Source organism: Sciurus carolinensis, chromosome 6, assembly GCF_902686445.1.
Source record: "Sciurus carolinensis chromosome 6, mSciCar1.2, whole genome shotgun sequence".
In the NCBI taxonomy this organism is placed as follows: Eukaryota; Metazoa; Chordata; class Mammalia; order Rodentia; family Sciuridae; genus Sciurus; species Sciurus carolinensis.
In genome coordinates, this window is record NC_062218.1 from 116,705,118 (window position 1) to 116,968,391 (window position 263,274).

Below are 263,274 nucleotides of genomic sequence, written 5' to 3' on the forward strand. Positions count from 1 at the left end.
AGATGGAAGAGCCTAGCATGCAGGAAGTGATCCGTAGATGGAAAATGTTTTTTATTAGTGTAGCTCCCCCTTATATGATAGACCCAACCTGATTTGCAGCGAGCAATTTGCCAAGAGTTAGAGCTGGGGTTAAAATCTCCACCTCCTGACCCCGAGCCTAGTGCTGTTGACTTTACACTGCCCTTTCACTATCAGATCCCTTTCTAGGAAGACTGTTAACCTGAGGCTCAGATGGGCTGGATGTGAATGATCACATGTACATGGCAACAATGCTCTCTGCTGGCTTCTCACAGAAGTGAAAGGGGCCATCAGGCAGGACACTCATGGCTAGATTTGCTTACTATTGACCTTCCTATCTCAACAGTCTTTAATTCCACTCCCACCCCCAGCTTTTTACAACAGCCACTTTTGTGTCCTTAAATCTTTTTATTTTACTAGAAACTCAGTCTGAAAACTGTGACTGCTTAGAATGGGATGGACCCATTCCTATGGGGTTTCTCTGATATTTCATGTCCCTTCCCTTAAGATTCTAGCTCTTTCCCATACCCCGCCCTCGTTGAGCATTACTTCCTTGGTAAGCACGGTACTGGGTGCGCTAGGGAGGGGAGTATTAATAGCAACATGTCTTTATGGTAGAAGTCTCTATTGTCTGTATGCTTTGAGGTCATGAGGGAGAACAGTCTCAATCCAACCTGGGTTGTGTGCTTATTATACATGTACCAACTTAACTGACAAAGTATTCATCCCCTCCGGTGGAGTTGGAATCACAGTGTTCTCAGCTGAAAGCATAAGTTCAAACTTAAATCCAAGTGCTTAAAGCACAAATTCAGAGAAAAATTTCTTAATGTTCATTGAATGCTACATAAATTGCAGTTTTAAAAAGAATCTGCCATCTCTATGTCTTTTATTTTTTGTTCCTTTCCCACAGTCTAGAGACTGTACACAGACAGTAGAAAAGTTTAAAGCGGTTTATTTAAATGTGTCCATGGGTTTAAAACAGCTTCTAGAAAAATGTTTAGGAAGGCATTCTATAGGGAAGAAATTCAGAATCTTTTGGTATTTAACTATAGAAGTCAAGTAGATTAGTGTTCAGTGACCACTACATATTCAAGAACGAATTTTACCTTCCAAGAATGACTTAGAGGAGGAAAAGTTTGTTTCAGACTCATGGTTTCAGAGATTCAGTCCCTGCTTGACCAACACCATTGCTCTGGGCCTGAGGTGAGGGAGAATGTCATGGGGGAAGGGTTGGCAGAGAAAAGCTGCTCAGTTCATGGTAACTGAGAAGCAGAGAGAGTGAGCAAGTAGGTAGGGACAGGTGTAGTCCCCAAGGGCGTGCCCCCGTGACCTACTTCCCCAGCTGGCCCCATGTGTCTACAGTACCACCCAGTAGTCCATTTGTATTGTTAATCCATCAAGTGGATGAATCACTGATGAGGCCACAGCCCTCATGATCCCGTCTTTTCACCTCTGAACATTGCTGCATTGCCAAACGTGTACTTTTGGGGGGACACTCCAGATTCAAACCATAACAACCTTGATAGGCCAATCCCTGTTCTCACTGAGGATACCTAATAAAGAATTGCTAGAACAAAACAAAACCATGCTGTTTTTACCTTCCTTCTACAGATTGGGCATTAGCAGGCTTTGGGAATGATGGGCACTCCCTTGCCAGCGACAGTCACCTGAACTTGGGGATGCTGGAGCGCATCAGCTTTCTCCTGGCTGGGGAACAAATGTGTTATTTTAAATATCTTCCCCTTCAATCCTCCTGCAGTTACCTCGAGGGTTTGCTTTTCTGCCCTTTATTTTCAAATTAGAGAAAATTCACCAAAACTTTTCCTTGATAGCTCACTTCCTGCAATAGAGAGAAGATGAGGCTCCGGGGAGGCAAGAAACTCAATTATAGCACTGACAGGATCTGTCAATACAGACCTGGAGGTGGTTTTCTATCTTATTTAGGTGGCGTTTTCACCAGTAGGGACCAGACAAAGTCCTAGTGATACATGCAATTTGACAGGAGTTTCTGTTACTACCTCCAGGCTGACTGTATGTATATAATCATTTCATTTAGAGATGTCAATTGGTTAAAAGCACAGCATAAGACTGCCTGGGCTGAAGATCCACATCAGGCAATCGTAGATAAGTTGTTCACTGCTTTGAGTTCTTCAACCCTGAGATAGGGACAATGATGACAGAATCTCTCCTGGCAGCTCCCGGGAGGGTTACAGATGATGATGTTTGGAAACTGATAGTCCCTGTGTCTGACACAGAACAGCATTCACCTCATTCATTTATTCAGCGTAAGTTGATTGAGTACCTACTATGTGTCAGGTCCTGACCCATGTTTTGGGGGTTCAGCAGTAATGAAATAGTCAAACTTGGGGCTGGGGAGATAACTCAGTCGGTAGAGTGCTTGCCTTGCAAGCACAAAGCCCTGGGTTCGATCCCCAGCACCGGAAAAAAAAAAAAAAAAAAAAAGAAATAGTCAAACTTTCAGCTCTCAGAGACCCCACAGTCTAGCTGGGGGAGACTAAGGACAGTCTTGTAAGATGCAACATATCTGGAGCTACGTGAGCTATGTGTAGGGAAGAAAAAGAAAACAGAGTAAAGGATGGACAGTGTCTGCAGTGCTGTTTTTGACAGAGGGAAAGCCTCCCTCCACCCTCATCAGGAGATGAGGAAAATGTGAGGAAAATTTTCTCTGGGAAAATGTGAAAATGGCATTTGGAAAGAGTTCTTAGTGAAGTATAGGGAGACCAGTAAATTCCAGGCTCTGGAACAGGTATACATATGGAATTTGGAGCAGCAGCAGGAGGCTAGCATAGTTGGAGTGAGGTACAAGGTGGAGAAGTCAGAGTGATGACTGGAGCTGCCTGTGTGTGGGAGGCCATGGGAGGACAGGTCAATGGGTAGTGAAGGTGTGCAGTTGTGCAGGCTGAACACTGCACAAGTCAGCACATTTCTCCTTCCTTGGGTCCTTCTCATTCTTTCTTCTTGGCTCCCAGTATAATCATAGGCACACACCTATATCTAGAGCAAGTCTTGAAAAATAACTCCATTTAATGACCATCCTTTCACCTCCTGCATTCTAAGGGAGCGTAAAGCCTCTGAAAACTATAAATTGGGATATCAAGACCAGAGGAGACATTTAAATAAACTCCACCCCAGCGCTCACTCATTCCGCCTTCTCTATTCAAAGTTATTAAAATTATTTGTTAATTATTGATATTAATATTAGGTGCTTCCTAGCAATAGAATGACTTTACTGCTCAGGAAAGTTTTATATTTGTACATTTGGAAAAAAAAAAAAAACCTGATTAGTCTTCCTGAAAATTAACCCAGATTGTTTACTTATCTAACAGTTATGAAGGTCACATTTACTTTTTCCAGGAACAAGAACTAAAGTTATTGGTTGCCTGTTTCCTTCAGGACACAGAGATAAGATTTTTGTTTTCAAATTTGGGAAATATCACAAAGCAGAAAATCTTCCTGAAAACATAAGCCTGTCTATCAAGAATGTGTTTGATGACATATAACAGACAGACGAAGCTACATGAACCATCTCTTATCAGAGGCAGAATCTTGTTTTGGTGGATGTTAAGCTGTGCCTGGATTTCTGAACCACAGAATCTATGATAATTTTTGTTGTTTGAAGTCATTAAACTTTGGGGATAATTTGTTCAGTTAAGAGAACTAAAACATAGGCCATAGACGGAGTGTTTTCAATGTCCTTGTTCAAAAAACACTTTCGGAGCATAATGCTTACTGAAAGTACTAGGGTTACATTTACTAGTTTTATAAGATGGCTCTGGAAATGTAAGCTCACAGACTGAAGATCTAGGTTCTCTTAGCACAGAAACTGAAAAGCATTTAGGGAAAATAATAACGAAAACATTTAGAACTGATGTAATGAATGCTTCAGACCTCTTTCCATTATTACTCTCTGCTCTGAAATATATTAAAAACATAATTAAAGGCTGCATTCCATTCTGCACACTAGGTTCCTGCACTAGTGTCTGCCACTGGGTTGGGTACAGATTATGTAGGTTGAGAGCACATAGACTAGCCTCCAGTAACTTGCAGTGAGCTCACAGTTGTCTCTACCCTCTGTTTCCACAGTGTTTGCACCGCTATTTTACAGGTCTGACAGAAGTTCCTGATTCTCTGTAAGAAGCATCCTCTGTTTTAATATTCCTTTGCTTGAATATTTCTTCTGTTTTGATATTGGCATTTATTCCCATAAAAATTCAGATAAGCAGAATGAAATCCCAGGAATTTGTTCTACAATATGGATCTGAAGCAAAACAAGACCTTAGAAATCTTTCCTCCTATTTACCTGAAAAATTCTACTGAGTGCAAAGGAGTTATAAATGTGGTTTAAAATTCCAGAGCTAAGTATTTTGTAGGATCATAGAGAATGGTTTACTCCAGGGTGGGCACTTGCCTACTGATAAACAGCTGGAGGTAACCAAAAATATCCCCTGAAAACACTGAAGTGGCAACAAAACAAATAGCTCTGTTTATGGAAGGAAGAAAGCCTCAGATAAGCATATAAATAAACCAAAATAAGAAGCACTGACATAATCATGAACACTTTCCACATAAAGAGAACTGGATTTCTGCAAATTATACTTGCTTAGTTAAATGTGAATGCAATATTGCTGAGGCTGATCTAAATAGTCAGGAAGTAAATGAGGCTATAATCAAAGCAGACGTGCTGGCTAGGATGGCTTTAAAACCCACTTTCAGAGTCATAAAATTTGTTTGGAAAACTAATGCTCATAATAAATATTTGTTTATCTCTCCTTTCAGCTCCTAGTCTGTGCTATATGTACACATGAAGTGTTTAGTCACGGCATTAAGGGTTTCATCCATAAGAGACCTCCATTACATTCCTGAAGTGTTTACCATGCTATATATGTGTTCTTATTTTTTTTTTTAACTGTGAACATCCTGAGAGAAAGACAATTTGTTTTTAAATCCTCAACTGGCCTAGTTCCTGGCACTTAGTAGATGATCAAAAAGCTTCTAATTGAACAAATCAATGATAAAGCAAAGGAACATGAAGAACTTGCTTGAGCATGTGTAGTTGGAGTACCATAATCCATCAGAGGATGGTCTCCATTGGGTCCTCACTTTCTCCCAAAGACCCCCATCTACATTGTAAACTGAACAGGGCTCCTTTATGGATTGGGGACCCATTCTATGGATATTGTGAATCCTACCCTATGAATCTCATCCTACGAATCTAAATAAGTATTTTCTTCATGCAACTTTTCTAAAACGTTTTAGATTCTTGACTTAGAGGATTTATGTATAAAAAAATGGACTAACATTACAAAGTAAATCAATAATTTTAGAAGTAGCTGAAAAATATAGTCAAAATCCTCATAAGAGAAATCTTACCAAACAGGTATTTTTAAAATCTATTTCAGTGCAAAAGAAAAATGGAAAACTTCCACTAGATTTTATGAGGTTAGAAAATTTCTGATACCAAACTGGAGAAGCAACACAAGATAAACAAACAACAACACTAAAACCAACAAAAGAGCTTTCACTTTCACCTTGCCACCTTCCTCAGCATCTGGTTTAGCAGTCAAAATTTAGGGCGGTAGTGGAGCTGATTATTTGGATGAGCTTGCTTTGGAATATGGTGGTCTATTTGATGGAGCACCAGAGATAACAGGAAGTGGGGGCAGAGCTTGGTTGCCATTTATGACCAGCATTGAAAATGAGTTATTATTTTAATGGGGAGACTTACTTCTGCTAGAAAAATAATTGCTGATGGTCTCCTCTCCACAACAGTAATTAGCTCAAGAGAGCAGATGAGTGTTTTACATATGTAGCAAGAGCTGCATTTATTTACATGAGGACCAAATCTCCAGGCTAAGGAAGGCCTTGTCACGGTAGCAAGCTGATGACCAGAATGAGACTGTCACATTTAGATTTGTGGGTTAATAGCAAAACAATTAAACCAGGAAAAGTCAGAAGGCTCAGCTGGAGTCCTAACTTCACTCCTTCCTGGCTCTCAAAACTGCAGGATACCATTTAACATACTGGATTTCATCTTATTTTCTGTAAACAGGAGATGAAGTCACCTGAAGCCAACCTCACAGGGTGTTGAGAATCAAACAGCAAAACAGGAGAAGACTTTAGAATCTTTAACATGATACCAAAGAGAACTGTTTGGATAGGGGAACTCTTAAAAGATTGATAAAACACATTCTAATTCCCTTATTTCTGAAGTTACTCACTTGTAACCTGAGGGATATTCCTGAACCTCTCTGGGTTTCAATTTCCTTCTCTGCTAAGTGAGGGTAATAATATTACTCATTTAATAGCCCACCTAATAGGGCAGTTATGATGACTAAGTCAGTCCTTTAAAATGCTTAGAAATATACACATTTGTTAGATAAAACAAAAATCAATGAAGCATATCAAAAGTTGTTTTTCATAAGATTATGGATTATTTTGTAATAAACAATAATGAAATGAGATTTCATGTAAATTCTAGCTCATCATTTTTGATGATTATAAGCTGTTTTGCTGGAACTGTTTTAATCTTGTGGCAGTAACTATCCTTGAAAGGCTTATAAAAACCTATCTTGAAACACCATCCACATAAGAGTGTGGCCACAGACATCACACCACTGGCATAAAAATCAGAGGCATAAGATGGACTATGGAAATTTGGCCCTTCTTTTATTCTGGAATTTTTATCTGAGTCAAACTAGATCATTATCATTGAATGTGAATGTGCTTATGTTCATCAAATTGGGTGATTTTTTTTTTTTTTTTTTTTTTTTTTTGTACCAGGGATTGAACCCAAAGGCACTTAACACTGAACCACATCCCCAGTCCTTTCTATTTTGAGACAGGGTTTCACTAAGTTGCTTAGGGCCTTGCTAAGTTGGTGAGGCTGACTTTGAACTTGCGATCCTTCTGCCTAAGACTCCCACGTTGTTGGGTGACTATTCTTCAGGACTCCTATGTGTTATCATTCTCTGGAGTTCATTGTGACTTTCTGGTATGACCATGAAAAAGAGGTTTGAAGCATAGGGACTCTTTAGTGTTAACCAAATGTATACTGTTAACTTGGACTCAAAGTCATCTTATTGAAACACTCTTGAAGCACTATTCTGTTTAGCTTCAATTATATCTTTACCTTCAATTTCATATTTTTCTAACAGCTCCTTTCTCACTCAAGACTTTTTTCCCCTGAAAAAAAATGGACACCTTCTTCAACTGCAATTTTGTAATTACACATTCTGAATGCCACAGAAATGAAATGTGAATAAAAGATCTATAGTCACAGGCAACCTAAAACATGTCTCAAAATGTCAAATGTGTTCATATGCAATTGACTTTTTACTTTGCAAAATCCTTATCAACCAAACCATCTGTTTACAGGAAAGAATTCTTCATCCACCTTTTACAACACTAAATACAGGGGCTTCAACTGGTAATGTAATTATTGAATTCATTTCCTCAATGTTTCAATCCTATCCCATCAAGAATGATCAGACCAAAGCAAAGTGGGGTACCCTGCAAACCCACCAACCAGGGCATCTACCAATGGCAAACTTGTTTGCACAGGTGGTTGTCCCTGAGAGTGATTGGTGCCTGCTAAATGAATAGTTGAGGAAGTGAATTCTCTGGCCACAGTTGTTTAGATCAGAGGTTGACACCTGATCTAACTTAAGCCAGATTCTTAGTTTGGGGAAAATGGATTCAGAGTGCAATGACAGGCAGAACCTTGAGTTCAAAAGACATATAGGACTGTTTGAACAGCCATTTTCTACTATAGACACAGTGAAGTAGATGGAACTCATCTGCAGAAAGGGAGAGGCAGATGTGCAGGGCAATGAGACAGGCCACTTAGCATGAGAGCAAGTGGAGGGGGACACTGAGGCTGCTTTAATTTGATATCACTTTGCTATTCCTCTTTCCAGGTCTTTCAGGAGGCTGATGATGCTTCCTGTCCTTGATTGTGTGAAAAATCTTTGAGACTTTCCCATATAATCTCCTCTTCCTCCCTAACCTAGGTTGAGTGGGTTTTTATTGTTTTTAACCAAATGACCCCCAAACTGGACAAGCGTGTAGGTGAAAAACAGGGAAGGGAAGAACTAGCAGAGCACCTACTCCTATTGTTCCTGATCCTGGTGTTTATTTGATTGGGTCCTGCTCTCTGAAACCTGTCTTCTTGGGAAGGCTACCAGGTGGTTTGGCAGGTTTTGTTTCTTCTTTTTAGGTGTAGGGTCTGTGTTGAGGAAATCAGATAATCAGAAATCTGCCATTTATGAATGGACTTGATAAACACTTAACACTTTACCCATGCTAACATAGTCTTGAGAGGCATCAGAGATGTCTAATAAAACCAAGTTCCTCTTCTCTAGGAGCTCAGTGTCAATGGCCTATATATTATCTTTAATCAGATTTGTGACTTAAGAGCATATTTCATTTTAATTCTATGATTTTTAATTTTTTTCTTCCTATTGTGTAGCAAATATAATGAAACGCCTTAAGAAAGTTTAAAAATTCAGATATAATCAGTTCTTTAAAAAAAGACTTGTCATCAATGCAAACATAGTTTCAGACATCTATTATACAGAATGTTTTGATATTTAAAAATCCAACTTAAAATTTGGTGGTAGAAATTACACAAATTAACTTTCCCTTACCTTGGCAGCGTTCAACGTCACCCCCGGCCCAATATATATAGATCCAAGATTGTTTGACTACTTCTGTCAAGAACCACAGGATCTAACACAGTTAGTTAAGGACATGCCACATATTAGGCCTTTTAATTCAGAAACTAATTCAGAAAGCTGGGTGAAGTTAGATTTACCTCATAACTTTCTCTTTGGATTGCACACTTCAGTCAAGCAGGTCCTTACTACTTAGACATAAACAAAGGAAAAGGAGGAGTGGGGAGAGAGGAAGAAGAGGAAGGGGGAGGATAGCAGGAAGGGGAAGCAGCAGTAGAAGAAATTAAACCAAAGCGCAGCGACACATCTGAAGCCGTTTAGCTCCAGCCTGGCTTTGCGGTTACAGGCCGAGTGGAGAGCCCGGATGCCTAGAGCTCTGTCTCCCTCTGGTGACCACTCTTACGATCTCTGGATTCCTGCGCAGGCGGTGGCCATCCGTTTTTATTTTTTTCCTTCAGAAGCTGAAGCTCCCATTGATAAAAATGCTCCCTCTTTCCCTTTGGGGACTTTGATGCAAGTCACAGTAAGAGAACGTCAATGACCCAAGCTCGGGAGAGACTGCCTGGGCTGGAAGGCCAGTGCCAGTTTCCTCCGAAGCATCCAGGGCATCCCTGAAACTCTCTGGGCCTGTTTCCTCATCTCTAAAATGAGGAGGAGAGTACACGAACTCAGAGGGTATTGTGAGGAACCAACAAAATTCTCCATATCAGCACTTTGCCTGGGACCTGGCGCATGCAGCGCGTACCTTGCTGCCTTGGTTTGTGCCCTGTCAGGGATGCCCCGTTGTCAGAGGTTTTGGAACAGAGATCCTGAAGACACTTGGACATTAGGGAGCACAGCTTCTGAGATGAGACAAAGGCACCTGGAAATGAGGCAGTGGCCAAGAAAGGATGGGGCGTGTATTTTAGGAGTCAGTTTCCACATAGGAATTCATGGCTCATGTTTTTAAACCAGAGCCCCAGAAAGTACAAAGCGTAAGAAAAACATTTAAAAAAAAATCCAGATCTGGTCATCAGAAAAATTTAGATGTTTCTATCACAGGGAGATACTAGAGTCTGACTCTTTGGATCAAATCCTGATTCTATTGCTTTTCAGCTGCTTGAGTAAATTATCTGGGTGTTCTGAGCCTTAGTCACCTCACCTGCAAAATGGAAATGCACTGCTTTCCATACCCACAATGTTCCTGTGATGACTTAAAGCATTAAGTCCCAAGATTTCAATTCTGCAAATATTTCAATGAAATTGACACAAGTGTATTAAATTATATTGGAAATCATAATCTAGAAATTATATAGTATTACATCAGTTAATATCATTATAACTATATTCTTAAATTATTATTATGTAATTCTGTAATATAATTATATATTTAAGTTTTTATAGGTGTTCCAAATCTGGGACAATGGAACAAAATGGAGTAATGACCATGCCCACCAAGAACCTATCAAATGTTTGCTCAGAGGAAACCCTCTAAATATATCTTACATATTATGAACTGCAGTTCAAGGTGAGCCTTTCACTCTCAGATTAAAATAGCCCTTTGTCAAGGGACAAAGCTTATTAATGATAGAGCAATTCCTGAAGCAATGAAGTCTAGTTCCTTTTAAAAAGTATTTTTCAGAATTGACTGCAAGTGGAATTGCCTAGGAAGTTTTAAAAAATGTCAAAACCCAGGGTCCACCCTCCAAGGTTCTGCTATAATTGATTCAGGGTGTGGCCTGGCATTGAAATTTATACAAGCTCTCCAGATGATGACAAGGTTGAGAACCACTTCCTTGGGAATAACTTTTTGACACATTGCATAATGTTGGATTGTTTTTTCCTGCACCTTCCTACAAAATCTGCTAAGATGTGCAAGTCAATATATTTGGAATCATATCAATTTAATGATTTTTCAAGGGTTGGGGAAACAATGGACAGGGAAATGTAAGTTACACCAGGTATTTTTGTAAATTGTGATGCTCTTCTGAACTGCGAGCCTGCTTGGATTATCTTTGAGATTCCCTTCATTTGCATAGAGAGCAGAAGACCTCTGTCATCCTTCAGAGACGTGAAACCTAGTCATTACACACACAAGTCTACACATGAACCCAACCAACAGCCAACTCTAAGGGAGCACTTTACAGGGAAGATTATCTAGGTTTGAATCCCAGCTTTGCCACTTACTATCCAGGCATGTTACTTATCTCACTGCCTAGTTGCCCTACTTGTAAAATGGTGATGATAACAGAACATACCTAACATAGTCGTTGAAAGCTTAAATGTCAATCAATGTAACTAAATGCAACAGAATTCAATGTAATCAATGTCAAGTGCTCCATAGAGCACTTAGGAGACATTGAAGACCAGACTCAGTATTGATAATTTTGACCTAGTGATGAGGAAACATCCTGAGTTTTCAAAAAATGAAAGTTTTATTAAAATAAAAGTGACTGCAATGAGAGGCGATGTTCAACAAAACCAGGAGCGAGGTCTTAGGGTTGGGAGAATTCTTATTCTTGTGTGATGAGGACCCTTCCTCTAACTTCAGCAGTGCACTGTTAGAAGGAGTCTCTAGATAAGATCAAGCTATGAAAAGAATGCCTGTGTCAGATCACAGCCAGCCGCATTCTCCAAAGTGACAGCAGGGGATGCTGCCGGAGCTGTGGCCCTTCTGCCTCAGAGAGCTTGACTACATGGAGGATGCGGGGCCACCCTGCCTTCCAGGGACAGGAATTAGTTTTTAGGACTTTTGTTGCAGGGGTGACTAAAAATAGCTCTCTTCATGGTTAGGCCCTGGAGCCCCCTTTTCCACTCAGGTGGAGCTGAGTCACTGAACAGTTCTTCCCTGAAGTGTGAGGCTCATCAAACCTGGAGGCAGAGGGCTTCGTGACAGCATCTTTGGAGGCCATCCTGCTGCATTTAGAGGTATGCAAAGGTCTCACGAGCAGCTACGAGGGTTTTGAGAGCATCTGGAATATGAGATAAGATGCAACGGTAGGGAGAGACCTAGGCCCTCACCGTGTTCTATGAAAAGCACACAGACCTCGTGGCTTATTTCTCTCCTCTGGGGAGATTCAGGGCTAAGTTCTATTGATTCTCAGGCTCAGGCAGGACAGTAAAATATTTGGCTAATGTTGTTAAAGTAACCAATTCTCCTTAAGCCATGATTTTACCCATGACACATGAGTTAATATTGCTCCCCTCCCTGTAACTCCAGTTCAGAGAAGAGTCCAGAAATGATGCAAGAGTATAGCTATTAAAAGGATATTTGAGGGACTCTGTTGAGGATGTCACTTCAAATTGTTCAAGAAAAGTTTTCTCAAAGGCTTCAAACTCTTAAAAATTAATTAACGTTTTACATTCAGCATCCCACGAATTTCACATCTGCCACTGATTTTCTTACTAATTAGAAAAGCTGTTGGTGGAGGAATTGTTAGATGTTTGCACAGTACAAATTAGGGCATAATTAGAAGGCAGGATGTATGCTAATGAGCAGCAAGGCTGATAAACCAGTGTTTACAGAAACAGAAGACTTCCTCCTCATAGTTCTTGAGGCTAATTTCTATCAGTCTGTGTGGGTGTAGGAACAAATCCTTTTTGATAGTGTAGTGGGAGTTATTTGAAACTATACAATCTTCAGAGAGAAGATGTCTTCTCAAGTCCTTTAGCTCAAAATCCAATCTAGAATATTGCAGCCACCCAGTACCTACTGTGAGGTGTAACGAAATGGGGACTAGTCTACTTCCACAGCTGCCCAACAGTTACATTTGAAATGTTATATAATGCTTCTTAAAGTGACTCCTCTCTGTGGAACCTGGCAGGGGTGGAACAGGTAGTCCTGGCTGTCATAGCTGATGATCCCAGTCTCAAGAGATAAGAACAGAATATGAGGAGATAATTTAGAGATGGGGGATTTGGGAGTGAGCCGAGTCACAGAAGACTGTGAGAAGGACCGTGGCTCTTCGGTTTTGTACCACACAAATGATCTCTGGTGCGCTCTTTATTATTTATTCTTGCCATTCAAAAATCAGTGATTTTTTAAAATTATGAAATGTTTTAAATTATGATACATTTTGTTAATATAGTGCTATATAAAGTCTATATGTCCCTAGAAAGCTGTTGCTGGCAATTCATGCACTCTATTTTATGATGTAATATGTTAGGAGAGAGGTAAATAAATCCCTTCAGGAAAAACAATTTTTAAAACTCAGGAATTCTAACACTTGCCATTTTTAAACTCTAATAGAGTGATATTCTGCTAAAAGAACATTTAATCTCTGAAGACATATCTATGGCCAAATATTGCCTTAAGGAACTGGAAGTGCCTCGTTTTTTACCAAGAACTTGTATATAAAATAAGATAATATTGACATTTTAAAGATAATGAAGTGCTCCTTTTTGTTTGCTGGTGAGGTGATGCTTCCATAGTAACATATATCTTCTTTTGCATACATTTGTAAGGGAAAAAGTTGCTTTAAAATTTTGAAATGGGAGAAATTTGTTTTTCCCATCACGTTTTTTTAAAGACATTTTTACATTTTAAAAAAGTTAATTTATGTGGGTGTAGGCAATAATCCTGAAAGACATTCCCAAATACCGTAATCCCAAACGGTGAAATCCTGAAAGATCGAAATCCTGAAAAGATAATTCTGGAGAAAATAATCTTTAAAAATTCCTTAAAATATTTATTTACATTTTTAAAAGGAGATTTTATTTGAGACATAAAAACATGACAGAACACTTTGTAGGTCATTTTGCACAATAAAAGAGGCAATAATAGCATGCATATTTTTGCAGGCATAAAAGATTTACTGATGGCAGATCCCTGGGAATAAGTTATGAATGGATGAACCGTATTCATAAAAGAGATGTTTAAAAAGAAAAATGTATGAATCCATATCATTATGGTTGGTAACTGTGTGCACCCAGCTTTATAACTATGGTCATCTGAAATATCCAGAAGGACAACATGAGTCTTTTGACCAGATCATTCAAAAACTGAGATGAGTCACCATTGCATATGCAATCACCCAAAAAACTGAGATATTGGTAGGTTGGCTCAGTGCAAGTCCAGGGCCTCAGAACCAGGAGACATAGGGTATAATTCAGCCTGAGGCCCAAAGCCTGAGGATCCAGGGGGCTGTTGGTGAAAGTCTCAGAGTCCAAAGGCATTGAACTCTGATATTCAAGGCAGCACAAGAAAACTATTCCAGCTCTTAGAGGTCAGTTGCCTTCCATATTTGTTCTTTTTAGACCCCTGACCAGTTGGATGTGCCTACCCACACTGAGAATGTTTATTTTCCACCTAGCCCACTCAAAATCAAACATCAACTTCCTCTGGAAACACTGTCACAGACACATTCAAAATAATGCTTTATCAGATTTCTAGGTGTTCATGATGTGACTATCCTGTGAACAACCCCAAATGCACTAATCCTTTCCCCAGAATTTGGCTTACTACCCCTCTTACATAGCCTTTTTCTCCAATGGGAATTTCAGTTTTGGGGATTTCAGCTTTCAGAATTTCAACATTCAGGATTGTCATTTTTGGGATTTTTAGACTTTAGGGATTTTGATCTTTCTGGATTTCAACATTAGGGGTTATGACATTCAGAATTGTACCTAATTAAATGATCAGCACTGAATTTTTATACAGCAAAGTTCTGTGACTTCTGATAAATATATACAGTTGTGCTCAGTTTGGACACTGGAGACAAAATATAAAGATAGTCTGAAGTTTAGGTTCATTGATTGTTTCAAATTATTCTTTATACTTATTCAATCATTTTGAGGAAGTAGAACTACAGAGAAGCAGACATGGCCCTGTCTGAATTCAAAGAGCTTGCTGATTTGTAGAGGAGCCAGACCCCTAAAAGTGAGAACGCAGGAAGATAACTGCTGTAAAGGGTATCTGCACAGATATCAGTCCCATGCATTCACTGAATTAATATCATCAGATCCACCCATCAGTATCAGGCCTGCTGCCCCATGTTGGGAGTACAACTGTGGACAAGACAGCCCCCGGCACACTCATGGACAAGAGAGCTTCAGACAAGCTCACAGTCCTGCTAGGGAAACAACCAGGTGGGCAAAGGAGATAGAGTGTAGAGAGGAAGGGGAAGGACAGAGAACTGTGAGGCCACGTGGGAGGAGCACATATCCTCCGGGAGATGAGGGTGGCTGGGAGCTGGACAAGGATGCATCTTAAGCAGAGCAGAGGGAAGGCGTGCTGAGGAAGGAAGGCATTGAAGTCTCCTGTTGAAGTCCCTGTGTGATTGCTCCGGGGCAGCCCAATTTTGGAAAGACTTGAAGAAAACTTACAGAGGGGTAAAGAGGTTGCTTAGTGGATTGATTTATGACCGGTTAATGATGGAGAAAATGTGTGAGAGTGCATTTACACAAAACCACAATCCAAGAAAGCTTCTGTTTTTCATGCTCCAATCAGGCATAGAAAAATGGCTAGCTTGCCGACAGGGAGTCTATGCTGCCACTGATCCATGTGGTGGCAGCGCCAGAAAAGCCATTTATTAGTAATGGGAGGACAGAACAGGCCTGGGTGTCTGGTACCAGCTGCCCCTCCCTGGCCTTGCTGGCCCAGTTCCAGGTGCTGACAGCCAGAGGCTGGGCCTCTGAAGCAGTCGATATTGGCTGGGTTTCTTTCCAGCCAGCCAGCCACTGGTGCTGAGATAAGTGGGCCCAATGGGCTGCCTTGGTTACCCTATCAGTCTCAAGGGAGGCAGAGGGAGAGGCTCCCTGGACTGGAATGTCTGGTTTTGTCTAGATCCTGGTCTTCTATATCCTTGGCCATATCTGTGGACTATGAACGGGGACATTTCATTGAAACAATTGCAAATTTATTGACTTATATTTATCCTTTGTTCCCTTCCTTTCCCTTCACTACAAATTATGGAAATCACCTCAAGCTAATGGCTTGCCTGTGGTCCTCTTTTACCTACAACCATCTGTTATGGCCTCCATTTGTTTTCCTGAAAATCTTAGATAATGGAGGCAGAACACAAAGTCAGCCTTAGACTAATAGAGACTCGGGAGTTCTTAAGCCCAGCAGGAAAGACATTTTGGCCTGAATAATTCTGTATTGTGGGAGTCGTCCTGTGCATTGCAGGGGTTTTAGCAGCATCTCTGGCCTCAACCCACTAGATGCCAGTAGTACTTCCTCTATTCTTTGCCACCAAAAATATTGCTAGACCTTAATCAATGTCCCCTAGGGGGCAAAATTGTCCCTTGTTGGGAAACACTGAGCTAGAACTGGATTCTAATTCTGACTTTGCCATTTATTTAAGTTACTTGGCTTCTCTGGGCCCTAATTTCCTTGTCCATAAAATATCTTCCCTGCTTATTATAAAAAGTAGGAAAAAGTATAATTGGTCAATTCCTGGCAGGTGCAGCCTCCAGAGTGCAGCTATTATTACCACTTCAGTCCTCTGTGAATTTTCCTAGGTCATTTTTATTTTTTGTAATTCAGGCTTTCTGGTGACAAAACAGTTCAAGATGATTGTGGAACTGACAGAATTTCCTTAGCTTTGTAGTCTGCCACGTTAGGAAGCTTGACTTTGATGAATCAACTAAAAGCATAGTTTAGGGTCTCTGTCTGGGAAAACTGCTGTTTTCAACATTCCTGCAGAATGGAGTCAGCTGCTCTGGGAGCTTAAAGAGACTTCTGCCTTGTTCTGGTGGCTCTGGGGTTTAAACAGCCTGTACTTCCCATTAGGAACAGGTAGATTGCTGATGATTCTGAAGTCCAGATTTGAATCCCCTGGCCTTTGAAATTCAGGATTTTGAACTGATGTAGCAGTATGGCTTCAAATGGTTTGAGAGAGGGAAATAAGTTGAAATAGGTTGTAATTCTGAAAAAAAAAAAAAAAAAAGATCTTTTACCATTTCCAATCAGGGTTGAAAGAATGTCTTCTCTACCTCTACCACCCCAACGTAGACTTTCCTCTTTCTCATTCTGAAAATATGCACAATTTTGTACAATTATACTGAAAAGTACTCAAGAAACCAATGCTGAGGCTGGAGTTGTGACTCAGTGGTAGCGTGCTCACCTAGCATGTATAAGGCTCTGGGTTGGATCCTCAGCACCACATAAAAACAAAATAAAGGTATTGTGTCCACCTACAACTAAAAATATATATGTAAAAATGTTTTCTGAAAAAAGAAACCAAAGTTTTATTGGTTTATTGTTTAAAAGAATGGAGAAGAGGGAAAAAGGAACATACCAAGAAGAGCCACATTTTGTAATCCATCCAAAGTATGAGAGAGTGCCCACTTCCCTTTCTTCCTGTCCTCCTCCTATCTACCTCCTTCTTTTGTTTTCATTTCTTTCCCTCTGCCTTCCTTCCATCCTCGTTCTCTCTCTCTCAAAACCCTTTGCTCGAGGACCTGCCATGCACGACGATGTTCCAGAGCCAGGGAGTAACAGTAGAACTGAATTGGAATGGAATTCTGCTGGAGCGAGCCACATGCTAAACCTAAGCATACATTTCAGTTGTGCAAAAGTTTTGGCCCAAGTCTTATTTCTTTGGTAGACTAAGGATTTCAGTTCCCTAGGATCCAAAGGGAAGCGACAGTCTCCATAGCTAAGATGGAGAGGATCAAATAGGGAGAGAAGAGATCATAGAATTGTGAAGCTTAGAATAGAAATTGACTAAAATTAGATTAAATTAGAAATTGTTCAGAACAGTGCTCACACAGAGTAGGTGGTCAATACATTTTAGGAGAAGAGGAATAAAGGAAAGAAGGATTCCATAGGATAGTATGTGTTACATGAAAGATGAGAAGACAAGATAGTTCTTTAGGAATTTAGAGAATATTATAGGACATGGGTAGAGAAAATTTCTCATGGAAATCATGGAGAAATATATTAAATATGTAGTTGGGTAGAAATAGAGGCCTTAATTTAGTCAATAACTTAAATATTTCTAAGAAATAAACACTCATCAGGCAAATTTCTTTCTTTTTTTAAAATTTTTTGGTACTAGGATTGAACTCCAGGTGCTCAACCACTGAGCACATCCCTAGCCCCTTTTTAAAATTGGTTCTTTGTAGTTATACATGGCACTAGAGACCATTTTGATATAATTATAAAAGCATGGAATATATCTTATTCTAATTAGAACCCTCGTTCTGTGGATGTACACAATGGTATACACTGTGGTATATTCATATATGTACATGGGAAAGTTATGTCAGATTCATTCCATTGTCTTTTCTTTTCTTAGCCCCCTCCCTTCCCTTCATTCCCCTTTGTCTAAACCACTGCAGTTCTATTCTTCCTCTCCCCCATCCCTTATTGTATGTTAGCTTCCACATATCAGAGGAAACTTTCTACCTTTGTTTTTTGGGGGTTGGCTTATTTCACTTAGCATGATAGCTTCCAGATCCATCCATTTACTGGCAAATGTCATAAAGTCATTCTTCTTTATGACTGAGTAATACTCCATTGTGAATATATACCGCAATTTCTTTACCCATTCATCTTTTGAAGGGCACAAAGATTGGCTCTGTAGCTTAGCTATTGTGAATTGTGCTGCCAAAAACATTGATGTACTCCAGCCTTTTTTATGTTGAAACAGGGCCTCATTAAGTTGCTTAGGGCTTGCTAAGTTGCTAAGGCCGGCTCTGAACTTTTGATCCTCCTGCCTCAGCCTCTCAAGTTACTGAGATTACAAGAGTGTGCCAACATGGTCAGCTCATCAGGCAACTTTCTACTAAATATGGAGTCTTTTGAACTGCTAAAATTCTGAGATCCTTTAATTATTAAGATAATCTAGGATAACAAAACTCATTGTCTCTTGGTACCTTAAGCCATGTATTTTTAGAACCTGTGAACAAAAGATTTGCTTATGTACTGGATATTTTGCATCTCTAAGGCACAATGAGGCAAAGATGCAGCAGCCCCCAAAAGCACCAGAAAGAACCAGAGACATGCCCTTATTCACCCACTGAAGCTTGTGGCCATGTTTCTCAATGTGGGATTGTAAATTCTTTAAGCTACTCCTTGCTGTATAAGTGGTGATTCCCTATATTGCTCCTAAGAGTACCTCTTTTGGACTTGTAGATTCACATGTGGTTACCTAAACATTTCATTTCCCATATGAGGAAAAATCCAACTCCATGTCTTTCATTTACCTGTTGGTCAAAATACTGGTTCTTGACTGAATATGGACTTGGAATCTACAGGATCAGGTCTTTATTTCTGTTTAGGGTTGGTGATTTCTAGATCTAGGCTCATTTGAGAAAGTGGGACCATTGTAAGCCTGGACTCAGAAATATGAGGCCCACATAAAGTAACTCGGTGTGTCTTCAAATTGAAAAATTCATTGTATATTGGTTTAACACCTACTTAGTAGAGGTAGAAGATGCTGATTTTTTTTTTTCTCAGTGCTGGGGATTGAACCCAGAGCCTTCACTTGCAAGGCAAGCACTCTACCAACTGAGCTATATCCCCAGCCCAAGAGATGTGCTCAGAATTAACTTCATTACATGGAAAGTATTAAATTACTTTTTTCTTTTTATTTCTTTATAATTGCCTAGGAATTTTCCTTTCCTGGATTAATTTCTTGGGCAGCATATTAAAGTATCTTAAACTGTAGCTAATAAAATAATGACTTATTCTCAGTAAGCATCACTATACCCTGCTATTTTTTTTTCTTCTCATAAAACTAATAACTGACTGGTTTCAAGATTTGTACTGGGCAGGAAACCTTTGAAGAATGGTTTTATAGTTAAGTTGCAAGCCTTGTTATAAACAGGATCCATTCATATTTTAGCAGCATGATCTGTGATCTATGGCCTGGATAGAAACCCAAGGCAACAGGTGCCATGTTTCCAGCTTTTTCTGCCCAGCTTGCTGGTGAGGGGCTCCACTCCGGACTGCAAATCTGGGCTGTGACTGGGCCATGACTGGGCAGTGACTCTGCAGGTCCCTGTGGCCTTTACCTGGGGCATGATTTGCAGTCCAAAGTAGACCTTGTCATAGGCTGAGGACTATCCATTTCCTGAGGACTCACTGAATTATTCATGAGTGACTGAAGTTCCAGGACTTATCTTTTCAAATTTATAAAAATAACAGTGACTGTACACTTCACAGAAAGATGTATTTAGGAGGAGGATAAAGATAATTCCATTTGGATCCTATCACATCTTCCATGGTTTAAATTTTTCCAGTTAAATTTCCCAATGTGTAACTTTCCTTTCAAAATTTTATTAGTCATCCCATTCCTTTGGGGGATTATTCATCCTTCTTTCAATCTGCTCTTATTTTGTGGTCTACTTTATAATGCTTCACTATATAATATCACAAGGGTAGACTTTGACTTCAGAAACTCAGCGTGATTCTAAGTTACCTTCAGAACCCTTGGTGGAGTGTGACGGGGGTGGGACAGTTACACCTCTAACCTTGGAAAACTACTTAAGTTAGCCCACATTCCCTCATGTCCCGGCATCTCCATGTACTTACTTGTCTCTGAGCTCATCTCTCGCTCGGCCTCATTCACTGTATGTTAGTTGCCGCAGGTTCCTTGCTGTTCCCTAAATATGCTAAACTCATTCCCACTTCCGGGATTTTGTATTTGCTCTTTTTGTTTGTTTGTTTGTTTGTTTTCCTCTGGCGTACTGTTTCCAAATTTCCATTTGGGTTATTCTCTGCCTTCATTTAGTTGTCTATTCAAGTATCACCTCCTCAGAGAAGACTTTTATAACCATCCCATCCAAATTAGGTGCCAACCCTACCACTGCCTCTATTTCTTCACTTCACTTTTTTCATTTCTTTTCACTATCTAATGTCATAGTACTTTTTATGTATTTGTATTGACTACTTTCTTCACTAGAATGTAAACTCACCTAGGATAGGATTTTTATCTGTTCTACATACTACTGTATCTCTGGCACCCTAAAGAGTTAAACTTAGACACAATAGGAGGAATTGCTACTTGCAGGGCAGCTAGTGGCTTAGAGAATTTACAGCCCCAAAAATTCATGGCCACCAACTTACAAGGGGGATTGTGGTATTGGAGGGTGTATCTCTAACTCTCTCTGATTTGTGGCACTCAGTAGGGGGTTTAATAATACATAATTTGCATAAATGATTTTAAATAATTGTGAGTTGCCATAATTTCCAATGTCGTCTTTGGTTCTAAAATTTTGAACCTTTAAAACTCCTAGAAGTGTCATCAATTTAGTAAAATAAGGAAAGCATGCCTTTAGAATTCCTCTGGGATTCCAGACTAGGAAAATTCTGTCAATATCTTATTGACAACAGGGAATGTTTAGGAAGTAATGAGATTGTTTCCGTATTTTTTTTTTTCCTTTTCACTGGAGAGAATGTTTCACGAGTGGCAATTGAACTGAATCATGGCAGAGGTGCTCTCTACTTTCTAAAGTAGCCTTGTTGGCAAAAACGTAGAGAAGTGTGGGAGTTAACAGCTGTCACCAGGCTCCTAGGCAAAGCTGCAGAGAAGGTCAAGCTTGCATTCTGCATTCCAAACCACCTCGTTCTTTCTGAGTCTGATTTTCACCCCATTTATTGTACTCCAGCTATTGAATTTCCTCTGGTTGCCATCTGCCTACTAAACCTTCTCCCCTCCCGGACTGCTCCACTGATCTGCACAGGGATTTATCATGTTTCTTCTTCACCAAACTGGTGTTCCAATTCCATGAGTTCTCATCAACTCTTGGATACTCCGATTGATTAAAACATTTATATTAAAGGGTTAATGAGGCCTACAGAAAATTTGCAGTTTGGAAAAATGGCCCAATGTCTTACTGGTCTTCTAGGGCTTGCAATTCACAGAATCAGGCTTGCCATCTTGTGCACATGCGAAGTTCACCCTATGAGTCAGGGGGTGGTAGATTAGTGCTGGTTTGACGGAAGTCACAAGTGAACAGTCCTGACTGTCCATGTGCCAAAAACCTCATGTACCTCTTGATAGTCATGGGTTTGGAGTACAATCTTTGACATTTTTCTAATCAGATCAAACTAGCAAATAATGGTTTCAGACAAAGGGATTTCCTAACCACTGAAATTTTTATGGTCTTGTGGCACAGACACAGAAAATGGACTCTGTGATTTAACAAAATAGTTAACTAGTTAGAATTCCTTAGAGTCATCTGATGCGGAACCAAAGCAGGGATCCTCCTTCTCACTTTGCCGTTAAAAGATTTTATTCTTAATCCTAGATCCAACTTCCCAATTCCCTTGACAAGAAGTGGCAACGAGCCGGACTGATTCCTGCATGTGTGCAATCTCCCCTGGAGATTCTTGGAATTACTAAGGGTAGAAGACCTTAGAAAAAGACTGGAATTTGTTTATTTTTTTGCCCTCATAATTCAGTATATAAATGAAAAGAGTGACAACATTTGCTTCCTGAGTTGCTCACATTTTAAAAAGGTGGTTATTTTTTTAAAATATGGAAGCCTCAAACACAAGGGCGAGTTGAATTTCAGCAAATAATCTGGCAAGGGTGGCTCCCAATCAGATGTGACTGGCTGTGAGCCATGATCACAGGACATTGTGTCCTTTCTTTGCCTTGGGTTTAAAGCAGAACTAAGATCAGAATTTCTAGGGTAGGGTCCAGAAATGTGTGTTTTCACTCTACAGCCCAGGCGGTGGTGATGCCATCCAGGTCTGAGGCCTGTGTAAGTTCTTTCCTGTGGAGCGACCAAGGACTGGGACATCTGTGTGCTGAGCCCCGGAAGAAGGAAAGGTTTTATGTGAGCTTGCAGGTGGGAATTAGAGCATGCACGAGATCTTGTACAGCTGTGGGGCAGGAGCAGGACAACCTTTAGAAAATGTTTTAGATCAACTTCACTGAGGTAGAATTTACATGCAATAACACTACATCAGTCTTACTGTACATAAAATGTACATCTAACAACCACCCCAGTCATGATACAGAACATTTCCAACACACGTAAAAGTTCCTGCCCCCTACTTTGTCATCAATCACCCTACTACCCCGATCCATACACTTGGCAAACAATACCCTTGTTATTGTCAGTGAGGAGTAGTCGTCTCTGGTCTTGTAGAAAGGAGTCACACAGTATATATTCTTTTGCAACATGTTCCTTTTGCTCAGCGTAATGTTTTTGAGGTAAATCTTGTTTGTTCCTTTATATTTCTCAGTAGTATTCCATTGTATAATGTAACAAGATTTGCTCAATCACTTACATATTAATGGACATTTGGTTTATTATGAATAAAGCTGCTGTAAACATCACATCTACTTTTTGTAGATATAGGTTTTGAATAAGTACCTAACAGTAGAGGTGCTGGATCATATGATAAGTATATACCCAACATTGTAAGAAATGACCAACTTTCAAAAGAAGCCTTACCATTCTGCATTTCCACCAGCAACATGAGTTCCCGGTGATTGAAGTTGTTGGCAACATTTGGTTTTCAACTTCAGCCATTCTGCTAACTATATAGTAGTATCTCATTTTATTTTAATTGGCATTTCCCCCTAATGATAAGAGATATTGAACATTTTTTAAGTGTGTATTTATCACATGTATGCCTTATTTTATGAACTTGGTTTAAATATTTTGCCCAGTATTTGGGATGAGGATGTTTCTCTAGTTATAATTGAATGAAATTTTTTATATCCAGAATATAAATACCTTCTCAGAAATTTGTGCTGCAGATATTTTATGCTGTTGGTGGCTTGCTTTCATTTTCTTTTTAGAGGTTTTCAAAATTCAAAATTTTAAATTTTGCTAAAATCCAAGTTATCATTTTTATATTTTATTATTAGTATCTTTTATATCATATTCAAGATCTATGCTTACAATTCAAAGTCAAGAATATTTTTCTCATGTTTCATTCTGGAAGTTACCTATATCTAGAATTCATTTTTAGTTAAATTTTACTGTGATCTAGTATTCAAAGTTCTCCTTCCCTCTGAAAAAATAGAAACAGCAGGATGTGTGTACATGTACCCATGTGCATGTGCATTTGTGTGTGTGTGTGTGTGTGTGTGTGTGTGTGTGTGTGTGTGAGAGAGAGAGAGAGAGAGAGAGAGAGAGAGAGAGAGAGAGAGGAAGAGAGAAGGAGAGAGAGAGAGATGGAGGGATTTTTATAAGGATTGGTTCATACAGTGTGATGTGGCTTGGTGAGCCCCAAGTCTGTGGGCTAGGCTAGCAGACCATGGGCTCAGTGGAGAGTTGTAATTCAAGTTCAAGGGCAAACGCTGACACAGTTCCTTTTTGCTTAGGGAAGGTCAATCTAAATTTGCTTTATTTATCAATTTAAATGCTAATCTCATTCCAAAAAATCCCTCACCGAAACATCTAGCGCAGTGTTGGAATCAACACCTGTACACTGTGGCTCAGTCAAATTGACACAAAACATCAATCATCATAGGTGCTCAGATGTCCAGTTGTTGTAGAGCCCCTTGTTGAAAAGGCTATGCTTTCCACACTGACCTTGGGACCTTGCCAAAAATCAATTGACTGTGCATGTCTGGGTCTATCAATGAACTCTGTTCCATTGATCTATATGTCTATCATTGTACCAATGACTAATACATCTGTCATTGTATTGTCATTGCTTTGTAGTAAATCTTGAATCCAAGGAGTGTAAATCCTTTAACTTTCTTTTCTCCCCAAATTATTTTGTCTTTTCAGTGCTCTTTGTATCTATATTTTGGAATTGGCATGGACATTTTAGAATTAGTGTGTCAATTTCTTAAAACATTCCTGTCAAGAATTTGACTGGAATTGTATTGAAGTTACAGATCAATTTGTAGTCAATTGATATCTTGATGATTAAATTTTTCAATCATTATTCAAAGTTTTTTGTTGTTGTTGTTCTTTAGTTCTCTGGATTTTTAGTTCTTTAATTTCTCTCAGCAATATTTTGTAGTTTTCAGTGTACAAATCTTACACGTATATTTGTTAAATTTGCTTCTAAGTTTTTTTAGGTGCAATTATAAAATATTTTTTTAAATTTTACTTTCTAAGTGTTTGTTGCTAATATATAGAAAGGCAGTTTATCTTTTAATAATTTTGTGCACGGAGATTCTTGCAAATCTGCCATTAGTTCTAGTAGTTTATTTTTGTAGAGTCTTTAGATTTTTCCATGTACACAATCAGGCCATCTGTGGATAAAGACAGTTTTACTACTACTTGTCCAATCTGCATACCTTCTCTTGTTTTCCCTTATTTTACTCTATAGCTAGTACTTTTACTATAATTTGAATAGCGGTGGTGAGAATGGTCATCTCTGCTTGTTCCAAGTCTTAATCTCATGGTGTAAGAGATTCACCATTATATAGAATATTAGCTGTGGGCTTTCTTCAATACCCTGTATTATGTCAAGAATGTTTCCCTTTTTCCTAGTCGGCTGCAAGTTTTTATTCCTGAATGGTTAAGTTTTTTGAAGTGCATTTACTGTATCTATTAATATAATCATATGAATTTCTCTCTTTTTTTTATTGTGGGGTGATTGATTGTTTTACCAATGTTAAAACCAACCTTGCTTTCCTGAAGTAAATTTCTCATGGTCATAATGTAGTATTCTTTACATATATTGCTAGCTTTTGTTCACTAAAATTTTGTGAAAGATTATTGGCTTGTCTTTTCACAAGGAAAATTTATAATTTTCCTTTTTTAATGTATATTTTTGGTTTTGTTCTCAGGATAATAAAGTAAATTAGAAAATATCCCTACTGCTGTATTTTCTGATTTTTGTGGAACTGGTGTTATTTCTTCCTTAAATGATTGATACAAATTCTCCAGACCTATCTTGACCTGAGGTTTTCCTGGAGGGAAGTGTTTTATATTTTTGTTTTTTATAGCATACCTTCTCTTTATTAGATGTAGATCTCTATGTTTGACAAAATATGTTTGATCAACTATATAGAGGGCTATCTAGACTGTCTATTTTTGTGTCAATTTTGTAATTCATGACTTGCAAGAGACTTTCGTCTATTCTTTGAAATTGTCATAGAAGTGTTCATTATATTTTATTATCTTTGCAAGTGGCCATAGAATCTATAATGATATGACAATTTTGTTCCTGATACTGATGTCTTATATCTTTGCTAGGTTTTTGTTGTTTGTTTTATTTTGTCTTCCCCTTGCTCAGTCCAGGACTTACTGCTTTTATAGAACTTTTTGAAAAGCTACTGTTTTTTAAATTGAGTTTTCTCTATTTTATTTTTCATTGATTTCAGCTCTTATGTCCATTATGACCTAGATTTTAGTTACTTTGGGGTTAAGTTGCTTTTTCTTTTATGGTTTCTTAATATGGATCACATATAATCGACCTTAAGCTTTTCTTTCCTTTTTTTTTCTTTTCTTTTTTTAAATTTATTTTTATTGCAAACAAATAGGATATATGTTGTTTCTCTGTACATGAAGTAGAGGCATACCATTTGTGTGATCATACATTTACATAGGGTAATAGTTTTTGATTCATTCTGTTATTTTTTCCTTCCCCCCACCCCTCCCACCCCTCTTTTCCCTCTATATAGTCCCTCCTTCCTCCATTCTTGCCTCCCTCCCACCCCCCATTATGTGTCATCATCCGCTTATCAGCGAGATCATTTGTCCTTTTGTTTTTTGAAATTGACTTATCTCACTTAGCATGATATTCTCCAATTTCATCCATTTGCCTGCAAATGCCATAATTTTATTATTCTTTATGGCTGAGTACTATTCCATTGTATATATATATACCACAATTTCTTTATCCATTCATCAATTGAAGGGCATCTAGGTTGGTTCCACAATCTGGCTATTGTGAATTGAGCAGCCGTGAACATTGATGTGGCTGCATCACTGTAGTATGCTGATTTTAAGTCCTTTGGGTATAGGCCAAGGAGTGGGATAGCTGGGTCAAATGGTGGTTCCATTCCAAGTTTCTAAGGAGTCTCCACACTGCTTTCCAGAGTGGCTGCTCTAATTTGCAACCCCACCAGCAATGTATGAGTGTACCTTTTTCCCCACATCCTCGCCAACACCTATTGTTGCTTGTATTCTTGATAATCGCCATTCTAATTGGGGTAAGATGGAATCTTAGGGTAGTTTTGATTTGCATTTCTCTTATTACTAGGGATGTTGAACATTTTTTCATATGTTTGTTGATTGCTTGTAGATCTTCTTCTGTGAAGTGTTTTCCTTTTTTTATGTAAGCATTAAGTTCTAAAAGTTCACTACTAGCACTGCTTTCGCTGCATCCCACAAGTTTTGATATATTTGTTTTCCACTATCATTCACTTTGCTCTATTTTCTAATTTCCTTTATAACTCTTCTTTGATCCAAAAAAATAAACTCAAAGATATAAACATGCAAGAAAATGAATGCATGCTTTATTCATATTTTGTAATCTGCTTTTTAAATTAACAATAATATCAAGAACATCTTACTACTAATTTTCTATAGCATAATTTTAATAAATGTATGGTTTTGTACATTGTTTATATGATATATATGATATACACAAAATTTAAACCAAGCTCCCATTGTTGATAACTTAGTTATTTCCAATCTTTATTAGTTATAAATCATTGTAACATCTTTATATATTAATCTTTATGTAATTTAAGATTTTTGGTATACTTTTCTATAAGTAAAATGGTTGGGTAAACTCTCAAGATAGTTTTCCATTTCATACTGACTTCTTGGCCTCAGGAATTTTTTTTTTTAAACATGGTTAATTGAATCAATTTAGTTGGGAAAATTGCCACTCATTTTCCTATAAGCCTTTTTATTTTTTGGTGGATGGTTGTTGGAAAAAAATTCTCTCTACTAAATATTCATATTGAATCAGGTAAAGGAACCAAATATTTGTGTATTTTAATCTATTTCTTTTGGAATTTTTTTTTGTTATATATTTATTTATTTATTTATTTTTCCAGAGGTGACTTGGTCTGTGAGCAACAGCAACATGTAGACATAATTATTTAATATTTATAGTGATGAAAAATATCAAACTGTCAGCATGTAAAATTGAAGAACCATCACACATAACCTTTGGATTTTCATTTGCTCTTAGAAAACTGAGGATCTGGCAGCACTGGGCCAGCATTCCTGCATGATAAGAACTAGCAGGCGTGGAGAAGTTACTCCTGTGTGGGTAGGGCATGCCCTATTCATTTGCCATGGTTCTCCCTCAACTGTATCACTGGGTTAAAACACAGACACAGTCTTCCAGGCATTTGATACCCAATCCCTGATTTTATAGGATAGAAATGATTAGAAGGCTAATGCTAGTCAGGAACAGGCAATCCCTAATGCCCCATTCCAAACCACATGATCTATATCCAGGCACTGAAATTTCCCAGTGTCCATGAGTGACATTCTATTGTGGCTCCTTCTCTTTCCTTCTGCAAGTTCTAGCCCTCCATTTGGTAACCTACCAGACTTATGCTTCCAAAAGGAAACTTGACTCTTTTTGAGATACACAACAGAGATCTCCTCCTCCATGCTTTTATAAACATGAGTTTTTCTAGTCAAACATTTATTATCTCTGGAACTACGTAAACAACATCCCTCCATGAAATGGCTCCCAAAGATTTTATGTCTCAGTTTGAATGGTACATTGAAGGCATATCTCGTACCCCTCGCTAGTTTTTAATAGCAGTTTTTTACAACACAGTTAAATATATATGTTTGGGATCAAACTATTAATGCTGGATGTTTGCCATCTATTACCCTGCCCTACCCAGCCAAAGACAATTCTCTAATTACCAGATTGATTTTCTAGGTCTTTTTCTTCCTGTAAATAGTGTTTTTTTTCTGCTAGAAGAGAGGTGAGATCAATCAACATCATAAAGGGGTACAAGAAAGAGGGGATGAGGAAAGATACAACAGATAATCATGTCTTGAGAGAACTTACGATGAACTGTCAACCAAAACGCTCTGCATTGGAAGGAAATGCAAGGGAGACACGTAAAAGACAAAAGGGATTTTAATAAATATTGTTATGGTTTTTGAATTTGGATCCCTTTTGTTTCTTTTTAAAAATTTTTATTGGAGGGGGTAGGAGGGGGGCAAGAATGGAGGAAGGAGGGACTGTATAGAGGGAAAAGAGGGGTGGGAGGGGTGGGGGGAAGGAATAAATAACAGAATGAATCAAACACCATTATCCTATGTACATGTATGATTACACAAATGGTATGCCTCTACTTTATGTACAACCAGAGAAACAACATGTATCCCATTTGTTTACAATAAAAAGAAAAATAAAGAGTTCTCAGAAAAAAAAATTTAATTGGAGCTTAATAGTTATACATAGTAGTTGGGGTCATCCCAACGAACTCATACTGCATAGAATTCAGTCTCAGTTCATGATCGCCCCTTTCCCCTCTCCTTCTCTTTATATTTCTTAAGAAACATAAGTAAAGGGTTTGGGTTGTTTTAAAATCCATTCGAGCTGTGGGAAGCTGTTTCTTGACTGTGAACCTGCTCTAAGACTGAACAGCCTGTCTCAGCTGCATAAGGATCCCACAGCCTTGAGAATAGGTCTGCCTTGTTCTGTCTTTCAATGATTATATTCACTTGCTGTTCATGAGATAGTAAGTACTAAACACCTGCTTCAGCAGATTCAAGGTGGTTCCTTTTAGCCTAGAATTGTAGTGTGTACCCTCTTTACAAAATGTCCAAAACCTAGACACTTGAGACGGACATTTCTCTTCTCCTTTCCTGTTTTATGTTTTTCATTCTATGGTTTTTCTGAGGTGGGGAGTCCACGTTAAAGGTCATGCTGGTTCTGGCTCTAGGATTTGATTTCTTAAACACATCCCAGGTCAACCAGAGTGTTAGAGTTTATTACTTTTCAAAAACCAAACCCCTGCCAAGTGAAAGGAGAGAAGGGCATGTTTAGATGAAAGTGCTTGATGTTCAAATTCTGCAGTTTGTTGACATTTTATTGCTCAATGCAATTTCTCCTACCCTTCGGGGCATTTAGCTTAATGGTTTTCCAAGAACAGTATGGTGAGGCTTCAAAGCAAGCCCAGGTTTTAGCAACACTACTCTTATTCCAGTTTATATGAGTCACATGTCCAAAACCTTGTATAAATCTGAAGTTTTTCCCATAAACACTTATGCCCCAAAAATATGGTAAGCTATGTTAACAAGCCGTATTAGATTTCACACACTAATATGAAAATAAACCAGGTAACTCCCATGTAATAGATCTTTGTGGGGGCCGGAGGGAGAAGAGGGGACCATAAAGTAGATTTTAAATGTGTAGTACTAAATTCATTCAAAGGTATCTGTTACTAGTGGTCTGATAGTGCTATTGTTGGATATGAATTTGTCATTCAGTGCTGGCTATGTGGGTATGATGCCTTGAACATTGAATTATTATAAATATACCAAAAGAGTGATGCATAACCCCAAAATTATGCCCTTCACGATTATTTATTCTATGGGTCAAGGGGAATATGAGCTATTTATTAGCTTTAAAGTGGTTTTCACCTTATTGAACCACATTCATACCAATAAAACATGACTTTATGAGGGGATGTGTTTTAGTTCTTTTTATGGTTAAAAACTGAAGTGCCAATTCTTACACTTGAGGAGTTATTCAATCCTTCTTTTACTATTCTTTGCTTCTAGAATGGACTCCCCCCACCTTCCATATTTGCACTGGACTGACTGGTAACTTGACATGGCCAAGTGAGTCAGTTCTGGGAAAGCAGGTCCATGGAAACAATCAGCCTGGAGGAAGAACTGCCTGGCATTAATGGCTGCAGCAACCTACAAGAGTGGGTAGGTGAGCAGGATAGTGGAATCTCATTTTCTGGAGGTTTCATGAACAAAGTACCTGATTTCCTCTGGAAACATGATCCTGAGCTACTTCCAAAAAGTTTGGCAACTAACTGCTCAGGACCCCACACTTTTCTTTTCTAGGTGTATTTTATTAAAAAGCAAAAAAGAGGGCTCTTGACCTTACAACAAGCAAAGTTGGCAGAAGCTGCTTCACGGCTAACAGTGTAATCTCCCTAACATCAGCCAAACCTGCCATGGGCAGAAGATTGCGGGGATGCCTAATGTTGAGGAAAGTGTTAATTCTTACTTGAAACTTCATCTTACAGCCATTCCGAAATAGTCATTGCACAACAGAGGAAATTTTCAGCCCCGGTTTTTAATTTTCTTCTCTTCTGTGGGCTGGGGGACAGACCTCAATGTTATTTTAACTTCATTTTCTCCAGGCGAGGAGATTTACTTAATTGGGTAGCCAATCAAGAAACCCTGTTGCTGAGCATTTTGTCTAGTGCAGCCCTGTGCTCCTTCTGCTATGTCTGTGGTGCATCTGGAAAACAAAAGGAGCCCAGGGAGACAGCTCAGCCAGTCAGATGTGCCTGGCAGGAGGCTGAAGGATACTCAAATACAGGACCTACTTCTAAGGGTACACTGGGACAAAATAAATTTCAGCGAACTGGTCCTAAAGTCAAAAGTGTGATTTTTCTTGCTTGTCAGAGTTTAAGTCAGGGAAAGAACAATAGCTAGGCACTTAGTTGGAATGCTGCCACAGCACATAGGAGCAGAAAGAAGGGCTTTCTGTCCTCTTCTTATCTTTCTGAAGCTTAACCATGGGTTGCTTTCTGCTGGAAACTTATCACAACGGCAATTTTGGGGGAATGTGACATCACAGGAATTTTTCTCACAGATGTGGGTGCAGATCCTGATAAACATGGCAGTTTGCAGCATAATTCCAGGGACTTCGCCAGACAAGTCACAAATAGAATGGTTCCCTTCTTCCTGAAGTCCTCACAGATTTTAGGAATTGCTGTGATACTAAGTCCTATATGCGGGCCAAAAAAGGCAATCACCATCAGTGACGTAAGGACAGAAACTTCTCAATCTAACTTTGTTATTTACTCCCTGACCTGCTATTTACTGCTATAACAAGAGTATTAAAATTTTAAGTATGATTGTATTTAAAAGTATCAAAATAGATAAGTGTAAGGGAAATAAATGCTACAAACAGGAGATAATAACTTCAGCAATTTGCTTACATGCTTTTTATTCTAATTTCATGTAAACATGGAAAATAATCATGTGAAGAAGAAAATTAAGGACAAAGAAATGTGAGTTTTTGTTCATCTGTGAATAGCAGAATTTTCTGAGTAAAGGACAAATGATAGAGAGAGAGAGAGAGAGAGCACTTAATGTAAAGGGGAAGGTCTCTTTCACCTCTACTGAGCTTTTTATTCTTTGAACTCAGATAACATATTTTCCATGTTATGGAGTCAGTTTTCCTCAACACACACCACCTCCCCCACCCCCAGCTCCTTTGTTCATCCCACTAAGCCAAGATCTGGTACTTGAGCCTGGAATTTATGGACCATAAGGGAACAGAATATGACTTTTTGTAATATAACTCAAGTTGGGGAAAGAAATACTCTTACCGTATGTTACAGGGAACACACATAGTAGCTCTGAGTTAATCTCTGCAGTGAGGAAGATGGCCTGTGTCCTTAGCACCCCAGCTGCAGAATCTTAAGCATCCGCTCCTCCCACCGAGCAAGGGAGGGTCATGGAGTATGTCGGGTCAGGTCATCTGAGAAGCAGTCATAAAACAGGAATAGATGTGCAAGGGATTTACTGGGGGGAAATGCCTCAGAAGAGTAAGGGGGGAGGGAGGAGGAGTAGGCAGAGCCCTCAGGCCTTGATGCACAGCTGACACTGAGTTAGGAAGGAGGATTGGGCAGGAAGGACCTCAGACTGCAACACATTTTAGAGAAAGTTTTGACCAGGTCAAGGGGAGTCCCAGGCCACAGTTGTGCTTTATAGCAGGGGCTCCTGAGGAGAGCTCTGAGAGTGGGGATTCACAGTGGCCCACAAGAGGGACGTGCTAAGCTAGCAAAGAAGAGGGCAGAGGAAGACTCACAGGGTCCAGGACTCAGGTCCTGGATTCAAGTTACAGCCAGGAGACAAATGGAATAAAACTGAGAACTTCTGAAACTCTGCTTTCTATGGGTTCAAACATGTTGCCTGATCCAGGAAAGAACTGACTGAACACTTTCCAAGTTTCTCTGAGTTTAACAAGCTACTGGCAAGGCCATCAGGCTGAGGCAGAGTTGTGTGTCCTGTGTTTTTATCTGCGATCTTCGTGTTGATGCTTAGTCACAGTACAGGAGGACATGGGTAGACAACCACTGCCTCTGAGTGTATTTCTCTGTCTCTGTTAAATGCCAGCCTTATGAGGCATCTCCTTGGTCTCATCCAAATCTAGAGCAATTTCTCCTCCTCTGAATAACATGACCCTTACGTTTGTCCGTATGATTCCTTGTCTTTCCATGTATGAGCATGTGATTTCTCCCTTCTGTGGCAACAATAAGCATTTTGGAGGCAACAATTGCTTAAGCTTTAAATCAGCATTGCCTGCACATACAGTGTTGGTTTGAATAATCACTTAAATTAAATAAATGAGCAGGATTGGGTGGGTAGGTGGTAAGGGAGAAAAAATAACAAAAACATATATTTATTTCAGTCAACTTGTTTTCAGAAAGGCTAGGGTGGTTTGTAATAGAAGATTTAAAAAATAAGAACAAAGGAAGGACATGGAGTTGGAGAGATAGGTATTTTAGAAAAACCTAGGCTATGGATTGCTACTGAGATTGAATGCAAACTTTACTTTTGACCTTTTCCTGGCAGACAAGTCAAAAAGGAAAATATAAGTTATATAAGTTTCTTATTAGCTAATAAAAAGAAACATGCCAGTTTATCTGGAGGTGTATTTTCCCCTAGCACTAACTCTAAGAGGAATTTATTTTATGGCCCCTTATAGAGCCATTGGCTTTTTAAACATATGATGGTTTTAATAACAGTTTTACAAAAAAAAATGGAAACTTTTTTCTATATAGCTATTTCTTATATTGATTTTTGATAAATGCCTTAGAGCAGAGATGATATTTCTGTGAAGACATGGGCTATAGTTCACCCATCAACAATGAAAGTAGGTCGATGGATTTTATCTGGGCCCAGAGACTATGGAAGGACCCTGGGAATAGCATGTTTCAAAAATAATGACACAGGATACAATATTCTCAATTTGACATCATTACCAAGCAAATGAAGTTATACTCAAATAGAATATATCTTCAACTGCATTTCTTTGAAATTTGTCTAAACAGTTCTTCCCTAATGCACATATTTTGGTTTGACCCTGGACCTTCCTGAGGGTAGAATGGTCTAAATTCCACATACATAGAATGATCTAAACTGATTACAGTTTGTCCTCAAAATTTTAAGAGATAAACCACTCTGAAAAATCTAGGCTAAGGATTGAGGGATGTGTGAAGTGTTTTTAAAGAAAAGTCCTCTGATGTACACATCGGTTTAAGCACCAAACACAATCAAACATGTTTCTATTCTACTCTGGGATTTCTTCAAGACTTGGGCATGCTAACGTGCTGTTGCTAATGGAATTCCTGGTAAACAGATTATGACATCAAGATTAATGTGCGGGAAGTTTGTTGCTCTTGGGATCAACATTTATGGGAGGAAAAGGGGGGAAAGGAAAGGAAATGGGATTAGGCAGAGGAAGAAGTTGTGCTAAACCCATGATTAGCTCTCAAGTTGAGATGACTCTTTGGAGTTGTTCAGAGTTGGGTGAAGGACTGGGCCTTTGTATCTCCATATTAACAAGTCATTGCATAGAGACTTCCCTGCAAGTCATTGCATAGAGCCTGCCGGGGAAAGTCTCTATGCAATTACTGGTCAATATGTTCTTGGGCAAGGGTTTGTTCTCTTCAGCCAAGGGTGCTTCTCAGAGAAGGTTAATACATGAGGACTTTGGGCCTTCAGTACTGTCAGGAACTGGGATATATATCTTTTGTTTTGGAAGGTGGTTTCATAGGGTTGTACAGGATTTTTGTATGCACTGTTTACCTAACTAGCAAAACATATTTTAATTATAAAGCACAGACAAATGTCCCCCAGACTTGGCAGTAAATATAATACAATGAAATGCAATGCTGTTTTATTCCAATGACTTGCATGTATATTCTATTCTGTCAGCTGAGTATGTGTATTAGGTTTTATTTTGGTTGGTCCTACCCAAAGTCAAGTGATTTAGTCATTTAGGAGAGTTTATTTTTTACTCAACTAATAATGTAAAGTTCAGAGCTTGTACAGATGCTCAAGAAAACAGATTCCTTCCTCCTTCCCTCTTTTCCATTTCTTGTCATGAGACTTGTCTTCATGACTAAATAGGCTGTGCTCTACCCCAGAGAGAAAGAAGAGTGATGTACAAGGATCAAAATATCAGCGCCAGGTAAACTTCTTATTGTACAAAATTTCCTGAAACCCCTCTATGAATTTTACTTACCTCTCATTGACCAGACTAAGTCACAAGGTCATTCCTTGCTTCAAGGGCATGTAGGAAAGATGATAATCAAGGAGAGTACCTAGCACAGTACCTTGTATGGGATCAATAACCATTTGTTGAATTCATCAACACACAGAAAGATGCTTCTTCTACTTACATGCTTGGCCAGGAGGGAGAGGTGACTCACTTTTTATTGTAAACCTGGGTATGGCATAATTCTACTTCCTGTAATTCCTTCTTTAAAGGAAAATCCTATATGTGAGGTTTTGAGATCTTATGAACAGAGAAGAGGGAAAAGAAAAAAAGGGGGAGGGAAGATGACAGCAAAGAGGGAGGGAAGTAAAGGAGAGAAGGGAAGTGGGACAAAGAGAAAAGGGAAGAAAAGGTGGGAGAGGAAGGGCAAAAAGAAAAATAAGGAAGAAATGAAAAGAAAAACAGATACGGGTGTTGAAAAAAATCGTTAGTAGACACACCATCTGTGAGAGGCCATGTAGAGACGCTGTGGAGATCAACGGACTTCTGCTGTCACTAGGAGATGGGAACCAAGAACTGGAAAAGTTACGTAAAACTATGCAATAAAGAAAAAAAGGAAATAATGAAAGATAACACAGGACATAAAGGTTGGCCCATCAACAAATGAGTGTTATGGGCAGTAGAGAGGGTGAACTCCATTTTTATGGGTGAGGGTCAAAAATGGTGCCAAATATTGCAATAAATTTCTTTTTCTTACTTAGCTTTATCAATGACCTCAGTCTCAAGCATATATGTGGACATAAAAGGAAATACTCTAAGCCCATTTTGTATCAAGGAAATTAAATATTTTTGTACCATAGGGAATTGAACATTTTTATAGTTATTTTCTCTCTCCTGTATTATCATGTGGTTTATGATTATTCACTTTGGAAAAAAAATTCTTGAAATCTTACTTGAAGATATCCTTTGAGAATCTCATCCCTACTCCCAACCCATGATGCACATCCAGAACTTTGTTAGGGTTAAAGTCTTGATACTAATGTTTAATGAGAATAAATAATGGAAATTCAATCTGTTCAAAGTGGTGATGGTTTGGTATCTTGTTATCTTTTCTAAGAAACATTCTTAATTTGATGTGTTGAACTTTGGAAACACAAACTCCCTTTAGAGACATTAAAGAAACCAATCTTTAAAAGATGCTGACAGATGTTGTGATTTTTTTTTTTTTTTTAACACTGGAACTGAGTTTCCTACTCTGCTGCATGCAATTAGGCATGTAGATAGAGCTTTACTCATTTTATTAGCCCAATGGGAGGGAGTTGGGCAGGATCCCCAAAGCTCTGCTTACTAAAAGGAAGCATGCTCTTTTTCTTTAAGTAAATGTGTTTTAATTCCTATAGAAAAACAAGTTTGCATTTTCATTTTTAAAATGCCACAGAAGACTAAGTTTGTGGTAAGGAAAACCTCGTCTCTATTAATTTCAAGTAACCACAATTTATCCATTTTATAAGGAACTTGGACAGTAAAGATATGTATATGTGTAATTTAAGGGCCAGCATTTTTAGTGTCCTAGCAACATCATTAAACATAGAAAGCACTATCTTGCCGTCTGGCCAATTTGAATCTGTTCAACTTTCTTATTTTACCTATTTTATTCTTTGCTCTTCTATACTTAATACTGTAGGGTCTAAAATGTTATTAACTTTAAACAGTTGAATTGTCAGAGTTTTCTAGAGTAAGGTAATCTCTTTTAAACTCTTAGAATTTTCTTGGCTATGTTTAATTGATTCATCTGTCTTGCTTAGATAATCTCTGCCAAATACCCAGACTCCATCATCTTTCACTTCTAAGAGCACAGTTTCAGAACCAAACTGCAACCTCTGGGAAACAGAATGAGCACTCTGAGTCCCTTATCTTTGCACACCCCTTTCTGAGCCTAGTCCTGAAAATCACCTCATTGTGTTACTCATGTCACCTCCTCTGAACCAGCAAAAACCACAGGAAGCATACATTTCCCATGGACTTGCCACATATTCTCTTACTAGAATCTTGAGCAACAGGACAGAACCATGAAATATGAGGATCAATCAAAGAAGGCAGATGAAGTCAAAGGGCCAAAATCAGAGGCAGGGCCTCTCATTTGAGAACAAGACAGTGTGAGAAATGCTGAACTACACATGGCACCGAGTTCTAATAACAGCAGTTCACAAGGCCCAAACAAGGACAGAGCCAGTTGGCTAAAATTCATAGACGTGTTGCTCTATAAGTTGGAAGGAAACTACCTCCTAGATGTGTATGTAGGCCAATCTTGTCCCTTTCCAGGTTTCTTTAGGAGGTCCTGTCCCCAGTCCAAGACCAAAGAGTCTTCTGGAAGTAGAGCCAATGCTGGAACTCATGCTCCCTGTGTATTAGTCAATGAACTAACGGGACAGCACAATGTAGGACTGACAGGATAAAGAAGTGGGGTGATGAACAAAATTGTACCAAAGCCTAACTCAGGTATTTACCGGTACTGTTACACTGGACACAGGACTTAAACTTGCTTAGGTTCAATTTCTAATCTAAAAAATGCAAGTTGTGGCACTGCCACATAATAGGGTCTAGTACATCAAAGGCACTCAAATATTAAAACCTCCTTTCATACCTCACTGCATCTTATCAAGTCCAGGCTGACCCACATCTGTAAGATTGCCTCTGGATTCAGTCTGCTCTGCATACCTGGGTGCAGAATGGTCCACATGGGACTAGCTGACATTGCTAGCAAGCAGTCCTCCCTCCGCTGGTAAGAATACATTCTACTTTCAAACTAAAACTTGACAGGCCATGCCAATGCTTTGAAAATAAAGAAGTTTCAACAGAAATATATTTTTACATGATAAGATGAAACCTTCTGGAACTTACTCTTATGAACTGGGGCTCCACACTGTCTCCTAAAGGGATTAGACAAGGCTTATAATGTGTTAGAGGCAAAAAAAAAAAAAAAAAAAAAAAAAAAATTGACTCAAGAAGGGACTAAATCCTTGGTTGTCATTCGTATTTTCCCATGTCAAAGCTAAGGTTTGAGAAAGCAGAAGGATTGGCTTACTTTACTTTTATTTGTCGGATCCTTTAGTACTTAATGGAACATAGAATGTTTTATTTGACCCCTATGGGAAAACAGTTAAACTGGGCAGTTTGTTCTTGAAATCAAATATCAGCAATCAAAATACTTTCAAAGTCCCTTAGAAATCAGAACATCACAAATTTATTAGAAAGTAGGTGCCCCAAGCTTATAGGTGGCTGTTAACATTGTTTTTTATTTCCTTTATACAAAAAGTAGAAATGACAGGAAAAAAAACACTTTTGACAGAAAACAAAACCACTGACCTGGTCTCATTGAGGAACAGAGCCAAAGCTGCCCTTGTTAAGGGGAAAGGGAAGTTCAACCAACATTAGTAAACACCCATGCAACTGTTGAAATTCAAGATGGTGTCAGTGGCTTGGTGAATGTCCTACGAGCAGGTGTCGATCCAATGTTAAAAAACACACATTTGCCCAGTCATGCTTTTAAACAGCATCTTGTAAAAAAACAAGATATATATACAGATATCACTCAAAAATGTATCTGATATAGTTTAATAGTATAAATTTAAGGCATCCTGATATTCTGTTCTTCGGCTGGTGAGGCATTGTTCTCATGGTTCTGTTTCCACAGAGGATAGTCCAGTAATTTCCAATGGTGTCCAAAGGGCATCAGTGAGAGATCATAGAAAAGGAATTTACAAAAAGAGTTCTTTTGACTCTGGCTCAGCAATGTGCTTTATGCTGTAGGATTTCTTCATTGTTCTATTGATTTCATCATGCCTAAGTAGAAGAGAAACCACAGGCCAAAATTAGATAAACTATGGTCAAGTTACAAGACAATGCCACTGAGCAGTCACCGAAAAGGGAGATTATCCACACAGAGATCACACTGAAGAACACTTCATTACAAAAGGCAAATTATTCTCTTTTCATATACACCACTCTTTCAATAATAAAAGCAAGAGTCATGCAACAACACACACTTACTGAACACATTCACATTTGGCACCAGAAATAATTTCTCACACTGATTGAAATCCAGGCATCCTACAGTCAAGAGGATTTTATCAGATCAAGCAGGTAGGATGTTTAGTACTGATAGCTGAATGCAGGCAAGAGATTTTCATACTTGATTAACATGAGATCATGGTGACACATTTTATTTTCCTGTAAGTTTGAAGAATGCTTTTTACTTGTATAAGTGGTTACTGATTAGAATGTTGAAAGACCACAAGTAGGTAACTCTATGGGAAAAGGAGGCAAATGGAGAGCAATAAGGCTGTTTCTTCCTCCATACATGATACCTCCCAAGTATGTAGAAAAAAGAACAAACTCAAGGCCTGGAACAGCTTTGGTCTTTAAATGAATTATCATCTGTAAAGATTCATTCATTTTCATTTGGTGTGTTCCCGTTCTGAGTTAAAAAGCTTCCAGAGAGGAGCTACCTCCTGATGGTGGGAAAGCCTACACACTACTAAATTCCTTGGTGTTACAAAAGAGAAGACCAAACTATCTCTGGTAATGGTTCTCACTGACAGGAGGACATGCTTGGATGCAGGAGAACCCCAGTTAAGGTTTTCTGACCTCAAGATCATGCTTGCTTACTACTATGGTTTGGATATAGTATGTAAGTTCATGTGTTGAAATTTAATCCAAGTTGTGAGTTATCAAGTGGGTGGAAACAATTCAACTATGATACTTAGAGATGGGGCCTCTGGGAGATCATTAAGTTTAGATAAGGTAGCCTATTCAAAAATTGGTGCTGGGAAAATTGGAAATTCACATGTAACAAAATGAAATTAAACCCCTATCTCTCACCTGGCATAAAACTTAACTAAGTGGATCAAAGACTTAGGCACTAGACCAGACACCCTGTACCTAACAGAAGAAAAAGTAGGCCCGAATCTTCACCAAGTCAGCCTAGGATCTGCCTTCCTTAATAAGACTCCCAGAGCACAAGAATTAAAATCAAGAATCAATAAACAGAATGGATTCAAACTAAAAACTTCTTCTCAACAAAGGAAACAACCAATAATGTGAAGAGAAAACCTACAGAATGTGAGAAAATCTTTACCACATGCAACCCAGGTACTGCATTAATCTCCAGGATATATAAAGAACTCAAAAAACTTAACAACCCAAAACACAAATAACCCAATCAATAAATGGGCTAAGGAACTGAACAGACACTTCACAGAAGAAGAAATAAAATTGATCAACAAATATAAGAAAAAATGTTCAACATCTTTAGCAATTAGAGAAATGCAAATCAACACTACTGGAAGATATTATCTCACCCCAGTCAGCATAACAATTATAAGAATACAAACAACAATAAATATTGGCAAGCATGTGGGGAAAAAGGTACCCTCATACTTTGCTGGTGGGGATGCAAATTGGTGCAACCATAATGGAAAGCAGTATGGAGATTCCTCAGAAAAACTTGGATTGGAATCACCATTTGATCCAGCTATCCCACTTCTTGGTTTACACCCAAAGGACTTAAAATCAGCATACTACAGTGATGCAGCCACATCAATGTTTAATAGCAGCTCATTTCACAATAGCTAAACTATGGAACTAACCTAGGTGCCCTTCAACAGATGAACGAATAATATATATATATGTAATAATATGGAATATTACTCATCCTTAAAGAAGAATAAAATTATGGCATTTGCCAGTAAATGAATGGAGCTGGAGGATATCATGCTAAGTGAAATAAGTCAATTCCAAAAAACAAAAAGCCAAACGTTTTCTCTCATACGTGGATGCTAATTTACAATGGGGAGGACTAGGGAAGAATAGAGTTACTTTAGATTAGGTAGAGGGGATTGAAGGGAGGGGAGAGGTATAGGAATAGGAGGGATAGGGGAATGAATATGATATTATTACCCTGTGTACATATATAACTATATGATCCTACTGTCATGTATAACTAATAAAAATAAATAAAAATTTAAAAAAGAACAAAAAATAAATGGCATAACACTCCCCGCCCCCCCCAAAAAAAAAGATTAGATAAGGTCATTAAAGTAGAGCCCACATGATTCAGTGCCAGTGGTTTTATAAGAAGAGGGGAACCAGAGTTTAGCCACACATGTTCCCTATCTTTTACAATGTGATTCCCTACACCACCTTGGGACTTTACTAGCAAGAAAGTCATCACTAGATGTGACCTCTCAACCTTGGATGTCAAAAACATGAGACAAAAATAAGCCTGTTTTCTTTATAAAGTTACCAAGCTTCAGATATTTTGTTATAGTAATGTAAAACAGACTAATATATTCATAAAGACCATTTAACTTACTTGCAATGTTCTAGTAAGCATTTGATCATTACCATCTGAAAGTTATAATTGTTATTTCTATTTATTCTTCTGAATAAAACTTCAGAGAGTTATCAGTGGACAAAAAGGAAAAGGTAGAAGTCAAAATAAAAAGCTTGATTGTTCAAAAGATGTGCCAGGGACTTCTAATGAAGCATGATAGATTAAATGCACACATTTATTATCTTTCTTGCAAACTAACACTTAAATGAAAGTAAGTAAAGTTTAAAAAGGCATAAGCCTGTATGAATAAGGTAAATGAGAGAAAAGAAGATAAAAGACAAAATACCTATCTTTCACAAATGAAAAGGTGAATAGATACTTAGAAGTAACAGAGAAGAAAAAGCAGAAACCTAGGATTGTAGTCAGAGAACCCAACAAACTGATTTACACTTCAAGCTTCAGGAATTAGGAACATAACATGCAGCTGATGACAACAGTAATTATGTAAAAGGATGAAATGTTCTCTCTCATATCCATAGAGACCTCCAACTCATTACCTGAAAAAAAGTTAAGAAGCAAAACTGTGCAGAGTAAGATACCTTTATTGTAAAAAAGAAGGCAGAACATACATTTGTAATTGTTTATAAGAATGAAATAAGGTTTGTGCATATAATGTTGTAAAAAAGAAACCAAGAGAAAACAAAGTGTTAGCGGAATTTAAGACAATCACTGAAGATGTTTAAAAAAATCAATAATAAGATTGGAAAGGAAATTTCAGTAAATGTCCTAGAAATTAGAAGTAGAAAAAGCAAAAGTATGGAAAAAGATAGAATAGAAAATATGAGGATCAATCTAGTACATCCAACATTAGAATACTAGAATTTCTGGAAAGAAAGAACAGAAAAATTGGAGAAGAGAAACTTTTCAAAGAAATTAGAGAAGACATTTCCCAGAGTCCAAGCACATAGGGTTTCAGATTGAAAAAGCCTGCTGCGTACCCATAGCCCAGGAATGAAAGCAGACCCACAGCATAGCAAAGCAAGAATGGAGGAAGGACTGTATAGAGGGAAAAGAGGGGTGGGAGGGGTGGGGGGAAGGGAAAAAAATAACAGAATGAATCAAACAACATTACCCTATGTAAATTTATGATTACACAAATGGTACGCCTTTATTCCATGTACAGAGAAACAACATGTATCCTATTTGTTTACAATAAAAAAAAAGAAGAAATCAAAATGGTGAGGATAAAGAGAAAATCACAAAAACTTCCAAGAGATCAATGATCAGAGGGGAATAGAACTTCTCAACACACTGGAAGCAAAGGAAAATGAAACAATGTGTTCAAGAATCTGAGAGAAAATAATGCATATGTAATTATATAATATTCTATACCCAGCCAAACACTCCTAATCCAGTAAATTGAGATATTTTCAAATATGCAAGTTCTAAAAAAAAATTAGCATTTATTCATCTTCTTTAGATGGGAAAGTATGTTTACTAAACCACAAGAATAACCTCTCCCCTCCAAAAAAGGAAAAGTGCAGCAAATAGGGTCTACATAGGAGAGAAGCGGAAGCAAAAGGAATTCCTAGATGACACAGACAGGAGGTTCCAGGGTGACAGCCGTGCCGCAGTGCCAGAATGCAGCTGCAGACTCGGCAGGAACCGAGAGGAGGGATCCACGAACAGACACACCTGAGTTTTCTGAAAGCAATGAAAGATGGTTTTTGTCTCAAGCAAAGTGTTTAGAAATGAATCATAAACTAAGGGATCAAAATTATTTCCAGGGAAATCATAAAATTATATGAGAAAGAATATGTAATGTGTAATAAAGTATATCACATGAATGTTTTGTGATTAATATTTATGTAGCCATAATAATGGTAAATGATGAATACTGATTTAACCCCTTTATATAACCCTATTGAAGTCGGGGGAGAGGAAGCGAATGTGTGTGAGGGTGAAGAGAGTTGGATGCTAAGACAAATTTGGTTCATTGTTAAGAATATGGACTTTGGAGCCAGTTTGGTTAAATTCAAACCCTAGTTCTACAATTTATAACCATTGTTACTGTGTAATATTGAGCAAGATACATCATCATCTATGCCTGTATTTAATTTTGATTATAATAGTAGCTGCCACATAGGGTCACTGTGAAGATTAAAACAGGATATGTATGTAAAGCATCTAGAATATTCTCTGGGATATTTTACTTTTTCTTATTTTTGCAATACTGGGGAATGAACCCAGGGCCTCACCCAAGCTAAGCGAGCACTCTGCCATTGAGGTCTATTCCCAGTCCTTCTCTGGGATATTTTAAGTGCTATCATTTTTTTACTTTCTATGGTAGGATGCCAGTAGATAATAGGGATAATAACTGAAATTGCAAATTCATATGAGGATGCTTTAGAAATAATACTAGAGAAGATATCTGAAGGAAAAGTGGTTGATTCAGAGGAATAGGAATAGGGAACAGAGTTGGGCACAAAACAGTCAGGTTTTGTTGTGATGCTATTATTATCATTATATATATTTATATCATCTTGACTAAAATAAAAAGGTTTTAAAAAGAAGGTTTAGGTTGTAGTCTAAAGGTAATAAAGTTTATTTAGACTTTGATGGAACACTTCTGCTTTAAAACAAGGGGTGCTGTGTTCAAAACCCCCCAAAAATACTTTCTTCGGGATAAAACCCAGCATGATTAGAACTGAATCTAAACCAAGTAAAATGTTATCCTGAGGCATTCATATGAATAATATCATAATAATTCATTTCTCCCCAAACCCTTCAATTACCTAGTCCTGAATCACCAGTATTCAAAGGAACAAAAAGTGTTTGGGTAATTCTGGCACAAATCATTCAGATAATTTGCTGCTCCTTGATTTCATTTTTGGATATGAAATCACATACTGAGTGACCAAAATTGGAAAGGAGAAAAGGCTTACATTTAAATAACAGTTTTGCAAGTAATCTAATGTGCTGATTCATCTAGGCACTGATTCCATATTTCCATAGCCCATGGTGACCTCGGTGATCAGCTCAAAATAGTCTACACAGCATGCAACTCATCTCTACTGACAACAAAGAATGGTATTTTTGATAGCTCCCTGAAAACTTTACTGAGAGTACAACTGTACATTCCACCTACTAAAAAAAATGGGATTCCAGTTTAAAGTTTGAAGACTTGTACTTGAAGTACCCAAACTAAAACTCACTGTAGGAAGGACTTGTGACCCAAAAATATTGACACAGAGCATATTTTCTTCTGTGAGATAGAATTGGGTATTTTTCCTCTCATTTCTCTTTTCCTTTTCTTACTTCCTTTTCCTTTCCCTAGTTCTGCTTCTCTGTAAATATTTATGAAGTCCTTCCCATGTGCTGGACACCAAGCTAGACACTGGGAGAAGCAAGGGAGGTACAACTGAGCTCTCAAAGAGTGCTGCTTTTATGAAGCTCTTTCATTTTTAACACAGCTTACCCTGCTTTAAATGTATCCTACTTTGATTCTCTCTTGAGAGTTCAGAGACCATGCCTCACTCTGGCATAGCAAAATGTGTGACTTAGTGCTCAAGATGGTGATGAAATGAATGGCCAGGCAACAGGGATGTGGCATCCAGGAAAGTTATACATCTGTGCTGATCTCAGTGTAGCAAGGAAAAGCCCAATGACTGGCTGGGGCAGGGATGTTTGGGGAAGGCACTGGAAGGTGTCCAGTAGAGTCTCTATTTGGTTTTCTTAAACCTCCACCAACGACTTCTTTAAAACTCTAGACTTAAAGGACTTGTAGACAGACTCTACTGCTCTTTTAAAGTACAAAGATGCCCCTAGTGGTGGCAGACATGTAGTATGAATATGACATGAATCGAACATCTCTCCCCTTTGGTGTTTTTGATTCATGACTGGACCTTTGGGGAGTGAGAAAAGGAGGGTGGAAATGGAGAAAGGAGTTGTTCCTTCTTAGGTTTTCTGACTACCATTAAACCAGAACTAGCATGCTGAAAGAATGTGTCCTGGTGGGATGATTTTGATTTCCATGGCAGGTTCTTCTCTGCACCCTCTCTGGGGCACAGCAGATGACCACTGTCATAGCAGATGTCACATCACCATGGGCTAAACAGATCACTCTCTGAAGTGGCTTTTGAACAACCTTTTAATCTGCAAAATATTTGATGTAAACTCTTGGCTCTGCATATATAATTCCCAGTGTGACTAATTCCTTGGCAGTAAAATCCACACTAATGGTGTTTATTGCTTAATGTCTTTTTAAAAAGTCTCTCCTAATGCTGGAGCTAGGATCAGGGTTTCCTGATGCTAACCCCTCAGGCAGCAGTGCCACCAAGGTCAGAGAAGGTGTTACTGGCTGTGGCCAGAGATTACCACCTTCTGCCTATTGGTAACTGGAATCAACACACACTTCATGTGTTAGGGATCTCAGACAGACTTAAACTGGGGGAAAAAATGTTTCACTGGCATTTTGAGACCAGTAATTGCAAAAATTCCATATGAGTTGTAATAACTCAAAACCAACCTATCCTTCATAAGAAAAAGTAAAGATAAATCTGCTAGTTATAAACCAAGTCATCCTCTGCAGTTGAAACACACTGGGAAAGCTGTTCAAAGTAATAAGGTTGAATCTAATTTTAAAGGGCATTGGAAAGAAATTTAGCTTCTTTGCTATCAAACTGTGACCAATTTAGAAAAATAAATAGCAAACAGAAACCCCTTACAGAGCTGACATTCTTTAAAATGTTCTATTTATTGCTCCTGTTTTTCCTTTACCAGAAAAAATAAAAATGTCTTAGGAACTAAAAGAGATTTTGTGTATCTCTGGAATTGAGGTCCATTGTCCCACTCTTTTTCCCAGGACTCTATTGATGACAGTGACTTTTGGCACCAATTCCCACCTGGGCAATTCCTGTGACCTGAGAGGAGCCATCTGGTCTTCCAGTAAATTCTTGGGCCAAGCTTTGAAGCTGTTGATAGATAAATACTTGGGCTCCTTTCATTCTTGCAGTTGGGTCCCACAGGTGAAACAGGGCAGGCACTGGAGTCAATTAGATATTTTTCATGCCAGCATTTTACTCTAGTTTTAATTTCTCCAAGGAGTCTTTATTTAAAATAGAGAGATCCATCCTTGATTTATCTAAGACATGAACCAGGCCAGTTGTCTCCATCTGTGTGTGATTATAAGTGAATCAGTGAAACCTTTTCTCCCCAATATGAAAAAAAAACTAGAGTGTCTACTTTGTATGGAAACACATGCTGAATTAAAACTATGATAAAGTGTAGGTTAATTTATAGGGCAGTGAGGAGAAGGGATCAGGATGCTTATTTAATACATTATTTTTACTTGTGGGTTTCTAAGTGGTTAGTGCTGAAATTAAACTTTGCTAATACATAAAGTCAGAGAATCTAGAGTGTTCAGAACTAAGCCGTTGGAGGGACAGTTCCTTAAGCCCAGTGGGAAAGTGCTAACCTAGTGTCAGATGTCTGAGTAGCCCCATAACCTCATTTTGTGCTCCGACTTTTGTAATCCTATTAGAGCAAATTGCTCAGCTTTGTTCCTTTGCTTGTAAGAAGACAGGATGAAATATTTCTGGCAGGAGAATCTATTGTGATACTAATAGTCTTGTTCCCAGTGCTCTAGGAATGGGAGGTGTTCATTCTCCTTCCTGCTCCCAGGGAGTTTGCCAAATGTGCTTCCTTACTTGGGAGTATTGCCAGTGACTTCTGATTAGGGACAAAAGAGAATTTCCCAGGCACCAGAAGACACGTTCAACCCAAGGCGAGGGCAGAGAAGGGTATAAAAGCGGTGACACTGTGTTGAGAGCAACATAAGTGGGTTACCACCTGTGTCTGAGAGGGGAGTATTTCTTCCTCTTCCCTGTTGTACCTCAGGCCTTTGACTCAGCACTGGCCAAGATTCTCTGCCCCAGGATGGTTGGAAACAGTCCAGGGCACCTGCCTTGCAGCCACGTGTGCGCCGTACCCAAGCAGATCACTGGTGACCAGGAAACACTGAACCTCCAAGGCTCTTCCTTCAGTTTACCAATTCATGAGACCCTTAGGGCATCCCCTAGCATGACTGAGATTTAATTTCCCTTCAGCCTGAGTACAGACCTAGAGCAGATTAAAGCTGATTTAGAGATGGAAAAAAGGAGAGTGACTTTCTTGCACCTTCATATACTGAACTGAAATCCACATGAACAGTACATTCTCTCTCTCCTATTTCCATTTCTCTCTCTCTCTCTCTCTCTCTCTCTCTCTCTCTCTCTCTTTCTCTCTTATACACACACACACACACACACACACACACACACACACATTCTTGGGAGAAGTTTGAAAGAGTGTTGAATGGCAATCATGATTTTTCAATTTTTTACATGATTTAAAAGCAATAGTCTCCTTTTAAAATGAGTTTAAATAGATTTAGCTTTACTCAAATAAACCAGTCAAGAGACACTGAGCACATCAGCTCCCCTTGGGCTGCTCACTTTTTACTCCTCCCGTTCTCCTCCTGGTCAGGAAATTGGGCATATTTCCAGTGTGGGGATGAACCCCATGCTGCAGAAGGACTCTGCCCAAGGAGGTGCCCTATTCACCTGATCTTCACTCTTTTATGTACAGAGTCCACGTATTTTGAGTTGGAAAGTAATTTGAGAAATTCTTTTATTGGTGGGCTTCTGGACAGGGATTGGGTTCCTAATGCTAAGCTAGAGAAGTTTCAGCCTGGCAAGGCTTTGCTTTTCCCAAGATCAGGGCGATGGTGACAAAAGGAGCTTTCTATCTACAGTCAGCCCTGAAATAAAACTCTAGCTCTGTTTCAAAGTTCTGATTCTGATCTGAGGCTGACTCCTTCTACCCATGACACGAAGTTTAATTTCAATACTTACTTGGTACTTGACTCCCTTAAAATAAAGACTAGAAGCCAAAGTCAACTAAGAAACACTGCAAGTTTGTGAAATGAGTAGATTCTTCTGACTGATCCTGGAACAAAGCCCTTCCAATGGATACTAGCTACCTAAGTCCTAGTTACCATCTGTGTCTGCTTCTATTTTGGGGGAGGAGTTGCAACTTTCATCTTCCTTGGTGTCATCCCCCACTGAAAGGTTCTACAGGCCCGTGATTTCAAAGCTCATGCACTTCAAAGCCAGGGCAATGCTGCACAATGCATCTCCAGGCACCACGTACCGTGCATAGCTACGTAGATGCTCTTCGATCAGCGTGTTAGAGGAAAGATGGATGCAGCTGCTGTACATCTCCTAGAGAGGTGCAATTAAAATCATCTGAATACATGCAACAAGCTGGGCACATGCACAAGACCCAATAAACAGGAAGCATGCTGGAGACAGAGCAGAGGACAGCAGCTGAGGACACACTTTAGAGAGTAAGGAAACTATTCAGAGGATTCTCCATTTTCTACTGCTTTAGAGAATCCATAAAGTTACTTGGAAAAGTTCTATTTGAGCAATTTAAGTTTTGACATATTTAATCCAAGAGGTCTGGTGTCTTGGCCATGAGTGTGCCTTTTCTAAATGGGACAAACACATGCTAAAATTCATTTTAATAAGGACACATTACAGAAGAAATTGGTATATAATACAAAAATTGTTATTCAATCAGTTGATTTGGTAGCACAGAAAGAATGTGGACTTAAACTTTTGTGTGATTAGGATTTCACCATTATTGCCAAAAATAGTTTATAAAGATCTGATACCCCATTGGGTGGTTTATCTAGATGGAAGGTGGATGATCTGGGTCATTCTTTTCCACAGAGAATTGTGCATTTTGGTTGCTCTGCTATATTTTGATGGTGTGGCAAACACAGAGCATGCAGAAAACATTGCCTAAAAAGATGTTCATATCTCTTATTCACTGGATGCAAATCACAAATTATTGTGCATGGGTTTCCAATAAAAGCAATTATCAGATGTAGTTTATGGCACACTCTGCCATCCCCTGTGTACTGGCAAGCACTCCAGACTCCTGCAGCCTCCAATCAACACTTAGGAGTCTGTGTTTTAAAATGCCAATGTGGAGGCCCCCATGGTGTATTCATTTCAAAGGTCATTCCAAAGTTGAGTAGTTAAAAGTTGTTAGAAAGAGAGTTTCTATTTATGTGCCTTTTAATCGGGCTTGAGAATAAACTATCCAGTCACAGGAAGAGAACAAGCTCTTCCTGAGGCAGAATCAATGCCAAGGACCTGATTTTGTATCAACTGGGGGTTTCATCTTATAGAACTGCCTCCCCTTCTAGGACCCCTACCATCCTAAGGTCAAGCCTTTGAGGAAAATCAAGAGACCAAAATATAATCTCCTAAAATTTATTTACCTGTCTCTCTCTTTCTTATTTTCCAAAGGTATTGCAAGGGGCATGCACTCTCACATAATACGTTTCATTAGAAACATGAATTTGGCTTTAGGAATTTTTCTGAGGATTCCATCAAGGTGCTACAGATCAGCAATCTGTAGGATTAGCAACAACTGAACCAATTTAAGGGCAAAAAAGGATATTCTCCGAATAACACTCACTGCCTTATTCTTTCCTTTGCTAGCAGAGCTTGCCAGGTTTCCCTTGGCATCTGTCGTCTTCTTTCCAAGTGAGGTCAAGGGTAATGTAGAGGTCTTCAGCTGGTTGGCTGCTTGATAGTTGTTGTTATTGTTCTGGTTGCCACTCAGTGTCTCCATGATGGACCGAAAGGTTCCAAAGGGCCTTTTCAGTTGCTCCCCTGATTCACCGCTTGTGGAGGTTCGCTGGAGGGTCCTGCCCCTCTCTTTGTCTTTTTCTCCATTTAGTTCGAGGTTAGTTTGCTCCATCTGCACCACAGGTTCCTCAAAGGTAACTCTGAGTTTCGAGTTCTGAGATGTCCGACGTTTGGAAGAGGGAGACTTGAGGGCACTCTTGGGACTCATGGCAACCTTCTGGGCAGCAGTACTGTCAGGGCTGCACTGGGTGGGCTCTCCAGAGGGCTGATTTGGAGGAGTGTTCCCCGAGACTGGACATTGGGGTTCCAAGTCTGGTTCGCTGCTCTCTGAGGTGGGAGATGGACTATGGCCATCTAGGGATTTGGAGGCCTTGGTACTAAAAGGAAACCTGCGTCCTGATGCCAAGGAGTGTTTCTTTATCATCAGGTGTAAGCTTTCTGCGCTGTCTATACTCTCCACACTCTCCACAATGGGCTGTGGCCGGGGCCTGTCAGGCTTTCGCACAGGGGTGTTCTTGGGGTCCTCAGAGTTGTTGGAGTCCGTGTCAGATTCACTCAGTGACCTCTGCATCAGCTGCCTCAGCCTGGCTAACTTGAGTTCCCTTTTCTCTAGAGGAATCTTTTTCAAGTTTCTAATGGATGTCTGAGCATCCTGGAATTCCAAAGATAGCTTTTCTTGGGTACAAACATTCTCTGAGATTTCTTTTCCCAATAATTGGCGCAGGATTTTATCAGAATCTTCGTCTTTTGCTTTGACCCTAGCCCGGCTGGAAGCTGACAGGTTTCCAAGAACCTGAATCCCTTCTTGGACTCCTGATTTGCTTTTGGCTGTAGACTCATCTTCAGCATCTGAAGATTTCCACTGGGACTTTCTGGAAGCTGGTGAAGAGGGTGAGCTGAAAAGAAAATGAAGGATATATGACATGACTTCTTAATGGGTTAAGTAAAGTGACTCAGTCACAAGTCCCTGTGTGGCCTTATAACCATTAAGAATTGAAACATAAATAAGAATGGAGTTAAGAATAATTGCTTAATGACTTCTCAAAGCAATTTGCAAATACTCCATAGTTGCAACTGTAGGTAAAGTACAGCAAGCCTTTTACTGTAAGTTTATTAAATTTGCCTGTTTTACTATTTACACATTAATTTTGCATAATTTTTCCCAATTAATTCCATTTCCCGTAACCTTACTAAACTAAATGTCCTTATTCCCATTTCATAGATCAAGAAATGAAAGGGACAGAGTAGATGACCTGGTTATAGTTGTAGAACAAATAGCAGAGCAGGATATTAGTCCAGGTCTTCTGACCCTAGGTTCATTGACTTTTTCAGTATGACATCTTATTTTTATTCCCATTTATAAGAACAATATATATATATAATCAGAAAAATGAGAAAATACACTCCCTTTATGTATGATCTATCAAAATGTATAAATGTATTCTACTGTCATGTATAACAAATTAGAACAAATAAAAAATGATGAAAAAAAAAGAATAAAATGTTTTCTATTGTCATTTTTTAAAGAAGAGTTTAAAAGGAAATCCAGAAGGCAACTCAGGCATTTAAGATATTTAAGAACTCCTCATACCAGTGTGCCTGGTATTACCTGGGTGAGGAAGGGAGTGACTTGCCCTCTGATTTCTGGGCTTCTAGAAGTTGCTGGAGTTGGTTCTGCAGTGTGACTCGCTCCACTGTCTGTCTACAGAAGACAAACAAAAGATGTTCTCTGATACATGGTTATGAGCTTTTTCAGTGATTTTCAATAAGTTGCAATAAACTAAAAAGCCTCATCAGTAAGACTAAGTATATAAATTAAAACTACTTCTATAATGGCAGCTATTAAAATGATAATATGCTTGAATATCTATGGACATACAAAAGGTTGCCTAATATACATATTTGGTAGAGAATATAGGGTATAGACTTCATTTAGAAAACACACGTTATTATAGAAGTTGAAAAAAGAAACTCAAACTGAGCTTTACTTCATAGAGATAAGCAGTGCTTACTGAGCCCTGTGGTACTAGAGTGGTATTCCCAGAGATGTTCACCCAGGTCTAATCCCTGGAAGATGTGACTGTGTCACCTTTATGTGACAAAAGGGAAATAAGTTGTTTATCAGCTGATGTTCAAATAGGAAGGTTTGACCAATTCTGTCAACGGCCTGGAAAAGCAGGACAGGACTTATCCTAGAGTCTTCAGAAAGGAACACAGTCCACCAACACCTTGATTTTAGTATGGAAAGAAACCTACTGGCCTCCTGACCTACAAAGTGTAAGATAAATTTGTGCTATTTTAAACCACTAATTTTGTGGTAATTTGTTAACAGCAATAGAAAATGAATAAAATTAGCATAAAAGATAGTAACAGATCTCATGAGCCAGGGCATAGAACTGAATAAATGAGTTACAAGTGCTAAAACAATGACCACACCTTGGAGACCAGGAGAAGCCCAGTGCTCTTCTTGCAGGACGTCACTGCACATACTCAACAGTCAGTGTCACCTAAATCTAGTTCTGTGAAATCAGATTCTGAAATTACTTCCCATAAACCCGAGAAGCAGTCAGTTGTATTCCTAACATTTCCTCCTTAAGCCTGTGAGCTCATTTTATCTCACTCATTCTGCCAGACTCACCCATTGAAAACTTAGTTGCCTAAAGCAGACTCTAGCAAACTTTCTTTTTTAGCAAACTTTCTTAAAGGGCCAAAGAGTAAACATTTTAGGTTTGTGAGCTATGCAGCTCTGTCGCAACTCTTCAACCTACCTTGCAGCATGCTGTCATCCTTCCACAATACCCATGTGAATGTGTGTGGCTGTGTGTGGATAAAACCTTTTTTATGAAAACAGGTGGTAGGCTGGATTTGGTCCAGTCTATAGTTTATCAACCCTGGTTTAACTAAAAATACATTAGAACTTTCTAGTATTCCTACTTTTGCTAGTTGGTAATGCATGTCAAGTTTTTGAGAAAAAAATAGTGAAATTGGATAAACCAGATGAAGAAAGATTTTATATATATATATATATATATATATATATATATTTTGTTTGTTTGTTTTTTGTTTGTTTGTTTTTTATCTCTTTTTCTTAGCAGTGGTGCTTAACCACAGGGTCACACCCCCAACCCTTTTTTAGTTTTTTATTTTGAGACAGTCTCACTAAGTTGCATAGGGCAGTTGCTGAGGCTGGCTTTGAACTTGCGAACCTTCTATCTCAGCCTCACGAGCCTCTGGGATTATAGGCATGTGCCACCATGCTTGGCAGAAAAATTATATTCTGCTTAAAGGATTTATTAGGTCTCCTAAATGAATTATGACACAGTAAAAAAAAAAAAAAACTATTGGGGGGCGATTGGGTTGACTGCTGGCTGGAATCTCTGCTATGAATGGGAAGAAAGATTCTAAAGAAGACCTCAGAAAGGACTGGTCAACTTTAATGATAGAAAACATATTCCCACTGTGAGTTTGTTAGGGCTGTTGTAACAAAGTACCACAAACCAGGTTACTTACACAAAAATTTATTGTCTCCTATTTCAGGAGGCCTAAGAAGTCCATGATGAAGGTATTGGCCAGGTTGGTTCCCTCTGAGACTGTGACAGTCTGGTCCATGCCTCTTTCCCAGTTTTGAGGAGTTTGCTAAAAAACTTTGGTGTACCTTGGTTTGTAGATGCAGCACCCTGATTGCTGTCTTCATGTTCTCCCTGTATGTATGTCCCTGTGTCTACATTCTCCCCTTTTATGAGGATACCCGTCATCTTGGATTAGGGCCCACCCATATGACCTCATTTTATCTTGATTACTTTTGGAAAGACCCTGTCTACCTCCAAATAAGGTCACATTCTGAGGTACTAGGGGTCTGGATTTCAACATACATTTTTGGTTGGGGCAGAATTCCATCCAAAGTATGTCAACTTGTCTTGTGACTTCATTAGAGCTGAAGATTGTCATCCCAAAGAGTAACTATGTTTCTTAACTATACAAAGTTAGTGAAGGTATCATAGTAGGAAGAAGCATCAATTCTCTTTCCTCAGAGTTATGAATTGGGAAGACTAGTATTTTGCATTCTCAGAAAACATTTCTGTACCTGCCCCTTTCTGTTACAGGTACCCCACTGCCTGAGGCACAATATACTGTCACTAAATCAACTGGATTTCTCTGTTCATTTATAGTTCTGCCAACTTACTGAGTACTCAGGAAGTGAAGGATTAGGATCAACAAGGTAACCTCTCATATTGTCACTGGCCTAACTGGAGATAACTGGAGGACTACTGTCTGTTAGTGCATAGGTGTGTTTTAACCCAGAATCACCAACAGAGAGAGCAGCCAGGCCGCTAAATTGGAGACGTTCAATAATCAGCCATATAGCTCATGAAAGCTTGTCAGATTCCACAGAATGAAGACTGAGGAAAATGTTTTCAAATCTTTTCTCCATTTTAGAAAAAATATTCCATTGAATCATTTTATAGTTCCTCTTTATGGATATATCCACATGCTGGAGGAAATGGATACTGACAAAGCATTTTGGAAAAACACTGGACAAAATGTCTACATTCTCAAGATGTATGCTTTTTGTTCTAGCAATTCCCTTCCTAGGAACTTATTTTTAGGAATACCTATATAGGTACATAAAGATATAGGTATGTTCACTGTATTTTGCATCCTCAGAAAATTTTCTGTGGAAAATAACTTACTGAATTGTTCATTAATTTGTGTTCATTTTGTCTGCAATTATATTGAGACCTTTAAGCCTACTCAGCTAATGTCCTGGGAAGTTTGGTTCACTGGACAGAGCATGCTTGAAGGTAACCCTTTCTATTTTAAGTTTTAAATTTTATTTTATTTCCTAGGAAAAGTCTAAACTTATTAAAGAGATTATTTTAGGTACTGGCAGGGGGAGGAGTATAGAGACTATAACTTTAAGGCAAGAAAGTGGCAGTAGAGAGATCAGACCAAAAGGTCCAAGGCTTTGTTGCATGATTTAGACTTACGGCCAATTAAAGCCTCTCACCTGCCCTAGCCCTCTTTTACAAATGAGGTATATCCAGGGCACATGCACAAACACTATATATATATATATATATATATATATATATATATATATACATATACATATATATACACACACACACACATTTCTCTCCCTCTCTCCATATATATATATATATATATATATATGTGTATATATGTGAAAGTATATGTATATATATCGAAGTAAGGCATATTTTCTAAAGTTTGATGTTTTAGATTCTCCTCCTAATCTGTCAACATTACTTTGAATACTGATTCCAATTTCCAGGGAACCCTCCTCCATATGGCAACTAATTTATTGGTGAGCTTTCCAAGGGCTAACCATGGTCCTCTCAGGTGGCCTGAGCTCCTTAATCCTTCAGCTTGCTAGAGATCCACCTGATGGATGTTCATCTGGCCCCCTTTCTTCAAGCACATCATGTGACAATGCTTCCCTGACACCTATATATGTAATGTGTACCCATTTAAATAATATCAAGGAAAGAACTGACTTTAGCCATAGAGTAAAAACTTTTCTACTCCTAGGATTCATTAACCATTTGCTTACTTTTTACAGTAAGTTTGCTGGTGATGGTTACCAAGTTACTTAACCATACTTATATATGTATATATATAATTTATATATATTCATCTCTAACCTTTTTTTTTCTCTCTCTCTCTTTCATGATCTTGATGATCTCCTGGAATATTAAGGACAGAAGGTGGAAAATGACACATGTGTGTGCCTTCAACGTCCTGCTACATAATCTGGCCCTGAGATGTGAACATGGAGTTTCTCTCTCTTCATTTACTGTGGCTTATATTCTCTGCTTAGGAAGCTTTGCTCTGCACTTTGTGGTTTAAATATCATTTTGCCGCTGCAGAGATGGTATGTTCAGCATGAGCACTGAACACGAGTACTTAGGATGGAGGAAGACAAGAAGATGTTGGGAATTCCCTCTACAACAGGAATGGAGTTCACCATAGCCCTTGGCCGAAATTTAAGTGTAACAATGGAAAGTCAGACTGTTCTCACCGAACCACCAGGCCACTTACTCCTTTAGCTGCTTGGTTAACTTTACCACCTGTGAGGCCAGTGACATGCAGGTCTCTACCACCACCAGGTACCGGGAGCACAGGGTGTGCCCCTGCCGCTCGGCGCTCTGGGAGGGCTTTTCCCCAGCGTGATTCTGCATGGTGACGTTTGCTCCATACTCCACCAGGGTCTGTCAGGAAATGCAGAAACATGGATTGTATCAGGCCCTCCCTCTAAACATTTTTTAATGACTGTAACAGGATCAAGAATGGACTTTTATTATTCCAGAGCCAGTTATCAGAGCCCATGGAATTGGGGGTGGTGATAGCAGTACCTAGAGGAGAGAGTCACTCAAGCCCATTCAGGTTTGGTGTCAGCCCTCTCCCTTGAGAGCCTGCAAAGGTGGAACTGCACCCATGCTGCTACTCCCCAACCCCACTGCAGCCTAAGAGGGAGCGGTCTGGGAAGGGGAGGAGGCTGCTATGGTCCACAGAGCTGTTTCCTTCCTGAGATGTGCAATGTTTGCGGTGGTTGGGTTCCAAAGGAATTGTTCATAAATTCAGAGATGCCTGTAATAGGGGGAGAGTAGAATTCTGCTTATCTATTCCTATTTGCCTGGGCTTTGATAGCTGGTTTTGTAACAACACTTCTTTTTGAGTCTACTTGGCCAGAAATAAAAAGAACTGGAAAGATGGCATGACAGAGACTGGGGAGGCTGTGAAGCAGTCCAGACTCTCACCATGGGTTATGGCAAGGATATGTTTGTGGACTGAGCAGACTTTGTAGAAGGGAGCCGGCTGGGAACTTGCTTTCAGCATCCCCCTCTCACACACAAAAGGAGAGGGTTCTCCAGAAGCATTTGGTAGTGGGTTACACCATAGGTTGAAGAAATTTATAGGAGAGGAGGAGGCAAAGTTGGGGCCAGGACTCCTATGTCAGGAGCCAGTGGGGAAGACCACACCACAGCACCCATCAGACAGATGTCACTGAGGGTTGTCATAGAGCATGTCAGTGATCACAGTCAGTCAAAGAAGCAGTGACAACTTCCAGGGAGGACATGGCCTTTCCCAGTTAAGCAAAGAGACACTTGACTTTTTCTCTCCGTATCTTCTCTTTGTCTTTGACACTGCAGCCTGGATAGAGGGGAGTAGGAGCTAAAGTGGTGTGTTAAAAGCAGATCATGCCTCACTCCTCATTCCACATTCCCAGTGGGGTTGGGGGTGGGGCTGGGGCGAATGCTTTGAATCTGAAATAAGATTGAATATTGTTCAGCCATAAAGAAGAATAATATTATGGCATTTGCAGACAAATGGATGGAATTGGAGAATATCATGCTAAGTGAAATAAGCCAATCCCAAAAAACCAAAGACTGAATGTTTTCCCTGATAAGTGGATGATGATACAGAATGGGGGTAGGGGGGTGGAGGATAAGAGAGGAATGGAAGAACTTTAGATTACATAGACGGAAATGAGAGGGCAGAGGGTGTTGGGGGTATGAAAGATGGTGGAATGAGACAGACATCATTATCCTATGTATATGTATGATTACACGAATGGTGTGAATCTACACTGTGTACAACCACAGCATCGAAAAGTTTGTGTACATTGTACCCCATTTGTGTACAATGAATCAAAATGCAGTCTATAAAAAAAAGAAATAAGATTGAGGTTTTAAACTGGTTTGGAGTAAATTTTAATTGTCAAAGGCAAGCCTAAAGCTATGGAATCTGGTCAAGGTATCAATAATAGAGGAGGAGATTTGATGGAGTATGGCTGAAATCAATACTTTAAAAGCATCAAAACTCCTTCGTATTTATACTGTGATGCTATTAGATTCTACACAAAAAAGTTGCTATATCAATATTAATTAACCACCACAATCTGATATATTCTTTGACAATTCATGGTAAGATTGTAAACCTCTAGCTTTATTTTGGTAGTAATGGTTTCTCCCTCTATACAACACTTCTATTTAAATTCTTAGGCTACTTAAGACTCAAAGAACATTAAGGAGCTTCTTTTTCCTTTTGGTTTATGATCACTCACCATGAAAGGTCAATTTGCTATAAAGCCATTGCCACCTTCCTCACGGGGTGTCCCAGAGACCCTGACAGCATCAAGCTCTCCAAGAGACTGAGTATAAACACACACTGTTATTACTCCCCTGGACTCTGACCTCTGCAGTTTTCTTTCCACTGTTTTCCTTACTCAGTCCCCTCCTCACTGCATAAGGTCCCCTACTCACTTTCAGTCTCTTTTTATTTTAAATCTCACACCCAGCGGATAGACCAAGGTTATCCAAGTTTCCACATCCATCATATCTAGTGCCAAAAACATCATTTATGCTAAGTGGAGTCATGAATGCTCTGGAAAGACTGACAGTCTCTCTTCACATATTAAAAAACAAAACAAAACTAGAATCCTATATAGAATTAGTGATATCAACTGGTTGTCTTTGGCTTTTGGTCATTTACTAACTAATATAAAGTTTATTTCAATATTATTTAATATTAGAGTATTTTGTTAAATATAAATGTATAAATTTTCAATGTTCACTCAATTATCTTTTTTGCCATGAACAATAATGCTACTCCTCTAATCTTTTCGCAGATGTTGGGAAGAATTTAAATTTCTCTCCTTTCTATACTTTCCAATTTCTTTCACTCCTTTTAAAAACTGGTGCCTGGTACCTTAAATTCGAAGATGTATGCTTTGCCAACAATAATGGGAAAATGTTCAGATACATTTATTTCCTATCAAGACAGTTCTTCAAAGAGCAGTTTCATATGAGTACACACTCTAGTGAGCTTTCTGCTGTATCTCTGCTTTTGCTTTTATTAATCCCTTTTTTATATTTAAAGTTTTCCTGTATAGTCTCCTTTTATTTCCTGAGCCCTCTCTACTTTCCTGAGTAAATGGTTCTCACTGCTTACTTTTCCATTTCAAATACAACCTAACTTGCACACAGTAGGACGTCAATAAGTACCTGTTGAATAAATGAGACACAGGGTTTGCAATAAAGGACATAACACATACATGATCCAAAAGGAGTGCTGCTTTGTAGAGGTGGAAAATGTGTTACATGTTACAAACACATCACATTTTGAACTGTGTGAAATCCTTGAGGTGGAAATACTTTCTCCAGTCAAGGCTTTCAACCATGTGTTGTCAATTTCCCTTTCCCTGAGATGTGGTGGAAAAAAAATCCATAAATGTTCAGGCATTTTCAATGATAAGAATGGTCTGATTGGCCTGATTCTGGTAACTGTAATTTATTGCCAAAAATAAAATTTCAGGCCAAACCTAAACTTCAACTTTGTTTGCCAAAGTCTTTGCTCTTGTACACTGCAGCTCCTCACCCACCTGCTCCTCCTCCTCCTTCTCCTTAGGCCATCTCTCTCTTCTGTCCCTGAGGGCCTTTAACATTCTCTAGGTGGAAAGTTCTACCTGGTTTTCACATTCATCCTCCCCCAAACTTCTGGGACCCTGATGGGCTGTCACTTGCCATGTGCTGTTCTGACAGCGACACCAAGCGTGGCTCAGCTTGGGGCGGCTCTGCATTCTGCAGCATGATAGGATACCATCATCTCTTCCTGCTCTGAGAGGGCTCCTCACGTGGACTGGAGCAGGTGGAAGAGCCTCCCTCCCCTCTCCTGTGGCTCTGCTCCCCAGTCTTTTAACATCATTGCATATATTAAACACGAGAGCATTTGGAAGTATGATGAGCTAAAAGCACAAGGTTGCTTGAGGCTGTTGGGTGGAGTGAATGGCCAACCAGAGCCCTGCCTGGTCTACCCAAGCCCCAAGAGGATCAGAACAAGGGGGAAACCCCTACATTTCTTAGTTTCTCAAGTGGACTGCTGTTGCCCTCATTAGTGCATCTCTCCTCTCCAGGTATGGGAAAAACAGGACAGATTTTCAGAAGAATTCTTCATAGTAGGGAGCAGAAATCTAGCAAGAGTGTGCTGTGTGCTTTCCCCCTTTCTCCAAAGTAGGGCTGAACTTCTCATATGCATTCAAAGAGGCCCAGGATGTTAGGGGTCTAAAAACATGGATATATTTTTTATTTGGTCAGCATTGGGGCTTTACAGTAATTGTTACCTTGGGATATTGAGAGAGCAGGAAAAGTCCCTTTCCACACCCTCTGATGCTCAAGGAGCTATTTGTGCCTCTACCTGCATGAATTTTTAGAAATAAAAACATATAACATTGTATTTCTTTATTTCCATCATAAAATGAAAGATGAGCTAATCTAGATATTCTCTCAGTGAGCAAAATTTCCATTCTTTTGTTTTGTTACTTGATACCTCCTTTCTGTCTGCAGAGCAGCAGGGCTGCGTACCTGGATGCACCCGAGGTAGCCATGCTGTGAGGCCACGTGAACAGCACTGTTGCCATCCTGGTCCACTTCATCCAGCGAGATGCCTTGTTCTTGCATGAACTGAAGAAGCCACAACAGAATCTTCTCCTACCAACACAAGAACATGAGGCATTACTAGAGTACCATACAGAGAAGCCACATATGAAGACAGAGGAAAACAATACTCTGTGAAGAGTATGTAAAGGAAACTCACCTGTGAAAAGAAAGTTCCCATTCAGTACAAACTGAAAAATCCACAAATCTCTTACCAAAATGAATGAAAGAGGAACATGAGGAGGATTCAAAGAGTAGGAAATGCTCTGGTTTTATTTGCTTTTCTATCAATGGGAGAACAATTCACAGAAAGTTGGAAGACTTCCTGAGGCACACAGCTACACAGATCCAAGGCTGGAACTAAAATCAGGTCTTTTGAGTCCCAGGCTCTCAAGGCAATGTCTTAACTACCATGTTAAGTTTCCTGTACAGGTTTCAAGCACATTGTCATAAAAACCTGGACAACTGAGATAGCTAACTTTTACTTTTAAATTTATAATTCTTACATTATGCCTCCTGATCCCACACCTTACCATCAACAGACTTACAAAAAGAGAGAACACCTTAAGTTGTCAAGGACAAGATAACCCCACTGAAATACAACCAGAAACTGCTTGTTGGTGGTGTTTTAAAGGTGAAGGTTTTTTTCTTCTTTCATGTTAAAGGAAGGGGACCCATAGCTCTGCACATGAACCTTTCAAAGGCAAAATCACAGGGCAGTTGGTCTGTTTCGTCACCATCTGTTTGCATTTTACCCACTGAGTGTTTTGTGGTATTTTCATGTTATGCTTGGCCTTCAGAGAAAGCAGGGGGTGGGAGTTCACTGTTCTAAAATAGAAAAATTAAATATAAAGTTAAAAAAATATGAGAGTGGTAAAAACAACAGCATGAAGTTTAGCGGGTGGAATTTGACATTTAAAAAGATGATCATGTGTTTGAAATAGCCTTGAACTTCTTTCTTCTTAGCCTTTTAAAGGATTTTTTTTCCCAGTTATTTGCTCAGACTGGTCATGAACTTTTATACTCTCCTGGATTAAATTTGCCTTTATCTTCCGAACATGCCAACTAATCTGCTAAAGGAATGTTGGACAAAAACAGCCAGTTCCTTTAATGTTTCACCCCTTATGCTGGGGGACAGGGTGCTGTTTATAAAGGTATCTGAGACATCAGGGACAGACTGAACATTTGCACCACACTTTTTCCGAATGAGCAAGCAGGGAATAAGAGCCCTAAAGAACAAGATGAGAAAAATGTAATCAATGCCTACAACCTCCCAGGAATGGACCTGGGAAAGCAGGGTGAGTGTTAGCTGCAAAAGCAGACAGACCTTGTAGAAAATGAAACCCTCAAGGGTCCCCCAAGAAGGAGCAGAGCCCTGAGGTTAGGGTGGGAAGTTATAGAGCTTGGATAAGGATATTCTGATATGCTCATAGTCTGATATGCTCACATATTCTATGCAAACCTAGAGAAAGTTGGAACTGACATTTGGTCCAGAACAGGTAATGTTTCCACATGCATGAGGTAAAACCACTTCCTTTACCTTTCTTAATTGGGTAGGAGAAAAAATACTGGATTACTTTTACTTGGAAGCAGATGATTGTACTATGTGATCTTAACTCCTCAAAAAAATCTCAATGAACCGGGTGTGTGGCACATGCCTATAATCCTAGCAACTTGAGAGGCTGAGATAAAAGGATTCCAAGTTCAAGACCAACCTTAGCAATTTAGCAAGGCCATAAGCAACTTAGTGAAACCCTGTCTCAAAATTTTTAATAAATAAATAAAATTGCCCCTAGGTTCAATCACCAGTACCCCCTTTCAAAGAAAGAAAGGAAGAAAGAAAAAAAGAAAGTCTCAGTGAGTGGGGTTTGGGGGCGCATGCTAGTAATCCCAGCTACTCAGAAGGCTGAGGCAAGTTTGAGGACAACCTAGATGACTTGATGAGACCCTATCTCAAAATAATAAATAAAAGGGATTAGGTGTAGCTCAGTGGTCAAGTATCCTGGGTTCAATCCCTGGTACCATAAGACAAACAAACAAACAAACATAAACTTCTATGAGTGGAAGTACCTTAGGCTAAAAGACATAACCAACCACTCCAAAGTCAATGGCTAAGACATATGGAAACTGCACGAATAGAACATTGTTGTAAAAGATGGTACCACCGTGTGCAAAACAATTCTCTTCAGTGGGTCATTTTTGAGCTACAGTGATCTGGTTTGCTCCATGATATTAGATCTTGGATTCTTAAAACTATAGATTGAAAGAAATTTTAGAGAATCATCCAAATCAAACTGTCTTATTTTAGAAATTAGGAAACTGAGGGAGAGGACAGTTTTGTGTACTTGATTTCTAGCAGCTTTGTTCTTTGGCAAGTAAAGTTCAGAGGAGTTTAACTATTTAGAAATGTGTTATCTATACCTTCTTTTCATGCAAATATTCTTATTTTTTCAGACCCAATGAAATAGTATAGTGGATATGTCTAGTACACCTGTCCCAAATACCATTTACTAAAATCACAGTATTCTGACTTTTAGCAGTGGAGGGTGTAGACAGTGGAATACAGCATTTCATAAGACTTGGAATTTTTCTGTTGTGGAAATTTGGGGAGAATCTAGGCCTCTTTGCAGGGGCCTGGTTACCATGGAGAACAAGACACACAAGGCCCATGTGAGTCCAGACAGAGTTACCCTGGCTCCAGAGGACTCTTCAAGCCAGGAACAGTCTGTATAGTCATAATAAACTGCTTTATTTTCTTATAATGACAATTAGAGAGTTTATGCAATTCAATATTTAAGACTTACGTAAAGGAAGAACCATTTTTGACTGTTCAGAACAAGTCAGGTGTTTGCCTAGCAACTCAAATTTAGTTTGGTGTTTTTATAGGGCAATTTACTTTCCTAAGAAGATAAGCAATTGGCTTGGCCAGTGTACAAAAATAAAAATCTTTCCCTGTTATACCACATAGAGAAATACTACTACAAGAAATTGGCTGACTATATGCCTGGTTTTCTAATGACCCACATTGAGGATTTCTGAGATGGATGTAGAGGTGGCTAGCATCTGTGGTTTTGGTAAAAGCAGAGAAATTCTGCTTGGATTCTGGGGAACATACCTTATAAGAAGGTCAAAATATATATGACCACTTTCTTCAACTAAGAAGGGCCTTAATAAAGCACATGTGTATTTTATCTATATGCAATTGTATGTACCTCCCTTTAGCCCTTTAATGCATCCCCCGTCTCTGTTTATGTCTGTAGGGAGGAGAAGTTAAAGGAAGAATATAGCTTCAATTTTCATTTCCCTATAAGTATTACTTTCAGAGAACATTCGATGCTGTCACATAGACGAAAAGGCCCTCTGCATTATTTCCATTTCACGAAAGCTTTTCTAACTTACATTTTATCCTTGAACCCACACATGTATCTCTTTGTTCAACTTGAATCTACTAAAAACTTCCTTCATGTACCAATTTCCTTTTCTGGGGACTTTTTTTTTTTTTATCTTTTGGTAACCTGGTATAGTGTTGTATTTTATGTGTTCCCAAAGGCAAAGCAAGTTGTTTAAAGAGGCAATTAATACATGTAATTTATGAGACTTGTTGGACAAAGTCTAATAAAAAATTTAATTGAAAGTATGTCACAGTTTTATTGCTGGTATCAATAAAATCTCAAAAGTTTGCAATCATAAGTTCTGCAAGAGCTGCAAGAGCTCTGTTTGCAGTCATAGATCATCAAATCTACTATGCCATTGATTTTAAGATTCATTCTAGTTTTTGAGAAGTTAATATATAGGAAAAAATTGACCAGCAATAATTTCATAATGTCATTTATTGAAATAAATGAGAATCCAGAGATGGTAAAATATGGGGGAAAAGGTGAATGTAAAAAGTGATCAAATAGGTTGAGGCCCAAATAATTCTTTGGCAAATTTCTTTACTTATGGTGAAATAAACAATACTGATAGCAATAAAACACAAATTAAAGCAGTCACAACAGTTAACATTTATCTAGTGCCTTTATTGTGTTGGGCAATACAATTTTTTCTCACTCAAGTCTTTTTTGGGGGGTTGGGGTACCAGGGATTGAATTCGGGGGCACTCAACCATTGAGACACATCCCTAGCCCTATTTTGTATTTTATTTAGAGACAGGGTCTCACTGAATTGCTTAGCACCTCGCTGTTACTGAGGCTGACTTTGAACTCATGATCCTCCTGCCTCAGCTTCCCAAGCTGCTAGGATTATAGGTATGAACCACTGCACCCAGCTTCACTCAGTCTTTCAAACAACATTATAAGGAAGGATCTGTTATTCGTATGGAGTAGATGAGGAAAGTAAGGTCCAGCAAGACCTTTTCTTCTTTCCTTTCTTTTCTGTAAATAAATGTCTCTAAGGCCATGGTGCTAGTAAATGGTGACTAGGATTAAAACCCAGACAAACAGCTTGGGTTAGGGACCGATGCTCTTCATGACTCCACTTTCTGTCTCTGAGCACAGACATCCACACTGCTCATTCCCCCACAGCCCTTGAATCCAAAGGACATTCTCTCTTTTTTGGCCCATGAGTCAAAGAAATCACTGCCTGTCTGTCTGTGGGCTGTGGAGTTCTGGGTCAGTTGTGTTTTTTCAAGATCAGTATTTGCAGAGCAGATGGATGCCAATGCTAATCAAAGATTTTTCTATTTTTCTCTCATTTACAATTGTAGGCAGCACTTTCAGGTTGTTCACTTATTTCTGCACCATGGCAGTGAAACAATAAAGTCAATGAAATAATAATGTCAAGGGAATAGTTCTCCTTTCTGAAGTCAGTTGGGGAGAAACAAGAACAGAGCATCCCCTTGCCGGCAGGCTGGTCTACCCTGCTCACGGCCATTCATAGGAATTGCTGAGCCTTTTCCTTTTCAGATAGTGCTCTTTCAAAGTATCTGTGGCAGGGCAAACCTTTAAAATGGAGAATAAGTACAGTGTAGGCAAAGGTACTCTTGGGAAATGCTCGATGTCATGATGTAGGTTGTTTCTGTAGAAGGATGTCATGACCAAATGGCACGTGAATGATTCAGAAACAAAAGGAATCGCAGGCTTGATGTTGAAAGGCACACAGAGCCGGTGACCAATGCAGAACAAGCTGATGCCCCAAGCAGCTGTTGGGTGAGGGGTGGGAAGCTCTGCTGGGAGAGCCTTCATGTTTGAATAAACAGCCCAACTTAAACATGGGCTTTGATAGGAGCTTTGAATCAACATGATTGTGACTCAATTGTTTTGGCAGCAGCATCCCTCTTCTGGGATGGCAAGGCAGGCCTGGTAAGGACACCCTGCTTGTTCCTCCAGTCTTCCCAGCTTCCCACATTTGTGCTCCCCATGGTGTGTTCTGCTAGGCACGATCGGGCAATGAAATAATTGCACCCTCTGAGACTTCAAGTGTCAAGAAGAAGAAAATCAATTCCTATCACCCAAAGATCTATCACTCCAGGAGGCCACTAAAAACTACTGGCTACCCCTGTGATACTGAAGTCTTTAAAGGTAATTTTTACAAGAAAAAGGCCACAAATTGGGAGCCAAATGGAGCCCATTCTTTAAGAATCTCTATGAGGGGCAGAGGGCAACTAAAATAAACCCAGAGAGGAATTTTCCTGGGTACTGTCTTTTCCAGAGATATTTATTGAAGAAACAAAACCAGAACACACTCAAGTGCCTGCTTGATGTAGAAAAACTTGCATGTGCTGAATTCATTAGAAAACTGTTCAATAACAGTCTTACTTGTGAAAATATTAGCCTTGTCATGGTTCCAAGTTCAGTGTCTCTGCAGGTTATCTGTTACATAAGTGGCTGTGGCGGATGTAGGACGGCTGGACAGAATTCACAGATCTAATGGGCTTCCACATTTTCCACCTGGACAGGAATGCTCTCCTAAGGGTCCTGCCACCCCCACCCCAAAGTTCTATTTAAGTTTGATAAAAAATGCTTATCAGCTTGAAATAATCTAAAGATTGATAATGAACTAGAGCAAACAACGTAGCTCTTCCAACAAGTCACTAACTTGCATATTTTCCTCTACTTCAGCTACATTTTTACCCAGCCAGTCCCAGAAAGGCCACTTTCTTTTGTGGTATCCCATCAGTTTCAAAATTATGAGAAACCTGCTGTGCATAAAGAAAGTGGCATGTAAAGGCAACATTTCCCAAGATGAGGAATGCTGAATCTGAGATTTTCTTAGAGGCTCAGAACAGTCTTGGAATCCTTTCCTCTGTGGCTCTGGTGAGCTCTGCCACAGGTTCAGACAGCCTTCCCACAGATATCCAAAAATCCTCATTAGGCTTTGTAGGCAAATGGCATCACAGACATGAAACAATTACCCAATTTAATAAAATTCTGTTTTATATGGAAAACGATTTATAAAGATTATCAGTGATCAAATCCTCCTGAGCATTTAAAATTTCTACTCGTCCCTTTGCCCTTACAGGTAAAAGAGGGTCACCTAAGCAAATGCCTACCAATTACTATTGGTGATTTTTAGGACATTGTGGAGCAAGACTAGCAAGTTCAATGCACAAAGAAAACTGAGAAGTTACAATATTTCAAAGACAGAGAATTTTACATGTTTTAAATGTTATTACTGATCCTTTCTCCATTTCATAAATTTGTATAGTTGCTCACTTCAGTGATCTATGAGTACTCCATATATCACAATGTATTGTTAGACAAAAGTGTAAAAATGTCTTCCTCAGCTATATCAATGCCACTGCTACAAACTGTATAAATTATCTACACAGATGGGGACAAACAGAAGCTGGCCCTAGAATCTGAGGAGCAGAGTAAAGATCTAGTCTTTTACCAACCATCAGACCATGTGTAAGTCATTCAACTTTCTTTCTTCAGTCTCCTCATCTCATACAATTGGGATAAAAACATCTCATAGAGCCATTTTAAGGACCAGAAAATGTATACAAACCCAATGGTGTGGAGCCTAGCACACATAGGAAACATGTGTGTGTGTGTAAATAAGTAAATAAGTAAATAAATACTTATATACATAGAGTTTATTTATATTGTTCGAAATACATTTATATCTGTATTAATTGAAGTTACTAAGGTACAAAATAAATGATCAGATTAAAAAAAGCCAAAACAAACCATCAGCTAGCATGACTCCGACCAATGAAAGACTTGCCAGGCATGGTGTTGCACCCCTGTAATCCCAGCTACGCAGGAGAAGGAGGCAGGAGGGTTGAAAGTTCAACACTAGCTTGGGCAACTTAGCAAGACCCTGTCTCAAAATAAAATGAAAAACGGGCTGGGGCATAGCTCAGTGGTGGAGTACTTGCCTAGTATATGCAAGGCTCTGGGTTCAATCACCAGTACTGTTAAAACCAACAACAAAAAGACTGACAATATTCTTCAGTCTATTTTTGTGAATTTGGGACTGTTGTTATGCTTGACAAATCATAATCTCTTATTGACAATACCACAATTTACTGCCACTGGGAAAGTTTATGAAGTCAAAGGGATATAGTTATATGCATGAGAGGCAATTTTCTTTGCCACAAATGTGATTAAATCTATTTTAATACAGTGCTGACTTTATTATTTTTTAAGACTGAAATTGGCAATTTGTGGTTCCAATGTTGTTACATGATAATTTGTACTCATCCCACCTCAAAGGAAAATAGGTTTTTTATTTATTTATTTTTTCATTCTATATACTGGATTGTAATCTGTGTGCATCAATAACTCATGTTGGGATTTCCTAACATAGAAATTTGCAGGTAACTAGTTAGCATGCTCATCTTTACTTGAGTGAGACTTCCTTGATTAATGTCTTATAAAGATTTTCTAACTTTGAGTTTAATAAACTATAGCATTTTTTCTTTTGGTAAATGTTAAATGTACTTACTGTAAAAATTTGAAAATATTGAAAAAAATGAGGCACTTGTAATTCCACCCTCTGTAATAATAACTACACATATGTTGTGCCATAGTTTTATTCTGTTTTTTTTTTTTAATATATCTTTCTGTCTCTCCAGATTTCAAAGTTGGTAACAAATTATAGGAACAGTTCTGTATCATGCATTTTAATTAATGTTTCATAATTAGTTATACATATAAGAGGTAATTTCATAAATTCCATCATATGTGTATATAGCTTTATTATTTATCCAAGATCCTATCTTGGAATTGACAGGTTGTTTAAAACTTTTTCCTTAAAAAATCCTATGTTCTCAGTACCACATAAAAGTAAATAAATGAAATTAAGGCATAGGGTCCCTCTACAACTAAAAAATATTTTTAAAAAATGATACAATGACTATCATTCCTTAAAAATCATTAGATATATTTTTGATTATTTTATGTTGGATTTTGATGAACACACACAAAAAAAACCCAAGTTGATTACATGGTGCATAAAGGGAAGATAACTTAAAAACTTCATACCTGGCCATAGCAGCCTGCATAATGAATAAGGCTTGGAAAATCCTTGGAACAACTCAGTTCGGCAATGGCTTCTGTTTCACTGACCATCCAGCGTACACACTCCAACTGACCATTCTAGATTTAACAGAAAGAAAGAAAGTCAAGATAATCCAGGTTTTGAAAATATCTCTCAGGTGTAAATTTTCCCAAGGGAAATATCATATGAATTTTGCCTTTTATATCTGGCTTTGCTTGTTTACAATACAAATATATCAACTTTTATACTCATAAATTGGTGGTTTTGGCTCTGAATCAATTGAAGATTTTTTTACTTAAGTGTAGTTTCATAACTTTAATCAGTTACTTTAAAATTACTTTATTGAACTGGGGGTATAGCTTGATGATGGTACACCTAACAGGCTCTAGGTCCTGGGTTTGATTCCCAGCACTGCAAAACAAGAAAAACAAATGAAATTGCACTATTGAGGAATCATTTGCATGTTGTAAAATGTACCATTTTAAGTGTACAGTTTAATGCAATTTGACATATATATATATGTAACTACTATATATATATTTATATATGTATGTATATAGACAGATAGATATAGTAACTGTTGCAACTACAACTCCTACCAAGACAGAACATTTCCATTACCCCCAAAAGTCTGCTAGCACCCTTTAGCTGTCATCCTTTCACCTCTGTCCCAAGCAACCACTGGTAAGACTTTGTCACAACAGACTAGTGTCTGACTCTTTTGTGTTTGACTTCTCTCACTCAGCTTAGTACTTCTGAGATTCATCCAAGCTGCTGCTTGTTATTAGTAGTTGATTCCTTTTTTATTACTGAAAGTAGTCCATTGTTTCACTATATTACAATTTGTTTACTCATTAACCTTTTGATAGACATTTGGATTGTTTCCACTTAGGGGATATTATAAGTAAAGTTGCTATAAATATTCTTTGTGAATATACCCTTTCATCCTGCTGGGTAAATGCTGGAATTTACCTAATATAGGGTAATTTCCAGTATAGGATTGGAATTTCTGGATCGTGTATTGGTGTGTATTTGACATTATAAAAAACTGTCAAACTGGTTTCCAAATTGGTTGGCTTTACTACCACTGGGAGTGGTGAGCATTCTAGTTGTTTCATATATAAGCCAACACACAGTATGTCAGTTATCTGTTATTTTTCTACTAAAATTTGTAAGCTAGAGCAACTATTTTCCAACACCTAAATAAAATAGTATCATATCTGTTAATGAAAAATTAACAAGTTCATATTTAAAGTGCAAGAAGTAAAATCCACAAAGCACAAATGAGATGGAATCAAACTAAAATGCTTCTTCACAGCAAAGGAGAATCAAGAATGAGAAGAGAGAGCCCACATACTGGGAGAAAATCTTTGCCACATGCATCTCAGATAAGGCATTTATTTTCAGGATATACAAGAACTCAAAAAGTTTACCACCAGAAAACCAAATAACTCAATCAATAAATGGGCAAAGGAACTGAACATACTTCACAGAACAAGAAATATGATCAGTCAACAAATATATAAAAACATGTTCAACATCTCTAGCAATTAGAGAAATGTATGTTAAAATCACACTGAGATTTTTATCTCACTCCAGTCAGAATGGCAATCATCAAGAATATAAGCAACAATAATGTTGGGGAGCATGTGGGGAAAAAGGTACACTCATACATTGCTGATGGAACTGCAAATTGGTGCAACCACTATGGAAGGCAGTGTGGAGATTCCTCGGAAAACTTGGAATGGAACCACCATTTGACCCAGTCATCCCACTCCCAAAGGACTTTAAATCAGCATACTACCGTGATGCAGCCACATCAATGTTTACAGCAGATCAAGTCACAATAGCTAAACTATGGAACCAACCCAGGTGCCCTTCAACAGATGAATGAATAAAGAAAATGTGGTGTATATACACAATGGAATATTACTCAGCCACAAAGAAGAATGAAATTATGGCATTTGTCAGTAAATGAATGGAACTGGAGAAGATCATGCTGAGTGAAAAAAAATCCCAAAACACCAAAGGCTGAATGTTTTCTCTGATATGTGGATGCTAGCTCACAATAAGGGGTGGGGTAAGGATGAATAGAAGTACTTTGGATTAGACAAAGGAGAATGAAGGGAAGGAAGAGGGAATGGGAATAGGAAAGACAGTAGAATGAATCAGACATTACTAGCCTATGTGCATATATGATAATCCTACATCACGTACAGTTAACTGGAAGAATGAGACATTACGCTCCATATATGTATAATATGTGAAAATACATTTTACTGTCATGTATAATTAATAAGAATAATATATATATAAAGAATAGTATATTTACATGTAAGTAATTATAGATATAAAACCAGGTAAAAATCTTAATTGGTCAAATATTTAAATTTTAAAAATGAAAATACTCTTATGAAAGAATCATTTGTCACTTATCAATGATAAAACTACCAACACACAAGGTAAAACAGCCACAACTTGGCCCATTTTTTAGGAAAATGAAAATGATCCTCAGTGTCAAGAGGAGCAGGAAAGTAGAAGTAGGCAAGAGAAAAGAAAAGAATGTGATTTTCTTGGAGTCTTTATAAGGGTTTTATAAAACCAGATATTATTTTCATCACTTTTTAGAATTTAAATTTCTCTCCTATCTTTGAACCATTATTGGGTTTTTACTCTCAGGTAATGTGAGAATTTCGGAAAGTAAACAAAACATATAAACAATTACAACACAATTCATATAGAGGACAAAGAGAAATAATGGTTGGGGGATCTCATGAAAAGCATCTCTTGAAAATCAGAGGGAGAAAAATAGAGTAAAGGGACCCAGAAGAAGGGAGGAGGGAAGGGGAAGGGGAAATATTTTGGAATGACATTGGTCATTATGTTGTTATATTCTGTGCATGTATAAAAAGGTAACAGTGCATACTGCTATTATGTAAAATTACAATGCATCAATAAAAACATGAAAAAATACAGTCCACACATATTTGTGGAGGATTTCTGGTACCACTTACAGTGTGATAGGCATATACTAATGATTAAGACCCAGACAGACTCTGGATTGGATTTAAATCCTTAATCTGTCACTTAGTTACAAGATGTTGGGCAAGTTACTTTACCTCTCTGATAAGCAATTGATTATCTGTGAAACAGGGATAATAGTAACTAACTCCCTAATATTGCTGTGAAGATTAAATGAGATCAATCATGCAGACTTGCTATAGCACAGAACTTTTTTTAAAAACTTCTTAATAGCTGTAGATGAACAGAATGCCTTTGTTTTATTTGTTTATTTTTATGTGGTGATAAGGATAGAACCCAGTGCCTCACACATGCTAGGCAAATTGTTCTACCACTGAGCTACAACCCCAGCCCACAGAACATTTTTACGTTCTACTATTAGAATGCTCCCTTGGACTCTTATAGTAACTCTGCAAGACACATGAGACATTTAATCAGCTTCCTAGTTTGCACAGTGTGGGGTTTTAACACTGAAAAAGAGTTACTGTGGGCATAGAGCCAGGAAAGAATTCAAAGAGGGTAGCATTTAAGCTAGTATAATAGAATTATTGTCTTTTAATTTTAGAATCCTCACAGTTATTTTATCAAGGTGAAAACGTCTATTCTAAAAGCTAGATAGAAGAGATCTGTTCATTCTTCATGCTTGCCTATTTGAATAACAGAATTTCAGTCAGTATTTCCCATCTATTTGTGTGCGCTTTCTGTTCTTTTCTTTTTGGGATACAGTCATGTGCCACATTATGATGCTTTTGTCAACTGTGTATACTACTTGTGGTCCCATAAAATTACAAAGGAGCTGAAAAAGTATAGCACATACAATTATGTGCATGATATACTCGATAATGACAATAAACAACTGTTACTGGTTTATGTATTATTATACTTTCATCATTAGTGTACTCCTACTTACTAAAAATGGAGTTTACTGTCAAACACCATCTTCTGATTACATTAGAAGGCCACTTTGACCTATGCCTTCTATGTTTATTAAGTACACTACGATGTTTGCATAAGGACAAGATTGCCCAATAACTCACTTCTTAGAACATATCTGCATCATCAAGTGGCACATGCCTGTATTTGCATGATTAGGTGTGTGCTACAGTCTCCCTTTTCTGTCTCCTCCTTGCCCTGGGAGGTTGGGTTTGGCTGATGAGATCAGGGGCAGGAGATCAGGAAGGAAGAGTAAGTTTCAGGTCCTCTTTGCTCTTGGATTCCCTCTACCATTGCCAGATGAGTCTTTCCCCTACTAATGCATTAGCTGACTATACTAGGAGTACTTTGATGAATCCAAGGTCAAAAGCCAGTCAGTACTTTCTGATCAGCCCTCTCTATTTGAGGTTCATTCAATGACTTCTTTCCCAGTCCCTCCAGGCTTTGGGGTGGTAACTGCACCCTAGCTGCTAATGACCCCAGGATACTGCACTTTCCCATGGACTCTCTTCATTCACTCTGCCCACAATTTGGTGTATAATAATCCTGTCATTATAGACTTTCCTTAAATGTGAGTATCCAAGTGTTTCTGTCAGAATTAAACAAATCTACTATACATTTTGTTTCATTCCCTCTGAATAAAAAAAGGAATGGGAACTATATTCATTAGATATAAGGAAAAATGATTCATATAACTTGTTATTTATACAGAATATAGAAATGTGAGGCAAATTTTTAGTAGTTCTCTCTCTCTCTCTCTCTCTGATCACATTTGCTTCCATTCTAATCTATTATTTCCTTTCTTCTGCTTGCTTTGGATTAAGTTTGCTCTACTTTTTCTAATTTCCTAAGGTGGATGATTAGGCTATTGCTTTGAGAACTTTCTCTTTCCCTCTCCCCCATTTTTATAAATTTCCCTTTAAATACAGCTTTAGCTATATTCTGTAAGTGTTGTATTTTCATTTTCATATACTTTCCAATTTCTTTTATGATTTCTTCTCTGACCTATTAATTATTTTAGCAAATATTAATTTTATGCACTTGTGAATATCCCAGGTTTCCTTTGGTTATTAATTTCTAATTAGATCCTATAATGATTAAAGAACATAACTTTGTAAATATTTATAAATTTACTGAGATTTGTTTTTTAGTCTAACATAGGGTTTATCTTGGAGAATTCCATGAACGATTGACAGGAGTGTGTATGCTGTAGTCGTTGGGTAGAGTGTTCTTGTAGATGAGTATTAGTTCTCGTTTTTTAAGGAGTCAACTTTTAAAACAAATAAAATGCAGCCAAGAAGGCAGAAGAAAATATTGTTGTATCACAACTATGAGTTTGAAACCAGAATCACTTGCAATAAATATAAATACCAAGAAAACAAAAATTGAACCAAAACATTATCAAATTCTAGCAGGAGATTTTTGTTTACCAAATTATCTGGCCCTGGGGTCACTCACTGTGTTAAAAAGAAGTCAGTTAGGTTATGTGTTTGAAGTCATGTTATCACCAGACCAACATTGTGTCTTTGGGCTTAATCAGAATGACTGATGAGAAATGATCAAGCAATTAAGGTCATTTTGTTCCAGGTCTTTTTAGCTACTAAAATAATTTCTTCTGTTAGTCCCATTTTAGAAAACAGATTGCTTTAGAAATTGAACATTTTAGAAATACTTCTTTTCCATTTCTTTGCTTAACCATTTCCAGAGGATGCTCAATGTCCTGAACTCTCAAAATATCTACTGTTGGGTCTTTCAGAAAGCACTCAATAAATTCTGTATGTAATTGACATAATTTATTATATTCCCTTGAAGGAATTTAAGAGTGTGGGAGAGATGTTCTTGAGCTCTGGTATGACTTTAAAGCCCTTTTTCTCAGGTAATCTTTTTATATAATACCTTATCTCTGACTCTACTTCCTGTCAATCAAGTCATACTATCCAAGAACCTTCAGCCTGTTTGTACCAAGTGTGTTTGTCTTCAATGACAGCAGGGCTCTGAGACCTGTGTTTAATGAAGTGAAACACCTGAGTACTGGTGTTTAAAACAAGGACCCAAATGGAAGAATGATGACTCTCAAGGTTCTCTCAACTTCATCAGTGTCTATCAAAATGCACTGATGGAGTGAGGCAGGACCTGCATCAGGACTGATTTCTAAAGAAGGTGGCACTTGTTATAAAATATTTGTTCTTACTGCTTTTACAAATTCTAGATTAACTAATGGAGTGGAAAACACTTTCATTTCTAAAATCACTGTCCAGAAGCAAAGAATGAGAAGCCTGTGACCCCAAATCTGTAAAGGCTTTGGGGTCTTATGGATTTGATATGTATCTTTTATTCTAATTAAAACAAAATTTGCTGCTTAACTTTGCAAATTGCTCATGAGATAGCAATACTATGTTGACCACCAGAGTTTGAGAATGAATGAGCACTCAATACAGGTATGCAGTAGAAGGCATTTATGCTGAGGATTGGTTTAATGACCACCAAGTTTCCCATGTAGCTTTATACTCAGAGATTTTTAACCTATCAAAACAAGGATGAGGGTGCATAAATTAAGAAAAAAGTGTTTTTGTCCAATTACATAATGAGTGGATATTCAGTAATTTACCATTAGTCAGGAAAACTAATGAAAGTTACATTTTACAAACAATAAAACAGCAAGGCAAATGTCAACATTCACTGGCATTCCAAGAATATTTTGTCATTGACACATGCCCATTGGTGATTACATGCAATCCCTGTTTTCCTACGGAACTTCGTCACAGGGCTAGATTCCAAATTTGCCAACTTGTACTGGTATTACTGATAACATACTTGTCTTATTCATCAGGTTACCAATTCTGTAAGAATAGGACTACACCTCACTTAAATTTGTATCACCAGCACCTAACTCAGTACTTAGTAGATGGGGTACATTCTGTTGAACTCAACCAGACTGAACCCTGACTTCACAGTTAATTCTCTCTCTTCTTGGTGGCTGTTGTAGCTCAGTTCTTGACTTGACACAGCATTGTTCACAGCCAAGGGAAAATTATATCCACTGTGGTCATAGATTTCTTATTTTATTAAAATTATTTTCTATACTATCTTTGAAGTCATCCTTCATCTCTGAGCAAAAATAAATAAAGTTGAACACATTTACAAATATATAAAACTTTACTGAATGGTAAACAAGTTAAAGATACAAAGATTCAACTTTGCTTGAAAGATACATTAGAGGTTGAAAAACAATTGGTTGTTGTTCAAAAGTGGCATGTTGCACAGTAAATTCACAAAGAGGTTTTTTAGCTAGCAAGTTCCCTAGTCAATATCAATATAATTCCATTTGTAAAAATTATGATTATTTGACTTTTAGAAGACACAACTATTATGAAAGCAAAGTACATATGCAGAAGTACAAGATGTATTATATTTCCGTGAACTTCACTTCTGGCTTTTTAATAAATGTGACTGAATTCTACATTTATTTGCCAAAGATCTTAAAAGTAATTTTAGTTTAATAGCTAACCTTCTCATGTTGTGTTATATTTTACAGAGCACTCACTGCAGTGCTATAAAAGTCCATGTTTTCTTGTATTGTGGTTTCTAAGTTTTAACTCTGAGTTGGCATTAATTTGTGTAGTTTTTGACAGAAAGCATATTGTGCTCTGCATGAGTTATATGCAAAACCCACACTGATATTCTAAACAATTCTCGATACCTGAAGACATTTAAACTTCAGATCTGATCCATTAAAAGTCTATTTTATTATCTGAAATACTCCTGAGTGCTATCATCTCTGAAAACACACCTTTTCCTCATTTGTCTTGCTCATTATTCTCATGTTAGGAAAAAATGACACAGTGTCTGATAGATCCAGGTGTGGTGAAGAATTTAAACTGCAGTCACCATGAATTACACAAGTCCTTAGCACTGCAATGGATCATTTTCCTCTCTATTGTCTGATTTGAAGCTTAACCTTATTGGACAACAAATTGGAAAGTAGTCTCAAAATCTCAAAGCAGCTAGTGATGGAAATGAGTAATCTCTGACATGTGATGTGTTCATGACTGTTTGCTTGATAAATCACTCTCCTCTCTCCCATCTAACACTTTAGCTTCAAGGAATTTGAAAACACAGAAAACTGACTTTAGCTGTGGAGGGCCAAGCCCCCAACCAGTCACCTTGATGGCCAGGCCCGCCGGGGTCAACTTCTCGATATTCCGCTCATTCAGGCAATCTTCCCCCATCAAAGAAGTGAGGTGCTGGAGACATTCCGCGTGTCCCTGTGATGCAGCGATGTGTAACAGGTTGTTTCCATTTTCATCATGAATTTTGTCTAGATTGTCTGCAGCTAGATGTGGCTGTACAAACAGTAAGATTAGAAAATGAGTCAACAAGTCAGAATAAGATGCTTTGGGGTTTTATTGCTCTGGGCACTGGGAAGAAAGAAAAGAGCTTAACGAAGTTCTGATGGCAAGGTAGGGATGAGGAAGTCAGAGTTCCTTGCTGTTAGTTCTTGTTCTAAATGCCTTAGAAATTGAATTCTCAAGAGACAGGCCTTCACATGAGACATGACAACAGGACTAGAGTCAGTGAGCTATGGAGTCTTCAAGTTGACTTTCTAAACTGCAGTGACATTTATAGTAACTGGTGGGGGTCCCTATGTGTTTCTCCCACTTGACTGCTAAGTCCTTGAGGCTGGGACTGTGTTTTTCCCTGACATAGAGAGACTGAATGAATGAACAAACTGCTGGTTTCCACCTGTCTGAACTGTGGAGAACTGGTTTTGACTACATATTACATGATATCTGCTGCTACTAGTGCTCTTGTAGGCACCTCTAGATACTGTCACCCCCACATTGCTCCTGGGGGCATGTGGAGGCTCCTCAGCCTTCAGTTTTCTCACCTCTAGAGAAATTGAGTTCCCTGAATATGAATTGGTTGATAGAGATTGTTGGGGAACTAAGTGGTGTTAGCATTTGGGAAATATGAAAACATGGTAAGAACAAAGGAAGGGAATTAACCAAAGAGAACAAGAGGGAGGAACCAGGAGAAATGGAAAATACATTTTCAGGATAAAAATATTACTGCTTTATGTGGTAAAACTATTTAATCATATTGTCTATGACAGCAATATTTATGATAATAGACCAAGCACATTGTATTTTATCTATGTATGGCTTCACACTAAGTAGAATTCATTGCCAAGATGCAATGATTTTCTTGAATGGGACTTTAATTACCATGGTAGTAGGAGCCCAGGCTTGCTACTGTTTGATCCACGCCTGGAAGCCAGAAAAGAACAATACAGGCAGATGGAGTGCTATTAGAGTTGAGCTCTGAGCCGAAGCAGAACAGACTTTTCTTACATCACCCCGTCCTGTGTCTAGAGTCTTTGGAAACATTCCTTCAAGCTTCCCAGACATACAGAGCTGGAACTAAGTAAAAACTACATGTGGGTCAGAGGGCAATCAAGCTCTAGGGTAAGCTTCTATCTGTAAATACTTTTCAAACATCCTGGCCCAGCTTTCCTGAATAATGATCAGGATAAAACAGACAAGTCTCTGTTCACATATTTGGCAGACCTGCCATCAGCAAGGAACTGACATCCCCACAAATAACTGTGCAGGAGCATTGGGGACCATTTGAAAAGCAAAAAGAAAGACTTTAAGATTCAAGTGAGAAGAAGCGCTGGGCTCTCTTTGTTTTGTTTTTATTTCAGGTTAAATTTCTTTATTCCAGTTGAATTTATGCAAAGTTAAAGTGAAACAACACTCCTTCTATAGCCATTTGTTTTCCCTGAGTTAACCTCCTAGCTTTTTATTTTAAAACTCAAAAGGTCCCCGTCCCCAACCAAAGCTCCAAGAAAAGATTAAACAAGATGTAAAATGCACACACCATCATTGTTATGAATGGGGCTGATAACAATGGAGTCTCTAGATTACTAACATGTATACCAAGCTAGGTTTTACTTACCAGGAGAGATATTTGTCCTTCTTTAACGATGTTCAAGATGCTTTTTACTTTTTTCAGATACTCACTCCTTTCTTCTGGGCCTTGGGAGCTGGTCCAGTTCATGCCCTTGACTGGCTCTTCCAGTTTGGATTCTGTTGCTGCAGATGGCAGGTGGAAGGCCCGGAGCTGGCAGTCGGGCATTGTCTTCTCCATCTTTCGACTCTGCGGGTCACTAAAGGCCTTGTTTAAGAAGTCTTTACTCTGGTTTTCTGGCTCATATGCAGAGCCACATGTAACCAGAGGAGGTGAGCTCCCAGATTCCTCGGTGGAGAGCTTGTGCTGGTCACGGAGGACAGTTGATGCTTTTCTCAAGTGAGGGCTTTTCACAGGAGAAAGAATACAAAATGGGGTCATACTGGATGGTGAGTTCTCAGTGCTTCCTATAGAGGAGGCTTTGCCAGAAAGGCCATTGATGGTTGTGCATAAACCCAAAATTCTTTTATCTGAAGTCACCTTGGTAAAAGAGGCAAGCTGTTGACTGGATTTAATGTAAGGCACATCCAGAATCTCATCCATGTCAAGGTCATAATGTTCCAGTTCGCCCAGTGCAGTACTGGGCTCAGAGCTCTTACTGGGCAAGCCCCCCACGCCATCTTCAGGACCGAGCTCCTCAGGCTGGGGGCCCTGGTCAGACTCACCCCCTTTCTGGTACTCCACTTTATGGTCCTTTTGGTCATCACTCTCATTGTTCTCTAGAGTCTCTGGCTGATGTTTGAGTGGGGAAACTCGCTTCACTGGGCGGAACTTACTGTAAACCTCAGCAATTCCTGTGGGCTTTTGTGCATTTGTAATAAGAGTTGAGACTCCACAATTCCAGCTAGAGCTAGAAACTGTTTTAAAAAAAAATTAAAAAAGACTATTACATTAGAATGCTGAACATATCTTGACCATGCAAACAGACATGGTCCACTCAAGTTATGCTCAAATTAAGCCCTTGTGTAAGGGGATGACTTCAAGAGGACATATGTCCTTAAAAGGAACAATTCATATTTACCATTGGAAAACACTGAAAGATCAAAGAAAGTTATGACAAGCTGACTCAAAATTAATGGAAATAGTAATAATGTAAAACCAGACAGCTAAAGAAAATGAACTCAGATAGATATTTAAGTTTTCAATGCATAGATCTATACCCTGGCAGGATTTCAATATTTGCTCCCATGTTGACCAACAGAATTAGAAGATGTTAATCTTCTCTGTGTTAAATGAACTTTCAAATGAAGTTAGGGAGAAAAAGGGACATTTGCACAAACACACACATCTCTAACATTTAAGAAGTCCCATATAAGAAAAGGGCAAATTACTTAACATTATGTAAACTCCAATGTGATCTACTGGTGGTGATTCATTAGTTTTCCATTAGGTGGTTAAGGAAAGAACAGAAAGGAAAGAAGTGGTCAGGAGCTGAATGGACCATGGGATACAAACCATGGTTAAGTTAACCCTACCCTAAGCTAGGCATCCTAAGTCCACTATCATGGAGGGGCATCTCACGGTGCTTTCCGGCATTGGACACAGCAATGTAATGCACTAACACCTCACAACAGAGCATGCTCCTCAAGATTTGACACTGCCTTCCATTTTTGGGAAAGTTGGATATGAACAGAAGGAAAAAAAGTTGTAAAGGGAGGATAGGGTAGGCAGATTACTTTTTCTATGCAAAGTTTAGATAAAGATTGTCTCTTGGTTGACATTTGACTAAATGTCTGGTTTAGATGGAGTAGAAAGTGAAATAGTCAGACATGTTTGGAAATGAAAGCTGAGAACCATTACCTTCCCTAGCTAGCCTCAATGCAAGATCACCAGCATTCTTCTCTAGGGTAGGCAGATGAAGCAGCAAGTGTCCTGAGCCATGATGGTGCTGTTTCACCTCTGCTAGATGACAGACACAGCACCCTTGGGAGCTTACAGGCCACTTGTTTACAGGTTTCTACTCTCCTGTTTACAGCATTCTCCATTAAAGAGGTGAGATTTCAGGAAATGCCCAACTAGAGACCTCCCATGTATCTCTTTTCTCTGCAATGACTGCAGGTGGGAAGGGTTTAACCCTAAAGCAAATATACATGTGTGTCCTTTGCTAAGGTACAACCAAATAATGAAAGAAGCTGAGACAGGTGTGTGTGCTCGGCTCTATAACAAATGCAATGACCCCTGGCTAGTGCTGATTCTTGGGATGAAAGTGCTTATTATTGAAGGTCCCTAAATTTAGGCTACTAATCATTCTTCTTTCTGCTAGGATGTTTTCCAAAAGGATTCAGAGAAGTTCTGGAACCAAGCAAGGGGATGAGAGTGAGTGTTCTGAGTCTGAAGGCTATATAATTGTGAGTTCTGTTCCCCAAATGAACCACAATGTGGCATGCAATTTCACAGGGTCTGAACTATGTGGTCCACCCTTGGGGCCTTTTTGGCTCTAGTGTTGTAGAACCTAAGAAGCGAATACTACCAGCTGTGGAGAAAGGGCTGGTTTCTCTCCAATAAGTAACATATAACAGAATTTGCAAAAGGGAAGGAAGGTATCAAGATGGCCTCAGACTGCTGCTTCTCTTCTCTCTTCTTGGCTCTAGTTCTTAGTTGTACACAGTGCTTGCCCCAGAGCAGACAGTTAACAAATGCAAGTATGTGAATTTGAATCTCACTTTGCACAACACATTAAATCTTTTAAAATGCACAAAAGTGCATCCTTCTGAGGGATTTACAGTTTACTTTCACAGGGGACAAAAGTCCTGTTAATAAACTCAGAGGAGTGATAATCACCAATAGAGCTAGATTTTCTAACGTTATTTATGAAACGTAAATATGCAAAGGCAAAGACTAATTCCAGTTGGTCCCTTATAAATTTAAAAGTTTTCTATCATTTATATATCCATCTCTCTAAAAATGTGAAGTTATGAAAAATTAATGTCTGCCAGAAATTTCTGCCAAGCCTTTCTCTTTTCCTTAAGAACACATGGCTACTTACTTATATAAAACAGCAGACAGATAGTGGACATAGAGTTTATAAGGTGTAAATATGCCTTTGATTTTTATTCATTAACTTTCTAAAAAGGTTTTATTTGGAAAAATAAATATCCATAGACATTTCTGAGATACATACTTATTATGGTATAGTGTTTGATAATATGTGCCTTAATTTCCCTGGAACTTCTAAAAATGTGCATCTCAGACTATATTAAAAAATTTAAAGTTATATGACTTAGTGGGTCAATACAACGAGTGCATTGTACTGATATATTTATATATTATATCAGGTCATGGGTTCAAGGGGCTACTCTTTTATGTTGGCTTTATTTACATGTGAAATTTTTTCCAAGTGATACAGGGAAATGGATACCATATGTTTCCCAGCTGTTTTGTTCTGACAGGAGCCATTAAGAACGCTCTATGGAAATGAATTCTGTCTGAGTCTTATGAAAACACTTCTTTCCACAGAAAGGTCTAGAAACTGAAGAAGGAGCATCAACATTTAGGTTTGTTGTCCTTTCCCTTATTCAAACCTATGACACTTTTTTAGGCTAAGGATGAAATCTGTGCTTTCTAGTCTGTATCTTGACTGCCAAGGAAAAGCCCCAGTCATAAAAAATGGATTATTTCATGGGTTTTCATGAGAATGCTCTAATTTATTGCTATGTCATATACTTGGATGAGAAAAAAGGCAATGTTACGCTATATGCAAAAGACAAAATTCAATTAGTTTATTTCTCCTAAGCTAGACAAATAGCTAATTTAAATACAACAAAAGAAAGAGGGTTGTTAATGACTGGTAAGATTTTCACTTCCAGTTCTTTAAGTCTACCAAAAATTTCACTTCATCGTTTCACTCCAGTGCTGTATATTTCTTATCATCTATGGAAACACAGTTCAGAATAACTATGGTCACTGGGAAAATTTCTGAGGCTAAATTTACTTTCTGGATATCAGGAAGAAATTCTTTACATGCTAACAAAATATAAATCCCTGAACACTTTATCTATCTTAGATCTTTACAAGCTCCATGAAAAGAGGATCTGTGTCTAATTTATCTCTCTATCCCTCAAAGCACCCAGAAAACTGCTTTACCTAAGTAGGTTTTTTAATGACTTTTTGGTTGAATGGGTTCATTTTTTTTTAACATGTTACAAAAGTAAACATGCTTAATATGCCTTAAACCTGTCTACCTGATTATATCACAAATTTTAAAAAATGGTCAGTAGGTAAATGAATGTGTGCGTTTAATGCTGATTTATAGCCCACAATATATTTCCTACTTGAGCTGACATTTGGAATGCCTCTTAGCATCAGCATTTAGAGTTGCCTGTTAACCACTCACATTCTTTTTTTTTTTTTAAGCCAGCATTAATGTAGGCTTGAGCTATGCAAGGATTTGCAACAGGAAGCATGTTCCAACCTAGGGGTCTTATCGATCTGCACCCTTGCCTGCCTTCTACACACCACACACACACACACACACACACACACACACACACACACACACACTCACACACCTTCCTCTTCCCAAACATATTCGTCTCTCAAGCAATCCATCTCCAAGGCATTGTTGATGTTTCTGTTTCCATGACCCCTGCCCCACATCCCCCAGGCACTATCTTTTGGCTTTATTATAAATTTCTCTTAAATTTGGGCCCTCTTCTTCATCCTCACTGCACGGATTGGGCCAGAATGGGACCCTCAACCACAATCTCCATAATATTTTCTCTGCTTCCATTTGTCTCCCTTTCCAACCTGAGTTATTCCTGGTTCAAATAAGTTTGATTTTGTCACTAAAAATCAGCAAAAGAGCAACAAAAAACAGTTCAGGTGGCCTGTTCTTCTTAAAACAGTACTCTCCCATATGTGGGATGAATTTCCCTTCTGTGTCTAAGATGGCACACAGCAACCATGCAAAATAACCCTGGCTTACAGAGTAAGAGCACTGTTCACCTTCTAATCCTCTTTCTTCTTCCCAATTCTAGAAGGAATTTAATTACTCTCCAAAACTTAAAATCTCCACTCAGAAAAATGATTTTGCATGCCTCAGGCTCAGAACCTTTCATAAGCAATTAATAAGAATGTTTTATGTTCATCATTTGATTTTAATGATGATCTTGAATTGACTGCAAGTAACACTGGTTTACTTGTAAACATCTGTTCACAGCAGTGGCAAAGTTTCTTTTAAAAGCTGAGTTTTACACAAGAATGAGATCCTAATTAGAATAAAAGTTATACTCCATGTGTACATAGTATGTCAAAATACACTCTACTGTCATGTATATCTAAACAGAACAAATTTTTTAAAAAGTAAAAAATACAAAAAGCATTGCTTTAGAAGAGCAAATAACAGCTTAAGTGGTTTACAGGTAAAGCAAAAATAGCAGAGATAGACCTTGGATATAACACATTGTGGAATTGAGTAGTTTGGGAAATCCTGGCTTTCGGTTTAATATTTAAATTCTTCAGCATAATATGTAGCATTCTTTTATTCATTTTCTAATTTACCTTCTGATCTCAGCATTCATAATTCATAAAATATTAGTTTTCCCTGCTTCTCCCTTGCTAACTTCACCTGTTCTGGATATACTATGTTTCTCCTTCGCTGACCCAGTCCTTGGGTTTGTTCTCCCTTGCAGTCTTCTCTGTCTGAGACTCGGTATCAGCACACAAGATTCCATCAGGTGTTACCTCACGGATGCACTTCTGCTGACTCTCGCAGGGAATAGCTGCTCCTTACTTCTCAGTGCTGATAATACCTGTACATACTTACAGCTGACAGTGATGCACCTGTTTACTCATGCATCAGTCTCACTTCCTCTCCTGAGAGTTCCTCAAGGGCAAAGATTTCTCAAGAACCTTCTTGTGTTTATAATTAGCCCTTTGTCTAGCATAGTACCTTGAAGATCTTGGTGCTCAGTGGCTAGTTCTTTCAATGAATGAATGAATGAAGATAGGAGGGAGAGCAGGAAGAAAAGGGAGGGAGAAAGAAAGCGATATGCCAGATCAAAGATGCAAAATATAGTAAATAAATAAGAGTTCTATCACAATGTCAGTCTTGCCACATTGTGGGAACACTGTGCTGAATAGTTTAAAGGTAGTGTTACTGTGCTATCGAAGATATTCAGACATTTACAAGATGTGCTGCAAAATGAAGTACTTTCATCTATCTCCTATACTAAGTTCTTAGTCTCAGTTTCCTCATCTGTGTGTGATTGCTATGATCTACCCCTAAATTTCTATGTCTGTATGGAATGTCTACAAATAACAGGGCTCTTTATTCTGAATGACTCACTATGAAACACTATAATTCTTTTGGATTCATGTATTTTACCAGATCTTCACAAATTCATAATTATGAGGCTAAGCTGATTGCTGACACAGAACAACTCTTTGGTTGTTGGGCCTGATAAATTAGTATTTTCTTAAGAAGATAATGTACAGTTTTGCTGCTTCAATGGTAGATCCAACTTTTAAGATTAAACATCAACACTGGCTCCTAAAATGCCTATTTATTTTACTGACAAATATGGAGTTATGTGACCATATTGGAAAATAAACTTGACACATCAGGGAGAGGAAGAACAAGGTTATGTTTTAGGGTAAAATAGTGTTCCCCTACTGTTTTTTTGTTAAATGAATTCTATTTTCCATAAGCAAGCAAGTGGTCAGCGTTAGCTTTAAGTGGCTTTAAACTGGACATAACAATACACTACATGTCTACAACTTATGAAACCTAGGCTGCCTCAAGAACTTACCCTCTCCTTCAGCATTCAGTTTCCTTTCATTTTTACACCAAAGGGAGGAACACTACAAAATACCAGGGGTGTCATAGTGAGAGTCATGGGTTTCCTTTGTTCTATGTAAGCTGAAATCTACAGTGGACCCACTTGATTGCAAACACCCCAGGTTCTGTAAGAAATGATGGCTTCTAGCACCTCATGTCAATAGGAAGAAAGGTCTGGGGAAGAAAGTGAGCACTACTCGCAAGCTATTTTTCTGTTCTATGGCCCTTAGAGATTCCACTGTAACCTGGTCCAAGAAAAGGTTGAGTTAATTCTGAATTTGCAGGGTTATATCTGGGTATCATGTTAGGGAGAGTGAATGTGAGAAGAATACATGTTTCTATAATGTTTCCATGGGGTTACTTGCTTATACCTTTAAATGAAGCCACAGACCCTTTACTGAAAGTATCCTGAGGTTGGAGGTGAAATACACTTGTTGTTTAACTTTATTATTATTATTTATATTATAAAAATATAGTCAATGATCTATTCACATTTGAATGTTCAAATACTGTGGAAAAGGATTCACTGACTTGGGTTCTAAATTTCCTGTCTTTAAGTGGCAACTGATATCAAGCAGCTGTTTTTAAATATGTCAAATTCATGATTTATTATTCCCAGTTCTGCCCAGAATTGTGAAGACCTACCTGCTCAGGTAACTTTGTGGCCTGTGTCCATTTCTTCAATCTGTAAAAACTCACTGAAATACTTGAACCCTATTATCCTGGATAGAAAAGATATTCTATCATGAAGTCAGACTCAATATTTTGACAACTTTAAACCTTTGGGCTTCAAAAGTACAGTTTCCATAACTAGCGATTGGTGGGTCTAAAGAAAGTCCAAGCTTGCAGTTATGTGTCATCTAAAAAGTATGCTGACCTTCACTTTGACATTAGCAAAACTTCACGAATGTTTTAAGTTTTGTGTTCATTCCAGGTCCATTTACCGGGTTTCTTTTCTTTCTTTCTCTCCCTCTCTGGGTGGAAATGTCGAGAGACACACATCTAAGGACAGTGAAAAGGTTCATCACGCAGGGAAGCCTGGAGCAAGATTGAGCTTGTGAGCAGGCTCAGTGTGCTTTCTGGCTGCACAGGCACACACTTGCCAGTTTTAACTGAAGGTGGCGGTGTTTTACAGTGCTGATCTACTGTTAAGGACAAAGAGCACCAGGTTAGTGCTCCTTGGTAAGAGAAAACAAGAGGCAGAGGAGCAGGCAAGTGGGAAATTGGAAAATCCTTATTTTCTACTTCCATCTCCCCACACTGATAGCTCCCAAAATGCCTGTTTACTTCACTTCTAAGTGTGGAGCATGTGTCCACAATAGAAATTAGCTTTAGACACCAAGAAGACAAAGAAAAAGGGGATATGTCTTTAGGATACAAGAGTGTTCCTTGTTTTCTATTTTCCATGAGAAACAAAGTGGCAAGTCTGGGAAACCTGGTCTTATTTTGAGAGGGATGCACTTTCGGGTCTCAAGGGGAGGAGAAATACAAGAACTTGTCTGGCCTGCAGCCTGCTCTTCCTCTTGGCAGGCCCCTGCATCCGCCTGGGCGAGCGCCTGCCTCTCAGTTACAAGGCTCTGGGAGAACAGGCAGGTGCAGATGCACAAAGCAAAGTTGGGGGAAGAGCAGACGGTGGCTCTTCCAGGATAAGTGAATGGCAAAGCTGCTGTGCCTGCGCTCCAGTGCAGTCAGCGTACACTTCACGGGCATTATTATAAGCAATGGAAGAATGAGGCAATGTGTATTTAAGAATTCCACAAAATGATATCTCTCAGTAGGAATTTTCCTAAAATTTCCAATTAACACTTTAAAATTGCCAACACATTTGTGTAAAGCTTTCTGATGTTTCTGAATCTAAGGCAAGGGTATGATTCAATCAGAGACTCAGAAGATCGATGGGCAGTTCTCGTGCATTCTCACTTGAAAATAAATGAGAACTCAGGGAATTTTAAGTATTATGTGGAAAATTACATAGCATTCTTATTCCTCAACCAGGCCTGAGGTTCCCTGACTCCAACTTTCCATAACACTGGAGGACCACTTTATCAAAATTAATTATTCCCTAAGCATTCACTTTACAATTTCTCTATTTGGGTCACATGTAGGCCATGGAATCTCAGAACCCAGGAACAAAACCCAGTCATACTCATTTCAAACTTACTTTAACTTAAATCCCAGCTGCACCCTCTGCCTAAACTTTCCTAACCATTTCCTATCGACCCTCAGTTTGGGAGTAAAGTTGGGAAGATGGCTTTTAATAATAACTTATTAAAAACAGTTAAGGGGAAGAATTTCTCTACTTTAACTACAGTAGTATTAGCTCAAATTTAAATTCATTGTATCACTGAGTGTGTTCTTTCAACTGTTGATTCCTTCTACTGATTAAATGGGATGACCACTTTTTAATACAACAAGAGAGAAGCAGGAATGCAATGAAGCTTGTTCAGAAGTTAAGTCACCACCAGTAGGAAGAATGCTAACGTACTCTTCTGAGATTCACTCAGTACACATTTTCTGACAGCCTTCTTTGCACGTGGTTTGAGGGATGCAGAAGCACAGGGATTCACATAGTCCTTCCAGGCAATAAGGCACATAAGCAGATGAAGGAAAATTACAAAATGCAAAGTGCTTTGAAGGAAACAAGCTGGGCACTGGAATAGAGAGCAGCTGAGAAGCCTCATCAAGGAGGTGAGATTTAAACGAAGACCTGGAGATGACAAGAAGACAGTTACGTGAGGATAAGAGGGAAAATAAGAGAAAAGATACTTTTGTGAAGATGTGGATAGAGGGAAGCACCTTCACAAATACCTAAAGTAGAAGAAAATCTGGTAGGTTCTGGGGGTCTATTGCTAGAGCAGAGGGAGCCAGAGTAAAGATGAAGGTGTGGGAGGTTACCAGGGGCCAATCCTTTTGGGGGCTTTATGGACCACAAAAAAGAGTTTGGTTTTCAGTTTAGCTGAAATAGGGTATCCCTGAGGGGGTTTCACGGAGGCACATGTGTTCTTTCCATGGTCTCTTTCCTAAGGTCACTAATCCCACTGGTAAAGACTCTACCCCCATAACTTGATGACCTCCCTAAGGCTCCACCTCTGAATAATATCACCTTGTGGATTAGGTTTCAATGTTCAGATTTTGAGGGGTCACAAGTACTTAGTCTACAGCACAGATGACTCAGGACCTAGTAACGGATTCACAAGGAGGATAAGGGAGAGGGAGAATTCTAGATTCAGCAATGGAGTGAATTTTTTTGGTAAGCTGAGCTCTGTTTCTTGAGGGAAGAACTCATTGTAGAGGGAGATTCAAGAATTCCTTATGAGAATTCCATGGGACATCCAATGTAGAGACCGAGTGGCTTATCAAAAAGGAAACTAAAGTGTGGAGATGAGCAGCAGCAAGTTGATGTACCTGACTCTGTGAGAATGGGTGGGAGAGACTGAGTGGAGGGGGGTCCTATGGAATATCTAGTCTCACTTTAGTATTTAAAGCTCAAGCAAAGAAAGAAGTGGTGTTGTAAAGGAAAATCAGGAGATATAAATGTGTCAGGAGGAAAGGGGATAGAGTTGGTCTCACAAAGTCAAGAGAGGAGACTGTTTCCAGAAAGGAGTAGCCAGTAGTCTCAAATACTGCTAAGAGCCCAAGAAAGATGAGTTTATCAGAGTGTCAAAGGCTCTGACCCTGGAGAGGTGAGTCACACTGGAGATGCTAAGGCAAAGAGAAGTAGAAGACTAATAGAAGTGGGGTTTCCATAACTTTTTAAGTAGCTTGTCTCTAGATGGGGTGGAGAGAGCAGAGAAACACCAGAGATCTTACAGGGGGTGTTAGTTTTTGAAGATGGGAGGTTGAGGTGTATGACCAGGGTAATGGTCTCACAGAGAAAAGAGATTGATAATCCAGATGGCATGCATTCACACTTGAATGTGCATAAAAGAATTTCCTAGGGATCAGGCTTATTAAAATGCAGATTCTGATTTAAATCAAAGGAAGAGAAGTAAAATTTCAGGTGTCCCATACTTTGATTATGATAAAACCCTAAAGTACAAGGCTTCCTCTTTTACCTCTTCACACATTCATGTGTCTGTCCACACCTCAGGTAGTCAGCAGCAATGCTCAGGAGATGCCATCATGAATAAAATTGCCCAAATAAGGTCTTAGTCCTTGAGAGAAAACTGATACTAAAATAGTATCATGTTATTGATAAATTTCAAAATGCAGATACTTAAAGAGTGAGAAAAGTATAGGAGCTAAGAAATGATATAATGAGTTGGCAGAGGGACTGACATAATCTAGGCTGCATCGCCAATATAGAGGCCACTAGAAGCCTATGGCTATTAAACATTTAAAATGTAACTGTCATATGTCAAAATGATAATAGTTTTTGACTGTTTGGGTTAAATAAAATATTTTATGAAATTAACCTGCTAAATAATGATGTGGCTACTGGAAAGTTTTTAAGTTAATATATGTGGCTCACATTTCTATTGGATGGTACAGGTCTAGGGAGTCAGATAAAGGGCCCTGACAAAGTGACTTTGGAGGTAGAAGGAGTAAAGGAAGCAGTCCCCTGTAAAGGGACACCGCACATTTGAATAAATGAAAGAGGTTCCTTAATGAACTGGCAAGCTAAAGGCAAGGGAGCTGGTTCAAGGGAAGATCACTCTGGGCCTCCATGGCATGGCCACAGAAGAAAATTTCCCATCGCATATCTTGAGAACCACCTTGGAAAAACACTAGCTGAGGAGGGGGAGACATGGTTAGACTTGCATATTTGAGATCACTGTGCCTCAACAAGGACCATGGGTTAGTCTGTTGGTGGCCTAAATCAGCGTTTCTCATACTTGAATGTGCATAAATGAATTACCTAGGGAACAGGCTTGTTAAAACGCAGATTCTGATTCAGGGGTCTGGAGTGGAATTTAAGAGTCTGCACAAGTTGCCCACAGCTCTGTTTTTAGACCTGGCCACACTGTGAGATGCAAGGGCTGGGGCGAGCAAATGCCACAGAAGTGTCTGGACTTGTATAAATGACTCTATTCTCTTTCAGAAGATCCTTCAACTACAAGATTCTAGGATTCTGTTTTAAACAATTGAGTTTATATTATGAGCCTTTCTTTTTCTTGTTTTTTCTTAGGGAAGACTCAGAGCAAGGAAGATATGGGGACAAAGAAGGGCCATTTGAAAGAGGAAGATAGAACCCATTATTAGGAGACAAAAGAAGGAGGGTATGCATTCAGCAAGAAGGGGGTTGCTGTCAGAGATGCTCTGAAGCTCCCAAACTAGAATGTCCCCCAACATACACTCCTACTTTCATATGGGATGGGGAAGATGGGACAGGAGAAACCATTTCTCCCTATGACAGGGTGCAGACTCCTGAGAAGGAAGTCACTGTGAGGTCACACAGGTAAAAGGCGCTTTGCTTCTGTATCAGGTTTTCCTGTCACTGTGCCTCCCCTTCCCTCAGTGATGCTGCTCTCTGCACTTCTGGTTTCTCATCTTTCCTTGATGCAGATTTCCCTGTGCTCATCTGTCCCAGGAGGAGGTTTTCACGATGGCCTGTTTGGGGGACGGGAGGTGTGTTCCTTAGAGTCCAGTAAAACTAAACGGAGGCATGGAAGAGGAGACTGTGAGTCCCTTCCTCTAAGTTTTTTTTTTTTTTTTTTTCTTTTCTTTCCTTAACTTCACTGCTGTTAACCTTTTAGAAAACCAGGTTGCTGTGGTGATTGTATTTATGGTTAAGTAAAGAGAAGAAATGTTCAAGAGAAGGGGCAAAAATGGAATGTATTTAAGCTCTGTTACTTCTAGTCTCTCTCCTTATTTTGATACCACAAGAGCTATATTAAAACGTTTCTATCACTCCCTGTGCCATCTTTACCTACACTGATTTACATCTTGTCTCTCAGAAACATAAAGTGTGAATGGACTAAAGATGAAGATGGTCTCTTCCTCTGGACTGTAGGGGCAGTTCTACTTTTATAGGTAAGTTCTGTGGTCCATGCGAAATGACGGCCATATGCATTGTGTAGTGATAGAAAAAAGGTACACATTATGATTACAGTTATACAAGAAATAATATGGGTTGGAAAAAATACAGTCATTTTGTTTTGGTGGCAAGGTTAATAGTTTTTTACCTTCTGTTTTTCAAACAATGGGTGATATCATCTTTGTAATTATAATACTATGAAAGAAAAATAAAAATAACTGTTTTACATGATGAACATTTTCATCAAGATGTTTTACTGCTTATAAATTTTCACTGTTGTTAAAATAACTGGGATCTTTGTAATAAATGTTAGGTTCTTTGCAGCATCGTGTTGAAAAGTTCATTTTCTTGACTGAGATCTTAGAAAATGTGTTTCCCTCTTCTTTGGAGTACAGTGTACATTACTTCATGTGAAGTGGATTAATCAGCAGGCTTTTCCATTTAAACTGCCATACTTTCACTTTCATGCTTTGAGCATCCAACCTTAATACAAATTGGAAACAGGAGTTTTTATATATTTAGCATCATCAACTTTGTCACAGCAATGTCTACAGGATAAATTTCATGCCAATTTATTATTTTAGGTGATGGCTGAAATCCGTGAAGACCTCAGAATACCATATAAGTGTTTGTCTAAATAGGTTCAGTGTCTATCACAAAATTTGTATGCACTGGGTGTAAAAATACAGCAAAATTGAATGTTTTTAAATATACGTTCTAAATGACTTTTGCCAAATACTAAATCAAAAGATATGGTTTCTTTTACTTGTTGTCATACCAGTAACATTTTATATTATTTAAATATAAAATTCTTTTGGAATCTATTCTCCAAGAGGTCACAGGATCATTTATTACTGTTATACAACTGATTTTTCTAATCTCAGTGCATCTATGTTCTCTGCATTAACATTTATTTGCCTTCTTTCATAAAAAATTAGACAATGAGCTTAGCAGATACATATTTTTAAAGAATCACAAGACATCTGAAGCATCATGAATTGAAACAAATGTGTATTTGAATATCTAATTAATTTTCAAAAATTCCAAGTCAATGAAATTGAATATGTTTTGATTTGAATACCATATGTTGCCATGATGCATTTTTATCCTTATTTGGAATAAAACACAGAGCAGAGTTAACATTCGTTGCTGTGTGCTGTCCTGTTTTCCTACATGAGTGGCAGGTATTGAGCAGAGAATGCATGCCAATATTTCACAAGTAACTTCCCTCCTTTAGATGCCAATTTTTCACGCAGAAGTTCCTTTGCAGTTAATTCTAACCTATACTATTTTCTACACATGATTCCTTGAACTAAATTACTTCTTTATAAAATTTTTTATTTGTTCTTTTTAGTTTTTTCTGTTTTTAGTTATAGATGACAGTAGAATGTATTTTGACATACCATATATACATAGAGTATAACTTCCCATTTTTGTGGTTGTACATGATGTGGAGTTACACTGGTCATGTATTCATATATGAACATAAAAAAGTGATGAATGATTCATTCTACTGTCTATCCTGTTCTCATCCTCCATCCCTTCTCTTTATTCCCTTTTGTCTAATCCCATGAACTTCTATACTTCTCTCCTCTCCACTTATGAGTTAGCATCCACATATCAGAGAGAACATTCAGCTTTTGGTTTTTGGGGGTTGGCTTATTTTATTTAGTATGATAGTCTCCAGTTCTGTTCATTTACTGGCAAATGCCATAATTTCATTCTTCTTTATGGATGAGTAATATTCCATTGTGTATATGTACCACATTTTCTTTATCCATTCATCTGTTGAAGGACACCTAGGTTGGTTCCATAGTTTAGCTATTGTGAACTGACCTGCTAAAAACATCGATGTGGCTGTGTCACTATATTATGCTGATTTTAATAGACTAAATTACTTCTCAGTTGACTCAAATTCATAGGGGTCTGGGAGATAGCAGAGCTGGTTTCAGGTTTAATTGCTAGCTCCAGAACTTTTGACTATTTCTTCATCAATAAAATGAACATAATGGTCCTCCCTCAGAGAATTATGCTGAGGATACGCAGGCTGTTTACCGAGGATCTGGCGTAATGCCTGGTACACTGAACACGTAAGAAATAACTCAGACACTTCAGCAGCACCTGCGCAGCTCCAGGCACAGCCTGTTCTCCGGCTTCTCATTGTTCCTGCCCTGCCTCCCTCTCACCTGCCTGTGATTATCTCCAATTCCCTCACTCTTCCTCCCTTTCAAAACCTCTTTCCTCACAAAAATTTGAAGCCCAGTCATAGTGTGTAATTAATAGAGAGTAGCTTAAAACATTATTCTTGTCAGGGGAAAATATAGGTGTCATTAGGAATCAAAGCCTCTGATTAAAGAAGGGCACTCTTAGAAAGAACGTCTAGCCTTGGTGAGCTGGAGGGAGGTAGAAGGAGCCCACTGCCGTTCCTGAGCACCCCACACTGGAGCTGTCCAAGCGCCAGATGAAGGAGGTGAGGCCTGGCTATATGCCTCATGCAGGGGCTTCCAAAGGTCACACCCAGGGCTGACTGTACCCTCCTGCTCCTCTATACTCAGGAAGCAGGCAGAACAGATGAGCCCACCTGGCAGGCAGGAAAGGTGTGTAATAAATCCTAAGAGCTGTTCCATGGGACTCAGGTTCTGATCAGAACATCCAGAAAGACCCCTGGAATTCAGTACTGGGTGTTCAGCTTTAAGAGGGACCCTGGAAAACTATAATCATCCACAAGAGAGCAAGAATGACCAGGATGTACATAAAACTGGAGGGAAATGTTAACCTGGAGAAGATAAAACCAAGGCTGATGACTGTCTCTACACACTTAGCAGCACTCTTGTCCAGGAGGATTGTTCTCTATGGTTCCAAGGAAGAATGAGGGTCAAGGGGTGGAAATTCAAGGGACACTGATTTCGGCTGAATAACATTAACCTTCATGTGTAGGCTGAGTCATAAGACTGGGCACTCTCTGTCACCAAGTGATGAAATACAGGCTGAGGGATCCCAGGTTTGGGATAGTAAGAATCAACTTCAAAGACTGACTTTGGAATGCCTATTTGTTGTTTGCTTACCTTCTAGAAAATTGTTTATTTATAAATAATTTTAAATTTTCTATTAAGAATAAATTTATATCATAGTTGCAAAATTAAGAACATTGCTCGCAAATAGCTGTATATCCTTCATCCACATTCATCAATCCTCAACATTTTACCCATTTGCTCTATTATTTCTACTTTCTCACTCACTCTTTCTCTCAGACTTGATGATTTTTAAAGTCTCTTATCTTACTGAGAACTCTGATTCTACCTGCTGAGACTTCTTTCTGGGTACAGGTTGAGCAACACTAATTAAAAATCCCAAAATCCAAAATGCTCCAAAATCTGAAACATTTTGGGTGCTGACATGATGTGCAACAAATTCTGTATTTCAGAACTTTTCAAATTTTGGACATTTGATTAAGAATGTTCAACCACTTAAGCCTAAACAGAAATTCCCAAATTCCTAAAAAAAAAAAAACTCTGAAATCTGAAGCACAAAGGATGCTCAACCTGTGATGGGGTTTTGGAAAAGCTGGAATCCTGCTGGCAGTGCTTCCCCTGCCCTTGGTAGAAAACCTGAACTCCCCGGGGAGTTTGGCCAGGGCCTTCTCTCTGATCTCACCTCTTATCACTCCTGTTCTGATCACATGCAGCAACTACACGGGTTTTGCTTTCTTGCTCATATTTGCTAAGATCATTCCTGGCTCAGGGATTTTGCCTTCCTAGTTCCTTTGAATTAAATCCGCTCGCCTGCCTTTCACAGGGCGGGTCATTCCAACATTCCCTGACCTTCTAAGCTCTCCCTAACACCATGAGGTATTCCTTCACATTCACTCCGGTTGCCTTTTATTTATTTATTTATTTATTAAAATCATTTTTATTTTTACAGACTGCATTTTGATTCCTTGTACACAAATAGGGTACGACTTTTCATTTCTATGGTTGTCCTGTTGTCTCTTAATGGCCTTCCTTGCCTTCTGACTGTTACCTCTGTTAGAGTATAAGCTCATGAGCACAGCAGCCTTCTTTGCCATGTCCCCAAGGCCTGGGTCAGAGAACACTCAACAAATATTTGTTGAATGAATAAATAAGAGAACAAAGGAGAATAGCTGGTCAAAGACCTGTTAGCACAAGGAGAGATATTAACATCCGACAACCTACCTCCACTAGGAAGTGCTTAATGTATTCTAAAAAAGTAAAAAGAAATATAGGATATATTTTATGTGACAGAAGGTGTGGGGGGAAAATGTCCCTGAAGAGGGGTGCTCCATCCCAAAGATGATGAGGACTTTTCTCATGGGTCAAAGTGCCTTCTTCAGCCATCTGTTTGAAAAGAGAAATTTTTTAGCAACTCCTGGAGCAAACTCTCCCTAGTGCTTGATCTGAGAAAGACAGAGGAGGAGGGGAGAGAAAGAGGAATACTGCATTGAAATGAAGAATCCGTGTCAAAAGAATCCCACTATTATTTTATTATAATGTATTAATTTTTAAAAAGTAGAATGAAACAGACAGTGTTACCCTACGTATATGTACGATTACATGAATGGTGTGAATCTACATTGTGTATAACCATAGAAATGAAAAGTTGTACCCCATTTGTGTACAATGAATCAAAATGCAGTCTGTAAAAGTAAAAAAAAAATTTTTTTAAACAGAAAATTTCAAAAAAAAAAAAAAAAAAAAAGGTAGAGAGATTTATCCCCACATCTATCCAGTCAGAGAAATGACTGAGATTGTCTCAATTCTGTCAGAAACTGGCTCTGAAAACTTCACCATGTTGAGATTTCTTTCAATGTCCACAGGTAATTCTACAGCAAATGCTATGTACAGGTGAATTTTGGGGAGGGGGGCTCCTTTTTCTAGGATTACTCTTTCTCTCCTTGGAGGCTGGGAAACTGCCTCCTTATATGTGATTCCATCAAGAGGTCTGAGCCTTTTCCTTTTACTTCAATGTCCTGGCAAATCCCATTATTGTTGATCACCCTGAACGTGGGGTCCTCGCTTCGGGTGAAGTGTAAAAGCTCCTGAACGTGAAGCTGGCCTCCTTCACCACTGCAGAAGAGCATCCAGCAGCCTGTATTAGGGACATGGCTGGAAGTGACAAGACTGAAGCAAATGTACTAAACCAGCCCCGGGAAAAAAGTTGACTTGGTAAGTAAGGGTAGTTATTTAACAGAGAAAAGACATTTACCACTTAATGGGAGAAAATGCTGATTTTAAAAGCTTTAAAAGGATAGCATCCTACAATTGCCATTAAGTTCATCTATCTGAGAAGTGGTACATGTAATGAAGAGAACAAAATCTAGAGGCAAGCTTCCTGGGTCCTGAATCCCAGTTCTGTGACTTAATTGCTGTGTGACTTTGGGTAAGATATTAATCTCAGTTCCTCAGTTTGTCCATCAATAGTATAAACATCCTGATAGTACTAAGCTCACAGGGCTATGAGGATTAATTCAGTTAATGGAAGTAATGGAAGCAAAGTACTCACAAAAATACCAAGTACATTAACAGTGCTTACTTTCTTTACAATAAAGTATTTGCTATTATGTTTTCTTACTCTCTGCCTCCAGTTAAAGAAGAAAGAAAATTTCATGTCTGCAAAGTGACTGAATATACATCACTCCATTTTGATCCTAACAATAGTCTGGTGTCTCTGGTAAAAGAAGTTTCTTCTTTATTCTATAGATAGCCACAGTTCAAGGTCACGTATCTATTAAATGACTGATTATAACAAGAACCTGATTCTTTAGTCTGTGAGTGTGGTGGCCTCTCTGTTGTAGTCTACTGTCTCTGTCACTAATCACAGTTGTTGGTTCAACTTTGAAACAAATGCTACCTTTTAAGGACACACAGTTTTATAAGGCTTATAGCCAAAAGCCTCTGTTAAACCCTATAGAACATGAGAGTCTTTGAAATAAAAAGGTAGAACAAACTAAGGGCAAATGAAAAGTTTTATTTGAACTTTAAACTATTTTCTGACCCAAACAAGGGTACATTGCTTTCATTCGCATCCACAAAAACATGCAGATAAACAAACAATGAAAGACCAATTTTTTTTCCTGTCTCATCTAAGCAAAATGTCAAAAGCAAATAGTCCAGAGAAAAATTAGTTTTGCAAAAGTTCTTTCAGTTAAAAATACCTGGATTTCTAGTAGCTGCATAGATAGGCAACATCTATTTATTTTTAAACATGATATACATAATTTGAGAATTATCTTAAGCTTTCACCAACCATGGCTCTCAGGACTCTTGTTACTATCAGAGGAGGTCCAGTCTTGGCAAGGTTAATGGTGATGCCTTAGAGTAATTACTGGGAAAAAATAATAAACACCATTTCATAGTTTAATACCATGATATCATTCCCATCAATATCCTTTTTATTTTCATTTTTGCCCATCACAGAGAGAAAAGTAGAAAGCTTAATTTGATTTACAGAGGGAAAAACAACCCTAAATGTACTTTTTTGTCGAGGGAGGGGGCTGAAAGGAGAAAAGGTCAACCAGCTGGTTTTCATCTATATGCCATAATTCTCTGTTTAGTTTACACTATTAAACTCCAAAGCTTTTCTTTAATCTTAACTGTTACAGTATGCCTTATTGCAGATTCTATCATGTCGCACCCCTGATAGGGTTTCAGACTTTGGCAAAGCACCATCCCCCAAGCTGGTCCTTGCCATATGGGTAGTAAATATATCCAACATTTTTTCATTGGCGCCTGCATCATTATGTTTTGTCACCAATGCCTTCTTGGGTTTTCAGTAAATTGCTGCATACACTGTGGTTTTGGAGATGCTGAGATGATCTACGTTTATCTGTACACAGTTGGGTCCTTATTAGGGCTTCTCTGTCCTGTTATCCTTTTGTGGATTATATTAACAACTGTTTGTTGAAAGTGGCAGGGAGGGGGTGTGAGTGGAGAAATTGCAAAAGGAAAAGAAAACAGAAAACAGGAGCAAGCAGCAGGAGGGAAAACCACTTTGCTGGAGTCCTTAAGTCAGGATGGGGGAGAGAGGAGAGCAGCACAACTTACCTGATCTGTCTTCGTTTTGTGAGTCACATCTTCGGCACAGCTCTGGGATGGTCTTGAGTGATGTGACTGAATACTGAATGAGAAGCCAAGGGAGAAAGGTGTAAAATAGTAAGTTAAAACGAGATCATTCACTCAAATAGGCAGGAAAAAAACAAATACAGGAGAGATGCCTGGATGCCTGAGAAGTCTATCTCATTGTACCCTAAATGGTAGCTTCCTAAGCTCCTCCTACAAGCATCTAAGCAGATGCAGATTAAAAAGGGGGCCAACAGTCCTTCTTTAACAAAGAGGAATGTAGCCAGCTTCAGTGGAATGTAGCTGCTTTATCTCTCTTCACTTATGCTACTTGAAGAGATGGAAGAATTTTACAACCTTGAGAGCTTCCAGAAGATGGCTATAACATTTGCATTCTGAAGTCTCAACTATGTATCAATATGGCAAACACAGGAGTTATCATCATCATCATCATTATTATTATTACTTTTGGTGCTAGGGATTGAACCCAGGGCCTTGAGAATGCCAAGCAAGCATGCATTCTGAGTCAGTTTTACGTAGGAGAAGTCGAGTGAAGGAGCACTTGGCTTTCAGGGCAGTCAGAGGACATGTCTGCTGACACTGATCAGACAATACAAAGGTCCTAATGTTGTCACTTGCCACAGATTTTACTGTGCAGCATCTGTAGTCTCTGTGTTTGAAAGCTCATGTGTTTCACATATAGATTAGTCTGAACTGAAAGAAACCACCTTTCAGGCTTGGTCCCAGCACCGTCTCAGGGGCTGGCTATCAGGATAACAAATTATGACATAAGGAGACACAAAATCGGAAGAGCTAAAACAAATGTAAAATCAATAGCTATGATTTATGGTGACTACATCTGATGCCAATCAATCTTTCTTTAGAGAAGGGTGTTTTAAAACAAAATAAATAGGATGAACTCTTTCTTTAATCAAAGGCCAAGCAGGGACTGTCTTCAATTATGCTCATACTTTAATTTTAAAATTCAGCTTGCTAAAAATATTTTGCTCTGTACCTCTAAGAACAAGGTTCTTATGTAAATGAGAATGTATCATAAATTACTTCACCAGTGTGAAATTTGGGGGAAATGAGAGAAAACATTTATTTTAGAAGAAAAATGATCACTGGAAACTCATTAGGATTATTCTAGCATTGCAAGTGAGAAATGTGTAATTAGGACACATTTTTCAATACGAAGGTTCTTTAGTTAGTGTGATGTTGATGGATGAAGCAAAGAATCTTCATGGAGACCTCCAGTGCTTTCTGTGGGCTATCGGCACAGCAAGATGGAGGGTGGTGCAGTCATGCCTATTGTCAGTTTGCCAATTGCACTTCACAAACAAATTAAATTTCCAGTATTTCCAAGTGAAAAATGAAATCTCAAATGACTAATTAGAGAAATTATTCTTACCTGTCTGATGCAATTGCATCCTGTTTATGTTAGCCATTCCTCAGAGACTACTGGTGATTTACAGATTCACTAGATATGCAGAGGCAGGAATGATGGTCTCTTAAGCCAAAATGGAAACTTAAAGTATTTTCTCTTTTATATAATGTTCTTTGGGGGGGTGGTCAAGGTTAACATTGAGAAGACATTTTTCTTGGTACTAATAAAGTACCCTATGTTTCTGGCCAAGTATAAGTTCTTGAAGGAATATAGGAGTTTCTTGGGACCAGCTGGTACAGGTTAAATAATTATACAGTCTATAATTCAATTAAAATTGGGTCTTTTGTTTGGCAAATACCCCATGAACCACCCTTTGTCAATCAATCTCTCTTTTTTCTTTCTTTCTTTCTCTCTCTCTCTCTCTCTCTCTCTCTCTCTCTCTCTCCCTCTCTCTTTCTCTCCTCTTGCTTTTCTTCCAAGGCAAAATTTTAGAAGGAGGAAATTTAAGAATGATTGTGTTTAAATATAGTTAATGACCAATTCAATAAGGTTTGCTCACTGAGTTTAATGAAATACATCTTATTAAAATGGGCAACTTGCTATCTGTATTTCTAGACACAAGCCTCCTAGCTCCCATCCCAGTGTCAGACACATTAGGAACTCTGATTTATTAGCTGTAGTTTCAGCTCTTCCTTTCTGACCACAAAGGCCCATGTGTACAGTAAGTTTTAATTTTTGAAGTTTGAATTTGAACAGCACTGGATGCCTGGGTGGTATGGGAACTGGGTCATCAGCAGAGACTAGTCTAATAGAGCAACCCACTGCCCCAACTACATCCCTTTCACCCACAGTTGTATTAAAAGTCACTACTGTGAAGGCATACATTTGAATTCTTCACATCAAAACTCAACCACTTAAGGGATAAGACTTTGAAGAAAAAGTCATGTGCTGCCCCTGGGCATGGACATAAAAAAAGTACATCAATCTAGGAAAGGTTGATGTATTGGCCAGAAAATTAAAGTTTGGGGTAATTTTGAGGATATATGGAATGTCAAATCAGCACTGACCTGAACAAATCTGTCATTTTTTACAAAAACACTATAAAAAAGCAATTTGTGGTATTTGAATGGGAGATCAAACTTAAGGGACTGCTATAAAGATGGTTAAGATGTGAAGAAATGCACTGAAAACACAATTCACAAAATCAACATGCAAAAACATTTTCATATTTACAAATTTGGAAATGAACACAAAACCAAGGAAGTCTCCCTCGTGAGAGTACATTGTGCTACCATCTGGGAGCTGAAATGGAAGGCTTCCCAGGCCTTCATCCCAATTCATAAGACAGATGGCCTTTTATAAGCAGTTGTCAGATGGCCAACCTACCTCATTCTCAGGACAATGGCCAGCTCCCAGGGCAGTAACTATTGTCATTTTGGCCCAATCAGAACCAAAGTCCAATGCATTTTCTTTGCTTTCTGTCCCCCAACCCAAATTTTATAGCCTGTTCTCTTGATTCTTATTATCCTTGGGTGATAAGAGATGAGAGAGGGGTTTGACATTGTGGGAGAAACACTGTATTTCCTTTCATTAGGTTGTCCTAATTTATTCCTTTTCTAGAATTCTTCTAGAAGTTAGTCACTGTGGGAAAAATCTTTCTGATTCAAACTTCTTTTCCACTTCTCCACCATGTCTCAGAAGTGTCCCTGCCAGAATTTAACCAGCTGCCCCAGATTCTTCAATGTTCTGTCCATCCAAAGTGTAGTTCGTCCTTTGTCCCTTTACTCCAGGGCCCCTTCACCTGCAATGATTTCTTCTAGCCATGCAAGTACCACATTCCATAAGGCCACCTTGTGTCATGCCTTCTCCAGAAAGCCCTGGCTGCTCGTTTTTGCCCTTGCTGGCCTTTCTCAAGTCCTCCCTTGGTAAATTTCTGCTTTGTTTGTGTTTGGTTGTTTCCTCTGTGTAAGTGTTGGCTTCTATACATGCTTGAGGGAAAGGATGGTGTCTTTGACTCGTACATGTGCACGGCACACAGGGACTGATTAACTGAGAGAAAAACCAGGATGTGCACACATTTTACTACTCTTGGGCACAAACCTATAGATGTTCAAAAGAGCTCTTTTAGGCAATTTCCTCCAAGCTTTCATCCTGACATTAGAATTAGTTTTCTAGAATACAAACTTGACTTAATGTGTTTCCATTTCAAATCCTTCAGGGCCTCTGCACAGCCAGTAAGACAAAGACCATGTGCCCTAGCATGGCATGAGCTCCGCCACTTCTCTCACTATTGTCCACTTCTCTTTTGATTGTGGCAGTAAAAAATCTTTTCTTGTTCCCTTTTGTTTTACCTGTTTCTACCTTTAATATGTGCTGTTCCATTTACCTAAATGCCATTCTACCCAAATGCAAACTCTTTCTAATTCTTCAGGATTTACCTGGATATCATTTCTACACTATCTTTTCTGACACCCCCAGATGGAAGAAAATGTCAGCATTCGAAGTGTGGTCTCTGGACTAATGGTATCAATACTACCCAGGAATTTGTTAGGAACTCAAATTCTTGGGAGTCACCCCATAGCTACTAAGCTCAGAACTCTGATTGTGGGACTTAGACATCTATTTTTTATAAGCCATTTAGGGGATTCTGAGGCACACTGGGGTTCAAGAACTAATGCTCCGTGCTGGGGTTGTAGCTCAGTGGTAGAGTGCTTGCTCAGCACATGTGAGGCCCTGGCTTTAGTCCTCAGCACCACGTAAAGATAAATAAATAAAATAAAGGTATTGTGTCCATCTGCAATTAAAAGAAATGTATTTTTTAAAAAATAGAATTAATGCTCTATATTTTTCCTTATCTTAGTCATGCATCTACTACAGAATCTATCACAAAACATTTCGTCTATATATTTATATAAATGCTTTCTCTGCTTCTTGAGGGTGTGGCCAACATTTTATTTATCTAAAATACTAAATATTTATTAAAGTGGATTAAATGAATTCATCTAGATAGTTTGTGACTTCAGATTTCAGTGATAATAACTACAATAGGAGTTTATATAGAAGTCACCTTAGAAAAGCCCATAATTACAAATATAGCAATAAAATCACAATACACTTAAAAGAAAAACACTCTCAATATGCTAGTAGTATGAGGACTTGCTGATGCCTTTTGTGTAAAGGACAGTGGATTCGTAGCCAGAAGATCTGGATTCAAGTTGTAGCTCTGACAATTATCAACTTTGTGTTCTGTACAAACAAATCATTTCATATCCTGGGGCTTGTTTTCCCTATCTGCAAAAACACAAATAATTATACAAGATAATATAGATGAAGTCATTTTGTAAACTTTTACATGGTGTTAAGAGTCTGTCTCTTCTCTGAAGCCTGTTTTCTATGAGTGTTCACAGCCCTTCCCTCATTATTGTTGCTGACAGTAAGATGATTTTAAGTTTAGAATCAGACATGAGAAATAATGATGCAGGAAGGAAGGGGTTGAGCTGGGACTACAAATGGAAGGAAAGATGGTTCTGTCTATCCCAGCATGTTATTTGACTTATCTTTATTCTTTCCTTGTCCAAGAGAGCTGTGGTTGATGGCCGGCACTGAAAACTCAGCTTCAAACTACATAGTTGATAGGACACAAAATTCTACACATCCCAGTCCACCCCAGTTTTGTCACTCTGCCATGCAAAACAGTTGGAGCATGCATGGGATTTGTAACAGCAGTGCAAACACTGGGCTATGGGGATCTCTGACCACCCTAGATATTGTTTGGGACTGAAAAGTTTTGGCCTTTCTTCTGGAAAATGAGAGCCAGTTGGGTGGACAAGCAGACATTACTCAAATGGTAATGAGCCACAGAAAATGAAAGAACACCACCCCAAGCACCTTTTCAAGCTAGCGACTTTTAAATAGCTAAGGTCCCATTAGGTTTCCAAAAGAAACAATTAAGTCCTCCATCCAAACAACTATCATGAAGTTCATGATTTCTTATAGAGTCTTCCAAAATTTAGACAGGCATCTTAACAGGCACACAATAAAAACAAGACAATAATGGGTAAGAGCACAACTGGCAGGAAGGCAAAGACACACAGCCAAAGAGATTTTCAGAGCATTATATTTTTCCAAAATATTGTCGTGCTCTTCAAAGGCTTGCCCTTCCAATTCAGGAAGAATATCTCATCTTCATGTACCTCTGAGATGTGGCAGTATGTCCACCCCTGCATTGCTGGCCTTCTGTGCGTGCTCTTCTCCCATCTCCTGAGGAGCTTGCCCTGCCAACCACAGCTCCCCCTCAACTCCTTAGCCTCTCTCTCAATATTGGCTTCCCTCTGGATTCTCTCAAAATTAAGAAGCATCCCTGCTACCTCAGGACGCTCTGCCACCTGACCCACCATGGGCCTTCCTGCGCTTGGGTTTGTTAGCCATCTTTTGTGTAGGAACCATCCCTGTTCTTATCTCTACTTCCTCATCTCTGCATTTACTCCACCAGTCATCTCGGCGTGGTTCTCCCCATCATCTCACAGACATTGTGCTTGCTATGGCCACCAAGGCCCTAGCTGGAAAATCCAGTTGATACTTTCAACCCTCACCTTATCACTATTGACCAGCCCCTCTTTAAGTTTCTTAAATTCTGTTCTTCTTTTTTGGATTCCTTAGTTTTCTTTTCTTTTCTTTTTTTCTTCTTCTTTTTTAAATCTCTGAAAACTTCTTCACAGTTTCTCTTGTAGAAGCTCCCCACCCCCGCAACCTTACAGGATATGCTTCTGTATAGTTTCTTCCTCAGGACACTCTATGTTTTCACAGGCGACTTAACTGCTCCCACAGTTTCCACCACTACCTCTCCACAGAACAGAGATGGATGTTCCACATGTTCATATATCTGTCCCTCTCTGCTTTAAATACATGTATTTTCACCAATTAGACTCCAGTAATGAAAAATATTATTATCAATCCTATTTTTAAAGGTATTTTATTTTTGCTCTGGTTCCTTATTTTTATATTTTCCATTTTCCAAGAGTTTTAAAATTTTAATAATTATTTTACACTAGATCTTATTTATGTTTAGTATTTGGGAAAAACTCAGTTAACTCTTTTTGACCATTTTAAGAGTAAACCAGGAACTGGCTATGGGACATCAACATAGAGTTTGCCTTTTCTGGATTAGATTATTGCTAATTCATTTCCTGAAAAGTGCTTAGAAAAAAAATTTTAAATGGCATATGATGTTAGAAAAAGGTGTGAGGTTTTTGATAATGTGGGGCTGAAGAAGAGGAATGAGAGGGAATTTGTATTCAAATGCAGGACGTTACAAAAACACTACAAAGAAGATGGGTCATTCTGAATAGGTGCTGAAATGAGATCATATTGGGAAGTACTAAGAAAATTTTCAATATAGACAGAGCAGGTTGAATGTTGGAAGGGCAGGCTGGTAAGAAAGTGACACAGGGATTGAGGCAGCCAGCCTTGTTCACCTTCTAGGAAAGCAGAAGAAAACGTAACAGGATTCATCTTGCTCTGGTAGAGCCTTGCTAGAGTGAAAGGGCAAGTCATGTTGTTCGTGTCTTGAACGTCTTCATATTCTGATCCCTACCTAAACTCAAGTATCCTTTACACACCCCAACTCATTGCTGAGGTCCACTTGAGGGGCTCTCTATCCCCTTTCTCAAGGTTTCCCACTGCTGTGAAATGGGTCTTTGCTGAAATGTAATAAAATTTGGGCAAATGTCAGTACACTGAATTGAGTAAAAGGTGGCGTGCAAAAAATCAGAAGAGGGCCAGGTAGCTCTGTGATAATGATACCCAGACCGCAGAACTTGTTTTTGTTTTTTTGTTTTTCTTTTTCACATGAGAATGTAAAGGTTCACTAAAATAAGATTAGTTTTGCCCTAAGAATTTTTATTTTTCCACCAGACAAAATTCAAGCACCTCAGAAAGTGAACCCACATAATTTTGTGATTACTTCAGTGTACAAGAACTCGGATCAAAAGGGATAGTAAAGGGCCTGGGGTTGTGGCTCAGTGGTAGAGCGCTTGCCGAGCATGTGTGAGGCACTAGATTTGATTATCAACACTGCACATTAAATAAATGAATAAAATAAAGGTCCATTAACATCTAAACGATATTTTTAAAAAGGGATAGTAAAGAGGAAAGATACTCATTTTTCTATCTTCATCTATTTGATTTGCACGAAAAGGAGTTTGAGAAATTACCAAAAAAAAAAAAAAAAAAAAAAGGTCAACCTCATACCAAAGTTGCAGTCAGAGGAAAAGAATACTCCACTCACTTTTATTTGTATGTATGTATATATATTGACGTGTACCTGTAAGTGTGGCTATATGTATGTGTGCATGCATATGTACAAGTGTGTATACATATGTACATATGAGTGTGTCTTTATATAGTATACATAAATATTCATGTTTTCTCCATAAAATCCAAGGCAATAAGATGATCATTCTCATTTTATAGAAGGGAAACTTGAAAATTAAAGAGATTTGTTTAAGTGCCCTTTAGTTGGTTTTATTTTATTTATAATATATACTAATTCCCTTACTACTCAGAAGCAATCTGTAATCACTTCAGTGCCAAATGGGGATAGTGATGGGTGAAGTGACTGGTCTAGGGATACCTCCATTCAGCCCAGTTGCTCTGAGGGAAAAATAATGTAATGACCTTGCCACTTGCCCATCTGTAATCTTGTGAAGGCCACACCACCTCTGCAAGCCTCAACTTCCTCATCTATAAAATGGGATGAAAATAGAGTCTGTCCCCCAGAGGGAAGGTGAGGCCCGAAGAGCATAATTGACCTAAAGAGTTGAGCTTAGAGCAAGGTGTAGCAGATGAGTGATGGGTAGTGGTTGTGAGGGAAGTCCTTCAGCAAATCCATAGTGTAGCCTCTGCTGCATTCAGTCTTGTGTATGACACTATTTTTAAGAACAGCAAATTGGCCTTTCTTCATAAAATAAACACACCATGGCTCCTAAGAATTCCAGAGGGTTTTTGTTTTTGTTTTAATTATAAAAGGGATCTGGCTCCCATAGGGAAAAAAGAAAGAAATCTGTAAACCCATTTGCAGTGACAGAAAAGCCCTGCTTTGAACCTTGTGTTTATGTGTGTCATCACCTCTCCCTCACAGACTCGCATTTATTGCACAATGTTCTGCCCTTTTCGATGGCAGGTTTACAAGAATGTATAGTTTAAAGTCTACATTTTGCAAAGGATGTGCATTATTTTTGAGTCTGGGAAACTTCAAAATAATTTGGTTGCCTTCTGTGTTTTGTCTCATTAGGTAAAGGCAAAAAAAAAAAAAAAGAAAAGAAAAAAAAAAAAAAAAAACTAGTTGTTGTTTAAACCAATATACAGCTTGTGCTTTAATTAAAACAAGAACCAGGCTCATGACCAGAGGGGAAAACCATGAAACACAAAGCCTAAACTGCGTAATAGGGCTATGGCTGGAGACTAAGAAGAGGCGTTTTCAACTCCAACATGTTTTTTTGTAAACATCTTTTTCAAATGCATGTGCACTTTCCTTCCCACTCCTGCCATTTAAACGGAAAATGGCAAAAGGGCCCTGAGAGATGAAGGGTTATGGAATCCTAAAAGTAATAGCATGTTCATGGGAAACAACATTTCTTTTTTATGCAAATAACTTAACCCACTGAAAATATTTTTTTCAATTTTAGCATTTGAATAAATTTCCACTTACCCTGAAAACAGCTGTAATATTCATTGCTCCTGGTTTACCTAAATAGTCTAACAATCATTTTAATATGTATGAGATTATCTCTACTCTTTTTTACATGAAATCACTGCATAAGAATAGTGCAATTCTTGCATATTTAAGGTATTACACTTAGATCACACTGAACTATAATAAAATAATCTTCTATGCTATAAATCAAAGTAGAGCTTCCTCACCAAGGAGATTAACATAGATCAGAATTTCTCATCTTCAGTACTATCAACATTTTGGTTTGGGTAGTTCTTTGTTGTAGGGGATTGCTCTGCACATTGTAAGATGTTTAGAAACCTACCTGGTCTCCACCTACTAGATGCCAGTAACACTTTCCCAGTGTGACAATGAAAAATGTCCCAAGTATTGCCAAATATTCTTGGGGTGGGTTAGGGAAGCAAGTAAAATCCCCTGATGTGAAACACTGTGTTCAACTACACTCATCTTGGAGAGTCAGTCAAGCGTTATAACTGCAAGTGAATACTCTGGAGATAGATGCTCCTGACCAAGTGGGGGACATTCAATAAGGTACGTAAGATCTTCACACTTCTGTTTCCTCATTTGTCAGATGAAGACGATAACAGCACCTCCTTCACAGGACGGTTGTGAGGGTTGAAGAAGATAATGCCTGTCCTACAGTAAGCTCAATAAACATTAGGCATTATTATTACTTCCTCAATTCTATGCACTTGCAAATTTGATTCAAGTTTAACTGCAGGTTAAAGATTCAAATGATAGAAATATTTAAAGAGGGAAAGTCTGGGTGGAGTAACACTATTACAGATGGACATTTTTATTTATGTTTCAGAGTGGTCAAGTTATAGAAACTCAACTATTGCATAATCCTGTAGCCTAATTTGCCAAACAGTTTTAGTTATTGCCTAGCATATTTTATCTTTCAAGTAGAGCTTCCTAATTCATCAAAATTATGGGCTGCTGCCAAATGATTCCTCTGTAAATACAACTGCTCTGTTGTGTTTTAAAAAAAAAAATCTTGACAGCATGCCTGGTCTTTTCCCTTGAGTTCTTTCTTCACTATTGGTCATATAAATATTATTGTATTATTCACTGAAATAATAACAAAAGCTACCATTTTTAAGAGTAACTTGCTGTGTGCCAAGCTAAGTGTTTCACATATATTATTATTTCACCCAATCCTCAAAACAATCTTAAAAGTTAGGTAAGAATCTTAGAGAGGTGAAGTTCATGTGCCTCAAATCATCCAGCCAGGGAAAGTTAGAACTAGATAGGGGCTTAGTCAGGCTGCCTTCAAAGCCTGTGTTCTCATTTTCCTTCCTTCCTTCCTTCTTTCCTTGTCTTCCTTCCTTTCATTCTTTCACCAGGAATTGAACCCAGGGAGACTTAACTACTGAGCCAGAAACCTAGTTCATTTCAGTTTTTATTTTGAGATAGGACAGGATCTCACTAAGTTGCGTAAGGCCTTGCTAAGTTGCTGAGGCTGGCCACAAACTAGCAATCTTCCTACCTCAGTCTCCCAAGTCATAGGCTTCTGCCACCACCACAACCTTATTATCAAACTCAGAGAGCTACCTCCCAATTCCTAATCATAACACAAGTTTCCTTTTCTACAACACCTTCTATCCTTCCCACATACACCCACACTATCATTATTTTCCTTGCTTTTTCACTACTCAAATAAAAATACCTTGAGGGGAGTGGTCATAAAGAACAAAACAGAACAAAAAAGTTCTCATAAAATGTTCCCTGAACACTTTTTCAAGTGATTGAGAGACAGATCACAGACCACAGACAGACAGACATCATGGGAGGGAGGAAGCTTACTTCACATTAAATCTGAATGAGCACCAATTAAAACTGTCTGAAAGCAGTTAACATTTTTCTGGTACAAAAACAAAAAAGAATCATCAGAGTGTATAAAATAGGTGATTGATCAAATTTATCTCAGGGATCTAACTCTGGTGTAGAGTATGCATATTTTCATTCAAGATAAGGAGTAAAGCAGAGGAATAAAACTGCTGCAAGAGGTGTGGTAAAGTAAGCTCATCGTTTCCAAACAATTTCCAGTGTTGACCTAAAGTTCCAGGCCATGAAGATCAACAGACGATGATGTCAGAAACTGTGAGCTACTGGAAAGAAAAGTTATATGTCTAACTCAGAAACAGCAACGTCTCCCCACATACTTGAGAAACCAATGTTTCTGGGGCACTAGATGCCAAGGTGTTTGTTGGTGTGGCAGAACTGACTGGGTGGCCCAGGAGAAGGTCACATGCAACTCTAAGCAAGGCACATGTGGACAATTCATTCCGATCAGCCCTGTGTGAACCTCGAAGAAGCAGGAAGTTGGTGAGTATTATAGGAACTTAAAGACTCATCAGCCACAACATTACAGAATTAAGTAGGACTTCAAGGTCAGCCAGTCCAGTCCTTATCAATGCATGACTCTTCCTGAATATTTCCAAACCTGTGACCAATTTATGTTGGTCACATAACCTGAGACCTACAGTGACTGGAAAAATTCCCTTTACTTTTCATAAATTAATAAATGTCAACTTGGCTTCAGTCTGTGTCCTTGTGAATTGTGGAGAATATTGGCATGGTATAGCCAGATATATAAGAAAATTGAGAATTAAAATTCATAAGGTTAATTATGTGCATATGCAGACAATCAATAATTTTTACAACATTGGAACAGATTAAGAACGGGAGGCTCAATGAGTTCAATGCCTTGCCTTTCCAAACTTGTACATAATTAGGTGGAATTCACTTCTTGGTCCAGAGACCCTCACACCACACTACCACACAAGGGTTCCTGCTTTCAATTTCTAAATGTAGTCCCAAGAGTTGCTAATAAACAGATGACAGTAAAGTAGCCTATGAATTTGAAGGCAGAAGATCTTGAAAGCATTGATGACAAGAAGTAATACTTTTTTTTTAAAGAAGTGATACTTACAGATATGTCATCACTAAAGTCAATTTCATCCAAATCAAGATATTCAGGGGCTTCCATTATTCTTCTTTGCACATTTTGAGTAAGGTCAAATATTAGAATTTCCTGTACAATCAGAAACAGAAAAAAAAAAGGCAAAGATGTTAGCTGTTTATAGCTAAAAATATTATGTTTACAAATATGAAAGGGAAAGGTAATTGGGTGCTAGTGTTACCTCAGAGTACATTCCCCCTCTCCAAAGCCCCTCCCTGGGCTTTCCAGAAGCAGGAGCATAGCTCTTCCACAGACCCCAGCATGGTTCCCCAGAGAGCACCTACAATTCTTTGCTTTACTTGATTTGTGCCTGTTTGCCTTTGCCAGAGCAGTAACTCATTATTTTCCCCTATGATCAATATTAGGATTCACTCCAACCCACACCCTGGGTGTAAGTATGGGATTCAAAGAAAGGGAGCCAACCTGAAAATCTTAGGAAAACCATATTCAAATATTTCCTAGGGGCATATCTTTGGATTGTAGGCACAGAGTGATGAATACTAGGATCTCCACAGTAATCACAGAAGTGTAAGATACCAACTAATCGAGAGTAACAGATATTTTAGAATTTGTAGTACAACCATAGAAAGCTAAAAAGCCAGAGAGCGAGAGAGACGGAGAAGAGGGAGAGAGAGAGAGAGAACAAACGAAGGAAAGAAAGGAAGGAAGAAGGAAAGTCTAAATCAGATTGAAGCCACAGTTACTGCATGGCCCTCTGCCTTAAACAGCCTGTCTGACTGTGCCAGAGTGACCTGACACAGGCGCCAGAATGTCCTCAGTCAGCACTTGCCTCGGGGCTGCCTGTGGCAATCCTTTAAACCTGTCAAGGTAAAATGCATCACCTCTCACTTCATCTTCCCATCACTTATCATCATCACCGTCGGCGGTGGCACTGGTACCTACAGATGTCAAGAGCAGAAATATAGATCTCTGGGCAGTGCCTTGGTGTGCAATTATCTTCTGCCAAACCAACTCTCAAATACTGAAAGAAAATTCTATTTCCCAAAACTTGTCTTTCTCATTATAAAAATAGTCTTATACACCCAGACTTGAGTATTTAAAATGATCCATTTTTCTCTCTTAGATCTCTAATCAAGGTGGGCCTTCCTGAACAGTAAAGAGACATTATCGGAGAGTGAAAGTATTTCTAGGCTGATGAAAATGGGCTTCTTAATATAAGATCAAGTGCAAAAATACCTATTTTTTAAAAATGATAGTCTTGTTCTAAATGCATTGTCTTCTTATTTTGAGCTATTCCTCTTTTTCTGAAGCTATGTAAGTTGCATAATTACAATAAAGAAAAAAATTATTCTTCAAACCTATCACCAATTTTTCATTTTCTCTTCTTCCCTTCCCACATTCATGCATTTTTTTATACAGTTTTAATTATAGTGTAGTGAGTCCCAAGAAAGAATTTAGAATGCTACTTTTATGCTTAAGTGAGATTATCTACTTATGATAAATGGATAAAGTTCTTTTGAAATCACAAGTTTTTTAAAGGAGAAGAAAATCAATTTGTATTTGTAAAAATAATTTTAAGCCAAAAATTTTATTATTGACATAAATCTTAAAATAGGTGCTCAAGCAAATAGTTGGGTATAAAAATACATTACTTTCCCTGTAATCCTTACAGAACTTTTCAGAGGAAAACACACAGACTCAGACTTGCAAATTACTCAAAATAACTTTCTCTTTCACTCCCATGGATTCTGAGAGAATCCAGACTGAGTGGATTTCAGCTCTTCAGCTAACAGACTTTCTTCCAATCCAATTTCTTTTCACTAAATCTGTCCTCCACAATGAGTTGCTGATCTACAGATTCTTCTTGTGCCCTGGTGAACAACAGAAAGATGATATGTATAAACACAAAAAGCATGGAAGCTGCATGCTAATCCTTTCTTGGATGGACTCTATCTACTATAATTAAAACTGGAAAAATGGCATATGCTTGCAGGAAAGGAAGGAGAAGAAACATGGAAAATTAAATTAGGTAATAGGTTGAAGGTACAATATTTTTTGTTTAACATAATCATGCTATTTGTGTAACTTTTAAAAATAAACAGCTCAAAATGAGAAAGCAATGCATTCAGAATCACCAGCAACATGGAAATGTGAGAAAACAAAGCATAGAAACATATATCAGACCTGAGTACCAAGTGGATCTTTAAATAAATGAAAATAAAAAAAAAAACAAATACAAGATAAGATGAATATGCCTTAACTAATCAAATGAGCAGTCATTGAACACCTGTTTAAGATGCCCTGGTAAGAGAGAGGGCCACATTCACTTGAGTGTCGGCATTCTAGTGGAATGGAGCCAGTGGGTAATATAAATCATGACCTCAAAGCAGAAAGTCTTTGTGTCTGCACTTGAAGGAAGGTAGTAAAATTCTTCATTCTGTAGGTCAGAAGGGTTAGAACAGCTGCAGTCCATTATGGAAGATCTGGACCACTGCTCATGTTTTTCTGGGTTGGATGACCCAACTGAGAACGGAGGGTCCAAGGCACCAGGAGCCTTCCTTTTCTTCCTAGCAGGCCTCCATACATAACCGTCTACCTCACAATTCCTTTAGTCTGGTTTCAATCCTCCTTTCAAGGTGATACTTTGAGAGTATGTACACTGCCAGTTAAATGTGCAGAAATCCCCATGGTTCACCAGTCCTGACCATGTTTCCAATTGCTTCTTTATAGTTAGAGATAAGTCCACAGTTGTCCCAGAGGTCATTACTGTCTCCCTCTTTCTCATCTGCCCTTTCACAGAGCATTGCCACCTTTGGGATCCCCCTGCTGAGGCACTAACGTAAGGTCAGGTTATAGAGGTTGCTGAAGTGATCAAACAAGATGAGAAAACTAGGCTAGACCCTGGTCAATCTTCTATCCTTCTCTTCAGCCACCTCCATCTGCATTGGAGACCCAGAAACCCCCTTCCTCCCTTTCTTCCTTTCTTCCTTCCTTCCTGTTCTTAGGAGTGAACTCAGGGGCACTTGACCACTGAGCCACATCCCCAGCCCTATTTTGTATTTTATTTAGAGACAGGGTCTCACTGATTTGCTTAGTGCCTCACTTCTGCTGAGGCTGGCTTTGAACTCACAATCCTCCTGCCTCAGCCTCATGAGCTACTGGGGTTATAGGCATACGCCACCGCACCCAGCTAGGAACACCCTTATCTGACTGCCAATGTGTGTGCTGTAACAGAAAGCTCAGCTACACAGGGCACATTGGAGGCACATGAGCCGAGTCTGCCATACAGTGTGATTTATTTGGACCTAAGTAGTATTTAAAAATATTGAATCAGTTGCCAACTTGTAGACATTATTCACATAAAATTCTGAATTTCTGGTTTTAAAGTATCTGAAGCTACTGCAACATAGGTCCACTTTCCCCATGACAACAAGAGTAGCTACTCCCACCTGTCTACGAGGCCTGGGCTCCCCTGTTTATCTCTCTGTGACGGCTCTACTCAGCTACATGTCCTGCCTGGCCTTGACTAAGCCTCAGAGGGTCACACACTCAAATGCCCTGGGCTTGGGGTCATTTGAGGGTTTGACCTTCAGAAGGAATTTAGTATTAAACAGAAAGTACCTATCATCACCACCATGCTTTTCAATTGGTGTCTTCTGCCAAAAATGTTGACCTCATTTGTATTCTAAGACTGAATCTGTATTTTTAAGATGGTTTTAAATACTTATACCACAACAGCAAAAAACCAAAAATTTCTTACAAATAAACAACTGGAGGGTAACAATTTGTGCTTTCACTGGGTCTCTTTTATTTCTTAGCAAAGAAAACCTTTACAAACATAATATAATGTTACAAGGTGGGGATTATGTTTCCTTCACTTTGTAACTGGAGGACGGAAGGTTCTTGCTTTGTTGTGGACTTACATGGGTCCACTTCACTGCTTAGAGCTGAGAGAAGAGAGGAAGTCATGCCAAGGGCAAGCCCAGATAAACCCCAAGCCATCTTCCATCTGACCCAGACCAGCAGCTCAGAGACAAGAGGATGACCCTCCTCAGGCTGGCAAGGATGAGTTTATGCCTATGTGAAAAACAATTTCAGACTCCCCAGAAAGGGCAGTTCAGCTTAAAATCCTTCACATGAGATTTTTTTTTTTTTTTGCTACCTAACATAGTTGGCCATGGGCCCCTTGTAAATTTGTACTGCACCCCACATCATCGGCCCTGACCCTACAACCTGCAGTCACTTACCCCAGGTTCTCTGAGGTCTCCTGAGGGTTTTCTCTTTTCTTGCAGTTCCTTTATCCACAACCTGCATCTCTCAAGATCTGTCTTAAGTACTGTCCACTGACTGAAATCATCCCATTTCAAGTTCTGTTGTTTTTTAATTTTTCTTTACTATTATTGGCAATTTTCAATTTGTTATTCACTTAGGCTAGTGTGTTTGGTGTTTTTTTTTTTTTTTTTTTTTTTTTTTTTGAAGAGAGGAGAGAAGATGCTGGGTTGGGGACAAAAGAGTAAAGAAAGGTAAAGGAAACACTTTTTTGATGGTTTAGCTCTCCTGATTTGAGTAGAAAAATTGATAGGGAGGGAAAGAAGAAAAACACAGGGACATGGAATCAGATGCTAGAATGTATGGAGGTTGTGTGGAGGTTGCTGGTGACATCTTGGTTCCTTCTTTGAATGTACCCAAAGCACTGGGAGAAACCTTACCCAACTCCAAACTGATGCTTGGATTGGAGAGATAAAGAATGAAGTAAAAATATTCAACCATGTGCAGCATCTGTAGAATTTTCCGACTTTCACGGATTTGATAAATGGCCCAGAGCATAAGTCCCTCCAGTGCCTATTAAAGAGTATGTTAGGGACAAATGCCCCTAATGGGTCTATCAACACCATGTCACCTTCTCATGAATGACCTCAGGGATAGCCCCACAGCTTCCCAAGGAAGATGCCCCTGGGAAAGAGCTCAAAGTAACAGAGTCAAATGGGATCATAAAATGTAGCCAAGCCATTGAAAATAGTTTGTCTCCCTATTCCCCAGCACTATGATTTTCAGATGACATCTTAAATTTTTGTTGTTGTTGTTGTTGTTTGGACAAGAAGACTGACTGAAAAATCACTTCAAATGAAGACTTCCAAAAATCTGTTGAGTAATGGCAGCATCCCTGGAAAAATTTGGAGTGGCCAACAAAATTTCTTTGAGAAACCATACTCATTTTGATGTATACATTCTAGTGTGCTTGGCTCATAAAAGGCTCATTGATTTGTGACCATAGTCACATATTACATAAATTGCTTTACTGAAATTCCTTTTAAAATGTATTGCCTCACTCCATTTTACAAGGAGTCAGTGTGGACTCATTCTGAAGGCTCAAGTTACATACATTTCTCCTTTTCTGCCAAAGTCACTATTCCTACATTTACCAGTACACTTTGAGTCTTGGTAATTAAAAATAAGCTGGGCTTGTCAAAATAAATGAGCAGAGTACATTTGGCCATGAGGTAACTTCAACTGATTTGCATTACAACTTATTTCTTTCCTCTTGAACCCACCAACATTTAGGAAAATACAGTCACTCCCTACCCCCGCACACACACCTGCCAAATTGACACTGGAATAAATTTTCAGTGTGAAAGCCAGCATATAGATATTCAGCCTACTTTCTTCAATGTAAGAGCTTTAAAAAAAAATCACAAACTAAGAACTGGAAGGCTTGGGTGGAAATGTTGTCCCCGTTGGCTCAGTAACTTGGCCAGCAAGGAAGCTGCTCCTTCCAAATGCTGGATTCAGTTTCCTTCACTCTTTGATTCAACAGTGGCCAGAAGCATGGCAGTCGCTAAATGCCTAGTCTAGAAGCAGAAATATGACAGGGGCAAGAAATTTCTACCAGAAAGAGGCAACTGAAGAAAAGCCAAGGAGCACACACAAGGAAAAAGGGGGAAAGAACAGCCCTGTGACTTTTCCCCTTTCACCAGAGGCACACTTCAGTGCCCACGCTGCACAGTTCTCAGGCGCACACAGTATAAAGTGAGACCAACAAGAAAACACACTGTTACCATGTGTTCGTTAGGAACACACAGGAATCTGAGAGGTTGGTCTAGACCTTGGAGAGGAGGGGACTCTGCCTGGGGTATGTGCTGGAAGCTGCAGGATGAGGGGTGGGGGCAGGAGGAAACTCTAGGAATGTTTCCAGCACGGTAGAGTCTAGAGGTGAGAATACTGAAAGATCTCTAGAAATATGACTGATGGAGCACCTATTGCTCTATTTTTCCTTATAAAAGGGATTTAGAAGGATGAATATCAGGGTAATGAGGTGATAAATAGAAATACTCAGGGATGTATTTCTAAAGCTAGAGTGTAAACACAGCACATCTTGGAATATCCATTTTCTGGCATGTTTGGAAAAATACAAGTGAATATTTGATATTAGACAAGAGACTTCATTGTAATATAATGAGCCTGCTACAGCTCCTGGGGAAGGAATATTGTATTTCCTCCTTGCTGTCCTGAGGGGAACTCTTATAGAAAAAATGCGGGAAGAAAACTCTGTACCAGATCTAGGACTGGGTGTTTTTACCTGTACTCTCTTACTTATCTTGTCTCATAAAGATCCTGGGAGACAACCATCTTCATGATCTCCATTGTGGAGATAAGGAAACTAAGGCTCAAAGAGGTTCTGTAATTGCCTCACACACAGCCAGGGATTTGGACTTCAAATTTAGTACTTTCCTCTCATTTTCAATATGCCAAACTCCTTTTATCATAAAGTGACATCACATCTGTGTCAAACATTCTTTATTTTCAAATCACCTTCAGTATATTTAATCTAACTTTATTTTTTATAACACTGTGAGGGAGGCAGAGGGTATACATCATGATTTGAAATTTCCTATTTTACAGATGGCAAAACTCAAGAATATTCTGGCCAAAGATATGTACTACCAAATAGAGGCACAACTAGCTAATACAAATCACCAGCTAACAGGCCTAGAGCTCTTCTAACTCACTCAGATCGCTACGAAATTTGAGTGTGTCTTTGAATCATCTAGGTCAGAATTCTATAGACATCCTTATTCCTGAATTGTATTGCTGTGGGTGCTCAGGAACCCTAACTTCAAACAAATTCTCTTCTTTCAAGCAGAGTCTACATAGAAATTGTCAGATGTGATCATCATCATGAAAGAGTACAGACCTCTGTGTACCAAACACACCTTACCAACAAGTATTTCTGAACTTGTCTATCAAAAGCACAATTTTCCCCATTTAGTCATTTAATATTTTCAAGGAAAAGTTGGATTATGAGCATCCTTCCTTTCACTTTACTAAAAAATCAATTAAGGTAGCACTGTACAGAAAACCGAAAACACCATGATGGAGATGAGGATTTCTCAGACAAATCCCTGTAAGAATTGCTCTTTTTCTACTTTTGAGTCCTGATGTATAGTTTAAAATTCTTGCAAATGATCTGGGGGTCACTACATGATTTCTGAACTCTAATACCATGAATGAACTAGAACTTCACTAGAACTTCAGAGCTTGGGTAGACCTTAGTTTTTAAACCTAGGGAAGAAATGCACATTTATAGTTATAATGTGTGTGTGTATGTGTGTGTGTGTGTGTGTGTGTGTGTGTGTGTTTTAAAATGGGCTTAACACTCCATCTTCTTCTTGGAAAAAGGAAAGAATTCATGTTCACAGCAGCTGTACAAGACAGAATAAAAGAATATATAATAGAAAAAATATACATGAACACACACAAAACAAAAACTATATTGTGTTCAGTTCTGGAGGCCACATTTCAGAAAGACCATATTCCAGATCGACTGCAATATACCAAGACAGAGTAAGGAAGCCAAGACAGCCAGGATTAGGAAACTCTTGTCTTAGGAAGCAGGGCTAGGGAAATAACCACCTTGTAGGAGAAGAAAATCATCTCTCTCAAGAATTTAAAGACTCAACAAAAAAAGGAAGATTTGATTTTGAGGGTAGAACTTGGAGGAAGTCACAGAGATGTTGATCTCAGCAAAGCCTTCTTCATAATGACATTCTGAAGGGGCTATAATGGACTAGGATGCTTTGTGAAATCAAAACTACCCAGAGGGGCTGGGGCTGTGGCTCAATGGTAGCGCACTCCCCTAGCACATGTACGGCACTGGGTTCCATTCTCGGCACCACATAAAGATGAATAAATAATATAAATGCATTGAGTCCATCTTCAACTAAAAAATATTAAAAATAAACTACCCAGAAAGAAATAGTTCAGACAGAAGTTTGGAGGGATTCTCTGAGAAAGGAAGAAGGGAGGAAGAAGTGAGAGAATGAAGAGGGGGGAAGAAAAGAAGGAGGAGCAGGAAGAGGAGGAGGAAAGAGACTACAAAGGAGGAGAGGAGGGAGAGCAGGAGATTTTGTGTGGTCTGAGAGGACATTGGGAAATGTCTCTGAAACCACACCAGGTCCGTGGGGTCCTTGGGACTGTCCTGACTGACTTTTACCCTTCTTCAGGGAGCTACCATGACAATCTCTGTTGAATCTCAGTCATCCTCCTTCATCTGCTGTCCTAATCCAACGAGGAACTTGAATGAAATAGGAGAGGATAAAGGAGAGAGCAAAAAAGTTAAAATGAAAATGATTTAGAAAGAGAACTGGAATGTTGCTCATTCAGTGAGCATATGACTTTCTGTTGCAGATGAAAACTTATCAATTCCACAAGGATGAAACTCTGATCTAATGAGGCCCAAACAAAAAGAGAATATCTGGGAAGAAAAAAAAAAACAACCTTTCTACTACTGGGAAGTCGAGCCTGGGTCTAAGCCAACTGTGTCTTACACTGGCTTCTGGAAAGGAACTATGGAATAATCTGGGAACTGGAGTCTTAGTTATGTACAGGAAACTATCCAAATCCAAGTTTCGAATTTTTGGCGCACCTGAAGTGGTCATGCTTATTCTTGATTTTGCAAAGATTAATTTCTACAGTGGATTTATTCATTTGGCAATTATTGTCGAGAATGTATGGCGTACAGACAGTGATCCTGATGACCATTTTAGAGAGAAGGAGAAATGACAGGAATACACACAGAGAGCAGGGAAGATGACATTCTGAGTCAGTCATCTTGGCTTCAATCTGATCGCTTGTGGGGATTAAACTTTGAAGTAACCCAAGAATAGAGTCTCTCAAACATTAGCATGCTGAGAATCATCCAGAAGGCTCATTAAAACAGATTTCTGGTCTTAGTCCAATTTGATTCAATAGATCTGAGGTGGGACCTAAGAATCTGCATTTCTGACAAGTTCCCAGGTAATGCTGACTCTTCTGGTCCCAGAACCACACTTAAGAATCACAACCTAAGACTGGTGTCCATTCCCAGCTCTAGCTACATCTGCACTTAATTAGCAGATGGTGACCTCTTCCCCACATCCTCCAGCTCCCCAGATGTTAAATTCATTATACAGGATCCATGCCTAGTGCCCTTCTGATTAAACTGCCTCAGTGGACTCCACTGAGCATTTCCCATGAAGACCACCTGGAAATCTCAGAAGGTCTTAAGTCTGTCTGTTTTGTTTTTAATTTCCAGTGCTATATAAGGGACAGACATTGGCCCACACAATCCTACAGAATTTAAGCCTTGGCTACTTTAAAATTTACTTTCTCTGTAGCACTTCATGAGAGCAAAGATGTTCTAAGTGTTTTTTTGTAAATGAGATCCAGATTTATAATTTTCAACATAGTCTTTTTAGAGCAGGAATCTCAATTCTAAGATATTCATTCACTATAAGTATAGCAGAATAAATCCCAAGTCTAGTCATAAAAAAGGAAGATTTAAAAATATAACAGGAATAAGCTTAAAATTCAAAGCTGACGCAAATGTATGCACAGATATTTAAGATAACTACTCCCTGTATCCAAAGAACTCCAAATGGCTATACTGAAAAATAAAAACCCGGCCATGTATTTTTATTTATTTGTATTTTTAATTGAAAGTATAATGTGATTACTTTTATTGAATCCAAATCAAGAACCAAATTATTATGAGCATTTTATCAGTTTTTTGTAATTTGTAAATGTATCAACTTAATAACCAAAAAAAGGAAATAAATCATATATAAAATAAGTGTTCTTTTTTCTGAAGAAAAGGGTATAGTTTGATATATATTTTCATGTTTAAGTAATAACAGTGGGCTACATTCTGTAGCAACCAAACAGTTGCACATCTCTATATATACCCTGAGTATAATTTAGCAAGTTAATTCTTTAATTCAATGCTTTTTATCTAGCCCTAATTTTCTAAAGACACAGGGTAAGGTCAATGAATAAAATGTACTTCCAGCTTACATGAGGTCCTATTACTAAAAGTTCAAAAACTAAACACCACACACCTACCTAATGTACTTCCAATATGTGTGGAGGCATTTCAAGAAAAACACAGATGAAAACATAAGATTACTCAGGAGTATCTTTGGGAATTCATCTAGGAAATGTTATCCTCAGTTTCAACATTAGGTTGTTTTTTTATACAACACATTGCACAGGGTAAATACTTAATACAGTGTTTATGTTGAGTTCATTTCCAGACTGTGACTGTTGTTGAGTTACTTTAGAATTGCTACATTAAAAGTCTTGGTATTAATCCTAAATAACAAATGGTGTGATGACTATTTTCTTTTATATGCAATAACTTAGTGATCTTATGTCTTCCTCTTGCAGTTTCCCTTGTTCGTCTATTTTGGAGATGAGTCAATTCTCTAGCAGTCCTTTCAGAAACTGTTATTTAATAAGGGCTATGAAAATTTTAGCTGCACCCTCCAATGATGAGGATTGTTTTCCAGGCATTAAAATTGAGTTCTTGGCCCTTAAGTGTACGGAGAAAGAATAACATTCGCAGACTGTAGTGTGGGTTTTTCCTCCTTGGCATTACAGAGAGACACCAGCTTCATTTTGTAATTAACCAACATAAGCAGGAAAGGACTGAGAGCAGAGAAGCCTGAAGAGAGGGCTGTGAGAACAGCTGGAATAAAGACATATGCTGCCAAGTCTTTCAAGAAATAGACTAAGATAAAGTGAGAAATCCAAAGTGGAGTGATCAGCAACATTAATAAAATACTGAACTTGGCCCCTCTAAGGATTTCAGTTTCTGAATCATCATCTCCAATCCAGATGTCACCATATGTCATCTTCTTTTTCTCTGAAAGGAGGAAAGACATCCAGAAACAGACAAAGACTAAGATAGCTAGAGGAAGAATATCAATCAGAACTAAAAATATTTTCCCATAGTAAAACTCTACCTGCTCGTTTCCAAAGCCAATTAAGCAATCCATGTAAATCCTGTTAGTAGACAAGGATTCTGTATCATTTCCTGTGTTCAGGTATTCTGATTTTCTAGTATATATTAAAACCGGGATGTACACTGCCACACCAGCCACCCAAAGTGCAGAGACCCACTTCAGGGAATGTCTCTGTTGGTCCAGGTTTGCAGCCTCGCCCGAGGGGTAGACAATGTGGTAGAGCTTCCGGTGGTAGAACAATGCAAAGTGTAACAGGAACCAGATGGCCAGCGAAGTTGTCAGAGCCGAGGTGAAGTGCAGAACTTTGCAGCCAGCTGAATCCAGCATGATACCGGAAGAATAAACAATTTTCATGACATTGACCACCAAGTTTTTAATAAGGTGGACAAATACAAGACTGAAAATGAGAAGAAATGATATCTGCAAACGTCCAGAGATACACTTCCTCGTAGAATAAAATAAACACACATTTCCCACAAAGCTCACAAGGATTAAAATGGCACAAGCAATGATCTCAAGCACGTCTGCAGAGAGCTTCATGGTAAATGCCAAGTCAGTATTTCAAATATCTTTTCTCTTCAGCTTGATTCATTAGGCTTTCAGAACACTTTTTGAGGGGTCTTTAGGGAAAAGACCTCTTTTTTTAAAAATCAGCTATACTGAAAAAAATCGTCCACTGGTATCACTCTAACAGTTCAAAAATGACCTATAACAGAATTCTGCTTGCTCCAGGGATGAGCTGCTGAAAGCAGAATGGTTTCCCAAGAGAATTCTGTTATATTGCCTCCAGGGACTTCATTATGACAAGAAAGTTCTAGGTATCATTGCTTAATTAAAAGTTCTCAGAAATGTATTTATAGTGCTCTAATGCAATTTCTTAGACACAGTAGGGTAAAGCTTTCAACAAGCATGAGGGGGAGAATAAAATTAAATTTATTACAGCAAAGGAAATGTGGTCAGTGCTTAAATTACCAGGAAATATCACAAAATATCAAATTCACAAAATATCAAAATATTCAAAGTCACAAAATATCAAATTAAGATTGAAGGGAATAGCATGACAGATTTATACAAATGCAGTATTTTGTACTTTGCTATTTTTGCAAATCAGGAACACTGTTACCTGTTCTGATGATCTCATGGGGTTGTTAGGAATACAAAAGATGGTAGAAAATACTTGTGAAGGAAGTAGGGGAACAAATAAGGAAAAAAGGGAGAGACAGAAGGCAGATGGGGAAAGGGTAGGATAAAAAGTAAGTAAGAGGACAGTTTTATAAACATGGACACTATGGCCATGACCAAATCTCTAAACTGCTGTTTAACAAAATATTTAACAATTGGGAAGTGATTAGAGAAATTTTGCTGCCTGGAGAATAAGAGATGGGGAAAGGCTTCTCTCCTAAGTATGTTTGGAGAGCACAGAGCAAGGGCAGAAAGATGGCATTGAAATACACTGCTCAAGAAACCTGACATTAACTCACTTCTGAATGAATCCTATTGGCCAAGTATACCCTAAGGATCTTACCCTGAGCACAAACTACTGTCATGCAGGGCTTAACAATAAACAAAGGTTCTGAAAAAAATGCTTCCACAGCTGATGTCATCATTGTGTGACCATCACAGAGTGTGATTACACAAACTATGATGGCTATGACATCACTAGGTGACATGATCTTATGGAATCACCAGCATCTATGGCAGTCTGCTAAATGAAAATCTTATGAGGATCGTGGCTGTACTTTGCCTCTGTTGCACTTGCTTGTAAGTGTTGTTGTCAATCGTCCTGCTTTACACTGTCAAAACACAAACTTCCTCCTGACCCAGTGGTGCAATGGAAACAGTTTGCACTGATGTGAGCAATTGGGATCACCTCCTCACAACTCTGTGTTCAGTGACTTCATGTTGAGAGTTTATAATTAGCAGTGCTGGGAATACGTACACCATGGAAATTGACAAATACTACAAACCAGGACTTTTTTTGAGGAAAGATTTTTTTATAAGCACAACCTTGGTCTGAAAAAAAAATTATGGATTAGAGTGATATGAAATTAGTTGATACTTTATCTGAATAACCAACTCAGTACTTGGTATCTGCCAACCCTTTAAGTAAGGGAATGAAAAACTCCTAGTGTGCATGTGACAAGAGATTTATCACAGTATTAACAGGTACCCCACAACCTCACTGCTGGGGCAGGTGAGGGTTTGGGCTAACAATTTCCAATTAACCCCCTTCTCCGTATTTGGATACAAAGATTGCTACATTCAGAGTCGCCGCCACATTTGTTTTTCCTTAGAAACATCAATGTTAATTGCAGTCAAGTAGGAAATTCTGTTTCCAAAGATGATGATGATGATGACAGTGTAATAAATAGTAATAACATAAAATGATAATGTTCATGTTGGCTATAATTTATTTAACTCAGATACTGTGTTGGTATTATACTTTATAAAGTCAATATTATTTAATCCTTCATATCATTCTCTTTTCACTGATAAGAAAATAAAAGGCCAGAGAGTAAACTGTTCTAAGTTATGAATGAATAAGACAGGAATCCAAGCCAGTTATGTCTGATTTCCAAATCACTGGTTCTTAGTCCCTCTTCACACATACTGTCAGACTGTAGATTTTTTTACTAATTAGTCTCAATCTCCCACTAATGATTTACAATTGGTACATCCAACAGATAAGATCTATGAATACACTTATTTTGATGTTTACACTTCTGTAGCTTGAAGTCCTACAAGCATTCTGTATGCCAATTCAAGATGGTTTACTTGAAATGGAAAAATACTGTATCCACAGAAAACATACAAAATCAATAGCTTTCTTATACTCTAACAATGAACTGCTGAAAAAGAAATCAAGCTGGGCATGGTGGCACACTGTAATCCCCATAGCTTGGGAGTCTGAGGCAGGAGGATTGTGAGTTCAAAGACAGCCTCAGCAAAAGTGAGATGCTAAGTAACTCAGTGAGACCCTGTCTCTAAATAAAATACAAAAATAGGGGATGTGGCTCAGTCACAGAGTGCTCCTGAGTTCAATCTCTGGTACCAAAATAAATAAATAAATAAATAAATAGAAAAATAAAAAGAAAAGAAATCAAGAAAATTAGCCTAGTCTCAACAGCCCCCCAAAATACCTAGGAATAAATATGACTAAAGAGGTAAAAGAACTATATAATTAAAATTATAAAACACTGAAGAAAAAAATTGAAGAAAACCTTAGATGATGGAAAGACCTACCATGTTCATGGGTAGGTAAAATTAATATCACCAAAATGACCATATTACCAAAAGCAATCTACATAAATTAAATGCAATTCACATAAAAATACCAATGACATTCTTCACAGAACTAGAATAAACAGCCCTAAAATTTATATGAAAGAATAAAAGATTCAGAAGTCAAATTAATACTGAGCAATTAGAGTAAGGTGGGAGGCATCACAATACCTGATCTCAAATTATATGACAGAACTATAGTAACAAAAACAGCATGGTTTTGGTGTAAAAACATATATGAAGATCAATTAAATAAATTAGAAGACTCAGACAAATGCACATAAATGTAGTTATCAGGTCCTTGACAAGGTACAATAGCCTTTTTAACCAATGGTGTATAGAAAAAAATGGATATTCGTATGTAGAAGAATAAAACTAGATCCCTACCTCTCACCCTGCATGAAAATCAACTCAAAGTGAATCAAGGACCTAGGATTTAGACCAGAAAATTTGCAACTGCTAAAATAAAACATAGAGGTAACACTCCAACACACTGGCAAAGGTGCCTACCTCTTTAAGAATCTGAAAGATGAAGAAATGAAACCAAGAATCTATAAATGGTATGGCACTGAATTTAAAAGAGTCTGCATATCAAAGGATACAATATGAAGAAGCATACTACAGAAGGTGAGAAAATCATTGTCAAATACTCTTTCAACAGAAGATTAATAACCAGAATATAAAAAGAACTTAAAAACTTAACATCAGCTGGGTATGGTGGCACATACCTGTAATCCCAGTGGCTAAGGAGGCTAAGGTAGGAGTATCTCAAGTTCAAAGCCAGCCTCAGCAATTTAGTGAGGCCCTAAGGAACTTGGTGAGATCCTTTCTCTAAATAAAATACAAAAAGGCCTAGGGATATGGCTCAGTGGTTAAGTACCACTGGGTTTAATCTGTGGTACCAAAAAAGAAAAAAGAAAAAACAAAACAAAACAAAAAACCCTAATAATCCACATAATAAATGGACAAAAAATCTAAAGAGACATTTCTCAAAATAAGAAATATAAAGGGCCAATCAACATATGAAAAAATGTTTTAACACATTATTAGCAATCATGGAGATGTAAATTAAACTACACTGAAATTCTGTCTCACCTCAGTTAGAATGGCAATCACCAAGAATACAAATAATGATAATTGCTGGTGAGGATGTGGGGGAAAAGGTACACTTACAAATTGTTGGTGGGACTGCCAATTAATACAACCACTTTAGAAAGCAGTATAGAGATTCCTTAAAAGACTAGGAATGGACCTACCATGTGACCCAGCTATCCTACTTTTTGATATTTATCCCAAAATAATTAAAATCAGCATACCATAGTGATACATGCAAAGGAACAGACAGGCACAAAAAAATATTCCTAACTATAGAGCAGCACAATCCACAATAGCCAAGTTATGGAACCAGCCTAGGTGCCCATCAATAGACAAATGGATAAAGAAGAGTGGTTTTATATGCACAATGTATTTCTACTTAGTCATAAAGAAGAGTGAAATGATGTCATTTGCTGGTAAATGGATGGAACTGTGTAGAACATCTGGCTAAGGGAAATAAGCCAGACTCAGAAAGTCAAGAGTTGAATGTTTTTTCTCATATGAGGAAGCTAGAGAGAAAAACGGGCATCTCGTGAAAATAGAAGGGAGATCAATAGAGTACAAACAGGGAACCGAAGGGAAGGGAGGACCAGTGGAAAAAGGGAAGAATTTGAGCAGGATGGTAACAAAATTATGCTATGCACATGTATGAATATATCATAATTCATTTCAATTTTAAGTGCAACTATGTTTTAGTCAGCTTTTTTGTTGCTATAACCAAAAGACCTGACCAGAATAACTGCAGAGGAGGAAAAGTTTATTTGAGGTCTCATGGTTTCAGAAGTCTTAGTCCATAGACAGCAGACTCCATCGCTCAAGTCTCCAGGTGAAGCAGAACATGGTAGAAGTGTGGCTGAGGGAAGCAGCTGAATGAGGACTAGGAAGCAGAGAGAGAGAGAGAGGAAGAGAGGGAGAGAGAATACTCTTTCTCTCAGTCTTCCTTTTTCACCATGTGGTCTCTGCCTCTCACACACACTTACTTACCAGATACAAATATATACCCCAAAGCCACACCCCCAATGAACCACTTCCTCAAGCCAGCACCCAGTTAATCCCATCAGGGATTAATTTGCTGATTAGGTTAAGGCTATAACCCTATCATTTCTCTTTCAAACCTTCTTGTACTGAGTTTTTGGGGGACACCACATCTAAACTGTAACAAATCATAAAGGGTCAATTAAAAATAAGTAAGTAAATAAGTAAATAAAAAGAAGAAAGATTGATAAAGTAGAGGAAGGGTATCGCAAGGAGGGAGGAGGGAAAAGAGGAAATACTAGGGACTGAATTGAAGAAAACTATGTTATATGCATTTATGAATATGTGAAAATAAACCCTACTGTTTCAAATAAGTATAATGCACTAATTTTTTAAAAAGGCTGTATCCAGCAATAGTGACTCACCCACCCTATAGAGTATTTAAGCAGGACAAATGACTACCCGGGGTAAATTTATAGAGTCATGAAGAACAACCCCAAATGACAAGCAACCTATGAGCCCACTGTATTAATCCATTTCTCATAGCTATATAACAAAATACTGGACACTGGATAATGTGTAAAGAAAAGAAGTTTATTTATCTCACAGTTTTGGAAGCTAAAATTCCAAGATCAGGCTTCCCTATTTGTTTGGCCCATGGTGAGGGCCCCTTTGGCTTTATTACATGGTGGACAGCATTATGGTAGAAGTGTTTATGAGAGGCAGAGACCATGTGGTGAAAAAGGAAGGCAGAGAGAGAGTAGGGAGGGGTTAGTCTGGCTTATTCCTAACAACCTGCTCATGAGAACTAACCAGGATCCCATGGGAACTATATTAATTCTTGCCAAGGTCAGCAGATCCTATGATTCCATCACCTTCCACTTGGTCCCACATATTAAAGGTTCTACCACTTTCAAACATGCACCCCTATTGAAGACCAGCTTCTAACATATGAACGTTTGGGAGATGCCCTCAAACCATATTCAAACCATAGCCTTCTCTTCCTAGGCCACAGTGTTGAAGCGCAGTCTCACAATGCAAAGTATTTTCATTCCATCCCCAATAGTAGTGAAGTCTGAGCTCATTCTGGCATCACTCAAAAGTCCAAGTACATAGTCTCATCTGAGAATCAAGGCAACCTGCTTCCAGGCATGAGCTTGTAAAATCAAAACCAAAATACACCCTTCTAAGCTGCAAGGGACAGACAAGCACAAAGTAAATATTCCTAATATATGCTTAAAGAATAGGGAAAGGGGGTCACAGGTCTCCAGCAAGAATAAAATCCACTAGGATAGACATTTGATCTTGAAGTTCTAAGTCTGGCATCTTGTGCAACCTTCAGGGGAATGGACCCTGAGGTCCCAGGGAACCTTGTCCACTGGCTTTTCTGGTTATAACTGACATGGTTATATTTCTGGCTATATGCTGAGGGCTATAGTTTTACTAGGTTGGCTCTGCATACTGCTGGTTGTTCTGCTTTCCTGGGATCCACTTTAGCAGCTCCAGTAAGCATTTCCCAGTGGAGGATCTCTACTGGCTCTGGGTCTGTAGCAGGTCTCTGCCTGGCTGCTCACACTTTCCTTTGAAATTCTGGTGGAAGCTTCCACAACCCCATAACTTGCACTCTTGCACCTGTAGAACTAGCACTACAAGAACACCACCGAAGTGTGCTGCCAGCATGAACTGTGTTTGATTGCATTTGAATTACAGCTTCAGCCAAGAGGACTCTTGTGGAGGACCTGGGCAGCAAGCCCATGGAGAGATCACCAGGGTTCTCTGAAATAGTTCTATTCTAGGCCTCTGGGCCTGTGATGGGAAAAGTGGCCTGGAAGATTTCTGAGATACGCTCAAGTCCCAATTATCTTGCCAATTAGCATATGGTCCCTTTTTTCCCATGTTAATCTCTTTAGGAATCTGAGCTGTACTCATTTTGTCCTTCTAAGGATGCTTTTTCTCTTCTCCCCTGGCCAAGCTATGAATTTTTCCTTTTGCTCCCAAATCTCACTGTAAATATGACTAAAGGCAGTCAGTAGTAGTCATGTTGTGACATGAATGCTTTGTTGTTCAGAAATTTTTTCCACCAAACACCCTAGGTCACCACTCTTAAATTCAACCATTCATAAAGCTCCAAGGCATGGATACAGCATAGCCAAGTTCTTTCAACAGTGTAAGAAGGATGGCCTGTACTATAATTTCCCATAGAATCCTCATTTCCCTCTCAAAGCAGTTCCCTAGTCTCATTTTCTGAGCCTTCATCAGAATCACTCCTGATGCTCCACATACAGTATTCGAAGCTTTTTCTAGCCAGCTTCTCCAAATTCTTCCAATTTCTGCTTATTGCTTAGGTCCAAACCAGCTCCAAATTGTTAGGTACAGTTAGAGTATTGACTCCAACTCTTGGTACCAATCTTCTGTATTTGGTCCATTCTCCATTGCTATAACAAAATACGTGAAGTTGAGTACTTTTTAAAGAAAAGAGGTTTATTTAGCCCAGTTTGGAGGGCTAAAGGCATGACATCAATATCAGCTCAGCTCTGGTGAGGACCTCATGGAAGATGGCATCACAATGGCAGAAGTACACATGGAAGGGAGAGATCACATAGTGAGACAGAAAACTAGAGAGAGAGCAAAGGGGGCCAGTCTTTCTCTTTTACAACAAACTTCTCAAGAGAATCAGAGTTGTACAAAAACTACATCAATTTTTTCTGAGGGCAGAAAAATCCCCTAAGGACCTACTCACCTCCCACTGGATGTTCTATCACCTCCCAACATCATCACACTGGTGAATAATCTTCCAATATATGAACCCCTGAGGAGTACACTCTAATCATATTCAAACCTCAGCACCCACCTGTATTTGAGATTTAACCGTAGGAAAATGAATTAAGAAATTATCTATATGGTACTGTTTTTCCAATATGCCCAAATAGTAACAAATATGGCAAACAATAGATTTGCCTTTGCATTGGGGAAAAAGTGCCATGTCTTTCTTTCAAGGTGACCTCTAAACTAGAAAAATGGGACATTTGTAAATATAAGAGGAATACAATTCATTTTGTGAATATTTTCTTACCTGATGAATTCTTTCATTTTTTAAGTATGTGACAGTAGGATAAAGAGTGTTTACTGAGAATTTACTGTGTCCCCCATACTTAAGCATATGCAAGAATGGAAGTCATTGTCCCTACCTAGAGGTATATGGTTTAGTAGTAAGAACATGTTATTGTGTAATATATATGTTAATTATATTACTTTATATTCTGTGTATATACATGTATAATATAAGATTAAATTTGTATTTTAATATTTGTCAATAATCAATAAAAGTGAATAAGTCAATGTAAGAAGTCACCTGACTGAATGCAAACATAAAATGTTTAGGGAAGAGAGGGATCCATGTGGGTATTCTTTTAATCTCCAGTTCAAAGAAAAGGAAACTGAAGTCTGGAGAAGTTAAGCCACTTACCTAAGCAGCATGAAGAAGTGGCACTGAACTCCAGGACATCTGCTTTCAACATCTCTTTTTGAGAGGACAGAGGAGGGAGGGCTGTTATTAAACAGAGGTGCTGACAAACGTGGATGCCAAGCCGGGAATCACCAGTGCAATGCCATCTGCAGTGAGGTCCTCACACTGATAAGCTCCTTAAAGTCAAAGTCCCATTTCTCAGAGTGATATCCATGGCCCAGAGCCAAGAGGGCCCAGGAGGCAATACTGCATCCTCCGCCAAAGAAGGTAACTCTGCTATAGACACTTCAAGAGGGAGTGAAAAAAATAATCTTCCTTTGAAAACCAAACATGGGCTCTGCCAATCCAACTTCACTGAGGTCACTTGAGAACTGAGGAGTTCAAAGGTTCTCTACAGCTTCCATTTACTTTGGCATAAGATTTAACAGAAAGAGAACTAAAGGAGAATTTATATGGCCCAGGCTATTTTCCAAATCTCAAACTGCTAAAAGTTATTTAGAATTTACTTTAACTCCAAATCACATATAAAATGGTTCAGATGTAAATGTTTTCCGTGTGGCATAAGGCAGTTTAGGTTTCTTTAAATGCACATATGCAGTTCTAATATTAAAAATTTCAAGTGGAAATCCCTAAGTACCTCAGTCTCCTCTTGATTAGAGACTGCCATTACTTTGTGCGACGTTGGGTTGGAAGGTGGTGAAATAAAACACACTGCCTTCATTTGGGCATTATGTTCTCACAGTAGCACTAAGATAAACAAACTTCAGAGGCTGAGGGAAGGGCATTTACTCCTTTAAATTAAGTATGTAATATAAATAAATGTCTTCTGAGAAGAGATGCCTGAAACTTGATTCAAAGTCTGAATCTATACAGGGGCACCGATGTATTTTAATGAAGAGCAGGATGGCGTGGGGGAGGGAGACTCACATCTTGAGAACAGAGCTGGCCTAACCAAGCAGGATTATTCACCGACTCACAGAAAGATGTTGCTGGAAACTGATTTGTTCACTGGCCAGGAGCAAATTAAAATCTGCATTTTTATATAGAACCAAATGGAAGGCATTACCAAATCTTCTAGCTTTTAATCAACGGCTGCCTGAAGTTATTTTCAATTCTGAGACAGTGATGTTGTGACCAACTAGGGTAGAACTACAAACCCCTAGCCCCAAATTAGAAGTGAATGGAGAAGAACTTCAGGCTGGCTGAGGCCAGAGCAATTAAATGGTAATTGCCTTTTAGATATAGTAATGTTGCTAATTATATTACTGTGCTAAGTGCTGGGAAATGTGGATAAGAGCTCCAGGTCACTCTGGTGGGAGAAGAGAGCTGAGATTTATTAAGCCTGGCACTGAGCTGGATCCCTCACATACGTTATCTCCTGAAATTCTTACGATAACCCTACGAGGTATTATTAGATGCAATAAGGCTGAGAAACTTGATCAGTTCCAGTTGGTTCAGAACTGAGTCAGGAGTTCCATCAGATTTGTGTGGCTCCAAAATGCAGTGGGTTGGCAAACCCTTGAGTAGAAACAGAAAGAAATTTGTGACTTCTGGATATACTGGATTCAATAACTGGAAGCAATTGGTAGCAGAGAAAGATGAGAGAATTTGAGAACTAGGCCATGATGAAAAGTCTGCAAGTATGAGGCCACCAGAAGTGCCTTTCGTTGTTGTGTGTGGAAAGGAAGAGCCCCAGATGGGAAAGCTTTGTGAGCAGGATCTGGGGTGGCCTCAGAACAGTAGGCAGGAGGCTGGGAGGGAAGGAGCTGCCGCCATAAGCGGGTTGATCCTGTGGTGCTCAAGGAAACTGCTCACTACCCTGGACACTATAAGTGCCAGGGAAGAGGCTCCAGAATGACTGAGGCTGAAAGGCTTGCTGAACCTCAAAGTAAAGTGGAGGAGGCGGTGCCTATACGCCTGGCACCTTCCAGGACAATCTATCAGAATGACAGCATCTGCTAAAGACAGCCCTAGGAATCCAAATCCAAAAGACCTGGGCTAAATCATGTATGAGCTACAGAAGCTTTGGCCAGTCCTGCCTACTTACGTCTCAGGTTTCTAATAAGAAATTTCTCAGAGAAAATGAAGCGTAAATAGATGTGTGTAGGTTTGCATGCTTGTGTGTGTGTGTTTGTGTATGTATATACTTAATCAGACACACAGCTATGAGATGATCATGGGACTCAAACAAAACTCTGAACCCAGTTTGAAAATTGCAGAATGATCATGACTGCTAATTTTTACTAGTGTTTAGCTCCTAATATGATACATATTATAGTAATAGAGGTGCTTTCTGCTCAAAATGAAAACATGATACACGGGATCTTTGCTAAAGACTGGAATTCTAAATACATTATCTTCACAGAATAAGCTCAGTCCCTTGATAAACAATTGAGGAAAATGTCCTCATGCTTCTTCAGGTTGGACCCTTGTTCTGAGCCCTTGGTCTCTATCTCTATTCTGTAAAGACTGACCTTATCTGTTTTTTGTTCTTGTGGTTGTTGTTGTTTTTGCATCTGACTATGCATAACCTGAATTTCTACCAGTCCTACAAATAAAACCCACTCCAAGTTCAGATTCCATCTCATCTTTTCTCTCCTTTCAGTCAAACTTTCAAGAGGCGTTTATCTATATTTATCATTGCATTGCCACTTTCTGATCTTCCTTTCACTTCTTAACCAAGCACGATTTAGTGTGTCCTCCTTTTTCCTCTGAAATGATCCAGAACATTATCATCTCCTACCAAAAAATCCAAATCCAACCTTGATATTCTTTCTCTTTTTCTTTCTTTTGCTCCATATGGCAAAAAAACCTCCATCCACCTCTCTTCTTACTCATCGTTACAGTTTAGATGTGGTGTCTCAGAAAAGTTCATGTGCGAGGCAATGCAAGAAGGTTCTGAGAAGAAACCATTGGGTTGTGAGAGTCTTAACCTAATCAGTGTTTAATCTCCTGATAGGGATTAACTGAGTGGTAACTGAACTGGTAGGGTGTGGCTGGAGGAGTGGGGAATTGGGATGTGGCTTTGGGTATATGTTTGTATCTGGCCAGTAGACTCTTTCTCTGCTTCCTGATCACCATGTAAGCTGCTTCCCTCTGCCACACTCTTCCACCATGATGTCCTGCTTCACCTTCAATCCTGAGAAATGGAGTTGGCTGTCCATTGACTTAGACCTCTGAAACCATAAGCTCCCAAATAAACCTTCCGTCCTCTATAGTGTTTTTTTTTGTTTTGTTTTTTTGGCAGTGCTGGGGATTGAACCCAGGGCCTTGTGCTTGCAAGGCAAGAACTCTACCGACTGAGCTATCTCCCCAGCCCTTCCTCTATAATTTTGCTGGTCGGGTCTTTTAGTTGCAGCAGTAAAAAAATCTGACTAAAACATTCAAACACTGACCTCTAAGTACACAAATTCTATCTGCCCCTGGACATCACCATCTGATGTCCCACAGGATCCTCCTCTCAAACTTAACCTTGCCTGGCAACACCATCATCTTGTGCTCAGCTAATGTTAGAGAACTGGGTATTATGGTTGGGCGTTATCTCTCCCTTATCTGCACATTTAGTCATCCCACAAATTAGATTATCCTTTCCATTCTTTCTACCATTTTCTTACTATTGCTTCTTATTGTTTTTTTGCTTGAATAAATCTGAGAACAAAAGACAAAGAAATTCGATTTTTGCTTCTTCAAAATCATTCTCCAAATCTATACAATTATTAAAGTGACCTAAAATATAAATATGGCCTTGCCACTTCCCTACTAAAAACCCACTGTTCTATAGGACAGCCCCTTTCTAGGTCCTACAATGTTGGGAGTCTGCCTTCTCTTTGGCTCCTACCAGTCTCTGACTCACGTGGGCAACTTCAGCAACAATGAGATTCTGTGCATATTCCATGCCGTTTTCTTTTCCTGGTGTTTTGGCTTATGTTGATCCCTCTGAATACATTCTCCTTTTCTCATGACCTCACCAAGCCATCCAGCTCCAGATCTTTGGCTTTTCACTTGCCAATGGTGCAATCATTTGCCTATGAACTCACAGTCATCCTCCTAGGAAACTGTATTTCCTAAGCTCCTTTGCCAGCTGAATGGTTTCCAGGTAGGTCTGGCTTCCAGTTAAGTCATCAGGAAAATGACTGAAGGGACTGGATATCTTAGTCTCTTTATCCCTCTGTCTCTCCCTGCCTGGTTCCTGCCCCACTGTCTATCTGTCTGTCTGTCTGTCCCTCTCTTTCACACTCTCTCTCTCTCTCTCTCTCACACACACACACACACACACGCACTCACAATCTTGCTCTGCCTAGGCCAGGTCTTCATATATCATCAGCTCTGATAAGGAAGCTGCAACACCATTCTAGCTTTGCTGGAAAGTCCTAACCTGTGGTGATAACAGACCTCTTTCCTTTGTCCTTTCCGCCCTAGGTGTGGCAGTATCTTCCTTGCTTTTACTAATCTCAGGATTGCCTCATCTTGCTTAGTCTAGAGTCTTGGCTCTTTTTAGCTTTATAGTAATAAACACTCTTTTTAATTTCCTTCTATTTGAAATATTTAGAGTGTTTTCTGTTTATTTCAGACTTTACCATGAATAATTCACTAATTTACCCTTTGAATTTATTCTAAAGACTCAGCTTAGGGGTTTACTTAGGAAGTAACTATCAAGGAAGCTTTTAAGTTCACATTTGCTTTCAAGTCTAGATTATATACCTGTCAATTGCTAAGCAAATGACATTCAATGCACTCTTTCTAACTTAGTATCATTGTCTGTTCATGCATTCACATTTCACATAAGGAGATTCTTTTTCTTGTTCACCAAAACCCATAGCACTCAGCAGCAAGAATCTTAAAAGCAACGGTGAAGGAAAACATGAAACTAAACTGTGATCTTTCTATAAAAAGCCAATTTTGGCTTAGCCACAGATGATGTCCCAAACTTTCTACACCAGTACTACAGAAAAAGTTACCACAAAACTAATCATAGCTTTATATTTTAAAATAAATATGACGTGCTGTTTTTTTTTGGAAAAAAGCATGTATCATAAAATTGGCCATAATTCCAAAAAATAAAAAATAAATAAGGGGTTTAAGATTCCAAAGAGCCCAGAAAGAGAACTGGGGAGAGTAAGAAGATGATGGATATTTCACAACAGTAAATGAACCAAATGAGACTGATCAAGGACCAGAGGAGAGCAACAGAGCAGTCAGAATGCCAAGTGGAAGAAAACACACCAATTAAAACAGTAGGTTTTTTTGATATTCAGTTTATGTTCCAACCCTAGTCCCTCCTCAAAGGCATTACATGTGCCTGTTTTATGATTATTCTGTTCTGTGTTTCCTTGTATTGGGAGAAGCCACTAAACATCACTATTTACAAAATCAGATTGTCTAGCATATTTGTATCAGCTTACCAACAAGGAAAATGAGATCTCTAGGGGCCAGGTGGTTTGCTTAAGGCCACACAGTTTGCTAATGGAACTATTAAGTAAAAGACACAGATCTCCTCAGTTGTTCTGCCCACTACTCTTTTAAAGTTTATTGAAAACAAAGTAAATTAAAATTAACAAAACAAATATTTATTTTTTGACATTACAGCAACTTGGTCTCAACTTGGTTGTTGCTCATGCCTTCCTAACAAAGCGCTTAGTTCAAGTGACTTCATGAGCTTGACATTCATAAACACTGAATATCTCATTTTCATTATAACCAGGCAAAAGACATGGTGATGCAAGTATTAGCTGCCTAGAAGGCATTTTTTTTTTGGACTGGGTAACTAACCTAGGGGTGCTTATCCACTGAGCTACATTTTAAGCCCTTTTTGATTATTTATTTTGAGACAGGTTCTCACTAAATCGCCTAGGGCCTCACTAAATTACTGAGGTTGACCTCAAACTTTGGGATCCTCCTGACTCAGCCTCCTGAGTCACTGGGATTATAGATGTGTGCCTGGCTTTCAGACGGCAATTTTTTGAATGTTCATCTCAAGTCCTGACACGTGATGTAAAATATCTGAAAAATAAAGAGTTGAATATAAATGCTATGTTTTCATGTGTATAACTTGTGGTTTATTTCTTTAAGACAGTTTCCAGTTTCAAACTCTTTAAAAATCAATCAAGAGAGGTTTTTGAACTCCTCACTAGCACTGTTCGAGATGCTGTGGAAAACACAAATTTTCTTTTCTTTTCTTCTTTATCCCTGATACTTAAGACATATTAGATATTCATATTATAAATGTATGTTTACTCCTAGTTTAACACCCAATTTCCGTTTTGGGGAGTGTAACTCTCTCAGCTAAGGTATGGCCAAGGTAGCCAATTTCAAAGCCCAGAGCCCTTGTCACTCCTGGCAAGCATACAGAGGGCCTCAGAAGGAGCACTGCCACCTCCAGGCCACGTCCCTTCCAGGGGCACTGCCGACTGGTAGAACAGCAAGAAAGCATGCATGTGTGATTACCTGACAGCTGGCATCTCTGAGTGTAACCAAGTCAGTGAGAAAAGCAATGGAAGCCATGGAACCTGGAATTTAAACATGGATACTCTCCCTTCTTGATGATGTCTTTTGTCTTGGGCTCAAACCCTTATCAAATTTTTCGTGCAAGATGAGGCAGGTTCAGGGTGGTATGGAACTTCTCAGAATCTCCATTCCCCAAGGTGAAGTAAGCTGGAACTCATGGTGCTGCATTATTTAATCCACTTGAACATGTTTGTTATCACTGTATCATTATGAAGGGGACAATGCCAAGGCCACTGAGTGTGGTTCATGCTCAGTTCAGCCTCATTGGACCCTCTGCTTCATTCCATCAAACTCCGACTAAGGTCTTGGCTCACTTCATTCTTGTTACCTAGTGAACCATGGACATTCTCCAGGTCCCCATCTCCTGGCTAATCTGATTCTGAACTTGGTAACTAGTACACATTCCTATGAGATCTCTGAATTCAAACATTCCATTTCTACTGATAAGCCTTAAATTTCCCATTCGATACACTACAATTCTTTTCAAATCAATACTGCAGTCTGAATAGCTCTGAGCTTAACAGAGGTAAAGCATGGTCTTCAACAATATTCTTTGCACTACCTCTATTCTCGGATTCTATTCTTTTTTTTAGATGGGTGGTTACTGGGGATTGAACCCCAGTGTGCTTTACTGCTGAGTTACAATCCCCAGTTCTATTTTTAATTTTAAGACAAAATTTTGCTAAGTGGCTGAGAGTCTTACCAAGTTGATGAGGCTGGCCTTGAATTTGCAATCCTCATGTCTCAGTCTCCCAACTGCTGGGATTACAGGTGTGTACCACAACATCCAGCAATGCTCAGATTCTTATATCTCCAGTGCACCCCTGTGGTGAGTTCTACTGACAATCTTTATAGTTCCAGTTCTTTGTACCTCAACAGGCAACAGCATCCATATTCTTCTGTGCCAGATTTCTACTCCATAATTGTTCATTCACAGGCATTTAAATGATGGAAACTCAGTATCCTCACTATAAAATAGGCCCTTGAGGGTATTGTGAAGACACTTTGACCTTGAACTATGAGGATTAAATGAGATAATACAGACAAAGTCCTTAAAATAATGACTAGAACAAAGTACAAGTTGTCAATGTTTTTACTCTTCTCCATTTGATTCTTAATATGCCCATTGAGTAGATAAGCAAAATTATTCAATGTATTCAGGTCAGCAAATGATTAGGAAATCAGGACTCTGCAGCCAGAATTTAGAATATTCATACATATTATCCTCTCTTCTTACTGTCCCCTAACTGAATTCATTCCACAGGAGCAGAAAACTTTCAGGGCCATTCTTGCATAGTCATGACTAGTCTGGGTTTTTTTTTTTTTGTGTGTGTGTATTTCTTTAATCATATTTATTTAGTCATTTTATAAATGATTAAAACTTGATTGTGCTGATACAGAGCATGAAAAATCCCCCCCACACCCTATTTTATTATTATTTTTTTTACATTTATGCCTTTGCTAGGAACTGATAATGTGAAAGGAGAGAATCAAATGATGCTGATGCAAAAGCTATTCTGGAAAACCCAGGGGACCGGATGAAAAAACATGCTGAAAAGGATCATGCTGGGGACCTTCAGGACATGATGTAGCTCTTCATCAGGGGATGACAATAATTCTACACAGGGAGCCCTGGTTATCCAACTTCCCACAGCTTCCAGGGTGCAAAGGGATATAAAAGTCATCATAACATGAAAATATTCATGAATTGGCTGTTTTAATAAACATTCCCCAAACCCTGCTTCTCTCTGTATCTATTAAATCAACATCTTTGGAATCTCACTGATGTGGGGGATTTCAAACCCTTCTTTAATGCAACACAAATAAAATACAAGTAGGTTGGAGGTGAAATTGCAAAGTTTGCAAAAGATGCAGGATTAGTGAAGTCAGAGAAAATGATATTGAAATACACACCAGGCCACTAGCAAACTTGGAACAGTTAATTTCAGAAAGATATTAACAAAGATGGTGGTGTGGTAGATGCTTCACAAAAGAATGATCTGACTATTAAAGGATACAAAGAGGACTTTGAATAAGTTGATGAAGCCCAAGAACATTTTTTGCAAAATTGATTTTCTCTTATTATGTACTATAAAGTCAAACACAAAATGAAGGCTGTCATGTGGTATGAATATATAATTGTGTTGAAAGAAACATTGGTCAATTCATCCCAAAGATCTAACCTAAGTTTTATTAAATATAGACATTCATGGACTTATTTTCATAATTTCATTTTGATTTTTCAAGACAAATTCTATTAGGTGATTTATTTCCTTTGAGTTTTGTTTTTTGCTATTTACTGTGAAAACATGGTTCCAAGTTTTACTGGCTTCATTTTTTCTTCATTCCTCTCCTGAATATTCAGAGATAATGAGGCTTTCTGGTACATATAATCATACATTTTCTCATGGAGTATACTTAGAGGCATTACAAATTAAACTTAAGTGCTAACTGAATGTAATCCAAAAAATCCAGAGTTCTCCTCTTTTCCAAGTTCAACTAGTGAATTTCATGAACCAAAGAGACATTACTGCAATCTGAGCAACCACCACATGCCAAGCAGTTTACATGCCTAACTTTTAAGACTTACAACAACTGTGCAAAGTTGGACAATTATGCCCATTTTAGAGATAGGAAAATGGCGACATAGGTTAAGTAACATTCACTGATTTACTTGCGTAACTGGTAGAGAAAGGATTATAATACACAACCCTACTCATTGTTAACCTTTACAAGAAAGCAACGGGAAATGCAGTTTCTGGGACAGGCTGTGCTGCCTGTCAGGAAGACAGAGGATCTGCAGCTCCAACATGGGCCCAGGCATTCTATTCAACTGGGGCTGCCACAAGGCATCTGAAGCAATGGTAAGCCTTCTTATGCATCTACTTGCTGTGGGTTATTCTTTCACTGGCAAGGCACTTAGATCTCATGTTAAAAAGCACTTAGATCTCAATGGGCCAAAAGCAATTCTAACATCAAAATATTCACAAAATTCAAAAATGGATGGTGGAAAAGTGGTTTCAGGTGCTCCCTGGAATATTGCTTTCCTACATCTGCATAGATGAACCCCACCACAAGTGCAGAAAACTAAACACTGACTGCATAGAGAGTTCTTAAAATCCAGCAGCTTCTCTGAGGTATGTGTTCCCTACACAGAAATCCTTGCAGCATGAGATCCTCCTTTTCAGAAGTCAGAGGTCTTATTATCTGTGGCTGAAGGCACTATTGTTTGTGTTCACACTGGAGAATAAAATCTTTATCTCTAAGCCTACAGATTTATGGAGTGCTTATCACTCAGCTTTTAAAGACCTATTACCCTTTACCTTTTCTAATTAAAAATAAAACAAATAGAGTTTTGTACTAAGAGCTATTGTATTGCTCTCACACTATCTCATGAAATGAAATTGTTCACTAATTCATTAAGCTCACTGAAGAAAGGCATAACTAATCTACCAAACATTTATTTTATTCAAGGTCTAAAAATTTCACGTTTCTCACTTTATTAAGACATTAGATATGAAACCTAATCAAAAAGGTAAATGCTCTTACATTAATTTTCAGTTTAAATCTAATATTCATAGAATCTAGACTTAAGAGCATGATTTAATAAATTATTTTGGGTTTAAATTATTTATCTGTCTTAAATATGACCAATTGTTGTTTTTGAAACTATTTTTATTTGAAAATAATTTTCATGTACACCACATGGAGTGATTTTTCAAAAAATCTAGACAACTGTGAGTGAACAATTGTTCTCTAAGAACCAGATAATTTTTAAAACGTTAAATTATTAAAAATCCTAGAATCAAACTTAAAAAAACCCTATATGACTTGTTTCAGGGAAGATACAAATTCTCAGTCTTAGATTACCTTACTTCTTATTACATATATTCAGAAGTTTCTCTGAGTTCAAAAGTTCACAGTAACAATTTATAAGGGTATTAGCTCTGAAGCAAGCCAGAGAGAAAGCACTGCTTTTAATCAACACGCACCAACAACCCTTATGTAGCAGCAGATCTCGCCTGTCCGGTATGATATAGGGTACTGCAAATCCACACACTGTCAAGGCACTTTCAGAAAATACGATTTTTTCACATGTAAATTCAGAAAAAAATAGCACAAGTAACAACTCAACAGGCAAAGGCATTCCATATTTCCAGCTTTTGGGAACTGCAAACTCAGGGAGTGTGAGCAAAACACTTGCACATACATACTAGACATACAGGGAGAAAATGGTTCATTGTGCTAAACAGAGACAAGGAGGAAATGTGCCTTTCTCCTGGAAGCAAGATAAAGACTTTATTTGAAGGATGTAGTCCCCAAAGTGAGGCTCTAAGAAGACAAGGTGAAAGGTGGCATGAGAGGGGATTACATTACAATTTAAACATTCTCCAAGTTTCCCTTTGTATATTTAGATTTTAATTTCTTTAATCCTAAAACTTAAGTCTATTTTAGGGAGGTGGAAGGACTGACAACAAATATTAAAGGGACCATGTCAAGTCTTCCTGAAAAATATAAAGCTCCTGTTCTTCCACTCATTCATTGACTCCATTCAGTCTTTCTTGAGCACCATGTGTCAGAGGTAGCTGCTGGACTTCCAACAGCAAACCAACCACAGGGTCTCTGCCCTCAGGAAGGCATATTTCAGTGTAATCCTGCTCAACAGAACTCTCTGGCTTATGGAAACATTCTGTACCTGTGCTATCCAAAAGAGTAGCAACTAGCCATCCAATTAGTGAGCATTTAAATGTAGGCTAGTGTAAGCAAGGAACTGAATTTTAAATTTTATTTCACTTGAATTTATTATAGTTTATTTATTTTATTTTTATTTTATTTTTTGGTACTGGGGTTTAAATTCAGGGGCACTTTACTGCTGAGCTACATCCCCAGCCCTTTTTATTTTTTATTTTGAGACAGGGTCTCACTAAATTGCTTAGGATCTCGCTAACTTCCTGAGGCTGGCCTGGGACTGGCAATCCTCCTGCCTCAGCCTCCTGAGTTCCTGGGATTGCAGGCATGTGCCACTGCACTGAGTTAATTCATTACATTTAAATTCAAGTAATTATCTATGGCTAGTGACTGCCATACTGGGCAGCACAATTCTAGTGGATTAATCAAACAATGAACAAGAAAATAAGCCAATAAAATATTTTCAGTCTTGGATAAGTACAATAAGAGGGGAAAAAGCTTGAAGGAGACAAGAATGCTAGCTTCTTTTACATATGTAAGTCAAGAAAGGCCTTTATAAGAAGGTGAGTTATAGTAGAAATCTAATTGATGAAATAGAACATTCTGTAAAAAATATGAAGGAAGATTATTCCAGTAAGGGAGCACTGCAAGGTCAATAGCCCTATGGTGGGAGTGAGCTCAGCAGATACACAGCAAGAAGGTCACAGTGCAGGGGAATGGGAGAGTAGCAAGAAAAAGAGGAAGGCAGAGATATGATTCTGCAGGCCTTATGACCCTGAGAAGGGGTTTGGAATTTATTCTTATGTAGAGAGAAGCCAGTGAATGGTTTAAACTGGAAGAGTATCAAGTTTATTTATATTTAATAAGATCAGGCCCAACATGGGGTTAGGTGGAGTTAGGTCAAACAAGCCAGGAGACAGCAAGAATAGAAACATGGCCCCCTGGAAGGTACTGCATTAGTTCAGACCAGATGCTCCAGGGGTTGGTGTAGAGCAATACCAGTGGTCAGATTCCAAATGTGTTATGAGGGGAGAGTCAACAGGCTTTGGTGATGGAGCACATGTGGTGAGCATGGATGTGCATGTGAGGAAGAAAAGAGAGTAGTTGAGGACAAGTCCAAGGTTAGCTGTACGCTTATCCCACTGCCGACACCAGTAGACACTGCGCAGAGACAGACCTTAGAACCAAGAGGGGAAAAAGTGCCCCCATTTCCAGAAGTAGTCTAACCAGAAAAGTCCTTATAAACATGTTAGGAAGCACATTAGCCTATATGTGTGCGGGTGTGTTTCGTAAGTAAGCAAAGTTTTAAGTAAAATGTGCCCAATTACTTCAGTCTGATCAAAAAGAATTCTTTAACTTGAGGCATATAAACTATGTGACCCTTTAAAAAGGAAGTCAACTCTTGCAACACTGTATTATTGCCAAGCTACCCTTCAGCATAGTATTGGACACGATTTACATATATTTAAACATGTATAAATGACATCCGCCTTCAAAAACAGTTACTCTAAACCATGACCAAATGTATCTAAAAGCATTTGGATACAGACCACTTAATTCTCTCATTACAAATGTTGTTTTCTAGTGTTTAACCTTGGCGTTGACAATATATTTCCTGACAAATTCACTGGCAGAGAAGTCCTGCAAGGACTTTACAGGTACAGTATGTCACTGTATGTATGCATTTACCCTCAATTCAAATAAATGAAGAAAAGAAGGAAGAAAGGAAAGCAAGTGACCGGGTTGGAAACTCTACTTGCTATTGCCCACAGAGTCTAGGCCTGATACTGAACATGTGAGATGAGGCAGAAAATTACCTGTTACCTCTCTGTTGATTTGGTTCTCATTTATCTCATGCTATGAGGATCTTCCCCCTACAGGGGCTTTTCTAGTGCTTAAAGAAATTACTTTATACCTTGTCACCTACCTGGCCCTACCTCATTTGATGCTGAAAGCAGTGTTTCCAACGCTAGCGGAAATCCTGGCCGCACTGAGTTCACAGGGAGGTGGATCAATGGGTAATCCAATAGGCTTTCCAGGATCATTTTGGCTAAACATAATTTTTGCCTCATGTACTGATCTTATAACCTAATCACATTAAAAGTGGGAGTTCTCTGTGTATCATTACTGGCACAGAGTTGCTTCAGCTTTACTTAGAAGGAAGATGGCAAAGGAACTTACATCACTAATATTTTACTTTGAAAGAACTTGACAATCAAGCTATTTCATAAGATGTTTTTGGGATGTATATGTGAAGGACATTAATACAAGCAAAAGAAAATATGGAAGTTTCAAGGGGTCTTAACCTGTTTACACTTATGTCCTCTGAAACAACACTTTAAATCTAATTTGAGCTTGTTAGATGTTTGTTTATATAACCTGTGGAAAAGAAACAGGAACGTCTTTACATGGAACCTGCTTACCTTCCTAGAAATGTCCATAATATGAAGCTAAGCTCTTGAACAAAGAACATGTGCACACTTACACATGAGCTTTATTTTCTACTAAAGATTATATGATCTCAAAGCCTAAACATTCTTTTGGAACATAAAACCAGAATTTATATCCTGGCACTTGCAGATTTGGGAGTCATGCCTAGAAAAACAAACATGTTTTCTTTAATTAGTCCTAAAGGAAAAGAAATACAACTAGAAATTAATATTATAGGTTTTAAAATGCATTAGAAAACATGGCTTATATATGTGAAGGAAATCTGAATTTGTACTATGCAATCTAAATACACTGTCTGAATACAAAGTATAAAAATAAATAAAAGTTCAGTTGATCTGCTTTTCAAGGGATGTTTCATTTACTGTTTTGATTAGTTTGTGTTTTTTGCTCATGTTTAAACTCCTACTAGGCTGATCATTGAAAATATCATATAACCCGAGTCCCATAATATTAACATGATGACTTCATGGAGATAGCTGCTCCAAGACAATCAGCTCAGTCAGGGCAACTTTCCTTTCAATTGCCTTTGTTGAAAAGTTGCATAAACATCCCAAGTCAGTTAATTCTTTCCACGGGCTTTAAGCCTCATTGACATGCAGATGAGAGTCTGATCAAATGACAAGCCTGGGAGCCAAGTGATGTGGCTGAGTCTCCCTGCATAGAATGATGGGCACTGCAGCCTGAAAGCCCAGAGGAGCACTCAGCAAGATCTCTGCTCTCATCACAGCCCCTCTGAAAGACCAAGGTCTCTCATAAAGCATATTGAACTATGCTCAATTCTCAAAACATTCTTCCTTGAACAAAATGAAGCATGCAACAAGCAGAAAAAGAAAGGAAATCCAGTCCGCACCTTAATAAAATGAAATATTTGGCTTTCAAATACGAAGATTAATGTGAACCAAAGAAGTGCAACCTCAAGTGTCTCCTGGGGAAAGTTAGGTCATATAAATGAGTTGGTTGGAAGACCTGAATTCTAAACTCTGTGAGCTCAGGGTCTGGCTGGGTCAGTCTAAATCCCAATATATTCTGGTGTGCTGCACCATGTCTGGGAAGTGGTATGTGCTCAATATACATGTATTACGTGAATTCATAAATGTTGTCATCAAGTAGCTGTGCAATTTTCAGCTAATCACGGTCTCTGGGGAGCTCTCCTTTCCTCACTTCTGCAATGTGGTGGATGGGTTAGGCCTATGGTTTTCAGACTGTTTTACCCTGACCCATCTTGGGCCCTGCCTATAAACCCTGCTTCAACGACAGTGGCTGTCTCCCCCGCTGCCCACACACACGCTCTTATAACTGTTATTATTTTAAGCTGTCTGTTGAAAGGTATTCAGTCCATAATTGTACAGCTTAATGAATTTTCACGAACTGAAGCCACCTCCCTCCTGCCCCATTTTAGTCACGATCCCCCATCTCTGAACACAATCCTGAATCCCAAAATGACTTGCCTTGTTTACTTTATATAAACAGAGTCACAGGGATGTACTTTTGTGCCTTTTTTCCCTTTTGTTCAACATGTTTGGAAGATTCGTCCACAATATCTGTACTTGCTATTCCCTCTAGTTCTAAATTTCTACTGATGCTAATTACTAATAAGAATACATAAGAAAATAAGATAAGAAATAATACTCTCTTATGAATAAGGAAAAATATTTTTGAAAACATCCAAGGCAATATAATTGGTCATAGTAATAAAAAAGAACCATGAAGAATTATCTCTAGACTAGGTGAGCTCATCTTTGTCTCCATGTGCAGTTAAGGATTTCCTTTGTAGACAGGGTTCAGTATCCACTGATGATCAGTGAGGGCTCCAGAGCTGTTCTAAAGTTTAGGAGTTCATGGTTTTAATGAAGTGTTTGGTCATAGCCATGGTACAGCCACTGTGAATGACCAAAAATTTACCTCTGAAACAAGGTAAGCTTATAAGTCATTTGCATGAAGATAACAAAAAATAAATATGTCTTCAACAGATGGATGAATAAAAGGAATCCGAAATTATCTTCTGATGTTTCATCATTGGCCCACACAATTAAAGTCCCCTTCCCTTTGACTTATAACTGTGAGGATTAAAGATCTGATTCTTTTTACAAATATCTGAAATTTTGCATAGTTTTTTTTGAAGGCAGACAAAAATTAAAATCCTCCAAGAATGTTTTTTTTGTAGGGGGAACTATTTTCCCATGCCTATATTAAACCATTTTTTAAAAAAAGTTTTCTAATGAAGATTTATGATATAACAAATATGCAAATTAAAAAAATCACTGGAATCCCACATTTGTAATTTTTTCTTCAGCAAGAGATGTAGAAAATACAATAATCAGAGAAGATAACTCAGCCTGGAAGGAAATTTTAACCCTGTGAATGAGAGTTCAATAGAAACTGCAGTAGTACAAAAGAAGCTGTTAAATCTATTTTTTCAAAGAAGGTTTAATAATGTACAGTTTTGAAAATCACTGGAAGCTTTGTAAAGACCTTTGAGATTGTTATGCAAGGAGTGGTGTTATCTTTAATGACCATATAGAACTGATAACATAAAGAACTCATTTTCTGGGAGGGTCTAGATGAAATCTGATAAGAAGAACAGAGATAAGTGACTTTCACCAAAAATACCACACTAACCAATTTAATCCATTTGTGAAAACACCATTTACAAACACTGAGCATCCACAATTTTGAGAATTGCACTTTGCTGATTATTGTTAAGCCTTGTTGCTTTCAAGACAGCTATTAGATGAATCAGACATGGCCTGCCTCCTACAGGGCAGCAGTGGGTGAGATCAGAGCACCCTGCTCTTAGGAAGACCAGAGGTCATCATCACTGACAGAGCTCTCCTTCTGAGAAGGCCATCATCTGGTCTTCTGGTATACAGCTGACACACTGTATACAAACTCATTTGGTTTAGGTTTGAGTTGGCCAAGTTTGCTAAGCAGCCACCCTTCCCCATGAGGTCAGTACAAACATCTCGGTTACAGCTGGAACCAAACACAGACTATGTTGCATGCTGTTGATTAGTGCCCTTTATTGAGGCCTGTCTGGGTCCTAATGACATTAAATGCAAAACAAAAAAAAGCTGCTCACTGGCTATGCTAAGTGCACAACCTCTACAGAAGAAGCATGTCTTTAATCAGTTCATAGCCTTAATATTCCTCTGCAAATTCCTTATTTGTAAGCACATCAATTAGTGAGAGAAGACATAAAATGAGAGGAAAAAATGTTATAAAAAATAATTTAGACAGGGTAGAAAAAGACTAAAAATGGATAATAAGTTCATCTGTAACAACATAAATATGCTGAATCAATAGAAAAATGTTGGAGGTTATAGTAGAGATAAATTAAGAGTTAATCTAGATTACGTTAAGAAAGCCACCAGCACTTTATCAAAGCAAGAAAAAATACTGGAGGTCTTAGTTTACACATGGTCTATGGTGTTGGCTTTGGTTAAGCCTCTTTCTAAAGAAACCCTTTAGCTAGGCATGGTGGTGCACACCTGTAAACCTAGCTGCAGGAGATTGAGGCAGGAGGATCGCAAGTCCAAAGCCAGCCTCAGTAACTTAGCAAGACCCTAAGCAACACAGTGAGATCCTGCCTTTAAATAAAAAAACAAAAAAGGGCTGGGGATGTGACTCCCCTGGGTCCAATCCCTGGTACAAAAAGAAAAAAGAAAAGAAACTCTTTAGTACCCTCCCACACCACCCAGCTCATTTCTCACTTCATCATGAACATACACCCTGATCACTTACACCTCCTCTCCATCCCATCTCACCCCGTCAGGCTCTGCTGTGAAGAAGCCTGGAGGTGATTTGGAGAGCTGTCTCATGATCTCACCATACACATTTTGTGACCTTTAGGTTTTGTTATACATGTAAGCACAAAAAAGCTAAAATAATATGGTTTTTGACCCCAAGCCCTTGCAAGTAAGGTTTGTGAGCAATAAGCTGTGAGTCAGTGTCTGAGCTAAAAACCAGAGAAATGATTTATAATACTTTCCTAGTGATCGACATTGATTTACCACAAAACTCTTTAATCCTTGTAAACCCTTTTTGAAGCATTATTTTAAACAAAAGGAATGCACACATCTAAACCACAAAGTCTACTTAGTATGCATTGAAGTAAACTATTAATATTAAAAAATTATATCATCCCAATTTTTTAAATGACCACTAGTTCTGGGAGACTGAATTAAGAAAGAAAAAATGATCAGGAACTTAGTTACCTCTGCGGTCTCTTTTCTATGAACATGAAGATCAGAAAACTTATTTATGTATTTACAAATCTTTTCAACTGGGATGGATCCCTAAATTCAGATATTACCACACTTAACTTATTCCAAATGTAGAAATGCTGCATGACTAAGAAAATGTAATTCTTTGAAATAAGTCTGCATAAACTTTTGGTATATTGAAATGAAACTGAGATTCTTCCCATCATTATCCCCTTATCCAACATTTCCTAACTTAATAAGAAATCTCTGAGTGTCTAGTTAATACTAGTAAATTATAATTGTTGGGAGGAATGTAATACAACTGCTCTTTCAAAGAACATCAAGCTGATAGGGGACGCAAGCTGCAGTAGTCCAGAGATGATCCTCTAACTGGCCAGGAGGCTGTGTGATAGGTAAATGAGAGCCAAGGGCAGAGAAAAGCCCCAGCAACAGCATTATGTTCTGATTAAGAAACACGTATTTAAGAAACTGTACATTTGTGTGGAGAGGGTAGGATGCATAGTGGAATAAACAGCAGAGGAGATTAGAAAGCATGCAAAGTCAAGAGTTTGAAGAGGTCCTATCAAGTTCTCAACCTCTCAGAAACACAAACACTGTTTACTCTAAAGACAGCAAATAATAGCAGAAAAAACAAATTGAAAAAATATTGAATTCAAAATTGAGAAGTGAGTTACCTTGTTTATCCCTTTCCTGTTAATAAAGATCTAATATATTGTTATTTTTAAAAACTTGAATTATATAAGGAGAAAACCCTAGAAGTTTTCAACATGTTAGAAGTGTAGTGTAGGTTGGGTGCAAATCATATGAATATTTAGTTTTTTAGTTGCAAAACTCAGTATTGAAAGTTCCATTTGATGTACTATCAGTGGCACCCCCTAGGATTTCATGGAGCACTATTAAAAGGAGTTCGTTTCAAGCTCTATCCACCTGCCTACCTCCCATCCCCTGAGATTCTGATTTAATTGTTCTGGGCTTCAGTATTTTGAAGGACTCCTCAGGGAATTTTAATGTATGACCAGCAATGAGAATCACTGCGCTAAATAATTATTCTGAAAGAGACAAATAGATAATGTGGGGTTTAAATGGAGGGGCCAACTGAGGCACATTCTATTCATAATTGATGGTGGTGGAAAATTCAGAGCTGTGACTTTATTCCAGAGGTCTTTATTATTAGAGAATAATTGGTAACAGAAAAAGCTCAATGTACTTTTTCCTGAAAATAGTGAGAAAGATCACACTTGAGTATAATCTTAAATAAGTTCATTAAAACTGTATCATAAAAAACAAAGTTAAAGTTGTAATTGTAGTTATGAACTGAAGACTAAATCAAGTGTTAATTTTTTCAGTGCATATTTTCTTATACAAAATTATAAAACAGGTCATCCTAAACCAGAGCTACTATTGCCAAATACTCAAAAAGTCATCAATATTCCCAAGTTTCCCTTATCCTTTGAGTCTGAGATAATTCTCACATGAAACATCTATTTAAGTCCTCTTCCATTTTTGTCCTCTCATTTTCAATTGTTCATTGGACTAACTTTGCTAACCCTCATTTATTGATGCATTTATGTATGATGCAGGCAGCTTTTCAACATCAATTTCTTGAATTAAAGAATTCTTGCAACCAAGTGGCTTTGTATATTGGACTGTATGTGCACTATATATTCAGCATTGTATTTTTTTGCATTAAATTGCTGTAAGACTCTTACAACAGCCCCAAGTTGATAGCCAGAAACATGAACCTGATGGGGTTTTACTTAGTTTTCTTTTGTGGTGCTGGAGATCCAACCCAGGGCCTTAGGCATGTGAGGCAGGCACTCTACTACTGAGCTATACCCCAAGTTAGTGGGGTTTTAGAAGACTTCTTTTGCAACTAGTTATTTCATCAGTGGATACATATATTCCTCTTATGACAACTCACTTTGTAACTGAAGTGTAGAGATTCAGGTGATGTGGGTACCCTGTTACCCCAACACTTATTTAAGATTAAGGTAATAAGCAATAGCAATTGCCTAGACCACAGTGTTCCACAAAGTGAATGCGGGCTTATCCATCTTTGTTTTTTCTTTTTTTCTTTTCAGTGCTGGAGATTGAACCCAGGGCCTTGTGCATGTTAGGCAAATACTCTACCACTGAGCTACATCTGCCAGCCTTCTTTATTTTTTTCCCTTAATGAGCAAAAAATATCTTACCAAGTGTGAAGGAATAAACTGCATAAATAGTTCCCATTTCTTTAAGCAATATATAAAATACTGGGAATTAAAAAATTTCAAGTTACATATCAATCATTAAATATTCTGATGAAAGGCAAATATCCTTTGAAATCTGAAATGATGGAGGAAAATCCCAGTCATCTGAACAAAATTTAAATATCACCAATATCTGTAGCATTTTTTAGACACTGAAAACTACTACTAATTTAAGAGTTCAAAATAAAATGGCTATAGCTTAGTTTGCTGATAACATGCTTGGAAATGTTGAGTATGCAAAAACCAAGAAAAAAATGAGAACTAGAATGGAAACACTTGTACTTCTGATGCTTTTTAATCAAAAAGGTCATCAGAGGAAAAATCAGGATATATTTCTCAAATTCACCTTTGCCTCCTCCTTTGAACAGTTTCATAGTACTATTTTGGTTTTGGTCTTGTTTGTTTATTGTTTTGAGGGTACTGGGGATTGAACCCAAGGGTGCTTAACCACTGAGCAATATCCCCAGCCCTTTTTATTTTTTACTGAGAGCGAGAGTCTCCCTAAATTGCTTAGGACCTCACTAAGTTGCTGAGTCTGGCCTCCAACTTGCCCCAGCCTCCCAAGTCATTGGGATTATAGGTATGCACCACCATGCTCTGTGGTTATGTATGTGTGAAAAAAGCACAAGATACTTCTTCATTTCATAATATTCTATAAATTCAACAAAGGATAAGTTGCTTCTAGTTCAAATATGCCTTGATGAATTCATTCTTCTAATAAAAAATATAAAGAATTTATAGAAATTGAAAACTTAATTAGAAGGGAGACAAGGAAAAATCATCCCCTAGACATGTGGAGGTGCCACTGACTTTGAACTTACGGGGAGCAACAGAACACAGTCTCACATGCTTATGCTTATGGTTTTAGTGCAATCTACACATATGCACACACCCACCCATACAAATGCAAACATGCATACACAATTGCTATCTGTAGTCTGGCCTCAAGCATAGGAGCTTGTCAAGAGAAGAAATAGAGCCATTCCCTGAAGCACTCCCACAACCAGTCAAAGAAAGCAGAGCTGGTAAACAGATGTTCTTTGTGGTAAAGATGTAATGATGGTCACTTTATCCCAGGAAGCTTTGAAAAGCATTTCTCACATAGACTTTCCAGAAAACTGCAACATATTATGAGTGACAATTCAGAGTCTATCTTTTCAAGTTATTTGTGAGTTAATGAAGAAAGACACATAAGACTGACTTCTTGAAGGTTCTACTGAAGTACATGTCTTTTGCTCCATCTGCATTAAAACATTGGGTTATCTCTAATTTAATGATAAAAATTAGCTCACTCACATCTGGGAATCATTCCCACAAAGCTTGCCTCAAACTCTGTTTTAATTATTTGGTAATACAGTTAATGTGCTTGAAAAAAGCCCTACACAATCCACTGACAACTGCTTTCATTATATCTATAATTATATCCATATTATTAGTGTCTCATAACCTCACAGTTCAAATATCTCAGTAGTCAAAATTATTACTTTTATGTGGCTACTAAAAGGTTTTAAAATTGACTGCTTAGCTTTATACTAATGTGCACTGAACATGTCAAAAGACTTGCAAAAAGATATTGCAACTTGACTTTCATTTATCTAAATTCCAGTAAGTCATTAGAAACAAGTGTGAGAGTCCTTTTTCAATGATTAGAAGAAAGACATGTACTGAGTGTCTGCTGGTTCAGCTGTCTAGATTATCCCTACAGTTCTAAAACTCTATAAGTCCATGAGTCTATTCTATGTAACAGACATAATATAATTGAATTTATGAGTCAAATTGCCTTCCACTTGAATGAAAAGAGGAAGTGCTATTTTGAATTTGGAAAAATCATCAGCTATCTGAGAGCAGCTCTATTCCATCTAACATTGGAATTCTTCTTTTAACCTCATTTAGTAATGCTAACATACTTAGAAAATATAAAGTCACATACAGAAAAATCTATGTGGGATAAATGAAATATATTTTTGAGTTAAAAAAAATTTCCTGGGAGGATGCATTCTGCAGAATAATAAAGATGCTAATAGCCAAACCATTCAGGGTAAGCATCTGTTGGATGTCCAAAAGTTACAGAACCATGATTTCCTTGAATTTCCATCATTTGAAAAAAGATCTGTAGCTATGAGCTACCCTGGTCCAAGGAAGAAAACCATGAGAAGACAGGATTCCTGCATTGCAGGGCTAGATAATATTCATCGTCAAGCCCTTCATATCACCTATTAAGATGTTTTATACTTCATGAAAACTGAACATGTCTAATTGGTGAACAAAACTATTTATCATAATTTCAGGCAACCCTCTACTTTTTTACCCTTTCTTTGCTCCCTGCCATCTCCTCTCAGCCCAGCATCATTATAAAACTATACCAAAAATCCCCTACTGCAGGTATTAAGCAATACTAGAATCTAGAAGGAGCAAGATGCCATCATGGAGATGGAATAGTGGAGACTGTGGTAGCTGAGTTTCAGGCAGGGATTTATCATTAATGTCCTATGAAATTGGGAGATCAATTCCTTTCCAGACACAGTCAATAAAGAAATGTATAGAACATTCACTTTGGTTCTTCTAGTTGTATAAGTAATCTGTAAAAAGCAAGTGCCCAATCTATGGTCCTAAGTCTGACCTAGACTCTCCAGGACTTGACATTTATCCCAGGAAGTAGTTATGGGGAAAGGAAAATAATAAAAATCTAGTATTCTTACTAATTATTTTGGCTCTATGTTTAAAAGTAAGAAACAGTAGGTTCTTCAAGAGTTAACTAGGCATTATAACTAACAAACACACAAGCACGCCAATCAACCAAAAACAAGAAACATAATATCAACACTTTTTTTTTTTTTTTTTTTTTTGTAGTGCTGGGGATCAAACCCAGGACCTTGAGCTTGTGAGGCAAGCATTCAACCAACTGAGCTATATCCCTAGCCCTGGTAGTGACATTTTATGAAAGATGATATTGGTGAAATCTGGCATCTGTTGTCAGTAGGGTTCAGTATATAGTTTGAAGGGGCCAACTCTTTACCTTGCTGCACACATGTCCATCATGTTTAAGACAAAAACATTTACTGAAATGTATATACTTATTATTTGCTACTATTTTAATCCAACCATTTCTGGACCTTATAACTAAGTAAAGGGTTTTGTGATTCATTTTTATGATGAGGTATAAATTTCCTGTTAAGAGCAATTACTTTGGTTCAAAAGGTTTAGTGTAAAGCTGCTTAATAACATTTGTAATTGGTTAAATTTGGAAAGCTAAAACTATGCATAAAAACATTTTGAAAATATAGATTAAAATTTTAAACTGAGTGGATAAATTTTGCTTGAAGTTTGAAACTTAGTTGTTATTTCTAAACCTCAAAACAGCATTCAGAGGATTATTGTGCTTGTCCATCTATACCTTCCAGTGAGACCATGTAATGATAGCTCTTTGCTTAATATATTTGCAGTGACTACACAAGAAATGTTGATATTTTTCCTGTTGTTTTCCCACTTCGTGCATCATCTGGATTTTTTCTCCTCGTTTCTTTACAGTTAAAAACTTTTTCTTCTCCGAAGTCATTGTTTGCTTGACATGAAAAATAGAGTCAAGTAGAACTAATTATATAAAATGAGGGGAAAATATAAATCTCAATTATGGAATAATTAATTACAAAAAAACTAGGTGGAATGACTGTATTGAAGCTATGACTTCTTCAATAAAAATTCTCTTTATTTATTTTCAGCTACATTTGTGATTTTTTAAAAATATCTTCACTGTCTACCATTTTACATAAATCATCTGTAAATAACTGGCTTATTTAATCAACAATTATGGATTGCAAATTAATCTATGCTCTGGGATTATATCACTGAATTAAAAAAAAATCTTGCTATCACAAAACTTGCATTCAAGTTGGGGAGGAATACAATAACAAACACATAACTCAGGCAGAGGCTGGGAGAACAAATAGAGTGAATTGGAGTGAGGGTGACAGTCATAGGATTGTGCTATTTTCTAATAGAGAGGTCATGGAAGGCCTGGTAAGATGTTGCATGGGCAGAAGTGTCTGAAAAGAAAAAAGAAACCAGCTTAACCTTAGATCTTAGCCACATTCTCCCCTTCAGCTTGGCTATCAACAAAGCTGATTTCTGTATTTTTGTTGATGCAATATATGCAACTATAATGCATCAACAAAAATATGGGAAAAATCAGTTCTGTATATGTGTACATGCACACAATATAATGATATAATTTGGTCAATATTATTCCTCAGTATTCCCCATTTCCCTTCCTTCCAACCTCCCCCTGGTCTCTTTTCTCTATTCTACTGATCTCCCTCTGATTTTTATGAGTCTCCCCCCACCTTTCTTTTCCTTTTTCCTCTTCAGCATCCACATATGAAAAAAAAATACAACTCTTGACCTTTAGAGTTTGGCTTTTTTTTTTTTGCTGAATATAGCGTTCTGAAGTTCCATCCATTTTCCTGCAAAGGACATATTTTCATTTTTATTTATGGCTGAATAAAACTCCATTAAGAGTATATACCACATTTTTAAAATCCATTCATCCACTGAAGGACAACAAGGCTGGTTCCATAGTTTGGCTATTGTGAATTGTGTTGCTATAAACATGGTTATGCACATATTGCTATAGTATGATAACTTTAATTCTTTGGGATAAATTTTGAGGAGTGGTATAGCTGAATCATCTGGTGGTTACATTCCTAGTCTTTTGAGGAGCCTCCATACTGATTTCCACAGTGGTTGTCCTAATTTACAATTCTACCAATAGTGTAAAAATGTTCCTTTTTCTCCATATTCTGTCCCATATTTATTATTGTTTGTATACTTGATGACTGCCGTTCTGACTGGTATGAGATGAAATCTCATTGTGGTTCTGATTTTCATTTCCCTAATTGCTAAAAATGTTGAGATTTTTTCCCATATATTTGTTAACCAATTTTACTTCTTCTGAGAAGTGTTTATCTTATTTGCTTATTTATTAATTTTTTCGGTGTTGTTATTTGAGTTCTTTGCCTATTCTGGATATTAATCCTCTATTCCAAGAGTAGATAGCAAAGATTTTCTCTCATTCCGTAGGTTCTCTCTTCACATTCTTGGTTGTTTCCTTTAAAGTGCAGAAGCTTTTTAATTTGGTACCATCCTATTTACTAGATCTTGGCATTATTTCCTGAGCTTTAGGGTTCTAATGAGAAAGTTATCTATGCCTATATGTTGGTGTGTTGACCTACATTTTCTTCTAGGAGTTGCAAAGTTTCTGGTCTAATTCCCAGGTTTCTGATTTATTTTCAGTTGATTTTTGTGCAGGTCAGAGATAAGCATCAAATTTCATTCTTCTACCTATGGCTAACCAGCACCATTTTCCCAGCACCATTTTCTCTAATGTATATTTTTAGCACCTTTGTCAAGGATCAGATGACTGTATTTGTGAGGGCTTTTCTCTGTGTATTCTATTCTGTATCATTAGTCCATGTGTCTGTGTTTAATGCTAGTTAGTGCCACACAGTTTTGGTTACTATAGTTCTGTAGTGTAATTTGAAGTCAGGTCTTGTAATACCTACAGCAGTGATTTTTGCCTTAGAATTTCTTTAGCTACTCTGGGTCTTTTATTCTTCCAAATGAACTTTAGGACTGCTTTTTCTAGTTCTGTGAACTTTCACTGGTATTTTGATGGGGATTGCATTAAATCTATATATTGCTTTTGGTAGTGTAGCCATTTGAACAACATTAATTCTGCCTATCCATGAACATGGGAGTTCTTTCCATCTTCTTGTATCTTCTTCAATTTCTTCACCTGGTTGGTTAGATTTATTCCTAGGTTTGGTTTCGTTGTTGTTGTGGTTTGTGTTTTTGTTTTTGAGGGGGAGGCTACTGTGAATGGAATTACTTTTGTGATTTCTGTCTCAGTAGATTCATTTACTGCTGTAAAGGAAAATCTCTGATTTTTTCCTATGTTGATTTTGTAACCTGCTACTTTGCGGAATTCTTTATTAGCTCTAGCCGTCTTTTGGTGAAGTTTTTTTGGATCTTTTAATTATAGCATCATATCATCTGCAAACAGTGTTAATTTGATTTCTTCTTCTCTTATTTTATCCCTTTTATTTTATTCTCTTGCCTAGTTGCAATGGATATGATATTTTGATGTCTGTTTGTGGTTTCTCATCTGGTTAAGAGCCACAGAACAATGGTTCTCAACCTGGGTGATTGTGCCTAACACTGGGCAAGATCTGGAGACGTTTTTGATTATGATACTTGGAAGAAGCCTGCTATTCACAGCTAATGAATACAAGTCAGAGACACTATCAAATATTCTATAAGGCAAAGGGACAGCTACCCAGAACAAATAATCTGATCCAAAGACTCATTTGATTTGAATCAGTTTGAAAAACACTGCCACAGAGATTAAGACAGAACTGGTTTTTTTCCAAATCTTCAACACCTAAGAAAAAGTATAAAAAGAATGTTACACCTTGAACATCCAGTCAGAACACCAAAGAAAGTATCACAGAACATTCTCAGTTATCATTTAAACCAAGACATAATTATTTCATGACTTCAGTTAAAAAAATAACCTGTTTATATACGAAAGTCATACCGATCTTGTTTCAAATACTCAGTAACTAAAATTCACACTAATTTCCACAGTCTCCAATTCAAAATTGTTGAATTGTTAATGATGTGTTCCAACTCAAATTATGTATTACTTGGAAAAAAGACTTCAGACAGTAAAAATTGTTGGGTAAAGAGGCAAAGAGTGAGAAAAATACTTGACAGTCAGTTCAGTTCCACAAGCAGGCACTCAGCTACCCACAAGCAAGAGGTAAGTCATAGGGAAGGAAAAGAGCTAGTCAAGATAGTTGGAGAGTTAAACACCTATGTTTCAACATTAAAAAATTGTTTTTACTGTGTCATTGGAAAATTTGGTTGGTATGAGGATTTCTATAATTTTAACTCATAAGCATATTTGCTAAAACTATTTTAAGATGCCATCTGTTCTGGCATCTCTTCCAATACAAGTGTAATCACATGTTTAAGAAGAAAGGAAGAAAAAGACATTCTATTTTGTTTCTTACTTGAGGCAAATATGGAGATAGCAGTTCATATGTCAATTGCAGAGATCCCTTACAAACCATCTCTAAAATAAGAACAATATATCTTAAACATTCTGCTATTGGAAAAAAGAGCAATGCCTACTTATCATAGTCACCAAGAAAAGTGATAGAAAAAGAAAGCTAATGTGGAATGCATCATACATTCTAGTGAGTAGGCAAACAGCCGGGAAAGCCAAGGCTGTATTAGGGATAGGAGTTTGAGAGCCAGAGTTGAGTCCTTTCTTAACAACTCACCTGAAGAATAGCCAAAGGCAAGTTCCTTAACTTCTCTATAAAGCTGTTTCTTCATCTGTAAGTTGGGGATGATGGTCATCAAAGGTCCTCTAGGACTGTCATGAGGATTAAATGAGACAATGTCTGGAAGCACTTCTACTTCACAGAACACTCCCCGAGGACCAGTCATGACTGACAGTTACGGGCCATTGTTATTAGCTGCATGTGGACTGTTTGGTTTTTAGTGTACAAATCCATATTCAATGATCCGAACCATCATGAAGAGATGCCATATCTCTGCTTGCAGGAGGTTCCTAAGTACCTGGGTACCAAAACAACAGTGGACAGACCATCAAGGATAAAAGTAGAAGAGAAGGAAAGTTGAAATCAAATATCACAACTTCAGATATGTTAATACTGATGTCTGGCAATTGGAGGCCTGATCAATGTGAGAATGCACAGATGATGACAAACAGGTAAAATTCAAAACATCCCATGTGTCACCATCCACAAGAATGTCCGTCAGTTCCACTCTTGTAGAAAGGAAGAAGGTGGCTTGAAGAGAAAAAGCATATATTTTTTTCAATTTGCTACAGAAATTATGTTTATTTTACACTCTAACTTCTGATTCTATGACATAATCAAGAAGCAGATTTGTAAGAGACAAAGGATTTTGGAAGAAGCTAAATTCAGGATGAGGAACTGTTTATTTAATTTCTGTTTCTCTGACGACACCCCAAGTGTCTTCTCCTATCCCGTATTTCTGAGACATTAGGGGTGGAATTCACATGGTTGGAGCCCGCCCACAGACATTGGTGTTTCCTCCAAAACTTTGCAAGACAAAGGCTTTACTGCTCTTTTGAGGAAACATTAGAGGGGCTACAGTTTTCACCGGTGACCAGAAGCATGGAAAATCATACCACTTTCCAAATCAAAGCTCAGGGTTCACTGCATTTGTCTGAATTTAGGCAGAGTTCATTAAAACCTGGGATTAGGTTAATTTCCAAAGGTTTAGACTTGAGTCTTTAAAGGATTTTGCCTTTTTAATACACTAAAATAGCTGATAGGTTAACCAAAGTGGAAAACAAATTGTTTCCTTTGGTAAAAGTAACATAAAACTATAAAAAGTGAACTTTGCTAAGAATCTATCTATCTATCTATCTATCTATCTATCTATCTATCTATATTTTACCTTTTGGAGTATGCACTTCTAATTTTTATGTATTAGCTAGAAAATCTCAATCACTAAAGTAGCTGTTTCATTTAACTGGTCACAGTGTTTTACTCTGACATCTGAAAACAACTTGAATTTCAAAATCTTCGCAGAGGCCAGAGAATTGAGACTGCTCGACCTGTAAGCTCTGTATACCTCTCTTTCAACACTTTAAAAATGTACCCTTGTCAGTTTTAAGAGAGACAAGGTGCTGATTATCCTCACTGGTTAGCCAAGACATAAAGTAGAAATTTCTGGCACTGGAGAGAGTCTAAGTTTAAATACGTCCTTCCTTACCGTCAAGCAGGCTCTTGAGGTTGAAATTGAGGGAGGAGTGGAGTGCCAGAAATGTATTAAAATACATTTTTCTTCCCTCTTAGTTCCATGATCACTTGATTCAATTTATGAATACCTAATCCCTGTTTAAGCTTAAATTCTAAGGTACTAAAGCTAATTTATGTAAGTTCTTCTGTAAGCAGCCTGTAAGCAGCTTAATAAACAGGTATTACTCACCGTCAGCAAGTGCCTAATAAATTTGTCTAGACACAGGTGATGAGGTAGTAAAATTTTCCTTAAATTTTCCATGGAATTGTTGTAGAACCATATGTTCCTTTCAGACGATTAAATGTAAATATTTGCATTTTTTTAAAAAAGGGGACAATGAAATAATTGTTTATGTGAGAAAAAGAAACAGTAAATACTGAGGCTGCTATGGATAATGACAGAGAGATTTAAGTCAGGTTGACTTTCTAAGTTATTTTCATGGCTGCTGTGACTATTTTGAAAACTGTTACTTTGCTTTGAGGTGTAGTGAGTTTTTACCTGGAGATTCCTAGTAGTATTGATGAAAGAGAGGAACTAAAGCCTCGTTGGTGAGGGAAGGGAGAGGTTGGTGTTGGGAAGAATCTGGAATATTTTCTCACTCCCTTCTACTTATTCCCATTACCATGTACTATTCCATAATTTTTACCAGGTAACCATATAAACGAGGGGGAAATTCGATGGCCCTCTGTGTTCACATAACAGGGAGGGGACAGTTTTGCAGAGTGCCGGTTAGATTTGGCTCCTTGGTATTTAAAATAATGCAATTGCATCTTGACTTCCTTATTCATCACACATTCAAGAAGTAGAGCAAAATTCCCATGTTCTTCACCGAACAACCAAAATGAAACTCAACACATGGAAAAACTACCTCAGGAGCAACAGGGGAAAAGAATCTCTTTACAGTTTCCAACTCTAAGTACGGTTCATACAGTGACTTTTCTAAAATGCTTGTAAGGGCAATTTATGAGCTCCTGATTACTATAACACATTGTGCTCCTAAAAAAAAGAAAGGTAATAGTAGTTTGGCTTCTTGTTGGCATGCCATTTTTTATAGATTATTATATTGTCTTCAAGCTAAGTTGAGCCTGAAATTAATAAAATTAGCTCCCTGCTCAGCTATATGCATCCATCTATTTTCCATTCTCATTCATCTTTTCACTCTGCCCCTGAAGACAGGCTTGGAAAGGAAGGAAACCTGTGTTCAGTGGTTGAGCATTCATTGTTAGTTCCCAGACTTCTGTTCTAGAAGCCAGTATCAGTTGAACGTGAAAACAACTTGAGAAGTCACAAGAGACCCTTCACAGCCGAACAGCTTGTGTTCCACAAATAGCACTTACATTTTCTGTTAAAAATGTTATAAAAACATATCAAGGATATCAAACAGACAAATGATCAGATAAAAACTGACCACAAAGGTTTGAATCAAGTCAGGAAATCTCATACTGAGATATAAATGAGGAAGAGGAAATTTGACATCCAATTTCGGGTCAATCAATAATAAAAGACAAAGTGCCAAATGAAACAGATTCCAGCCACACCCTGTTTTTGGCTAAATCTGTACAGACGGCTTTGTACCCTACTGGAGAGTCACTATATGTTTCACACTTGAAGAAGAAAACTATAACCTGTCCAAAGCTGGTTTTGATTCTATTTAGAAGATTCCATTAATGTAATTTGTTTCATACTCAAAATGTATTGATATCTCATGTATATAGAATGGAAGATGACACAGGACCCCAGTCTCTACTTGACTTAGATGAGAATGTGAGTACTAAAGGACTTTGGGCTGCATGTAGCCCATGTAAGGGATTGATTTGGCCTATTCTCTGTTCTAGATCTCTCCAATACATATATATTTTGTCTTCTTTTGAAAACCAGAAGATGTGAAGAAATTGGCACTGAATTCTCAAGTGACACATGTCCAAGTGCCTCCCGGCCTACACCATTCAATGTGCCAGTCTCCACCACTCCCCAATGCATACTGCTTAAGCCTTCCTCCTGGGACCCAAGTACCTTCCTGGCCTTTGTATGTATGCGACTTTGGGATCCCTGCTCTAGAAGCAAGAGTCTGTTAACCTGCTATATACTCTCATGTTTACATCATCAAGAGGTTTTAGGAAATGAGCATTCCCTTTAAAACTCAAATCAAAGAACTGAATGGCATAAAACTTCCTTCAACATCTATGGGTTTTTAAAACAACAATGAAACCTAAAGGTCCTTATTAAATCACCATTCTTTACTTATGATTTCTCAAGGTATGATATTAATACTTGATTTCTAAATGGATTCTCATACATAATACAAATTGTCAGTATCAGTATAACATAATGAATGAGTAGGTCCACAATGGTATTACTGTAGTTCTGTGACCATTTTTATAATCAGAATAATAAAAATAAATTCTTAGTCTTTACAGCACTATAGTGATAATCTGATTTATAGATCTTTAGATTAAGATTGATAAATTATGAATATGTATTTTTAAGTCAACTAACCTATGGTTGTTAATAACACATGCAAGCTTATGTGTTGTGATATATTAAAATCTCTATCTATATTTACCTAAATCCTTCTTTCTCTATTTAAAAAGGCAAATATGTCATCTGTTTTTAATACTAAAGTCCCAAATAATTCGTGAAGCAGTTATATAATATATACAGGACACTACAAATATCATGCAGAAATATCTGTTCTAACCATTCTTGAAATCCTCCATTAAATTGAGATTTGAGCTGAACCAAAGACACGTGACTCAAGTAATAGTTGCTTGGGAAAAAAAAAAAAGTCAAATACCTCAGATTGAGACTGTCTTTTACTTTTTCATATCAAGGAATATGTGACTGAAAATGTTATGACTCTGCTTATTCCTTTTTTTAATCATAGAAGATGAAATATATGAAAATCTGACAAACGCCTTTAAGTTCCTTGAATTATCTTACACAAGCAGTACCCTTTTAAAACAAACAAAGGAATAAGAGAACCTTGTCTGCTTTAATTGTGCCATCAAAAACAAACCAGAGGAAACTGACTGTCACAGAGTGATGGAAGTGTTGTATCATTTGTAACATAACTCAACTGTGGGCATCAGTCAACCATGGTCCCAGAAAAAGAGACACACAGCTCAGGCATTTTAATAAAATGAGAAGCCCTTAGGAAGTTATGCAAATTTAAATGAGGTTTAAATTCATTTCAAAATTCATTTAAGTCACAGACTTTAAATGCATATGTTTATATTTTTCCTTAGTGGCCACTGAAATGACTTCTTTCTACTGACTCCAGAATGTCCTCATTACAAATTAGAGAATTATAATACAGAACCATTGAAAATGGATTTGTTTCTATACTTATATGTATATATTCATGTTTTTCCTTTCCCATGTTAATCCCATGGAGGGAGAGGATCAAGCTTGGATTTGAAGTCAATAGACCCATAGCCACCTCTGAATCCTACCACAGTATACACTGTGCATTTCCTTTACCTGCTATATATGTTCTAAATGGGACAGAAATACAGGGCAGAAGCCATTCCATTTTCATAAGATGCTGGCCTCTGTCATCAGCACTACAGTCCTGCTAAGGTGGGGGGAAAAATACTTCCTTTTCACCTGCAGTTTGTGGCTAGAGCCAAATGAGATGAACACTCAGTTTACATATCAAATTTCTAAGGTCTGTGAGGGCAAAATACTGGATAAGAAAACACTGTTAAAACTGAGGCAGAAAGTTATCTGTTCAGGCAGAAAAATTCTTGTTAACGTTCAAGCCCTAGAACTAGCAACATAAGATGTGATCAAGAAAAAAGGCTTTGATTGGGCAAATCTGGCTCTGAGTCATGACTGACTGTATTATCTCAGACAAGCCCCTTAACCTCTCTGAGTCTGTTTACTTAGTAGTATTGGGACAACAGCACTTTCCCTGTAAGACAGTTGCAGATATTAAATGATGAAAATGTTAAGTTCCTAGGCCATAGTGGCTCACATGTTTATTATACACACACACACACACACACAAACTTGATAACCCACATGTAACTAAATTTATTACTTCCCTTTTCTACGCAAAAAAAATCTTATTCAAATAAAATTTTTCTTAGGTTTATTTTCATTATAAAGAAAACTTCTATGATAACACTATGTAACTTAATGTCAATAATAAAATGTAGATATGACTCTTGATTATTTCCATTTCTCCCTTAAAATTGCAAACTATTTTGGTCAATCACACTAGAGAGCAGTGTTGTGTGGCACCCAGCCTCCTGTTCAAGACTGAAGGATTTATTCCCCTAACTGCTGGGAAGGACATTGCGTGACTGCCCTCACCTGTCAACTTTCCATAGGAATTGCCCATGACTAAAGAGTCACTGTCCAGGAGCAACCTGGGTCCTACCACTGGATGGCATGAAGTTATTCAGGCCAAGCCCCATTGCTCCAACTTGGTACAATGCCAAACAACCCTGTGAGACTACATCAGAGCCTAGCTCTCTTCTGCCCATGCTGGCTCCTTCCTTTCCTCCCACAGGTGCAAGGGCCCTCCCCAACAAACTTCCTTCATGAAATCTGTTTCCTGGGGAGCCTGATGTGCAGCCATGACAGGCCAGAGCAATCCTCTGCCAAAACTTTCAAAGTGAACAATGGTCAGGCTTCCTGTACCATCCCAGCTAAGACAATTTTCATGAGAGCTGGATTACCTGTTTGTCCTACAACTACACATGGGGTACTTCGAGTTAAGGAAGGTAAGAAGAAAAAATAAAAATTTAACTCAACCCAAAGATTTTTTTGATTTATAGGGTCACTGAATTGAATGGTTAATCAAACTGTGCAGTTATTTTGACACTGTAAAGGCAAAAACGTAGACACACCATATGAAAAGGTCTTACTGTTTGAGTCATTGTCATTGTGCCCCTAGGACTTTTCTATAAAGCTGTCCCTCCCCAACAACTATATTCTACTAAAGATGAACACTAACAACATCAGGTTTTATTTTTTCTTTAAAATAAGATTATGTGATACCTTGATTATCAAGAAAAAAAGAAAGAGGGAAAAAATGCTTAAATAGGTATTCAAAGTACCTAAAAGTTTTCTGCCACCCTTTCAACTGTGTAAGTTATTAAAAGTGAAGGCATTTGGCAAATGCATTTTAGAATATCTCCTAGTCCAGTCTACATGGATTTAAAAACATGTATGGCAATTTAATAATATTTCCTGAAAACTGCAGTCACTAAATCCATACCTATAGAATCAAAATCACTTTTTCCCAGGGGACCAAGACTGAGAAAATAATCCACAAATTACTGGAAACTTTTCCAAAATTACTGGTTTATTCATTTGCATGTTGATAATAATAAAATATTTAATGCACAATTTAAACTGATACTACAAATTTGCAATTTTCAAGATATTTTTCAACTGCAGCATAGAATTTCTAAAAAAAATAATTTTTTTCTACTATGAATCAACAGTTTCCAGATTTGGTTTTTGTATTAAACTATTTTTTTTAATCCCCCCACTTCCCTCCATTTCAGAACCTGATGTCTGCTGGCTGAACTTGTGTGCCCCCTTTATGCCTCACCTCTCTGCTATGACTCTTTTGAGTATGAATTATTTAGGGTTGACCCTGAACAACAATCTGACTGCCCATTCATTCTTTTATGTAATAAATAGCTAAACTCTTAAAAACCATCTTATTTTATTGTCACCTGCATCTGAAAGAAGCAATGCAGTGTAATCAAGAGCATGTACTTGGATCTCAGGTTCCCAGGGTTCAAATCTCAGCTGGGCCTCCTTAGCTGTGTGACTTGGGCAAGTCACTTCAGCATTTCCCAAGCTTCATTATTTTTTCATCTTATGGTAGATACATTAATCACTCCTACCTCATCCAGATATCATGAAGAATAAGTAAGTTAACACATGCACAGCAGTATAGAACAGTCTGCACGTCATACTATATGCTATGCAAGTGAAGCTATTATTAATCACTCCATTTTCATTTTTCTTGATTGACTCTTCTTAGAACCTCTCTGGGGAACTCAGGCCCTGTACCATCCCCTCATGGTGTTGCTGGACTCATCCTCTTGATTCACTTCTCTCTACAAGCTTGGTCTTCCATACTGATCTATCTTTCCAGAGGCCTTTATCTCTACCAGTATGTATTCCATTTCCCAAAATTTCTGATGACTTCTCAGTCCACACTGGTTTAACCAAGTTATTATCTAAAATGCAACTTATTAATACTGATAGTAGATTGCAATTCATAATCCTCAAAGTGCACAAAATACAGGACCATTGTGCTATACAACCTGGTGCTATTTCTTTAATAGGTTTATATAGTGAGTTTCATCTGGGCTCAACTTGATAGAGTGGCTATAGTGGCCATTTCTCTCTACTAAACAGATTAGGGAAAAAGTCAAGCTTTCAGTTCAACAAATTCAACATGATAGCTTAAGAGCTGAAGGGAAATGGTGGGTGGAACAATTAGAACATAAGATGCAGATTCAAGTTAAATATGAACTTGAATTTTAAAGAGCCCACTGTGCATCTGTAATTTAGGTATAATCTCCATCTACAAAGTGCCCTTATTTCTTCCTCATCTATTGTCATCAGTCACAATATCAGTTCTGGTTTAAGCTTCTGAGATTCGCAGGGCTGTGTGAGGGAGAAAGACAGCATCCCACTTTTATAATGGCTACTGTGTGTTGGCTATGCAAGGCAGGCAATAGTAAAACCTAGTGGGAGTCAATAAACTGTGCAGATAGGACTCGGAAAATACCTACCCAACAAATAGATTCTGTAATAATGTGACATTTTTATAGTCACATTTTTTAACCATAACAGCACTTGAATGGTACCCATTATAGTATTTCAATTTAGTCATTTATCTAAAAATGAGTTTTATCTTGGCTCATAAATAAACAGTGACATTTTAGCAATTTGAAAAGCTCAGCTTCACCTTTTGCTGTGAAGCTCATTTTACAATTACAGAAACACATGCCCTTTTGTGCCATGTTGCTTAATCTTTGATTTATGGCACCTATCTTTGTGGTAACCTCTTTCTGTAAACTACATGAAGTTTGCACAAGCTCAGCTATTTCATTCTTATGTCTAATCTTAATGGGTTATTTTCTCTGTAGTGGCCATGTCTTTCTACCAAATAGATTAGGGAGAAAGTACCCTTTCAGTGCACCAAATACTATTTAGTGTCTTAGTGTGCTGTGTCTGAAATAAGTAAAGCACTTCCCTACCAACCTAGCTAGCTCTAACAGAAAGACCTTGCTTCTCTGCCCCCTGCTCTTGCTATAGCTAAAGTGCCTCACAACAAAGCCCTGAAGAGCAATTGCTGCCTGCTCTCTTCCTTCCCCCACTTCACTTTCAGCAGGCTCCCTCAGCCAGCAAGCAAAGGGAAAGAAAATTAAAAAGGTACATCAGAATCATTTCTCCTCCAGACTCATCTCACCTGCCTTTCAGTGGTGATACTTGGATATTTCCAGAGTCACTCCCAACTTCTCCCACAGCCTCAATACAGCTCTAGGTCTTGACACATAAATCAGGAACACTGGAGATTTTTTTTATGGCAGTGCACTTAATTCAAGGGAAATCTATGTCTTGCCCAAGGTCCAAGGAGATGAGATAAGTGTAGGTTCTTATATCCTCCCTCACCTGCTTCCAAACATTACAGACTTGGCAGGTGGGCTGCAAGGTTTGTGCTCTTGGGTTGTTGCCAATGACTCATTTCATTACAGATGTGGATTTTCTTCTCTGCATTTCACTATTTCTGTCATTTTGGAAAGTGGGAGAAAAGTACACTTAGTCCATAATTTTTAAATAGAAGCCATTATAACTTTTTTAAAATATATAAAAATATGCTGATATTTTAGTACTGAGTGCAAAAATGCAGGATACAAAATTATATATCTAGGGTGATGCACAAATATGATACATGAAGGGTGAAAACACACAAAAAAATGTTAAATTACTGTCTCAGAGTTGGAGGATGATTTTTAACTTTTCTATTGATAAATCTTTGCATTTTTCAAGTTTTTGGTATGTTTTTGATGAACAAATATTAAATTGTAATTAGGAAACAATGTTTACAAAAAACATATTCATATGGAAACACAACCTGTTTAGGACACACTGTTCAGTCCTGGTCTATATCTATACACTTAAATCATTTAACAAATATTTACTGAATTTCTGCCATGGCACAGGGACCATACTAGGTTTGATGAATACAGTAGCCAACGAAGGAAAGTGTTGCATTTATCAGTTAATATTCTGTTGGGGCAGACAGATAACAAACAAAGGAACATAAGATATGTTAAGTTGGGTTAAATTCTATGACAGAAAAATAATACAAGCTAAAGAAACAGAGAAAGATGGGGCTTATTTATCGAAGAAACCAAGGAAGGCAAAGAAGATGAACAAAAGTAGATAGAGAAGCCTCAGTATATGAATACTAAAGGTGCCTATAATTGTTCAGCATCTGTTAGGCAATACTACATACAGTCTGGATGCTTACATCCCTGCCCATCAATTCATATGCTGAAACCAATCATCAATATGATAGCAATAGGAGATGGGGCCTTTGAGATGTGCTTAGATCATGAAAGACTGGTGTCCTAATAAGAGGCCCTGGAGAGTTGCCTTGTTCCCTTCCATCATACGAAGACATAGTGGAAATATGCTATTTATGAACCAGAAAGTGAGTCCTGACTAGACACTGAATCTGCTGCTGCCTTGATTTTGAACTTCCCAATCTCTGGAAGTGTCAGAAATAAATTTCTGTTATTTACATGCACCTAGTTTATTTTGTTACAGCAACCTGAACAAAATAAGGCATTCTGATTCCAGGTTCCACCCTTTTAACCATTACTGCCTGCTAACATCTGACAGATAAATCACTAAGCTTGTGATTACTCTAACGGAGGCTTCACTTTTTACTGAGTTATCAAGTACAAGGCATATCCTACTTGAACAATTAGTTTTGAAAATAATAATTCTACATGTACCTTTATAATTATAAATATCTATGTTTAAAATTCATGTCATTTTACCCTCTCATGATATATCTGCTTTAATAGTTCAGGTTCTTGCCATATAAACTATTTCTGTACTTGCATCAGTCAGTTGCTCCTCTAATGCTAATAAGTTCATTGCACCAAAGTTACTAACATGCGTGCATTAAATAAAACAAGTTCCTCAATGAGATCTAGGATATAAACTGTGTTCTCTATTCATCCATCCTTCCAATCTCACTAGGATTATTTACAATAAATTATCTCCATTTGATTTCTATTGCCTCTACTATAGCACAGAACTCTTTTAAATTCTCATTTGTTTTGCTGAAATGCCATCTTTATTGGAATCCCTAAAACAAATTTCATGTCCAATCTTCAAATATTTTGAGCTGGATTACACTATGATAGCATACCTTGATTTTGTGTTTCTTCTTTAAAGGAGATCATATATATAATATATATAAATAAATTAGCACTTTGTCTAGTCTATAATAATTGCTTAGTAAATACTTGCATTTTTGCATAGCTATACCAGACGGGAGGCTAAGCATGGGGAACATGAAATATATAACTGGAACATGATGTCTGCCTGAGAGCCTGTGGCCTAGTAAAGACAGAGAAAGTAAATATGCTGTCACCACACAGATGAACTGGGTGAAGGCAGAGGTCAGGAGATATGAGTTGACAGGGCAAGAAGGCTAGGAACAGGAAGCAGAAAATACTCAGATTAGCTGACTCTGGAAATTTCAGGAAGTTTCAAGCATTCAATATTTGAAGAAGGATAAGAGACTGGTACTGGAGTCCATGAAACTGGACAGGTTGGCAAAGCCAAAATCATGAGGGCTTAGATACTATGCTGAGGACTTTTTATTTTATCCTAGAGGCAATGAGGACTTATTAAAAAGTTACTCGCAAAAACATAGATAAAATCAATTTTAGAAATGGTGCAGGAATAGGTAAGTCTTCAAATTAAGAAGTTGCTGTAATAATGGAAGGGGGAAATGATAACAGTTAAATAAAGACAACAGAAATAGGGGTGAAAGAAGACAATAATATTGAGTAATTTAAAAAATAAAGAAGGCAAGGCTTGCTGAGTCTCTGGATGCTAGGGTACAGAAGGGGTGGAGATCAAGAGAAGAAAATGCTGTAACTTCCTTGAAAACTGGGCCATTTACTAAAGGAGGAAGTTGGGAGAGAGCCAAGATTTTGAAGGAAAAGTGATGAATTCACTTTGGATATAGACTTCATAAGAGTGGATAAAACATTAAAATACAGATGGTCAGAAGACAAAGAGGATCTCCAGTCCAAGACTAGAGATAAAAATTTGGAAATCACTAACAGAGGTGATAGGATAAGCCTTGAGAATGGATGACACAATCTATGTAGAATTATTCATTAATACTATTCATCGAAAAACATGCATGAACTCCCTCTTTCCACAGTGAGAAATGGATTATGATTTGGCTCCAATCATCCTTTTAACTTCATCTCTTACCATTCCACACCATACATCTTATTGTGAAGTCACATCAAAATATAATTTCCCAAGGTCTGTCAGGTCCCAATCCCCTTTCCTAAATTTCCTGCTGGTGAACACTCACTTGGCCCCTAACTCTAAATCAAATGTTACTTTTTCTTGAGAAACCTTTGGAAATACGACTATCTTCCTTTCCATTCTCAGGAGAGTTCATTGATCTCTCTCCCTTCTTTATGCTACAATATGTGGTTCATGCTCCTATTATTGACATACACTTGTCCTTCTCCACCATGCAGAAAGCTCATAAAGGAAAAAAGAAACTGCATCCACACAAGGAAAGGTACCAAAGTGTGTTTACAGAACAACTATGTAAAGTGACATGTCCTCCACATGTAAATGCCATCAACTAATCTACTTTAAAGAACTTATGACCACTATTTGGCAAGCAGCCACAGAAAGTTCTCGGGTATAATGTGATATCTGGATTATGATCCATGGATACCTTTATTCTCACACTACTGACACAGTTAACAACTCAAGTCAACACAACTGATGTGAAAACTATAATCATTTAGAACAATTAGCATGAATATACAGGTCTTCTCAGTGAAAATGTGAATGTATTTCATTCAAGGCAAAAAAATAAGAGGAGATGAGATCTAAACAGAAGTGGAGGGTTGGACAAAGTGGTAGGAGGTTTCACTAGGATCAACTGTGAACTGGGAGATCATTATGGCATTTTATGTACTATCTCCTCCAGAAATGAGAGTTCAAAGACAATAAATAGTTGAGAAAGTTTATATTTGTTTAGCATCCAACATATGAAAGCATATTCTTTAGAAGAGAAAGAAAACTACCTGGGATTGACCTTGAACAAAATGCCAGTGAAAAAATAGAGATTCACATGTTTAAATGACCATAATTCCTTCTAGAAGAATCAGCTCCTCTTGGCAATCGGGTATTTGTTTTTGCCTACTCAGCTCCTTGCTCAAAAAGGACAATATATAAATCTTTATTTGGACTGACATCAAAAGACCTTTAAAATTGCTATTTCTCCCTTGACTCTACTTAATTGTAGAAAAGAGACATTTCTGAACTTTCCTTTCTCTCCTACAATCTTAGAGAATACTTGGGCAATTTTTCTGACACTGAAAGATACATTCATATGGTTTGAAAATTTAATAGTTACTACAAATTTATTATCAAATGGAAAGAAGTTGTAGTATACTTTGTATTTTAAACTGGTTTCTACCTCAAGAAATTTGTTGGTTTTTACTCTTGATAAATGATTTAATGATCATACTATACGTTATAGGTGAGTTGCAGTTAAATATCACAAAGTGAACTATTTATTTAATGTGGCTCAAGAGTGAGAACTCTAAGACAGAAGTCAGAAAAATGTATCTTAGTAGAAAGTCTACTACCAATGATAATGCTGGTCTCTTACTCCATGTGGATTATAAATAAACAGAACTAGCCCCAGGAGCCTATAAGAAATTCAGCCCTAAACTACCCAGAGGATACAAACGTGAAATGCTGAGCCCCAGCCCCTACAGTAATTAAGTTGAAGCACTGAGTTGTTCATGATTCAGCCCCATGATTACTTAGAGGTCACAAGTAGGATTTTTTTACTTTAGGCATACCCAATTATCTCAAGAAAGTCATGTTTTAATTTACTAAATGCTTTGAAGTTGCAAGTTTCTTTTTCAGACATGTTGTGACTGTGTATCCTGTGCTAAGAGCAACAAAGATGAAAATCCTTACTTGACTTTTCAGATCTGCCAACTGTGTGACCTTACCCCTTTAACTCTGTTTGACTTTTCCCATTTTTAGCATTTGCAAGATAATAGAGGTTTCCCTCTCACCTTAAAAAATTTTGAAGTATGTAACAACAATATTGCAAACCCAATACTTTGCTTAACTTTAAAAAAAGAAAGAAAGAAAGAAAGAAATGAGCAGGGGATGTAGCTCAGTGCTAGAGCATGCAGCACTGTATTTAACACCAAGCACTGAAAAAACAAAACAAAGAAACAACAAAAAAAAAAACAAAAAAAAAGGAAAAAATGCTAATACTTGTAAGGCAGTCATGTGTCACACAATAATGTTTCAGTCAGTGACAGATCCATATTCTACTATACTATACTATAGTGGTCCTATAACACTATGTTTCTTACTAGCCATCTCAAGATTGTATTAAGTTGTGTATAGTTACTCTATGATATTCACACAAGGATGAAATTACCTAATGATGCCTTTCTTAGTATGTGTCCCCAATATTAAGTGACAGGGAACTATATTTAACTTTGTTGGGTGCATACTACAAGCCAATCATTGTACTAAATTCTACCTAAACCATGTCATTCTTACAATGACTTTTGAGACAGTCAATTGCTTCTATCAAGTTCATGACAGGACACCGGCAGCACATTCAAATGCAATTTGAGGATAGTTTACTAAAAGGATCATTTGCAAAGGTATGGGCAGCAGGGTTTGAAGAAGCTACAAGAGACAGTGCAGGACCCTGAGCTAGTAAGACTCAGTGCAGGACCCAGAAGTCTGGAGGAGGGCACAGTCACTGAACTGGAGAGCAGCCTTGGGGAAGCAATCAGGGGAGGTGGCCTGGGAAGGGGGACCCAGGGAATAAATAGCCCAAACTTCCCACTTGTTTGCTGATTAATTTCCTGATGATGCCTCCCACTGGCCAAAACCCAACCACAGTCAGAGAACAAAGGAGCCTGCAAATTCATTTCCTTAGCTGGTTTTTAGTACATAAAGCAGGTGGAGAAAGACAAAGTGGAACTGATATCTATTGTTTCCATTTTATCCCCAAAGAAGCAAAACTTACCTTGAATAAATGAGAGGATCAATAAATATGTTAATAGACAGAGAAACCATGTCAAAATACTGAGAGGTTCAGTAAGTCATCCCAAGTTCCACACACAGTAAGCAGTTGAGTCAGGCCTTACTCTGTGGTCAAGTTCACGTTCAGAACCAGGCCATTCTTTGGCCTCCTTAACCCATGTCATTCATATGATATTGGCTATTTGGGAGATAATGAAAATGATTGCCCTCAAGAAGTTTGTAATCTGTGTGGCAGTTTTTCTTATCTTACTTTCCCATCTCATTATTGTCAAAGCTCTAAATTTTCTCCTAGCATCAGAAATTCTACAAAAGCAGGCCTAAAACCTCTTATAGTTCCATCATGTATTCCAACTAGTGACTACACAGTGAAACTTCCCCACATCTGCATATGTGTTTGACAACACCTTGATTCAGAAGATCTGAGTATAAGTGACATAGGTAATGTGCTATCTTTTGCAAGGCATGCCCCTAACCTTGATTAACTGCAATGGAGTAGACCTTAGGTATTAGAATATGAACACGCTTACTCTCAAAGACATACAGAAAGATTAATTTATTTGGCCAACATATATTGATCATATAGAACCTATCAGACACTGTGCTAGATACTTGCATAGAGAAAACAATTCTTACCAAAATTAACAATTGGTTTTCTACACAAGGACTTAATAATCATTCAGAAGGTAGGGGAAAGTGTGTTCCTTTCAAGAGAGGCCATGAGCACACATGCTGGACTGCAGTCATGATCCTGCCCCCTAGAAGCATCCTTCCCTAATTTTATTCAGGTTTTTGAGCTTGGATATAGGATATGATCCTGTAATAAGCACAAGTCACCCTGTTCCTTGAGATAATCAAGTACTCTGCTAGTTTTCCATCTTTAGGGAAGGACTCCTGCTTTGAAACACCAGTCCCTTTGCACGAGGGATTGCCTCAGATAGAGATCAAATAGGAATTTGTCCCCGTGGGTTTTTTTCTTAGTTCTGCTTTTGAGCTTGGGGAGGACTCTTTCATACCCAATCCAGATTGAAATAGCACATAGCAATCTTCATCTTTCTCAGGGACAAGGCAAGTGAGCTGGCATAGCTCCTTCCTTTCATGCTGTGCAAGCATCAGCTTTGCATTTAAAAAAAAAAAAAAACTATTGTACACTGCATCATGCAGTGAGGTTTGCCAAAGGAGAGCAGAAAGAAAAAAAAAAAAAAAAAAAGAAAAGCAGAGTTGATTTCTTACACGCAAGTTTTAATGATTTTGGAAAACTGTCAACCTGGACCAAATTTCTGTACTAATTTGACATTTTCCCACTAAGGCAAGAATGCAAAACCATCAATTAGGTTCATGATAATTAGATTTCAAACAGCTATCCACTTTTTTTTGACAATTCCAAAAAATGGAAAAATTCACTCTACTAAAAACTCAAATACCTCATGATGCTTACTTCATGCAGGAGCTCTAGGTAAAAATCATATTTTCAAATATCCTCAGGATGTTTACTTATGTACAAACAAGTGTACATCCATCGCAAAAGAAAGCTTTGAGTGTACAGGACTCCTACTGCATGAAATACATTTACATAGGTTACTAAAGTTAGAAGCAATAATCAAGACTCTTACTGGGAGAAACTTATGTCCTTCTCACCAAATCAATCTGCAACTTTCAAGGAGCTCTCGGCTCTGCTATATTTCCTAGCAACAGGAGTAAACATTGTACTACATCCAGTGCCCAAGATTTGTAACCATGTTAATTTGTGAGTACTCAACATAATTAAAGATTAGACTTTTCAATTGTATTTTTAGTGCACAACAGTACTGCTAAATTATGATTATCAGTGGCTAAGTGTGCTTACGTCTGCAGAACTCAGGGAATGAAAATGAATCATTTATTTCCATCTTGATATGACTGCTCTTCTCAGAGGCGCTGTTTTCTGAGTTCATGGGCCTTGGAGTTCATTGGAATTCTATGGTTAAAACACAGCTTGGAGACCTCATTTATGAAAATTCCTTTAAACCTTTCACCACTTTGACAAATCCAGCCCAAGTTCACTGAGCCAATTCAAAAGTAGCTTTCAGCCTTTTTATAGGTTTTCAATTACACCAACACAGCACACCAGAGCCGTCATGTTTGAAGAAGGATATTTTAGTTGCAGAGAAACATGAATTCTTTTTTAAGAGATCCAAATGAAAGCAGCATTCCCCAAACTGGAGCAAACAGATGCAAAGCTTTGTCTATCTTGAACCATCCTTGTCTTACTAAAGACAAGATCATCAAACTACTTAAACATGGCTAATGTTTAGTTATTTACTATATGATGTAGGCTACAATTTTTCTAACTTTTCAGAATGTCCTCTCAAGAATATTGGCAAACTACCTCACCCTCAAATTGTTCCAGATAGTTTTCTGAGGAATTGTTCAAAACATTTTTTAACTTCATTTGTCTCCCAAGTATATAGCATGTGACATTAGGATCTTCTTTTCCTGTATGAACTCAGAAATAAAATCCCAAGTAAGTCAATGAGCTCTCCAGGTCGAAACTGGTAATCAGTAGTAAGACTGAGGTTAGGCCCAATTCTACTTTCCATTCCAATATCCTCTTTAAGTGGGCCTGGGTAATAATTTTCTTTTCCCTTTCTGAGGTGACTTAACAGCTCAAACACTAATATTTATCCCATTTTAAACTCTGAATTTATTTGAATATGTAGTTAGTATTGTTTTATGGGAGCACCAACATTTTAGACTTGGTCATATGGATTAATTTCAAATGACATTTATCATCAGGGGTAAAGCAGACAATCCAAAACACTAACATTAATTGTTTAGAAGCACAAGCAAAACTTAAATACTATATGAGCAAAGGTAAATTTACTCGGGATATAAATCTCTGGTTCTCTCAGGAGGAGGCTTAATGACTCTAAAACCACTGAAAACATCCAGAAAGCTCATTGTGATGGCCCTGATAGCTCCCTGATGCTGCCTGTTCCCTGTGTAGTTTATGCCTTATATGTCAGTTGGTCCTTTGTAATCTCAGTAGGAGGTTTGTTCAGTGGATAAGTTTTTGCATTTGGTCCGTGCTGTTTTCTCATCCTAGTAAATAAAACTATTATGGTTTAACATACCAGGATGCTTATATATTCCCTAGCATTTAATATTAAAGAGGTAATGCCACATGCTAAACAAGATGTGTATAGATAGGCTGAGGACAATTCTGGAATAGGGGTAGAGACCTGTTTGTGACTGCAAAGGCCACCTATCCATTCAGTGTGACCCAAATGCCATTCTATGGTTCCTGGGAGATTGAGCTGGGAGCTCTGAGGTGGGGGAGTAGTGAGCATGGGCTGGACAGGTGGGCCTCCACAGACCAATCCCTTTAGCTCCTGGGGTTACAAACAGCCCTCCTTGGGGCTGGGGTTGTAGCTCAGTGGTAGAGCACCTTGTCTAGCACATGTGAGGCACTGGGTTTGATCCTCAGCACCATTAAAAATAAATAAAATAAAGGTACTGTTTCCAAGTACAACTTAAAAAAAAAAAAAAAAAAACCCTCCTTCCTTCATTAATGTATTTGCCACATACTGAGTGCCAGTTGTGGGCCCCTCAAATACTGCACTCTACACTGGGAATAGAAAGATGATAACAATGCTTCCCCTCCCTCGAGTCCAGGCTGAAGAGCACAGACAGCTATGTACACCTCTTGGAGAGGCAGCAGAGGAGGTTGGAACTGAGTGCTAAGGGAAAAAGCAGGTTGGTGAGTCTGCTGGGTGCTCAGAGTCCAAGTCTGTTGTCCCCTATGGGGGCCTGTCACCACATGTGGCTACTGAGCATTGGAAGTGTGCCAGTCTAAGTTACACATAAAATATACAACAAATTCCAAAGACTTTGCATGAAAACAAAAGAAAAGAATGTAAGGTATCTGGTTAATGATGTTTTATATTGACTGCATGTGGACATGCTGTTTTGGGTATACTCGGTTAAATAAAACTTAATGTCACCTGTTTTCTTTTACTTATAATATACCTACTGGAAAATCTGAAAGTACCTACATGGCTCACATTCATGAAGTCTAACACATTTCTGTTGGGCAGTGCTGGGAACAGTCACAAAACAACACTTGCAGAGAAAACCTGGGGAGGCTTCCAGGGAGGCTATCCAAAGAGGCTGCCTCAGGGGCAGGTGGGTGAGTAGAGAGAAGGAACTATGGAATGAGGAAGAGAACACACAGGGGTACCCACCGGGAGCTACAAAGAGGGAGCAGTGACTGGCCATGTGTTTGTTTTCTGAGAAGGATTTGTCTGCTGAATTCATTTGTAGCAAAGAAAGCCCAGAACATAAAGACCATGATAATAACATCTCAAGTAAATTAGAAGCAGCTTGTGGTTTATAGTGAGCAATGCTCTACTGGGGATCAGACCAACTAGTTACCCCGTCTTCACCCCATCTGTGGTTAAGTCATTTGGTCACTCTTGCCTTTGCATCTGCAACTGGGAGAATGAGAGTAACTACTCTCACTATGTGCCCCCCGATTCTGTCAACCAGGAAACAGAAGCACTCCAAAACATCCTGGGGGAAGGAAGAGCTAGAGAAGTTGACAATGGTTTGTAACTGAAGTTCTAAAGCTGCAAAGAACAGCAATTTGAGTAGAATAAATTATTTATACTTCCTTTTTCATAAGAATTATCACACTTTATTTAAATTATTTATGAGCCCATTTCCTGGCAAGATATAAGGTAGATGTAAGTTCCACAAGCTCAGGATTCACATCTGACTGCTCACAGCTGTGACCATAGCTTAGAGCAGGACAGGCTCCAGGGAATATTACTGGAAGGGGTCACACGGGGAATCTGCAGTCACTTTTTGATGATGAGTATCAACTCATTTAAAATTTTCAGGTGTGAAAACTACACCCAGCAATGCAGTAGGAACATACCTAGAGATGATCAAGCCAGAATGCTGTCTCTAATGACGTCATCTGCTCTGCATGTGAGACAGTTGTGACAAGTGAAGGAGCAGAGTGAGTTGAGACCTTCCTAGCCCTCTGGTGCTGGCTGCTCCTTCACTGGAGACATACTAGGGAACTCTGGCTACAGAAGCAGCCGCTTATCCTATTTTTGACCAGAACATTGAAGTCTGAGAGAGTCAGGACTAACAAAGGCTCCACATTTCCCTGTTACAGAGCTGATGCCTCACTTGGTAGGGTAAATGAACATGGAAGCAGCCTGAAATAACAGGGATATAGAACTGCGTTATGCATTCAGTCCCATTTCACCATTTGCCCACCAGGAGACAAGTTCCTTCTTGTGACCCCATCACCCACAGTTTAAAACTAGACTCATGGTAATATCTTAGAGGGTCGGTTAGCTATGATATATTTTTCAAAAAGGGCTGGCAAGAGTTAAATACTCAAAAGAGGCCATGTGTGATACACAGTGAATGCTCAACAAGGGCTATTTTCTTTTTTTCTGTTTTAAACAGGATTTTAAACCCAGAGTCCATAGAGTACCAGAGTCCAAAGATGGAATTCCATAGATCCTTGAACTCCCAGGAATTAAACATAAAGTGGTATGTGTGTGTGTGTGTGTGTGTGTGTGTGTGTGTGTATTTGCATATCTTTTTATCCAAGGAAATAATCCATAGCTTCCATCAGAACCTCAAAGGCTGTCAGGCTGGAAACAGGTTAAGAAACAGAGCGTCTGTGCCTTCCAAAATATTGGATTCCCTTTATGGAATGAGTCTGAATGACTCTCAAAACCAAGCTTTTTCTGTGCCTGCTCAAGAGGCCTGCATTTTATACACAGCAGCACGACCTCCCTAAGAGGCTTTTATTTTCTGGAAGCAGCAGGGTCACAAGAACATGACTAAAATTACTAAGGTAGAAATTCATCTTAATTTCAGTTATAGTACTGGAGGTCCTCACCTCTTTACAACTTTTCTTTGTCTGCATAATTGATGGCCAAGAGAGGCCACTAGAGTGTTTTACTCTTAAGCGGGTAGTCCCTTCATCTTAGAAGATCAGCAACTATGAAAATCATCTTGGGTGATCCGGAAGAGCCCGGTCAAACCTTGATTCTCCTCCTCATAACCCAGGTGAGTGTCTGGCAGCTTGGCAGTTTCCAGGGACAGGGAGCTTAGGGTCCATCAAGCCACCTCAACTCTCTAAATCCCAGTTTCCTCTTACATGAAAAAAGGTTGACAGATAACAACACCTCCTTCCTGGGCTGCTGTGAGAAATAAGAAAATGTTTTTAAGGCATCTGGTGAGCACACAACGCAGAGTGTCTCATAAACATTAACTATTAAATCTCCTCTTTGATGTAGGAAGGAAAATGGCTCCTCATCTGGTCTCTAAAAGAGCTTTGAACCTACAGATTCACTTTGGGCTGATGCTATTTTTCAGCTTCTTTCTTAAGGTAGTTGTTAATATCAAGTGAAAAAAAAAAACAATTATAAAAACACTTGGGAAACCTGTTAAAAAACTGAGCAGCAACTTCAAAGAGATTGTGGGTTCATGTCCAGTGTTCTATGATGCAAATGTGAGAATCAAGTTAAAGGAAACAGAATAACCCTAAATAGAAAATCACCTGGAAAACCTAGAAATCAATGATTCAGGCCAGATTTTTCATTCATTTATTTAAACATTATTGAGAAGGACTATATTATAGTCTGGAGATATGCAAAGACTAGAAAGTCCAGTTCTGTTTTTGCCATTTGTGTAGCATATATCCAAGGGTATATCACAGGAGATGGGTGTTCAGCAAAGACTGGAGTTGAGTCTGGAAGGATTAATAGATGATTAATGGGTCAAGAAAGAGAAACAATTCCCACTGAGACAATAGCACAAGAAAAAGCATGAGGATGAGAGACAATATAACCACTGAATGTTTTAAAGTTATGCAATTCAGTCAGCTCGGGCTGAATGTGAGCAGCTAGAAGAAACCTGTTGTGCTTAGCTCCCCTACCCATCTCCTGCATCATGGAAGGCAGAGTCTGCAACATGGAAAACCTTGGAATTCATGGTCTGTAGCTTGGACTTTTCCCCAGGACAACGACCCGGTTTTGAAAGGTTCTTAACAGGGAGTTACAGGATTCAGTTTTATATATCTGTTCTTTAGAAAGAGCTCTCTAGTAGTGGTGGGTTGCAAGGTGAGACTGGAAGAACATTCTCAAAGGTGTCCCATGAAGAGTGAAATGGATGAAGAGGTAAGACAGAGGACTTGGTGACTGAATTGGTGGAGGGGGAGAGGGAGATCAGATCAAGATCAGTCCCTCGTTTCTGGCCTGGGGATGTAGACAGGACATGTCCTTCAGAGAAGTTGGGGCGGGGGTGGAGTAGGTGATATCAGCTGTTTCTACTCACACTGCCCTCTCTCCTTTTCAAAATTTTCTTTTTAAAAAACATCTGCGCCAAGTGTGGTGGCTCATGCCTGTAATCTCAGCAACTCAGCAGGCTGAGACAGGAGGATCCCAAGTTCAAGGCCAGCCTTGGCAACTTAGTGAGGCCCTGAGCAACTTCCAGTGAGAAACTGTCTCAAAGTAAACAATAATAAGGGATATGACTCAGTGGTAGTGTGTTTTCGTGGAATATGTGAGGCCATGAGTTTGATTCCCAAAGAGATGAATGGGGACAGGAAAACAATAAAAATAAAAATCCTTTCCCACTCTCAGGACATACGATTTCAGAGGATCTACTGGTCACTCTTCCATTCACCTTCTCTATTCTCAAATCCATACTCTCATGCATACCTCCAACCCCTTCCTCTCCTCTCTAATAAAATATCCAAAAGACTGCAGAACTGAACACATGAACAAAGCTGAGCCAAGTGATGTGGCCTAAATTTTGGCCATAGGAACAGAATCAGGTCTGTGAATGTGATCGAAGGGGTCTAATTAGAGTTAATCCTGAATTTTTCTCTTTTCCTGCAGGAGTTAAGATTAAAGTTGCTGATGGCCATACTTTACCACAAGGAAGAAGAAAAGAACTCAGAATTGGATCATTCCTGAACCAGACTTTGCCCCTCCTGCTTAAGTAAACTAGGTTTTTCTATCACAATCAAGAGTCCTAATACAAAAAAAGAAAGATAAGTTTATTTTTATGACTGGCAGATTAAAAAAAAATCTACATTACTATGACAAGAGTGCCTTAAAACATTTAAATCTACAAAAGGCACTTAGGGATTTTACAGCAAACTCTACCCTGAATAATGAAAAGCCAGACCAGACTGTTTTAGAAAATGTTACTGCACCAGATAATGGCACATTCACTCATTCAATTAACATTTATTGAGTATCTTCAGGGTTCTTAGGCTTATGCAATAAAAACTATAAAAGTGTATGCTTGGGTTTGAGCTGGTCCATCCAATGGCCTTCTATAAAGAGCAGCTGTGTATGCCGTTCAGACTAATTGTGTGAAGTCACAGAGGCCAGGTGTTTCTGTCTGCCCAACAGCTGCACTTGGTGGTAAGGACACCACCTGAATTTCAGTCTGGCTGTCTATAAAATGAGGCTGAAGAAGCAGCAACTCAAATGAGCCCTTAAGGTGAAAGACAGAACAGAACATGTTTAGAATTCCTCTCCTCTCTAATAAAATGTCCACTAACGTTTATGGAGGAGCCTGGATAAGGCATCATGCCAGACCGTCTTTTCTTTGCTTTCCATAAGAAAATCCCACTATTTGCATGGGCTTAACTGTTAACAATGCACCTATATCTCAACATATATATGCCTAGGTGTTGTCTCCTGCTTTCTTGTGACTAGGTTCACATAAGTCTCAAGTGTCCGTTTTCTGTGAGCTTTTCTTGGTTTTGCTGCAGAATGTCCATCCCTATTTCTGATAGCATTGCTCCAGTGTATGCCATCTTTGTGGTACTTACTCCCCATTGAGTGCCATCCTGATGGGGCCATCAGTTCATGCATCTAACTCGAGTATGCATGTTCCTCAAACTAGGCCAAAGGTATGTCCCTAACTAGTCTGCTGAGTCTAAGTGCTAAGCACTCCAAGGCAGACTTCCAGATGTGCCTCTGGAGAAAAACATCAGTTCTCCTCCCCAGATGGCCAGAGTAGTTGTTTCCATACTAAGAGTGGTTCTTCTGACTTCTCTTTGACATCTTAGGGTATCCTCAATATCACATTTTGTTTTCTCTTGCTTTACAACTAAAAATACTTACCTATACACAATAGTCTATGGCAATTTAAACACCAAACAATAGCTAACATTCATAGCATACTCTGCAGCGTATACATAAAGTACTTTCACCTTCAATTTATCTCTTTTAATCAACCTTTCTGGAACTGAATTTTTCTCCTCCCCCCAAATAAATCACTTATTGATTTCTCTATTTCTCAGAACAGCACAATCATTCTCTCAGTCACTTAAGCTTTTTAAAATCTCAGAATGATTTTGACTCTGTGCTTTTCCTAACCCCTATAATCAGTCACCTTATCATAAATATGGGATCTCCCAGATCAATCCCTTGCTTCCCATTTTCTCTACCTCCACCTTTGTCTGAGCTTTCCCTTTTTCCCAACCTTGCTCTGCTGAGAGTGCCACCAGCTTTCTGTCTGCATTGCCACTGTCAGAAGGATCTGGCTAAGATTTTATTATCACTGTGTCACTCCTCTTCTTCCTGTGGTTTAAAGAACAAAGATTATAAGGCAATGATTTACAAGGCAATTCCTTAACCTAAATTCTGGGTTTGCCATAAGCAAGCTCTTCCTCTTCTGCAGCTTACATTCCACTATTCCTCAGAAGAATACCTTTGCTAGGAATAAGTTTACTCAAAGGTATAGTAGACTGTCTACCCCCACCCTACCCCTCAACAAAAAAAAAAAAAAAAAAAAAGAAAAAGGCTTTAATTTTTGCTGTTCCTTCTCATTTTAAGTGGAGTTCTTTCTACACTCTTCAAATTTGGAGTTATCTTGTGATCCAATATGGCCAGTGAGAGAATAGCTAATGTGTTACAAGCAGAGGATTAAAAGTCTCTTTTGCCCTGGGAGTTGTTCTTTTGCTGTTCATAGAACAGCAGTTGTCATGTAAAAAAAAAAAGCTCAGGCTAGTTTGCTGAAGAATGAGAGGTACATGTGCCAGTCAACTGTGTACCTGATGGCCTCACAACTGCCAGACAAGTCAGTAAGGGCATCCCAAGGTCATCCACTTGCTAACTGATGATGCTTGAGGGAACCCAACCAGGATTAGCAGAAGCACCTGGTTGAAGTCTAATCAAACTGTTGACCAAAGGACTATAAGTTATAGTAGTTGTTTTAACCAACTAAATTTGGGCATTATTTTAAAATTCATTTTTATGATTTGGATATAAGGTGTCCCCCAAAAGCTTCTGTTAATAACGAGAATATTAAGAGGTGAAATGATTAGATTATGAGAGCTGTAACCTAAATCAGTCCATCCTAGTTTGAATGGACTGACCAAGTGGGTGGTAACTATAGGCAGGTGGGGTGAGGTGGGGCTGGAGGTGGTAGGTTTCTGGGGGCATGCCCTGGAAGGGTTCTTTTTCATGTGGCCCCATCCCCCTTCCCTCCTTTCTCTTTCTGCCTCCTGACCCTGCCATGACCTGAGCATGGCACATTCACTGGGCCCTTCCCCTCTCATCTTGGGCCTAGAGCAATGGAGTCAGCTGTCTATGAACTGAGACCTCTGAAATCATGAGCCCCAAATAAACTTTCCCACCTCTAAGTCGTTCATTTTGGGTATTCTGGTCACAGTGATGAAAAGCTAACTAAAACACTGATCAATAGATAGCCGATATGGTCACTTCATCCTCCAAATTCCAGTTCAATTACTATTTAGTGTCTTGAGCATTCAATTATAAAATGTCTTCTTTAATGTTTTGTATTGTTTAATTTTTGGTGGGTCCTATTTCCACCCTCTTAGAAATCCTTGTAAAGGGATTCTGCCTTTATGTTTTCACATTCCACACATGTGCAAGTTGAATACACAATAACTATTTAGGAGTCAATTAGTACTTTTTAATGGACCAGCTATCACTCATATCAATTAACAATCAGCATTTCAACACATATTTCAATCACAAATTTTGAAAGCTTAAAGAGAAGAGCTGACAAGATGCAAACCACAAAATATCTAATTTATCTAATTACAAAATAACACATAGTATGTATTTATGGATTTGTGAATTTATTTTCAGTAATTTTTTTATTGCAAGTAAACCTACATACCAATCAATGTGGCAAAAGGAAACAAATGTGTAAAGATGAATGTTTCACAGAAGCGACTACTTGATTTTCACCAGGATATTACCTTTTTCCCAAGACACATATTTCTCCTATATGGCTTACAACTGTAACCTGAAAAATTGCCAAAACTAGGCTTTTATTCTAAGTGAGTCACTGATTCTCTTGTTGCTCTTCAATTAGATATTGCATTAAAAGAGAAATTCCCTTGTGTTTCTTATAATGATGCACCTGCTCCTTGGGAGATTTCCTCTTTTGACAAGAAGTGCCCTAAATCTGGCAAGAAAAATGGCTCCAGGCTTTCTCTGATAATATCAAAGAACATTTGTTTGTATTAGAGTTTGTGTGGGTTTCCCTCCTCTTAAAAGCAATAAAGGACCGCTACATTTCTTTCCAAAACAACAGCACACACAAAGTTTCTTGGCCTCTATTCTATGTTTCCACTGTACACCTGCACCGGAACAAATGCCTGGAATTAGCAAAGCTGTGACATGGCAGAGAAATTCACTTGCTTTAGTCACTTCCTTTGAGACACCCACAAATGGTAAATGTCAAATTCAAGAATACAGCTTCATTTCCACTCTATGTTAAAAACTTTCATCATGGAATGCTTGCTATAGAAACAAGGGTGACATTCAATATTATACCCCTTCTTTCTAAATTACCTTTATCATTTATTTCTGAGATGTTCAAAGATCTGTTAAGAGAAGGCTGGTCTTATTTCTGGTTCTAAAGTTGAAAACTCATTAGTATTTGATTATAGGTAATCTACTAATACACCCTTCTAGAGAGAATTCTATGACCAGTACCAAAATATCACATCCTTTTCTAATGGTTTCAACTGCATTCTAAAGGCATCTCCCTGCACTGTACCATGTTGAATATAATTTAATATTGAGTTGCTTTAGAAACAGCCAATAGACATTCTCCCCCAGGTGAGTACACATTAGCATACTGCTTTCCTACACCTTGTTCTCTTTGCTTTTAAAAATTTCAATATGTACAAATGAAATACAGATTTCAACCTATTCCCAACTGAGATGTCTGCTCCATAATAAGAGAAATAGGTTTCTGCCTTCCTGCAGATTCAGCAACGAAAGTGGTGCTTGGAAATTACGTGTTTAGAGTGACACCTTGGAGAACTGACATACTCTGCACACATGTAATCCTCATAAACCTCCCAAGACAGCCCTTATTTCATTTTGCAAACTGCACCCTGGCTGGGCTCCATGGCACGTGGTGTGTGGCTAGATTGTCCAGCAGGGGTTCTCCCTTCCTCGGGACTATTTGATGGGCACTTGTCAGTAATAACCGAAAGAAGTGGAGCCCAGTCTCCAACAAGTGAAAAGGGGTACAGACAGCCATGCTTCTTTAATTAACTTTCCCAAGAAAAGCAATGTTCCCACAGGAAAAAACAACACGTTTCCACCCTCCTAGCGGTCCATTGAAAATGAGCAACAATGCTGTTGCCTTTTTGTTTCCTAAAGACTTTCTTTTCTGCAAGCAGTAGCGTGTTCCTCAAAGAATGCTAGTATTTCCTGTGGAAACTGTATGGCTGCCAGAAATGGCTCATAATTTTTCCTCTTTTCTTTCCGTAAAAAATGAAATAAACAAAACGTGGCACTTGACAATAGCCAAAATTGAGTTCACCCTACTTACCACCTGCAGATGAAAGTCATCACCACAGAGAAGGCCAAGAGAGAAACATTCCCGCTGAAATGGACTCGGATGGGCTCCGGGCGCAGGACAGCGCTGGGAGGCGGTCCGAGCCCAGGCTGGACGGGGCAGCCAGGGAGCCCTGGTGCTGATGGGAGAGGGGTTTCCCCTTGGGCGGTGGCAACACCAGGTGTCCCTCTTTACGTTTATTATTATTGTTGTTACTACCTTTGCTATTGCTATTACTTCACCCTCTCTTCTTTTATCAGCTCTTGGGAGCCACCGCACTGCCCATCTCTGCATTCGATAAGATCTGAAGCGGCAGCAAGAATAATAACCACCCGAAGAGGGCAGATAAAAAAGAACAATCCTTTGGAAACCGAGGCGGGAGCTGTTTCCCCTTCCCCGGAGTAAAGCAACCGCTTGGCAGCCGCTGCCGCCGCCTCTGTTACTATAGAGACCTCCCCCCAAACCCTTTCTGCAGAGGCGCCGCAGCTGCCCCGAGCAGCCGGGACTCGCCGCACAAAGGGGGCCCAAGGGCTAGGGGGAGCAGGGGCGACACCCGCCGGGGTCGCCCGGTGCAAACTTGGAAAGGCAGAGCCGCCGGTGCCGCCGCCCCTCGCCTCCCCGCGGCGCCCGCTCAGGATCTGGACTCACCAGGGGCGCCAAGCGCGCCGGCAACTCGGGACTGACAGACGGACAGATGGACGGCGGCGGCGGGAGCAGGAACAGCCACAGGGAGAGCAGACGAGCGGCGGAGGCGCTGCCGCGGCCCCTCTACGTCACAATGCGGCCGGGCCTCTGGCGCCGCTCCCCGGGCCCCCCAACTGGCGCGCGCGGGCGGGAGTAGCCCCGGGGCGGCCGCGGCCCGGAGCCGGCGCCGAGGGATTCGGAGCGCGGCGCGGGCGCACGGTCTGAGACCCGGGTGCGGCCGCCACTGCTGAGGCTGCTGGAGTCGCCGCGCCCTCGGCTCCGTGCGCCCCCGCGCCCGCTCCCCACGCCAGCGAACCCTGCTCTGCCTGACTGACAGCGACCCTCCCCGCCCTCCCCGCGCGCCCCCCGCCCGGCCCACGCCCCTCCCTCGCTGCTTCCTTACCGGGGATCCCCGGCCAGCCCGCCAGCTCCTGTGCGCGGACCTGCTCCTTTCTTCTTTACCTTTGGCTCTTTTACCTCTACTGTCTTTGCTTTTCCCCAGCTGGGCTTCGCCTCTCTTTCCCGCCTACTTTTGGCCCCCGCTTCCCACTTTTTCCCACCCCCACTCCGTTTGCTTCGCGGCCTCTCCCCCGCGAAATGAAATCGCCCCTCACCGTGATCCATGCGTCAACCGCTGCCACCTCATTGGTCCCCAAACCATTCCAGGGTTCCAGCATGAACCGGGAAGAGACTCGGGGAGGGGGAAAACGGAAGGTGGGCACGGTCCTGGGAAACTGTTATGTCTGAAAAGCGTTTTGGCAGAGTAATTTGCGTTGGCACCGAGTCTTCAACCCTCAACCTTATCCCTCCTCGAGGCTTGCCCACCCTCTTCGCCAAGTAGGAAAGGGCAAGGGGCGGGGAGGGGGGTCCTTTGCCCAGAATGTTCTGTGCTCAAGTGTGGGTGGTGGTGAGGAGGACCTTGGTCTGAAATAATGGCTTGTTAATTCACAATGTTTTAATGTACCCATGCCCTATAGTGATATTAACTTTACTTTTAGTGTTCTTAATTGTTTGGGGGCAGGATGAGGTGGCGGTAACGCCTGCAGTGGTGACTGCCTCTTTCCTTTCTTATTTCCGAAATGAAATCAGGAGGGAGTGGAAGCATTTATGGTAACATTGGCTCAAGACCGTCTCGCTGTTGCCCTTTGGAAAGCTTTAAATGGTTTTAAAGAAATCTCTTTCCCAGGCTAGCTGACTGTGAGACTTCACTCAGCAGAGCAATTGAGGACCACAGTCTTGTTCCAGTGTATGTCTGCTTGCCTGAAGCTGCCCAAGAGAGATGTGAGGACGAAAGCCCTGGTCAGTTTAAGGGCATCCTTGTTCCTTTTGTCAGTTCCAGAGAAGAGATCCAAGATCCAGGAAAACTCAGCACTGTGTGGGTAGTGGCAATGGGGATATATGTCATGTGTGATCCTGTCATTGAAAATATATTGCCAATAAAAAGGAAGGACCTGGTTGTTTAAACTGGTGTTCCCTGGGTAATTAGCCTAAGTAATTACTATATGCAGTCCCTATGGAGTGCAGAGGAAAGAGGCAATTATGGGACTAGAAATGGCCAGAGCAATCCTTGCCCTGGACCTATTTAGACTAGTACCATAGTCACTGAAATGGGGAGCAGCATGAATGTCGGCAGACGACATTTCACGTTCTTTTAATTCCACTTCTTTCTTACTGAAAAGTTAAATTTCTTCCTCGGCTTGTGACTTAGCCAAGAGCATGTCCTGCAGTATTATTTGTTTATTGTAACCAATCGTGTATAAGATTCTAAGTACTTATATGGAAAGTGGCTTCATGATTTTGAAAATGCACATTATCCCTCTGTAGAAAATATAAAATCAGATGACATCATATGGCACTAAAAATACTTGAAAATATTGGGTTTAATTTGTTCACATCTGGTTAAAATAAAACTGCTTTTTTTTCTTTTTTTTTCCTAGTGTAAACTCTAAGAAAAGCACATCTTGCTTCCATCCGATAGATTCAAATGGAATTAGTGTCACTGTTAACATGATCTTTAGAGAACATTCCTTCATTCTGTCTTTAAACATTTTGATGCTCTGTCTTTTGAAAATGAGATTTTAACTTATTGGCAGAATCATTTATTGAAGACTTACAAATTTTTCAACTGTCCTAAACATCTCCTAGCTCAACAATGAGCCAGGTGTTAACTCAGTGTATGTGATTCAACAATAAGGGGTGTTTTGAATTGTACGTATAAAAAATGGATGATTTGGGGAAAGAAATTTTCTGTTTTTGTATAGCATACCACACTGTAAAAGAGCAATCTTTGAGATGTAGTTTCAGCTATTTCCTTTATTTTTTGTAGTTCTTTTGTTTCTTTTTTTCTGTTTCTAACATGTTTTTGATTACATACTTACCATTGTTTCCATGTGATTATTCTTGCAATGTGATTTAGATCTATGCTTGTATACACTTTCCCACATAGGCTGTGAGCTTGCTTTTGTTTGGACTGTTTGTTGGTTTGCTTCTCCTTTGCAAACTCTTGCCAAATGCAAACCACAAATTGATACACCAAAGTGTGGAAGTAGTTTGGTTGAAACAGAGCTGCTAGATTTGAAATTGGAAGGCAAGAATGCCAGCTTCCTCTGCATAATGTTGACTTCTTTACCAAGTTAATAAACTGCTTTTGCCTAGTCCTTCAGGTGCTTCTTACTGACAACTAGTCTCTGATACTGTTTTCTAATCAAACAGATGCCTCTATAGATACCTAGTATCAGTGGAGTAGTTTAGTAGTCATAGCCACTGGGCCACTTTCCCCTCTGAACAAACCCTCCGCCCATGTGTGCCAAAGCATAGGGTGTGTTTCCCCTAGAAACTTATTTCTGCTTCTTGCTGGTTTCTAATCCCCTACCATTCAAGCTTCCATCACCATGACAAGAAATTCATATTCATATTTGGATCCTCAACACTGAGCACATTTTTATACTCAGAGTTAGCTACTGAAAATAATTAGTGCAGAAGTGCATTTCACTGTATATCATCTGCCAAAGAGCTGCCATGTAATTGTTCATTCAATTATTACAATTAAACATCTGCCTCCTCTATCCTTTTGCCCAATTTCCATAATATATCTTTATTGTGCTATGAAAATAGGATAAAACTACCATAACACTGTCAGTGATCAAATAGAAATGTATTCTCTATTTTTCTATATTTTTAAGTGTAGATTTTACTTAATAAAAATCCAGCTTTGTAGTAAAGGCTCAGTTTTTACTAAGTGATTCTGGATCATTGAAGAGAGCACATTCGAGGTCCTTTTTACTTTGTGGTTGGGAACTATAATTCAGTTGGGTCAGTCTACTTTTTTATTCTGGACCCAGGTTTGTTTCATTTGTTTGGCTGTCACCATATATAAGTAATTTATAAATTATTTTTGTCAAGACTCAGACCATACATCTTATGCAAATGTGAATGTATCAGTCAGGATAGGTTAGGTTATGCTGTGGTAATGATCATACAACCATCACCCTAAACTTTGATACATTAATAAAAATGTATTCCTTGTCTCTCTACACTACAATTTTAGATCAGCTACATCTCTGCTTCATGCCTTTCTCACTTTAAGATTCCAGCCTAGTGGAACAATATCACTGGCCACTCTAGAGAAGGAAAGAAATCTCTAGAGTGTCTTACACCAGGAATTAAATGCTTCATTTCATTCATTTCTGCTCACAACTCAGTGACCATAACTAGTTTTGTGGCTCTAGCCAATCATAAGAGCATGAGGCAGTGCAATCCTATAATATATCCAGAATATTTTAAATAAAAACAAGAAGTATGAACATATTACATTTCACTGTAGATATAAAACATGAGAGAATTCTCTGTGTATTTTACATAAAAGTTATAGAACTTAACTATGAAAACTGATGCTGAACAAAAGTATAAATTCTATAGCCATGTTAGTTTCTGAAATAGCTGCAGAAATAAGATTAATGAAATGTGACTTTGACAAAGAATGATTAGGAACCCAGATTTGGAACATTTTTGAGTTTTACCGAGAAAGGAGTGATTTGAGACAGATACATTGTTTCCAGTTTTCTACTAGTTTCTAGAATATTCTTACATTTCCCCCATCCTCCTTTCCTATATGCATGCCTGCTTATCCTCTGTTTCTTTAGAGTAATATGTCTTTGTGTGCCTGAGCTCAGTATAAACAGGAATTGGACATTCCTTACCTGACCTGTTTCTATGGTAATTTCTTTACTAATGTTTATTTTTTCCTTAAGTATTTCTTCTTTTTTTCTTTTTTTGGGTCAAGTTTTAATCTTTGAGTTTATCTTAGCACCTCTCATAAAGTTATAACTGGGGAGGGAGATGGGATTCAAATCTGACAGTGTACCTTCTTAAAAGATAGCAGCTTTAATAAAAAAAACTTGATATAGAAGAATTTTTATGGATTATTAATCTGGTTCCCCAAGATTATCCTGGGAATCCTATTATTCCTATTACTGTGCCTTACCCAGTATTTACAGATCATTAGAGACTTTGTTGTTAGTATTTTTAAATGGAAACAATCAGACAATATATAAAATACAACCAGGGTGAATGAATGTCTTATATGTTATGAGACAGCGTGGGGCAAAAATACAGAGAATATCTACAATAGACTAAGTGGTGTTCCTATAACTCCCCTGATTTGGGGGCAATGATCTTTCCCCTGTGTTCATTTTCCCTAATGAGTCACCAGTAGAGAGAATAGTGAATCTGTAAAGATACAGGAGGAAAGAACGATTCCAAACTCTCTTCCGGCAATGTGTAAATTTCACTGCTGGATTTAACTGTACTTGTTTTAACCTAATAGCTGGATTCTTGAAAGTGAGCACTGAGGTTGACTTGGGTTCATTGTTCAGACTGACCTTGAGAGGAATGTGTAAACCTTCAGTTTTGATTTGAAAGTGGTATTTTTGCAGCTTCCTGAGCACCTCTTGACTGCCTCTTTTTTTCCAAGGATTCTACCCACATTGCCTTTAATAGGTTGGTTTTGTTGTTAGATTCCTCTCCTGGAAAGCTTTTTGCCTGTCAGGATGACATCATGTCTTTAGGTCTAATTGAATGACTCCCATTGGAACATATCACACATAGCCCTATCTGTCCCCTGATGTCTCCAATCTGAGTCAGGTTGCCATTTACAAGACAGCGAACTCTACCTGGGCCTTGTGTTTTCAGGAAACAGCAGTGGTTGAGAAACCTGTGTTTTTGTGTTCCAGGAAATGGCTTACCACAGGAGCCATCCTTGACCACGTGACTTGGATAAAACTCAGTCCACTCTCATGACTCCCATAGGACTCACAGATGACTCCCCTTGTTTACCTATGACAAGACCAACTTCAGACCTTTCCTTTTTGCCTGAATGTGGTGCCAAGACCAGACACACACCTTCCAAATTCCTATTCTTTGTCTCATGAATGATTAACTAAGATTAAAATTGTCTTTTTGAAATTTGTGAGTCACAGAGATAAACTTTTCCTGTTCAGCTGACTGACGTAGCCTTTCCTGCAATTGCAGAAAGATCCCAACTGTAAATTATTCCACCATAACTTGTCTACTCCTCTCTAGAGAAGTCTAAGGCAAAAATCAGCACATGAAAACAGATATTCAAATTAAGGGTGCTTTCCATATAAGAATCTAAATAAAATAAATCTTACTTGTTTGCTTTTGCCCTTCACATAATCCTTTCACCCTTTACCTTTTACTGTATCTTTTTCTACTTTAACCACTGAAGTGAATTGATATCATGGATATACTATTTAACATATTAATATTTAATAATTATTCCTAAGCAGACTTTTACAACAAATATTTTTATCTGTAAAGGAAATATCTAACATTCTACAACAATGACTGAGGAGTTTAAAAACCTTTCAAATTGTACAACTTTATTATTCAACTTTTTCTTCAAAAAATTATTTGATTTGTGCATCTCAATTACACAGAAGGGTGAGTTTCACTATGGTCAATTTTTTTCTGTTGGTGAAATACTCCTCCTATATCAGAATATTCAACTTAGGGATAAATGTAAATGCTATACACTTTCTAAATGATCACTATATTTGCTTTCATAACATGACATGTATATAATAATATTTTATTAAATACTCAGATGTATTCTGTTGCTATATCAGGGGATCAATATTCTCCAGAGCTTCCAAATCAGTAATTTGCCTTCTGGGTTACACTACTTTCCAACTTGGGCCAATAAGACAAATATTTTCTAAGATGCAAGCTTAGGATAGGTGCTTTCATCAAGGTATTTCTCACAGATTAAAGGCTACTTAATACACTGAAGGAAAGAGCAAGATTGAGAGGAGAAAAGAGAGAAAGAAAGAGATCCTCAGGGGAGTGCCCTGTAGTTTCACTCTCAGAATGATTCCCTGACTACAGGCCAGTGTACATAAAATGAAACATCTTGTGGGGCAGTCCTGACCCTGAATGGGGATTTCCATTTTCAGAGGAAAGAAAAACGAGAAAAGTTCATTTAAGATGAAAAATGTAGGACTGGAAAGTCTTACAAAATTCATATTCTGTAAGTATGGAATATTCTTAAGCAAGGGCATGTTTAGACACTAGGGATTTCACACATGTGCATAAAAACAGATTAAATCTCTAGCTGGATGTTTTGGTATTTGAAATGAATTTGATTTTTTTAAGGAATGCAGAGTGTGTTTAAATGATTTGAAGAAGAATGGAGGTCAACCATGCCACATTCACTTGAACCTGCCAAGATTGCAGGCTATGAAATCTATGTAGATGCATTCCATCAATTATCAATTGTAACCACACTATATATTTAGTTGCAGCTGGTTCTGTAGGCAACTACAATGTCTCCTTTCTTCATTTTGCTAATTTTAGTACAGCTTATAATTTGTGTTTTGCATGTTACTGTGATGTATATCCACCTTAGTTGGATCCAGAATTATTATTATCTTTACAAATAATTCACCTTTTTTTCTTACCTATTACACCTTGAGACCAAATAACACATTTGGAAATGATTAGATAGATTAGCAGGTGGTACACCCATCTATGAATTGTAAAGGGGGATTTAGATCCTGTGAGGAGTAAAGCTATATCTGACTTTAGTCCATGGCTTTATCTCAAAGCAGATTTTAGTGGGTTAATAGGACAGAACCCTTCCCTCCTTGGACAAGCCATGCAAAGGAATTAGACTTGGTTACCTCTAAGCAGCAGCAGAAAGATGTCAGTGAGTGGAATGCTTAAGTAATTATAATCCCCATGATTCCAAACCAGAATAAATCCTATTTCCAAGCAGTTTGAGGGAAAAAAGACTAGTTCTGAAAATAAATTAAGTTTTTCAGTCTTAGATATAACTATCTTGTGAGTTTTGCTTTCTTCCCCAAATTTATAGCTTTCAGTATCCAGTTCTCTGGCCTGGGGACATATGGTCCTCTTTAGAATAAAACAAGGAAAGACACTGTAAATATATAGAAAGCTGGATGAAAAAAAGCTGATGACTGATTTAAAAACAAATGTTCCTTGTAAATCATGGGGAAAATTTTAAAGGTGGTTTATAGGACTAGAGAAAGATGGAATTGTTGATGGAACAAATATTTTTTTAAAATTCAAAGTCCAAAGTAGCCCGGTAGTTTAGAGGTTAAGTACACTGACCTAAGAGTTGGACTTCTTAGGATCAAAACTCACTATCTTCACTATCCATCACTGTCTTCAAACTTATTTAATGCAAGTAGGCTATAATTTCCTTAAGTACAAAATAGGCTGTTAATAGTTCCTACTTCAAAAATTATTACGGGAATTAAATAAGCTAATATTTTATAAGAATTGAAAAAGTGAACACATTAAGAGAACAAGTATTTGTTAAGTAAAAAACTCTATATAGCCTAAGGATCCTGGGTGAATCTATTAGCTATATAAACTCTGGAGCTGAGGTCTGGCTAGCTGGCTGCAAATTTATTTCTCTGCTTGTATCATGGCACAAATGGAAGAAGAATTCTTTGTTCCTTAAGCCACAATGGTAGTACATTGTGAATACTTGTGCAGTACATGTATCATTGTTTACAACCTTGTTTTTATTATAATCACTCTGCTATATAAAATGTTATCTACAAAACCTTTTAGTCCATGCTTAAGTATTACTATTGGCTCTCTGGAAACTTAAGACTTTTTAAAATTTAGGTTCTCTCATTTGATACTTAACTTTGGCTCATAAACAACATTTAACATTCTACCCAGGCCTCTAATGGTAATTTGACTAGCAATTCAGAAATGGACGAATTGGATGAAGAAGATGAATTGTCAAAAATGAAGTATTTTTGTTGTATACGGCTTCCATAAAAATAGAAGGGTCATCAGTGGAGTAGAAGGGGAGGTGAAAAGGAGGGAGGAGGGATGGGAAAGAGGAAGAACTATAGAATGAAATTGACCAAATTTTGCTATGTACATGTAGGAATATACTATAGTGAATTCCACCTTTGTGTATCTCTATACAGTGCCAATTTAAAAAACAATAAGTAAATAGAAGGAAGACCCGTGGAATAAAGGAAGTGGGACAGGTGGAGGTCTGAGGGAAAGGAAAGAGGAAGTACTTGGGACTGAAATGGAGCAAATTATGTTCCAAGCATGTATGATTATGTCACAATGAACCCTGCTATCATGTACAGCTATAATACTCTAATAAAAACATTTTTTAAAAGTCCAAAAATAATGAGAGTGGCATTAGCATTTTTAACTCTAAAACTGAATGTTATATGATCTTGATATGTTTCCTATTAATGTAGTATAAATTGAAAATACAGTTCTTGGGAAAATACAAAGTACTTCATTATGCATTTATTCAATGAATTCTGAACAACAGTTAGGTGCTTGGCCCTAGTGCCCTAGTATAGTTAATAAACAAGAATATTGCAGGGGTGTTTATAGTTATGGGAAAAGAAACAGAAATAACTGTGGCAGAACACAAAGAGAGGTTCTAATGTAACTTTGGATGGTCTGGGAAGGCCTCGGAGTATTAAAGAAGAAATAGACACCATGAATAGTGAAGAAGCATATCCCAGGTGGATGCAGCTTGCACTGTGGAGTGTCCATCCATAACCACTTGGAAGTCAGAGTAGTGTTCAGAGTAGCTTTCAAAAAGGTAAGAGATAAAAGGAGGGTCATGTGCAATCTACTTCTTGAATGTGTATACACATGTACATAAACAAGAGCAATCATCAGCACCACCACTGTTGACATAGATGCAGAAAACACACGTGGGAATGGTGACACATGGAAGTGCTTGCAAAACTTCTGGGCATTCCATATCACTGCATGTTGCTCATCCCTAAAAGTGTCCTTCAGAGAAGATAGAAAGGCCAAAGGCCTCCTGCTTGGTATAAAGATCAAGCAATGATATTAGAAATGTATAGACAAGATAGGAGATTAATTGTCTCAAAACCTTGGAGAATTGAGAATAGAACATAAAATAAATTCAAGAGCAAGTTGGGTAGCAGAAAATTAAGAAGGTGATGAAAAAGTCTATGAGAATCATAAATAATCAGGAAGACACTTGAAAATTTTTATTATCTAATGTAGAATTTCGCTTGAGAATTATGAACTAGAAATTTAAAGAGAAATTGATCATATTTCAGAAATAGCTTTTAATAGCTATATTGATTAAGGAAAAGAACTTGGAATCTTGGTACAGATTCAAGGAAACATGATTTTTTTTAAAATAAAGCCAATTTTATGTTCATAGCATCCTAAACTCCTCAGAAGTATATCATATTATATTGAAGTATCATAAATTCACAGCAAATGCTTTCAGTATACCTGCAGGGTCTTCTGTGGCTGCACTATTCAATACAGTAGCCCCTAGCCACATGTACTTATTGAACACTTGAAAGTTCAAATTGAGATGCACTGTAATTATAATACACAAATAGGATTTCAAAGTCTAAGTACACAAAAGAATGTAAAATATGTCATTAATAAGTGTATGTGTTTGGCTCTACTGGATTAAATAGAATATTCAAAATTAATTTTACCTATTATTTTTATTTTTTAAGTCTAGCTACTAAGATCCTAAAAATTACGTATTTCTGTTGGACAGTTCTATCCTAAAGGAATGTGAAAAATCATCCCTATCATACCTGCTCTTTAAACATCCATCCCCAACTGTTCTGTCAAAATGGATAGCAGTGTTGTCAGAGAGGGAACAACAGGCAGCTAACCAGTTATAGGTTTACATGGAAGGTAACAGATGGACAGCTATACAGTATTGGAAAAATTGATGTTCGGTAGAAAACTCATTGATAAATGTCAGAATGAAATTGCCAATGTGCTCTGTAGATGTTCCCAAAGAAGGAAACTGGGAGCATTAAAAACAGAACAAAACAAAACACTATTTTATCCTTGTGTTCAGTGACTGAGGGATTGCAGAATATATATTGCCCTCTAGATCTACTGGGCTTTTTCAAACAGGAGAAAAATCTTGGTTCTCCAAATTTACACCCACCCTCCTTCCCCTGTCCCTCCCAAACAAATGAACAGTCAGAAAATAAGTCTTTACAGTCATTGGGTGAAACATCCAGTGCACACTGCTCTTACTTCATGACAATAACCCCATTCCAAGTAGACTATGAAACAGATGTTGCTGATACTTAATGTGAGCTAAAGACAGAAAAACTATCATATCTTAACTATTTGGCTGAAGGAGAGTCTTTCCCTCTAAAAGAGATGTGTAAATGCATGCCCTTAGCAAACTAATACATCAGGCTTCAAAGTGACCAGACTGTATACTTACTGTTTTACTAATCCAATGGCTTCCTCTGTTTTGAGATGGTTATAGAAAAGTCCATTTTGGAATATTTTTCCTTTGGCTTTAACACTTGGCAGAGAAGTTCTATGTCCTCTGCTTTTCCTTGAGTTAGTTATAAAGCTGTTTGTCATCTCTAGTATCCGGAACACCTGCTTTTTAAAGGACTGTTGGCTCAGGAAAAAGAACATGAGTTATTTTTATGCAATAACTCGCTAGCTTGACTTTTTAAAACCTTGTCTGTAACAGTGTATTTTCTTCCCTCATAATCAAATAAGGTATTTTAAAAATCAGAAGTTTTCATTTTACTAGAATTTCCTTTTGATATAAATCATAGAGAGACAAAATAAATGATAGGGCAGTTGGCAAACCAGAGAAAGAGAAAGACTTTTGGTCATAACAGGATACCTAAGGGAAGAAAAACATACCCAACCACATCTAACAATCCAGTGAGAAACCTTCAAAGAAATTACAGAAACCTAAGATAAGGAAACCTTCAAAAATTTATGAAGACCAAGAAGAAGATGAGGGTGGCTCTGTTAGTTCTTCCTATGGAGTCAATACATTTCTAATCCCATACTTAGGATACACCTGTCTTTCTTTCTTTCCAGTTACTTTTTCCTTCTGGGTACTCCCTTTACCTCCCATTGATAGCTTTGTTAAACCCTTGACCAGCATCCCTCACCTTAGGGATGAGCACATGACTAAGACCGTCCAGAGACTGTCATGATTACCAGGAGTGGGGATTGGTTGGAGCTATGGAAAAAAGGCATTCTTTCATTTTCTTCTAGGTTTTTTAGCTCAGAGGGTGATGAAATTCTAGGGCAGCTGTGGTTTCCATCTTCACTACCCTGAGGGGATAGACTGGTTGAGATTGAAACCAATAAAGAAAAAAGTAGCACTGAGAAGTGGAAAAAGAAAGACAATCTTGATGAAAAAATTTAAGTCCCTGGATTTCTTACTTATACGATCATAAAATTTCCACCCAACTTCTCTTTTTGGCACAAGCTAGTTTAAGTTGGGTTTTTGTCTCTTGTAAATCAAAAATGTTCGTGACTAATACATGATATTTGAGTGCAAATTAAAATTTGTGTAACAAAAGACAAAGAAAGGAAGGAAAGGGGATAAAAGAAAGAATAATAAGGACCTTCAAAACTCAAAATGGGAAACCAGAAGAAAAAAATAGGGAAGATTTGATTTCTCTTTCTATCAATATGTTAGCAGAAACTGTAGTTACTAGACTCTGATTCTGTGTCTCTCTCTCTCTCTTCTCTCCCTTCTTCTCTCCCTCCCTCTCTCTCTCTCTCTCTCTCTCACACACACACACAGAAATTCTAAAGAGAAAATTTTAACTTATCCACTAGAATTGAACAAAAACTAATTGCAATAAAATTTATTATTCCTGGCAATGTGAATGGTCTAATACACCAAAATACTAAGTTTTCAGCTATATCTCTCAACTTTTTCCATGTTATTTTTCCTATTTCACTGTTTTCCTTTAAAACAGATTTAAAAACTAGATTAAAAAACTAATTATCTGTTTTTAAAAATTAGTAAACTTATGTATAGCTGGGTGTTGTGATATATGCCTATAATCCCAGCAACTTAGGAGGTTAAGGCAGGAGGATCACAAGTTCAAGGTCAGACTCAGAAACTTAGCAAGACTCTGTTTCAAAATTTAAACATTTTATAAAGGACTAGAGATGTAGCTAATTTTGAAGCACCCATCCCTAGGTTCAATTCCCAGTACCAGGAAGACCAAAAAACCCAAACCAAACCAAATCAAAAAAACAAAGTATAATCATTTAAAAAAATGAATAACAAAATAGCATCTATTCAGTAAAAATTAAAAATTGAATCTTTAATTTTTTTCAAACCTATTAAGTGTATCCTTATATACTTTCAGATTCTTCTTCACATATATAAAAATATTATTTCAACAAAAACTGAAATCAAAGAATACATCTTATTCCTAATTTAAGTCTACTTTTAAAGAATTTAAGGCAATTTATGGGTATATTTTCATGCAAAAACCTATAGATCCACTTCATTTTATTTAGTAACTGACTAATATTTTGATGTGTTAGTGGGTATTTAGCTTGTCTCCAGTTTTTAGTTTTCTTTTGTTCTTACTATTAGACCCCACAATACAATAAACAACCTTCAATATATTCTTGGGCTTTTTTCTTTTATTAGGGATTTTGTATTATCATTGCTGCAGTCTCCTAATTGCAACCTATAGGCTAATACTCAGGATGAGGACCTATGAAAACCTTCATCTTGCACATGTCCTTACATACACAGAATCTGAAGAAATACACAGCAGCCAGTAAAGTGTGACATGAGAAAAAGTACCAACATAAATGATCTGTCTCAGGACTGGTGAGTTCACACCCACAGTCACACATACACAGTCGCCTTCCCTTATGTTTGTGTCTAACATTCAAATCATGCTCCCAGGCTTACAGGTCTTGGCAGATGACTGACCTCTTAGCCTAAATCTCTGCCATTTTCACTGTCAGCTGCTGTCAATTACCATGAGACAGTTAGTAAAACAGTTCTTCACCTTCAGGCAGATGTCTGTTGTCCATTCATCTAGATCAAGAGGCTTACAAGCATCTCTAATTCTGAATTCTGTTGGGGTGTTTGAATCCTGGCAGGACTGACAGTACAATTGCTGCTCTTTAATCAGCCCAGTGGACAGGAATCATTTATTTTACTTTCTTCTTTGAATTCTTTTCCAAAGGAGCTTCAAGAGTTTTACTGCAGTCCAGTTCTTTCTTATTTGTTTTTGTGTTATTACTAAACCTGTAGACTGTACTAGCCCTTCTATGATGGTGGTGGTGCTATATGATACTTAAAGTTACTGAAGCCTGACCCAATTACCTTTAATATTTTCCTCTACCTTCCTCAGGCAAGAAAACTTGAGAAAATGATCCCGTCTCATGGTGTTCTATTGCCTGGGTTAATTTTCTTTACTCTGGTGTTTTTATGTGCAGCACTTGTTCCCTCTCCTTGTTTGTCCAGATAACTTGACTGGTGCAGGATGTGCAGATGAATTGCCCGTGACCCCAGAGGGTCTACAGAGCCTGTGTTCATTTCTATTTCATTGTTTTATTCAATCCTATTGAAAGTAAGAAAATTACATGAGTAAAAAAAATTGTAATTAAATCTCTAATGGTGGCAACTATTTGGGCAAAAACTGCTGACTGACTAAAATAGCAAGCCCCACCTCTGTTGACAAAGAAGATAAACTGATCACAAATTCCTGTTCATTCATGAATTTTGGGAGTCTGAAGCCCATGTCAGCCAGTATGACTTTGGTTTTTCTTTGTTTGGCAATCATAAATGAGTCATAAATGGCTACCGCCAAAGCAGGGTCCCTTCCTGACTCAAGGCCAGGGACTGACTGCAAAATTGCAGGGTAGGCAAAGTTTATGTTGGGTAGCAACCACTTTACTTTGCTTGTCATCCACACTCTACCTCTAAAATCGTCCCTAATTTACCTTACCTCCAGAAACTCATTGTTCTCACCATGACTGAGCTTCCAAGACCCCACTTTGTTGTCTGTTCTTGGAACTGGGCTGTGCACAGTATCTTGGGTTTTTCTGTCTTAACGCAACACTTGCCACCAAAATATACTTGGTTTGTTTCCCACTCCCTCTGGATCCTAACGGATGTGGAATCAAGTTGGTAAGCCCATGCAAGTTAAAGTCACTAGTGGAGTAAAACGATGTACAGCTAAGAGGGTCCTCTTGATTCTGATTAGGTTCTGTGTGCAAAAGGAGAAAATAACTGTGGTGAAAATTTCAAGTGCTTTCTATGGGAAGTATTTGGTGACAGAGGTGCTTTTAGAAGCCGCCCAAAACACATCAGAGACAGCTCCCTACCTTCCCAACTTAAGTCTGGCTTTCTGCCATCTTGACAGGAAACTTGATGGGCTATCCTAACAGAGCTGCAGCTATAGCTCAGCAGTCATTAGGTCTCCTCCCCACAGCAGGGGAAGAGAACTCTGCCAGGAAACATTCTCTAACGGGAGGCAGAGTTGATGCTCAAGGGAGAGGGAGTGAAAGATCTTGTTGTTTGAAATGTGCAGATTTCAATGGTTATTTTTTTTCACACTCATATCTCACTTCCTCCATGGCTGACCTGCCCTTGTCTGTTAGGAAGCACACTGGTGACTAGGTGTGCTAACTGCTGTGCTAACTGTGCTGCTATAGACCCTCTTTTAAATGCCTCTCATGCGATGTCCAACTAGTGAGCTGAAAAGAGTCACACTTTCAGTTGAATAGGGACACGGACAACAGCATTTTCCTACTGATAACATGATTACTTTTGCCTCTTATCTTTTCATCTCAGTCTAATGTTTCTAAAATCCACTTCCCTATTTCATGATTATTTTTTCTTTAAACAGTATAGATCCCATGTAGTATTATAATCGTATGTTCCAAGCAGTTACTGAAACCATAGTATATGATATAATTTTTAATTAAGGTAATAGAGAAGTTAGTTTAAGGTACTAATAAGAAGTTTGTCTGTTTCTCTATAGTTCTTAAATACAAGTAAAATTTCATTTCACAGATAGTAATAAATAAAATCCTCCAATATATTTCCCTAAATTCAATCAATAACGAGTTCTCTGGCCAATACCTCTAGTTCTGTTGGTATAAGGTGGTTTGGAAGAGCTATCCTATTACCAGGAGTAGATTTTCCTGGCTACTTAACTATTTTGTGTATGGTTCTATCTAAACACAGTGCTTTCTAATTTTTCCATACATGAAGATCTTTATTCAATTTATTTATTTTTAGTACCGCATAAACAAAATTTATAGGTACATTAGTTAATTTTATGTTCGATGAAGTAGTGATTTGAGGGATTAAAGAATAATTGACTACTTTGATTTTGATTGCTTTAGTACTCATAAATCAGCTATAAAAGGAAAACTTATTACTTTTTACTCACTTAATTAAATATGTATTTACCAATCATGTTCAAGAGAGAGGAATTACACAGCATGGGAAAACTTCACAGCTCAAGAAAAATAGTAAAAATAAACTTGCAGTTATAAATCCCTAATCAGAAGATCTTAATGTTGGTGACAGGACATCAGGAACAAGCTAATTGGCAGTGTAAGAAAGATCTGGGGTAGGAAGGAGATTTTCAAATCAATAGAGTAAACAATTGGCTGACATTGGATAGATAAGAGAAACTTGTTTTATATAGCTGTCTGAAAAGCTATATTTTCCCTTGCTCTCAGTCTAGGAAAGGCTGAATATATAATGCGAAGTGGCTAATAGGGATGAATCCAGGGATTTCAGGTTTTCAGCTTGGAACTCTGCCATAGTCCTAAATCATCCACATGGTCTCATCTCATCCTTCCCCCCTTTCTCCTCAAGTCATCTGTAAGGGCAATAAATAGATCTGTCATTTTCACATTTGAGGCAAAGGTTTAGGAAGAAAGCAGAATTCCTTTGGGGACATTTTTTTTTTTAAGAAAATACCCTAATGGTCTGGGACTGTTTGACTATGAAAGTTGAACCCCTCCCTCTCCTTCTCTCACCAGGCCTAAAAAGTGTTCCCCACCCTGTGATGTAATTACTCCTATTAACCACCATGGTTTCTGCAGAACTTTATCACATTTAGCCTTAGATTAATAGCACTATGACAAATGAAAAAAAAAGTTGTTTTTGTTTGTTTGTTTGTTTTTTCAGCTGCTATGTCACTTGGCTCCAGAGACACCATTCACTCCTGGAGGTGGTCTGGAAGTATACTGAAATGTGAGTGCTGCCCCCTAGCATTGTGCAATGAAATAACCCTCAGTGCTGTCCAGCAGACAGGGGCCTACAGAAGGAGGTAGGCTGCATAGGCACGGAAATTTCCAGAAAGAGACAAGTCAGAAAACCAATCTCCCAATCTCCATAAAAATATGGGGACAGACATTGGGACTGAGATGTTGATTTAGTTTATTTATATTAAATAAATATAATTTATTTAATTAGTTGATTTAGTTTATTATGTTAAAGCAATGCCCCAGAAGGCTAGCAATTTGGGGTTAACTCCAGGGCCTCCATTTCTAACACACCTTCACAGCATTCTGCATTTCCTGTCATAATGGGTCAGATCTGTGATTCTTGCAGAATGAGGGAATTTGGTCTGCCTGAATGAGGGAGGGAGGTCAAAGAGCTGACCAAAGAGAGGACAAGAAACTGAACAAGGGTAGTTACCAGTGAACCTAGTCTTCATAAGTTCTCTTCCCTTTCATTAATAGCATGAAGATCTAGAGAGTTGGTTTAAGAATTGAGAATTGAGCATTGTACAGAATTAATTCAAATATATGTGCAATGAATTTTAGTTAAACAAACTAAAATTCTTAGTTTTTAGAAAATGGTTCTTAGTTCTTAGAAAATGGTTAAGAATAGGTAGAAAAATCAGTTTAAGATATTTGGGTTTTGGTTTTTGATAGGCAATTGTGTTTTCTTTCTTGCACAATTTTTCAAATACATTTTAGTTCTTTGTTTCATATGCATAATACTGGCTAGACCCTAGAAACAAGATAATCAGAAAGAAGAATCATTCAACAGTAAAGTGATGAACTTTGTATCAAACTGAGATTAAACATTTTGATTCCTTTTGCCCTACAGGGTGTCTCTCACTATTTTAATAAAAGAAAACAAGTCTTTTACATGTTAACTTAAAAGATTGGAATTATGGTATTCTAAGCTATTGTGTATCTGATTTTAAATATTTTGCATGTAAAAGAGCCAAGAGAAGGGCTAGTTCAGTGGCAAGAATCATGTGACACCAAAAAGCAGGCACTTGAGAGCCATTGGTTGCTCCTGGTGAGGCAAATAAGAAGCAGCTGGGGCTCCAGAATTTCTTCTCATCCCAGACACTCCCGAACTGGGAACCAAAGTGCCAACTTGATGTGCAGACTGAAATGCTTATCTTTAAATAGTCTTTCTCTTAAATTCATCTTACATCTTTTAATAGGAACACCCTAAACACACAAAAGGATTCTAAGACTCAATGGGGAAAGGAATGGTGGAGAATCCTTATTCTTTTATATTTCAGTGACTAGGTGTCAGGACAAGAATAAATTACCATGAAATATAGATTCATAAACTAAAAGTACAAATCTGCTTTACTATTGTGTAAGAAACTAGGCAGCTCAAAAACAAATGCCTTTGAAACAGGCAATGCACCTGGTGAAAGGGATTTTACCACAAGACCAAAAATCAGGAATATTATATCAGGAGCTTGTCTCCACTAGCACCAGCACCAGCATATAACTAAACGATCAACCATGTTTTAAATGTAGGAGAAGCTTGCAGGTCTAAGAAAATGGGAAGATGTTTTAGACACTGTTACATTTGGTCCTGTTAATATCATTTGTTACAGCACAGATGTATCAGCTGGTTATCAACTTTCTGTATATGCTGCGCAGCATTTAAACCAAAGTTGGTGGGGAGACAGAAGACTTGGGTTTAGGTGCTTGAGTTCAAACCAGGAGTACGTTTTTCCCCTACCATTTGTTGTTGTGCAGCAGTAGCAACATTGCAGTATCATGTGACAGCAAATTGTCTTTGGTCTTCCTAAAATGTTCCATCTGGCCTGGCTACTCCCTGCAACAGGAGAATTTTTCACATATGTACGTAGCTAGAGTCTGAATCTGTGTAAGTTATAGTAAGCAGACTCAAAGAACAACTTGGGGACTTTGCCATCTCCACAGAATGAATACAACAACCCACAGAGGAAGATCTTTGCTCATTCATGACAGGAGTAAGGATGTATCATCATCACCTAGCTCACCCCCACCTCATCCTACTCACAACTCACATGGCCAGAACCATTGTTTGTACTGTCATGTATCACAGAAAAGAATGACCACTGAGAAACTCCTTCAGCTGAAGCGTGAAGCGTGAGGATGGTCAGCCCAGATCCACAATGGACCACTTCTCACTTTTGCAAGTAATTGTGGTCCTGTGTTGTAGGGATGCCAGGCTAGCTCAGGCGTAGGTAAGGGCCCCAGAGTTAAGACCCAGACTTTGGGAGTTGGGTAGAAGCAGGCTTGTGGTTAGCAGCCTGCAAACTCGTTTATTGCAGGAATAACCATACATTTTATAGACTTTTTGTCCAATCACAATGTGCCACGGGGGATCAGACCACCAGGCTCCAATACAGGTTCCCTTGGTAACACTAGGTCAATTTGGGGGCAGTTGTTTACTTTCCTAAGTGGCCAGAGCAGAATGCTCCTCTCCGTAGATTTTCCTGACAGGCGTGAATGTGCGAAGGCTTTCCTTTTACGCACTTGAGACGTTCGCTGCTGCTAGCCAAGACTTAGGATTTCTCCCAACACTACGTAATCTTCTCCCAGCACTAGGGAGGGTCTGGGTCACACTGTAATACAGATCTATACAGGGCCGGGTGGGGAAGGAGGCAAGGGGCCGCAGTTGCTATCTGTACTTGGCCACGTGGTTCCACCCCACATGCCTACTCATTTAAGGTATGCTCTTTGCTGCGTGTTCTGGAGATTCATATTCTCCTGGACCTGCCAAACAGTCCTGACATTACCCCAGTGATGGATTGCCTGGGTCATGAGTCTACCTGACCAAAACACGTCCTGCAAAGCCAAATATTTCTGTCAGTAAAAAATAATCATGCTTGCCAAAACCTACAAACACACAATTCCAATCTTTTAACACTTGTAGAAGACAGATACTTCCAGAACAATCAGTTTCCTTGAATTCTTTAGTCTCCTCTATGCCTTTATTTATTTATTTTTTAACTGCACTTCAATTCCTATTGCAATATCAAGGTAAATGCAGACTTAGGGAGAAAACCCAAATGTCAGGACAAAGGGTTACCAATCTGATCTCTAAGAGCAATTGTCAAGCATCTTGGTGTGAAGTGATTTGTCCAATGTGAGCAATTCATAATTTGGTACCAGTGCTTTAAAATTTCTTACTCATTATACTTAAATAGTTTGAAATGTTTTAAATAATTATAATTACAGCTATTCAAAGAAATAGAGACTTCATATGTTCCCACATTAAGTATTATCCAAGGAAGAAAATTCTGATCTCATGGGCTAATGTATGTCAGAGGCCAGTTTATTCAGGTGAGTGAACTAGACTTCTTCATGATGAATAAATTTCATACTGGATAGTTTTTAATGGTATCTGGTACTTGACATTACCACATATGCTTTTAACTGTTGTTTCTGTTAGGGATTCTTTGTTTTGGGTCTATGGCTCGAGTTTTGTTTTTGTTTTTTTTTTAATTCTAAACAGAAAGAGTTGAAATATTTCACTTATAAGGTTAATGTGAAATTCACACATCAGAGTTGAGGATAAGCTGTGTGGGGCAATGTACTAAACTTTCCTGTGAAGTTGTGGGTTCTTAGATGGTGTATCTCCCAAGAAGTTCAGTCCTGCAATCTTGTGATTAGAAGAGTTTGCTTTGTAATCATCAAATGGGTAGAGATGTGTGTGTGTGTGTGTGTGTGTGTGTGTGAGCAAATGACACTCAAGCCTCCTACTTGTAAATGTTTGAAATACAGCTCATCAGGCTAAATTAAGAACACTCTTTGTTGATCTGAATGTTTCCTTTTTTGAAATGTGCTGAGTCCAACAGGTCTGTTTTGTAAATTTGCTATCTCTCTAAAGAATTAGAGAACAGTAGGAGTAGGAATGAACCTGAAGATCTTTTGTGTTCATGTTTCAAAACCTTACATATATGTTGTTATTATATCATCCATTAGTTAAGTTAGAGGTGGAGCATGATAAGGCCAACTATTTTGATGCTTAAAAATTTTCAAGGTCCAAATTAAAAAAAAAAAAAAAAAAACCAAAAAAAAAAAAAATCTGGACTTCTGTAACTTGGAATTTATAGTCTCTCCAAAGAAGAAAATATGCCTGATCAGTATCTTGATTGGCCCAAAGGCTGCATGAATGCCTTGTGGACACGGGGTGCCTTGCCCAGGATTGGCTGGGGGCTGACTTCCTTAAACCCATAGATCCATATAAACCCCTAGACAATGACCATTTCCTGGCAACACTCTCTGGTCTCCTCTCAACTGCAGAAGTATTCCTTTGTTTTGTTTTAATAAATTCTTATACTTTACTTTCAAAATAAATTTTTTTTCAAGGTCCAAATGTAAGGTTTCAAAAATTATCTGAAAAAATTAATAATGCAAAAAATATGTTTTGGATTTTAGTAACGCAGTCAAACTGAACATTACAATTGCAGACTCCTTAAATGTGATACAATCACTTTTGGAGGTGAAAATCACTTTCCACTTAGTGGTCCCTGAAATTTCAAGAAAATTTCAGATTAGTTTTTCAATAGAGAAAAATAGCTCAAATTTGTGAGTAGACACTTTGCTTGACATTAAGACTCTACTGAGTGTCCAATATGAAAGTGTATGTTTGAACACAAAAAAGGGTGTCCAAAATTAACAAATTTTCATATAAAGGACTCCTAGCACTTTCCTTAAACCTCTTTAGAGGATAATAATAGATAACATAAACACTTAAATTATTTGCCAGCCTGAGCTTCACCAGGTGCAGATGTCACAAACTGAGAGAAATTCACATTTGGCAAATCCTCAAATGATAATGGAAAAGATTGACTCTTTCAAACACACTGCCTTATGATGAAGAGTATTAATTTTTCTTTAAACACCTCTACTGAATCCCAAGCTTCCCTGTACTTCACTTCTACTAAGTTTAATCATAAGTCCCAGAATATTTATCCTTATGGACTATTTCCTATTTGATTGCTACCCTTTGTGTCAACTTTCTCTTATGTTGTCAATAAATATTAAAAATATGTATTTAGAGACTTCAGATACTTGGAATACTTTATTTTCTGTAAGGTTTATTTTATTAAAAAAAAATGTTGGGGAGGTCTAGAGTTGTAGCTCTGTGGTAGAGCACTTGCCTAGCATGTGTGAGGCACTGGGTTGGATTCTCCACACTGCATGTAAATAAATAAAATAAAGGTCCATCAACAACTAAAAAAATTAGTTTTAAAAAGTTGAGGAGGATAGGTACCAATAAGAAATTTATTGATGACTGAGGAATCTTTGCAAAGTCATTGCAAATCCAAGCAAGCTTGACTGACCAAGGTGAGAAATGGAAAAAAGAACATTCTTTAAACCTGGATGATCTCAGATGTTCTTCGTGACTCCAAAGGACATTCCCCTGGCTTTGTTCCATCCCCTCACTCTCAGTCTCTTTAAACCTAGACTTCCTAACAATCCCACCAGATTATCATTCTCTCCATGAAGCTTTTTTCCAGTTTCTCTGAGTCAGAAAAATGCTTCCTCTGAATGCTGCCTGTTCTTTGCTTGTATGGACCTTATTTTAGGGGATTTCAAACTTTCTATTTTGTATTGTTGGTGTTTCTGGTTGTGTGCACTTTTAAGCCTCCTTGAAGACAGAGGCTTATTTACTTTTCTGCTTTACTTCAGTGCCTAGCACAATTTCACGCACATATCATGTTTTCAGTAAGAGTTAGTTAACTACATGAATGAACAAAGTAAATTAATGTATATCAGAATATAAATGGCATATTATCTATGTATAAAGGTTCTTGCACAATGGTGCAAAAAATAAAGAAGGTCCTATGGCTTTAGCTTCTAATAACAGACTTGAATTTCTAGATTGTAATTTTACAGTTAATTTATTTGCAGTGAGATTTTCACTTTGCATTACAGAATAATCTGATTAATAAATTACTCATATAAACTGTCTCAATGTTAATAAGTGTGTCATCATCAGAGAATAAAACACATTAATAAGCCTAAAGAGTGATGACAGAAAAAACACTATTGAAAGCCATAATTTGTATGAGATTAAGATACAAATTCCACTTTATTAATATTTTGTATGAAGAAAGATTGTATTTACATCTGGTATACTTTTGATTTCTCATACATCACCTTGGATCTAAGTAATCAATGCCATTTTATTTTTGTCTTGCAATAGGCCATATAGAGTTTCATGTTTACAATATAGATCATTAATATTATGAGAATCAGTCAGTATTTAAAAAATTGCTTAATAATTACCTCTTGTCTCTCCATGGAATTATATTTCATTTGACTCCTTTGTCATGTTTTGATACTCCTTTGTCATCTTTTCTAATTATTTATAAAATAATTATTTATAAAATAATTAGAAAATAGGAAAGGAATAGAACTGATTTTCCTTTTTTTTTGGTTCAGTACTGGGGATTGAAACCAGGGGTGCTCTACCATTGAGCTATAACTCCAGTCCTTTTTATTATCATTATTTTAATTTTGAGATGTGGTCTTGCAAAGTTGCTGAGACTGGCCTTGAACTTAAGATCCTCCTGCCTTAGCCTTCTGAGGCAGGTTTTTATTTTTTCTGCCTCTCTGCCTTTGTAAGGTCCCAGCACCCAGCTCCTACAGTCTGGCCAAACTGATTATTTTTAATTAAATTTTTAATTTGAGATAATTGGAGTTTCACATAGCCTTAAGAAGTAAAACAAAGATTATGTGGACGCTTTACCTTGTTTCTCACAGTGCATCCTTACAACTATAGCACAATATCATAACCAGGATTTCAGCCTTGTTGTAGGTAAGAACAGAACAACTCCACAAGGATTCTTCTGTTGCCCTTTTTCTGCCAATCTCACCCAGCCTCATCCCAACACTCTAGTAATCAGTTCTTTATTTTCCAAAAGTATGCCATTTAAAGAAGGTTATGTAAATTAAACTGTATGGTGTATGACCTTTAGGATTGACTCCTTTTACTCATCATGATAACCCAGAGATTCACCCAAGTTGTCATGAATATCCATTTTATTGCCAAGTATCGTTTTATGGATGTACCAGTTTGTTTGACCATTTACCTATTGTAGGACATGTAGGTTGTTTTAAGGTTCGGGGCTATTATGAATAAAGCATCCACTACCAGTTCATGTGTGCACAGTTTTTAAATTTCTGGGATTGTCCAAGTGTGCATTAGTGTGTCATATGGTAGTATCACATTTCATTTTGAAAGAAAGTACCGAGTAGCTTTCTACAGTGCTGGTACTATTTTTTGTTCCCACCAGCAATGCATGAGTGATTCAGTTTCTTTGTTTACCAGACAGTGTTTGGTAGTGTTGTTATTTTTTGTTTTACTCATTCTAATTAGTATGTAGTGATACCTTATTGTGGTTATAATTTGCATTTCCCTAGTGGCTTCTATCTTTTTCTATACTTGTTTGTCAACTATATATCCTCTTGGTTAAAGACCTATCAACGGGGTGTGACTCAGTGATAGAGTGTCAGGTTAACTTGTGCATGTGCAGGGTCCTGGGTTCACTTCCCAGTTCTGGAAAAATAAATAAATAAATTAATTAATTAATAAAAACACAGATTAAAACAAAACAAAGCAAGAATTATCCTGTTTGTGTCTTTCTCTATTTGGTTTATTTAGTTACTGTTGAGTTTTGAGTGTTCTTAATATAGTTTATAAACTGGTTCTTTGTAGGACAGATAGTTTGAAAATATTTTCTCTTATGCAGCTCCTTGGTTTTTTCATCCCTTGGGATTCTTTCATCAAAATTCAAAGATTTTAAACTCGGAGGAGATCCAATTTATTTATTTTGCCTTTTATAATTGACAATTTGGCATTAAGTCTAAGAACTCTTAACTGATCCTAGATCTCAAATATTTTCTCCCATTTTTTTTCCTAAATGTTATAAAGCTTTATGTTTCACATTTAAGTCTGTGACCCAGTTTGTTTATATTTTATTACAGTAAAAGAGTTGTGTTAATGTTCTCTTCCCACCCATGGTTCTTCTACTCCAGAATTGGAAAGAGTCTCCCTTCATCGAATTACTTTTGCACTCTATCAAATATCAGTTGAGCATATTTCATGTGGGTCTATTTATGAGTTCTCTACACTGTTCCATCGATCCTTAGGTCTATCTTTCCATCAATTTCACTGTATTGATTGCATTACATGTACATAGTTGGCCTGAGTAAAGCAGAGTGATTCCTTCTACCTTATTACTGTTTCAAGATTGTTTTAGTTATGCTAGGACCTATGCCTTTCCATATCAATATTAGAATAAGCTTGTCTTATCTCTTTCTACAAAAAAACTTACTGGAAATTTTAGAGGATAAGATAGTTTTAAACCCATGGATTACTTTGGACAACCAACATCTTAAGTTAGATTTCTAATTAAGTTATTAGATTAAGTTAGATTTCTAATTCATGAATTCAGTGTATCCCCATTTATTTAGGACTTTGATTTCTTTAATCAGCATTTTTTGACTTTGTAAGTTTTTGTTTATAACTTTAAGTTTATACTGAAGCATTTCATTTTCTCTGGAAAGACTGGTAACAGTATTGTGATTTTAATTTTGGTTTCCATATGATCCTTTGAATATAGAATTATAATGGATTTTTGTGTTGATCTTGTGCTCTGCAATCTTACTGAATTTGTTAGTTTTAGAATTATTTGTGTGTATCCCTTAGGATTTTCTATATAGTCATGTCATCTGCAGCAGAAATATATTTATATTTATTTATTCCATTCTAATATGTAGCTATTTAATTTTCCTTGTATTAAACAATTATCCTCCCCTCCTTTGTCTTCATCTTCATTTTTGTCTTATTGAAGTGAATAGAATTTCAAATATTGTGTTGAATAAGAGTGCTGAAAGTGGACAACCTTTTCCATTGCCATTAAATGTAATATTAGCTATATGTGTTACATTAGATGCATTTTATCAAGTTGAAGGAGATTCTCCTTTATTCCTAGTTTGCTAAGAGCTTTCACTATTATTGAATGTTGGATTTAGACAAATACTTTTTCTGCATTGATTGACATGATCCTGTGATTTCTTTTTCTTTATCCTGGGGATATGGTAGATTACATTTGTTGATGTTTCAAATGTTGAACCAGCTTTGCATACCTGGAATAAATTCCATTTGGTCATGGTGAATGTGTTGGTCAGATACCCGTCACTGTGAAATAAATCAACCCTGTTACCCTGTGAGATAAATCAACTTAAAGTAGGAAAGGCTTACTTTGGTTCATGGTTTCAGAGGTTTCAGTCCATGATTGTGATTGATTCATTGTTTGGGGCCTGTGGGAGCATGTGGTAAAGCGAAGTTGCTCACCTCATGGTGGCTGAGAAGCAAAAAGAAAAAAAGAAAGGAGGGGCCAGGGTCCCAATATTTCTTTAAGGACAGTCCTCCATTGACCTATTTCTTACAGCAGACCCCACTTTCTAAAAGTTCCACCATTTTCCAATAGCACCACAGACTGGGAAACAGGTCTTTAATATATGGATTTTTGGGGAACATTTCAGAGCCAAGCTATAGCAGTATATATAAGTATGCATTAATGGATACAATTTGCTAACATTTCATTGCTAATTTGTTTAGTTTGCTAATATTTACTTTTCATACAACTTTATGAGAGATATTGGCCAGCTGGTTTCTTTTTCTGTATTGTTTTTGTCTGGTCTTAATATCAGGTTAGTACTACCTTCACACAATTAACCAGGAAATCTTTTTTCTCTTCTGTTTTCTGGAAGAGATTGTATAAAATTGGTTTTAACTCTTTGAAGGTTGGTAGAATTCTTTGTGAAACGATCTATTAGAAAATTAAGTAAGTAACGTTAATTAAATAAGTAACGTTTAAGTCATTAATTCAGTTTAGTGTTTGTGGTACTAGTTTACCTGTTTCATCTTGGTTGAATTCGGGCAGTTTATGGATTTTCAAGACCATTTCTTCTGAATTGTGAAATTTATAAACATAAAGTTGTTTGTAGCATTCTCTTTTTTATCTTTTGATGTCTGCAGTCTCTGTAGTGATAGACTCTTTTTTCTTGATATTGGGAAATTGTGCTTTTCTCTCTCTTTTTTTCTTTTTTGTCAGTGGTGTCAGAGATGTATCGATTTTATTGATTTTTCAAAGAACTGGCTTTTTGTTCCATTGATTTTCTCTGTTGTTTCCTGTTTTCAATTTCATTGATGTAAGTTCTTTATTATTTTTTCCTTCGGCTCAATGGTGTTAAAAGTTTATTATCCTCTATTTATATTTTCATATTTTAAAAGCAAATGATTTTGGAATTGACATAATGATCCACAAATAAAACTTCAATTGTGTTAAGTACTGAATAATCCTTGAATGGGTAACAATGTTCACCATTTAACCATACATGTGACAAAATAGTTTAAATATAAAATGAGAGTCTGTTAGTTTGCAGATAAAAAATTAAAGTCCTATTCACATTTCCATACAAAGCAATTATGGGTATTTATAGTATTCCTTCTCAATCAAAAGAGTCCTATCTGGGGAAAAGTTGCAACACATCCATAAATCACTATGCTCTCATATGTTGAGAGCTAAGAAAGTTTTATAAGGAGTCTTTCTTCTAAGGAGGAACAGGGGAACTGGAGAGTAGGAAATAAACTGGAGAGAAATGAATTACCCACACAGGAAAGAAGGGATCTTTTAGTTGAAATATAGATGGAAAATTTAGGTAGAGGTCGTACACAAGTGAGGGCAAAAGAAACGTTTGAGTCAAGGAAGGATCATTCCCTAAAGAGAAGTAGGCTGCCAAAAAGAGCTGGAGTTTGCAACTGAGCTATGTCGAGAGAGAAAAGAAGACCTTTCTTAAAAAAAAAAAAAAAAAAAAAAAAAAAAAAAAAATATATATATATATATATATACATATATACACACACACACACACATACACACACACACACATATATATATACACACACACATATATATATAATCTCTAAGTTTTTAAATCTTCAAGCAAGATTAGAAATGAAAATACTAATTAATTAATCTTTAGGAGTTTATTAATTCAGTTTGTAGTCCTGTCCTCCTAAGGCTTGCAATCTAGCCAATTGAGTTACTTTTAATGGTTTGCTTTAAAGTATACTACACTTAAATTTGATGTTCATATATTAGTTTACATTATATTTGCTTAAAATGAATAGTGAATTTTCAATATAAAATTATAGCCTTTAAACAACTTTTGAATTTATATGAATCCCTGAACTTTAGCCAATTTATCTCTTTTATTTTTTGCAGACCTGGGAATTGAACCCAGAAGTACACGTATGTTAGGCAAGCATTCTACCACCACGCCATGTCCCCAGCCCCAACATATATGTCTTAACAATTATTACTTTTTACCTACAGTGAGTTTGGTTTTCTAAGTACCAAAAAATAAATAAGAACCTAGGTGCTCAATGTTTATGACTGCTGGAATACAAGAGCAATCTTTAGGTAATCCTATTCCATTTTTAAAGTTAGGTCTGGATAGTAGTTTTTCCCATGTCTCTGAAGATGTCCTATTTCTATTTTGATTTCTCTTCTTCTTTCAACTCCCTAAACATAAATCTTCATCAATGTTTGTCTTCAGGTTGCTCCTCTGCTGGTCTAAAATTCTACTACCTCTCAGCCTAGAATGTCTGAAATTGCCCCGAAATCTCCTCAAAATCTGTCAAACTGCCATGTGCACTTTCAAACTCAGCTCAAAACCACCTCCTCTAGAAAGTCAACTCTATATCGTTTCTCTACAGAAGTCTTTCCTGTATATATTGCTTCTGTTAACACCAATCGTACCTCACTATACTTTGTTTTACACTTGCCTTCCTAACTGGACTAGATGGCAGAAGTTGTGTGCTATGTCTGTAGTACTCCAAGTCCCTAGCACAGAGAATGAGCTTGATAATAAATGCTGCTGAATGAATGGACACCTTTATATAGCCTTGGTTACTTAATAACTTGTAGTTAAAATGGCCCTCACACATCCAAAAAATGCTCAGCATATTTAAAGTATTTAAAGTTTTCTTCTGCTTCTTAAATAATAAAAAGATAGCTTAAAAGATTTAAAAAATAGCTGGGCAAGGTGGTGCACACCTGTAATCCCAGCAACTAGGGAGGCTGACACAGGAGAATTTCAAGTTCAAAGTCAGCCTCAGCAAGAGCAAGGTACTAAGCAATTCGGTGAGACCCTATCTATAAATAAAATACAAAATAGGGTTGGGGATATGGCTCTGTGGTCAAGTGCACCTGAGTTCAATCCCCAGGATCCCCTGCCCCCCTAAAAAAAAGATTAAAAAATAATTACTCTGCTTCTATAACATCGATTCAGTGCTAACCAATAAAACTTCACTTTATAAAGGAATGAATACAACCTTAAGCAAGAAATAATGCCTTTGGCTTTTTTAAAAAAAAATTTATTTATTTTTAAGACTTTCTATCAAGAGAATGAGAGGAATGGTCACAGCTGGGAGCAAATATTTGCAAAAGACACATCTGATAAAGGACTGTTAAATAAAAATATACAAAGATCTCTTAAAACTCAACAATAAGATAAAGGACACTTTGATAGAACTGATGGGTTGAAGATCTGAACAGACGCATCACAGAGAAGGTACACAGATGCCAAATAAGCATCTGAAAAGTTGCTCAACATCTGAAGACATTAGGAAAATGCAAATGAAAACAGCAGTGAGGTACCACTTCACACCTATCAGGACTGCCAAAATCCAAAACAGTGATGTCGTCCAATGTTGGCCAGGATGTGGTGCAATAGGACTCCTCATTCACTGTTGGTAGGAAGGCACAATGCGGTGCTATTTAAGACTATTGTAAACATACTTTGACCATAAGATCTAGCAATCATGCCTGTTAGTAAACGCTTACCTGAATTAATTGAAAAGTTAATTACACAAAAACCCGCACACAGATGTTCAGAGCAGATATATTCATTTAAAACTTAGAAGTCATCAAGATAGCCTTTAGTAGGTGAAGAGATAAACTGTGGTATATATGAACAATGGAATATTCTTCAGCACTGAGAAATGAGCTACCAAGTGATGAAAAGACATGGAGGAATCTTAAAAGCACATTGCTGTTTAAAATGAAAGAAGTAAATCTGTAAAGTTTACCTACGGTATGGTTCTGACTGTAGGACATTCTAGAAAAGGCAAAACCAGGAAGACAATAAAAAGATCAGTGATTGCCAAGTCAGGGGAACAGAAGATAGGAAGAGGGAGAACACAGAGGGTTTTTAGAGAGTGGAAGTGAAACTGCTCTAATACTATAGTGGTGAATACAGGACAAATACTTGTCAGAGCCCCCAGATGAGCAAATCTTAATGTGAACTCAACTTTGGGTGATGATGCATCACTGTAGGTTCATTAGTTGTAACAAGTATACCAATGTGGTGGGGGATGTTGACAGTCAGGGAGGTCGTGAAAGTGGGGGTGAGGGTATATGAGAAATCTGCATCTCCTGCTCAATTTTGCTGTGAACATAAAACTTCTTTTCTAAAAATGTGTATTAAAAAAGAATATCTGTGCTACAATATTTTAGTGTAAATAATTGAAGTAAAAATGACAACAGCATTGCATAACACAGAACAGGACCTTGCTACCTGAAGTGTCTCTTTGGACCAGTTGCAAGAACAGCACCTGGGAGCATTTTGGAAAGGTAGAATCTCAGATCTTCCCTTCACCTACTGAATCACTGTGTTTTTAAAAGTTCCCCAGGTAGACAAGTATTGGTATGCACATCAGAATTTGAGAGATGCTGGTGTGGAAAATCGAAAATAAAACTAGGAGCAAGAACTAGGTTCTTTCCTTACCTCATTCACACACAAGTCATTTAGCATTGGGCAATGTATTGACACTGCAGGTTTCTAGTCTATAAAACAAGGGGGTTGGACTGGGCCACTCTTCACAGTATGGTCCCTGGGAGGAGCAACGTCACTATCACCTGGGGACAAGTTAGAAATGCAAACTCTTCTGACAGACACTCTGGCAGTGAGCCCGTGAACTTGGCTTTAACAAAACCTGCAAGTGTTTCTTATGAGACCTAAATCTGAGCACCACCAGATGATCTAACATCTTCAACCCGAACATTCTATGAGGATTTGTAAGAATTTAAATGTCTCATGATATTGAAGTAACGTACATATTGTCTTGAAATGTAATATTTATACACTTAAATAATTAACCCATATCCTCTGCAATCTGATTGTGCCCTTACCTATTTACAACATTTCTTATATTTTTTCAAAACATAAATTTCTACTCATATATACATATGTATTTCTATGAATGTATAAATTTTATTGAATTTTTCAAGTAACAGAAGCACATTCTGTAGACACAAATGGAACAATTGATTTGAAAATATTCCTTAGACAAAGAAATTCAGAGCTTGCTGCTCATTAGGGGATGAAGATTTTAATTTAACATAATAGCTTTTTCCCCTCTTTGTAATTAGCAAACCGCATATAGGGTCATTTTCATTATCATATCATTCTGTGGGAATGCTAAGAGTGTTTCTTCCATCCAATAAGAAAATCTGAAAAAAAGCAGACAATGTAAACTTTAATTTGGGTTAATCACAGACAGGAATGCTATGATAGAATTTGGTAAGAAAAAAATGCGGGCGATAATTTCTTGTCTGACTCAGTAGGATGAGAGAATTTGCTTTCATTTGAGATATTGTCAGGAACAACAAAGATAAGCACTATTCTAAACTTTTGTCTCAAGAGAATTCACAGTGTAAGAATCAAAGCTAGAATTTAGAATCTAGAAGAGTGGGCACAAACTCCAGTAGATCAGTTTTCATTATCATACAGTTGTCAATATTATTGTGGGCACAGATGTCTACTTTCCAAGACTGAGAATGCTTCATTCACTCCATAAGCAACATGCCCACTAACACAGCCTCAAGGGCTTTTTCTCCTGGAGTCTGACTATGAACCATTTCCAAATATAATAAAACAGTAGTGGGAGATGATGCATTTGCCTGTTTTAAGTATAATTGACTTTAACCATTAACTTTCTGATATATAAGCCCTGGTAATCCATCAGTTCTACAAGTTGCTGGCTCTGGCATTTTCTATCTAAACCTTACTAGTCACAGTACTGCCATTTTTGTTTGTTTGTTGAGTTTGTTTTTGTTTTCTCCAAATTATTTTTATTCTGTTGGTCTTTTAAGTCTCTATAAATAGAACAATCCCATCAATATTTTGGCCCAGAGTTTCAAAGGAAGAGTGTTCCAATTTATGAGAGTAAATTTGGTTGTTTACCTCTTGTTTTACAGAAAACAATTTACTGACATTCAGCACAAATCAAACAGACATCTTAAATATAGGAAACTCTGAAGAGGGAGAGCCCTTGGAATTCTGGCCTACATGTCCTAGACCAGCAGGTATTATGTTAGGTTTCTCTAACATCCTACCTCAAGGAGATGACATATTATATTTGAATGACAAAGGGTCCCCTTTGCCCCAGGATGAAGTGCCTAGTAGGGAAAGGAGGTGACAACTGAGGAGACCTGGCAAAATAGACCCTGCAGAGAAAATGCTCAAAGAGGCACCCCTTCCCCCAAATCCCCCAAGACACCCCCAAGCAGATGATAGACAAGAGAAGGAAAGAGAAGGGATGTTATGATAAAAGAAGGGTTGACAGAGGAGGAACTGCAGAAGAAATAGAGAAAAATAGAAAGAAATAAGAGGAGGAAAAGAACAATAAAAAGAAAAAATAAAAGGAAGTGAGAGGAAGGAAATGCAGGTCTGAGAAGAATCCCAGATGGAGAAGAGGCAGAGAAAAGGAAGTGGTAAAAGGGAGCGGGCTGAGGGAGGTATTTACCTTGGAGGGGTCCTGGTGGGTGTGGTTCTACCATCTTTTCCAGGTTCTGATAATTGCAGGTCTGATAGCTGACAGTCTCTGTCCCTTCCCAGCATTCACCTGCAAATGCATCTCTGGTACAGATGATATTAGCTGAGAACCAGGGCTAGTCTCCCAAGATACATTGTTTCCTGGAGTGGAAAAAGTCACAAGGTGAAATTTCTCTCCCGTAGTCACTGGAAACAATTAGGCATAGTTAGAAGGAGGATCACACTACAGTGTTGTCACATCCCAATTAGCATTGTAGAAACAAGCCTCAGCCACTGTAGAATCGTTTTCCCCATTATTCTTTCTATAATGGATTTTCGGTCAGTGCTGGATGTGCATCAAGCTTTCCTTTGTTTAACATTTACAGGAGTCCCATTGTTATGACATGAAGAGGTCTAAGTCTCATTCACACTTTGTTTTTATGAATTGCTAGATTCTTAAAAATGTAAATATTTATCTGATAAAGATGGTATATATTCATAATGTATAATATGGTGATTTGAAATACATAAACATCATCATAATGATCATTGCAATCAGCTGGGTGTTTTCTGTCTGATATACATATACTGCATTTTTCGGACATAGACCTAGTGGGAAATTTTAGGAAACAAGTTCAGATATTTTCTTAGTTTTATCAGTGATGTAATAAAACTGAATTTACTTCTGTTCAACCTGATTATATCTATGTCATATGCTTATTTAACTCCTGGTTATGTTTGGGCTACAAATCAGTTTTCTGAAATTGATGGGTTTTGTCATTCATTTATTTAATAATATTATCAAATTTCTTTTTTCCAGCTATTTAATATGTTTGCTCCAAGAGAAAGTCTTTTATTATCATGAGCTATTGCTTTATATAAGAAGAATTCGTCTACTAATAAAAATATACCTTTTTTCTTTTTTCTTTACTGTTTTATGAACTCTAAGCTAATATCACTGATTCCTTTAAAATAATTTTATTATCATATGATTTTATAATTCATTTTCAGGATAGCCTCCTGAAATACTAGAACACAAATGACTCCCAATAAAACCAGTTTAAAAAGTACACAATTTTTTTGGAAAGAACTCCTACTTAGACAATTTGGAATGTCTTCAACACAAATGAGAATCATCAGTATGTAGCGCTTGAGAATATGTTGAAAGGAAAAATCTTTGCAGAAGAAAAAGTACCTTAAAATAATCCTGTAGCATCTGGTTCACACCTGGAAAAGTAAATTTTATAGTGTAGTACTGTGATCATTTTAGAAATCAAATATGAGCTGTCCTTAGATGTTACATTCTCTTATTTAAGAATATTTCCGTAACCAAAACTATGTATGTTCTTTTGACCTTTTTGTACACATCTAAATACCTGAAGCAAAAAAGTTGCAGAGAAGAATTAGCTAAATTACACTGTGGTATTCTCAAAGATACTAACCAGAGCTAGTATGTATGGAAGTGCTTGTCTTTGTGTTATGGTGCTGCTCAAGTTGTTAGTGTAAAAGTACAGTCACATCCACACTCAAGACATGTGTGTACATCTATGTATGCAGAGAAAGAACACATGCAGTGCTTTGTAAATACAAAAATGTTACTGAAAGGCCTTTAAAGCGTCCTTCCTTCCTTCCTCCCCGCTCTCCGATTTTTCTTTCTTTTCCTTTTTGGTAGTGGGTATTGAACCCAGGGGTGCTTTACCATTGAGTTACATCCCCAGACCTTTCAATTTTTTATTTTGAGACAGGGTCTCACTAAGTTGCTAAATCGGTCTCAAACTCTTGGTACTCCTGCCTCAGCCTCCTGAGCTGCTGGGATTACAGACATGTGCCACCACATCTGGTTCTTTTTCCTTTTTCATATTGTCATGGTGCCTGAATGTGACTCTAATACATTCTTTCATAATATCAACTAAGATACATAGAAAGTCACTTAGCAGTCTCTTTTTTTTTTTTCTCTTGCATTTGCATTTCCCATTTGGTTCATTAGTTCTTAAGTTTTGCATGTAATATTTTTTTAAGTGAAAAGTGTCTGTAAAACAACTAAACCTTTTCAGATGATGTCACACAAACATATATAGCTCTCCTTTCTAAATCCCCTGTTTATGTTTGTCCCATCCACTCAGTTCTCCCATGCATGTTTGTTCTTGTGACCTTATATACAGATCTACACACATGTTGTCTACACACGTATAACCAGATAGCTTTCCACTGGCTTCAGATGCTTTCTTCTTTTCTGGTAATTTTTTATTTTGGCCCTAATTCTATCACTTGGTATCGCCAATCAAACTAGGTGACCTTTCTTTGTAAAACTCACCCAGCTTTCCCTCCTTCCACTGAACCAGTGTCCTCATGCTCTACCTCACAGCTCTCTCTTCCAGACTTATCTCCTTACACATGCACAGACTCTAGGCAGCATCTCTTATTTCTTGTCCTTTTCTGTTACAAATTATTTTTATGAAATGTATTAATTTTAGGGAAGATTTCATGTCTTTGCAATAAAAGTTCAATATTTCCAAATGATATAACCATATTTCAAATTAAAACATTGTTATCAATTATTTTATCATTGAATTATGGGTATTAGTTTTGGGATATCATATTTTTTTCTACTTAAATGTTTGCTTGTATAAAAAAAGTACTTTATGTAAGCAGCGTTTGATTAGTTTTATTAGTATTAATTAATTGTATTTTGCTATTGGACACCTTGCAAAACTGGTGCTATTCTTACTCTCACTCCATTTCTTAGCTGTAGGGGCAAAATATAATTAATCCCATTTGTTATGGTTTTGTTAATTTTTAGCTATTCTGTTTCATAGCCTAGAGGTTTTTATAACTCTGCATGAAAATAAGCAAAGCTGTCAATGAAACAGAATAGACAATTCAGAAATAAATCCAAATATCCAGTCAACTAATTTTTGACAAGAGAACCAAGAGGACCCAAGAGGGAAAGGACAGTCTCCTCAATGACTGCTGGGAAAACTGGATATTCACGAGCAAAAGAATGAAACCGGACCCTTGTATTATGCCGTACAAAACGTCAACTCAAAATGGATTAAAGAGCAAAACGTGAGACCTAAAACCATGAAACTCCTAAAAGAGAACACGGAGGAAAAGCTTGTTGACATTCACCCTGGCAATAAATCTTTGGATATCACAGCAGAAGCAAAAGCAAACAAGTGGAACAACTTTGAACTATACCTCTTCTGCAGAGAAAAAATAAAAAACGGAACCATCAGATACCCAGTCAAACTCTTCTCATTATATATTCAACAAATGAAAAGGCAGCCTACAAACTGGGAAAAAATATTTATCTGATAAGGAGTTAATCTCCAAAATATATGAGGAATTCATACAATTCAACAGCAAAAAGAAATTTTTTAAAAAAATATAAAAATGGACAAAGGACCTGAATAAATATCTCTCAAAAGAAGACATAAAAGTGACTGACAGAACTTGCTCTGAGAACTTGCTCAATGTCATTGATCATCAAGAAAATGCAAACCAAAATCACAATGATTTTGCCTCACACCTGTTAAAGACGGTAATTGTTACCCAAAAAGACAAGGGATGGCAAATGTTGGGAGCCCGTGTTCACTATTGGTATTGGTAGGAATATAAATTGGTATGGTCATAGGGAAAACAGTATGGATCTTCCTGAAAACATCAAAATGGAACTAACAGATGACCCGCCTACAACTCTTCTCATTATATATGCAAAGGAAATGAAATCGGCACCTGGCAAAGATAGCTACACTCTCATGCTATTGCAGTGTTATTCACAATAGCCAACAGCAGTGTCCATCAACAGACAGAAGGACAAAGAAAATTAAAACACACACACACACACACACACACACACAAATATTATTGAACCCTAAAAAGAAAGAGATCTTTCCATTTGCACCAACAAGGAAAAACCTGAAGGACATTATGCTAAGTAAAATAAGCCAAATACAGAAAGATAAATACTATGTGGAATATGTATATTTAGAAGAGTCAAATACATAGAAACAGAGCAGAACATGATTGCCAGAGGCAGGACTTGGGGAGATGTTCAGCATTTCATACTTCTGAATTTTCCTTAGTCCTATGGTCCACCAAAATGCATCAGATTTTTTCACAGGGTCTTGTTCCTCAATAGATAAGCAGAGCAGAATTGATCACAAAATATCCCTGACATTGTAAAAGTGAGATAATCTCTTCACCTTATCAGAAAATATGTTTTTCCCTAGCTCTGTACCTCTTATTCTCTAAGGTTCATTTCATGTGTCTCTTCTGACCTCCCTCCTCTATTCTCTACCACCGTGTATTTAAATATTCAAATCAAAGCATTTAATTTTATACATAAATTATAATTGCACAGCCTGAAGGATTTCTACACAATGACATACCCCTATTACCCTCAGATAGATCCAGAAGAACTGCCAGGGACCCAGAGACCCACCTCATGTCCCCTTTGGGTCATTTCTCCTCTTCTGCCTCAAAGGTAACCACAATTTTGAAATCTGAATCATAACCTAGTCTGCACATTTTTGAACTTTATGAAGTATAATGTGCTTTTTGTTTCTGAGTTTTCATGTGATATTGTGTTTTGTTTATTACTGATGTTGCATGTAGTTCTTTCATTTTCATTACTGAGTGACAGCAGTACACTTCATCATATAGGTAAACCACATATACATTTATTGTTGAACAATTTGATGTTTCTAATTTGGGACTATTACCAATAATACTATAAATATTTTGTCCTTGTGTTTTCATAAACATATGTATGTATTTTTTGTAGGCTATATATCTAGACATGAAACTATTAGCTCATAAAAAAGAAATTTCAGGCTTAATGTATATAAAATATAAGTTTCTTAAAATGGTTAAATCAATTTACATTTGTTCCAACACATAATATGGATAACTGATTTTTAAAATGAGAGCCATTTTGGTGACTGTGTTATTCTTTCTCATTATGGGATTTTTAAAAAATATTTTTTAGTTGGCAATGGAGCTTTATTTTATTTATTTTATATGTGGTGCTGAGAGTTGAACCCAGTGCCTTGCATGTGCTAGCGTTCCTCCACTGTGCCACAACCCCCTCACTATGGTTTTGACTTGCATTTCCTTAATGACTAATAAAGTTTAGCACATTTTCATGTTTATTGTCCACTTAGGTATTCTCTTGTATGAAGTGCTTCCTAAAATTCCCTGCCCATTTTTCTGTTGTATAATTTGTCTTGACTTTCTTACCAGTTTGTAGAGGTTCTTGGTGTATTCTAAATACGAATCCTGGCAAAATATGCATCTTGCAAATCTGCCATATTCCAGCTAAACTTTTCATTTCGTTAATGACATCTTTGGATAAATGGAACTAAATTTTGATGTAGTTCAATTATAGATCTTTTATTTATGCTTAGTGCTTTTTATGTTATTCTAAAAAATATCTATTCAATCTTCAATGTTAGAAAGGTATGTTCCATGCTACCTTCTAGGAAAACTATAACTTGTCTTGTGTATTTAGATCTATAATTCACCTGGAATTGATGTTTGGGTATATCTCAAGTCAAGAATCAAATTTCATTTATTTTAATATATAGATATTCAATTGACCCATCATCATTTACTGATAAGATTGCTATTTCCCCACCTCTAAAAAATATCATATTTTCTATAAATCAAAGATCCTTTCTAAAAAAATTTTTAAATTTATTTTTATTTATTTATGCATTTTGATTCATTGTACACAAATGGGGTACAACTGTTGTTTCTCTGGTTGTACACAATGTAGAGTCACACCATTTGTGTAATCATACATGTACATAGGGTAATGATGTTTGTCTCATTCTGTTATTTTTCCTTCCCCCCACCCTTTCCCCACTCCTCTTTTTCCTCTATACAATCCATCCTTACTCCATTCTTGCCTCCCTCCCCACCCCCCATTATGTATCATCATCCGCTTATCAGAGAGATCATTTGGCCTTTGGTGTTTTTTGGGATTGGTTTATCTCACTTAGCATGATATTCTCCAACTGCATCCATTTACCTGCAAATGCCATAATTTTATTCTTCTTTATGGCTGAGTAATATTCCATTGTGTATATATACCACAGTTTCTTTATTCATTCAACAATTGAAGGGTATCTAGGTTGGTTCCACAATCCAGCTATTGTGTATTGAGCAGCAATGAACATTGATGTGACTGCATCACTGTACTATGCTGATTTTAAGTCCTTTGAGTATAAGCCAAAGAGTGGGATAGCTGGGTCAAATGGTGGGTCCATTCCAAGTTTTCTAAGGAATCTCCACACTGCTTTCCAGAATGGCTGCAGTAATTTGTAACCCCACCAACAATGTATGAGTGTACCTTTTTCCCCACATCCTCGCCAACACCTATTGTTGCTTGTATTCTTGATAATTGTCATTCTAATTGGGGTGAGATGGAATCTTAGGGTAGTTTTGATTTGCATTTCTCTTATTACTAGAGATGTTGAGCACTTTTTCATGTATCTGTTGTTTGCGTGAAGATCTTCTTCTGTGAAGTGTCTGTCTTCAACATGTCAGCTTAGGACCAGACTTCCTTAACATGATTCCCAAAGCACAAGAAATAAAAGCAGGAATCAATAATTTGGATAGATTCAAACTAAAAAGCTTTTTCTCAGCAAAGGAAACTATCAATGATGTGAAGAGAGAGCCTACAGAGTAGGAGAAAATCTTGGCCACACACACACTTCAATAGAGCACTAATTACCAGAATCTATAAAGAACTCAAAAAACTTTACATCAAGAATATAAATAACTCTGTTAATAAATGGGCTAAGGAACTGAGCAGACACTTCAAAGAAGAAGATCTACAAGCAATCAAAAGATCCTTTTGAGTCTGTGCCTGTTTTTGAATTCTCTACAATGTTCTCTTGATTCTTTCTCCTTTTCTGAACTATCATATTATTTTAACAATTGTGGATTTATGATATACCTTGATATTTACTAGTGTGAATCTTCCTACTTTGTTCTTCTGCAATAATGCTATGGCTATTCTTGTCTCTTGGCATTTCCACGAACATTTTAGACTTAGTTCTTTTATTTATAAAGGCAAGCATGCATGCACACTCACACACACACGCACACTTACACACACACTCACACACACACACACACACACACACACACAAGGGCACCTCACATGCTGCTGAGGTTTTTTTTTTTTGATCAAGAATTCAAAACCTGACAAGAGCATTATGATCAAGAAAAAAATACTAATGCCTTCTATGAGCATGTATTCTAAAACTCTAAAATAACATTTGACAAACTGTTATGTCCAGCAGACACCTGAATAACAATGTCTCTGACTGACATTCACATACTTGAGTAAGCTACCAAATATTTCTATGCCTATAGGCTGTATTTTGGAATCTTCACTTGTTATTCTTTTGTAAAGTTCAAATGAAATAATGTATACAAACCACTTGTAGGAGTGGCTCATAGGAGGTCAATAGAAGTAGGGTATTATTATTAAGTTCCTATCAGAGCATTCATTCAGTCTACTACTGGAATTCCTTCTTTATAAGTCTATGTCCCTTTTAATAAAATCACTATGACAGTAACATCCTTGACTTAGGTGACAGGGGTCCATGACCCAGGATACATGTTTTCGTGAGCCCCAAATATCTCAAACACAAAGTTGTTAAATTTACTAAAGAAAACATGAGCACTTAGTCACTAGTATGGATACCCTGAACATTAGCAGTGTTGCCTGTCATCCCAACAGTGAATAAAGACATAAACCATTCATGTCCCTTGTTCATACTTCCTGTCTGGTGTCCTGAAAACAATGATGGTTTCACTTTAATGTTGTGACATGTAGGCTGTGCACTGCCTGTATCAGAAGAAAATGATCTTCTAAATCAAATTGGGCAGAGGTCTATAGGGAAGAGCAAAGACAAAATTATTAACTATCAAGTTCTTATTATACAGCATGAATGCAATAGAATTTTGCAAAAAATCATTCCTCTGTAGTGTCAAGATTCTCTGTTCTTGCTTTTCTTTGTGTTCTGCTTTGTGGTTCTAGAGATATGATATTCACGACAGTCTCACACAGTAGTAGCTGAAGTATATTTTGAAATATTAAGAAATTTTAATGTATGTAAGACTAGACATAACATGCATGGAACATGTTACTAAATCTTTACATTAGCAATAAAAAAAGATATTCAACACTAGAAATGCAAATAGTTTTATTTTCATAGAAGTACTTAGTGACATTTTATTGTTTTCAAAACTTAAACATTTTCTGCTTTACTTAAATAATTTTGGTTTTAAAAGAACATTTATAGCTTTTAAATATTTAGACATTAGTATATGGGCTTTCATTTGTACTCTTGACAGGACCTGGCAAATGCGAGGTACGTCTCTCCCTGAAATCCAAGACCGTGTCTCATTTATCCCTCCAACCGCACATGAATTCCAAACACAAAACTTGCCTCTCCAAATAATCAATTAATAAAATATTCTCTTTGAGTGAACTTACAGTGGGGTTATCAAGTGTTTCAGAGCTGATAAATCTTTTGACACATCTAAATACTGTCGGATGTAGCAACATTTTGACTTGGTCTACTCTGGCTTTGGGTAGGGTCACTGGTTGCTAAGACACTCTGCAAAGTGTGCTTCTTCCTTCTTAACCACTTCCTTCCCCAATAGCTCCGGAATTCCTTCAAAGCCCATCTCTGGGGACTATCAGATTAAACTGAGCAGGAAAACTGGTAGAAAGGTTAATACAATTGGATCCGAAATTTGGAATGGTTTAAATTCAAGGGCTTAGATGCTAATTCTAGTCCCAGGGTCAGATTTTTGAAAAGCAGACTATTCCTCTGTTTAAATAATCTTCCTTAATGATGATATAATTTAAAATAAATTAGCTTTAAAATGTCCAAATATTTTTTCTTTAGTTTTTTGGTTTGTGTTTCCGCTCATTCAGACTGGATATAGATGAACATAGCCATATAAAGTTGCCAGTTTAGGGGAAAAGACCAACATCATTTTGGATTTGTTATAAAATGTAAAGAAATATGATTTAGACCTCCCACTGAGTTGCTCTGAATCAATTTAACCAATTTTTGCTTCACCATGGTGATGCTTCTCTTAATATAATGCTTTTTCTTCTTCCTCCTCCTTCCCCTCCAACATCCTTCACCCAGAACAAAAGCTTAAAAACTACAAGAATAATGGTAAATCTCTAAATGCCTTAATGAGTTCCAGGGCTTTAGCCTGCATTCTTTATTCAGATTCAACATATCATTGCCTTCCTGGCACCTGGCATAGCATGCATTTTAGAATTGCCATCCTCAGCTAGTTAAACTCTTCCATGCCCACGATACTTTCTCTTCTGAAGGAACTACAAATACCTCTCTGCATGTCTTCAACATTCAGAATATCACCACTTTGGAATTTAATGGTCTTTCTGTTTCCCAGCCCAGTACCTTGTACACAGCAAGATGTGCTTTAGAAACTAATAAATAAGAAAAATAATTGCCTCCATGTTTATCAACTCAGTCTCTTTCAGCCTGTCTTCATCATGCATTTTGCCACTTAAGGACTTGCAGTTTGCTTATATTTATCTATTTCCTGCCAAATGATTCTCTGCTTGACTCTTCCACAAACCAGGATTAGAAAAGGAGTTTAAGTTGTTCTTATTTGATGAATTTATTTGGTTCTTTCATATTTCCAATGCTCACTTTTCATCCATAAAATTAAAAATAGAAGTGAAAGTCATCTTTACTTTTATAATTGAACCCTCATTTAATTAAATCGATTTTCACTGGCAGGACTTAAAGGCATAACCTTCCACTTACTATCATGGTTCTTTGTGATTCCTGCAGCCATTACTTCTGTGGCAGATGATTGTGGTTTGAGCTTTTGTTGTTGTTTTTAAATATATGTCCCTTACTGTTCTTTGGAAAGTGGCCATTGTTAACATGGAGGTTCTTCCATATTTCCACGTTTACGTTTGCCAGATGCTCTAGAATAAATGATTATTCAAACCATATTTGAGTTCTTTTGCTTCCACAGCTTAAACTTCGTATCCCCAAATCAATGAACTTAAAGCACAATTTTCTTCTTATACATTTAAAACATAATCACATGTATATAAAAGATTGTATTTTCTGTTCATAGATAGTGCTATAGGCATTAGCTCTACAATGCCAGTAAGGTCTGAGGCCAAGAGAAGAAAGTAGAATGGAAATTTCCAAGCCACAGGAAGGTATCGTAAGGTCTCTTTTCTTATCATCAATGTGGCAAGGCTAATAGCTATACCTACACCTTAGGGCTTTGGCTATCTGCGCCAATGTTCAATATAATATCCAATATCAAAAATAAAACAAATGTCATTATTTTGCAGAAGAAAAAAATTTGTTTACTATGTAGATGCCTCCAAAAGGGTATGTTTCTCATTACCAGAGCTCTATGTCTCTGACAAAATTAAATGTAAGCTATCATGCTACTTTTCTTCATCAATCAACATTTTTGTTTTTATAAATGTCCCTGCTATGATACTACTCTGTCATCTTTGCAAGTCTCAGCAACTTTCACAGAGGTACAGCCAAACAAATAAGAATGTAAAATATACCTAGATAGTTGGCATCAATATGAGCCAGAGAAGAAATAGTTATAGGTACTAAATACAGTCTGAAAGAAGTTAGGTACTTGAAGATGCTGAGTGCAGTCTGAAAGTTCAGTTAAGCCTGCTAAGGATAAGGTAGCCTGGGCATACAGTCAGGATACAGGCAACAAGGGCTCAAGGGAGATAACATCATGGCTCGCCCAGTAGGCATGTCACATCTATACACAGCCCAAAACTCAAGGCCAGTGAGATGCTTGTACTCAGGTACAAATGAGAGCAGAGCTACCTACCACTGTGGAATTGCTGCAATGTTGGCACCTGGGACAAGCTGAAAGAAAGGCATCCAAACAAATGGAGACACAAAGGAATTTGTTTCTTTCTTACACATGCACGGGAGTGCACACGTGTACATACACACACACACACACACACACACACAATTTTATCTTCTCTCCCCTTCCTTTCCCCTCCCTCCCTCCTCCTCCTCCTCCTTCTCTCTCTGCCTCTCCCTCTCTCTCTCTCTCCCCCTCCCTCTCTCTCTCTCTCTCCCCCTCCTCCTCTTAAACAAAACAAATTCTTGTTTTTAACCTTGGTTTCTAAATTCCATTCATCTTAGCAGAGCCAAGAGTGACTGGCAAAGGGCCTGGAGTTGGAAAGGGCATATGAAACTTAAAAACATAAAAATCATTAAAAATGTTTGTAACCCAAAGTGAATTCATATGCAGTCACAAAGAAAAAAAAAAAAAAAGAAAGAAAGAAAAAAAAAAGAAAGACCGAAAAGAAAAAGAGACCTTTGACAGATTAAATGACTTAGACCTTCAGACATTATTGGTATTAAAATTAGGGTTCGGCAGTGCCTACTGCCTAAGGTCTCATAGACCCACAACAAGGAGGAAGAGTCACTGTTTTGTCCGGGTGGAAATTTGGGACTCTAAATTTGAAGATGCTTTTTCTCCAAGAGAAGTATTTACCACCTTGCTCCCTCTGCCCAACAAATCATACTGGTTGATAACGATAAGGTAAAAACCGACGGCTCTTGAGTTTGCCTTTGACAGAGCACCTTGTCAAAATCTTACATAGTAAAGGATTTTCCACACAATCCCACTGTGATTCAAAGTTGAACTGAGCCATCTTTGATTCTGGAACAAGAAAATTATCTGCTATAAACATCTGTATGCAGGTTTTTACATGGACGTAAGTTTTCAGCTCATTTTGTTAAAAACTAAGGAGCGTGGTTACTGGATCAGATGGTGAAAATATGTTCACTTTTATAAAAATCTGCCAAACTATCTTCCAAAGTGTCTGCTCCATTGTGCTTTCTCACTCGCAATGAATGAGAATTCCTGTTTCTCCTTCTCCTCACCAGCATTTGGTGTTGTCAGTGTTCTGGATTTTGGTAGTTCTTACTTTTTAATTTACATTTTTCTAATGACTTTTGATGTAGAACATCTTTTCGTACGTGGGAGAGGTGTCTGTTAATGTCTCTGGCTCATTCTTAAATCAGTTTATTTTCTTATTGTTGAGTTTTAAGAGTTCTTAACATATTTTAGGTAACTGTTCTTTATCAGATGTCTTTTACCAATATTTTCTTCCAGTCTATAGTTTGTCTTTTTCTGTCTCTTTACAGTGTTTTTCAAAAAGCAGAACTTTTTAATTCAATGAAATCCAACTTATCAGTTTGCTTTTTCATGGATCATCCCTTAGGTGTCATTAACTAAAAAGCCATCACCACATCCAACGTCACCTAGATTTCCTCCTATTATATCTTCTAGAATTTTTATAGTCTTACATTTTACATTTAGGTCTGTGATCCATTTTAAGTTAATTTTTGCAAAGACTATAAGGTCTGCATCTAATTTTTTTTCTTTTTTCTTTTTTCTTTTTTTGCCTGTGGATGTCCAGTTGTTCTAGCACCACTGGTTGAAAAGACCATTAGACCATTTTTGGTCCACTGCATTGCCTTTGCTCTTTGTGAAAGATCAATTCATTACATTTACATGGGCTATCTACTAATTTTTACTTACTTTCCTCAACTAAAATTTGTCAAGAGCATCTTTCTGAGTAATTATAATCAAATCTGGAATGTTACTTTATTAGTTATATGCTGTTTCATAATTTGTACCATAATATATTGACTCAGTTCCATACTGAGGAACACTTATAGATTGTTTAAATATACTCAAGAAATTTCTCATCTATATATCCATTTAACCTGTAAAATTAACTATTCTGGTTAAATTTCTAGAAGTGGAATTATAGGTCAAAAAATGTCTAATTTAGTATTTTATACACATGCCACACAGCCTCCTGAAATCTTTTATAGAACTGTATTCCCACTAATAAAAGACTTAGTGTTTTGTGATTCCTACAGTCACATAAATCTGTGCTAATTTCATGAGTGAAAAATAACTTATAATGTCTTCCCCTTGCTAAGTTAGTGAGAGTAAATGTCTTTTCTACATGTTTTTCAATCCTTTTCTCTCCATTTTTGATCTGTCTGTTATTTTCTGCACTCATTTCTCTGTTGGAGTGTTGACTTTGTCTCATTGAAATGCTAGAAGTCTTTATATACTAAGAATATAATTCTTTTATATATTATATATGAAATATATATTATATATATCTCATATTCTTTTTGTTTGGGGACTTTGAAAGTTCATTTTATGATTTATAATTTTATATTATTATGTAATAAGACTGATCAACATCTCATTATGGATACTTAATTTCTTATACTGCTTAGAAAGACTTACTCATTTTAAGATTATCAATCTATTTGCCCATATTTCCTTCTAGTATTTGATATCTTCTTTCTTATTTCCCTTCCTTTTATTATTTTATTCCTACACATTTAAATCTTTGATCCATCTGGAAGTTATTTTCCCATAAAGGATTCAGGTTTCTTTCCCCCAAATGTCTAGCCAGCAATCCCAGTGTTATTTATTGGAAATTCAATTTTCTTCTCACCAATTTGAAATGCCATCTTTCTCATATACTTAACTACCACATATCTGTGGGTCTATTTCTGACTACTTTATTCTGTTTCACTTCAAACTGTTTCTGTGCCTTTGGTGGCAGTTTTGTCTTAGATATTGTAATTTATATGTTTTAATACCTAGTAGAACAACTATTGCTTACATTTCCTTTAAAGTTTTTACAAACTTTCTTGATGTTTTAATCAATCTATGTTTTATATTGATTTTAGAATAATTGATAATCTCAAAAAGAAATCTTACTCTAATCATGAATAAAGGTGCATAGGTAATATTGATTACTTTGAGGGAAATTAATAAACAGTCTAAAATGTTGGTGTTTTGGTAACCAAGAATATGATGTATATTTTCATTTATTAAATTATATTTGGTGTCTTTTAGATTCAAAATAATTGTTTTTAAAAATCAGAAATAGGTCCTGAGTTTAATCAAATACCTTTTAGCATCTTCTGAGATTCAACTTAAAAACTAACTAAATAAATAAAAATCTAATGGATTTTCAAATATAAATTGGATACAGTCTCCAAGTGAATCCCAGTTAGTTGTATAGTATTCTTTTAAACTACTGCTAAAGTATCTTTGCTAGTATATCATTTAGAAGTTATTGATAGGGGGGAGAGAGAGAGAGTGAGAGAGAGATAGAGAGAGAAAGAGAGAGAGAGAAAGGAAGAGAAGAAAGAGAGAAAAAGAAAAGGGAGGGAGAGTGGAAATCTGTTGGCTGTTACTATCACACGTTAGTATTGTAAAAGAATTTGAAGAAAATTCCTTATTTTGTTTTGCTCTGGAACAAATTTAAATCATATTGGAGTAATCTTTTTCTTGGAAGAATGAAAAATATTGCTGAAGACACCTTCTAGATCAGAAGCTTTTGAAAAATTTTGTAACATTCACAATTTCTCCCACAGTTTATATTCTACTTATTTCTTGGGAAAAAAACTAAGTTTGAAAAGCAATTGATATAAATTGTGCACATATTTTCATATGATTTTCTCATCATCTGCAGTCATTCTTTTCATGTTTTTTATGCACTTGTGTTTCTTTACCCTTTTTTTCTCTTGTATTTAGAATTTGTAAATGTTCTATTAATTGTGTCTTATATTTAGCCCCACAGAGTCAGGTGTTTCATTCATTTATAATTTTTATCACTGTTCTCTTTTTGGAGTTCTTCTTATTTTATAAAAATCGTTTCCTCTGTTTTTCTTAAGTTTATTTTGGTATTCATTTTTCTAGTTTAATAAGGAGCATTTTATTCTCTTATATCCACTCTTTCTTTTTAGTGATATAAATCTATGAGGTTGAAAATTTTCACCCTATTATTTTTTATTTGTTCTAATTAGTTATACATGACAGTAGAATGCATGTTTTAAAATTAATTATTTGCTTTAATTAGTTATACGTGACAGTAGAATGCACTTTGATACATCATATATAATGGAGTATAATTTCTCAGTCTTCTGGTTGTTCATGATCCCACCAGTCATATAGTTGTATATGCACACAGGGTAATAATGTCTGATTCATTCTACTATCCCTCCTATCCCCACACTCCACATTTTGATACATCATACTTATATGGAGTATAACTTCTCATTCTTCTGGTTGTACATGATGTACAATCACACCAGTAGTGTAATCATATATGTACATAGGGTAATAATGGTCTGATTCATTCTACTATCTTCCTCCCCCTGTACCCACTCCCCTCCCTTCACTCCCCTCTACCTAATCCAAAGTACCTCTATTCTTCTCTGGTCTCCCCCTATTGTGAATTAGCATCTGCATATCAGAGAAAACATTTGTCCTTTGGTTCTTTGGGATTCGCTTATTTTACTTAGCATGCTATTCTCCATTTCCATCCACTTACATGCAAATGCCATCATCATTCTTCTTTAAGGCTGAGTAATATTCCATTGTGTATATATACTACATTTTCTTCATCCTTTCATCTGTTGAATGAAACTATTATGGAAAACAGTATGGAGATTCCTCAGAAAACTTGGAATGGAACCACCATTTGATCCATCTATCCAACTCCTTGGTTTATACTCAAAGGACTTAAAATCAGCATACTACAGTGACACAGCCACATCAATGTTTATAGCAGCTCAATTTACAATAGCTAAACTATGGAACCTCACTATTATTTTTGAGTAATTCTGTAATTATGATTTTGGTTATTTATTTAACAAGATTTGTTTGATAAAGAAACTTTCAGACTGGGAATCTAGTTCATTTGTGCAAGACTGGGTTCATTCCCCATTATTAAAAAAAAAAGTTTCTAATTTTCTTATTTGATTCCAGCATATTTAACGCATTTTTGACAAAGAATGCTACTTATAGTATTTCTACTTTGTGGATCTTTTACTTTTATATTTAAAAAAATATGAGAAATATCTGTGAATATGGACAGGTCCTGGAAAAAAATTCATTTCTTTGTTTCTAGGGTTTGATATTTGATATGTTACTATCACACACATTACTATTCAAATCTGTATGTTGGGCTAAATTTTGTCTTTTTAATTGAGAAGAAAGTGAAGTATTGCCTTTTACTATTGTGATGGTCTTATAAATTTATCCTTTATGTTCTATAATTTATATTTTATTCATAGTAAGTTTTTTATAATTTCCTAAGAAATTTTATAATAATTTTATAATAAATTTTATGAGGTATTTTAACAATTATAATTTCTTTGTAGATTTTAACCTGTCTCAGGTGACTTAGCATGCTTGAATTCTACTCTGTCTGATAATAATATAAAGTTTTCTACCATCATTCTGTTTATTTAGAAGATCACTATGTCATTTACATTTTTAAATTTAATTTAATTTTTAGTATTTTTTTATTGTTTGGTTGTAGACGAACAGCATGCCATTGTTTTATTTATTTATTTTTATGTGGTGCTGAGAATGGAACCCTGTGCCTCACACATGCAAGGCAGGCACTCCACCATTGAGCTGCAACCCCAGCCCCTGTCATTTACTTTTATCATCAAGCCAACATTTTTAGTCTTTTTGCATAACTCTTTTCTTTTTTCATGTTTCCTTTCTCTACTGTTTTCTCTGACATTTGGAAAAATGCTACAGACCGAATTAGGTTCAAAAAGCAATTGTGGTTATAGTTTAAGCTGTGTTTAGACCTATGGATCTTTTTAAAAATTTTTATTGTATATATTTAAGGTATACAGCATGATATTATGAGATATAGACAGATAATAAAAATGTTAGTACAGTGAAGCAAATTCAAATATCCACCATCACAAAATTATCTATTTTTTCTGATTTTCTGGTAAGAGCAACTAAGTGTATGCATTAGCACAAATACTATGTACAGTATGTTTTCATTACCTATGTTATTCGTGTTGTATTTTAGATCTCTGGACTTGTTTGTTTTATATATCTACTGCTTTTACTTCTTACCAACACTTCCCATTTCCCTCTTACCCTGGTAATTACTCTTTTGTTTTTCTATCTCTGTGTATTTCTTTTTTTTTTTCATTCTGCATTTAAGAGATATCATGCAATATTTTTTTCCAGTGCCTGGTTTATTTTATTTAACACAATTTCCTCCAGTCTCTCCATGTTGTACCAAATGGCAAGATATTATTCTTTATAAGGGTTGAATAATATTCCATTGTACATATGTACCACATTTTCTTTATCCATTCCTCCATTGTTGGATGTTTTATTTCTTCCCATATATTGGTTACTGTGAAAAATGCTGCAATGAATGTAGGAGTTCGGGTATCTTTACAAGGTGATTTTATTTTATTTGGGCATATGCCCAGAATAAGACATATGGTTTAAATTGCTTTAGAAACCTTCATACTGTTTTCCATAAGAGTTGTACTAATCTATATTCCACCAACAATATACTAGAGTTCTCTTTTCTCAATACTGTTGCTATTTGTCTTTTGATTTCTTAATAGTAACTATCTTAATGGATGTGATATATTAATTCATAGTGGTTTTATTTTGCATTTTCATGATGAGCACACTTTCAATACCTGTTGGTAATTTTTATATCTTTTTTGCAAAAATGTCTGTTCACATCTTTTGCCCAATTTTAATCATTATTTGTTTTTCTACTATTGAGTTAAATGAGTTCTTTATAAATTTGAATACTAATTGCTTATCAGATATACAGCTTGCAAATATTTTTCCCAATCTCTAGGATACTGTTTTATTTTAATTATTTATTTTACTGTGCAGAAGCTTTTTAGCATAGTGTAGTACCATTACCTTATTTTTGCTTTTGTAGCCTGAGCTTTTTGTGTTATATCCTCCCTGCAAAAAAATTGCAAAAGTCAATATCCATGAACTTCCCCCCATGCTCTATTCCATGAATTTTATACTGTGTGATATTATATGTGGGCTTTTATTCATTATGAGTCATTTTGTATGTATAATATAAGGGCCCAATTTCATTCTTTTGCATGTGGCTATCCAGTTTTCCAAGCACCATTTAATGAAGAGGTTACCCTTTCCACCTTGTGTCTTTTTGGTGCCCTTGTTAAAATTAGTTGGGTGTATGTGTTCAGATTTAGTTCTCTGCTCTCTATTGTATTCCATTTGTTTTTGTGTCTGTTTTTATGCCAGTATCATATTGTTTTGATTACTTTGTCTTTGTAATATAATTACAAATTGGGAAGTATGAGACCTTCAACATTTTCCCCCTAAGACTTGCTTTGGCTATTCAGAGTTTTCTGTGGTTCCACATGAATTTTAGGATTTTTTTCTTTTTTGTGAAGAATACCATTGAGATTTTGATAAGGATTGCATAGAAAAAATATATATATATATTCTACATATATATTACATATATATATTCTACATATATGCATGTATCTATATATATATATACACACACACACATGCTATATATATATATATATGTATATATGTATTAGTATGTATTATGGTTCTCTAGGGGAACAGAAGCAACAGGAAATATGATTATAAAAGGGGATTTATTAGATTGGCTTACACAACCAGAAGCTGGAGAGTCCATAATTGCCATCTGCAGCTGGAGAGCTGGAAGAACCAGCAACTGTTCAGTGCAAGATGCAGAAGCTCCAGAACAAGAAAGATCAACAGTGCTACCCTACTTCAAGACCAAGGCTTCTGGAAACTCCCTGGAGAATGACTGACAGAGTCTGCTTTTGGAAGAGTGAAGAAATGAGAGTTCAGATGATTGAAACAGCAATCAAGAACCATTCAAGAAGATGGGAGCTTGCACCTGCACCTGCTTCCTTGTTCTTCCAACTTTTATTCCATCCTACTGGGCGGTGCTCTCCATGCTTAGCGAGGGACTCCACTTCAGTTCCTATCCTACATTACAATCTTTCCTAGACTTTCCCTTATTGACACATCCGGATCATCAGCATCTCTTAATCCAATCAAGTTGACAATTCAAATTAACCATTACAATGTATAATATATGTACTTTTAAGTAGTATGTACAGTTTAACACTTTAAATTCTTTTAGTCTCAAGAATGGAATATCTTTCCCTTAATTTGTGTCTTCTTAAATTTTGTTCACCAGTGTTATTTATTTTTCAGTATACAGGTCTTTCATTTACTTGGTTAAATTTATTCCTATGTATTTTACTTTTTTCTACTTATTACCATCAACATTTTTATATGAAGGTATTCAAACCTATAGCATTGACTCTTCTTTTTTTCTTTCTTTCTTTCTTTCTTTCTTTCTTTCTTTCTTTCTTTCCTTATTATTATTATTGTTATTATTTTTGGTACCAGGGATTGAACCCAGGGTCACTTAGTCACTGAACCACATCCCCAGCCTTTTTTAAAAAAATTTTTTTTTTAGACAGGCTCTTGCTAAGTTGCTTATGGTCTCACTAAGTTCCTGAGGCTGGCTTTGAACTTGTGATTATCCTGCCTCAGCTTCCCGAGTTGCTGGGATTATAGGCACTGCACCTGCAACGTTGACTTCCTTAACATTTTATTCAACATAATATAATGTATGTCCATCTATCTATCCATCCCTCTATCAGTATATCTTATTTGTGGTGCATTTCAAATTGAATTATAAGCATAAGTATACTTCTTCCTACATTGTTAACCATGACTATTGTATTTTACTTGTTTTGATGCTATTATAAATTTGATTGTTTTCTTAAGTTCTTCAGCTAGGTTGTGTATGCAAAGAAATGGGATAAATTTTTGAATGTTGATTTTTATGTCCTGTAAATTTTCTGAATTTGTTTATTAGCTCTAATAGTCTCTTTTCTTTTCCTTCTTCCCTTCTTTTGGTGGAGTCTTCAGAGTTCACTACATATAGTATCATGTCATTTACAAATACAAATAATTTTACTTCTTCCCTTCTGATTTAGATTTTTTTTGTTTCTTTTTCTTGTCTAATTGCTTTTGACAGTACTTTCAGCATTATGTTGAACAGAAGTGGCAAAAGTGGTCACCCTTGTCTTATGCCAGATCTTAGAGGAAAAGCTTTCAACTTTGCTCCATTGATTTTGCTTTTAGCTGTGGGCTTTTCATAAATGGCCCTTATTATCTACAGCAAATTTACTTCCACAACTAAAATGTTAAGAGTTTTTATCTAGAAATAATTTTTAATTTTGTTGAATGCTTTTTCTATACTAATTGATAAAAGCCTGTGGTTTTTGACTTTCAGTGTGCTAATGTGATGTTTTACACTGATTGATTTGAATATATTAAACCAGCTTTATGTGCCATGAATGAATCCCGCTTAGTCTTCATGTAAAAATAATCTTTTTTTTAATGTGTTGTTTGATTTATTGTGCTAATATTTTTATTATTTTCCCATCAATTTTTCTCAGAGAAATTGCCTTGCAGGTTTTATTTTCTTGTGATATCTTTAGTTTAGATAATCAAGATGATGTTGGCCACATAAATTGAGTTTGGAAATATTCCTCCTGTCCTATGTTTTTGGAAGAGTTTGAGAAGTATTTCTATTAATTACTCTTGAATTTAAGTATTTTTATTAATGGTTCTTCAGTTGTGAAGTGATCTTGTCCTAGACTTTTCTTCCTTAGGAGGATTTTAACTACTTTTTTCACTTCTCTATTTGTTAATAGTTTGTTCAGGGTTTCTCTTTCTTCCTGACTCAATCATGGTAGTTTGTTTTTTCTTAAAAAAAAAAAATCCATTTCCTTTTCTGAAATGTGGATGTTAATTCACAATAAGGAGTCGGGTGCTATGGAAGAATACAAGTACTTTGGATTATACAGAGGGGATTGAAGGGAAGGTAGGGGATACAGGGTTAGGAATGATAGTAGAATGAATCAGACATTATTATCCTACGTGCATGATTACAGGACCTGAATAATTCTACATCAGGTACAACCAGAAAAATGAGAAGTCATACTCCATTTATGTAAGCTGTGTCAAAATTCATTCTATCATGTGTAACTAATTAGAACAAATTTAGAAATATTTAAAAACTTATCCATTTCCTATAGATTACCCAACTTGTTGGCATGTAATTATTCATAATAATTCCTTATGGTTCTTTTTATATCTGAAGTATCTGCCACAATTTCTTCACTTGCATTTTTAAAAATTTGTTTGATTCTTTTATCATGTTTTATTTGACTAATGGCTTGTCAATTTTATTTAAAACTACTCTTATTGATATTTTTATTTGGTTCTTATATATTCTTTTATTTATTTATTTTTATTTTTATTATGCCTTTCTTCTGCTAGTCTTTATTTTGTTCTTCTTTTTTTAGTTTCTTGAGGCACAATTGTTAAGCTATTTATTTGGAATTTCCCTTCCTTTTAAAATATAGGTGCTTATTGCTGTAAATGTCAATTTCAGAACCGCTTTTGTGGCATCCTGTTTTTATATTTCTCAGGATATCTTCAAATCTCTTTTTTTATTTCTTCTTTCACCCACTGGTTTATCAGGAACATGCTGTTTAATTTTCACATATTTGTGAATTTCTCAAGGTTCCTTATGTTATTGATTTCTAGTTTCCTAGGATTGTGATCTGAAGCAATACTTGATATGATTTCAATTTTCTCAAATTTGTTAAGTCTTGTTTGTAACTCAACACATGATTTATCCTAGAAAATGTTCAGTGTGTGCAGGAGGAAAATGTACTGTTGGATGGAGAGATCTGCAAGGTCTTTTATATCCATTTGGATAAAAGTGTAATTTGAGCCCTATATTTTCTGGTTAATTTTATGTCTGGTTGATCTATCTACTATCTAACGTATATGTGCCGGTGAGTGTATAAGTTGTCTACTATATTGTTATTTATTGTTCCTTTCTTGTCTGTTAAGATGTTTTGTCTATTTAAATGACCCAAAGTTGGGTATATATGTTTTTGCAATGTTTGCATCCTCTTGATGAATTTGCCCCTTTATCATAAAATAATAACCTTCTTTGACTCTTGTAAACAGTTTTCTCCTTGAAGTCCGTTTTATATAGGCAGAGCTATCACTATTCTCTTTCAGTTACCATTTACCATAGATTATCTTCTTCCATCCTTTCACTCTTAGCTTAAGTGGATCTTTTGTAGGCAGCATGTCATTGAATTTTTTAAAAAATACTAACCCATTCAGCTCCTCTATAGTTTTTAGTATGAGAATTTAATACAAGTACATTCATGTTTATTATTGATAGGTAAGTGGTTTGGATATGAGGTGCTCCCCAAAAGCTCCTGTTAATGCAAAAATATTCAGAGGTAAAATGATTAGATCATGAGAGTTGTAACCTAATCAGTCCATGCTTGTTTGAATGAACTGATTGGATGGTAACTGTCGGCAGGTGGGGTGTGGCTAGAGGATGTGGAACACTGAGGTGTGTCCTGGAAGGGTGCATCTTCCTTGTAGTCCTTCTTATTCCCCTACCCTTCTCTCTGCTTTTTAATCCCTCATGAGCAGAGCAGCTTACCCCCACTGGGCTTTTCCCCCATGATGTGTTGCCTCACTTCGGTCCCACAACAATGGAGTTGGTCATCTATGGACTGAGACCTTTGAAACCATGAGCACCATATAAACTTTCCTCCTCCTAAGTTGGTTTTTTTTTTCTTTCCAAAGAAATTGTGTCCACTAGAAAAATTTATTTAATAATGATGTAGAGCTGTAATGGTTAATTTGAATTGTCAACTTGATGGGATTAAGAGATGCTGATGATTAAAAGACCTCTGGGTGTGACAATGAGGGCATGTCTAGGAATGACTGGAATGTGGAATAGGAACTGAAGTGGAGCCCCTACCTAAGCATGGGCAGCACCACCCAATAGGATGGAATAAAAGTTGGAAGAACAATGAAGCAGGTGCAGATGCAAACTTAACTGTTCTTGAATGGGCTCTTGATTGCTGTTTCAATTATCTGAGGACATTGGACTCTCGCTTCTTCACTATTCCAAAGCAGACTCTGCCAGTGATTCTCCAGGAAGTTTCCAGAAGCCTTGGTCTTGGACTAGGGTAGCACTGTTGATCTTTCTTGTTCTGGGGCTTCTGCATCTTGGACTGTACAGCTGCTTGTTCTTCCAACTCTCCAGCTGCAGATGGCCATTGTGGACTATCCAGCTTCTGGTTGTGTAAGCCAATCTAATAAATCCCCTTTTTATAATCATACTTCCTGTTGATTCTGTTCCTCTAGAGAACCTAATACAAGAGTCAAAATTTCTTGCTTGTCCTTTGCTAGGGAGAGAATTAACAAAGGACAATATATATAAGGAACCTGAAAGCACATGAAAGAGAATACAAAAAGAAAAGGAAAATGAAGAGAGACCTCATGGACCACTGATGCTTTATTCAGCACTGGAGGGATGCATTCTTTGGGGGCAGGAGAAATGGTAGCAGGCCACCATGAGGGTCTAGGTTTTATAGGGCCTTAGCACCCACAGCCAGGTTATGGGAAGAGTTAGTTAATTTTGATTGGCTTACTGGGGGTGAGGCAGGTAAGGGAGTTCCTGGGGTCAGTTGATTTGCTCAGGTGGGGGTCAGGTGTTTTGTTCTCCCCTTCCTGCTTCCCTCTGGCTGAGGTCTGAGCTTCTAAATCACAAAAGCTCCAATTTACCACAAACTAACCCTCTCCTCACTACTATAAAAATTGTCAGTACAGGTTATTGAAGATATCCAACAGGTCGCCAATTAGGTACTAACTTTACAAAATTGATTGGATTTCCTGGTGTCTGTTATCCTGCAAAATTCTTGGAGCCTAGATTTCCTTACTGCCAAATGAGGTGGTCTCTGCCTCTTCCTTGGAGAAAAATGTTGCTTCCATCAATCAGGATTCATAAGGGATAAGGTTAAATAACTACAGAACCCATTGGAACAAGGCAGGCAAGAACTGACTGATTCCTGGTGGTCCTTATTGGGGGATCTAAAATTGTGGACTTCCTGGTTACTCCCCCTTGTATCTCCTTTACTATTTATCTTCCTCATAATAACCTTTCTTCCCTGTATCCTTAACTTCACACAGAGACAACTTCTTAGTTAAGTGACCCATTTGATTCAAACTGCATCCTAGGTACACATCAAAGCATCCTGTGATGACCCTGAAGCCTCTTCAGTATACAGCCCCCTTCAGCCCCAACTACCAGAGTCTCTGTATCCTCTTCCTGAATTCTGAAAGGGAATTCCCCTCCCAACTCCAACTTCATCCCTTCTCAGCAGGAAGTAGCCAGATATGATGTCTCCCCAACTCATTATACCCCTTTCAGAGTCTGGAATGAAGGACATGGAGAATAAGCATTTCCCCTATCTGCTGGTTAAGTTTTTTTTTTTTTTTTTTCAGTTATTTTGATCACAGAGATAAAAAAAAAGGTATCCATAACAACAGGCAAGAACTTACTACTGCTATTTTGTAATTCTTTTTGGTAGCTACTTTGTTTCTCTCTGTTTTATTGTCTACCTTGTGAATTGATAATTTTCTGTACTGCTAGGCTTTGGCTCCTTTCTCTCTCTCTCTCTTTATCTCTTACTGGACACTGAACACCAGAGGCACTTTATCATGAAGCTATATTCCCCACCCTCCCTTTCAAAAATTTGTTTTGAGACAGGGTCTTACTAAGTTTCCCGGGCTGAACTTGAACTTATGATCCTCCTGCCTCAGCCTCTGGAGTACCTGGGATGACAGGTGGGCACCACTGTGCCTGGCTGATTGCTTTCTCTTTTTTGTTGGTATGCCTGATGTAGTTTTTTGTTTGTTTTGTGCTAACCTTGACACTTAATCAAAACAGAATCTATCATTTTAAACTAATAGCAACTTGTTTCATATAAAAGTTCTAGAATTTTATCCCTGTCCATGCACGACTTACAAATCACATGATTTACAAACTTTTATATTGTGCCTTAAATTATTGTAGCTTTATTGTTGACTATTTTGAATTTTAACCTTCATACCACAGATATGTAGGATTTATACAAAACCATTACAGTAGTAGAGTATTCTGGATTTGACTATGTATTTACCTCTTCCAGTGAGTTTTATACTTTTACATGCATTTGTGATCATCATTATCATCCTCAAAAACTCCCTTAAGCATTTCTAGTAAGATAGGTCTAGTGGTAATGAATTCCCTTAGCTTTTGCTGTGAGAAGACTGAAAGACTTTTCTCTGTTTCATTTCTAAAGGACAGATTTGTTGGGTGTAGTGTTCTTTACAGTTTTATTTTTCTTTTAGCACTTTGAATATACCCTCCCATTCTCTCCTGAGCTACAATATTTTTTTCTAAGAAATCTGTAGAAAGTTTAATGGGGGTTCACTTATGTAATTCACACATTTCAGTTTCTACCTTTTGAATTCTTTGTCTTTGATTATTTGACAGTTCAATTATAACTTGCCTCAAAGAGGATCTCTTCAAGTTGAAACAAATTGGGGACATTTGGGCTTCATGGATCTGAATGCTTCTCTCTCTCCCAAGACTTGGGAAGTTTTCAGAAATTATTTTATTAAATAAGTTTTCTGTCTTTTCTTGTGTCTCTTATACTTCTGTTTTTGTAATGCTTACAGTCTCTTGATGAATTTACCCCTTTATCATAAAATAATAACCTTCTTTGTTGTAAACAGTTTTCTCCTTGAAGTCCATTTTATCAGATATAGGTATAACTACCACTGTTCTCTTTCAGTTACCATTTGCCATAGATACCTTCTTCCATCCTTTCACTCTTAGCCTAAGTGGATCTTTTGTAAGCAGTAATTGGATTTTTTAAAGACTAATCCATTCAGCTGCTCTGTTCTTTTAGGAGGAGAATTTAATACTCATATGTTCATGTTTATTATTGATAGGTGTTATGTTTATATATGAGGTGCTCTCCAAAAGCTCCTGTTAACGCAAAAATAGTCAGACTGGGTTCCAAAGCTCAGTCAAGGCTCTGATTTCCTGAGTCAAGAAGTTGAAGCTCCACATCTGTTGTGTCTCAAAAAACATGGCTACATGGTCAGCAGAGCCTCTTCTTTTGTGCAGGAAGGTAAATACTTGAGTAGCTCAAGGTTCTGAATCCCCAGATGTGGTTGACCACTGCAACTTGGCCCAAAAAGACCTGATGTAACAGCAGCTCTGCTCTGGAATGGCATGCTATCAGTGAGCAGGGCACAACAGTGCTTGATGGCAGGATGCAAGAGCTACTCACACCTAGAGCAGGTGAATTCTAGGAGAGGCTCCAGTCCTAGGATGGCACAGTACAACAGCAGCAAGACCATGGGGAGGGCGAGTTAGGGCACAGCATTGGCTTCTTTTCTGGGGGTAACACAGCATGTGGACTCTGGGAAGCTCCCTCTGGGCTCAGAGTCTGCAATGACTGCTAGAGTCTCCACTAGTGGAGACTATGGTTGGTGATGGTTTTTCTTTGGATCCTCTTACCTTTTTCTGAGCTGACCCTCACCAGGAGGATGGGGTGGCAGAGTCAATGAGTTTCTTTGCCTTCTCTATGTGACCCTCCTGGGTTTCTCTTGCTTCTTTATTGCCCTTCAGTGTTCTCCTTTAATTATTTTTGTTGAGATGTAGCTGTTTCTTATTTTGGCTTTTGTGTGTATGGGTATTACAGGGGAGAGTGCTAGGGGAGAGTTTATAGTTGACTATCCTGCTGATGGTCCGTATAGTTTTTAATATATCAATTTTGATTTAAAATATAGTTGTTTCTACTGAGTTTGATACACTAAGAAATAAACGTTAATTTTATTTTCATAGTTAACATTTAACAATTAATTTTAGTTTTTAATGACTTACTTTCATCCCCCTGTTTTAAACCTAGAAAGACTGATGTACAAACTGTTTTGCTATTTTGTGGAATGACTACAGGCCTAAGTTTGTGGTCTGAGGAGCCATCTAATACATTGCTGAAAATGCAAATCATAATAATTGTTCAAGGATACAAATTTTAAAACTTAAAATTCTCATTGACCACTTTATTTTTCTCATCTTCAGTAATAACAGAGAGACTTTGTTTCAATACTGGAAAGTGTTAAAATGAATGACCCATAATCTTGCTCTACCTCATACCTTTCAGTTACTTTAGCCATTATATAATTTTCATTTTCTTTTTATTTAAATGCAAAAGAGGGACTAATGTGGTCAGTTTAATTTCTGGGCAAAAAACAGAAAAATGAATCCACTGGAGGATGATACCCCACTCCATGATGACAGTGGAAATTTATATTGATTAAGCAATTATGATTGCTTTCTATTTTTTGAATGATAACATTCCTTATGGCATTATATTAAAAATTAACCCATGGCAAGGGAATTAGGGAGGAGAAATGGGAATGAAGTATATTTTCCCACCCACCCAAATTGTAGCCAACTGGCAGAAAATACCAAACATGTCAGCATATCACCCTGCTCTGGCTCAGAAGGAACATAATAGCCTCCATTCCCATCTATTCCCTAAGCACCAGAATGAATTCTGAGAATCACACCATTTCTCTGCAGGTTTGCTTCTTTGTGTGTGTGTGTGTGTGTGTGTGTGTGTGTGTGTATACTCTGGTGCACAATACAGTATAGACCTTGCACAGAAATTGCTGGAAATGGGTTGTTTCAATTTCTTCTTCAACATATAATCACCACGCCCACTGTCTTACACTGAATTTTGGAAAGTGAGCCTTTGCAGTACCCCATGCTTGCCTAAGGATTAGGAGAATCTAACTCTGCTAAGGGATTTCTCAGGGTAGTGTGGCAAAGAGTTTTGCCTGGCAACAGAGTGAACTAGCAACAATGCATTAGTTTTTCTCTCTGCTTTGGAAACTGAAAGGGTTGTTTTTCTTTATTTTTTCTGTTACTGTTAAATTTTATTAACAATATATAAAGTATTAGTGCTCTTTTGGATCTGATTATGATTTGGGTCCAGAAAATGTGTAATCCCCAATGAAGAATATATTAAAAGAGCCAACTCCTTTCCAAAACTATATTAATCAGATGTTAGTGTATGTATAGCTTTTGGCTTGGTTAGGAAACTTATCCCTTCACCCCATCTTTTTTTACTTAAACCATACATTTTAAAAACCATTTGTTTCCTTTATCAGTCAGGGTCCTTGCAAGAAACAGATGGCACAGTCAAAATGGATAATTTGAGGGTTGATTTTTAAAAGAGACCATTTACAAAAATGTGGACAGGACAGAGAGAAAACATAGGTACAGGACAGTACTTGGGGTAAATAATATCAGGAACCAATCAGTCCAAGTTTGAGGGGGTCAGGGGAGGAAATTGTTACTGGAACCAAGAGATAGAACTGGGTGAAGAGGGTCCCTCCTCCCTGGATTCTCAGGGAAGGCACATGGCCCTGTTGTAAGAAGCAACAAAGGGGAAATGAGGGGAGCAGATATCTGGGCCTTACTCTCTTCCTTCCTTGAGTCTCCTAATGGTGCTTCTATTGACCAACTCTCCAAAATCACAGGGCAGAGAACCCCAATGGTGTTTTGTTTAAGTCAACTCCCTGATGTGCAGAGCATGGTGGAAAAAGTGAATGGAGCAGCTGAAAGACATCTAGCACATTCCTGTTTAAAATCAACTAATATTTATTCAACATTTGAGGAGTTCCTCATTTCCACAAGCTCATCACATGCATGAATTGAAATCCAACGAGAATTTTTCCCTAGATATTGGGTCTCTAGACTGGAGGATACTGCTATGATGAAGTTTGGATAACTCCAAAGTTGCTATCATAATTTATTTCAATACTGGCTTCATTATATATGGATTGTATGTCTTTGAATGTCACAGCTGATTCCTTGTACTCAGTGGATCAATCAGAATTGGGATGATAATTGTAACTCTTTTACTTTTGTTACAGTAATGGTACTAGTACAAAATTATTTAGTATATATGAGAATATTTCATGAACTAAAATAAACTTTAATTTTAATTTGCTTTGGAGGTATTTCTCTGAAGCCATGACATTTTCAACTGCTTTACAGGCCAAACTTTCTCTCTTGAAAGGGAGGTACTATTGTCAAAGTCATTTGGTCATTTAACAGTTCACAAATTTGTATCTTATGAAAGTAAGTGAATGCTCAGTGTATATAAAGAGACTTTCTCCAGGGAATTAGCAATTTTCCTCATCACATCAAGGGCATCTTACAAATAATGTCATATAGACAGAGACTGCTTTGCTCATTAATTACATGCAGTTACCTCTACTCCAGAGAGAGGATCTGACTTGCCAAGTGAACTGCTGGTCTGGCTTCAGGGAGGGAAGCAAAGAGGTAATGCAACAGGCATTGCATCAAGGACCTTTGGGTATTGTCTTCTTAGCTCTCTCCCTCTGGAAATCTGAGTTGCTTCCAGAGGTTATGGGAAGACATGGAAAATGCACTTCATAGGTATTTTGGAACATATGCTCTGGGACAAGCCCAGCAACAAGAGAAGATCCTAACTTGGGAGACTTTAACAAACCTCTCTCAGAAAGACAGGTAGTCAAAAACTTTGTATGATTTTATAGAGGATTTGGAAAAAATAGCATACTTGAACAAATAGTAAGCATTTTCAAAAAGATTTTCTCAAATACATAAGATTCATCCACAATAGTAGATAATATGTTCAGGTAAAAATAAAATCAGAATAAATTCTTCAGATCAAAAACCATAATGTTACAACTTCCAATAAAAATACAATAAAATAATACTTTTAAAAAACTTCTAAAAGAGAGAGACAATAAGAGAGCAATGTCATTTTGCTTCAAAAATTTAAAACACACAAAACAATAAAATAATAAAAACTAGGTTTAAAGTACTTAATAAAATAAATATTAAATATAAAGGAGCTAAATAATGAAAATGAGAGAAAGTATGTAAAAACACACCCAAGGAAAGTAGGAAAAGGACTCAAAACATGTAAATTGAAATTAATTAAATAGAAAATAAAAGCACAGTAGAATATGTAAGACAAGAACAGCATTTTTGAAACTGCCAATAAAATAAACAAATCCTTGATTACCTAATTAAGAATAAAACATTAGAATGACAAAAGAGCTTATATAATCCAGAAAATTGTAAAACAACAAGAGATCATTTTTATACAAGGTAATTTAAAAAGTCAAAATGACTGACTTTCCTAGAGAAAGATGCATTAATGAGATAGCTTTACGAAATTAAAAAAAACAGCACCACAGACCAAATGGAAAATTCAGTCAAAACCCAGGCCCAGAGTATTTTGCATGAATTTCTCAAAATCAGATCAGGATATTAAAAGAAGAGAATGCCACAGACTTCTTTTAAAGCTACATGTGAAAACACTAAATAAAATATTAGCACTTTTAATGAAGAACATCATTAATAATATACATCATGATCAAAAAGGGCTTAACAGCCCTGCTAAATAATGGAAAAGTAATAGACAAATAGGTCAAAGGAACAGAATAGAGTATCCAAAAAAGTGTGTGTGTATGTGTGTGTGTGTGTGTATGTAAAGCAAGTCTACTTTTGATAGACAGAGTTTATACTAAAAGATACCATTTCTAATCAGTAAAGATGTGATGGACTATGTAAAAAATGGGTCAGAATAATCAACCATTAAAAAGGACTGAACTTCTTCATTCAATATTTTTCTAACTTTCATTTTATGGTGGCAAGAACAATTAATGTAAGATCTACCCTCTTAAATTTTTAAGTGTGCAATGCAGTATTATCAACTACAGCACAATGCTATACAGCAGCTCTCTAGAATATCTTCATCTTACTTAACTGAAACTCTATGTCCATTGATCAGTAAGTCCCCATTCCTTCCCCTGTCCCTGACCTTTGGCAGCCCCTACTGTTAGCACTTAATTCTATGAATTAGACTATTTTAAATACCTCTGAGAAGTAAAATCATGCATTATTTTTCTCTGTGACTTGCATTTCACATTACACGGATGTTCTCAAGATTCATCCATATTATGGCATACTGCAGAATTTCCTTCTTTTAAAGGCTGAGTAATATTCTCTTGTATGTACCTATTGTGTTTTCTTTATCTATTTATCTAAGACATTTAGTGTGTTTCTGTATGGGAATGGTAAGATCTCTTTGAGATCCTGATTTCTATGTGTTGGATGATGATCAAAAGCAGTATTCCTGAATCATATGATAGTTTCATCTTTAATTTTTTTGGTAATCTCCATGTTGTTCTTCATAGCAGCTTCCGAACTAGACTTTTCCATCAATAGTGTACAAGAATTCTAGTTTCTCCTCATCCTCATCAATACTCATTATCTTCTTTTTATAATAGTCACCCAGACAGATGTATAGTTTTAATTAGTGTTTTAGATTACATGTCTTTGATTGTTAGTGATGGTGAGCATTTTTTATGCCTGTTGCCCATTTTTACATCTTCTTTGGAGAAATGTCTATAAACGTCCTTTGGTCTGTGTATCTGAAACTATACATCTGCCATACTGTTTTTATTTCTGTAGTTTTGTAAAGTAAATCAAATTGGGAAGTGTAATCCTTCCAGTTTTGCTCTTCTTTTGTGATTCCATATGAATTACATGATTTCTGTAAAAAAAACTGGATGAGGATAGCATTGAATTTGTATTTGCATTTTGAGTAATATAGCTATTTTAAGAATATTAAATCTTCCAGTCCGTTTGTTTATTCTTTATTTCATCAATGTTTACTGCAGTAAAAAAAAATTAAAAATATATGTTGATAATAAGTAAACTGAAGATAAAATGAATAACAAAAAATTCAAAAGTGCGAGAAGAAAACAAAATAGAATATATATTTTCTGAGTATATAGATAATGGCTCTCTTATCTATGGGATAACGTTCCAATAAATCTAGTGCATGCCTAAAGTCAGATAATACTGAACTCTGTGGATATTGTTTTTCCTATACTAACACTTCTATGATAAAGTTGAATTTATAAATTAGGCAAGTGAGCGATTAACGACTAAAATAAAATAGAATAATTATAACGATATGTTGTAATAAATTTTCCAGCATGGGAATCTTAACAATGCCCCAAGGGTCACTTGAACACCAGCACTATTAATACCATAGCAGTCTATCTGATAACTGAGATAGATGTTTTTATGACTTCAATACAAGTTGTCCCCCAAAGCTCCTGTGTTAACGCAGAAACGTTCAGAGGTGAGATGATTACATTATCAGATCTGTAACCTAATCAGTACATCTGGGTTTGAGTGGACTAACTGGGTAGGCAGGTGGGACATGATCACTGGGGTCATGCCCTGGAAGGTTCATCTTCCCTATAACTCCTTCCTATCTTCCTTCTTCTTCTTCTCCTTTTCCTTCTTTTTCTTCTTGGCTCCATGAAATGAGTTGTACTCATTGAAAATAAGACTGACTTGTCTTATCTGAAAACTAACTTCTCATCTTTTCCTAGTTCTTCTCCATGATTTCAACTCAGTAAGTGGGCTTCCATTCACTCAGTTTCTCAGACCAACCTTTTAGGAGTTTTCCCTGTCTCTTATCTTTTCTTGAAACTTACATCCAACCCATTTGTAAATCCAGTCAGCTCTGTATCAACAATATGTCCTCAAAACAATTACTCCTTACCACTTTTACTGCCATCAACATAATCAAAGTCACCAGTATCTTTCTCTTTAATGACCTGCATTTGTCTCCTGGTTGGTCATCCTTTTCTACTATTCTTTCTTCAAGGAGTCTACATGCAAACAGAAGGTGGAAAGATTTCCTTAAAATGGAAATATGATCATGTCCTTTCCCAACTCAAAATCCTCCAATGACTTCCCATCTCTCTGCATGAAATTTTAAGGTCTTTACCATGGTCTGCATGGTTCTATCTAATCAGGGTACTGCTTACATCTTCTGATTCTTTTCTTCCTTCTACAAACTAGCTATTTTTTTTTTTTTACATATCTTCTAGTTCCTCAACCAGACCACACATGTTCCTGCCATTTGCTAATATTGCTAATATTGCTTTCTCTGTCTCAAAGTCTCTTCCCCTATGTGTATGAATGGTCTTTACTTTCTTCTTTAAATTCTCTGCCTAACATCCAAAGATACTTCTTTATGCACTCTCTCTAAATTGAGCTCATAACATTCCTATTACTCTTATTCCCTTTTCCTATTTTATTTTTAAAAGAAAATTATTTATGTTTATTTTCCCCTTTCATCTATGAAAGCCCCAAGAGTTCAGGGATTTTGTGTTTTCCCTTTACACCTGCATTCCAGTGTTGAGATGGTGCCTGGAACATGGGAGTCACCAAAAAATAACTTGTTTTCTATAAGTTTAAGACCAGAATTATTTATTTTCTAAAGAAAATTATGTGGTGCACTCATTCTCAAATATTTTATATCCCTCCCTGTGGAGGGATTATATGTGTTTGCCCATGGAATTCAGACACAGCTGTGTGACCTTCTCTAGGCTTCTGCTTTAAGAGCCTGTGTGTGGTTCACCATGTCTTCTTGGCCCCTCTACCAGAGTAACCAGCAGTGTTGTAGACAGAGGCTGTTCTGTCAGCTTGGTCCCTAGAGAAAATGCTGTGGAGCAAAGCAATAGTCCAACATAGCACGTGTAGTGTATAAACTTTGCTGTATTAAGCTATTGAGATTTTGGAACTGTTTCCATAGTATTACCTAATTTATCTTGACTGGTACAGGCACCTAGGCAACCATGGACAAAGGGACAGCCTGAGAGTACCAAAGACATTTTGACATATTAAGTAAGTTTGGTTGAGCTGGATCTTCCTAAGAATCTAATGCTTTGCCACCACAATATTTTATTTTAAGAAAAAGAACACAATGGGGTATTTATTTAAGCATGATCAGTGTTATTATCTTATTTCCTCATGTTTTCATAAAAAGCATTATAGGAAAAAAAGTAGCTAATGTTTTCTACAGATTTAAAACCTGTTTACCAAACGTGGCGTATCTTAAGATCAAATGAAAGACTTAGAAATAACACTGACAGCAAAACTGTGCCTCAGATTGACTGAATCTGAATCTTTGGAACTGGTGCCTTCAAATTCATATTATTTCTAAAGTTCTCAGACTGACTCTGATGTGGCTGGTCCAACAACAAGAACTCGAGGCCAATGTCTCTGTACTTAAGACCCTAGAAGACACAGAGTGATACATAGAATAGCGAGAGCCTCTAGTCTACACCACTTAGAGGCACATCCAAAGACACAGCCTCGACAATCCCTCCTTGCTTCACAGCACTTCAAGTTATGAACAGAAAATTTTGTATGTGTAGAATAACACTCTAAAGAAGAAAATGCTTACTTTAGTTTTACCGGCCATTTAAGTGGAAATAGGTTACTCTATACAAAATTCACAAGGCAGAATGACTTAGATCCACTCTTGTCCATATTTAATAGACAAGATTAAGAATGCCATCACGATGCACCACAACTGTTCTCTGTTTAGGCAAAGTGACACAGGCTCAGACAGTGGGAGAATTTCCTTCATTAATACAATATGGGGAAATTGCTTACATTATTTTGCAAGAGGTAATTCAGATGAAATATTAGCAATCATCAAGAATCCAACAGGAAAACACCCGAATTTTATTGCTAGGTGCCAGAAGCAGCACGTGTTGCAAGTGAAGAAAGAAACTGAACACCATATGGATATTTCCAAATGCAGATAATATAATCAATAAAGGCTACTTCTTGCACAAAAATGTCTTTTAACCCCATGTATACTTTGCTCAGGGTGTCCTCCTTCCCAGTAATGTGAACAAAAAATACTGTAGCCTTTGGGACCTTTTATTTGACCTTGATAGCAGGACTGAGGTCTTAAAAAGTTTAAAGGTTGAAGAAGAGAATAATTAGAGAGTTAGAGGAAAGATACTGATCTAACAATGCTTTTAAAGGAAATCAGAAATCTTAACACCTGTTTGTAATTTGTTTACTTTTAGGAGCAAGAAACAGTCATACTAAACAATCCTTGTCCAAAATGAGCTATGTAGTGAGGGTCGCCATGCCAGAAGCAATAGCTCTGAGCAATGTGGCTCGCTGGATAGCAGGATCAGTTCTGTATGCCTTGGCGGAAGGCCTCAGCTTCATCCAGATATACATGCGGCATTCAGGCAGAAACAGATAAACATCTACCATTGCTGACAGAGGAAGAGAACTGGTCTACCACATCATGGCTTCTTTGTCTTCATTTTTAGTAATGCAAACACAAATGAGATTTTTCTTTCCCACGAAGTAGCTAATTACTGGGTAAGTTATTTCAAGTCCTAGCATTACTACAAAGAAAAGCAAATTCCTTTCTGGCACCACCTTAAAAGAAGGATTTCAGTTGGATTAGATTCCTTTAATCTAGATGAACATAATAATACCTTTTTAAAAAATCATAAACAAGTCTCTCTCTATTTTATCCTTTCTTCATTTCCACTTAAAAATAGCCGTTATTATTCAGATCTTATGACTAAGCTTTGCCAATTGTAGGCAAAAGTACAGATTTTGATAAACTGTGTGCATAATTTGGAATAATTCAAACACGAATAATTGAATTATTTAGAAAATCGAGGGAATAAACATGTTACTTCACATGCACACAGGAGAGAAAGGGAAAGAAAGACAGATATGATAAGCAGATATTTCCTATAGCTCCAGAATACTAGCTGAACCTGTGTGTTCTGTGATTTTTCTGCTTAAATCACACCTGAGAATTGAATAAAACTGAATTGGCTGGAAAATTTCAGCGGTTTCTGCTTTTCTGAAATTTTTATTTAGAAGATTTGGAACAAACTTATTTTACATGTTTGTTGGTTTTTCCCACTTTTATTTCCATGGGCTTGTTTTAATTCTTAAATGTAGTACACAACACTATGGAGAAAGTTGAGAAAATTCTTTCAGGTCTCAATTCTACTGTGCTGTTTGGAGAAATGAAGAATCCTTCTTCTTTTTCTCAGACTCTTCCAGATTCTAATTCCCAGCTAACAGTCTACAAACTTTGACTTCTCCTCAAGGATTGTCAGTAGAGAACTGGTTTCTTTTTCTATAGAGAGCTTCATGAAACCTTCTAAAAATCCTCTTTACTCAGAGGAAATGTTATTTTAACTGGGTAAATTGCTAAAGAATCTATATTTTAGTTCTTATTTCTCGTTTGCCTACTAGATCCAAGGGGAGAGGGAGAAGGAGAAAAGGAGAAGAGTTTTGGAATGTAGGTATTTGCTAACTGATGCTACTTCTGATGTTTGAAAAGAAAATAAAAATCCCCCATAATTTTTATGTAATCATTTTTAATATTTTCCTTCCAGTTAGTGGATGTTCTCTGAAGGTAGGAGCTATGACTATTTAATTCACTTCTGTGAAAAAATGTTTTGAAAAGTTAATGCACAAATTGACTTGAAAAAAAGAATGAGTCCAAGTGACAGGCCCAACTGTCCTGTGGGAGCACCAACACCTTCACATTCTGGTTAAACACAAACTGTCCTAGCCATTTACAGGGCTTTAATCTTGGTGCAAGAGAACATCATTTAGAAAGTGGTTAAGGACTGAATCCTTTTTTGCCAGCTTCTAAGAAGTTTCCAGAAATAAGGATTCGAGGGAGAGATATGCTGACTGAGTTCAGCTGTAGCTACACACTCATATCAGGATGAATTTCTAGGAATTTGAGAAAGCAGTGTGACATGTTGGGCAGTCTGGTAAGAGCTTTGCTCTGCTCAGTACATTGCGAATGCTTGTCAGGGTTTTGTTTTGTTTTGTTTTTACATTATCAGATATTTTAGGATCATGTTAAATTTGGAGTTATGTGTCAAAAATCGGGAAAGGCGTAAGATTTTAAATTACATACAGATAAGTTAGATTGCCACAGTTTCACAGCTCCTGGCAGAAGACACACGAATCCTGATCAGACGTAAACAGTTTATAACACACAGAATTAGAAATAATGACATCTCTGTGCTGGTGCCTGAGTTCCAGTTCTTCCAGGTCAATTTATGGAGAACCATAAGACACCTGTACTCATAGAGAGTGGATGTAGGACAGATATTCCAAGCTCAGGGAACCTCATTCTTGTAATAGGAGAAAGCGTGCCTGCCCTTTGCTCTAGAGGGGCCAACATCTTCTAAGGCAGTTCACTATATAAACATCTTTAAAACTATGACCCAGGGAAAAAGGGCAACCGATATGTCTTTTGTAAGATGTGCAGAAACAAGAAACACTGGGAGAACTGTCCCCCCAAACAAGTCTCTGCAGTTTTTCTCAAGGGGCTTTATTATGATAATTGATTCACAAAGATGGACATAAAGATATCCTCCATTTCTCTACTTGGCTCACATACATGCTCTGTCAGGGGATGAAATCAGGTGAGTGAAGGGCTAGAAAGCCAAGTGTCTAGCTGAGAGAAGGCGGGGTGAATACACCTTCCAACAACCGGCTTTGGTGTGATAATGGGAATTAGAGATTGATGCAGAAAACACGGATGAGAAAACCCCCAAATATGTCAGAATATGTTGTCATTTGGGGCAAGCTAAATCACTTCTCTTCATTTTCATTTATTCTTATCTAGAGCATATAAAAGTCAAAATAACCTTTCAAGGTCTGCTTAATCGCTGCTTAATATGCAGATAGTTTGTTATCCTGAAAGGTCAGAGAAAACCCAGGAGCAAGAGTTCAGATATGTCAGGGGTTGCAAGGGCAAAGGAAAAAGAAGAAAAGTCATTTGTCATCTGTCATACAAGGACCCAGCAATGCTGACATGGAAGTTCCGTAAATCTGGCTTACTCCTGCTCTTGCTAATACAATTATGCTTAAAGTGAGCAGTGTTTCAAGGTTTGGGGTAGGATTGTTCTTTAAAAAATCATCACCTGCATTTATTCAGACTAAGGATCTTTCCCATACAAAAGACCCTTGGGGTACACGTTTAGTAAGCAGAAAGGTGTTTTCAAGGAATGATATAAAGCTCTTGAGGATTTACAAACTATTTCATCTGTCAGAAACTATTTATGCAGACTTGGCACATAGAGTGAATTATTCTTATTAAGCAAAAATTGAGAAATGTATTTAAGTCTCAACAGAAGGTTTCTGCAGTCTATCAGATGCTAAGACACTCTGTAACTATAAACTTAAGAGAAAAGAAATTACATGTCGATGTGGATGTCTGCAGTGAGATGTACGACTCTAGAGAGAACATGTCCCAGCTTTGTCCCTCCTGCTGTTTGTGCTGAGTGACCTTTCCATTCTCATTCCCTGGAGAACTTGGTGGGGATGGCAGGCTTTTACAGGGAGTACACCCCAAGGACAAGTGCCCTTTAACTTCCCCAGTGCTATTCCTCCCTGTGGTACTACTACCACCATATAGAATATGCAAATACATTCTTGGACTTTTACAGAGTGCCAGGCATTATGCATAGCAGTCTCTGTGAATTCTTTCATTAATTTCTAGCAACAGTTCCATGAGGTACTATTATTAACCTCACTGGACAAAAGTAGAAACTGAGGGGCAGAGAAATTGAAGAAATTAGTAGCAGTCCCATAGTTGAAATGACAGATATGGAATGTAAACTCAGAGAACCTCATCTAGGACAGATTCTTCTAACCACTCCATAATGTCTCATTGTACCTCTCCTGCCAGCAGTCACAGGATCACCTGATTTAGCTGATAAATCCTGGGATATACTAGGAAAATATTTCAAGCAGCCTTTTCTCAGTGGCCACTCAGTCCAGAATGTTCTCCTAATTTGCACAATTATAAACATTACTCTTATTCCCCCTTTGCTTGTCTACCTTTTCCTTTATCTTTCTGAATTTAGAGCGCCTTACCAGTTCTAGTTCTTCATACATTTGCTAAACAGTGCTTGACACAGAGAGAGTTTTGAGAGATGCCTGTTGACTGAGTTTAGAAGGCAGATAATTCACATCCTACTGGGCTTATTAGTGTCAAAAGCATTTATTGAACACATCCTGCCTTAGGACGTCCTACCTTTGTTCTTTCCTTTGAATAAACAAATCCCCACATTTACACAATACATCTGCTCCATCAGCCTGGGATCACTGATGTAGCCTGCCAAGCTCACTTGAGCTAATTGCCCCATTATAAAAACATTTTGGAAGAGTCACCTTTTTTCTCCAAAGTTCTTATTTAAAATTTAAATCAATACTTCTAGAACTGTTCCAGGCAACATAATTATTTTCCAAGACCCCATTAGCAATATTTACTAGATTTGCATGTATTTTTTGTCAGGTGAGCATGATTATAATAGCAATTGACATTTCAGACATGATGCCCTGGTAGTTCCAGTGTCACTAGAACCACTTTGAAGACAATATATAAGAAATCAAAAGAAAGTTGAGAGGAAGAAATATTTTCTTGTTATTCTAGAGAAAATGTTACATAAATTGTGTCTGGAAGAGTTACCACATCAAACCATCAAAATATTCTGTGGTAAATATTCTCCATAGTTTCTCATGTCTACTTATCTACTCTTGGCTAACTACCCTGGCTCGCTCTTTCTTTCTTCCTTTCTCTCTCTCTCTCTCTCTCTCTCTCTCTCTCTCTCTCTCTCTCTCTCTCTCTCTCTCTCTCTCTCTCTCTTTCTCCCTCTTTCTCTCTCTAACAGAATCAGAATACTCTTGTCAACCAGTGTTAAATCCTGCACTATTGCCACCACTGAATGCTAAGAACTGACCCATAAGATTGAGAGAGCCATGGCCTGCTCTTCATGGAAGGATGAGTTCTTCAAGTTGCTCATTTTTTTCACAATTCCAATTCTATATTGTGAAAGGTCACAAAATGCTCAGATATTCTTCACTTAACCTGGAGTTCACCCTTAACTCCATTTGCTCCTCAAAATCATCTAGTCAAATGATCTAGTCAAATGATCCTACTTGTAGTGGGACAAAAGAAGGAATTTTGTTCCCTATTGCTTATTCATTATACTTATAGCTCAGAATCCTAAGTGGACTTTGAAATAGGAGACACATTCCAAAACATTTTGGGGGCTAGATAGGGGGATAGCACTGAAGCTCTCCATAGATACTTAGGAGAACTCCCCAAAGTGATTTCTGCCTCTGCAATTGTAGGGTTTTTCCCTCTATTTACTCTTCATTCCATTACCAGGACAAATCCTTCCGGACTATCATTCCCCTTTTCAGAATCATTAGTGACTCTTCTGTTTTCTGTTCTGACAACTCTAAACTCTCCCTGGCTTTTGTGACCCTCCATAAGTTTGCCTCAACTTATTCTCTGAGCAGATTTTGAGATAGAGATTTGCATGCAGTATTGAGCCTGCTTTGGAAATCCACACACATGAGGAAGCAATGGAAGCAGGAATGGGCAGAGAGTAACACAGTAACAAGGAGACCTGTGATGATACATGAAAAAGCCCTGAAGCTGGAAGCTGGAACTGACCTACAGAATTGTCTCTCCATTGAGGCAAGAGGGCTCAGTCTTTGTATCTTAGCATAAATTAGTCATTGCATATGGCAGATCACAGAGTATCCGTGAGACCATGGCTCTAGTGGCTCTCTGTAGCTGAGGGTAATTTATGAAGTAGTTTTAGCTGAGAGACTTTAACAGAAACAGTTTCAGCAGTTTTGGACCTGAAAGAGGGTTTGGGGTAACATACCATGACATCCAACATCCAATTTTTTTTTTCCCTCTCCAACACTTATTTCTTTCAGTTGGGCCCTATATCATGAATACTCACAGTCTCATGTTCAAAAACCTAAGTTTTTTTTATAGCTATTTTACTAAAATCTCCATCTAACCTACTAATCTGGGTTTTTCTCTTTTTCTAACCTATTGAGATATTATCTCTTTTCCATCTCTGAGTTGTTTGCAGCCCTCTCTGAGCACTTTGCTCTCTGAATGTGCCTTCAGTCTATGGCATAATTAATGTTTAAATATAGTATATCTAGGAAGGAGAACAGGGGAGGGAGGTGAGGAGGAAATGGACAGGGAACAGGGATTAAAATTGAGTAAATCAAATTCCATGCATGCATGATTTTGTCAAAATGAATCCAACTTCTACATGTAACTATAATGCTTTAATTTTAAAAAGAAAAAAAATTAAATATATGTACTGTCTCCTAGTTGAAGCAGTGATGTCATTGGTTTGTGTACTTGGGGGTTGGAATGGGCAAATGAAGAAACAGGAGTATTTGTCTTCTCATTTTGGATTATATCTTCTTGAGGACAAAGACCATGGTTTCAATTTCTTATGTACTCCAAAATATACACAGAGTGCTATGCATATTGGAAATGTGCAATACCTTCACAAAAATATGTGTTAAAGCACTTATTTTTGGGGGAAGAATGATTCTACATACTGAAGTTTCATGATAAATAAAATGAAGTCTCTATTTTCAAAGGTGATTGAATTCTTGTTATTAAGAACTAGAAACTAGTCTGTTACTTATTTTATCTTGATGTTTTATTAATCATTATCCAGAAATAATGATACTTATAAAGAAACTCAAATTGCTGGGCACTTTGGTACATGCCTATAATCCCAGCTATATGGGGTATTAAGGTAGGACAATCACAAATTCAAGGCCAGTCTCAGCAACTTAGTGAGACACTGTCTCAAAATAAAAAATAAGAACTGAGGATTTAGTTCAGTGGTACAGTACTCCTGGGTTCAATTCCCAGTACCATCAAGAATATAAAAAATAAAAATAAAAGGAAGAAAGAAACTTAAATAGTTTATATAATAAAGCTACTACTCAAATAGTTTACATAATAAAGCTATGTTGTGGTGTTGTGGTAATTAAGTAACACTGAATTTAAGTAACACTGAAACAAGTTTGTCACACTCTTTGTACCCAGACATGGGTTTGGTGCCTCTCCTCCTGCTTGAACTAAACCCTCTGAAACATGTGGCCTCCAAATTCTCTTTACCAGGGAGAGTAAAGGCATACTGGTTCTTAACTCAGACCTCTGCTCCTGTTCATTGACTATAAATAAACACCTAAACAAACTGCAAGGGAGTCTTGGAAATGTAAAAAGGAAGCCATGAGCACTAGTTGTCTTTGCCATAATAGCCAATATCTGTTGAGTATTTCTATGAAAAAGTACTGTTCTAAGTGCTTTATACTTATTACAACACTATGAGGTAAATAATCACATCGATCCTATTTTATAGATAAAGAAACTGAGGGACAAAAAGAATGAGTCATTTACTCATGATCCCCTGGGTAATAATTGGTGGAGGTGGAATTTTAACTCAAGCTATAAGCTCCAAAGTCTATTCTGTTTTCACCAATTCTACGTAAACAAACAAACCCCAAACGCCCTAACAAATGCCTGTCTCCTTTTGGGAAAGATCATTGACAAACATCCTGTAGCACAATGTTTTCTTTTACTTTGGTGTGATATAGAAACACTAATCTGACTTATTATAGAAATTTCCTCCGAGTAACAACTTAATTCTCTTTCTGCCCTGCATGAAAATACTTGGTATTTAATTTTTTTTTGATTTTTTGATTTTTTTTTTTTTTTTACTTTTCATAACAGTCATTAAGGATTTCATTGAGTTCCTTTTGAACTAGTAAGTCATACCAAACTGTCTGCCAAGAGCCTTACCATTAAGCTGAAAGCCATTGATTTTATTTTTATTTTATTTTTTATCTTTCTTTCCTAACTAAGAAAAGAAATCCTCTCAATGGTTAATAAGTACAGAGGTTATTGAAACATACATGTTCCTTATGAAAAGTAGTTTTCAGTGATGGGAAGGCAAAGAACTTCTTAAGGACTCAGATTGTATGTGTAAGTTTTCATTCTTCTTACTCCACTCTGGCTCCTCCCTCTCTTTATTTCCATGAGAACAAGGGGACCATAGAAAATTGAAATTATGCTTGCCTTAATGACGGGTTAAGAAGCGGGTATAGGCATCTTCAAAGTCTGGATGTGTGGAAGAGCAGAACCTCTATTGCCACCTGCTGGGCTCCAGGTTTTCACCATACTATCCAGTCCACCCTCTCAGATTACAGATCTCTCCTTCTAGTTCCTTTTGCAGACCAACTTTAGTTCTATGACATTTGTCAATCTTTTGGTTTCAATTTTGGTGCAAAAGAAATTAAAAAGTTTAGCCATCAGCATCAACTACTCTTTAAACCCACGCTAATTCATAAACAAGGATAATAACTAACCACTTCTGCTCTGCACTCAGAGGCTTCCAAGTGTTTTTCATTAAATCTAAGTGAAAACACTTCCCAGGATACAATTTGAAGAGAAAACTGTATTATTAATTGTACTCTGTGATTAACCTTGGAAAGTGGAATAAGTGAACCAGCTGAAAAAAATTTTTCTTCTTTCTGAATATCCTTATGTAACAAGATTGGTACTGCTGAAGGTTTTAGTTTTCTAAAGAGAAAAAAATGTGATCGATGTGCCCTGCTTTTCCAACTGTATAGTGATTTGCAATGATCCCTGGCATTTAATTTCATTTGGCTTTGTATTTTAACTATCTTGTTATAGAGCAGATATTGATGTGGATTTTTCCAGGGTCTAAGGCAAAACTTTCCAAATTTTTTCTTTAGCCTTTGAGAAAACAAATAATTCAATTTAACGACATAGATTTAAGAATTGAACACAAGCTCCTATTATTAGGAAATTTCTGAGTATGAAGTTTTAAATGCTTTGAACTCTTAATTCCCTGTGTTTTTACTGTCCCTCAGAGTTGCCGAAAAACACAAATGTCTGTGAAAAGGGAGATGCCAAGGACACCATAGAAGGACTGAAGATTTATAATTCTTTATAAAATCACATATTGTATTCCTGAATGGAAGGAGTCCCTATTATAAACATGCCAATTATTCTTAAAATAATTTCTCAATTTGATTCAATGCAAATAGTAAAATTATGCTACTAAGCAAACTTGATTTTAAAATTCATCTAGAAGAAAAAATGAGTAAGAAGAGCCAAGAAAACAATTTTATCAAGATATATTCTAAAGATGTAATCATGTAAGCAATGTGATTAAGTTTGCACACATAGGAGAACAGATCAATGGAACAGAAGGGAACACCTAAAAATGGACCCATGTTTATATAGGATTTAGTAAAGGATAAATGATACTGGAAAACTTTTTTGGGAAAAAAAGTTAGATTCCTATTTATGCATCATAAATAGAATTTCAGGTATATTAAGGGTAAAATATACAAACTGAAAAAAATAAGAAGAAACTGAAGAGACTGAAAGGTTTGGGGAGGGAGGTGG

At 37.6% G+C, this 263,274-nt stretch overlaps 2 protein-coding genes across 5 annotated transcripts; both read right to left on the reverse strand.

Annotated features, from left to right (window-relative positions):
* Positions 1–38,197: 38,197 nt before the first annotated feature.
* On the reverse strand, positions 38,198–187,231 carry Sncaip (synuclein alpha interacting protein). 4 transcript variants are annotated; one of them, XM_047556334.1, is made up of 12 exons: positions 187,077–187,231; positions 110,722–110,823; positions 98,653–98,725; positions 78,825–79,693; positions 77,030–77,209; positions 68,897–69,010; positions 60,396–60,521; positions 56,074–56,243; positions 51,620–51,712; positions 49,838–50,906; positions 48,497–48,567; positions 38,198–38,814 (listed from the first exon to the last, which is right to left on the reverse strand). In XM_047556334.1, exons 2-12 carry the CDS (start codon positions 110,776–110,778, stop codon positions 38,730–38,732), a joined length of 2,907 nt encoding a protein of 968 aa, XP_047412290.1. In that variant the 5' UTR covers positions 110,779–110,823; positions 187,077–187,231; the 3' UTR covers positions 38,198–38,729. The 4 variants fall into 4 exon arrangements, with proteins under 4 accessions (XP_047412290.1, XP_047412291.1, XP_047412292.1 ...); XM_047556335.1 differs by having other exon boundaries at positions 186,638–187,231; XM_047556336.1 differs by lacking the exon at positions 187,077–187,231 and adding an exon at positions 185,984–186,020.
* Positions 121,560–122,531, reverse strand: LOC124986389 (uncharacterized). The gene has a single exon (XM_047554773.1). It carries the CDS (start codon positions 122,529–122,531, stop codon positions 121,560–121,562), a length of 972 nt encoding a protein of 323 aa, XP_047410729.1.
* Positions 187,232–263,274: the final 76,043 nt, after the last annotated feature.

Excerpts from the sequence above, each read along its gene's own strand:
- LOC124986389 (XM_047554773.1), bottom strand. The coding sequence starts at position 122,531 with ATGAAGCTCTCTGCAGACGTGCTTGAGATCATTGCTTGTGCCATTTTA.
- Sncaip (XM_047556334.1), bottom strand. The coding sequence starts at position 110,778 with ATGGAAGCCCCTGAATATCTTGATTTGGATGAAATTGACTTTAGTGAT. Across the intron at positions 77,210-78,824 it reads AAGGACAAATATCTCTCCTG|CCACATCTAGCTGCAGACAA; the intron begins GTAAGTAAAACC and ends CTGTTTGTACAG. Across the intron at positions 60,522-68,896 it reads ATGCAGGCTGCTATGGCCAG|GAGAAGATTCTGTTGTGGCT; the intron begins GTATGAAGTTTT and ends TTGTGTTGGTAG.